Source organism: Sorex araneus, chromosome 7 (genome assembly GCF_027595985.1).
Source record: "Sorex araneus isolate mSorAra2 chromosome 7, mSorAra2.pri, whole genome shotgun sequence".
NCBI classification, from domain to species: Eukaryota; Metazoa; Chordata; class Mammalia; order Eulipotyphla; family Soricidae; genus Sorex; species Sorex araneus.
The window spans coordinates 7,036,635-7,282,591 of NC_073308.1; the positions used below are offsets into that span (position 1 = coordinate 7,036,635).

A 245,957-nucleotide genomic window follows, 5' to 3' on the forward strand; every position below is an offset into this window, starting at 1 on the left:
AAATAAACTGTGGTTGGAGGACCCGCTCAGGAGGGGAGATGCGTGCTGAAAATAGACCATAGGTTGAACACGATGGCCACTCCTACCCCTATTACAGACCACAACACCCAAAAGGAGAGAGAGAACAAAAGGAATGCCCTGCCACAGAGGTGGGGGGGATGGGATTGGGGGGTGGGAGGGATACTGGGTTCACTGGTGGTGGAGAATGGACACTGGTGAAGGGAGGGGTGCTCAAGCATTGTATGAGGGAAACACAAGTACGAAATTGTGTAAATCTGTTACTGTACCCTCATGGTGATTCACTAATTAAAAAATAAAAAAATTAAAATAAAAAGAATGACTGGAAAGCTATTTGTCTAAAAATAAGAAAAATAATGGAATTAGACACAAGTGATCTGTTGAATACAGTGTGAAAAAGTTTCAACAATTTTTCTGTTTTTTCACAATAAGATGACCTATTTTTATAATTTAATAAAATTATAACTTAAAATTTAAAAAAATGGAGATTTGATCCCAGCAAAGGAATGGAGCACATACAATTGTATTGCTGCTGCCCTGAAATTTTCACAGTTTGACTTTGAGTATGAGGAGACTTCTCTTTCGTCTTCTCATACGGCTCTCTGCACTGATTCATCAAATTTCAAAGCAACTTACAGAGAAACTCCTGTGTTAGAGGAGAAGAGTGGAGAAGAATCTTTGATTCAGCCTAAATTTGGTGCTAAGCCAACAGCATCTATATTATCTGGTGATTCATATCAAATTGATGATTCACCTGCCTGCCCGGTCTGAGTCTGACAGCTTCGAGTCAGACACAGAGAATTCAGTTTCAAAAGAGGTTGTAAGCGCCCAAGAGTTGAGAAAGTTAATAAAAAATTAGATAAATGAATAAGACAAATGAAGTACCTTGAGATGCACCACCCTTCTTAAAGAAGCATAATGCCTCCTGTACAGGGTACCACTGATCCTGACCCTTTGGCAGCTTCTTCCCCTCACTTACATAAGAATAGGGAAGAGGAATCTCTGTGTTGCCCTTCTAAGCTTAGTCCTGAGTTGCATTCTCTGATGCAAAAATCTGAAGCTCCTTTCTATAAGGCAAAATTGAGCCAACAGCCTGCTCAGTTTATGGCTTTTCCAGTCGTTTGTAATCCTGATGTGCAAAGAAAAAGACAGGCAGGGCAATGTGAGCCTGTTCCTTTTCAGTTTCTTTCCTCACTTAAGCAAGCTGTGACCACGTATGGTGTTACTTCTAATTCTCTGCTAGCCCTTCTTGAAAATTTTGCAGAAGCTAATACTGTAATTCAGCTTGATTGGCAAACTCTTGCAAAGGCAGTGCTAGAAAATTCTCAATATGTACAATTTAAATCTTGGTGGAAAGAAGAGGCTGGGAAATATGCTAGAATTCAAACACCAAAACATGTTGATATCACTGTGAACCAGATTTTAGGCACTGGCAAGTGGGCTTTAGCGGAAGAACAACTCCATTTGAAGGCAAACATTTTAGAAGCTGTTAATAAGAACTGTCTAAAGGCGTGGCGTTATCTTGAGACCTCTGCAAAATGTACTATGGTATTCACAAAAATCTTTCAGAAAGTAAATGAACAGATTTTATTGCCAGACTCCAGGACGCTCTTGAGAAGGCTATACCTGATGAAGGCCTTCGTGAAATGCTTATGCTAACGTTAGCGGTGGAAAACGCTACGGCAGATTGCCAAAAGGCAATCCAAACTGCTAAGTTAATGGGAAAAACTCTCTACATTATTTTATTAAAGTATGTAGGGAAGTGGGAACACCAACTCATCAGGCGCAAATAATAGAAAATAATAGCCACTGCTATTATCCTCTACGGCCCCCTGACCACCCCCAAGAGATCCCTGGGTCCCACAGGTAGTCCCTCAACAAAAATAAATAAAATAAAACATATTATTTCTGTAAAAAGCATTTTTGGGAACTTCATGTGTGACCTATTTTATTTTGTATCCATTTGGATAGATTATTTTTTCTCCACATATTGATAATGACTTTCATTTCTCTTCTTATCTCTTTTCAGTCTTGTTGGATATTTATTTTACTGGCCTTTCAAAAAACTTTAGCATTTTAATCATTTTCTCCATATTTTTTTGTTTTCAGAAAAATAATGCTCTTAAATTTTCTTATCTATATTTTTCTGCTTAAATAAGATGTACTGTTCATTCCCTTTTCTAGATCTTGCAGAGGACACTTAGATTACTGATTTTAGAATGATCTGTTTTTAAATAATATAAACATTTAATACTTTGAGTTTCTCTCTCCAATTTTATTTCAAAATATTTCTATAGAATATGTAGCTTTTTAAATAAAATTTCTCTATTTCACCCATGGAATAAAATCACCTTGCTTGATATTAAAAATTTTGATTTCTATTTTTGTGTGTAGTTATCAATGGATAGTTTCACTCTGTAAGGGTCTGTGTGTATGTATATATATCACTGTCACTGTCATCCCGTTGCTCATCAATTTGCTCAAGCGGGCACCAGCAATGTCTCCATTGTGAGACTTCTTGTTACTGTTAAATCATATAGGCCACGGGTAGCTTGCTAGCTCTGCGGTGCTGGCAAGATACTCTCGGTAACTTGCCGGGCTCTCCGAGAGGGATGAAGGAATTGAACCCAGGTCGGCTGCATGGAAGGCAAATACCCTACCCACTGTGCTATATTTATAAGTGATAAATACAAATGAAATTCTCCAATAAAATAAAACCAGGACCAGGTAGAGCATTCAAGTCTTAGAGCAATTGCAAAGCACCCATAGCACCTGTGTTCTGCGTTTGGTCCTCAGCAGCACAGGATGTAGCCTTGGTGACTCCCAATGCCAGGCCTGGCCACTGAGCTCCCTGACCCACAGGGGGCCTAAGGGGAACCCAGATATCTTAATAAAGATTCCCCTCCGGAGTGTCTTAAGAACGACCCCTATTGGCAGTGCTGCCAACGCCCCGGGGAGGAGCTGAGGTCATCACTGAATTTGAAGTCAAGTGGATACAAAACTGTTTCAGCAATGCAGACAATTAAGTGTGTTGTTGTGGGTGATGGTGCCGTTGGTAAAACATGTCTCCTGATATCCTATACAACAAACAAATTTCCATCTGAGTATGTACCAACAGTTTTTGACAACTATGCAGTCACTCTTGTGATTGGTGGAAAGCCATATACTCTGGGACTTTTTGATACGGCAGGGCAAGAGGATTATGACAGATTACGGCCACTGAGTTACCCACAAACAGATGTATTTTTCGTCTGCTTTTCAGTGGTCTCTCCGTCCTCATTTGAAAATATGAAAGAAAAGTGGGTGGCTGAGATAACTCACCACTGTCCGAAGACTCCTTTCTTACTTGTTGGGACCCAAATTGATCTCAGAGATGACCCCTCTATTACTGAAAAACTTGCCAAGAACAAACAGAAGCCTATCACTCCAGAGACTGCGGAAAAGCTGGCGCGCGACCCGAAGGCTGTTAAATATATGGAGTGCTCTGCACTCACACAGAAAGGCCTAGAGGATGTATTTGATGAAGCAATATTGGCTGCCCTGGAGCCTCCAGAACCGAAGAAGAGCCGCAGGTGTGTGCTGCTATGCACGTCTCTCCAGAGTCCTTTCTGCACAGCTGGTGTCGGCATCATACTAAAAGCAATGTTTAAATCAAACTAAAGATTAAAAATTAAAATTCGTTTTTGCAATAATGACAAAGGCCCTGCACCTACCCACATGCACTCATGTAAGACAGGCTCATAGGAATGGCCCTCCCTCTCCTGATACTAGTGAATTTTGAGTCATTGCGTATTTGTCAGAAAAGTGATCAGTGCTAGTTTCAGTTTTGCTGTTTTAAAAATTTTTTGTTTGTTTTATTTTTGTTTAAAAGCAAGGCATGCTTGTGATGACTCTGTAACAGAGTAATTCGGATTGTTAAAGCTGCTCTGGGGCTCCACTCTGGAGTAATCTGGGGCATCTAGTAATTGTTTTTTTTTTTCCTGTCCTTTTTTTTTTTTCCTTTTGTGGAGCGGGGGGAGTGTGTGTAGGGTCAGTTTTTATTTAGTCCTTTTTGTTTTTATTTTTTATTTTTAATTCATTAACTATTGTATAGCCATTAAGGAGAGGAGGATGGATGGATTGCACATTCCACTTCCTACGCCTGGTTTAGAGGACATGCTCCCCGCCTGGTGCTCTTAGGAAGGAGTATAGCAGATGCCTCGTGCAGTAAAAATATTCATTTTTGAAAGTTGCCTTTTCTCTCCACCCGAGTAGGTTCGGTTTTTGATGAAACTCATGAAAGTGGAACCAGATTTGCCCCTCCTCTTTTCTAGGATGCACTATATATGTGACTGTGACTTTCAAGGAAATATGTTTGCCATTTAATTTTTTTAAAAAGTTTTTTCCCCTGAAGTTAATTTCTAACTTCTCTAATAAGTGAAAAGTATTGCACCTTTTGAAATATACCGAATGGATTGAGTACATAATTAAAAAGCATTTTTCCCTTCTCAATCATTGTCTTATATGCTTAGCATAGACAAGATGTGTAATAGTACAGTAGTCCTAGAAATAGCTGAAGACCTGGTATATAGAGAAAATATGAGGGGTGGTGCTAGAGGAAAGATACCCTTGCAATGATATGCAACCTGTTCCAAGTTAAGAAGATGGAGACCTGCTTCATTAAGAAGCTAGGGATGGGGTGGGGTGGGGAGAACACTTAACAACATGGGGACCAGCCAGGGGCATCCCTTTATTTCTGTTGTGCATCTGAGAACCCTAGAGCAGCCAACTGAGGCTCTAGGTTAATTAAAAATACAAAACAAAAAAATGGGGAACAGAGACTTATAAAGAGTCTTTATAATAAGTGTTAATAGGGATTTTATCAGCTCATTTTGGTTGCAAAAATTCCAGTTTTTAAAAATGGTCGGATAATTTTTCCCACCTTCCCCAATCCTAATTCTTGTAGAATCATTAGTGTTGAACAATGCTTTCTCATGTCTCAAGTCTTTGTATAAGCATTCTTTTCAGATGTATTAAACGAAAAACGCTTCAAAAAAAAAAAAAAAAGAATGACCCCTATTGGGGCTGGAGCAATAGCACAGAGGGTAAGGCGTTTGCCTTGAATGCAGCAAACCCGGGTTCGATTCCCAGCATCCCATATGTTCCCCGGAGCACTACCAGGAGTAATTCCTGAGTTCGTGAGCCAGGAGTAACCCCTGAGCAGCGCTGGGTCTGACCCAAAAAGCAGAAAGAAAAAAAAAAAATGAACGCTATTAAAAGAATAGTTTCAAAAAAGTAGATGTGAAGCAGAAAAAAGGAATAACCAAATCACACACATAAACGACCAGGAATAGGACAGACACAGCAGGTAGAAACGGCTACAGAGAAGGCCCAGCTGGAGGGGCCCCGAGGAAGACCCCCAGGCCGAGCTGTGGCCGCCAGCTGGGGGGATGCAGCTGTGGCCTGGGGGGTCAAGCCTCCGGGCTGGGGGCGGGTGGGGTGGGCTTGCCGGGATGTGCCCGAGCACTGAGCCCTCCTCCCGGCTCTGCCCTTTCCAGGAGAGACGGACGCAGCTCCTGGGGGTCGCCAGGAACCCGGGCACCTTCGCGTCCCTGATCTGATGTGACCGAGCCCTGGTCGCGCCTTCGGAACTTCGACTGTTGGTGACCCGCGGGTCGCGGGCCGAGGCTCGGGGCGGGAGGTGGCGCACAGCGGGCCCGGTGTCCATGCCCAGAAAGGCTCGGGCCGAAGCGCCGCATGTGGCCCTGGACCCCTGGGCCCCGCCAGGCCGGGCCGCTGCTGCCGAGTCCTGCAGACCCCGCAGGACGCGCCTCTCTGCGCTCACCAGGTACCGCCAGGAGACACCGCCGAGTCTCCTGAGCACCACCCGACTCCCCCCGGGCTCCTGGGAAAGCCCCAGACCCGAGACGGCTCAGCGGAGCAGTCCCCGACGACCCTGCGGAGAGAGCTCAGGCCCGCAGCAGCCCCCCGCGGCCAGGACCCCTGGGAAGGCGCCTCCTTCTCCCGCACGGCTTCTCCACTGCCCTCTAGTGGCCACCGCTGGCATTACGCCAACAGGCCGGGAGAAGCGTTTCAAGAACCCAGGTGCATTTGGACCTAGCAGGCCAGGAAGAGGGTATGGGGAGGGGCTGGAGCAGCAGCACAGCAGGTGGGCCAGCTGCCTTGCAAGCCCCGCCTCAGTTCCCGCCACCACCGTGGGTCTCCCAAGGTGTGGCCCTAAAGAATGTCTTGGAAATTGACAGGCAAACCAAGACTTGACTGGTGAGGCAATTCCTGGTGAAAAGATTGAGGAGTTGTGTGTGTGTGTGTGTGTGTGTGTGTGTGTGTGTGTGTGTGTGGTTTTCAGTTTTCAGGTGTGCACATATGTGGTGTGTATTGCTGTTAGGCATGCACATACCTGGTATGTGTGTGCTTGTTGTGAGGTGTACTTATATCTGTGTGTGTGTGTGTGTGTGACTGTGCGGTGTACACATACCTGGCAAGTCTGTGTGTCTGGCGGTTGAGATGAGCACACAGCTGGTCTGTGTTTGTGTGTGTGGCTGTGAGGTGTGCACATATCTGTGCACCAGGTTGAGAGGGGTAGAGACAGTCTTTGTGAGGAAGTGAGTCTGCAGGCTATGGGGGTTCATTGCAGGGGCCCCAGAGAGGGGACTGTTCAGGACAGTTCAGGAGCTGGCCTGTGGAACTAAGCCCAGGTCTGAGCTTCCCCTCATGCACAGCATGTACCTGGGATCCACACACGAGACAGCTCTGGGCTTGGCCCGCTCCTCTCCCTCTGAGCCTGGTCTTACCTAGGGCTCGGTGCTGGCCTGGGGCAGCCTCTCGATGGAAGTGTCCCCTCAACAGCAGCGTGGGAGAGGCAAGGCTCCTGCCTCCTGACAGAAGCCCCAGGCCTAGCTGGGTCCCAGAAGCTCCCTTTGAGGCTCCAGCTGCTGGAGCAGGTGCTGGGCGTTTTGGTGAAGGTTGGCTGAGTGGCAGGTGGTGTGTGTGCGAGTGTGTGTGCGTGTTGTGTGTGTGAGTGTGTGTGTGTGTAACTGTCAGCTGTATGTGGCATGCAGAAAGGTAAGATGAAGCTGCAGAACCCTCCCCTGACCTCACATTTGTCCCCACAGTTGTGTCCATGGAGTCCCAGCTGGCTACCTCGCCAGGAGCACAGGGTACTGTGCCCACCTTGGACGGTGGCTGCCCTATTTCCTCTCACGACACACTTTTGACTCTAGAAGCCGGGTCTTCCTGGGCTCTGTCCTTCTCAAACAAATCCATTTTAAAAAAACTCAATCCTTCAGCCTCGCTGCCTGAGGATATCAGGAGGCGAGATAGTGCTTCTGAGGAAGGCACAGCCCACTCCCCCCCACAACAATTGTTTCTGTCCCACTTGGCTAGTGATGGACGGATGGGTGGCCACCCTATACAGCTTCCAACTTAGTTCTTTTGCTACCAAAAGGTCACAGGACACAGGTCCTGCCCCACCTGGTCTGTGTTCGCCCACAGGCAGCCTTCCAGGCTTCAGCACCCCACATTCTCAGCCAGGTCAGCCTGCACAGTCACAGCCCAGGGCAAGTATCACCCAGTTCTGGCACCCCCAGGCCGGGTCCGTGCCCTGGGAGAGGAATTGTCCATGGACAGCATCCCCCACCTTCTACACCCTCCACCCGCCCCCCCCCCCACACACACACCTGGCTGTGCCCGGTTTATGTCATTGCAGCTGCCAAGACCACATGGGCAAGAGTGACCCTGCTTCCATAGCAGAGGGCCCTCCAGGCACCGGACGTTCCCACCCAAAGCATCTCCCTTGATTCCCCTTTGGGGAACCTGTTTCACACAAATAGGGTTGAGCAAACACAGGCACAGGATCTGCAGAGGAGAAAGAAGCCCAAAGTTCCCACTTTTCTCCCCCATCTCACCACCCGGGACAGATATTGGACAGCCCGCTCAGTCGCAGATGGGAGGGTGCACTGCAGAATCTCCTTGGGCATAAACGTCTTCAGACTTTTCCCTGCGAGACCGAGCAGGACCAGTGACGGGCCCAGGCCCACGCGCAAGACCAGTGCAGACGGGCGCGCTTCGGGGAGCCGCCGCTGCAAGGCTGGTGGTACCTGTCCTGGCAGCTGCATGAGCACCCACAGCCTCCAACTTCCCCATCCGCGGCTCCACGCAGCCAAGCACCCGCTTTCACGGTTACCGGGAGCGCCCTCCCACCGCGCCTCCTCTCTCTGGGGTAGCCCCAGCGGAGCAGCGACCCCCAAGCTGTGTTCAAATCGGCTCAAAGTCCCCTCCTGAACCCCTCCTCTCCCTGGCGCCCTGGTCGGGCACCTGTCTCCCGCCTGCCCTTTACAGTCCCAGAAACTTCCCCCAGACGCAGGCCTGGGTGCTCTCCAGACTCGCGCCGAGAGGGCGTCCTTGGGGCTCCCCCAGGGGCAGCGGCCACCCACGGGCTGGAAGGCGCCGCGTATGGGCCTCTGGCATGGGCCGGGCGGTTGTCCAGGCTGCTCCCACCCCCGAAGCCCAAGACTCGCCAGTGTCCAGAAGCGCCGGAGGGCGGGCGGGTCCCGGGCAGGGGGCAGTGTGCGCAGCCTCAGGCGCGCTCCTGAGCGGCAGGGCAGGGCAGCGTGGCCAGGTTCAGTGCAAGGTGGCCAGAGCTGGGGCCAGCACGTGGCCGCAGGACGGCTCCTGGAGAGCGCAGGCAGGGTGGCCAGCGGCCCTACAGCCCAGCTGTTGTCTCGTGCATCCTGTCCCGCCAGGGCTGCCCTTGGGTTTGGAGGGTGGGGCGCGGTGGCCTCAAGGTTATTGACCCCCGACCTGCAAGCCTAGAGCTGCAGCCCTGGGGTTCTGAGCCCCACCAGCTGGGTGCGGTCCCCTATCGGGCAGCCAGGATGTCTCAAGCTCTGTGCCCACCACTGGCCCTGGCCCTGGCCCAGGCCCCACGCACCAGCCCCCACCACTGCTGTCATTTGGCCCCTTTAAAGGGCCCAGGCTCTGGCTCCAAAGGGGCGGGGGAGGGGGCAGCAACCACTGCCCCAGTCCGAAGGGGCAAGCGCAGGAGTGGCTGGAAGGGGCTGCTGTGAGAGAGCCCGGTGGGATGTGCGTGCGGGACTGCTATTAGGGGAGTCTCTATTTGGGTCCAGTCCCGGACCCCACGTGGGGCTGGCTCAAGTCTGGCGCTGGGTCGCCTCCGCGGGGAGGCAGGGGCCACGCATCGCTGTCCCTTTGCAGGCCTGTGTGCATGAGGGTGAGAGGTTATACTGCGCGGTGTGCGGTTTGGGCCAAGGTGCCTGGCGACTGTGCGGACTCGTGCCCCTCTGCCTTGCGCTGCTGGCATCCCTGAGTCATCTTGTCTGTGCTGTGGATGCGGGGCTGCCCCACAGAGAGGCCCTGCTCCTGATGGCACACACCGAGCCTCTGGCTATTCGGTGCTCTGTGCTCAGGGACCATTCATGGCAGGACATAAGGGATCCTAGGAGGAGCCAGGGCTCAATCGCGTGCAAGGCAAGCATCCGACTTGCTGTCCTATCTCTCCAGCCCTCACATTAGGTTTTCACCATACTGGTATAATGACGAATGTAGGCCAATCTAATTTATGATTCAATAATAGTTACCATCCTTTTTCCTTCTGATCTCATTCATTCTGTTTTTTAGGACACACCTGGCTGTGATCAGGGCTTCCCCCAGGCTTTGAACTACAGGATCACTCCTGGTTCCGGGGATCGTCTGGGGTAACAAGGATTGAATGGGTCGGCTGTGAGCAAGACGATCACCTTGGCCTTCGAATGACCACTCTGACCACTCCTCCTTCTAATTTTAAAGGAAACTGTGGTTCAGATGCTCAGTTTTCCTGGAGGACACAGACCTTGTGACCACCAACTTGTCTTCAGGACTCAGAGCATTACCCTCCTCCAAGCAGCCTTCCAGATCCCTTCCTCCCCTGTGCCCTATATCCAGGGTGTTTCTTGGCCTCACAGGGGCCGGCAGAGCTGCCATGCACATGGGTGTGGTGCTGAGACACTTGGCTGAATGGAGCTGAGGTGCTGAAGAAGGGACTTAGAGACTCAGAGAGGGGCTGTGGGAGCTGCAAACAGAAAAGATTAATGTTTGTCACTCAGCCCATATGACTCGTGCTGCCCAGGAAGCACTAGTCCTGCTGCACGCCTGGCTGGGCTTCCAGCAGTGGCAATAGTGCCCTTCCCGCACAGTGCTCAGCTGGGCCCACAGATGGACCCATTGGGCCCGACAGACGCTGTGCTTTTCCCTTCTCTGAGGCAAAGTGCATTTTCTGAGAAACATTTGAAGATGTGGGCGGGAGGGAGGGAGCGAGAGACCACCTGCTTCTCTTGAAAATGCTCTTGGGCACCCCATTGTGTGCTCGGTTTCTGCCTTTGGTTTGGGGCTCTGAGAAATCGTTTCCCAGAATGATCCTCGTGCTTCTCATCCCGGAACCACACGGTGTTTGTTGGGTTCCTGAGCATTGCTGGGGGTGGCACTCAAATGACGCTTTGAACGTTCTTTTTGATGGGTGGTCTCCCACCTGGTGATCACAGGACTTGCTGGTCATTCCTAATTATTCATGTGCCTGAGGAGCTCAGTGACTGGGCTTGGTGCTTCATGTCATGCTCTTTAGGCCAGCTGGTATGGGGCATACCCACCTGTTCAATGAGGTGAGGTTTGATTCGTCCTGTGAGTGAATCAGATTCTGATGCCTGCACCAGGCAGATGTCATGCTGTGGTTGGTTTGCTTCTTGTCCAGGTCTTAATATTCACAACTTCCTTTTTTCCTTCTTCCTATTTGGTGGTGATACGCAAAGCATGCAGGTGAGATTTGTCTAATAGTCCCAATTGTTATCACTGTCAGAGTTTTTTTTAAATGTCTTTGGTTTTTCTTTCTTTTTTTTTTTCAGTGATCTTTGGGGACATGGTGGCTGCTGCACGTGATGTTTATCTGAAAGGTTGAACGGTGTGGTGCTCAGTTGGGACAGTGGCCCGAATGCTCCTTAGGTCCTGTGATGCTTGGAGACAGCAGGATTCATCCGTTTGTGTGGGTAGGGCACTGAGCTGCAAGGACTGAATATAGATTTCGATATGTGTGAAACATCTGTTCCCGTTTGTGTGCAGGCCAGTGATGCCTAGCAGTGTTCAGATGCTTTCAGTGCCGGGCACCCTTGTGTTCACCAGAAATGTGCCATCCTGACTCTTTCTGTCATTAGGTTCTCTTTGGAGTGATGGATGGGCACCTGATGAGCACCAGATCAGAACATCTGAGCTCTAATTAGAGGTAGGACCCCTGCCTTGCTACTGCTACACTTAGGGTAGTTACTATACCCTATACACTTAGGGTAGCTATACACCCAGGGTGCACTACACACTTAGGGTAGTTACTATAATAGAGTGTTACTATAAGAAGATCATGACTTCCCTTTCTTAGGGACTGTCTGAAGGGAGCAGTTCTAAAAGATCATGAAGTGCTCAGTGGAACACTACTTCTAATACTGCATTCATTTTGTAGTGTGAGTGAGCTAAGAATTAACAGTTGTTCACGTGCAGTGGAAAGGCTATAAACTTAACATGTCTGAGGCCCTGTGTGACAGCCTAGGGAATTGTAGATTTACATATTGCTTCCCACTATATTAAGTAATGACTAGTGCTCATCTTCAGATGGAGGGTATGGTGTCCTCACACAGCTCTTTGCCTCTGCACAGCAATTGATGAAGTAGTGGGAGCATACAGATCTGAGAGCACTGGGTGAACACCACCCACAGAAAGATCTAAAGGGGAAATCCATTGAAATGGACTGTGCTGGACATCATGCCAGTGACCACTTACAGCCAACCCTTGAGCTCTTTAACTTGTGTCATGTCTCTGACCAGGTCTGTGTGGTTTTGACAACCATTACATGCCTGTTTTCTAGGTTTTCCTGTCAACCTCCAGAACCCTGACAAGCATGCCTGGCTTGGTGCTCACCGTGATCCAACGGAGAACCCCGAGACTGCTCCTACTCCTGCCACAACACTGTTTGCTTCCCACTGAGATGGTGGTGCCTGAGAGGGAGGTGCTGTGCAGAGGTGAGTTACTCACACACAGGGGTCTGGGGAGGGGAGTATGTGCTGTTTGTACTTAGGAGGAAGTGTGTATGTACATTGGTATTCAGAAGTGTGTCATGTCCTATGCACATTTATTCACAATTTGTGGAAAAGGGTTTGTTGCTTTCAACTGTGTTCTGACTTTTCAGTTTTTACAATGGGTAACTCTATGAGTCATGAATGAACTCTCAGTTTTTATATGGAGGAACATATGTAATCTACTAGATTCAGAACATATGTGTTGTTCAAGGACCCCTTAGTGTGTTTCAGGATGGTCTTTTGGGGGGTGGAGTAGGGAGGAGAGTAAGTGCTGTTTGTGGTTAGTAGGAAGTGTGCATGTACATTGGTATTCAGCACTGGGTCTTTGGGGTTCCTGCTCTAGAAAGGTATGCGCATCTTTAATCATTCCCTGCAGATTTCTTTGGATCTACTAACTGGTCAGGTGCTACACTCACTTCACTTGCTTGAAATGATAAGCCATGGAACCATTCTAGTGTTTTTAGAATGTGTTTTTATTCTCACTTAGTGTCACATGCCTCACTTGAATGAGCATGACCTGACGTTACTCTTGGCCATTTTCATTCCTTTGCACACCTGTTGCTTTATGCATCCTTCTGTTCTTTTTTTATTTTTTTTATTTTATTGAATCACCATGTGGAAAATTACAATGCTATCAGGTTTAAGTCTCAGTTATACAATGCTGAAACAACCATCCCTTCACCAGTGTGCATATTCCACCACCAAAAAATTCAAAAACCACCAAAAACTCAGTATACCTCCCATACCGACCCCCCTCGAACTAATAAATTTCACTTTAATTTCTCTTTACTTTGGTTACATTCAATATTTCAACAAAAACCTCACTATTACTGTTAGGAGTTCCCCACTAGAGTCACACCTGTTGTGAAGAGATATGAGGTCATGCAGCCACAATAACGGCCATGCGGTTTTGGACTTCTGTATTTTAGCAACTAAGTCCAGGGAAATTTCTTCCAGATATGGGATCATTGCAAGCTTGTAACTCTCATCTTCGGTCCTCATAATATGGTGGTCGCCACGCCAGTCACTCCTGGGAAGGAAAAAGGCGAGAGAGAGAAATACCTTTCCCCTCCTGGGCAGCATGAAGCCGTGGCTCAGTTCTCAGTCTGGAGACAATCTGCAAGGAGCTGCCCATACCAAAAGTAGTTTAGTTGGTTTCTGGAGTCATGCTCGTGCAGCTGCAGAGAGGCCACACACGTGCAGCCCCCAGGATCACATCTCGGCCACATCCTTCTGTTCTCTTTGCCTGCCAAGTGTTTCTACAGAGCACAGGGAAATATTAATTTCATTTCATATTCTTTGTTTTTAAAATGTTATTAAATCACTGTGAGATAGTTCAAAGCTTTCATGGTTGGGTTACAATCTCACAATGATCGAACTCCCATCCCTCCACCAGTGCACATTCCCCACCACCGATATCCCATGTATACCCCCCCTTTCCCACCTTCACCCTGTGTCCATGGCGGACAATATTCCCCATACTCTCTCTCTACTTTTGGGCATTATGGCTTGCAACACAGACACTGAGAGGTCATCATGTTTGGTCCATTATCTACTTTCGGCACACATCTCCCATCCCGATTGAGTCCTCCAGCCATCATTTTCTTAGTGATACCCTCTCTATTTCATCTCTATTTTCCTCTCTGCTCATGTAGCAGGCTTCCAGCTAGGGGGCAATCCTCCTGGCCCTTGGTTCTACTGTCCTTGGGTGTCAGTCTTATGTGATGTTATTCTACACTGCACATGAGTTAGTCCTTCTATGTCTATCCCTCTCTTTCTCACTCATTTCACTTAGCATGATACTGTCCATGTCTATCCATTTACAAGCAAATTTCATGACTTCATCTCTCCTAACAGCTGCATGGTATTCCATTGTGTAGATGTACCAAAGTTTCATTAACCAATCATCTGTTTTAGAGCGCTCGGGTTGTTTCCAGATTTTGGCTATGGTAATCAGTGCTGCAATGAATATATAGGTACAGAGGTCATTTCTATTGTGCTTTTTTGCATCCTCAGGATATATTCCCAGAAGTGGTATTGCAGGGGCATATGGAAACTCAATTTCTAGTTTTTGAAGAACTGTGCATCATTTCATATTCTTGAAGTATGCTTCCATCCAGGATCAAGGTTATAGCAGCTAAGACACTTTCCTTTCAGAAGCCCATAATAAGCTTGATCCCTGGCTCTCCATAGGGTCCCCTAAGCCATGCTATAGTGGTTCCTGAGCCCTGAGCCAGGAGTAGTCCCTGAGTGCTGCCTGGTGTGTCACAAAGAAATGAAACGAAACAGTCACTGTTACCAATATTTGTCATTCATTGACTTACTTTGAAGTTGTATGACGGTCAAGTTGCTCTTCTGAGACTATGGTTGATACTTGCAATCCTTTTGTAGCATTCATTGCCTCTCTGAATTCTATGTTTACTTAGAAAACTATCTATCTGAATGGTGCAGTCTGCTGTTACATACTAGTCCTATAATTTTCTAACTATGCAGATACTAGAGATGCACAAAGGAATCTTGGAACTGATCAGCTAGCTGCAGAGATGCTTCCAGAATTTGCAGTAGGCCACTTTCACCGGGCTACTCCAGATGGGAGCAAGTGCTGTCCCTCCGCCTGCCCCCTAGGAAATCCAGTGGCTGCCATCTTCCATAACTCAACGAAAAGCCCAGGTATGAGCGAGCAGTAGCAGCAAACACCAGGCCTCACAGGACAGGGGAGGAGCTGGTCCCTCTCCTTCCCACCGCCGATGGGACTCTTAGGTGACACCCATGAAATGCCCCCGGCTACTTATTAAGATCCTAAAGGACCATGATCCAGAGACACAAACAAACCTCGGAACTGAGCAGCTCACTGCAGAGATCTCTCTAAAACCTACATATTAAAAATATAGAATTCCAGGAGAGAAGCTGCATGACACTATATGCTATTCATAATAAGCAATACAAAACAAATTGTCTAGCATTGCCTTTTTGGCAGGTTTGAGTGGTGTTGGGAAAATTACAAATAATAATGGGAGACTGGTGTCTAAATATTCAATGTAATCAAAGTAGAGTGAGAAATTGTCACCACACAGGTAGGGAAAGCATTGGGCTGGGGCAAGGGGAGAAAACTGGGGATTTTGGTGTTGGAAAATGTGTAATGGTGGAGGAATGGGTATTTCATCATTGTATGACCAAAATTCAAACACAAAAGCTTTGTGACGGTATCTCACGGTGATTCAATAAATAAATAAATAAATAAATAAATAAATAAATAAATAAATAAACAAACAACAGAACTAAACAAAATAAAAAACCTACCGCAGATACTTTGATGGTAAAGTTCACTTTATTACTCACATTTAAGATTATATTACCATGCTCAATAAATAATAGCCCTGTGCTTTAGCTGCATGCATTTCTGCTAGGCACAACGCCATTTCAGCTCTACGTTACTGCAAGCTTTAATATAATCATTGAATTTTCCTTCTTGTTTTACCAGTCCTAAAGCCCAATAGCAATCTATTTTAGCATTGTCAAAGGACAACATATGCAGCAGTATATATTGAGCTCCATGAAATGGGAACAATCTTAGTCAAATGATCGTTGACATCCACATAGGTTACTTAGGCCCTTGTTTAACATTAACAAAGGAATGAACTGTGAATCTTTTTTTTTTTGCCTTTTTGGGTCACACCTGGCAATACTCAGGGCTGACTTCTGGCTCTGCACTCAGAAATCACACCTGGCGGTGCTCTGTGGACCATATGGGATGCTCGGAATCGAACGCCCAAGTCAAACGCCCTACCTCCTGTGCTATCATTCCAGCCCCTGAACTGTGAATCTTGGAGTGGATTTTTCCCCCAAGCTTTTCGAGGACAGCTACTAACTTGGGAACTAACCTTACTGCCGTAAGCAGATTGTAGTTCTCTATCTACCCAAATGTCAGTTCTTGTCAATTGATCCATAGAGATATTGATCTTGGGATTAGCTTTTGCATTTATAATTGCCACGGGGCTATACAAGGCTCATATCCCCATTGCCAAACTTTGGCATGGGAGAGACAGGTACAAGGCAATTGTTCCAAATCTGAGGAATCATCGCATTCTGTTGCAGCTAAGCCACGAAGTCCCGTAATATAAAGAGAGTTAGCTTCTTACTGCATACAAGCCTGGTTTTATTCTTTAAAAATTTCAAATGGAAAGAAGTATGTATGTATTCATCCTCCCCTTCTGGGAATTCTTCATTTGAGGTTATAGGAATATGACAAGATCCAGGGTACAAATATGCATGCATAGTCCCTCCTAAGTGAGAATGCCAAATTTCTTGCTGAATTCTAGATAAGATTGGCAAGCTGGCTTCTGCCACTACTCTGTTCTTCTGACGGAGCTGAGAGAGAGCAGGTGATCTGGGAGGTCAAGGCCATTCCTTACTCTCTTTCGTTTCTCTCACACTAGGTTTTTCCCCGTTTTCTAAGGAATCAATCCTTGGGAAGGGTTAGGGGGAGTGGAGGTTTTACCTTTTGAACAGGAACAAGGAGAAAAGGGCAATTAGCCTCCTCTTCCTCCTCAGATGGTTTCTCCTCAGAACTGTTCTAATTTCTTTTCCTTGCTTTCCTTTCATCTTTTTTCTGTACCCTTCTAATTCGAATGATTCGAAAGTGGCTAGGACCAAGTAACAAAAAGACCACCCAGAATCAGGTAGGATGCCCCTTTTCTTTGAGCCTCTCTCAGTTCTAAGATCAGTTCTAAGATCGAACAAGTTCTCAGATCATTTTCTTCATTGTTTGGAATGTAAAGTTCCTTGGAGGGTAGCCAGGGATCATGCAGCCCAAAGCCTGGAATCATTTCGGAAAGTCTTCCTTCTCATTTTTAATCCTGATATATACATTATATGCATCAGTGCTTGTGGGAGTTGAATATACTCCTCATGTTTAGAAGTACTTTGCCTCATTCTTTTTTTGTCTCTTTTTTGGTGACAATGGTGATGCACAGGGGTTACTCCTAGCTCATGCACTGTTCGGTCCGGTCCGCAAGAAGCGGAGACGGGCCAGTCTTGCAAGACAAAAGTTTATTCAAACCAACATGCTGGGGCTGCACCTCTAGTAGATGCAGCGATTTGTGCTAGCTAGGGCAGCCTTTTTATAGGGCTTGAGTCCACTGGGCCAGTCACATTTGTCACGTAGCCTCGTCCAGAGCCACTATCTTGGAATTCGGGTGCCTGAAGACATTCTTTCATTCTCCTTGTCCTGCATCAGGAGTTACTATCTGTAGAGCCCTGGGACCGGAGTTGCTATCTGCTGGGCTGGAGTCACCATCTGCTGGGCCAGAGTCATTATCTACTGGGCCGGGGTCACTATCTGCTGGGCCGTGGGAATGGAGTCACTATCTGGGCTCCTTGTTGTCAGCAACTCCTTCTGTGAGCGGGTCTCTATCTTTTAGGCACGTACGTGAATTTCAGCCCAACCGACAGGCAGATGTCAGGATGCATGTGACAGGACTCAAGCACAGTGCATTGTTATATACAGTTCAGGGGCATAAGCATGGTTACAGAAGCAGAACAAGGTGAGGTTACATACTCAGGAGTGGGCTGCCAATCATTTAACCCAATATAATTTCTTTCAACTTAACACACTAAGGAATTACTCCCGGAGGTGTTTGGGGGGCCATATTGGATGCTAGGAATCGAAACAAGGTTGACCATGTGGTAGGCAAATGCCCTGCTTACTGTGCTATCTCTACAGCCCCTTTGCCACATTCTTAACCCAATTAACCAATCTCTCTGGATCTCAAACTCACCCTTGGAGCTTTGTTTACTTTGCTTCAGCAGGGATCCACTGCCTCAGTTCTGGGTACTCCTAGTTAATTGAGGTTTTTTGTTTGGTTAGGTTAGGGTTGGAAATATTTTTGGGGTTAGAGGTTAGGATGAAGGTAGGGGTTGCAGTTGTGCTTAGAGTTAAGGATGAGTTGAGGTTGGGGTTGGAATTAGGTTAGGGTTAAGGCATTAAGGTTAAGTTGAAGAATAGGGTTTGGGTAGGGTTAGTCTAGGTTTAGGTTTTGGGTAGGGTTTGGAGAGGGTTGTAAATAGGGTTAAGGGTGGGGTAGGAGTGTGGGTAGGGTTAGAGTTAGAGATAGGTAGATAGTCACCTTTCTTTAGGAGCTGACAGGTATGACTGTGTATGTACCACAGCTTCCCACTGACTTGGGCACAAGCCAATGTTTGCCTCCAGATCATGGGTCTTGTCACAGACACCATTACAATGGCAATGAACACGGCTCCCATTTTGGATGCAGTTAGCAAGTGAGAGTCTCTGCCTCCCACTGGAAACCTGCCCCTCACCCATGACTGCACAACAGCTTCCCAGCAGGCGCCCTTGCAGGGCCATCTCTGTTGGCTCAGGGTCTCAGCCTAAGAAGAAGCTCCTGATCAAGCAAGATGCAGGGACGGAGGGTGTTTGAGGGCAGGAGAGGTTGGTGTCCCTGAAGGAGGGATGGCTGAGTCATATCCCAATAGAGGACAGCCAGACCTCGGCTCCCACTCTCTGAGTGGGTATCTGGAGACTCTTCTGCCTGTAGCCCATCCGGCAATGCAGCCCCTGCATGTGGTTCCCAGGCACAGGGCCCTGTGCATGGCCACTCAGTGGGCCAAGTTCCTTGGGCATCCTGGCCTTCTTTTGGAGGGAAGGGCACTTACAGGGGTGGCAGTTTGCTGTGGAATTTAGTGCTAGTGCGATGTGTCTAGAGCAGAATGAGGAGAAACGAGAAGGACATCGGTGTCTTGGACACTCTGACACACAGTTGTCTCCACTGTAGCTGAAGAGAGGGAGAAAGTCATGACCTGACTGGGGGTTATGGGGGACACCAGTGGCCCTTGTCTCATGCACCGGCCCTACAACTTGAGCCTGACAGCCTGTACCAAACTTTAGTGACATTTGCTTCTGCAGAGGGGAGAGAGCCGGGGAGGGGACCGTGGGATGGAGAACACAACTCTGGAGTCCAGGGCCCAGGGGTCTGGACACAGGAGACATAAAAAATCCAGTTCCACTGAATCCTCAGAGTTTGGACCCACGTTCTATTTCCAGATAGTTGGGGAAACCTCTCAACTCCCTGTTTCAGTCAGTGGGTGCCATAGCAGGGGAGGGCATTTGGTCAGATGGAAGGAATTCAAAAGCTCATAGAACACTGGAAAATGACCTCACTTCCCTGGTGACCATCCCCAACTGCCATAGAACCCTGGATCCCCTGTGAGCTCATTCTCGAGAAAGTGACCGTCTAGTTCACTTGCACTGAGAAGCAATAGACATGTTTTCATGTTGTATGCCCAAGATCAGAGGCTCTGGGCTGAGGCGAGCCCAGAGTGAGGGTGATCGCTGTCCCTGCAGACTGTGGAGGAGGACTCCTCCCCACCCGCAACACCTGTCCCAGGTGAGGAGGAACTCAAGGGTAATCCGGGCCCACAAGGTCAATAGTTCACAGCTGTGATACACCTCACTGGATTCACACCCCTGTTACTGCGTGTGTCTGTGTGTGTGTGTCTGCGTGTGTGAATGAAATTTGATTGTGTGAGTTGTGGGTCATGGTCCAAGGGTGTCTGAGGAGAGTGAATCCTGTTCTTACGGGAAGGAACAGCTGTCTCATGAGGGAAGGCTGGTGTGTGTCATGGACTCTTCTTGACAAAGCAGGGTTTCTGAAAAATGGAAACTTCACCAGTGAATATTTCCCACCAACAACATTCCCAGTTTTCTTCCCACCGCCCTCATCCCACACCGAGCTCTTTGGCATGAAATTTTCTTGTCTCTTTCTCTCTCTAGTGTTCTCTCTGTCTCTGATTCTCTCTCTTCTCTCTCTTCTCTCTCTTTTTGACCATTATAGACTGTAATGCAGGTACTGAGAGGTTATCATGTTTGTTCCATTACCTACTTTCAGCACGCAGTTCTTATCCATGGTTAACTACCTTTGTCATAGTGGTTCTTCTCTATCCTAACTGCCTTCCCTGTCTCTCCCAAAACTTGTGGACCAGTCCTCCTGGCCCTGTTTCCAATGTCCTTGGGAACGAGTGTCATACTAAGTGAATTTCATGATGTCTTTTCCTGGTGACTGTGTAGTATTCCTTACTACACAGATGTACCATAATTTCCTTATTCAGTCCTCTGTTCTTGATACTCGGGCTGTTTTCAGATCCAGGCTACTGTGAATAGTGCTGCAATGGACATAGGAGTGCAGATGACGTTTCAGCTCTGTGCCTATTTATTCTGGAGTATATTCCCAGAAGTGACATTGCTGGGTCCTATGGAAACTCAATTTCTAAAATGGGCTGGGGGGGGGGGATGGCCATATTGTTTTCCAAAAAGGCTTGACCAGTCGGTCTTCACACCAACAGTGAATAAGAGCCCCTTTCTCCCTGCATCTGTGCCAGCACTGGTTGTTCTTCTTCCTTTCGCTGTGTGCAGTCTCTGTGGTGAGAGATGATATTTCACGGTTGACCAAAGAGATTCTTCAAGGGGGCCCCCGTTTCAGGTCCCTCCCGGGGGTAACAGACTCTGTGTTGCAGAGCTCAGCTCGAGACATCCCAGTGGAGCCCCAGGTGGGAAGCAGCTGTTCTACCTGCCAGGACACGAGCCCAGGAACACCTATCTGCAGTAATAGCCAGTGCCTGGCACAGGTGAGCAGGTGACAGGGGCTTCCCACACTCAGGGTCTGAGATGGGGAGGTGGGTGCAGAGCCCAGTCCCAGCCCAAGACACCTGAGACTCTTCCATGGTGACTCCTCGGGGTGTCTAAGGTCCATCTCAGAGTGATCCAATCCCCAGTGCTCCTCTGGCACAGGATCAGCTGAAAGTCCATCCCCACCCACTTCAGAACATGGAGCTGACCCAGAGGGCCACGCTCATGTTCCCCTTGGTCTCAGTGTATGTCTGCACTGCTGCTGTCTGACCTTGTCCTCATGGCTGAGGGACACGGGGCTCAGACAGCTCCCCTGTCTGGCTGACTCTCCAGGCCGGAAGCAGCTCAGGTTGGGGGTTAGAGAGACAAGGAGCAGAGGCTTCGGTGCTCATTTCCTGAAACTGCCATCCCTGGGATGCACCCCTGGGGAAGGACGCCCAAAGTACGGAGCTGTGTTGGCTGTGTCCCTACACTCCCTCAGGACACATTGGGACAGGACTCAGCCAACAGAGCAGGGAGACCTCAGCTGGCATCAGCTCCTGAGCATCTCAGCAGCAGGGCAGGGCCCTCCTGTGGCCACTAGCTATAGTCTGGGTCTAGGCTTCCCTAGCAAAGACCAAGGCAGGTGAGGCCCCGCCTCCTTCTGGCCAGGGACAGAGTCTGTGGGCTGCTCCCAGGGCCACCTGGAGGGGAGATTCAGTGGCACATGCCAGCTCTCTCCACTAGGGGCAGTATTGGAAGACACTGGCCACTGGGCACAGGGGGGCCTCACAGGAGGGGCCAAGAGGGCAGGGGGGGAGACCTGGGGAGGGATCTGCCACACCTCTGAAGCCCCTCAGCGGGGCTCCCCAGCCCCTCACCAGGGGCAGAACAAACTGAAGAGGAGGCAGGTCCTGAGAGCAGCTGCAGGAGCTTCTCTGCTGATGAGGAGGGACCTGCCCAGCTGCCCCCGCTGTCCCCCTGCAGGGGGCGGGTTCCTGAAGACCCTCAGGGCCATGTCTGTCCTCTGGCTTTTGATGCTCCCAACTGGCAACAGCATAATTCATTGGTCAGAAGGGCAGTCCTCAGCCTGATTCCTCGCACATGTGGGCTCTCCTGTTCCTGTCCCCAGGAGCTAGTTTTCCCCCAGTTCCGAGCTCCAGACTCTCAGCACCTGCCCCCTGGGGAACTCACTTACCGCATTGCACCCCTTACCCACCAGCAGGAGGAGCCTGTGTGCCCGAGCTCTCTAGATGAGGCCTGCACGATGCTGACCCTCGGTGAAAGAACTGTGGAGATGTTGGTCTCCCTGATGTCAGCTTCCCCAGGGCGGAAGTTCTCCTCTGTTACCACCATCCTTCCTACCGGCCTGGCCTTCCCCATTCCCACGCGGATCCTGCAGCAGATGCTGCGCTGGTGAGAGCCGCCCCGCCAGCCCCTGGGCCTTGCCTGCCTCCCCGCCTGGGGTGCTCAGAAGGGGCCAGGGCCTCTCTGGGCTTCTGCTGGTTTTCCTGAACACAGTGTGGAGAGAGTCACACAATGTCCTGGAGGAGGACATGGGATGGGCCGTGACAGTGCTGGGCTGCTGCCTGGTCTCCTGGCCATGAGCTTCCTGTTCATTCTTGTTCCTGCCCACGGAATAGCAGCCGCAACACTCAGAGCCTGTGGTTTGGGACTCCCAAAGTACATGCACAGGAATCCCCCTCCCAGCTGCAAAGCATTTCTGTCCACCCATGCCCTGGTCTTCCTATTGGTGTTGCTGTGGGCATTTAGATGTCTCTGGGGGGCACAGGTGTCCCAGCACCCAGGGACAGGAGAAGGGTCTGGTGGTTTGGTCTTTCCATATGTCAAAGCAGCACCTGGTTGTGCAGCATTTCTCCACACAATATTGTCACACGAGAACAGAGTGACTCCCTGGGGCTCAGCACTGGTCTGAGCCTTAGGATTCTGCCGTGTGTCCCGAACACTCCATGTGCACTGTCCTGCTTCCCCTAGGTCTGGATGCCTCCTCCTGTACTTGGAGCAGGTTCTCAGCTATGGAGACGCACTGAAGCAGTGAGTGGTCCAGGGTCCTCCATCCAGAGGGATCAGCTGGGGCTGTGTTGGGTGCTGTGTGTGGGGCAGAAGCCAGAGCTCAGGCATCATTTCCCCAACACGGGAACCTCCCTGACAGGGTCCCTGCATCACAGAGGGCTGAAGAGGGGTCCAGGGCTCAGGAAAGAGAGCAGATTGGGCTGGGGTCTCCCTGAGTGGCCCACACTCCCTGCCCCACTGCCCTCGTCTGGCCTCCTCTCACCCCGTCCTGCTCAGCATCCCTGGGCCTCAGCAGCAGATGTGCCCAGCAGATGCTCTAGAATTCCCAGCAGCCCAGGACAGGCCCAGGTGGGGATGGTCATTCTCACGACATTGGAGTCGAGGGCATGGGGACCCACTCACAGGTTCTCTGTTGGATCTTCTCAGTGGCATGATGGCTCAGCTGGGCTCCACGTGAGGGGACCTTCTGTGGGAGAAGGGGAGGCACTTTCCAGGGTCCTGACTCTGCTCCATGGACTCCCCCCAGCGCCCTGAGTCCCATGTCGGGGTCCTGGCCTGAGGGCTGTGCTGAGTGGCTGTGGTGTGTCCCCATGCAATCGATGCTGGGCTGCATTCTGGTGCATTTCTCTGACTGTGGCCTCCAAGTTCATCTGAGGAAGGAACTTCTCCTGACCGCACTGATCGGGGCTCAGGGTAAAGGCCCTGCCCTCTGGGGTGGCCGGGCTCCTGCATGTCGTGGTCTGGGGACAGGGCTCTGCTGTTTCTTGTTGTGGCTTGGCGGGACTCTGAGGCAGGGCCATTCTCTTCAGACGTTGCTCCAGCCCCAGCAGTTGTCCCAGAACCACCTGAGCAGCTGGGCCTGCCTCCACGGGATGCCCCAGAGCCGGAGCCTCTCGAAGCCTCAGCTGCGGCTGCAGCACAATTGGCAGAGCTGGAGGACGCCGGGCCTGGAGACACGCATGATGCCAGCTTGTGGGCAGCTGCCAGCCGGGCCAGCGAGGCAGCTGATGGCCCTGAGCCTTCGTGCCCCAGCAGCGGGCCCTTGGAGGAGCCGGGGAATGAGCAGGTCTCCATCAGCACGTTCCCTGCCCGGCTGGTGGCCGAGCAGCTGACACTCATGGACAAGGTGAGAGGCAGCGTCGCCCACACCTGCCTCCCCGGGCACCTCTGCAGGCAGCGGCCCTCCTGGCCCACACTCACCCTCTGTGCCGGCTCCCTGATCCCGCACTGTCCCGGGATGGCTGAGATGGCCCATGTCAAGGGAGGCACGTGGAGGGGGTACCTGTCTGTGAGCTCAATAGAGCAGTGGGGAGTCTTTGTGGTGCTGAGACTAGTGTCAGAGTCCGAGTGTCTGCTGTGGTCTGAGCAGCCAGGACTCCATTAGGCCCCTCAGGGCAGTTCCCTTCAAGGGGGATGACTGCACAGCTGCCACAGAGGAACGTTTCTCTGAGGGGCGCAGAGAGGGGAGACAGGGAGGGCCCTGAGCCTGCTAGGGCCCCAGGTGTAGGCAGAGGGGCCACGTGCCTGCACCCCGCATCAGTCTGGGTTCCGGGGTCCTGAGCCCCTCATTGCCCAGCACAGCCCGCAGGCCACACTGGGACTGACCGTGTCTGTGTCCTGTCTCCCTGGGGTGGCCGTGGCTGAGCCCGTCCCTCTCCCCAGGAGCTGTTCCTAGAGCTTGTGACCTACCACTGCCGGGGGGCCCTCTGGTCTAAGAGGAACAAGCCGGGCTGCGGACGCGTGTGCCCCAGTGTGCGGGCCATCGAGAGCCAGTACATCACTGTGGCCGCCTGTGTCCTCACCACCTGCCTCGGGGACCTGAGCCTGCCCGAGAGGGCACGGATGCTAGAGTACTGGATCCTGGTGGCCCGAGTATGTGGGGGCAGGGGTCTCTGTGGAGTTGAGGGTACTGGGTACTGGTGCCTGGGTGTGTTGAGGGTGGGGGTCCCTCTGCAGTTGGGGGCACTGGGTCCTGGTGGCCGGGTATGTGGGGGATGGGGGTCCCTGTGGAGTTGGGGCTGCCTGTTCTACTGTGAAGCTCAGGAGGGAAGATGGTCTCCTGTTCTGAGGACCGCGGGAGTTTCCTGCAGGGACGGTGTCCTGGGGCCGTCCCAGTGGGGGCCCATCGTCCTGCCTGCTCCTTCCGTGAGCCATGCACACACTCTCCCGGGGTTTCCTTGGGGATCTCTGTGTCCCCCGTGCACCCCAGACTCTCAGAGTCCCCAATATGGGCTTTGCACCGAGGCCAGCAGGGAGCTCAGACTCCAGCTGCCCTGTCCCCTGCTCTTGCCTCCAGGAGTGCCAGCGCCTCCGCAACTGGGCGTCCACCAATGCCATCATCTGTGCCCTGCAGAGCCCCGCCATCCGCCGACTCCGCCAGACCTGGGGCCACGTGTCACGGTGGGTGCCCCCAGGGCTGCGGCCTCTGTGCTCTGTCTGCAGAGCCCCTCAGTGAGCTGAGACCCCTGGAGACAGCAGCCCCGGGGCCAGGCGCTGGGCAGGGAGCTGGAGTCCGGCTTCCCACAGCTGAGCAAGGCCCCAGGGATGCAGGGACGGCTCCCTCGGTTCAAATGTGCTCCCTCCCTAGGTGGAGCCGGAGGAAGCTGAGGGCCCTGTGCAGACAGGCCCGGAAACATAGACGCTGCAAGCCCCCGCAGGTAGTGTGCAGGCTGGAGGACTGCATGGAGCAGCGGGGAGGTCGGGGCGGGTGCTGGACAGGTTTCTGTGACATTCCTGTCTTCTCTGTATGGACACAGCAGGTGTGTGGGTTGGGTCAGGGACTGTTTGGGGCTGTGAGGGCAGGAGGCCCTGGGGGCATCTGCATGGGGCTGCTGCTCTGGGTGGGGGCTTCAGGCTCAGCTGCCTCTCTTCTCCTCAGAATGGGCTTGAGGGAGGAGAGTGGGGGCTGAGCATGCGGGCAACAGAGGCTCAGGGTTGGGTGCTTGTCCCCAGGAGGAGCAGCGCTGCTGCATTGTGTCCTGGCTGAGGAACCTGGGGAGGTGCCAGCAGAGACCCCTGGAGCAGGTGAGGGTCGTGTGGAGGACCCAAGGACTGAGGGTGGCCCCCGCAGGGGTCTTCCCTCAGAAAGGAGGCCCAGCCACAACCGTGCCTCCTGCTGACCCCGTCCCGACCCAGGGCAGAGTGGTGGCTGCAGAGCTCATGCTAGGAGGGTGGGTGGGGGAGCCCGGGAGAGGGATGGGACCCTGGGACCCACGGGAGGGCTCTCAGCTGTGGGGGCAGGAGGACATTAGAAGGTCCTGGAGGGGCTCCTGCTCACCTAGAGCCTGGCAGTGGGAGGCTGAGGCTTGGGGGTGTCCTGGGGACCCCCAGAGCAGGGCTCCTTTCTAACGGCCCCTTCGGCACAGGGTGTGGTCCCCTTCCTGGCGCCCTTCCTCCAGGAGCTGGAGAGACTGGAGAGAGAAAAGGAGGATTTTGTGGTGAGTGAGCTGGGGGTTGGGTGGGCTGGAGCCGACACACCCCTGCACCTCAGCCCTGGGCAGAGCTCCTGAGGGAAACTCCCCGAGCGCTGGGCCCGACACCTGAGGCAGGAGCAGCTTGGGGCACTGAGGCCTCCTCACCCAGTTCCCGGGGATCAGCAGAGCCCCTGGTGAAGACCACCTGAGGTCAAGGGCATCCCCAACCTCTCCCTCAGCAAGAGGCGTGGGGCAGAGGGACCTCAGCATCCACCTCAGGGACAAGATGCTTGTCCTCACTGGACACTCCAGTATGTCACAGGGCAGGAGGGCCTGAGTCCCTGACACCCAGCCCCGTCCTTTGAGCTCAGAGCCTGGCACAGGGTCCCCCAGAGGCCCTTTCTCATGTACTTGGCTGTTTGCTTCCAGGGGGAGGTGATCAACAAGGAGAAATTCACAAAGGTGAGCAGCTGGGACTCTGCAGGGGAATAGAGGAGGGGACCCGACTTCCCTGTCCCCTGGCCCCCTCTCAGATCCTCCTTGTCTCTGTCCCTCTGGCCTGGCACTCACAGTAGGAGAATGAAACAATGGAAACTTATATATGCGTGTGGGAGGGCAGAGATCCATCAAGGGGAACTTCCTGGTGGGGGGGTGTTTTCTGATCTCAGACAAGTGGAGATGCTGATGGGCAGAGTGAAGGGGGGATCCCTGTGGAAATTCTCCTCCTAGTCCGCCCTAGGGCAGCCCTAGCCTGGTTGGTGCCGCAGCCCACTCAGGTCTTTCCCTTCCTTCCTTCGCAATGTCCCAGGAAAATAAGATCCTCCTGGAGATTGTTCTGCTCCAGGAGGCCTCGGAGAACTACTGCCTGCAGCCCCACGACCAGTTTCTCACCTGGTTCCAGGACCTGGAGCTGATCACGGAGGAGGAAAGGTGGGAGGGCCAGGCCTGGACCGGGAAGGGCCCGGGTTCCGGTCCCTGAGACAGTCTGCGTTGTGTCCATGGACCCACAGCCCAGACTGATTTGCAGCCTGGGCCCTGCTGGTCTCCTGAGCCTGGGAGGGACCATGCTAGTGTGGCTTTGGTTGCCAAGTGCTGCCTCTCTGTCCCCAGCTGCGTCCTGTCCATCCAGCGGGAGCCCCCGACTCAGCCGTCCAACCAACGCCACAGCCAGGAACACATATCAGAATCCACTGTCCACACGGGAACTGAGATATCCTCCTTTTCTTTTGGTTTTTAAAGAAACTCAAGTATTTTATATTTGTTATGAACATTTATGTAGTATAGTATTAAAACAATTGACTGAAAGAATGTGTCGTATTGCAATTTCCTAGTGACACAATGTCTCTCCCTGGCCTTTCCCACACACTCGGCACCCACACCAGCAGCAGCCGTCTCATCATCACAGGGGTGGGGGATGTGCAGATACTATCCAGAAACTTCCTTCATCTCCTTGGTTTCTGAAACTTCCTTTCTGCACAGGAACCTTAGGTGGACACCACTGTCAGGAAGGCTCTGCTTTGTCCTGTGTGCATTCCCTGAGCACTGGGGCTGTTCTCATTGCTGGGGAAGCTCTTGCACTTTTTCAAGGTATCTGCGGGATATCTTCTGGTATACCCTCAAGCGGGGCAGATGCAGTCTCTGCAGCATCATCCTCTGGTGAAGGTTGTTAGCAGGAAAGAACTGGTTCCCGTGGCTCCCAGCCCCTTTGGGTGAAGCTGAGCTGCTGTTCCCTGTTTCTGTCCTACTGGTAGCCACGATGTGAAGAGCTTAGCTGTTGTTCCAGAGACACGACAGGTTGTGTTCTATTGACAGCAGGACCTGCAGGCCCTCATTAGTGATGCCCCAGTTTCTGCTACCCTGGGGATTTCCCCTTGCCACAGCTTTCCTCGTGCTGCTCATCTCCTCTGGGGAGAGACCAACCTCCACCAAAGTGGCCCACTGCTGGTTCTCTTTAGAGAAAGTCGACCCGTTTCCCAATAGCCTGACGTCCTCTCCCAGGGCCAACAGGCTCCTCTTCTCTTTGTCCTCTCCCCCTTGCCCGGGGTGTTCCTGCGATGTCCTGGGCTTTACTCTAATTGTGCATAGAAATGTACCATAGAATCCAATAAGGCACCTTCTAAGTGAATGCTTCATGGTAGCACATGTAGACTTTGGTTTTCATGGTCCTCGATGACATAAAAATTAAAAGTAGGTTTACACATACCTTAATCTGATTTTGGGGGGCTGGAGCGATAGCAGAATGGGTAGGGCATTTTCCCTGCACGTGGCACGTGGTTTGAACCCCAGCATCCCATATGGTCCCCCGAGCACAACCAGGAGTAATTCCTGAGTGCAGAGCCAGGGTATCCCTTGTGCATCTCTGGGCATGACCCAAAAAGCAAAATCAATCAATCAATCAATCTGATTTGTGAGTTTCATTTCCTTTCTGACATTAAATCACTTTCCATTAGGACTCCTGTTTTCAATAGTGGTATTGTTCGTAGTGCCAGTGTGTACACTTGGCATTATTTCCTCCTTTCATATTGAATCAGTTCCCCAGAGAAGTCAAGGAAGGAAAATGGGCCTGGACTGTTCCCTGTGGGAAGGTTTCCCTGAAAGTGTCTTAACTGCACCTGGAAGATGCTGAGGCTGTTTCCGGTGACCGTGTGTAGCCCAACAGCCCCCTAGGCACAGTATCTGCCTCGTCTGTCCCCAATCATGCCGAGGCTTCCCTTCCCTCCACCCCTCGCTTCCTCAGGCCTATTCTGAGGGCGCGGCTGGGGTGTCCCTGAGACAGAGGCAGGCAGGTGTTGCCAGTACCGAGGCGAGGCCTCCGTTGTGTGGGGCTCAGCACCCCTCAGGTGCTTCTCCAGCTCTGATCTCCGGCATCACTCTTGGAGGAGCTTAGGGGTTAGTGTGTGTTCAGACATCAAAATTGGTCCCTGTGTGAGAAGAGTCCACTCAGCACCTGCCCCTCTTGTCCCGGGCCCCTCCCTGATTCTACCGTGTTTCAATGCCCCGTGGCTGTGAGAACTCCAGCCTAAACCACACCCAGGGACAGAAATATACTCTCCATGGGAGAGTTTGTGCTGTCACACTTTCAAGGTGTGTGCTACAGGGATTTGTTGTGACAACATCACGGGTCCTTCAATTCTTCTCATAATCATTACGGTTGAATCCACTGTCATTAAATTAGAGGACATCCAGGGGGTCATCCATTAGATGCTTACCCTTCAGTGCCAACAATACACATACAAGCCTACAACCAAGACAGGTAAAACAGTAGGCTCACAAAATAATAAAGTCCAAATGAGTCACTTTCCTTGACTGAGAGGTGTTGTGTTCAGTCGCATTCTTCTGTTTCAGTCAGGAGATGCCCGGCCCTCATAAAGCTCATCCCGAGAGGTCATGGTTCTCTCGGCCCAAGGGAGAGACCCAGGAGGCACTGCTTGGGGACATCAGCTATCTCGGGGGTGACACCAATGACCCAGAATCAACAGCAGTGCTGACGGCATGAGCCTGTGGCCTCCAAGAATCCCTGCATTGCACTTTGCAGATGTGATTGTGTCAGTGTGAGATCATTCTCTGTCCCTCCCCAGCGGGCATGTGACAGCAGGCTGCTCCCCACACACTGGACAATGGTGGAGCAGTTCCTGTATGTCTGTGCCCAGGCCCCTCACAAGGGTGCATGGTGTCACCTGACGTTGCATGTCACAGAGGAATCATTTCTTCCTTATGTGGATGGCTATAGGTTCTAGATTATTCCTGTCATCAAGACTTAGAAAGGACACATTTGACCATGTGTGATGGCAAAATGCAAAGTAAGACATAACTGTTAGCACAATGTAAAACTCTAAGTTTTCTTGATATCCCATATGGTGGTGTGGAGTTCTGGGCTCCCCCTGGTGACTTTTGGCTCACTGGGTGGATGGTCCAAGGCAAGGTCCGGGGGGTGTGGTAAAGTTGATCCCGTGGGGTCAGGATTTACTCAGACTCTGAATAGGGCTCGGGGCCTCCAGGTCCACATCTGGCAGTGCTCAGGGCCTCCTGGGCTGCTCACTGGAACATTCAGGAGACTATTTGGTGCTGGAAATTGAAGTGGAGATTCCAGCATATAAGAGATGGAGCATCTTTTATATGGACCATCTCTCCTGCATACAGGAGATGTACCACGTGCTCTGGACCATCTCTCCTGCATACAGGAGATGGACCACATGCTCTGGACCATCTCTCCTGCACCAAAGAGATGCAACATATACTCTGGACCATCTCTTCAGGCTCAAGACACCTGATTTTACTGTGATCTATTTGCCATTTTTTCTTTTTTATTAGTTTTTGGTCATACCCAGGGATACTCAGGGGTTACTCCTGGCTATGTGCAAAGGAATAACTCCTGGTGGTCCTGGGGGACCCTATGGAATGTGGTGAATCAAACCTGGTCAGCCGCATGCAAGTCAAGTTTCATGCCCCTTGTACTATCTATTTGGCTCCTAACTGCCATTTGTAAAAAAAACATTAATATTTACTGACTACACGTATTTAAATTCCAAAAGGAGAACAGTGAATTCAACTTTGTGTTCAATAAATTTCTAAATTGTATCTCTGAATCCTACTGAACACAGGCTTGCAGGCTGTGTGAGCCTCAGCCCTGACACACTCCTTGAGACAGTGTTCCACTCACATCTCCTTCCGAACTCCGGGAGCTGGAGCCACCCACCCGGGGCTGCTGTGGGTCCGTGGGCTCAGACAGGGACACCCTGAAATGCTGCTATGAGAGAAGACCCTGATGGCCCTGGAATGAACCAGGCTAGAGAACAGAGACGGTGGAGGTACGCAGGGTCCAAGTGTCTGTTCTGTCTGTCTGCTCTTCCCCAGGGGCCTGCGGGGAGTGACAAAGGCTGTCTCTATGGTTTTCCTCCTCCCTTTACTCTAAGAAGCAAAGAGTTTGATGTCAGCCAATATCAAACGCTGAAAGGTAAATCCCTCAATCTCCCTTGAGCTCCAGGGAACCAGGCGCCCCCTGCAGCCTCTGGCAACTGCACAGTCGCCCTGAAGGGGGGGAGGCGGCTTCTTCCCAGGTTTGTGAGCTGCTGAGCTGACATGCAGAGGTGGAGGCTGGTGCTGGCTGGAACTCCAGTGGCCACCCGGTCCCCGGACAGCCCTGAGGATGCGACAGACACTAAGATGCTGAGCAGAAAAGCAGGTGGTCTGTGCACTGCCATGCCGGGACACCGGATTCCCAGAGCTGCTCGCCTTCAGGGAGCTTCCTGGGAGACAACACCCCCTCCCGTGGGAGCCTGGTGAAGGGTGCAGACACCGCACGCTCAGCCAGTAGGCGCCAACTGTGAGTTTTGCCGGCCCATTGTGTGTGTGACTGAGGCAGGCAGGGCACTGCCCACAGAGCCCTTTGCTCCTGCAGCCTGGCAGCGTCAGGGTGGGGCGGGGTGGGGGGACGACTCAGCTGCTGCTCTTTGTCCGAGCTGTGTCCCTGTCCTTTCCTTTAGTAGGGTGGGAGGGCTCAGGGGGTGGTCTGTCCCTCAGAGCTGACGGATGAGGAGAGTGACCAGTTCTTGAAAGGCAGGTGTCTACACACATGTCCCCATGCTCGGGACACCACAGCCCCTCTGTCCTCCAGGCTGTGCACTGGAGGTGTGGATGCTGGCGGGCTCAAACCAAATGTCCACCTATGCTTGGAACCTGCAGCACAAAGGTGATGCCTGAGCTCAGAAAGGAAGGGACACTCTGTCCACTCATGCGAGTCCATCAGAGCAGAGAACAGCTCCCAGCCAAAGAACATTCCAGGCACTGCACACTGAGTCTGGTGGTGCGGGAGAAGCTGAAGTCTTACTGGCCTTTACCTTCTCCTTGGGATTTGTAGGCCTGGGGTAACTGTATCACTGTCATCCCGTTGTTCATCCATTTGCTCAAGCAGGCACCAGTAATGGCTCCATTAGTCCCAGCCCTGAGATTTTAGCAGCCTCTCCTTACTCATCCTCCCAACAGTGCCATATTGGAGGCTCTTTCAGGGGCAGGGGAGTAAGACCTGTCATTGTTACTGCTTTTGGCATATCAAATACACCACAGGGAGCTTGCCAGGCTCTGCTGTGTGCGTGGGATACTCTCCATAGCTTTCCGGCTCTCCGGGAGGGATGGAGAATGTATAGAAGAAAATGCAAGCAAGTATGTTAAAACCAAACACATGTGTGCTGCTTCAGGCACATCAGTGGGCTAGACTCTAAGAGGTTGTGTGGCCGCAAATGCAGATGCCAGCTTCCGGGAGCTTTGTTTTATAGTCTCTGGATCTTGGCCATTGATGAGATTACATGGTGCCGGGGGCAGTTTGTGGGTGTGAGTGCCAAGCTACTGGAACATGGGGGATCTGGGAGAGGTGGCCAGTCCTGATTCAAGCAGGCTTGGAGATCTCAGCCCCAGGTCCCGCACAGCTGGGTTCCTCTGCCGGTTCCTTCATGCGTGATGCTCACTGAGCGTGTGGAGAGGGGCTTTGAGCATGGCTATGGCTGGGTTCTGGAGGGTTTTGGCTGCTGGGGCTCTGTTCGGTTCAGGGAGGGAAACTGAACCCACTCCCCTCCAAGGGGCCCCGGTGAAGACAGCCTGGCGCAGGGGCAGGAGATTCTGCCCCCTCCACATACTCTTGTTCCCAGAGGTGCCCCTTCTCTCTGGGGGGACAGAAGAGGCCTTAGGGAGATGCATGAAAGGACCTTGGGCTCACAGGTGCTCAGGTCTCTGGTGCCCTGGTATCGTGTGGGCAGTCTTCCTCTGTTGTGTCTCTGCAGTGGTGATGTTTGAGACTCGGTCACATCACCTTTTCACATCACCTGTAATGATGGCAGAGATTGAGCTCCTCAGCTACACCCAGGGCTCTAAGGAGCTCAAGGTTGCCATCCTGAAGGTCAGACGAGAGCACTGCTGAGTGCTGGGGCTCATGTTCCTCCTCTGTGCAAGTTCCTGAGGTGAAATTGCTGGGCTGAGAATTCTGGTCAAATCCTCATGAGGCCATGTGAGGTCACTGCCCTGTCCCTCCCCGCCTACCTAGCATGCAAACCGAGTCCCTCCTGTCTCAGGTTGAGGACTGTATGATGCTGACCCTGGGGCAGGAACCCGGGGGGACTTTCTGGCACCTGACTTCTCATGGAGAAACAATTTCTGTGTTGTTTCTACCCATATAATTTTTACCATAAACTTGTTAAAAGTTTTTGTCACTTTTTTTATTGAATCATTGTGAGGTACAGTTATAAAGCTATCAGGACTTAGTTTCAGTCATAAAATGTTCCAACACCCATCTCTCAACCAGTGTACATTTCCCACCACTGATATCCCCCCATATCCCTCCTGCCACTACCTTCCCCCCACCCCAGCCTGCCTCTGTCGCAGGCACCTTTCCTCTCGCTCTCTCTCTACTTTGGGGCATTATGGGCTGCAATACAGATACTGAGAGGCCATCGTCATGTTTGGTCCTTTACCCACTCGCAGTCACATCCCCCATCCAGAGCCATCCCTTCCAACCATCGTTGTCATCATGGTCCCTTCTCTAGCCCGACTGCCTCTCCCCCGGCCTTGAGGCAGGCTTCCAACCATGGACCAATATTCCTGGCCTTAGCTTTCTACCATAAGCCTTCTCCACACCTGGCCTTCCCCATCCCCTCAGTCCTTGGAGCAGGTGGTGCTCAGATGAGAGTGCTCCCGCCAGTTCCCGGGCTCCTCCAGCCTCTAGCTGTGTGTCCTGGGAAGGTCCCAGTGCCTCTCCTGGGTCAGCTGATTTCTCTGAAGGGAAGGCGGGAAAGGATGAACCATACAAGGTTCTTGAAGAGAACATGGGATCTGTCATGTAGGGGCTTTGCTGACGCCTGACTTCCCCAGCACTGTATTAACGGTAATCTTGATTTCTCCCCCAAAAGGCTCTCCCGCCTCCTGCCACAAAGCTCTGTGACCTTTGATAATTCACAAAGGCATCTGGGTGTGGAGAGTCGCTCACTGACTGGGCACAGGCTCTCCACGAAGGTCCTTTTGATTCGATGCCTGGAGCTCTACATTTCCCAGGATCACCAGGACCAACCCCAGCACAGACTAGGGTGTAACCCTGGACCCCAGCTGATTGGACTCCTACATCCCTAAGTCACACCAAAGGCAGATTCTAAAAAATTTCAAGAAGCACCTTTTTATTCATTCGTCTGCTACCATGTTTGCCTTTGCTGGGGCTAGTTTAGGGGTGTTTGTGGGACAGAGACAACTCCAGGTCTCAGGGTGCTTATTCAGGCACTCTATGAAGTGAACACCTACAATGCACATGTCATGGGACATGAAGGTCGTCACTGAACAAACCAGAGAGTTGCCCTGAGTTTCATTCCTAATCTAAGGGTAGGAATCCTGAACAATCCTGTCTAGAACATTCCCTTCGGCACTATCTTGGCTTCCTCCAGGATGGACATTTTCCTCTCAGGCTTTGAACTTGACATCAAACCACAGGTCCTGCTGGAGCAATAAGTGGTCTCTGAAGTTCGAAGGGGCCCTCCTGTCCCCACTGGCAGAGTGGACACATGGTGCTCTGTTGGGGGACTGGTTGAAATTGGAGCTCACACATCATTTCTCTGAATGCAGGGCCCCCCTACCCCCTTCCAGGGTCACTGAGTCACAGAGAGCCCAGGAACCAGAGCAGGCTGGGAGGGAGCAGCCCCTGACTGCCCCAAACTCCCTTGCCTGCCTCTCACTCCACCTGCCCCGGTCCAACCCTCCGGAGTGCACCCTCTGGCTCCAGAGCACAGCTGCTGACAGCTGCCCCCAACTGCCCCCAGCCCCAGGGAGCAGGGTTGGGAGCTCGGCATGAGCAGCAGAGCCCCGACTTCCTAGGCGTCCATCTGACCCTCTCATGCCCCGGAGCCCAGAGTAGGAGGGTCGCGGAGCCGCGGGGTGGGGCCCCCGCAGGCAGAGCAGGGAGGCAGGTGTGAGGAGGGACAGTCCAGCGCTGCCTGTTTCCACGTGACTCCGCGGTGTCCTGCCCGCACCGTGGGGCCGGCTGGGTGCTGCGGGCGGGATCCTGGCCCGGCAGCTCTGTCCCTCCTCCAACCACACGCTGGCCTCTGGATCCCAGCTTCATGCCAGCCAGCACCAAAACATGCTATGCCGGAGCACGGGGTGGAGCAGCTGCTTCCCCGTGGAGGCAGGGAGGTGGAGGCCTGAGCGGAGAGGCTGAGAGGGAGGAGCCCGGGCAGTGGGGTCTCACGGAGTTTCTAGGAGACTCTCCCATCTTCTCTGCACGTGCAAGACAGGCCCTGGGGAGGCATCGGGAGGGTGCTGTCGGGGAGATGGGGCGGGGGGCGGTCTGCTGGAGGGGACAGTGCGGGCTCAGGACAGGTGTGCAGGGCTGATGCGCTCCAGAGACCACCAGCGGGGTGTGCGCAGGCGCTCTGAGGACGGAGCGCACTCTGTCCGGGGGTCCTGCCCAAAGGGGAAAGGGCTGGTCCCATCCTAACCCTGGTCCTCGCAGAGCGAGAGCCCACACTCGCAAACGGAGGATTTCGTGGCCTCTGACCCGGGCACTGGGCCGCTGGGGGAGGTGGAGGGGGAGCCGCTCAGCGGGAGCCCACACTCACCCTGCGTCTCAGCACGGGGCCATCGCCAGTCTGAAAGGACTCGTGGGGATGCCCCTGAGTCCCGAGGGAGGAGCAGCCGAGAGTCCCCAGGCCCAGGAAACAGCAGAGCCCCCGTGCGGAAACGCTCTGCAGGACCCCTCAGGCCCTCTCTCCCTCAGAGCCCCTGAGGCAGAGGGACCCCAGGATCCACCTCGGAGACGTATGCAGTGACACCCCAAGCACAGGGCGGGTGGCCTTGAGTGCCTGACACCCCAGGACCCTAATACCTGATGCTCAGAGCCTGGCCCAGGGTCCCGCTGCTCTCTGTGTGGCGCCCCTGTGGCTTCGGGCCGTAGTGCAGGCAGGGCTGGGCAGAGGAGCTCTGAGGCCCAGGGGCCCTTTCTCATGCACTTGGTTGTTTGCTTGCAGGGAAAGGAGATAAACATGAGAGGAAGGCAAAGGGGAGGTGCCTGAAGAACGTTCTGGTGGAGCGGCTGTTGGACGTGTCAGAACGGGGGAGGCTGCGTGAGCCTGATGGAAGAAGGGTCCTCTGTTAGCAAAGTCCACGCCCCCTCCCTCACCTTGCACCCCCAGAGTGCTGACACCCGTCCCTGGAGGCCCTTTCTGCAGCCCTTCCCGATGTGACCAGGGAAATGTACTCCTGACTGGGATCACGTTGCCCTCAGAGGCCACAGCGAGTCACACCCTAGAGGAAGAGCAGTTTGTAGCCCGCTTTTCGGACTTGGAGGGGCTCTCCGTGGGCCAAGGTGAGGAAAGATAGGATTGAACTTGGCCAGGCCATGGGTCCTGTCCCTCAAAGAGTCCAATGACATATCATGATCCTGGACAGCTCAGACTTCCCAGCCTGCCGACTGCTGGACACATGGGTCGGCTGCCAGACTGACCCTGAGAGGGACATCATTGATGTGGCTGCTGGTCCCCCACCACTGACCCTCTGCCCCACAGCCATGTCCTGTTTGGCCATAGAACCCAGGGCCCAGGTGGTCAGTTCAACTGTCACCAACAGAAAGACCCTTATGAGAAGCCAGTGTCCACACTGGCAGTGTCACATCCTCTGCTGTATGTCCTCTGCCCCATGCTGTGGTTCTTCTGTGATGTCGGGGTTTTACCCTAGTTATACAGACAGATACACATGTAAAATGTAAGCCATGAAGCACCTTTAAAATGTAATATTTACATTGGAACACACAATTGTTTGCCATGGTCCTCACTGACTTAAAATTGAAAACCTTAAAGCTTCATTTTCTAGTTTTTACTTTTCATTTTTCAGTTTTGTTTCCTTTTTTAAAAATTTACACGGCATTCCATCCTTTTCTGTTTCCAGTAGTGCTATTGTTCACAGTTACGGTGAACACAGTGACATTTCATCCTTTGATATTTGATTCAGGTCCCCAGAGGAGTAAGTGACAGAAAATGGCCTGGGCTGTTCCTCGTGGGGGTTTCACTGACAGGCACTGTCATGTCTGTACTGCACCTGAAAGATGCTGAGTGCCATGGCAGGTGACCTCGTGCAACCCAGCTGCTCCCTGGGGACCACGTCTGCTTCCTCTGTCACCACCCCTGCAGTGGCCTCCCTTTCCTCCACCCCTTGCTTCCTTAGGCTTGTTCTGAGGGCGCGGCTGGGGTGTCCCTGGGACAGCGCAGGGCAGCTCTGTTTGAGAGAAACCTGTAGGAAGTTGCTGCCAGAGTCAAGGAGGCGGGACGCACTCAAGACTGAAGCTGAGCCTGACCCCATGACAGAGGCTGAGCCTTTCATGTGACCTTCAAGTCATGATGCTAAGTGTGGCCCCACAGTCCCAGCACCTGCTGGACAGAGACCTTAGGGAACAGGGATCAAGGATTGCCTTGTCTTCCTTCCAGAATCCCGCGCCCCCTCACTCTGCTCCTGGGCTTCTCCCGGAGGGGTGCCCGGGCCAGGCCCTCCGAGCCTGTTCTCTCTGGAGCTTCCTTATACTCTTTAATAAGGTTTCTGGACACAGCATTGCACATTACTGTTGTCTGAAATAATCTAGTGACTGCTGAACTGTTAGAGTGATTCATGTCCTTTGTTTATGTACATATAGATGCTCAGAAATATACACGTAATTACCCTGTTCAAATAATGTTCTCTCAGTCTGTAAGTTAAGTTTTCTTTCTTTTTTTTCCAGTGTTTTTGATGCGGTTGATTATCTGTTTCCAGGATCTGAAGCAGATTCAGGAGGAGGACAGGTAGGGGAGGACACTCTGGGTCAGGCAAGGACTGGGGGCCTGTCCCTGACAGAGTCCAGTATTCACAGCTCCCACAGCCCTGACTTCTAGCCTGGCTACTGCTGGACCCCCGGGCAGCTGCCAGGCAGACCGTGGGAGGGACACTGCTTGTGTGGCTGGCGGGAGCCCAAGCACTGCCCTGTCCCTCAGCTGCGTCTGTCCTCAGGCCCCAGGCTGGCAGCTCAACTGTCCACACCATCAAGACCCCTCATGGATGGCTGTGCCCACACCCAGGCTCTCTTCCTCAACAGCAGGGTAGTGGGTCACTCAGGGCTCATGGGGCAGCTCCCTCCCTCCCACTGCTCCTGCCACGGTCCATAGTCGGGGTGCCCACATGTTCCCTGTGGACACGGCCTGGATTTGATGCTGTTCTAGTCAGTTCTGTTCCTGTCACCTGCTCCCTAGAGGGAGGTGAGGACTCTCCTCTCCTGCTCCTCTCTGCAGCCACGGGCTGACTTCACGTGGGGATGAAATGAAGTGCTCCCCCGGGTCCACCTTCTGAGAGGAGCAGGTCCCCTTCCTGGATGTCATGGTCAGGTCAGTGCTGTCGTAGTGAGCAAGAGAAGCAGCAGCAGTGGCTCCACTTGACCTGGAGTTTCACCACCTGTGTGATTCCTGTGAGACCAGTCGCTGCCTCTCAGCCCCCAGCTGCATCCTGCCCTGCTAGCTGAGGCTGCCAGTTCAACTGTCACCAGCAGGGAGAATCCTCAGGGGACGGAGTTGTCCAGGCTGGACGTGCAGCTGATTGCACAACAGCATGACACAGTGGGCCAAAGGGTATTCTGGGGACCCCTCTTGCTCAGATGTTAAGAATGAGCCTCTAGGGCACATTAATGATGGGGAAGGTCCAACCTCGCCACGTTCTCCCCACATTCTCCCCACTGGTGGGCAGACAGCTCTCATCTCAGTGAAACACCCGCTGACTGGATGTGGTCAGAGTAAAGCTGCAACTCCCTGGACTGTGGTGATATGTGGGTCTCTTGCTTCCTGCGCTCACTGAAATGCAACTGCTTCCCTGGCTCCTGGCTCTTAACTCTTCAGCCTCAGCTCATTGTCTGTGACAGAGGAGAAGGGCTCCCCTTGGCCTCACTCCTCTGAGGGGTGCCCTGCCCCAGCTATCCTGCTCATCCAGTAACTGTGAGCAAGAGCGGACAGTGCTGGTCCTCTGAATTATAACTTGTCAGACGTGAGTGTTCATTGGCTGGAATAAGATCTGCTCTGAAACCACTTTCTGCCCCAGGACATTGTCATTCCTTGGCTATTTTTTAGGTGTGGAATTTTTTTCTAGAAGCTATTTCTTTGAACTAAACTTCGGAAGTCTTTCTTCCCCTAGCATACAATCTTAGCTTTCACATCACCACTAAATGAGGATAAACATTTCAGGATATAAATCAGGATTGAGGAAGCAGACAGAAGCCATTGGAAACGGACTCAGCATAGGAGAACTATCAAGGCCCGTTTCCCCTCCTGAAACTAGATCTTTTCTTCCACATCTAGATTGGAATCCTCCTTTAATCCATGTCCTTGAGCTCTAAATTAAGCTTTTTCCATTTTCCTACCCAAGGGAATTATGAGAGATATGACATTGAAATCAGTACTAAGGAAATGCATCATAACCTCAGAGATCCCCCACAAACTAGGATGTCCCACACATCCCTCTTGTCTTTGTGCAGTGACCTCCCCTGCCCTCTTCCCTTTGCTGTGTTGTCACCTTTGTGTTGGCCATGAGCAGGATTTCCATAACTGTTGCCGTGTTTTCCAGTTGGCCTGGGGTTCACCCAGTTTGGGGTCTGGAGATCAGTGTGCACAGTGAGGTGTTGCACTAGTTAATGTGAGCTGGTGCCGAATTGAACTCTTAGTCTCATGCACTGCAGGCAGGTGCTCTGCTAGAAGTCCCATTTCTGTGACCATGCATTCCTTTTGGTTTTTTTATTTGTTTTTTAAAATTTTTAATTCATGAATCACCATGGGGTACAGTCACATACTTACAAACTTTCGTGTTTGCGTTTCTGTCATACAATAATCGAGTACCCATCCCTCTACCAGTGCCCGTTCTCCACCACCAATGATCCCAGTGTCCCTCCCACCACCACCACCCCTCCCCCATGCCCACATGGCCTCTGTGGCAGGGCATTCCCTTTTGTTCTCTCTTTCCTTTTGGGTGTTGTAGTCCATGCATTCCTTTTAGAGAGAGTTCCCTAGTAATGTCAGTCCTCTCCGCCAGGTATCTGGCTGCTGTGGTTGCCGTTCCACTTGTGACATTTGGATCCAAGTGAAGGTTCTCAATAGCCTGAGAAGTTGAAATGAATCTTTTCAATAAAGTTAGGCAAGAAAGATAGTAAAGCCTTTCAGACTAGAAAAGTAACAAAACTCTCAGTAGTTTCAGAGGACATGATATTATACCTAGGAATCCCTAAAATCTATACCAAAAAGCTGCTAGAAACTATGAACTTGTTCAGTAAAGTGGCAAGCTAAAAAAATCAATTTGCCAAAACCATGGTCCTATTTCTAAGTAATAAAATAGAAGAGAGAGAATTTTTTTTTCTTTTTGGGTCATACCCCAGCAATGCTCAGGGGTTACTCCTGCCTCTGCACTCAGGAATTTCTCCTCACGGTGCTGGGAACCATATGGGATGCTGGGGCTCGAACCCAGGTCAGCCGCATGCAAGGCAAATGCCCTACCTGCTGTACTCTCTCTCCAACCCAGAGAGAGAAAAAATTTTAAACATCCCCATTCACAACTTTGCCTCAAATAAAACAAGTATTTCTGAATTAACCTAAGAAAAGAATAAAATTCTCACAGAAAGAAATGTACAAATCCCTTTCAGCTGCTGCACGAGCATGATCCCAGAGGCCAACTGAACTACTTTGGACGCTAGCAGCTCCCAGAGAGGCCTCTGGACTGTGAGCTGAGCCGCTGCCCCATGCGGCACCCGCGGGGAAGGGTTCTCTCTCCAGGCTTTTCCATCTTATGAGCACCACAAAAGGGAAGTAAAAGCTTGCAGGGATGCAATTTCTGACAGAATTTTCCCTGGACTTTATACAGAAATCCAAATCCACGATGCCGCGGTAGCAGCCACGCAACTTAACATCTCTTAATTGTCAGCAATGTGAACGGTTCCTTTTTAGCAGGCCTGACTTTGGGGGGAAACTCAAAATAGTAATAGTGAGTTTTTTGTTGAAATATTGAAGATAATCAAAGTAGCAGCCATTTCTCTAGACTGTGAACTAAGCCATAGCCCCACGCGGGCCGAGGATAGGAAATCTCCCTCTTTCCCAGTTGTTTCCCATTTTCGGGGAGAAACGCGGCGTGGCGTCCACCATATTATGAGGTCTATCAAACAGGTATGAACTGGGTGGCGAGGGAAGGGGGACGAGAAAAAAAAAGGAAAAAAAAAGAGTCATGTACTTGGAGCAGTGGGACTTCATATCTCTTCATTCTCAGCAATGGAAAACTAATTATCAAATGCTTCCTTGGTAGTAGGGCTGTCTTTTTTGGGGGGAAACTCCAACAACAATAGTGAGTTTTGTGTTGAAATATGGAATGTAATCAAGGTAAAGAGAAAATGAAGTGAAATTCATCAGTTACGCAGGTGGGGGTGGGGGGGCAGGGATGGGAGATATACTGGGGATTTTGGTGGTGGAATATGTGCACTGGTGAAGGGATGGGTGTTTGAGTATTGTATAACTGAGACATAAGCCTGAGAACTTTGTAACTTTCCACATGGTGATTCAATAAAATAAAACACACAGAAAAAAGAAAGAAAAGTCAGTGTCTTTTAGGGGTTGGCAGATTAGTCAACTAGAGTTCATCAGGCATTCCTGAAGGCTTAGTATTGCATTTTTTTTTAAATAAAAAATTTTTTTATTAAATCACCGTGTGGAAGATTACAATGCTTTCAGGCTTAGGTCTTAGTTATACAATGCTGAAACAACCATCCCTTCACCAGTGCCCATATTCCACCACCACCAAAAAAAAAAAAACCCCACACAGTACACCTCCCATCCCGCCCCCCCACCTTGTAACTGATAAGTTTCATTTTACATTCTGTTTACTTTGGTTACATTCAATATTTCAATACAAACCTCACTATTGTTGTTAGGAGTACCCCACTAGATTCAGACCTACTGTGAAGACAAATAAGGTTTGAATTTCTGTACTTTAACACTAAGTCCAGGGAGATTTCTTCCAGATATTGGATCATTGCAGGCTTGAAAACCCAATCTGTGGTTGTCTTAAAATGGCGGACACCGCGCCCTTCATCCCCGGAGAGAAAGAGGTGAGAGAGAGAAATACCTTTCCCCTCCTGGGCGGGCACGGGGCCGAGGCTTAGTTCTCAGGCTGGAGACATTCTGCGAGGAGTTGCCCATGCCGAAAGAGGTTTTGCTGGGTCTGGATTCACTCTTGTGCAGCTGCGGAGAGGCTGCACATGCGTGCAGCCCCTAGGATCACATCTCGGCGGTGAGTATTGCATTTTAAATAAAATAAGTAATTAAAAAAAAAAGAAATGTACAAATCACTGTCACTGTCACTCCGTTGCTCATCGATTTGCTTGAGCGGGCACCAGTAACGTCTCCATCGTGAGACTTGTTGTTACTGTTTTTAGCATATAGAATACACCACGGGTAGCTTGCCAGGCTTGCGGCTGACCCAGGTTCGATTTCTCCGCCCCTCTTGGAGAGCCCTCAAGCTACTGACAATACAAATCACGACTAAAATAAATTTTGAAACACAGGAGAAAGTGAAAATATATCCCCTGTACATGGATGGGAAAGATTAATAATGTCAAATGACAACCTAGTCCAAAGCATTATGCATATTCAATGTAGTCCTTATTTTTTTTTTAAAAAAAACCCTTGACGTTCATTAAAGATATAATCAAACAGTTTAGAAATTTATATTGTGCAATAACACCCTCTCTTCACAATAGCCAGAACAATCTTAGGGATAAAATAAAATGAGAGAGTTCACTCTCCCTAAACGTCCAACCTTAGTATAAGTTACAGGAATCAAAACCATGTAACATTGGATTAAGGACAGACTCAGACCTTGGAATAGAACCCAAGGCCAGAGACAGATCCTAGGTATATGAACAATTTATTTTTGATAAAAGACCAAAAAGTATGAAGCGGTCACAGAAAGCCTCTTCAACAACTGTTGTTGGGTAAGCTGGTTGGTCACATGCTAAAGAACAAACTCAGACCCCTTTCTAACACTACACATAAAAATTAAATTAAAATTGAAGATCTTGGTATCATACAGGATTCCATAAATTATATTGATGAAAACATAGTCTGAACACTTTTGAACATTTGATTTAGAGATATCTTCAATGATTCAATGCCTTTGGCCAAGTAAATGGAACCAAAAAATAAGTAAATGGCACTGCATCAGAGCAAGAAGTTTCTACACAGTGAAAGAAGTGACGAGAATATAAAGATACTACACAGACTGGGAGAAAATAGTTGCCCACCACTCATGGTACAAATGGTTAAGATGTACACATACATATGTATATATAAATATATACATCTCATTACATATATATACACACATATATATGTATTCACACACATACATATGTATCCTCCTCACTGGTAGAACTTTACAAGAAGGAAAATAATCAACCACTTCAAAAAATGGGGTGGGGGCTGGAGCGATAGCACAGCAGGTAGGGCGTTTGCCTTGCACGCGGCCGACCTGGGTTCTATCCCCGGCATCCCATATGGTCCCCCAAGCACTGCCAGGAGCAATTCCTGAGTGCAAAGCCAGGAGTAACCCCTGAGCATCGCTGGGTGTGACCCAAAAAGAAAAAAAATATGGGGTGGAGTCATTTACAAATACTTCTTCAAAGAAGGCATGCAGATGTCCAACAGGTATATAAAAAATATACTGTACCCCTTATCATTAGGTAAATGCAAATTAAACCAGCAATACAACATCTCATAGAAGACCAGCACATATCATGTTGCAATAGTCAAATGAAAGTTTGTTTAATCACACTCACTAAGACAGAGTCTTGTGGCTGACCAGACCCAGGCAAAGCACCTGAAGCTCTCGGTGCCAATCAAGGCTCTCAAGAGCATTTATAGGGTAATCGTACGAGCTCACCATTCTTTCACAGTCTATCACGCATCAGCAAGGCAGGGCAGTTTACAACATGGCTCTTATCAGGAGACAGGCAGCACAGCTCACAGCAAAGGAAGGGAGTTTCCTGAAGCCAGGGGTTTTGTGGTTTGTATTCAAACTGCAAGTCAGGACCTTTCTCAAAGGTAAAATTGGTCACCCATACCAGCAAAATCATAAGTCCAAGGAATACCTGTCATAAAATTTTAAAAACAAATGATAGAAAACTACATTTATTATAATTCACACATCATAATCACAAAGAACAAAAATGACTGGTGTTGATATGGATATTGGGAAAAAGACCATCATTCATTGCTGGAGGGGATGTCAAAATGTGCAACCTTTTGGGAAAACAATATAGACACTTCCCAAAAGAAAACAGAAATTGAGCTTCTGTTGCTGGGGATATGACCCAGTAATCCCGCTTCTTGGTATGTACCCCAGATGCCCAAAATCTACTCAGAAAAGACATATGGCACTCCTATGATCATTGCAGCACTATTCATAAGCCCAAATCAGGAAAGAACAAGGCAAACGCCCTCCCTGCTGTGCTATCACTCCAGCCCAAATGTTGAAATTTTTATTTTATTTATTTATTTATTTATTTATTTATTCATTGCTTTTTGGGTCACACCTGGCGATGCACAAGGGTTACTCCTGGCTCATGCATTCAGGAATCACTCCTTGTGGTGCTCAGGGGACCATATGGGATGCTGGGAATTGAATCCGGGTCAACCCCGTGCAAGGCAAATGCCCTACCCACTGTGCTATCGATCCAGCCCCAATGTTGAATTTTTTTTAATAGTGATTTTTCTCTAATGAACAGCTTACAGTTTGATGAAGAAGGTAGCAGAATACTTACAGGTAGTTATATGCTTATATACTTATATAAGATGATGATGAGGAGGAGGAGGCTAGTAGAGAGAAGTTGGCTGTTTTAGAAACATTGATATTACGGTTATATTATTCTTTCTAGACATAACAAAAGGACAGAGGTGGAAGGTCAAGGGCGTTTTGGAGGTGGTAGCACATAGTAACTTTGTTTATAAATACTATGAGCTTAAACACCATTACAACCATACTATTTAAACTAAATAAAACCTAAAATAAGTAGAATAAAATAAAATTACTGTCACTGTCACAGTCATCCCGTAGCTCACCGATATGTTCGAGTGGGCAAAAGTAACATCTCTCATCGTGAGACTCATTGTTACTGTTTTTGGCATATTGAATACACCATAGGTAGCTTGCCAGGCTCTGCCGTGCAGGCTCAATATTCTCGGTAGCTTGCCAGAGGAGCGGAAGAATCGAACACGGATATGCACAAAATACTTTTTCAGTGAAGCAGAAAGTTTTTTGTTTGTCTTGTTTTGTTTTGGTTTTGAGTGACAACAGCACTCAGGGTTCCCTCCTGTCTGGCTTGGGGGCCCATACGGGAAGCTGGGGAATCAAACCTGTGTTGGCCATGTGCACCCCACTTGCTGTACTATCACCTGACCCCCAAAGAAAGATAGTTTTTATTGAACAAAACTTACTTAGAAAGATGTAAGGAGGGAGAAAGAAGAAACATGTGTTAAAGAGAGAACACAGTCTTCTCCAGAGAGGAAAGAAGCCCAAGCAAAGAGACTCAGAGATAAGCAAGTGGGATCCATGGTTAAGGGAGAACACAGGCTTGGAGAGCAATTAAGCAAGCAAAGAAAGAGACATAGAGGCAAGCAATAAAGATATGTGTCCAGGGGAGAGGACTGGAGCAAAAGCACAGCGGGTAGGACGTTTGCCTTGCACGCAGCCGACCTGCTTTCAATTCATCCATCCCTCTCAGAGAATTCAGCAAGCTATGGAGAGTTTCCCGCCTTAATGGCAGAGCCTGGCAATCTACCCGTGGCATATTCGATATGCCAAAAACAGTAACAAGAAGTCTCACAATGGAGACATTACTGGTGCCTACTCAAGCAAATCGATGAACAACGGGACGACAATGCAGTGCAGTGTAGCTCAGGGGAGAACACAGACCAGAGAACACAGGCCCTCAACATTTTAATTAAAAAAAATAAAGAGAAAAATGTAGACATAATTCATTGTCTCCAAGACATTGAAGCTAAAGGCATCTCTAAGGGTGAAATACCACTAACCAAGTAAGTGGAAGCAAAGGCAAACAAATGGGACTACATTAAATTAAGAAGCTTCTGCACCTCAAAGAAAATAATGATCAGAATATAAAGACAGTCCAAAAACTGAGAGAAATTATTTGCTTACCTGAAACTAATAAAGAGCTTATATCCAAGAGAGCCAAAGCACTGGCAAAACTGTACCACTGTAGCACTGTCATCCAATTGTTCATCAATTTGCTCGATCATGCACCAGTAACATCTCCATTGTGAGATGGAGATACTCATCTCACAATGGGATACTCTCGGTAGCTTGCCGGACTCTCCAAGAGGGACGGAGGAATTGAACCCGGGTTGGCCACATGCAAGGCAAATGCCCTACCTGCTGTGCTATCACTCCAGTCCCCAGGTAGAACTGTACAAGGAAAAAAAAATACAACCCCATCAAAAAATGGCAAGAAAAGATGAACAGAAAATTCCTCAAAGTAAAAATAAATGGCAAAAAACTCATATGAAAAATAAACTTCACAAGGCATTAGAAAACTGCAAATCAAAGCAATGAGATATCGCCTCACACCACAAAGTCACACTCATCACGGAGAACACAACCTCCTGTGCTGGCATGGGCAGAGGGAAAGAAGGACTCTCTTTCACTGCTGGGGAATGTCCACTGCTCCAGCCTTTTGGGAAGACAATCGAACATTCCTCAGAAAACTAGGAATTGAACTCCCATACGATCAACAAGTCCACTCTTGGAAACATACCCAAGGGCCCCAAAGCACAAACAGAAAGGGCATCAGCATTCCTATGTTCATTGCAGCACTATTCAATAGAACCGAAATCCACAAACAACCCTGAGCAGATCTCCTAGTCATCAGGAGAACCCTCAGATGAGACTTGTACCTTGAGTTCATCTCCTAGACCTTCCCCTGAAGGGGTGGCTTTACCTCTGTTTGTTGTTCTGACAACACTCAACCACACCTATGAGTACCCCACCCCTCATGGTGTCTCTGTAACTGTGCTGTAAGGGGAGAGAGGGGACGAAAAGACAAGATGAGGACTAGGATGAGGGAACTATGATGCCTGGGACTACGACCACGACTACGATTGTGCAGTGAGGGGAGAGATCGAACTATGCTGGGGAGGGAGAGAAATAAACTGACTCCCAACAGGCTGGGGCCCTGTTTCTCCGTTCCCCAGGTCCTATGTCCGTCTCTTGCCACCGTCTGGTCTGGAGAGGCGGCTCTCAGCCACTGAGCCCCCGAGTCCCTATATATTTTGTTATATAGATCTCCCACCTCTTTTGCTAAGTCCATTCCTGGTACTTAATGTTTTGGGACACTATATTAAATCTGTTTCTTCTCTGATTCAATTTTTGCATATAGAAACACAACCAATTTTTTGTCTATGTTTATGTGTTTCTGTGCTTTGTGTTTATGTGGCTAACTTTAAAGCTAGCCACATTGCTGTGTTGCTTTATTGTTTCTAGGAGGTTTTTGGTGAATTATTTAGGGTCTTCTATGTATATTATTATGCCATCTGAAATTGATGATCATTCTACTTCTTTTTCAATTTGAATATCATTTTTTTTTAAATTTGAATATTTTTGATTTATTTACCTTGCCTGATTGCTGTTGCTAGAACGTCTAATACTATACTGAATGAAAACTGAGACAGTGAACATCCTTGCCTTGTACCTGATCTCAGTGGGAATTCTTTCAGTTCTTCACCATTAAGAATGAGATGTGGAGAAAAGAGATAGGACTTGCCTTGCATGATGCCAATCCAGGCTTGATCCCCAGTATCCTAGTCTTACAAGTCTCACCAGGAGTAATTTCTGTTTGCAGAGTCAATAGAAAATTCTGAGCCTCGTGGGTATGACCCCCCCCCCCAACACACATACCAAAACAAAACAAAAGAGTGATACTGATGAGAAGAACCCCCTGCCTGTATTACAAACAGTCTCACTTCAAGGAGGTTAACCCCAAAGAGCAGGACCTGCCAAGGAACCACTGAGTCTGGGCTGTGCCATAGAGCCATGGGGTGTATTTGGGATGGTCATAAGATGGTTTGAGTCTCGCTTTGTCACCTTGGCCACCTGTCAAATGTGCTCAGGTCCTTGACGTTATCCAGACCCAGCTTTGCAAAATAACACACTTTGGAATTTCAACTTCTGTCCTCTCCTGCCAGGTGCCTGCAAATGCCCCAACCTCCATCAGATAGGCTATCAAACGAAGCTTTTGCCTTTGGACTGGAGCCAGTTCTGGAGCACAAGCTCACCGGATCTGCTGGCACGTTTTCCTACTTCTCAGTACAGATTGTTTGTTTCTCCACAGGTTTCTGGTGGGAATTTCTGCAGCAATACTGTTTGTAGGTTAGTTATAGATAGCCATTACTCTCTTGAGGGAGGTTTGTTGGTGCTAAGCCAGGACATTAGGACGCTGCCCTGCAAGCAGGAAGCAGAACCGAGGCCCCACTTTAAATTAAGTGGGCAAGCTAAGCTTGTGAGTCCGATGACCTGGAGGAGTACAGCATGCTCTCATAGGCCCGCCTGGACATACCTCATCTTGGCAGTACAAAGCAGCAGTTTCCCCCTGCTTACACATCCTTAATCTGTTGTGACCTTCAAGTATCAGTCTGGGCCTTCTCTTTGCCCTATGTGTAACCGACCACAAGAATGTGGGGGACGTAATCTGTAGAGCCTATGTGTCCAGTTCCATATCTTCCTCTGACATTTTAAATCATTGCAACATAGCTTTGACAGCATAGCTTTAGCTTTGACAGGACGATGTATACCCTGATGTTCTTTTGACGAATGCTTATCCTATAACTGTACTCTCGTTAGTGGTTCTCTCACTGTGATGAGGTCATTCAGACGTAACTGATAAAAAATAGAAGAAAGGGAGGCCTCTAGAAGTCGCTCTTCGCCTCGAGCCAGATTGATGCCTTGTCCCTCCTTGCTCTCTACATTTCTCTCGCGTGTCTTGCCTCTGCGCTTCTGACCGACTGATATATAGCTTCACGCCACAGAGGTTCTTTCCACTTCTATTTCATTGAGAATTGTTATCATTAATTCAAATTGAAACTTGTCAAGTCTATTTTAGCATCTTTTGCTATATTTATATGATGTTTGCCTTGCCTTTTACTGATGTGGAATAGTATGTTAATTGATTTGCATATATTGAACCATCTTGGATGAATTCCACTTGATAATTATATATGATTTTTTGATGTGCAGTTGGATTCAGTTTGCTAAGGTTTTGTTGAGGATTTTTGCATTGATGTTCATCAGGGAGATTGGTCTAAATTTTCATTTCTGGATGTGTCTCTTTCTACTTTGGGTATTAATGCAATGTTAGCTGAGTTAGAAGCTTCTTCAACATATTGGAAGAGTTGAAAAAGTAAATGCAGTAAGTTTTCTCTGAAGGTTTGATAAAACTCACCAGCCAGCCAATTCTGATGGGGAATTTCATTCTTGGATGGTCTTAATCACTATTTCAGTTTCCTTATTTGTGATTAGCTTGTTCAGTTTTCTACTTTCTCCTCATGGGAGATTAGATGTTTCTAAGGATCTGTTCATTTCTTCTACGTTCTCCAGCTTAACATCACAAAGTTGTTTGTAGTAACCTTTCATAATATCTTGAATATTTGAGGAGTATGTTGTAATGTTTCATCTTTCATCTCTGATTCAATTCATCTGGACATTTTCTTTCTTATCCTTATGAGTCTAAGGGTTTGTCTATCCTGTTTACTCTTTGTTTTTTGTTTGTTTGTTTGTTTTTGTTTTTTTGCTTTTTGGGTCACACCTGGCAATGCACAGGGGTTACTCCTGGCTCTGCACTCAGGAATTACTCCTGGCGGTGCTCAGGTGACCATATGGGATACTGGAAATCGAACCCGGGTCGGCCGCACGCAAGGCAAATGCCCTACCTGCTGTGTTATCACTCCAGCCCCCTTGTTTATTCTTTTGAAGAAAGAACCAACTTCTGGTTTGATTTATTCTCTTTTTTTTCTATAATATTAATTTCTGTTCTAATTTTTATTACTTCCTTCAGTCGATTATATCTTATGTTTATTTGTTGTTTTCTCTACAGATTTTTGAGATATGTGCTTAAATCATCTATTTGGGTGCTTTCTTCTTTCTTAATGTAGGCCTGCATTATGCTGAATTTCCCCCTTAGTACAGTTTTCATTGTATTTCATATATTTTGGTATCTTGTACCTTCATTCTCATTAGTTTCAAGAAATATTTTTATTTCTTCCTTGATTTGCTCCTTGATCCAAGTGCTATTTAACAGTGACTTGTCCAGCTTCCAAAAGTTTGAAGTTTTCCCCTTTTTTATAATCATTTTCCACTTTCATGTTATTGTGGTCTGAGAGAATACTTTGCATGATTTCTATATTTGTAAATTTATATATATTGAGTTATGCCCTAATATGTTATCTATCCTGGAGAAATTCCACATGCACTAGAGAAAATTATATCCTCAGTTTTGGGGAGGTTGGTGGAGGTGTCTGAATGTAGGATAACATTGGTTAGTCCTTTTTCCCTGGCTGCAGGGAGCTTAAGTTTATTGGGTTACACCCATCACAGTGCTCCTGAGGCACTCCCATTCCTCTATGTTTATCTTTAACTTCTCTGTGCTCTCCTCCCCAATCACCTATATCCCTAAATCAGACCCTGTGACTTGTAAGGTCAGATCCTTCTAACGACTCTGGATTTTGTATTTTATGTGAAATATTGCTTTTCTTCTTCCCTTATGTCTTTTGCACAGTTTACTTCCTAGCAATGTCCTTTTTGTATAAACATAGGAAGACAGTTAATGCTATGCTTTTGTAACTTGGGAGTTAATTGATTCCAAATAATATTTACTCCTGGATGTCTGTCATATATATAACTCGACTTAAGACTCAGTTTCCCTTTAGTTCCTAGCATCCCAGAAACAGGGTCCTTACGAAAGGACTGGCTGGACCTACGGCAAGCTGTGAGCTACCCTGGCACGAAACAGGACAGGCCAAGCTCCATAATACTTAACTATAACTCAAGAGCACGGTTGTGGGTGAATTCTGTCATGGCCCAAAGAGAAATGACTGGACAAGGACCCTGCTAGGGTTAGGAAGGGCTCATCTAGCTTGAGAAATGCAGTCTGGGATCTATAGCAAGATGTCCCCAGCAGAGTCACCCTATAAGATTAATATATCTCTTACTGTGTCCATACAAAATGACTAGAAAGATTATTAAGAAGTAAGTAGATCTAAGATGATTGTTTGTGGACTAAGAAAAGGACAAATATGTCCTTAGATTAAAAAAAAAGCCCTTGGGCTGATCTCCTAGCAGGAGGACATCTTTGTCTTAGAAGAGCTTCCCCAGAAGGAAGGGCTTTCAGATGTTGATTGTGCTACCTCACTTAGGTGTCCTTGCTACCCTGAATGCTGGAAAGTTGGGCTCTAGAAGAGGCTGCAGGAGTGTGTGTGGAGAGACTGGTACAGGGGACAGGAGGAGATAGGAATGAGGGAATGAGGGTCAGTTTGAGACTGGAACGGGGTGCATGGGGAGACTGGAATAAACAGCAACTGGTCACCAAGATTCAAGATTCAAGAGGCTGAGTATTTCCTTCTTGAGTCTTAATAGAAATATCACTTGTATCACTTGTCATCCCATTGATCTTCTATTTGCTCTAGTGGGCACCAGTAACATTTCCATTTGTCCCTGTTGCGTTCTAGTGTAGCCCAATGATATCTGCTAGCTCCAGGAACAGGGAGAGCCTCAAACCGTTCATTCAGGGTTTTGATGAAGTCCGAACATCTCATTGGTGGACGGCCATGGGGTCTTTTGATGTCCCGTGGAATCCAGTCGGTAACAATTCTGGACCAGTCTCTGAATCGCATTACATGTCCGGCCCATCTGATTTTTGATGCCTTGGCAAACGAGACATCATCCCTGATTCTTGACCGTTGAGGAGGTCTGAACTCCGGATTCCTTTTCTCACTTGAGTGAGACGTGATACTCCTAGCATAGCTCTTTTGATTCCTCTTTGGGATACCCGAATAGCATTTTCATCCTGTTTAATAGGAACAACAGTTAATTTTTGTAACGGATCTGCTATAAGATTGTTAGTACTTTCTTCTTCTAAAACAGCTACTATAGGAGCTGTGGAAGTGGGAGGACCCGAGGGACTGTCCCTTGTTCTGGCTCCTCCTTAGTTTCTATTTTCTCCCTTTTTTGTTCTGGAACACATTTTTCTTCCTGGGAGCAGATCCCTTCCATAATAAATTTCCAGAGAGCAAAATTATCTACTGGAGTTTTATCAGGACCACAATTATTAAAATGCTTCTGGAGATCTTGATCCAAGCTGTTGATCCAAGCTCTTGTTTCCGAGTTGGCTCATTTACAATTCCTTGGCTAGGAAACCAAGGAGAAACAGTATGTACATGCTGCAAAAATTTTACAATCTGACTTTATTTTACTTTAAACCTCCACTTTGAATCATTAAAGCAAGCATCTGTGCAAACAGTTTTTGATTACTTAATTGTTGCTCCATTGTCCCCCCTTACTCAGCAATAACTGTCCCGCCCCAGACTTCCTTACCTATTCCGCAGCTGCCTTGTCTTTTCCAGGCCACACGCCTCTGTTCCTCTTGCCCTTAGTTCTGGCACCACTTAGAGTGCGTGCCGGCTGTCAAAGGAATGGGCTAAAAGGGAAGGTGAGGATCTTAAAGAGACAAATTAGTGGTTGAGAGGTCTGAGTGCTCGTGGACCAGCAGCCTCGATCTTTATTTCAGGAAGCCTTTTCTACATCTCTGTCAGGAACTTGGCAAGCATTGTCATCGATTGTAATGGCAAAAAGCATATTCCTAAGATCATACATTTCTTTGATCTTAACAAAATGCAATGGGGAACAACCTGATCACTCCTAAACCTTTTAATGATTAGCAGACCGTACAGCTACGTGTGTATCCTACTAATCTATTCACTGTCACTATATCACTGTCATCCCGTTGTTCATCGATTTGCTTGAGCGGGCACCAGTAAAGTCTCCATTCATCCAAGCCCTGAGATTTTAGTAGCCTCTCCTTGCTTGTCTTTCCCAATGATTGGAGGCTTTTTCGGGGTCAAGGGAATGAGACCTTTAACTATTACTGTATTTGGCATATCGATTATGCCACGGGGAGCTTGCCAGGCTCTTCCATGTGGGCGGCATACTCTTGGTGTTTGCCAGGCTCTCCGAGAGGAACGGAGACTGTATATCAGTGAATACAAGCAAGTTTGTTAAAACCTAACACGTGTGTTGCTTTAAGCACATCAGTGGGCTAGACTATAAGTGGTTGTGCAGCCACAAAGCGGCCTCGTGCTTCTGGGAGATTTGTTTTATATTGTCTCTGGATCTTGGCCCTTGATGGGATTACTAATCTATTAACACATCTATATCCTGTTAACTTCTCAGCAGGCTAAGGGTGGGAATGTATTAATCTCTATAGGCTTGGGTTGGCAATATAATAGCTTCTCTGCGTACTGGGGGTGGTAGTACAGGGAGCTACGCCAAGTGTTCTTGGCCCTCTGTGTGAGGCAGCTCCTAGGGATATGTGAGCAGGCAGCTCCCTGCAACACGCCACCTGGAAATTTTATTTTCTGAAGAGCCTCTCAGCATTTCCTATAAAATACCTATTTTCTCACTTTAAAATGCATACATGAATAAGTCCAGCGATGGGCTTGGGAAGTAAAGCCGAAAAGGTCAACGTTCATGTAACCAATAAAGGCTGTTGGCAGGAAATGCTGGACGTGAGCTGGAATCCCTCCCCGAGGCGGGGATGAGGTCCACGAGGAATGGGAGGATGGAAGGATGGGAGGCTCTCCTGTGGCCCCAGAATAATCGTTCCTGAAAAGCTATTAAAGCCATCATCCTCCAGCAGGGATGAGTATTAAAGCAAATCACAAGCAGTCCTGTCGTTCTGTCCAAGGGCTCCCCAAGTGCCAAAGTAGTTAATGACAGCAGATTCAATTCCTACCCCTACTTATGGTCACACTCTCGGGCTCTTGAAATGGTTAGAACTTTTGCAGCAGTGTCTATACTGCTGTTGATGCTAAAGGCCTGTCTATTTTCCCAAGCTCTCAGACTTATTCACAAGTGCATGCCCTATCTTAGTATTGAAGGTTCTCCTCCCTTAAAACCTTGCAGAAAATTTTATTTTTTGGGGGGGCTTGGTATTCTTTTAAAACACAAACACAATGAAAAACACAGTTTTCCAGGCTGGAAAGAGAGCCCTTTCCTTACAGGTTACTGACCAATGTGTAATTCACTCCCAGCACCACCTCTGGTTCCCCAAGCCCAATTAGGAGTCACCCCTGAATACAGAGCATTAAGTATCCCCTGACCACCACTAGGTTGGGACGAAGCCCCATTTCTCAAAAAGCTAAACAAACCAACCCCCTCAGTCTGCAGTGAGCAGGATGCTGGGAGGCACAGAGTAAAGAAGAATGTGTGAGCAGTAGTTGACTAAGATGATATTTCTCCACCTCGATTTCAGAAAACATTGGTGGAGGGACGGGAGTAATAGACCAGTGGGTAGGGCACTTGTTTTGCACACAAGTGACCTGAGTTTGATCCGTGACCCTACAATATAATCCCCTGAACCTTGCCAGTAGTGATCCACGAGCACAGAGCCAAGAGTAAGACCTGGATAGATATGGCCCCAAACTATTTTTTAAAAAATTAAGAGGGGCCAGAGAGACAGTGGAAAAGGTGGTTGTCTTCCATGCTGCTGACAGGGCTTGATCTCCGGCATCTCATATGGTCCCCGAGCATGGTCAGGTGTGACTCCTGAGTGCAGTCAGGAGAACCCCCTGAGCATTTCCAGGTGTGGCCCCCAAACCAAACATTGGTGCAGCCAGGTACTGCCCGAGGCTCTCCTGGGTCCAGTGGGCTTATCCCAGTCTCATGCACCCCACCTTCCATCCCACCTGAGATAGATCTGTGGCAGCAAGAACCCCAGTAGCAGTGGAAGAAGCACAGATCTCCCTCTACAATGAAGATACTCATAACCTTTAGATACTCCAAAATAATCATCTTTGGGGTCTGAAACAATAGTACAGTGGGTAGGGAATTTGCCTTGAAAACAACTGACCCAGGTTCGATTCCTACATCCCATATGGTCCCCCAAGCACTACCAGAAGTAATTCCTGGGTGTGAGCCAGAAGTATCCCCTGTGCATCACCGGGTGTGACCCAAAAAGAAAAGTAATCATCTTGATATATCACCCGTGCACTTGTAAGCCAGGAAAAGTTAAATACATGAGTGAGGAAAATGAGCAGTGAGCCAGATTTGATCACGTACCTAAAGGAGCACAACATCAATGCTGACACTTTGGACATATGAAATGAGTGTGTTGCAAGGAGCCTGGGGCCAGCACATTCTGCGGGTCAGTGTGCTGAGTGAACTGCCCGTCACTTCCTTGTCAGGGCTCTCAGTTTGTGGATGCGGAATAAGAGATAGCTGTTCTCTAGACAGCCAGTGCTCAAGTGCTCAAGCTCACACATCCAAGTCCATGAGCTGGGGTTGAACTTCAAAGCCTCCCAACTCTCACCATGCCCTGCAGGGAAGGATAAGTTGGGGCTGCCATCAAAGGTCACACAGGCTGCAGAGATTGCCTTCACTGGCTGAGCACAGAGTTTGCATGCTGGAGGCCAGGGTTCGAGCCACAACACTTCATGGTCCCAGAAGCACTGCCAGGAGTGACCATTTCCCAACCACAGACCTGAGAGTGATCTCTACATCCCACCCGGAAAAAGAAGGAGCCAAAGTACTGATGTTTTATTCGTAATTCGTTTATATGTCAGGGAGGTTATTGTGGGTCTCTTCTCCTGACTAATTTCATCTGTTCTGATAATCTCCAGATCTATCCACATAGCAGCAGATTACATGCTATCATCTTTTCTTAGAGCTGAGTAGTATTCCATTCTAGATGTACCTTTAAAGATAGAGACAGCTTCTTTAACCAGTCCTCTATTCTTGGACATTTGGGTCGGCTCTAGATTTTGGCCATTGTGAATAGTGCTGCAAAGACCAGAAGGGTGCAAATGTCTTGGGTCTTTGGGACAGATGCCAAACAGTTGACTATAAAACATCGCGGTGGGCTTTCAGGGCGGCTCCTGTTATAAGGAGTAGGGAAAACACGTTTTCCTGAGAGCCCCCTGGGCAGGAAGGTGCTTGAGCTCTGTTGGTCCCCAGCGCCAACGGCCTGGAAAAGCAAAGACGGGCGGCTTCACAAGTGGGCAAGCTTCACTCACAGAAGCCCAGACGGACGATCCTTACACAGAAGGTGGCCGGCAAGGGAAGGTAGCCAGTAGGATCTAGAGCCTAAGACACCTGCGACAGTGGCAAGCCCCACTAGGGGGAAGGTCTACAGGCTCCTCCGGGATCTGGGGCGAAGCCCCTAATGACTGGCCCCGCCCTCAACCTCCTCGGGGCCCCGCGATTGGGCCGTCGCGTGGGGGCGTGGCCCGACGTCCAGACGACGTGCTTGCGTCATCGCCGCGGGCGCTGCTTCCAGTTGTCTGAGGCTGCGAGGCGGCCACCGCGTCTGGAGCGAAGCTGAGGGGCTGCCCCGGCCCTGAGCGCCCGTCACCGCCTCCCGGCTCCCTGTGGTGAGTGACGGCTGAGGGGGCTAGCAGAGGGGAAGCGTCGCGGCGGCGGGGAACCCCCGCGGAGCCCCCCGGGCGCCCGCCCCGAGCCCGGCGTCTGCCAGCCCCTTCCCCACCCGAGCCCGCGAGCCCGCGAGCCCGACCCCGGCCCGCCGCCGCCCCGCGACCCCGGGGGCCGCCCTCGCCGCTCTGCCCCTCGCGGGCTCGGCTCCCTTAGCCCAGTTTCCCTCAGCTCCCTGCAGTGCACCCCGAGGCCCGCCCGGGGACCCGGGTTCGATCCCCCGCGGCATCGCGTATGGGATTCCTGAGTGTGGAGCGCAGGACTGAGCCCTGAGCACTGTCGGGTGTCTACCCCAAAAAAGCCAAAAACCAGGGGCCCCTCCTCCAAGCCCCCCCTCCACCTCCGCTGGCCCCACGTTCACCAGCACAGCCAAGGCGAGTGGCCGGTGGAGCCCAGCGCTTTCGTGACAACCTGGACCAGCCCTTAAATGTGCCCGAGCTCAGCGCCTCACTCCCTTGTCCTCCCGGTCCTCCCTGGCCCCCGTCTCCGCTTCCTCATCCGTCTCATGACAAACCCAGCAAGGTCCTTGCACCTCTGCCCGCGGCCTCAGCTTGCACCCATGGCCCCTTGGCCCAGTCCCCATGCGGTCTGAGAAAGTTCAAGCCCTCTGCTAACCCCCCTCACTGCCGCACAGCAGCTAAATACAGACGCTTGCGCACAACCTGGCAGTTAGGGGGAGGCTAGACTTGCCCCCGAGGGGTCTCCTGGGGTCAGCTAACTTGGGGGACAGCCTGGCAGTTAAGGGGACTGGCTGGACTGACCCCCGAGAGGCTCCACTGGTCAGCTAGCATGGGGGGCCGCCCCTGTTGCGTAGCCAGTTTCTCCTCACCTTCTGTTCCCCTGGGCTTCCTGGGGTTTGTGTGTCTGGCACTGATGCTGGACTCCCTGTGCTGGCCACCCGCCTGGTAGGCAGCAGCCAAATCCCTGAAGGTGAGTGCTGGTGCCTCAGTCGCTCACTCCACTGCAGCTGCAGGACCCAGCCCTTCCATTCACAGTGCTGGCCTGGGGAAGTGGAGATGCCACTGTGTGGTGGCAGAATGGTGTGTGAGTTGTCCTGCACATGTTAAGGCTCCTCACCTTGTGCTCCCCCAGCCAGAGCTGTTTGCTGGTCAGCCCCAACAACCACCCGGGCCTGTCAAGTTTGTTTCTTCTTTCTGCAGGTGCCAGGTCATTGAGCTTTGACCATTTGGGACACTCCTGAACCCAAGGAACTATGACCTCAGAGCAGCACACACACTTGCCCCATGCATGGTGGGTGCACATTCCCTCCACATTCTCTTGACCGGGCAGCAGACTTGGTTATTTCACGGTTGTTGATAAGGACCCTAAGGAGAACCCATAGTCTCTGTGCAGCTTCTCCGAGTCTCATTCCTTTGAGACGCCTTCAAGTGCCTCCAGGATCCCCCTGCTTAAGGTGCCAGAAATCGGACTGGTTTTCACCTTCTGCAGCTGGGTTTAATGGGAGGAGCTCTCCTCTTCACTTCCCTTTCTCAGTGACTGGAGACACCTGCCCCAGGCCTCTGTTGGTTTGTGTGGTGCTGGGGATCAAACCCGTGTTCTGTGGGCAAGGCCTGTTCTCCACCATGAGCTATCTTTGACTTGCCCTTGTTTTTATGTTATTCATCAGTTCATTCAGCAAGTGTTTTCCCAAAAGCACTATTTGGGGCCCTGGAGGTGCACTGGTGGATAAACTTGTGGGGCGGGGAAGTTCCTGTTTTTATTCAGAGTCCTAGGGAACATGAGAGAAGAGTGTGAGGGGAAAAGGGTGTTCTTGGCTGGATGGAAGGAAAGAACGTTTTCACCCGGTGTCCCCCAGCAACCTATCCTTGCCTCCTGTATCCCAAGCTTAGTCTGGGAATCATACAGTGGAAGTTTCTCTCTCTACACTTGGTTCCTTCAAAGGCTCAGTTCCCATTCTCTCTCTCTCTCTCTCTCTCTCTCTCTCTCTCTTTCTCTCCCTCTCCCTTGCACACACACACACAGACCTTCCCCTCTCTCTCTCCCCACCTCTCCCACCCACCCCCATTCTGCCCCTCACAAGACACTAGTCCAGAAATCCAGCTTGGCTCAGTGCAAGACAGTGCCATTTACTCATTGAGCACTTGTGGCTGAAAAGTCAGCTGCCCTTCTGAGTCAGAAGATAACCTTGTCACGCTTCTTCCAACAGCAAAATTTGCCATGCTTCCCCAGCTGCAGAACACGATTCATCAGGTGGCACCGCCACTGCATGGCTGAGAGTCAGTCTATTGCTCCACGCGGCCCAGTACAGGACTGGGGTCAGGCCCCAGAAAGCTGGCCAGCAGGGATGGCTGAGAAGTCTCTCAGGAGCACAGATTGCTTTTTACTCCTGGATGAAGTGTTTTGAAGGCAGGAAAGTCAGCCCCTGCATTTCTTCTTTCAATGTAAGCCTCTTCTAAAGCATTCTTCTCTTTTTGTTCTTTGATCTCAGCAGGGTGGGTGGGGGAGAGTGAAAATGGAAATTGGAGAAGTAAAATTGGAAGTGTATAGAGAAGGTAAAAGAATATAAAGAGGAAAATGAAAACTGAAAACCCAAACAACCAGGGCAGTTCCTTCCTAGCTGTGTGCTGGGACATGGGAGCTGACTGGAGCCGCTGCCACTTCAGCACTGTGGTTTCTCCATGAGTTTAGGTCTTCTCCAACCAACTGGAGCATCTGCCTATCTCCTAAAAGTCTCATTAATAAGTTGCCTTTAATGCTTTTATTTTAATACCCGTGACAGTGGTTTGGTGAGAAGCGTAGGGTTGGGGTGAGGAGACCAGAGAATTCTGTGCCTTCTCTGGGCCCATTCCTACTGAACCTCAGTTTTCTCTGTGAAAGTGGACAACAATTGTTCTGCCTCAGAGCCCAAAACACTCATACTTGGGAAAATCAGGAAACAGTAAATGTCCAAAGACAGTAACTGCCTCAGTGGCCACCCACATGGGTGACTAGGATATAGGTTTTGACCCTGTGGTGCCCAGAGCCATCAAGAAGCCCTAGGGCAGCAGGCTCACTGGAAATCTTTCAGGGGACCTCCCTGAGCCCCCACAGCACTGATATTTCCCTTTGATCCCCAGTCATATGCTCTAAAGGAGTAAGGAGACCTCAGGAACCGCTGCTGCTCAACTATCCCTCGGCCTGGCCTCCCCTCTCACATGATGTCCATTCCTTCCCATGTAGTCGAAAGACTACCTCCTTCTGGCCCTTGCAAGGGGACCTGTTGGTGGCTGTGGGCCTGGGCTCTCCTGGCCTCTCCATGGGCCCTGCATTCCCTGGGAGAGGCAGGGTGTGAGAACAATGTTTGGATTGTCTGGAAACCAAATTCTGAGGTGTCTTTCTGGGAGAAGCTGAGCTTGCTTTCTCTCCTTGCTGATGTTCCATTATTCTGAGAACTTTCTGCCAGCAAAGAACTTCGAGCTTTAGTTGTGTCTTCTCTCCTCCTGGCCACTGGGACGTCTGTCCCATAGGCTGGTTCTCCTCGGAAGGCTGTTCCCTATGCCACCTTCCCAGTGCTCCTCAGAGGTTGGGCAGAGCCACTGGCTGGCTTTGTATCCTGACAAGGACTGAGTCTTTAGGCAGTAGGCTTCTGGTGCATATGTGCCTTCGTTGTCTCTTCCTACCCTACCTCGTAGAAGTTCAGCTGAAGAAAGCATTGCATCTTTGTTTTGTTTTTGTTTTGGGGCCATACTTAGTGGTGCTCAGGGCTTACTGAGCTTACTCCTGGCTTTTCATTCAGGGATCACCTGGCAGCCTGAAGCTCATCGAAGGTACCAGTTGTCAAACCCAGGCCAGTTGCTTATAAGACAAGCACTACACTCTACATTATCACTCTGACCCCTGATTGGACCTTCTATATAATATAGTAATACTATCTAATGTAGAAAGAAAATTTTAAGTTGAATTTCCATAAAGATTTAAAATCCTTTATTTATGGGGGGGAAGGAGGTGGGGCATTGGGCACCAGCACTGCTCAGGGTTCACTCCTGGCTCTGTGCCCAATAAATATTCCTTGCAGTGTTTGGGAGCCCATATGTGGTACTAGCAAATAGAATTGGAGTCAGCCACGTGGGAGACAAGTGGCATAACCCACATACTGTGTCTCTGGCCCAACATTAAAAACTTTAGAATATTCACACCCCCGTGAAAGAAGTACTGTAGCACCCAGTAGCAGTTCTTCCTGTTCCCCTTTCTCTGAGTCTCTGGCAGCCATGCAGATGTTTTCTATTTCTATAGATATTCCAGTTCTGGACATCTCTTGTAAATTAATTGATACATCATGGAACCATTTGTGATGCTCTTCATGCTTAGCCCAGAGGTGCTAGCAGGGCATCATGGCAACATTTTGGTGATTTCAGACCATCAGAACAGCATGCCGAGGGGGCCATATGGTGCCGTCACTACTTAAACTGTCTCCCCTGCCCTACTTCAAGTTTGCTTATTCTTGATTTTCAGGCCACATTCAGCAGTGCTCAAATTTCAGAAGCTACTCATAAGACTTGCGGTGCTCAGAGTTCATGCAGTACTGGGGATCAAACCTAAGTCCCCCACATGCAAAGGCCTTGAGCCATCACCTCTGCCCCACTTAATTTCTTCTTTCAGCAAATACTTACTGAGCACTTCCATGTACCAGGAACTGTACCAGATGAGGGGGACAGAAAAGTACATTTAAAAATCCAGCCATGGGGCTGGATCAATAGCTCAGCGGGTAGGGCAATTGCTTTGCACATGGCCAACCTGGGTTCAATTCCCAGCATTCCACCTGGTCCCCTGAGCACCGCCAGGAGTAATTCCTGAGTGCAGGACTAGGAGTAACCCCGGTGTATCACCAGGTGTGACCCCAAAATGCAAACAAACAAACAAACAAAAAATCCAGCCTTGTCCTCAGTGTAGTAATCTCAGTGCTATAGATGAGGAAATTTATTTCCATCTGATAGAAATTGGGACTCAGGAACCTGAAGTGTCTAGATGTTCCAACTGGTGACAGGCACAGAGCCGGACTAAATTCAGGCCTCTGCAGTCTCATGTCTTTCTCTCTCTTGGGTGGGAGTGAGGCTTCCAGCTGTGCTGCTCTCCACCAGCGGTGCGCCGGAGTTCCTACATGCGGTGTAGAGGATTGATTGCCAGGCCCTGTATATGCCAGGTATCATGTGCTCAGCCCTTTGAGCATCTCCAACGCCCTAGAATCCTTTCCTGTATTTTGTTTGGGGGCCACATCTGGTGTGTGCTCAGGGGTGTGTGCAGGATCCCTGGCTGGTACTCAGGGATCACTCTGCAGGGCTCAGGGAACCATATGCAGGGCAAGGGCCAGCCCTGCTCTACTACTGATCAGGTCCCTAGACTCTTTCTTACCATAGAAAGAAATGCCTGTCTTTCCTTTGTTTTCTGGCTCTAACACAGCACTTTTCCCTCTTACTGATGCTCTGCATTCTTGGTCTTGCATCAGGTGGGAAGCTCAGCCCTGTCTAGAGGCATTCCCCAGGCTCCGGAGCAGTCCCTCTGAGGGAGTCCACCTCTGAATCCCAGTTCCATGTGGCTCTAAGCCCATGTTTCAGAAATAGAGAAGGTGGCCAGTGGCCAAGCTCTTGTCTTTAAGGCCCTGATTTTGAGCCCAGTCACTGCTTCCCCAAAACATTCTCAGGCCCACCCAATGATGCATAGCAGGAATAGCCTTTGTTTAAGAAAAAAAAAAACACCAGGGGCTATAGGTGGTGCAGTGGCTTAAAGCCTGAATGAGGCCACAAGGCCCTGAGGCCACAAGTCCAAACCCTGATGCCACTACATGTGCTGACGTAATCCTGGCAGCCCATTTTCTGGAAGCTTAGGTAAGAGGAAGCATAAAAAACATTTTGTTGGGTAATATTTGGTGGGGCTACACAGGTGGTGCTCAAGGGCTATTCCTGTCTGGGTGTAGGGGGTGAGAGTTGGGGTCTACTCCTGGTGGTGCTCGGCTGGACCCAAGCCTTTTACTGTGAAGCTTATGCCCCTCCTGTTGCATAGCTCCCTGTCCCTTGTAAAACTTTTTTTTGTTTGTTTCTGGGTCACACCCGGCGATGCACAGGGGTTACTCCTGGCTCATGCACTCAGGAATCACTCATGGTGGTGCTAGGGGGGCCATATGGGATGCTGGGAATTTAACCTGGGTCGGCTGCATGCAAGGCAAACGCCCTACCCACAGTGCTATCGCTCCAGTCCCTGAAAAACTTTTTAATTGCTACTTGGGACCAGGAGAGAGTATAGCAGTTAGGGCACACTCTAAGTGTTCACCTGACCTAGGTTTCATCCCTAGCACCACTTGGTCTCCCAGCATCAGTGGGCATGGCTCTGATGGCCCCCAGAATCCGGGGGTGACCCAGCTAATGCCCAGCACTGCACAGTACAGGTAGCAGAGACCCTTTGGCCCTCACACTGAACTGCCATGCCAGCTACTGAGAATCACTGAAGGGGCGCCTGGGCCTCCTGAAATCCGCCTCCCCCACCCCATATCCAAATACGTAGGTATGCAAATGTTATTGCATAAAAACAACCTTACAAACAGCGGCTTCCTCTGAGTGGTGTGTATGTGTGATTTTTCCTTCTGTGCCTCTAGCTAGTTCGAACAGGTGGTGCTAGTTTGGTAGTTCAGCAGGACAAAGCATTGGTGTTGGTGTGCCCCATCCCATGTTTGGTGGAGGACAGAGTGGCATTCCGAGGGGTGCCACCAACTTGGTGTTTGTCCGCGCCGCCCTCCAGGTCATCAAGAAGGGGCTTGTGGGCTCCATGAAGGCCTTGCAGAAGCAGTACGTGTCCTGGGACGCGGTGGTGACAAGTGAGGAAACTGATGCCAACACCGTGTACAGTGCCCTGGAGGCCATATTCATCCATTGTCTGCACACCAAGCACATCCTCGCCAAGGAGGGAGACAAAAGGAAGAAGCGTGCCCAACGGAAGCACTCGCCGCAGCCTGCCTTTTGGACCCTCCTGAAAGCTGTCACCGACAAGTGAGCTTTGGCTTTGGGGAGGTGCTGCAGAAATGGGGTGGGGGTGGGGCCATCGCTGTGGGGGGAAATCCCAGCAGTGCCATGTTCCAGAGCACACAGGGGGCCTCTTACACTCTTTCCACTCGCCGCCCCTCTTGGCTCCTGAGATGCCACCCTGGGCAAGTGCTGCCAGAAGCACCTCGGGTTCGTGAGGAGCTTGATTTTTGAATTAGTGTTCAGTTCAGGAACCTTTTCCTGGGCCGGAGAGATAGAATATCTCTCAAGGCAAGGGAGAGCACTTGCCTTGCACATGGCCAACCCAGGTTTGATCCCTGGCACCTTCTACAGTTCCTCCGAACCCTGCCAGGTGTGATCCTTGAGCTCAGATCCCGGAGTCAGCCCTGAGCATCGCCAGGTGAGCCCCCCAAAATAATAACTCTCCTGTGGCCCACATGCTCACAACCCTCTCACATTCAGTTTCCGTGAGTTACCCTAAGGGCTCATGAGCTGCAGTCTAAGAAGTTGGGAGCACTCACACAAATGCACAGCAGGGGAAGGGGAGGGTGTTGTGCCACACCCTCCCCTGCTCAGGGGCTATTTCTGGCTCTGTCCTCAGTGATATTGGGGGGCCTTGTTGTACCAGGGATCAAACCTGGATTGGCCACATACATGGTAAGTGTATTAACCCCTTCCTGTACTGTCTCTCCAGCCCGTGGAGTATATGTTTTAATGTTTTAAGATTTTCATCAACATTTACTATATAATTTCTGTTAATAACATATAAGTTGGGCTGACAAGATAGTATAGCTGGTAGGGCTCTTACCTTGCAGCCAATCCAGGCTTGAACTTCAACATACCAGGAGTGATCCCTGAGCGCTGCCAGGTGTGGCCCACAAACTAACAAAAAACCGCCAAAAATGGCCAAGTAGAAAATGTTTTGAAAATCCTCCTCTACAACATAAAAATAGACCCAGGAACATTTCACCCTTACCCTCCCTAACTGAACTTTCTTAAACTTTGTTTTGAAATTTTCCTTTTTGTCTTTCCCTTTTTTTAGGTTTTATTTGTTTATTTATTTATTTTGGAGGTGGGGGTAGACTTAGTGGTACTCAGGGGTTAATCCTGACTCTGCACTCAGGCAGTGTTCAGAGGACCATATGGGATGCCAGGGATCAAACTCAGGTTGGCCACACTAAAGGCAAACACCCTCCCCACTGTACTATCATTCCAAACCCTTCTGTTGGTTTAACTTCAGCAGCACAGAACCAAAATATTTTTAACAACAATAAAAATATTGGCATCCAGATATTTTGGTGCCCCTGATTAAAAAGCTGACCATAAATGTATAGGTGATCCCCTCTTACCTTTGTTTTGTCTTGTTTTGCTTTTGTTTGGCTGCACTCAGAAATGCACAAGGCTTACTCCTGGCTCTGTGCTCAGGAATCACTCCACATGAGGGACCATTTAGGGTGCCAGGAATTGAACCCAAGTCAGCCATGTGCAAGGCAGATGCCCCACTCACTGTGCTGTCACTCTAGCCTCTAGTCACCTCATCTTGACTAGGATGTTTTGAAAGATCTGATTCATGAAGGTAGGTCAGAGTAAAGCTCAGCTAGGAGACTATCAGATAAAAGTCTTCTTTCCCATGAGCCCACCTTTGGGCGTTTGCACTCTCAGCCACGGGGGCAGATGTGGGCCACTGTTAGGCTACTGTCTCTTGGCCCTGCAACAAGAGAAACCTCCACAAGGGAGGAGAAAACACAAGCCTAGTGCCCATTCCAGAAGGCCAAGAAGGAGACTCGTGTGCCTGAATGTGTAAGTGTGTGTGTCCACAGAGACAGGGACACTGGCTCCCTGTGGCCCCAGAAGCATGCGGAGAGGAGAGCAGGCCTTGCTCAAACCCCCTGAGGGGGACTGAGTGGTGCCCCCCCCCCATGTGTGTACTTGTGGCCACATGACAAGCCTTGAGCCCATGGGCTCAGAGACTTCAGGGATTGAACGCACTCTGTCCCCACAGCATAGAGGTAAACCAGCAGCACCTCACTGCTCTGAGAATAAAATGGGTCCCCACGTGACCAAATTCCAAGTCCCAGGAAGGAGTCTTGGGGCCTGGGCTTCTGATCAATGGCTGATCTAACTGCAGGCCCACAGTTAGGCTGCTTAGGAGTTCAAAGGTACTTACTTCCCCTTCCCATCTCATCCTTTGTCTCTGCTCTGTCAGCTTCCTTTGCCTGAGGTTCTCAGCTCTCATACCTGCTGCCCTCTGTGCTGGGGGAGCAGAGGGACTGCAGGGGAGGAGGCCTGTCCCCATGGGGAGGGTAAGAGAGGTGTTTGCTCTGTGCTCAGATCACAAAGCAGCATATCTCCCTACTTAGATTTCCGCGGTGGGCATCCTAGTGGGCAGTCCAACTTGTCACGCAGGGTATTTTTTTGTTTAAAACTTCCAAAGGTGTTGTCAGAATTCAACAAAGCCCAGATGGACTCTGTGCCAACCTGCCAAGTAAACCAGGAAGCAGCAAGCCCTGTGCCGCCCCGTCCACACCCCATTACATCAGTTCAGTCCTGCCTGCCCCAGCCTTTTCTTTTTTAAAAAATTCATTTATTTATTTTTTTATTGAATCACCATGTAGAAAGTTAACTGAGGCCTTAATCTCAGTTAAACAATGCTCAAACACCCATCCCTTCACCCGTGCACATATTCCACCACCAAGAACCACAGTAAACCTTCCCTCCACCCCACCTCCCACCTCCCCAGCCCCACACCCCACCTGTGTAGCTGATAAATTTCACTTTACTTTCTCTTTACTTTGATTACATTCAATATTTCAACAAAAAACTCACTATTATTTTTTGGAGACCCCCCGCCCCCTGATGTCAGACCTGCTGGAAAGGAAGCATTTGATAATTCCGTGCTTCTCCAGACGGTGGCTCCCGGACTTTCCACCACTGGGAACTGCTCCTGTTGTCTCTGCAGGGAGCACTCCATGCCAGCAGCCTTTGAGTCCGGTGGGCGAGCTGACCAGCGCAGCCCGCCAGGGGAGCCGCCAGCCAGAGCCTCAGGAGGATGGAACCAGAGGTTCCCTCACCCACAAGCCCAGTGAGTCGTGCAAGCTCTGGGCGAGGCGGAAGGGCCCCATGAAATGTCTCAGCTAGTGACTCTGAGTGGTCCCTGTCTTTCCCCCATTTGCCCTGGGTCCCCGCCCAGTGCTGGGATTCATTGCCTGGCAATGATGGAGCCCGTGTTTCTGTGTGTGAGTCGAGGAGATGAGGCAGACACAGTGCTGGACACTTCCTGTGGGTGTGTCCTGTCAATTCATATCAGCCCTGGGGGGAAGCTAATGCTCATCTGACCACAGACTCCGTGCTGAGGCTCATCTGTGCCAAGACACTTTTCTAAGGCAAGACACTTTGCTCACTGTGCCTTTTTTCCCCCTGAGTCCATATTAAATTAACAGTTCATGAGCCTGCTCCGCGGCCCTGAGCACCCCAGGCTTCCCTCCCCTCCGGACTGCTGGCCAAGTGGCCGGCACGCCGACCCCAAGAGCCGCCGCCGTTCTGTCTTCCGGCAAAGGTCTGTGACGCTCCCTTGACCCGCCCTTCTGGACCCAGCCTGCTCTGCGGCCCTGAGCACCCCAGGCTTCCCTCCCCTCCAGACAGCCACCCCCAGCCCGTTGACCACTGTAGGGTTGTGGGTAAGGGGCGTGGCCTAATCGTCAGGGGCGTGGCCTAAGAAAAGTGGGCGTGGCCTCAATACCGGCCAGCCACCACTGACACGGTGGCAGATACTTTCCCCAACATCCTATCCAAGACTAACATCCTAGCTATTCGCAAGCAGTAGGACAATAAAACACAAGACTTCACATAAGGATTGAAGGAAACATCTCAGTAGGAGACCAGGTTCTACAACCGGCAAGTAAAAAGGCAACCACTATTAATTGAGCCTATCCACAATCCTTTTTCGCAACAAAAGGAAACAGGGATACTCATCTTCAAGGGACCTCTTTCATACCACCACAACAACATGAACAAACAGCAAAAATCCCCATTGCAAGCAGAGGACGATCAAAGGAGTCCGGAAACCTCAATGGGCGTTTCCTACAAACTTGACCTCTCTGATAAAGAATTCAGAGTTGAAATCCTCAACATGTTCAATGAACTCAATGCAAAGATGGACAACTTCAAGGAAGATCTGGCAGAAGCAATACAACAGACAGCCGACAAAATACGGGAAGAAATGAGAGCAGAAATAAAAGACCTTCAAAAAGAAATGAAGGATTCGGTACATGAAATCAAAAACTCTCTGGCTGCCCTCAACAATAGGATGACTGCAGCCGAAGACAGAATCAGTATGCTTGAAGATGAGCTGCAAGAGGCCTATAGGCAATAACAAACCATGGCAAGAGACTTCAAAATAGCTCTAGCCAGAATCAGAATCCTAGGGGATGATTTCAAGAGGAACAACATTAGAATCATTGGACTACCAGAACTACAGGGAACCAACCCCAACGAAAAAGACACAGTCAAACAAATCATTGTGGAAAACTTCCCACAGCTGGACAATGCGGGCATCCAGATTCAAGGCGCCCGAAGAGTGCCAGCTAAAAGAGATCCTAACAGAAAAACCCCCAAGACATATCATAGTTACAATGATGGACATCATCCAGAGAGACACAATACTGCAAGCAGCAAGGTCCAAGAAGGAAATCGCATACAAAGGAGCACCTCTTAGACTCACAGCAGATCTATCAGAGGAAACCCTCCAAGCTCGAAGGCAATGGTGGGATATAGTGAAAAAACTCAATGAAATCAACGCTTCACCAAGAATACTTTATCCGGCTAAACTCTCATTCAAACTAGAAGGAATCATACACTACTTTGGGGATAAACAACAGCTCAGGAACTTCATAGACTCAAAACCAAACCTAAAAGAAGCACTAAAGGGACTATTGTAAGACAAGAACAACCCCTACAAGCACAACAAACCCTTGCACAAAGATGGCACAAAATCCCATAACAATAATCTCCCTTAATGTCAATGGTCTGAATTCACCAATTAAGAGACACAGACTGGCAAAATGGATTCAAAGATTGAACCCAACATTCTTCTGCCTGCAAGAAACACATCTGAATAGCCAGAACAAACACAGACTCAAAGTCAAAGGATGGAAAACAATCCTGCAAGCAAACAACTCCCTCAAGAAAGCTGGGGTGGCTTTACTAGTATCGGACAACATAGACTTCAGGTTGAAAAAGATTAGAAGGGATAGTGAAGGGCACTTTTTATTAATCACGGGATGTGTACATCAGGAAGAAATCACACTCCTAAATGTCTACGCACCCAATGAGGGACCAGCTAAATACCTACAATAGCTGCTAAGTGACCTTAAGAAGGACATCTCGAGCAACACAATAGTAGTTGGAGACTTCAGCACCGCACTGTCTCCTCTGGACAGATCAAGAAGATTAAAACTCACCAAGGAAATACTGGCTTTGAAGGAAGAAATAGAGAGAGAGGGCTAATAGATCTATACAGGGCTTTATATTCCCCCAAAAAGGAATACACATTCTTTTCCAGTGCACATGGAACATTTTCCAGAATACACCATGCGCTGGGCCACACAGCATACCTCAACAGAATCAACAAGATTGACATTGTACCAGCTATCTTTTCAGACCATGATGCACTGAAGATAAAACTTAATCGTGGACAGATGCAGAAAACCAAATCAAACACCTGGAAATTAAATAGCTCGATATTGAACAATGAGTGGGTCAGGAAGGAAATCAAGGAAGAAATCAAAAGGTACCTAGAAACAAATGAGAATGAAGACACGAGCTACCAGAACCTGTGGGACGCAGCTAAAGCCATTTTAAGGGGAAAATTTATAGCTCTGCAAGCATATCTCAGGAAGGAAGAAAGGGCCCACATAAATAACTTGACTTCACAGCTCAAGACCTTAGAAAAGGACCAACAAAAGGAGCCCAAACCAGGCAGAAGGAAAGAGATAATAAAACTTAGAGCAGAAATTAATGACATGGAAACCCAAAAGACAATCCGAAAGATCAATTGAAACCAAGAGCTGGTTCTTCGAGAAAATAAACAAGATTGATAAACCACTAGCAAGACTCACAAAGAAAGAGAGAGAGAGAACCCTTATAAGCCGAATCAGAAATGAAAAGGGGGACATCACAACAGAAACCAATGAAATTCAAAAGATCATCAGAGACTACTTTGAAAATCTCTATGCCACGAAACAAGAGAACCTAGAAGAAATGGATAAATTCCTCGACTTCTATAATCTCCCAAGGCTGAACCAAGAAGACTGGGAGTACCTGAATAGTCCATTTAACATCAAGGAAATTGAAATGGTAATCAAAAGTCTTCCCAAAAACAAAAACCCAGGTCCAGACAGATTCACTAGCGAGTTCTTCCAAACATTTAACGAGGACCTTTTGCCAGTCCTTCTCAAGCTTTTCCAGGAAATTGAAGAAACAGAAACGCTCCCAAACAGTTTCTATGAGGCTCATATCTCCCTAATACCAAAAGCAAACAAAGACACCACAAAAAAAGAAAACTAAAGGCCAATATCCCTGATGAACACAGATGCGAAGATCCTCAACAAAATATTAGCAAATAGAATTCAACAACTCATCAAAAAGATCATACACCACGACCAAGTGGGATTCATCCCGGGGATGCAAGGATGGTTTAACATCCGGAAATCAATCAACATAATCCATCATATCAACAAAAGAAAAGATAAAAATCATATAATCATATCAATAGGATGCAGAGAAAGCATTTGACAAGATCCAGCATCCATTTATGATGAAAACACTCGCCAAAATGGGTATAGAAGGGACCTTCCTCAAAATAGTCAAAGCCATTTATCACAAGTCTATGGCAAGCATTATCCTCAATGGGGAAAAACTAAGAGCCTTCCCTCTAAGAACAGGGACGAGACAAGGATGCCCACTCTCTCCACTTCTGTTCAATATAGTACTGGAAGTACTTGCAATAGCGATTAGGCAAGAAAAAGATATTAAGGGCATTCAGTACGAAAGGAAGAAATCAAGCTCTCACTATTCGCAGATGATATGATACTATACCTAGAGAACCCTAAAACCTCTACCAAGAAACTCCTAGAAATAATAGACTCGTACAGTAAAGTTGCAGGCTATAGAATCAATACCCAAAAGTCCATGGCTTTCCTATATGCAAATAATGAGAGAGAAGAAAGTGACCTGAGAAAAGCAATCCCATTCACAATTGCGCCTCAAAAATCAAGTACCTCGGAATCAGGTTAACTAAGGAGGTAAAGGACTTGTATAATGAAAACTATAAAACACTACTTCAGGAAATAAAAGAGGACACGAAGAAATGCAAAGACATCCCCTGCTCATGGATTGGAAGAACTAATATTGTCAAAATGGCAATTCTCCCCAAAGCATTGTATAAATTCAATGTGATCCCTATAGGGATACCCTTGACATTCTTCAAAGAAATGGAGCAAGCGCTCCTGAAATTCATATGGAACAATAAGCCCCCAAGAATAGCTAAAGCAATCCTTGGGGAAAAGAAAATGGGAGGAATCAACCTCCCCAACTTCCAACTCTATTACAAAGTGGTAGTCATTAAAACAGCATGGTACTGGAACAAAGGCAGAGCTGCAGACCAATGGAATAGGGTTGAATACTCTGACATACACCCCCAAATATATGATCATCTAATCTTTGATAAGGGAGCAAGAAATGTGAAGTGGAGCAAGGAAAGCATGTTTAACAAATTGTGCTGGCAAAACTGGATGGCTACATGAAAAAAAATGGGCTTAGACCTCCATCTATCACAATGTACAAAAATCAGATCAAAATGGATTAAAGACCTCAACATCAGACCAGAATCCCTAAGGTACATTGAAGATAAGGTCGGCAAAACCCTCCACGACATTGAAGCCAAAGGTATCTTCAAAGCTGACACGCCACTGGCCAAGCAAGTGAAAACAAAGATAAATAAATGGGACTATCTCAAACTAAGAAGCTTCTGCAACTCAAAAGAAACAGTGACCAAAATACAAAGACAATCTACAAAATGGGAAAGGATATTTATGCAGTACCCATCCGATAAAGGGCTGATAACAAGGATATACAATGCACTGGTTGAACTCCACAAGAAGAAAACTGCCAACCCGATCAAAAAATGGGGTGATGAAATGAACAGAAACTTTTCCAAAGAAGAAATCCGAATGGCTGAGAGGCACATGAGAAAATGTTCCACATCACTAATCATCAGGGAGATGCAGATCAAAACAACAATGAGATATCATCTCACACCACAGAGACTGGCCCACATCCCAAAAAACAAAAGCAACCGGTGTTGGCGTGGATGTGGGGAGTAAGGGACTCTCCTTCACTGCTGGTGGGAATGCCGACTGGTTCAGCCCTTTTGGAAAACAATATGGACGATTCTCAAAAAGTTAGAAATTGAGCTCCCATTTGACCCAGCAATACCACTCCTGGGAATATATCCCAGAGAGGCAAAAAGGTATAGTAGAGATGACATCTGCATTTCCATGTTCATTGCCGCTCTGTCTACAATAGCCACAATATGGAAAAAACCAGAGTGCCCGAAAACAGATGATTGGCTAAAGAAACTCTGGTATATTTACACAATGGAATACTACGTAGCTGTCAGAAAACATGAAGTCATGAAATTTGCATATAAGTGGATCAACATGGAAAGTATCATGCTGAGTGAAATGAATCAGAAAGAAAGAGACAGACATAGAAAGATCGCACTCATATGTGGAATATAAAGTAGCTGAGAGGTACAAGCTTACAATGTTGTGATTCCTGGCAGACATTTATCTGGATTTAGTTACTAAAATACTAAAATTCAGAAATCCAAAACTATGCTGCTGCTAGTGCGGCCTCCTGACCTCATATCTCTTCATTCTCAGCAATGGAAAACAAATTACTAAATGCTTTCTTTTCAGCAGATCGACTTTAGGGGGGAGAAACTCCAAATCAATAATAGTGAATTTTTTTGTTTAAATATTGAATGTAATCAAAGTAACGTGAAAGCAAAGTGAAATTTATCAGTTACACATGCGGGGTGGGGGGCTGGGGAGGTGGGGGGAAGGGGGGAGGTATATCGTGATTCTTGGTGGTGGAATATGTGCACTGGTGAAGGGATGGGTGTTTGAGCATTGTATAACTGAGACTTAAACCTGAAAGCTTTGTAACTTTCCACATGGTGAATCAATAAAAGAATTTAAAAAAATAAATTAACAGTTCATAAAATTCTCATTCTGCGACATGAATCAAGTTTAGAACTACACACTCTTCAGGGACTGGAGTGATAGTACAGTGGGGAGGGGACTTGTCTTGTGACATGGCCCACCCACGTTTGATCCCCGACAGCCCATATAGTCCCCAAGCACCACCAGGAGTGATTCCTGAGTGCAGAGTCAGAAGTAAGCGCTGAGCATTGCCATGTAGGGTACAAAGGACAAAGGAACCACATTGCCTAATAATGTGGTTAGAAACTTGATAGACGGCTACTCCTGAGCTGGGGAGATAGCTCTGTGGTCATGGGTTGCATGCCTTGCATGCACAGGGACTCATTTTTAAGTCCTGGTTCCTCATGCTTCATTCACCACATCCTAACAGCCCTAGCACTGGCCCGTCCAGCCCAGTTGGCCGAGTATCGCTGGAACAGTTCAGTGTGTTGATCATCCAAGGGAACCAGCCCTAGGCAGCTCCTGTGAGAACCCTGTGTGGGCTCTTGTGAGCTTAGATCAGGGCCCAATAGTTCAGTTGGGAGGCCACACCCTTGCCGTTTCCCATTCTCAGGAAACAGGTGAAGATTCCTAGAGAGAACTATGGATTCTTTTATAGTGACCCATCTGTTTGAAAGAGAACTTGTGACTTTATTAGCAGTAAAGGATGCATAGAAAATAAACTTCGTGATTTTAGTTAACACCAAATAGATTAATGTGTACTCTCTTAGGGTGTTTTTGGCACATTCCTCTGGTGCTCAGTTTCTACTCCTGGTGTGGTGCTCTGGGTACCATGGGGTGCCGGGGACTAAACCTGGAGCTACTACAAGCAAAGCAAATTCTACAGGCCTTTGAACTATCTCTCCAGCCCTTACTGAAGTTTTTGTTTGATTATTTGTTTTCTTCAGGCCATACCCAACAGTGCTCAGGAGTTACTCCTGACTCTGTACTCAGGGATCACTCTTGGTGATGCTCAGGGGACCATATGGGATGCTGGGGATCAAACTGGGGTCAGCCGCATGCAAGGCAAGCCCCCTACCCATTGTACTGTCGCTGCCCCCCGGCTATATTTTTGTCTAATCAAGAAATCTGAAACTTCCAATTAGAGCCTCTCATTAGCACCACATAACCAGGTTGGCAACTTTGAAATCTAGAATGTGAGAAAACACAAATTTTGAAAGCTTTGTGTAATCTGCAAACACTTTGTGACTCAGTAAATGTGTTACCTCAGGCTGTGTATCACATGTGCTCACAAACCAAAATGGGTACAAGGCTTAATATATGAAAGAAAATTATGTGGCCCCTCTATATTTCAAGGGAAATAATGCCAACTCTCAAAATGGGCACGAACAAGTGCCCAGGTCACTAACCCCCAAGGAAGAATGTAGCAGTGTGTTAGTTGAAGGGACAGATGTTCCGTGGTTGTTGATTTGACTTGAGCATTGGTGGAAAAGGTCCGGTGTGAGGTCAGCTCCAGGTGGCTGGGCCAGGGAAAGGGAAGGCAGCTGCCCAGTGATGCTCAGGGGTTACTCCAGCTCTGTGCTCAGAAGGGTACAAGGCAAACGCCCTACCGCTGTGCTATCACTCCAACTCCACTTCTTAGATTTGTAATTCTTTGACATGTTTATTTTGTGTGTGTGCATATGTGATCCGAGGGGTTGAACCTAGGACCTCACACTTAGAAGCCTGTGCTCTGCCACTGAGCCATATCCCTTCCCTCTGTCCCTCACTGCTAGCACTTTCATGTACATACATACATGCCCTTCATTTTAAGAATAGCTTTATTGGGCTCTAATTCACCAATTAAAGTGTAGAATTTAATTTTTAAATAGACTCACAAGATTGTGTAGCCATTACCAGAGTTTAATTTATTTTGGTTCTGTGGCCACACCTACTAACACTCAGGCTGCTCCAGGATCTGTATTTGGCAGCACTTTGGGGACTCAGAGCTGCCAGGAATACCGCCTGGGCCTCCTGTGTGAAAAGCCAGCTCTGTAGCCTGCTGAGCTGTCTCTTGAACCCCACAATTTCACTTTAAAACCTTGTCATCCCCCACTGAAAGAAACACCTTCAATTACCAGTCTCTCTCCAGTCTTTTCTCTGCCCTTGGCCTGTGGCCTTCCCTCAGCCACTTTGCTAATAGTCAGGCCTGTTTTGGAGGGTCTGTTAATAGTGGCATGAACCACACAACTTACCCTGCTGTCACCCCATGACAGGCTCAGCCTTGGAGCAGCATCATTCCCTTTTGTTGTTGACTGACATTCCTGTGTAGGTGGCATTGTACGGCCATGTTGTGAACCCCTGAGCATCACTGGCCAGGTTGCATTTTATTTATCACTGGCTGATGGACTTTCCTCTGCCACCTTTGCAATTATATTTGTTTTTTTGTTTTTTGCTTTTTGGGTCACACCCGGCAATGCACAGGGGTCATTCCTGGCTCATGCACTCAGGAATTACCCCTGGTGGTGCTCAGGGGACCATATGGGATGCTGGGATTCGAGCCCGAGTTGGCCGTGTGCAAGGCAAATGCCCTACCCGCTGTGCTATCACTCCAACCCCTGCAATTATATTTGTGTCTTTATGTTTTTATTTCTCCTCAGTGCATGTAAAGTGGAATATGGGTGGGGGGGAATCCAGTTTACTTCTTTTGTATTTATTTATTTACTTAACATTCTGTTTTTATTTCTATTTTCATTTTTATATTGAAACAGAAAATGTGGGTTGTTTTATACTTAATACTTTCAAATGACTTCTCACTACCTATATAATGTTCAAACCCCTTATCAAGCTCCTAAATAATCTGCTCCCATATGCCCCTGTAGTCACAGTCTACTCATTCCCTTGTTTAGATTTATTTTGGGCCTTGCAATCACATGCTCTTCTAAATTTTTATTTATTTATTTATTTTAATTTTTTTAATTTTAATGAATCATCGAGAGGTACATTTACAGACTTACAGACTTTCATGATTGCATTTCAGTCAAACAATGTTCAAGCACCCATCCCTCCACTGGTGCCCATTCCCCAACCCCAATGTTCCCAGTATCCCTCCCCCCACCCCCAACCCAACCCCTTCCCACCTCTTGCCTCTGTGGCAGGAACAATCCCTCTTACTCTCTCTGTCCTTTTGGGTGTTGTTATGGTTTGCAATACATGTAACAAGCAGCCATCGTGTTTGGTCCATAATCTACTTTCAACATGCATCTACTATCCCCAGCGATCCCTCCAACCATTATTTATTTAGTGCTCCTCTCTCCATCCCAGCTACCTTTTCCCCTAGAGCATGAGATTGGCTATCAAGCCATGGGGCAGTGCTCCTGACCTTTACTTTGCTATCTTTTAGTGTTTGTCTCCTGACCCTTACTTAACTATCCTTTGGTGTTAGTCTCCTATTATGTTACTTTATAGCCCACAAATGAGTGCAGTCCTTTTATGTCTGTCCCTGTCTATCTGACTCATTTCACTTAGCATGATACTCTCCATGTTGATCTATTTCTATGCAAATTTCATGACTTCATTTTTTTCCTACAGCTGCATAGTATTCCTTTGTGTAGATATACCAAGGTTTCTTTAACCAGTGGTCTGTTCTCGGGCACTAGGGTTGTTTCTAGATTCTAGCTCTTGTAAATAGTGCTGCAATAGACATACAAGTGCCTATGTCATTTCTACTGTACATTTTTGCATCTCTGGGCTATATTCCCAGAAATGTTATTGCTCTGTCAAGTGGGAACTGATTTCTAGTTTTTTGAGAAGTGTCCTTATTGTTTTCCAAAAAGGCTGAACCAGTAGGCATCTGCATCTCCCTGATGATTAGTGACAAAGAGCATTTTTTCATGTGTCTTTTGGCCATTAAGATTTCTTCTCTGAGGAAGAAGAAAAAGGATTTCTTCTTCTGTTCATTTCATTGCCCCATTTTCTGATGGGGTTGGATATTCTCTTCTTGTGGAGTTCAACCAGTGCCTTGTATATTCTTGATATGAACCCCTTCTAGAGGGGCATTGTGTGAATAACCTTTCCCATTGTGTAGACTGTCTTTGTCTCAGCAAAATGGAAATTGAAGAAACTTTTCTCAATATCCTCAAAGCCATGTACCATAAACCCATGACAAGCTTTATTCTCAATGGGGAAAATCTAAGATCCTTCCCTGTAAGATCAGGGACAGGACAAGGATGCCCACTCTTACCACTACTATTTAATATAGTTCTCGAAGTACTTGCCATAGCAGTTAGTCAAGAAAAAAACATTAATGTGGGGTCCCCCCTGCGGGCATCATCCTGTCCCACAGGGAGGACCCTTCGTGGGGCTAAGGAGGGGACGCAACCGAATGGAGAGACGCAGAGCCAGAAGGAGGAGGAGGAGGAGGAGGAGGAGGAGAGTTTATTCACAGCAGTTACAATACTTATACCTCTTGGTGGGAGGGGGCGGTATGCATGCTTGGACCCCCATAGGAACAATAGTAAAATGCAGATCAGGCTTGGGCGTTGGGCAGATCAGGCATGGGCATTAGCTAGTGAGAGAGGAATGATGAACTGATAAGATCAGTAAGGTCAGCAGTGGTGACCTTTTTACAGGAATCCCAAGTAAGCCTCCACTTGACTAGAGGATAAGAGCCGGGCTTGTAAAATGGCTCCCTACATCTCCCCCTGTTTTGTTTTAAATTAAATGTGGTCAGGGGAGGCATTGTCCAGTATCCCTTATGACACAAACACGAAAGCATGAAAGTACAAATCTCAAGGGGGGAATGCGGGCGACACATGTGCTCGGCCACATGGCACAAGCAGCACATGGGTTCAGGCAGCATATGCGCACACTTCTTTGTTCAAGGTGTCTTTTATAGGGTCTCTTCAACCTGTCCCCACGTGGGGGCTCCTTCTCGGGTAAAAGTCCGTTGCTAAGGAGGTTACCAGGGAGGTTGGGAGTGGTGATGGTCTTCTTTAGAAGGTCTTATCAGGTCTGTTTTCTGTATCCACAGGGTGGGTCAGTCTCAGGATTCTCCTTCCCAGAGACTTTATTAATCTGTTTCATTGCCAAGGGCCTTTCCCTATCTACCTGCCTACATCATATTCCTCCCTAGAGATTTCACCACCTTAAATCTTTAAGAGGAAAATGGTCGGTGATCCATCTTCTGAAGCTGCTTCATGCTGACAGAGGGGCGCAGACCCTGCCTGCACAAGGGGTGAAACCTCAAGCTACCTTAGTTTTAGTGGGCTCCAGGCAATGAACTGGTTGGGTTCCTGAAGTTATCTGAAAGAAAAGATCAGATCAATTAGACTGAGGGATGGCACTTTGAAATGATTAGACTCTGAAGATGTGGAAGGTCCTTTCTGACCTAGTAAGGACAAAATAGTTTGCTGTAAGAGTTAAAGCAACAGAACCCAAAGCAACATAATGCCATACCCATTTCTGTCATAAAAACAATGGAAAAGAATAACTGCTCCACCCATGGTTGATAGAAAATGACTTCCTATGTCCAGATTTTTCTAGTGGCCTAGAAGCACCACACCACTTCTCAGGTTGGAAAAGCTGCCTATCCACTGAAGCTGTCATTTGGAAGCAGTAGATATTTATACCTTGAATATGAGCATTTGATCATTTACATGATGTCAAACTGCCAGTCCTCTCCTTGGTAAATTCCTTGATGCTGAACAAGTGTTAGGAAAGGAAGCCCAGAATTTCCACTAGGTTCATTAATGAAATAGAAAGCACAGTACTGAGTTCCTTCCCATGAAAGATGGCTTTCACTAGTGTTGGAAGCTTAGTGTAACCCTTTATCTATCAATTTTCTTTTGAAAACCTTGTTCCAATGCCTATGCTCCTCTTTTGCGGAGTATCTTAGATGAGTATTCTCTGGATGGGGTATTAATCCCATGATGAAACGAGAATTAAGAGCTGTTAAAAAATTCTAGTTCTCTCCAAATGACTGTGTTCACAGAACTAAAGGTGAATACTTAGAACCAGTTGAGATGTCCACTTTTGGCACTGTAGCCTACTGACAGGTTGGGGGAAAGCAATTAATTCTGCACTTTGAGCTGAGGTTCCCCCTACTAAAGCTCTGGCTTCCAATATCCTGGTCAGACTAGTGACAGCATGTTCAACATTGAGTCCCAAAGACTAGGCTGCTTACTTTACAGTCAGCAAAACACATTTTACCTGAATTACCCAGAAGGAATACCTTTTAGATCAAGATTAGAATACATTTACTAGATCATTCTGTAGAATTTGAATCTGATTCTTTAAAAAGGCAAGTTACAGAAACATGGTTTTCTCTCCACCTTCATTTTAAAATTTGCCTGATGGCTTAACAAATCTGACTTGTTCTTTTGCATAAACACAGCAAGATTGGAGAACTCTCCATTTTGGGGTACCCCATTATTTACTGAGAAGTCCTGGGGGTTGGGCTAAAGACAGGAGGCACACCAATAATGGCATTAATCTTATGTGGCACGTCAGAGTTACCCAGGCCTGGCCATAAATGTCCCACGATGAACTGGATGGTCTCGAGCTTTCAGGTTGAACTGGAGGTGGCCTTTTCCGTAGATGCATTCTGGCAGAAAGGAGTCCATCCCCTCCCTTTTTCAGGGCTGGGAGGGATCCTGGTTTCCAGGGTTTTTCTTGATGCTGAGTAGGCCCAGATTGTGTCAGTCACACAGATTCCCGGATTTCTCATTTTCCATAGCAGTGATGATTTCCATTCTTTCCTTAAGCCAACTGGCCTCTAGGGTCTCCCTGAGGTTTGTAGGGTACTTGAAACAGTACCTGTTAAATACCTGCTCCTGTCATTTAGACCAATCCCTTGACTCTTTCCCTGAAAGAGGGCTTTGGGGTCCCATAATTGATTTTCCTGTCTGCATGAGGGGTAGACCCTATTACAGAGAGGAAAAACTTTTGTCTGGATTTGTGCAAACCAACATAGTGCCACGAAGCATCAAAAACATACCGAAGGTACAAAGAAGAGAAAAACATTTCACTTTACTCACAGTGAGATGCAACACGCCCATTTGTTGTAGTTCCTAGCCAAAGAATCTAAAATCCGTAGAGAAAGTGTACAATTTAACATCATATTTAACCCATTCAATCCCATGTTGAAAACGTTGACTTCCCATTAATAAGAGCACTGTACTAGGAGTCCAGTGTACAATTAAACATGTCTAATTCATTTAATCCCATTTGAAAAAACCCTTGATTTCCCGCAACTTTTGAAGACTTCAATTATCTAAGAGCACTCTAACAGGAGTCCAGACAATCCATCCAATATCTTTTCCATAGATCCTACCAAAAAACATACTAGAACAATTTTTGCATGTGATTTAAAGAGTTTCTTAGAACAGTGATCACTTTCCTTCCTTCAAACACAACCTCAAACCTTCTACACATTCTTTTATATTCATTCTGTCCTGTATCTTTCCTTCAACCCATTTCAAAATCAACTTCACTTTAACAGGATCCTTTCCTTTTTCCAACTGATGATATCTGCATCCATTATCTTTCTGACTTAACACATACATCTATATTCCTTATAGTCGTCCCACAAATTTAAACTCTTATTTTACTGAACTCAGTACAACATGATTTCCCAAATTTGGACACTAGTTATCAATCATCTCATTTAACATGACAAAACTACTCTGCCATACCATTTTAAAAGCATTGTCAGTTCTATAGATATTCAAAAAACTTTAGAGTTCTAGGAAAATACAAATATAAAGATTAAAACACCCATAGACTACCATAAAACATTAAGGATCTCATACTTCTGTACGAAGGTCTCTGATGATCCAAGATAGGTATGATACCTGGTGACAAAGCTTTGCAATGAATAAAGTTATCAGAACAATAACATGCATTTTCATGTACTGGACAGACTGACTTAACAATAGTCAGTAAAAGTTCCCACATCTCAAACTTTAACCAAGGCCCAATACTGTGGCTTTAGACTATCAGGCTGACACCTGAGATTAATCTATTATAATTCTTCGCTAAGTATCAATAGAAATTTTAGTTACCGAGTCTCAGATCAAATAAAACACTTGTAGAATAAATTTTGCAACCAATTTTATAACTCTAGAAAAACATATTTTAACTAAACCATTACTCTTTGAACCTGTTTTTAACCACAACTATTTCAGCTCACATTCTAATAATCCAATATAGATGCATATGTACATTTACACAACAGCATAAGACCTTTAAACCATCAATTTTTATGAAACATGAGTAAATCTTCTTTGGCTTCAGTTCAATAGTTCTTGTACCTTAGTTAGTTCAAATCACAAGCTTTCTAACTTTATCAATTCCACAATACAAATATGCTTTCAAACACAGAAAAAGCCCTTTGGATATTTATATATATATATATATTTTTTTTTTAACCAAACTTTGATAATAGCATAGAAAGAAAAGCATTTGGACTGTCAAATATTTATGGAAACACAAGTAAACTTTGTTTATTTTGAGGGTTTCTGTACCTCTGTTGCTTGAAAAACAGCTAACTTCCTCATTAAAATTGGCTGACGCTTATAAGATAAAGCCTTGCACTCTCTGAATTCTTATTTCACTTTTAGTTCTCTGGCTCTAGCTCTGTAGCTTTTTCTAGATAGTACAGCTACTGGAATTCAAAAGAATTTCAACTGTTAATAACTATTAATGTTCTTCCAATAAGAAATTTAGACTAAAAATTTCAATTTTGTTGTAGGCGCCACATTCTAATTAGAAATCTTTGTTTAAACCTGGTCTAACAGGTTCCAAAATCACATAGATCCTTTAAATTGCTGAACTGCATATCACTCTGATCTCTTGAGATGATCCTGTTTTCCCCAGGCCTAATTTTTACCACTGATTTTCACTCTGGCTCCAGCACTCAAGTGTTCCACATAGACAGACAGACAAACAAACAGACAGACAATAAGTTCACTAAAAACACCACACGTACATGTGCACACATCTGCAGTTGATCTATCGATCTGGCCCTTCAGAAATGGCAAGGAAAAAACTGATAGACTGAGAAAGGAAGGAACAAGTCCCCAGGGCAAAGTTAAGCCCTGTCGGCCGATTGGGAACATTGCTCCCCGTTTCTCTGCCTGACCAGCCCGTTTCCTGCTTGTTAAAAATGGGTCAAGAAAGCGCTTTTGTTGATATAAGCCGGCAAAACCTTTTCAAAATTGTTGAAACCTAAGGTGGTCAGATGCTAGCATTTTTCTTTCTTGGTCAAGACTAGTTCTGAGGCAGGGAACTAGTGACTTCTTATCAGATTTGGGGATAGGCTACCTTAGTGATATACTTTTATTTCCTGATATTATTAAACACTTAACCACATGATCTTGCATTTTCCTGCCTTCTCTGCTGATAATAATAAGCAGAACTAAGAGAAAGATAATGAGACAATTACACACACACTAAAGGCACACGCACAAAGCACACTCCTGCACTCGCTCGGACCGGTCCTTCTTTCACGAGGGTGCGCACCCACTCACCACATTCACACTGAAATTCCTGAACCTGCCCTACGGACGTCCACATTATCTTTGGTCTTATCCCCCTGACAATGGGGTTGCTCCAATGTACAGTGGGCTCTTTCTAATTAGAAGCTAGCAAACTAAAGGCGAAGCGGGGGTGATCATCAGGATGCAAGGGAATTGAGAAAAAGCAGTCTTTTAAATCAAGTACTGTCTTATACATTTCTGAAGGAATGGCTGCTGGGGACGGCAGTCCAGGTTGAAGCGCCCCAAAAATGACTATGGTTTTATTTACTGCTCGTAGATCCTGTAGCAGTCGCCAACTGCCGTTTTTCTTTTTAAAGTCTTGGAGGCGCCTCCGCTTGGGAGGGCTCAGGTAGGAAAGCAGGATGGTCAGAGTCTATAGTAGTAGAATTTGAGGAGTCAGTTCCGTGCATGGGGGTGGCCTCATCCCCACAGACTGAGGGAGCCTTGGAAACAGAGGATAAGCAGGCCATAAAGCAAGAAGAGAAAAGAAAGGGTCACTGGTAGGCTGTTTCTGCCAACTCAACAGAAATGAAAACACAGGACAAAGGGATCCAACCTTCCACCAGTGACTGTCTTCACTGGGAAGTAATTTCTGCCAGCTCGACAGAAATGGAAACACGGGACAAAGGGATCCAACCTTTCACCAGTGACTGTCTTCACTGGGAGGTAGTTTCTGCCAACTCGACAGAAATGAAAACACAGGACAAAGGGGTTCAAGCCTTCCACCAGTGGCTGCTTCACTGGTAGGCTGTTTCTGCCAACTCGACAGAAATGAAAACACAGGACAAAGGGGTTCAAGCCTTCCACCAGTGGCTGCTTCACTGGTAGGCTGTTTCTGCCAACTCGACAGAAATGAAAGTACAGAAAGGAAAAGGTCACTGGCAGGCTTTTTCTCTAACTCGATGGAAATGAAAGCACAAAAGACACAAGAAGGGGGCAGGGGGGGACGGGGACACTCATAACAAACTACTCAGATGCATGTCTGGCCGGTGAGGAACTTAGCCATAGTGGATCAGCCTGAGAGGTGACTTTCGGCCGGTGTCTAAACGAGCACCACCCTAGACCATATGTTCCTCGTGGAATCGCAGACAGCCCAATCGGACTCTGTAACCTTAAAGGGATCTTAAGGATGCCAAGTCGTGGAGCCACAGACTCAGTACAAGGACGAGGACGTCCAAGACTGCACAATCACTCACACATACACACAAGACAAGGGAATTCAAGCCTTTCCGCCAGTGACCGTCTCGTCCTTAACACGAGACTGTATTCGAGCTCGGTCCCATACCAGGGTGTGCGCCAAGAGAGAGGCGACCCTCAGAGACACTCACTTTTCCGTGAATTCGTCGGCTGACATGAACTTGACCGGACGTTCGGTGGTCCCCTAGTGCCCCACTAGGGCGCCAGATGTGGGGTCCCCCCTGCGGGCATCATCCTGTCCCACAGGGAGGACCCTTCGTGGGGCTAAGGAGGGGACGCAACCGAACGGAGAGACGCAGAGCCAGAAGGAGGAGGAGGAGGAGAATTTATTCACAGCAGTTACAATACTTATACCTCTTGGTGGGAGGGGGCGGTATGCATGCTTGGACACCCATAGGAACAATAGTAAAATGCAGATCAGGCATGGGCATTGGGCAGATCAGGCATGGGCGTTAGCTAGTGAGAGAGGAATGATGAACTGATAAGATCAGTAAGGTCAGCAGTGGTGACCTTGTTACAGGAATCCCAAGTAAGCCTCCACTTGACTAGAGGATAAGAGCTGGGCTTGTAAAATGGCTCCCTACACATTAAGGGTATCCAAATAGGAAAGGAAGAAAGAAAACTCTCACTATTTTCAGATGACATGATACTATATTTAGAGAACCCTAAAGCCTCTACCAAGAAATTCCTAGAAGCAGTAAACATGTAAAGTCGCAGGCTATAAAATCAATACCCATATGTCCATGGCTTTCCTATACACAAATAATGAGAGAGAAGAATGTGATATGGAAAAGGTCATCCCATTTGTAATCATGTCTCAGAAACCTTGGAATCAGCTTAATGAAGGAGGTAGAGGACCTATACAAAGAAAACTACAAAACGATACTTCAAGAAATTTCTGTACATCAAAAGAAATAGTGACCAGAATACCAAGACTATCTACAGAATGGGAATCCAGTTTCATTCCAGGTTTAACCTTTTTCATTTGTTTGTTTTGGTTAGGGGGCACACACAGAGGTGCTCAGGGCCTACTCCCAGCTCAGTGCTCAGGGGTGGCTCCTGGAGCTGCTAGGACTGGGGGCTGGGGGAGACCCTCTGCTGCCAGAGATGGAATGTGCATCTCCCAAGCATGGACTGTGTGCCCCAGACTATTAAACTCTCCCTCTGGTCCCTCTGGTTAGTCTCTTGAGTGCTACCACATTGTTAAAAACTAAAAGGTACAGGGGCTGGAGCAATAGCACAGCGGGTAGGGCATTTGCCTTTCACACAGCCAACCTGGGTTCTATTCCCAGCATCCCATATTGTCCTCTAAGCACAGCCAGGAGTAATTCATGAGTGCAAAACCAGGAGTAACCCCTGTGCATTGCCGGGTGTCACCCAAAAAAGGGGAAAAAAAAACCTAAAAGGTACAGTATGTTTTACACATCTTCATCACCAATTTTGATTGTCTCTCTCCTTCATTGCTGCCAGCCTCCTGGTGAAAAGGGACAGCTCGCCCTAGTTTGGTGTACTTTTTTTGAATTTAATTTAACTTTGTTTTTTAAATTTTATTTCCCCTTACCTTATATAGACACTGTAGTCAATCCTGGGTTGGCTACATGCGAGGGAAGTGTCCTACCTGCTGTTCTATCACCCTGACAGAACCTTGAACTTCACAATTTTAGAGCTATCTTCCTACCAAGAAGCTCAGGGTTATGGGGATGGGAACAGTGTTCCTTCTATTTGGGTTAAGAATCTTCTTTGTTCCAAAGTAATCTTTCAAGTATAGATCATGTGTAATCTTCCATTATCCCAGCAAAATCTTCACCTAGATAATAAAGAAACTAATATTAATGTTTTTTTTCCCCCAGAGTCTATGGCACTTAGGCTTAGGGTATTAAGTCAAAGGCAGGGATGTTAGTGAAAGAACTGGAACAGTCTCTGGTAGGTGAATCTCAGGGAGAGACCAGCTCATCTATGCCAGTACCAAACCTTTCTCAAGCTTCTGTTTTTATTTTTAATTTAATTTTATAGAGAAATTCACAATATTTTATTATATTTAATATTTGAACACCAATTCCACCACCATTACACCTTCCTACCACTGTATTTTGGATGTTTTCATCCCGATCCCGAACCCCAGTCCCAAAGCAGAATGAAAGAATTTATTTTGTATTGTTTGTTCTGAATCAACTGCTGAAAATGCTCCAAAAGTTTCCTTAGAGGAGAGTATGTGAAGATTGTTGTATTTCCCCCAGGGACCATTAAGCCTTTCAATAAGAGCTTACTGACATGTTGTTAAAGGCTGTGCCTGCTATGCTTTTATATATACATATATGTGTGTGTATGTGTGTATATCACATGTATCACTTGTCATCTTGTTGATCTTTGATTTGCTCGAGTAAGCACCAGTAATGTCTGCTTTGGTCCCTGTCACCACATGCTAGTGTAGCCCAATGATATCTGCTTGCTCCAGGAACACGAAGAGCCTCAAACCGTTCATTCAGTGTTTTGACAAAGAAGTGTGACCAACTCGTTGTTGGGCGGCCACTCGGTCTTTTGACGTCCCGTGGAATCCAGTCAGTAACAGCTCTAGTCCGGTGGTTGTCTCTGAATCGCATTACATGTCCAGCCCATCTGATTTTTTTTTTTGTTTGTTTGTTTTTGGGTCACACCTGGCGATGCACAGGGGTTACTCCTGGCTCTGCACTCAGGAATTACTCCTGGCGGTGCTCAGGGGACCATATGGGATGCTGGGATTTGAACCCGGGTCGGCTGCGTGCAAGGCAAACGCCCTACGCACTATGCTATCACTCCAGCCCCTGGCCCATCTGATTTTTGACCCGTTGGCAAATGAGATAGAGTTCCTGATTCTTGACCGTCGATGGAGGTCTGAATTCCAGATTCCTTCTTTCACTTCAGTGAAACACTCCAAGCATAGCTCTTTCAGTTCCTCTTTGGGATACCTGAATAGCGTTCTCATCCTGTTTTCGTAGGGCTCAGGTCTCTGAGGCCTATGTTAGTGCAGGAAGAACGATGGAGTCAAAAAGTTGTGGCCAGCTGGAGGTTCTTTGTCCTCTTAACCACTTCCTTGAAGCTCTTGAAAGCGTTCCACGCTGCTCTCTTCCTCCTGGGCAATTCGGGCACCAAGTAGTTTCTCATGTTAAGTTCTCGACCCAGGTACACATAACTGCTGCATTCGGAGATGTATGTTCCATTGAGAGCAAATGGAACATCAGGGACTAGTTCGTTTTTCATGAACATTGTTTTGCTGAGATTTAGCTGCAGTCCGACCTTTCGTACTCACAGTTGAGGTCGGCCAGCATTTGTGCCACTTGGCTAATGTTTGGTGTTATGAGAACAATGTCAATAGTAAAGCGGAGGTGGTGTAGTTGCCAACCATCTATATTCACTCCCATTCCTTCCCATTCCAGTAGTTGCATGATGTTCTCGAGGAATATATATTCCCTAAGTTTGGTTGCCTTCTATTTTAAACCCCATCAAATGTGAAGTGCTATTCTTGGAATATTAGCGGTGTGAGATATGTCAAGTTCCTGGTTTATAGTAGAGTAGTCTATAGGTGTCTAGCTTCCATTTGCCCATTTGGAATATGTAATCAGTGTGAGCTCTGTGCCATGACTTTGACTAATTTCTCCCTTCTAGTTGACCTATTCAGGAATGTCTAGAATAGATCAGACGGCAAAAATGTATGGTAATAGCCCTGACAGAATATACCTACTACAGAGCCTTCAAGACATAGACTTGTGTGGTGCCTTCCCTTACTAAGATCATGATGTAGTTCTCTTTTAATTTTATTTTAATTTATTTTTATTTTTTGCTGTTTTGAGTAATCCCCAGCAATGCTCAGGGATTACTCATGGCTTTGCACTCAGAAATTAGTCCTGGTAGTGCTGGGGGGACCAAATCAGATGCCACAGGTCTAACCTGGGTCGGGCTTGTACAAGGCAAACGCCCTACGTACTGAATTCCCAGTTCTCTCTTTAGACTTCATAAAATCAGTTATACAGATTGGCATTGTAAATTCATTTGTTTTGGTCGGATGTAGGACCACTATCATCCTGTTAAATAGGAAGATAACTCAGAATTTTACTATTCAAAAGCCTGTGTGAGATGCATGTCAGAAACTGCTCATTGTGGTTTTAGGTAAGACTTTTTGTGGTTGTCCTTGAAATACTGCAGTTTTCTTATTTGAAGAGCAAATAAATTGTTTTTGAGAAGTAAATTATATTGAAAATAGTGGAAATATAAGTACTTCCTATTCTTTTATTCACTAGATGCTTTACAGAAGTAGTCTCAAATTTGTTCTTTGTGGAATCTGTGAAAAATAATTATAGCAAATATTACCCCAAATGTATAAATGTCGAATGGTTTAGATTGTGGAGAGTATTTGATCCAATTCTTCTTTTCTCAATTGCTTATCAGTAAACCAAAATAATATAGTGATTATAAACTAGCTCTCTCCATTGTTTTCCTTTTTTCTTTTCTTGGTTTTTGGGCCACACCTGCTGATTTTTAGGGCTCACTCCTGGCTCTGTGGTCAGGGACCACTGCTAGGAGGACTCAGGGAACCCATGGTGTGCCAGGGACTGAACCTGTGTTTTGTTGCATGCAGGGCAAATGTCCTACCCACTGTAATAACACTCTGGCCCCTCTGTCAAATTTTCAAAAGGCAACTGTAGGTCTTTTATACAGGATGTGATGGTATTTCTAAGCTGTATTTTTCTGAAAAAATACTTAGTAATTTAGTTTACCTTATGGGCAATGTTATAAAAGTCAAATATTAAAACAAACCTAGAATTTAGCAAATCAGATTCATACTATCCTGGCGTGAAAACACATTTTTGGGAGTGGTGTGTGTGTCTGTGTGTGTGTGTGCATAAGTGCGTGTGCATGCGTGCTTGCACCATACTGAGTAGTGCCCAAAGGATACTCCCAGCAGTGCTTGGGAACCTGTTTTGCAAGGGGTTAAACCCACACCGCCCACATGAAAAGCATGTAGTGCAACCTATTGATCTATTTTCCTGGACCCCCTAAAAGCACATTTTGGAAGTTATAAAGCTAAGGTCAGTAAACTTACTATGTGGAAAGATACTTAAGAGGACCTGAGTGCTTTGTAGATGAAAGTTTAAAGTTCAAAATAGGCTCAGAGGTGGGGATGGTCTAAGAATCCAGGAGCCCATCCATCCTTAGAAGGATTGAGTGGCAACCTCTGCTTAAAAAAACAGAAATTCTCAGGCTCTAAGCAAAATTTTTATAGGACAGTATGACTTGTATTTGCCTATAAAATACAAAAACACCTGCAATAAAGTAGCTATGCCTGTCCTATGAAGAAAAGGGCACTTGAGAATTATTGTGTATAAAATTGGTTACAAACCACATTCTGTGTCTGAGCTCTCATCTGGAGGACCAGAACCTTGCCTAGATTGTGGCACTCATTTGTGACCATTAATGTCACCTACATTCCCCACTTTTATCCCTTTCTGCCATTCCTCTTAAGTCTTCATTCAGGTCATGCATATACTGCTACGGTAATGATGTGACTGAGATTCTGATTTTTACCAAGGGAAATAGTCCTTAGAAATATAGGGAGTTGAACTCTGAATAAAAATAATACAACTACATAATCAGTTTAAAATGGACCATCAGTGATTAAAATTAAAATGAAACATAATTAAAAAGCTATCAGCAGGCAATCCAGACTTACTGCAGTGTTTGCTATTGTTAGGATATTCACTGTCACAATTTAGTTTGATTAAAGTCTTGCAGACAACCTCAATATTGGGGTGTGTTTTTTAATTTTTTGGTTTTTGGGTCACACCCAGCTATGCATAGGGGTCACTCCTGGCTTTGCACTCAGGGATTACCCCTGGCGGTGCTCAGAGGACCATATGGGATGCTGGGAGTCAAACCCAGGTCGGTCACATGCAAAGCAAATGCCCTACTCACTGTGCTATCGCTCCAGCCCCTCAATATTGTTTTTAAATTGCTGAGGAAGCAGGCTAAATGGCTGGGTAAGATCCTATGAATGGAAACAAAGAATTAAGTGTAGAGTAAAGGGGTGGCTTTAAACAGGTAGAAGAGGCAGCCAAAGCCACTGTGCAGCTATTCAAAATGTTCCTGAGAAACATGGGTGAGGTGTTGCTCGAAATCTGTGGTGGTGGGAATCCAACTGGGAGGTGATGCATGCCAAGTGTGTACCTTAACCCCTCTCCTATCACTTCAGCCCTCAGAAAATTGAGTTTTGTTTTTGGTCATTGTTGGGGTCTCAGCAGCCAGCCTGAGACCCTGGACAAATCCCTGCCCTTAGAAGCAGGAGCAGTCTCTCTTCACAGGGGCCTAAGGCCCTGTGCCAGCACTCCACCCAGTGCTAACATACCCGGCCTTGAGAGCAGGAAACATAAGTCATTAGTTAACGTCTGTAATGGGCCCGGCAAAGTGTATATGACAAGCGTTGATAACCATGTGTTCACAATATCCAAGTCGCCCTGAAATTGTGTACAAATATCTCCTGTGGGAGCTAATAAAATGAGAGTTGGTTGACCTCCCACTCTCCCGAGCCCCACCCCCACCGCCCCCGCCATGTGATTCTTTCTGGATGGTGGCGGTTGGGTGGCCACGGTGAGCAGAGGGTCAGGGCAGAGGCTTCTCCCCTTCCCACTCCCTCTCCAATAGGGAGTAAGTCTGGCGGCTTCCAGTTTGTTGATGTCGACTGGCCAGGACCCTGACAGGTCATATCTGGTGGTGTTTAGTGGTTGCTCTGGGCTCTCGGCTCAGGGATCATTCTTTGCAGGCCTTGGGGAACCATAGACAGTGCCAAAGACTGAACAAGGGTTAGCCACATGCAAGGCAAATACCTAACTCACTATCCTATCTCTTCAGCTCCCAGAAAAACAATAAAAATACCAGTTATAACCTGGGGAAATCTGAATGCACTTTTCCAGACTATGAAAAAACAGCGACTAGAGTAATAGTATAGTATAGCAGGTCTGGCATTTGCTTTGAACATGGTCGACCTGGGTTTGATTCCCAGCATCCATGAGACACCAAAAGTGATTTTTGAGTATCTCAATTTAAAAATATATTTTTTTAAAAAATAAAAATACAGGAGGCTGGAGTGATAGGACAGCAGGTAGGGCGTTTGCCTTGCACGCAGTTGGCCCAGTTTTGACCACAGCATCCTATATGCTTCCCTGAGCACTGCCTGGAGTAATTCCCAAATGCAAATGCAGGAGTAACCCCTGTGCATCGCCGGGTGTGACCAAAAAAAGCCAAAATAAATAAATAAAACAAAATTACACCTCAGTTAAACATAGCTTAATGTAGGGAGCCATTTTACCTTACTGATCTTATCCTGTCACTATTTGTTTAATCACTAGCTAACCCCATGCCACACCTAGCAAAGGTTGCCACTCCTAATCTTACTGATTTTATCCTATCAGCATTTGTTTATTACTAGCTAAATCCCGTGCCACACCCTGTATTTCTGTTGGGGGTCCTGGCACCACCTCCTCCCAACAGGGAGGTATAAATACTGTAACTGACATAGAATAAATGCCATTTCTCCCTCCTCCGGGCTCTGCGTCTGTTCTTTCAGCTGCGCCCTACGAAGGGTTCTCCCTGCTGAACAGAACGAGACCTCCACATCGACTTCCACAGCTTAAGAAAAATAAACAAGCGGGTATGGTGCCACCAGCAGGTCAATCTGTATCTGCGGGGCGAGTGCATCAGCAGCCAGATGGACCCTTCTGGCTTCCTGATACACCAAAATTGCCACTGTACCTGTGGCTGACCCCCGACAACTTAGGGTCAAGTTTACAAAAACTTGGTAAAATTTCCAAATATTAGTTTGGAAACTAATTTTGTTCTCTTTTATCATTCCTTGATTTATTCTCTCAACCAACAAACGATTGATACACTTTTGGTAACAAACTTTTCTCGCTTCAAAGAATAAGAAAGGGTACAATATGGATCTTTTGAGCACTCAAAGTGTTTATAAACTGGTAATAGTGATAGGCACATAAATCAATAATTAATATTGCTTTGCTTTCATTTGTATTTAAATTGTTTTTCTTTTTTGTTTGGCAGTGCTCAGGGCTTTCTTCTGACTCTGCTCTCAGGGATCACTCCTGGAAGGTTTGGCGACACCATATGGGGTGCTGGGGATCGAATCCAGATTGTCCATATGCAATGCAAAAATTCCTTACCCATTGGACTATCTCTCCACCCTTGCATTTGAATTTTTATAATATGTTCATATACTACATGCTGGCTGAAAGTTGAATTTGACATTTAAGAACTAATGATGTAAGAAGTCCACAATAATGTGTATCTAGAGAATTAATAACAGATCTAATTTTTATTTTATAAGAAAGCTCTTATGCAGGTGAGAGTTGCTCATAAAATGCTATAAAAAATAACTATACTGTAGTCGCTTCTGGACTGGAGCTATAGCCCAGAAGATAGGGCGTTTGCTTTGCACGCAGCTGACCCGGGTTTGATTCCTCTGTCCCTCTCGGAGAGTCCAGCAAGCTGCCGAGAGTATCACACCCGCAGGGCAGAGCCTGGCAAGCTACCCGTGGTGTATTCGATATGCCAAAACAGGTAACAAGAAGTCTCACAATGGAGACGTTATGGTGCACACTGGAGCAAATCTATTAGCAAGGGGATGACAGTGCTACGACAGTGCTGCATAGTCTCTTCTAGCAAGGCTAATAATTTGGAGAGGGGAGTGTTACACATGGATGTCCTTCCTTGGGGGCATGTCTGTCTTATCTCTCCTTCAGCTTATAGTTTCAGACAAGAGCTGCTAGACAGAATCACTGAAGCAATTTACTTCTTTTGCTTATCTACAGCCTTGCAGATCTTCCTGACTTATACTTTCACTGACCACCAGAATCAGGGAAACAAATGCTCAGATTAATGGGAGACTATGGAAATAATGCAGAAAAGTACCATGGCTTGAAAATAATGAGTATTAGTCCTTACTATGAACTTAATGCCTAAAATGTTTAAGGACCAAAGAAATAGGCCAGGAGTTAATGTGCTGACCTTGCTGCTGCCAGCCCAGTTCTATACCCAGTAGCATATGATTGCCCCAAGCACCACCTGGAGTGATCCCAGAGCACAGAGCTAGGAGTAACTGATTACTGCTGAGTATGGCTCTGAAACAACAGCAACCAACAAAGTTTGTTTGATTTGCTCTTCACAGCCACTTTATGAAACTTGTATTGAGAAGTCTTGGGTCGGCTGAATTAGATCTCTGTGGCAAGTTGTTCCTATCCTGGAGTATGTCTCTTATGTCGTTAGGTTCACCTCAGCAGACATAAAGCAGTTCAACATCGTGCCCTTGCCCTAAACAGCTCCCAATGCCAGGAACTGGCAAATTACTATTTTGGTTTCAATGGATGGTCTAAAAGGATTGTCATGGTAGGAAGTGGAAAGAAAGTTCAAGTGAAGAGCCTGTTCTGACCGTGTTCGAGGCCCTGGGTTTTGTCCTGAGAACTGCACGACTCCCCAGCACTGTGGGGTGTGACCCCAGTGGGCCCTGTGGACCGACAGACCTGACAGATGAGAATTGTCTAAGTGAAAGTGTCTGAGCAACGGTCACACCCCAGAATCAAACAAGATCACAGTGAATTGATGGTGGTGTCCATATTTTACAGCACTTTTGTGCTCTGTATGTGCATGGCTGGTGTAGTTCATGGAAAGTTTGGCTTAATGTTGAAGTCACAGGTTACTTCAAGTGTTAGCACAAATTGCTGGAATTGAGTTTTTGTTTTAATTAAACATTTTAAAATCTACATTGAGATGTTCAGAAGCACCTTCAATCTAAAATCCAGCTTCAGGATCTTTCTGACCTTGAAGAAAGAGAAAATGAAGATATTGTGGCACCACTTCAGAAGCAAAGCATAAAGATCTTCTGTGCTTTAGAGGTGGTATTGTCACCCTTTGATCGCAAGAGCCCTGGAGTTGGCATAGACAAGGAGATTTTGGATAAACTGGAAGGTCTCTGTGGGGATTGAATGGGGGTGTGGGTAAGAATTCTCTCTCTCTCTCTCTCTCTCTCTCTCTCTCTCTCTCTCTCTCTCTCTCTCCCCCTCATTATATTTTCAGATACATCAGAAACAGCCCTCTCCTTGCTAAACTGCTAAAGCCTTATGCAGATGTTTTTAACGATACTTGTTAAAACCTTAGGTAGTAACGAACAGAATTTTGGTGGATGGGGTGAGGGAAGTGGAGGTGCTGGGGACACCTAATGATGCTCCTGGCTCAGCACTCAGAAATTACTCCTGGCGGTGCTCAGAGAACTCTGTGGGATGCTGGAGATAAAACCTGGGTTAGCTTGCAAGGCAAGTGCCCTACCTGCTGTGCTATCACTCTGACAGAACCTTGAACTTCACAATTTTAGAGCTGTCTTCCTACCAAGAATCTTAGGGGTATGGGGATGGGAACAGTGTTTCTCCTATTTGGGGCAACAATCTTTTTTGTTTCAAAGTAATCTTTCAAATAAAGATCATGTGTAATCTTCTGTTTTCCCAGCAAAACCTTCATCTAGATAATGAAATAAACTAATTAAATATTTTCCCCCCAGAATCTGTGGCACTTAGACCTAGGGTATACAGACAAAAAAACGGGCTGTTAGAGAAAGAACTGGAACAGACTCTAGTAGATGAATCTCAGGGAGAGACCAGCTCATCTATGCCACTACCAAACCTTTCTCAAGATACTGTTTTTTTTTAATTTATAGAGTAATTCACAATATTTGATTACATTTAATATTTGAACACCAATCCCACCACCATTACACCTTCTTACCACTGTATTTCAATCCCGAACCTGAACTCCTGCCACAAAGCAGAACGAAAGAATTTATTTTGTATTGTTTGTTCTGGATCAACTGTTGAATATGCTCCAAAAAAGTTTCCTAGAGAAAGTATGTGAAGATTGTTATACTTCCCCCAGGGACCATTAAGCCCTTCAATAAGAGCTTACTGACATATTGTTAATGGTTCAGCCTGTTTTGCTTATATAAATATATACACATACATATATATATACATATATATGTTATATATATTTTTTCCTCGAAGGAAACTGAAGAATCAGTAGAGAATCCACAAACAGTATTGCTCTCTTTGCTCTATATCCCTGCAGTCTAAGAGACAGAAATTTTAAGTTGTCAGAGATCTTATATTGTTACACGAGTTGACGTTGGGTAGACTTCAGCCTTCCAGTCTGGGCAATTCTTCTAGTAAAAGTGACTTTATTGGTCATCTAGTAAAATTTCTATCAACTATAAGAACCTTTAAGAACCAGTGGGGGCTTAAGAAGATGGTACCAGAGCCAAGGTACCTGCCTTGCATATCCCTGGCATGGCATATGGTCCCCTTTAGCACCACCAGGGAGCACAGAGCCAGCAATAGCCCCTGAGTACCAGAGGATATGATCCCTACACCCAAAATATAAAAGAAGTAAAAGAAGCAGTGGGTGGGAGAGATAGCTCAGAAGACTGAGTACAGTCTTGGCATGGAGGATGCATAGTTTCAGTTCCAGCTCAGCACGGCATTGCCAGGATTGACTCCAAAGTACTAAGTGGGTATAATTACTGAGCACCATTGAGTCTGGCCCAAAACAGAGAAACAAAAAGAACCAAACTTAATGTCTGCATTGGAAAGGAAAATGCTCTTATTTTATGCTTTCAAAACAAAATTATTGGAGGGGGGGTCGCTGTAGCGATAGCACAACTGACAGGGTGTTTGCCTTGCACACGTCCTCCCAGGTTAGATTTACAGCATCCCGTCCGGTCCCCCAAGCACCATCAAGAGTAATTCCTGAGTGCATGAGACAGGACAACCCCTGTGCATCTCTGGGTGTGACCAAAAAGAAAAAATTAATAAAATAAATAAAATTATTGGATGTATAAAGGAAGAACACACCTAATATCATTGAGTACTACCTTCAAAGAAAGGTCATTTTAGACAATTATTTTGAATTGATCCTTGTTAACTCTATTTCACAAAGTAGTCAAGAAGCTGTGGAAGATAGGCCTTTTGAGGAGCTTACTGAAGGGCTCAATTGTTTGAACTATTGACCTAGTTTTGAAAAATAATTTTTAAAATAGTTAAACACACCAAGAAAACTTCAAACACCTACAATGGGGTCTTAACAAGACTAACTTAGGGGCCTGAGACAAAGTTCATCAGGCTGGAGCATGGACTGTGCGTGAGGGAAACCTGGGTTTGATATCTGCCATTGCATGGGCTCCTGAGCACTACCAGGTGCAACCTCAAACACCTCCAGGTGTGGCCCCCAAACAAACAGAAAACGTCCACCTTACTATGAAACGTGAGAAGACATTAAGTACTAATGCCAAAGAATTCAGAAAACCAACATCCATCCCTAAATGAGGACACTCTTGGAACCAACTCCATTTAAAGCTCTCTACTCAACTAGACACTGGGAGGAAGCCCCTTCTCACTGAATTTATAGTCTAGAAGTGTGAGATAATGAGAATTGAAATTGATGAGAAGGACTGTGAAGAAAGTAAATTGGGTGCTAGTCAAAGTACTGCAAGAGAGCCTTGTTACATTCTGATGTTAAGGTCTTCAGTGGTCTCTCCAGGAGTGCTAGAAAGGCAGGCAGCCCTTTAGAAAAAGGCTTGCTACTTTTTCTGTATGAATTAATATTGAGCTCCATGCAAAAAAGTGGGTTTTGCCCCAGGCCGGTGTAAAGGAGTGTATATGACTGTTCATTCAGTTTAAGATCAGTCTCCCAGAATAAATTGTTCATGGCCCCAGAGCCCTCCTTCAGAAGATTTTGGGTCACTGATTCTATGCTATCCCCTCTCAGAGACTGATAAATAATCAGAGATACTGAGAGTTTAAAGGAAATGAGAACATTTGGGAACCCCCATCCACCCTAAGTAGTGCTCCTTTTGCAGGTCAGCTTGCTTTCTTGGAAGCAGGATGGCCCAGGGGAGGAAGAATGTGTCTCGGATTTCAGTAGTGAGGAGGAAGCACTAAGACCACCACAATTGGACTAGTACTGTTGTATTTGGTGTGCCAACCCGGGGACACACTGGTCTTCCCCCCTTCCCCAAGACTTGGCCCACAGTAGTAGGCAGTCCCAGTGCTGTTTGGCTGGCAGGGCTGGGAGGAGAGTCTGGGGGCGCAGGAGGGGGGAAGAGGACCTGATTGTATATCTTAGGTGCCTTTGAGGGAAGAAGGAAAGCCTGGTCCTGCTGGTTATGTTTAGCTGACTCAGACACAATAAAGGCGACTTAAAGGTGGCATAAACGTGCTGCAGGGGAGGGGCGCTCTGGCTGCAATAAACGTGCTACCATAAGGGCTGGGGGTGCCCACACCCTACTGGCCTGAATTGCAGCACCTCGGAGCCTCTGCATGTCACTTCTTGGCTGCTACTCTGGGCCCTATGTCTCCTCACGTGGCGACCAATGTGGCTGCTGGTGCAGGGAGCTCAGCCATCCGAATGGGTCCTGCACCCAATCCAGGGGCCTTCTCTTACCCCAGGGCCTCCCAAGCCCTGCGTTTCACATTCCCCTGATCTTCCACCTGATTCGCCTCATGCCCTTCAACCCTGGGCCGAGCCAGGGGACTTCCATCACCTGCATACCTGGACTGATGCCCGGTTGTTGATCCCACCTCAGAAACTCCCTAACACTTTGGTTCCCACCCTCGATGAGGATTCACGTACAGAGTTGCCCTCTGGGTCCCCTCGATTTGCCCTTCCACACCAGGGTTTGAGTGACAAGCCAGCAACACATCAGAGGCTCCCAGCTGATCCAATGATACGATGGACTCAAGATCAGAGTCCACCTCTAGCTTTGTCTCCTATATGTCTTATGTGTACTCATGTGGCGACCAATATGGCTGCTGGGAGCTCCGATCCTGAAGCAGATTTTGCACCCAGTCCCGCTGATCCCTGGCCCCTCCATCCCCAAGCTCTGGATTTCACCTTCCTGTGTTCTTACACCTGAATCGCCTTGTGCCCTTCAACCCCGGGCCAAGTCTGGGTTTTTTTCATCAACATTTCACCTCGACTGTTCGCCAGATGGTGTTACCGCCGCAGAAGTTTAAAGGTTTCATTCCCATCCTGGATGAAGATTCAGGAAAAGGGTTGCCCTCTGCATCCCATCGATTTGCCCTTCCACACCAGGGTTTGAATGACAAGTCGGCAACACATCAGAGGCTCCCAGTTGGTCCAACAATAGGATGGACGCAGGGTCAGAGTCCACTTCTAGTTTTGTCTCCTAGAGGGACAAGTACAATTCCAACTATAGGTCTAGATCAACCTGAAGATCAGACATCTGAAATGCCTGCTCAACCTCTAATGGACAGATTCCAAAAGTACTAAACTTCATTATTTCTCGTGGAAACAAGAGGGAGGTTCTAGTTGGCCATCACCATGCTGCTAAAATTGTTGGAACTCCCAGAAAAGCTAAGAGAAATCATTGTCTGCCACAGCAGATGCAGGATGATGACTTAGATTCCGGTATGGATATATTTTATCCCGAGGAGAGTGAACCTTTGGATGTACTGGGAGATTCAGAGCAACATCCACAGATCCCTCACAAGATTGAATCCTTTTCACCCCAGTCCCAGCATCCAGAACCCTCTGAGAAGATAGACAGCTTCGCTTTAAGGCCCTGGAAGCTGAAGTTTCAGCAAGCACACAACAGACCCCAGCTGCACTTCCAGGATCTCCCAGAATCTAAATCTTCTTTAGCTCAGGACTCAGATTTGCTGCCCAGTACCCCTGAAGAGGGTGATACTGCTTCAGTCCTGCCAGAAACCCTAGTTCAGCCTACATTGGCTGCTGAGGAGGGGGGATCTTCAGAGCCTCAGGAGGTGGAAGCTCAGCCTTCAGAGTCAGGCCTGAAACTTGTAGTGCAGTCTTTACTGCATCATCAGCAAAATGAACTATCTCCAATCCAGAAAGAAACCCATCTTTCAAATATATCTTCTGTCACCATCAAACCTGCCTATCTGCAGAATACTGGAACTCCAAGTGTCACCAATGAGGGTGAAACATCAAGCCAGCCAGAAACCCTAAATCTAATTCACACTGCAGAGAGCCTTGAAGAGAATAAACAATCTCTAGGCCAAGAGGAGGCCCAGTTTCAGCCTCTAGAGAGCCCTAAGGGTTACTGTGCCATACCGCAGGAGGCAGTGGCTCAAGCTCCAGAAATCCCTGAGGTGACTGAATCTTCAGTCCAGCAGGAATCTCTAGCTCATTCCCCTCCATCTTCAAGTCAGAATAAAACTCCGCACTTAAACTTGCCCCATGTCACTGCTAAACCTTTGAGTGTGACATTTTTCATATTTTCAAAAATTAGTAATGAGATTGAAAATTCTCCAGTGGCACAAGAGGCCCTGGAACAGTCTTCTGAGCCATCTGAGGAATCTATTGCTCAACCATTTCTGCATTCAAAAGAAAACGTTCCATCTCCAAGTCAGAATGAAGCTCTAAGCTTAAATTTGCCCGATGTCTCTGCTAAACCTATGGCTGTAACTATTACTGTAATTAATGAGGGCAGTAATTATAGGATACCATTGGTTTGTCCTTTCTCCTTTATCACAACGAGTTTAGGTTTATCTGGTAATAATCTCTAAACATTTTAAGACAATATTGGTATGTCCTGTTCCCCTTGCCACAAGGAGCATAGGTTTATCGGGTCACACCCATCAAAGTGCTCCCTGTCACTCCCATTCCTTTGTCTGTCTGTAACCACTTCTCTATGCTCTTTTCCGCAACCAGTTGATCGGCTTTTTCCCCCAGTCAGACTCTGTTAATTTGTAAGGTCATATATTTCTAGGACACTGAACTTGCATAGTAAGTTAAAATTGACTTTCTCCTCCCTTGTATCTTTTGAATAGGTTACTTTAAAGCAATGTCATTTTTGTGTGTACAAAATGTATGTACAGTTTTTAATATGATTTTACAACTTGGGATTTACTTGGCTTTGAATATTATTCATTCCTGGGCATCTCTTTTCTCGACTTAAGCTTCACTTGCCCTTAGTTCCTTAAGTATAAGGATGAAGTAAAGAAAGTTACTACTACGAAGACAGCCTTACCCTCAGCTTCTCCCATACCCAAGCCTAGAAAGAAGCCTGATGCTCAGTGCCTGGCTACTCCCGTACCCAAGCCACGAAAGCAGCTCAAGGCATTTCCAGTGCAAACACATTCTCAGAGCAAAAATCTCTCTGCCCTCATGAGTTAAAATTCCCTACTGGTGGCCAGAGAGAACACCACCTCCCTTGTGTGACTCCATTTCCAGTGAATCAGAGGGAAGTGATGGGTAAGATGAGCCAGCTACCAGTTGCTCAGATTCTGAGTCTGAGAGTGGCATGGTAGAGAAGGCTTCTCACAGGAGCCGCTGCCCTTCAACCAAGCGACCTCCTGGTAGCTCGGGACATGCTCCCGATAGGAGCTGACAGCTGAGACCTCTCGACCGTAAATAGTTAATCCCACCCAGGCCCCATGAGCTCCATCTCTTTTTTTCTCATCCAGATGGGGGAAAATCAGTCTCCATCTTAGGAAGGGTTAAGAATGGACTCATTCAGTAATTTCAAAAAGGCCTGTGACTCATAAGGATCTACATCTCCATACTGTAAGGACTATCTTACAGGCTGAAAGCAAAGACTCATTGGGTACCTCAAGCTTTTCATGTGGTTGCTAAGACTTGTTTAAGCCCTTCTCAGTATATGCTATGGAGTCGTAGTTCAGTGATGAGGCCAAGATAAAACTACAGAGCCTAGGCCATGCTGAATGAAAATTGTCAGGGAGTAAATTTACTTATGACATGTTAATAGGTGAAGGGAAATGGCATGACCCTAAACAGCAAGACACCTTGCCTCGTGCTGTTTTTACTCATGTCCGTGACGCCGCCTTGTAGGCCTGGGAGAAGATCGATGCAGATGCTGAATTGAAGGGAAGCTATACTAAGATTATTCAGAGAGTCTCAGAACCCTATGCAGACTTCACAGGGAGGTTGATGGAAACCATAGGAAAGCAGGTGAAGGGTAAGTAAACTCAGGAGCTTTTGTCCAAACAATTGGCCTTTGAAAATGCTAATGAGGATTGCCAGGCCATGCTGTGCCCCATTAAGGAGGAGGGGGACATGATGGGGTACTTGAGGGCATGTGGGAATGTTGGTTCTATCAAACAATAGGCACCTATGAATGCTGTTGAGGCCTATGCCAGACAGAGGCAAGATCAGGGCAAATGTTTTAATTGTGGGAGATCAGGCCACTTCCGTAAGGACTGCAGGGCACCTCCAAACACTTCCACTGTGAGAACACCACCTGGACCTCATCCACATAAGGGAAATGGCATAAGGGAAACCACTGGGCCAGAGATTGTCCCTTCCATCTTGGCGTGGCTGGTGACCCCAATTCGGGAAACTAGCAGTGGGGCCAGCCCCAGGCCCCGCAAATTCAGGGGACATTCCCAGCTGCAACCCTCCTCCCCTACGTGGAGCTTCAGAGCTCCAGTCATTGGATTCACTGCAACCGGCCACGGCAAGGAGCGCTGCCTTGGATATTCCCTGCCCTCATGTAGTTACCATTTCTCCCACCCTGAGTCCCCACAGATTAAATTCTGGTGTACAGGGACAAGATTTGAGCCTTGGGGTAGAAAGGGAGCTTGTTCAAGTGAACCTTAGAAGCAGCACATCAGGTTTTCACGGTTGTCTGGAGGATTCCCTGACAGTGCAGGTAAAGGCGTCTCTGATCCCTGACTCCATTCCTCATGGAGCATCTAGAGGCTCACTGACAAGTGAGCCTTCAGGGAACAAAGAAGCTATCCCGCATATGGGACACGCGGAGCTGAGTTCTGTAACTGATGGGCATCAGGTTTTGAGCCAGGTTTTGAGCCAGGACAAAGACTACATTTTCATCATATGAAACCACCAACCTCATGGCAGGCGGGGAATCTTTAGTCCTGCAGGAAGTGCAGACACAAGGACCAGACCACCCAGAGAAAAGCTTTTCTGCTGTGGAGCAAGAATTGTCCCAGCCTATAGAGAACCTTCATGATTATGTCATAACCACTCAAGGGGATCTGCTCCACCCTCTGGAACTGGGTTCCTGTCATCCAAGTTTTCTTTATCAACACCTAAAATTTCAAAAAGTTATCAGTTGCTATCTCAGACTGCAAAGCAGTATCAGACTCATCATAAGAAATCTAAAAGTAACAAGTCTGAAACCACTAAAACTGGTTTATTTTCCACAACCCAGGAGGATGCCATGCTTAAGATTCCTGAGTATCTTGAGGTAGTCATTTCTTCGGCTCAGCCAGTCACCTCTCCTAAGGCTCCAGACTCACGAAGCATTCCCAATCTAGACCTGGAGAATCAGAAGATGACAGTTTCACCAGGTCCCCCTCACGCTTCACCTTCACACATCCCCAGTGTCGTGATTGAACCTGCCAACGTGGTTGTTCGGAACAGTACACCCCAGTATAGTACCAGGGCATTCTCTGAGTGGGCAGCAGACTACAACTCACTCAGCCCCCCTATAAAGGGGGGGCTTTATTTCCTATTATAAAATAGGAACCTTTAACCCCGAATGAGGCCCCCGTCTACCTACCCAAGAAGGAAACCACAAATCAAAATCTAGGGCTCTCTAATGAAATAATCATCCTCTAGAACCTGATGTGTCAACAGATTCTATTGTGAGTTGGGATCAACCTCTGCCTCTGACATTGCCCAAAGTTAAATCTGAGGCTCTGAGGGTTAGCACAACTTCATCACCCCAACATGCGACCCCAGCCAACTCCCTGGTTTCCCAGGAAAGCTGGAAATTTTGGCACTGCAACAGATGGTCCAGATCTGTATTCAACTCCCTCTGAAATGATGAGGGAGTCATTTCATACTTTCTTCAGTCAATCAGAGAAGTCCCAACGCAGTCTGAAGGACTTCGGTATCTCTCAAAGTCAGCAGGAGGGCCAATTTAAGACTCCAAAGCCCACAGTAGGGTTCCAAAGTGCACAAAATGTAGATCTGTCTACAGAGTTAACTATGGATCCTGTAGCTAAATCTGTACATCAGAATGTCACACTTCACCTCTAGGTCTGGGTGAAGCTCAGCAACCAATGTTATCTAAAATGACAGTTTCTCTAGGTATGGGGCCACCACAGAAATTGGCCCTTTTCCAGTCCATGAGGAAGACTCTGATCACCCTGCAGTCAGCCTTGAAAAGATTGAAGCTACGCCAGGTCAACAAGAGACCATTGCTCTGACTCCAGATCTTCCTGAGGTGGACACTTACACAGTCTCTCAGAAGATCCCAAAAAACTCACTAGAGCACTCTAGAGCAATCTAGAGATTGAACCATTTGCTCAGGATCCAGTCTCATCTCATCCTCTAACGACTACTGCAACAACCAGATCTGTAACCCAGAAAGAGACCCCACCTCAACATTCAGTCTCTCAGGAGGACTTGACTACAGATGAGCCTTCGAATGATTCTCAAATATTTTTATCCCAACAGGAAAATGCAGCTCAGTCTACAAAGCACCATGAGATGATAGCATCACAGTCTGTTCCCCCAAGAGAGCCAAGCGCAATCTCCAGGCTCCCAGGAGAACCCAACTCTGTTTCCTGGATCTCCCCATGAGGATGAATATCTCCATCTCTGGAGGTCTTGGCTTCATTTCCAGGCCTCTCTGCGAACATGGAATTTTCTGGCAGGCAGATTTTATCTTCAACAATTTCAGAAACACAGATGTTCCAGAGTGAGAGGGTAGTTCTACATTTGGGACAGACTCAAACTCAGCTTTCACCAGACAAGGAACCTGCTGAGGAAATGGACATTTCTTCAGCTATGCAGGAGACCCTCACTCAGCTTTCAGAGCTACCAACTGATATTGTTTTGGCTCAGGCTCCAGAGCATCTGGAACGAACAGTTTCAGCATCAACTCAGCATCCATCATCAGCCCATGTCACGACTATCACGGCGGAACCAAGTAGGGAGACCGAAGGTTCTACGACCCTGAAGAAGACTACCACTCCCACAGAGCACACAGTGACAAAACCATCAGGGCATGTGCAGACTCATTCAATCTGGCTCAACTAAAGTTTCGGCTCTACCCATTCTGGGGGTCAAATCAATATTTGACTGTAACTCCAGTATGCACGCTGAATACTAAACCCTCGACAACCCTGACAAGTATCAGTGCTACAGAACACTCGAATGTTTCACCTATCACACTGAGTCCTCATTCAAACCTGACTAAAGTCACATATGCACCTATAAACAAGGATGTTACTGTCACTAAGAAGGCAGTTCAGTTACATCTACAACTTGCAAGAGACTCCAGCTCAGCCTGCAAAGGCCCCAATGAAAGCTGAGGTAACAGTTTGAACAAGTACCACTCCGACAACCCCCGCACAGGGATTGCCGTCAGAACAGTGTCAGGATCAGCACACAGATCTGGGTCAACACACATCTGTATCTTTGGAGAAAACTCCACAACCAGAAACATCAGGGACAGCTCATTCTTCCCCGACTCACTCTTTAGCCCTGCCTTCTGTACAATCTACTTCAGAAAAGGCACATGTATATTTCCCTGAGCAACTGGAACAGAATGTACCCATGATCTTCAACATATGTGAGCTCTGTACCTGCACAGAGAATATCCTCTCCTGTGCTGGTCTCAGTCCAGAGAAGAGGCTCCGTAGAGTGCCTGTGCCAGGGCCCAACATCAATAGCACCTTCACTATGCTGTAAGAATCACTATTCTGTAAATGAAGGGAGTAACTTCATTTCATATTATATGAAAATGGGTCATTTTATTAGCCTAGAAAACAGCTAAATAGGAAGGTCTATAAACATGAGATTATTCATATGAATTTTTGAAATAATTATATTAAATATAGTAATTTTACATGAAGATAAAAAATTGAACTCCATCTATCACTGAGAACATAAAAATCACCTAATCAATTCTCTGCTCTGAGAAAAGTTAAAGTCCAAGAACCAAGTAGTCGTACATTTTATTCATGAAGATTTGTGGTTGAGAGAAATGAAAGCAAGTTTAGGAGTTCCGGAACATTCAAATATACTCATTCAATATTATTTTGACTTTACTGGTTATTCCTAAAATTAGATATTTGGTATTTAATCGGAGCAATATTTTCCTTTTCCTTTTCCTAGAGATTTATCCTGCAATGAAATACAGTTTATTAAAGGCATACATTTGAAGCACTACCATATCTGCAGTATGTGTAAGTTAAAAATATGCTTCATTATTTTTGGAATTTTTAGAACACCTAATTGTCATCTTGTTATTCATTTGAATATTATTAGAACATTATAAATAGCTACTAAAACTGTACAGCAAATCCGTTTTGCCTGTAAGTAAGGATTACTATGGGAATTACTAGTCAGAGCAATGTGAACAATAGAACCGTGGCCCTCAACCAGGATGATTTTGTGCCCACATGACCCTTGATAGTGCCTTGAGGGTTTTTTTTTATTGTTTTAATGGTCAGATCTATAATGATGCTGTTGGTACCTAGTGAGCAGAGGCCTCCAGATACACTGCTGAATAGCTACAATGCACTGGACAGCCCCCCCCCCCCCCCCATAACTATCCAGCCCCCATGTGGCAGTAGTGCTGAAGTCATGAATCCCTGTTCTAGAGAACTTCATTAGTGAAGTATTTGTTAAGCATTTGCTATTTTGTGTCTAATACCCCCACAGCATCATAAACATCAAAGAATAAACCTTAAGCTTAGGTCTTTCACAGTGATGTTTAGTGCATGAAATGTTGTGATTATGTGAATTAAAAGTAACGCCCAGTGTGATCCCAAAAAAAATAGAATATTTCTTCTTCCTCTTCCTTCTCTTCCTCTTCTTCTTCCTCCTCTTCCTCCTCTTCTTCCTCCTCTTCCTCTTCCTCCTTTTCCTCCTCTCCCTCCTCTTCCTCTTTCTCCTCTTCCTCTTACTCCTCTTCCTCCTCTTCTTCCTCCTCCTCCTCTTTCTCCTCTTCATCCTCTTCCTCTTCCTCCTCACCCTCTTCCTCCTCTTCCTCTTCTTCTTCTAGCTCTTCATCTTTCTCTTCCTCTTCCTCTTCTTCTTCCTCTCCCTCTTCCTCATCTCCTTTCACTTCTTTGTCTTCTTCCTCTTCCTCCTCCTCTTCCTCTTCTTCCTTCTTCCTCTTCCTTCTTCTTCCTCCTTCTGCTCCTCCTCCTCTTCCTTCTTCTTCTTCTTCTTCTTCTTCCTCCTCCTCCTCCTCCTCCTCTCTTTCTTCTTCCTTCTTCCTCTTCCTCCTCCTCTCTTCCTTCTTCCTTCTTCCTCTTCCTTCTCCCTTTTCCTTCTTCATCTTCCTTCTTCCTCTTCTTCTTCTTAATTTTTGTCTTCATCCTCTTCCTCCTCGCTTTCTTCTTCCTTCTTCCTTCTTTCTTCTTCCTCTTCCTTCTTCTTATTCCTCGTTTTTCTTCTTCCTTCTTCCATCTTCTTTCTTCAGTCTTCCTTCTTCTTCCTTCTTTTTTCCTTATTCATCTTTCTTCTTTTTCTCCTTCCTTTTTCTTCTTTCTTCTTTTTTCTTCTGCTGGTGCTTTTATCTTTTTGTTCTTTTTTTCTTTGGTAGGATCTTGGTTGCAATTTAATCACCGAACTGAGCTTTGGAACATTTCAGTCCTGTCCTGGAATGTGTTTTTTTACAAAAGATGTAAGTGAAAAAGCAGATAAATATATATGTATATATATATATATATATATTGAAACTGTGCATAAAAACATCACACAGTTATTATTACCTCACTGGTATAAGTCCAGTGTGAACTCTAACAAGTATGTCCTGAGATCCAATCCCTTTTTTTCAAATGAAGAAACTAAGGAACAAAGAGGCCAGGAGATCTGCATGGGGCGTGGCAGGCTTTGCTTTCCCTATTATTGATTATTGGCGAGAGCACTAACAGAAAGGCACCTGTTAGTATTGTCACTGGTATGCGCTGAACTGTGAATGAGGCTTTAAATTCCCAGTTAAATCCTAACTTTGGTTTCTGTTCATGTGCAAAGTTCCAAACCACTTAAACGTATGCAACAAAGATAGGTCATTTTATTACCTATCTGACAAATGACTGGGCTGATTAGAGGCTGGGTTGATCATAATTTACTCCCTGCATTAAATATAGCTGAGGAAAGGTCAAGGTGAGAGCCAGAGAGAGAGCTCAGTGGGCAGAGGCATGCCAGGTGTAACCCAAACCTAAGCACAAACAAAACAAAATCTGAGGTGAATTGATAAGGAATTAAAAGAAGCTGAACTCCAAACCTTACTTGCAAGATCTCGGGGAAGATCCCAGAAATTTTTATATTCATAATTTTGCATTTCATTTATTTTGTTAAACAGGATTTTAATAAACTAGATGAAATTCAGGGCCCACAAAACCTTAATTCTTCCTGGGTTCTGGGTAATTATCACTCAGTGAGTTTCTTGAATGAAGCATCTATAATATTAATAGACATTGAGTGGTGAACATATCAGTTAAATAAAAAATAGGTCACCTACAATATGCCATAATAATTTGCAACTGCAAATTAATAGATTTTCCATAAATTTTCAAAATATTAATAAGATGCCATTGTTTTTGAAAGGGTGATAATCACATCTCTTACAGATGAAATCAGGAATGAAGTATGTTATGGAAATCCAACAGTGTTTGCTAATCCTAAATGTTCAGTATCTTTTTTTATCTTTTGTTTTGGAGCCACACCACCATGCTCAGAGGTTGTTCCTGGCTCTCCTCTCAGGAGTTACTCCTGTCGGTGCTTGGGGAACCATATGTGATATCAGGAGTTAGACCCAGGTCAGCCGTGTGCAAGGCAAATGCCCTACCTGCTGTACCTGCTGTACGATTGCTCCAGCTCCAAGTATCTTTTTTTTCCCTCTGACTTTCGAGTGTTTCTTCATTCACCTACACAGGTCTAAACTGATGATTTGTTTAAAAAACTTTTTTAGTCATTTCATCGGTACAAGTTCCATGATTGTAGCAACCAAAGACTTGACAAAGTAGAAAGGCGATGCCTTACTCAGACAGAGCAGTGGACACCCTGGCTTGTTTGTGGAACTTAAGTATTTTGCCAAGACATAAGGACTAAGAGAGAACAAAGGAAACCCAAGCCTTGTTCCTACTGACCGCTTGACCCCACTGTGGAGATTGTCAGTGAGGTGGGGAGCTGCACTGTGAAGGCAGACGGAGCTGTGGTCACAGCGAAGCCCTCACGCTCTCCCAGCCACATAGCATAATGGCCTGTCTTTAGATGAGTGTCCACACGAGAGCTTACTCTAAGGCATTGTTATCACTTTGGGGTGTGTACTGAAATCCTGGCAGCAGCTTCTCATCGTTCAAAAGCTTCTACCATAAAGATGAAGACCGCTCAGGATCTTGAAATGGCTTAGGGGTGGTTTCTTTGTTATAGCTGGAAAGTTGAGGAGTTGATCACATTCAGCAACTGAAAGCGTCTGTTCTCCCAAGTGCGTCTTTTCCTTCCCATCTATATAAGGAGATATCTTCTGTTTCCACTTAGTACTGCTGCTGGAGCACTGTAGCGCCTGAGCACCACCCAGATGTGGTCTAGCTGCTCCCTTTAGTCTCCCTGCTTCCCCCACACTCCCAAACAGGTTTTACCTTTCCTCCTCATCTTTTTGTTGCGAGATGTCTGAGGGTCATACACACCTGGCTGTGATGTTCCCATATTCAGTTGCGGCGCTCACTGGTGTAGGATGACATTACTTTGTCCTCTCCCCCCTTGCCACAAGTAGCTTGTCCCGGTTTTCCCTGAAGTTTAGGCTTACCCCAGTCTCACCCATCAAGAATCTCTCCCATCCCTTTGTTTAACTGTAATCACTTCTCTATGCTCTCTTCCCCAAAAAGAGTTAATCAGCTCCTCCCTCTAATCTGACTCTGCTAATTTGTAAGGTCAGACCTTCCTAGGACACTGAATATTATAACATTGCCTTTCTCCCCTCTTTATGCCTTTTGAATAATTTACTTTAAAGCAATGTTTTTTTTGTATAGACACAAGAAGACAATATTATGTTTTTGTAACTTGGACTTAACTGGCTTCAAATATTATTCCCTCCCAGGCATCTGCTTTCTCCACTTAAGCCTCAGTTGCCCTCAGTTTCTAGCACCCCAAAAGCAGGGTCCCAACAAAGGACGGGATGGATCCAGGGCAAGCGGTGAGTTGTGTGCTATCTGGCATTGAGATGGGCCTGGCCTAAGTGCCTATTTCTTAACTATAAGTTAAGAGCTTGATCATAGACAAATGCTGTCATGATCCAAAAGTAATGATGAGACTAGGACCCTGCTAGGGATAGGAAAGACTGATCTGGCCTGAGCACTGTAGTCTGAGATTGAGATGACCCCAGGAGAGCAATTCTATAAGCTTTAATGCATTTCTTATTGTGTCCATACAAAATGATTAATATTATGAATTCTTATATGTTTGCTGGCTGAGGAGAGGAGAAACACACTCATGGGACTCCACCCTTGGGTGGATACTCCTGCTGAAAGGGAGTAAGTCCTAGGAGAAGCAGCTCCTGAGGGAAAGGAACCTCAATCCTATTGATGGTGACCACACCTATGTGTATGCCCCAAACCCCTCATGCTGGGGAGATTTAACTAGGCTGGAAGAGTGGATAGGGGGGCCAGATCCAGAGACCCAGAGGGAGAGATGCAGAACCGGGAGAGAAGCAGAGAGAATGAAATAAACTGATCGAGCAACCAGTCTGGCCTTCTTCCTTCCTTCCATCGCCTGCCCTTGACCAACAGCACACACAGCGGTTCCAGAGCACTGAACGTGGGCGGTGAGACAGAGCCACTCGGAGTGTCCGCGAGTACACACGCCCCGTCGGCGAGCCTTAGTTTTTTACACACTGGAAATCCTACATCAGGGCCAGGCATTTTCCCCCTTGGGCTGATGTTTGCTAAATGCTTGGGGGGGATGGGAGGCTCACACACACAACCAACAGGTATCACTGTTCTACTCGTGTATAAGAACTTTCTAAGACCTGTGCTTATACCTGTGCTTGTCAGAGGCACCACTTCTCGGCGTGGTTCTTGTGCACCATTTCTCTTTTATATCAAAGATCAGCAAAGACCTTCGTTGCCTGAATTTTGAGGTGGATTCATGTGCTTCTTGGGGTCTTGCTTTTCCTGAGACTGAACTCCACCCGTGCCCATTGGCATAGAGCCATCTGCTCAGCCACAGTGGCCTAGGCAGGAAGCCACTACAAGACCTGTGTACCTAGGAAGAGGACAGTGTGGCTCTGTCCCCAACTAAGTATGCATGTTCGTTCAGGTAAACTTGGGGGTTGGGGGACAGACATGAAGTCCACTGTGTGCACATCTCTTTTTTTTTAAAAAAAATGTTTAAAGAACCACGATTTACAAAGTTATTGAGAGTTGGGGTTTTGTTTGTTTGTTTTTTCATTGAATCACTGTGAGCTACAGTCCCAAAGCTTTCGTGTTTGACTTTCAGTCATACAATGATCAAACACCCATCCCTCCACCAGTGCACTTTCTCCACCATCAATATCCCCAGTATCTCCCCTCTTCACAATCCCAACCCCACCTCCTGCCTCTATGGCAGACAATGTTCCCCCATATTCTCTCTATACTTTGGGGCATTATGATTTGCAATATAGATACTGAGAGACCATCAAATTTGATTTTTTATCTACTTTGAGTACACATCTCCCATCCCGAACAATCCCTTGAACCACCATTGACTTAGTGATCCCTTTTCTATTCCAGCTGCTTCTCCCCCAGCTCATGAGGTAGGCTTTCAACTATGGAGCAATATTCCTGGCCATTGTCTCTAGTCTACTTGGGTATCAGTCTCATATTATGTTATTTTATACTCCACAAATGAGCGCAGTCATTCTGTCTATCCCTCTCTTTCTGACTTATTTCACTTAGCATGATATTCTCCATGATCGTCCACTCATAAGCAAACTTTATGACTTCATTTTTCCTAACAGCTGCATAGTATTTCATTACGTAGATGTACCAAAGTTTCTTTAACCATGAAGAGGAGGGCAGATTAAGGGTTAAAAACTGGAGGGCAGGTTAAGGGTTAAAAACTTCTGCTAACCGCTGAATTTGCCCTTTGTAACTGCTTGGCTGCTTTGAAAGATGTTTTCGAGACCTACCGCTGGGCAGGAAACTGTCACCAAATGGGCCAACAAACTGCCCTAGGAACTGTAAGCAAACATTTGCATGGAAACAGTTAACAGTCAACAAATGTTGAGATTAGCAAATTAAGTGACATAGGTGTAATTCCCTTTTGATCCAATAGGTGCAATTCCCTTTGAGGGAATATGTGTGATTTCCTTTGATCCAATAGGTGTGATTTCCTTTGATCCAATATGTGTGATTCCCTGTGATCCAATATGTGTGATTTCCCCTTTTTTCTTCCAAAAGGGTACAAAAACTGTTTGGTTTTTGGGTTCGGGACCCTCGGCTCTGTAGCTGTAGGGTACTGGCATGTTGGCTTGAATAAACCCCATGCATTTGCAGAAAGAGTTGCCTTGGTCTCCTTCCTCTCTTCGCACCTCCCCGGGTAGAGATCTGCTCGAGGTCTCTTCAACCTTAACAACCAGTTGTCTGTTCTCAGGCACTTGGGTTGTTTCCAGATTCTGGCTATTGTGAACACTGCTGCAATGAACATACAGGTGCAGATGTCATTTCTACTGTGCTTTTTGTACCCTCAGAATATATTCACAGAAGTGGTATTGTGGTGTCAGATGGAAACTCAATTTCTAGTTTTTTCAGGAATGCCCATATTGTTTTTCAAAAAGGCTGACCAGTCAGCATTTCCACCATGGTTATTGGGTTTTAGGCATACAATATTTTGACACCAATCCCACCACCAGCGTTCTTACACTTCCCTTCACCAGTGTTCCTACACCCAATCTGCTACATTGACAGGCACATTTCAAGGTTCAGTGGTTGTAGGGTTTGTTTTTTGGGGGGGCAGGGGAGTACATCCAATGGTGCTCAGGGATTACTCCTGGCTCTGTACTCAGGGAACACTCCTTACAGGCTCAGGAGACCATTTGGGTTGCTGGAGATTGAACCCAGGTCAGTCGTGTGCAAGGCAAGCACCTTACCCGTTGGGCTGTTGCTCTGGCCCAGTGGTGGTTTTTTTAAATGTTATGTTTTCAGTGTTGAGCCTGTGCTTTGTTTAGAGAGCTATACCACTTTGACGCATCATTGGAGAAATAAAGCCCTGACCCTTGTCCCCGCCCTTTATCTTCTACCACATGTTGATTTGTTTGCTTTTCTCTCATTCTCCCTATACTTGGGGGTCAAGACTGATCTAGTCATCCTTTCTACTTCAATGCATTCCCTCTTCTAGTTACTTTATCTACCACTGAGAAGTGAGATCATCCTGTATGTATCCTCATCTGACTTCACTCAATATGATGTCTTCTGCTTCCAAGTTGGTTGTAGCAAATTACACGATTTCATCGTTTCTTGCAGCTACATTGTATCTCATTGCATATCTATTCCACATCTTTACAAACCAGTCACCTGTCGTTGGACACCTACGTTGATTCCGTATCTTAGCTATTGCACTGAGTGCTGCGAAGAATGTGTGTTCATGTGTCCTTTTGAATGTTTTTCTATCCTGAGGTAACATACTCAACTGTGTTTCCACACCTTTTAGTAGTGTTGCCTGCCAGGGATTTGGCCTCTTTTGTTGTGATGTTAACGTCCTCCTGACTGACTGCAGTGCAACTGGAAATCAGTTGCCAGGGACAAGGAATGGCAGAGCTGCAAGACAGACCCCAGAGCTGCCAGGAATCTCATTCAGCCAATGTGGTGACACGGGGGATTGAATTCCAGGCTGAATGCTTGCAGTGAGGGGGTCAAGCCGGAGTCCCCAGATAAGATTTATTTCAAAAGGGCATTTGAAGTAATACTGCCTGGGGCCAGAGAGATGGTACAGTTGGGAGGGCACTTGCCTTGCACGTCACTGACCCATATGTAATCCCCAGCACTGAATGTGCTCCCCAGAGCACCACCAGGGCTGATCCCTTAGTGCACAGCCAGGAGTTAGCGCTGAGCACAGCTGGGTGTGGCCCAGTAACCAAAAGAAAGGTTTTTGGTCACTGAAAGAGATCAGTCTTTTTTACTGTTTTTGGACTATACCCTTCCGTGCTCATGGGGTGCTGGGCCTTGAGGGGGTGTTTGAGGGGGCCAGGTAGTGCCATGAACCTGCCCACCCCACCCCCTTGGGCAAGGCATTTACCCCAGCCCTTTTTGGTTTGTTTGTTTGAACCCTCTTTTCGTTTATTTTTAAATAGGATTCTCCAATAACGTCCAAAGGACCTAGGAACCAATTATGGTGGTACTCACGGATCCCATTATACCATGAGTCAAGTTCAGCCCCTCGCAAATGCCAGGCATCTGCTCTGCCACTTTGAGCAAACTCCCCAACTCAGTCATGCTCTCTGAGATTGATAAAAACTGTTGCTCCTTTATTTGCCGGGCTGGGGATAGAACCTCAGATTTTATACCTGCAAGACAAGTGTTTTACCTCTGAGCCTTATTACTTAGTCCTTTTGCCACAGTTTACTCCATAAAGCATAAAGATAAGGTCATGAATATAAAAGAGGCAATGAATGAGCTAGGCATGCGCATACATTTATTTTAAAATGCAGAAGAAGTCAGCCAGAGGAAGTACTGACATGCAAAGCACGTGCTCAGGTGCCCCTTCCATTTTTTGATTATGAATACTCACTTTTGTATAGACATGTTTCCATTTTTCTTGGGCACATACCCAGGTATTAAATTGCTGAGTCTTTGGTAACTATGCCTAACTTTTTTGAGGAACCATCAAGCTTTTCTGCAGTGTCTCTTTTTATATTTTCACCAGCAGTGCATAAGGATTTCAATTTCTCCATCACCCTGGTTGCACATATTGTCTGCTTTTAGCCATCTTGCTGAGTATAAAGTAGTATCTGATTGTGACTTGGATTTTTGTTCTGATAATGGCAAGACATTAACTATCTTCTCCTGCTTATAATAGTCATTTTAAAACCCACTTTGGGAGCTGAGCGATAGTACAGCGGGTAGGCACTTGCCTTGCATGTGGACAATCCGTTTTTATCCCTGGTACCAGATGGTCCTTTAGCACCTCCAGGAGAGACCCTTGAACACAGAGCCAGGAATAAGCCCTGAATCCTGCTAGATGTATCCCTGACCTCCAAAAATAAATAAATAAATAAATAATAATAATAATAATAATAATAATAATAATAAAGCTGGGATTTGTACGAAGATAATACTAAAAACACAGCTCAATTTGATGAATACTATCAGCAATAGGGTTCTGGTCAGGACGCGTCTTTCCATTTATTTCCATTTTTAATGTCTCCCAGGTATTTTTAAATTTGTGTGGTTTTTGGGTTTTGTTCGTTTGAGGACTACACCCAGCAGCACCCAGGACCATTCCTGTCTCTCTGTACTCAGTAGTGTCCCTAGGTGGGAACCATCTAGGTGCAGGGGATTCAACCCTGGGTCAGTGGACGCAAGACAAGCACCTTAACCCCTGTATGCTCTCTCCAGTCCCTATAACCTTTAAAAAAATTATTTTGAATCCCTGTGAATTACAAGTTTCAAAGATATTTATGATTGAGGTGCAGACATACATTGTTCTAACACCAGTCCCTTCACCAGTGTCCACTACTCTCAACTCATGTCCCCTGGTACCCCCCACTCCCTGCCCCCTCTGCCCCTGTAGCAGGCACTTTGTCCGCCCATCTCATTGTCCTACTGTTCCCCTCACTAACTTCTCTCCCACCTCTATCCCAGTGGCAAGTTCCTACTGAAGACCAGTTCAGTTCTTTGTTTCCATTGCCATTGGACATTTGAGGGTCCCCTACAAAGTTTGAGATAGATGGTTCTGAGTCTGTTCCTTTTCCTCTGACTGATTTCACTCAACACGATACTCTTCAGATCTATCCATATTGCAGCAAATTGCATGACTTTATCTCCTCTTATAGCTGGGTAATATTCTATTGTGTATCTATACCATAGTTTCTTTATCCAGTCATCTGTTTGTGGGTATTTGGACTGTTGCCATATTTTGGCTGTTATATATAGTGCTGCAATGAACCTAGAAGTGCAGACATCTATTATGCATTGTGCTTTTGGGCCCTTAGGATATATTCACAAGAGTGGAATTTCTGTATCACTGTATCAGTGGAATCACTGTATCACTGTCATCCCATTGTTCATCGATTTACTCGAGCAGGCACCAGTAAGGTCTCTATTCCTCTCAGCCCTAACATTTTAGTAGTCTCTTCTTATTTGTCTTTCCCAAGGATTGGAGGCTCTTTCAGGGTCAGGGGAATGAGACCTATTGTTACTGTTTGGGGCATATTGAACACGCCACGGGTAGCTTACCAGGCTCTGCCCTAGCGGGCAGGATACTCTCGGTAGCTTGCCGGGCTTTCTGCGAGGTATGTATATACTGTCATCCTGTTGATCAACGATTTGCTCTAGCGGGCCCAGCAATGTCTCCATTCATCCTAGTCCTGAGATTTTAGCAGCCTCTCTTTACTTGTCCTTCCTAATGGTGCCTCATTAGAGGCTATTCAGGGTCAGAAGAATGAGACCCATCATTGTTACTGTATTTGGCATATGAATACGCCACAGGGAGCTTGCCAGGCTTTCTCCTGTGGGCAGTAAATTCTCGGTAACTTGCCAGGTTTTCCAAAAGGGATATGTAGGCTATCAGATGTTGTTTGATAGTGTCTGCATGCTTCCAGGAGCTGGGTTTTATATTCTTTGGATGTTGACCGTTGAAGGGATTACATGGTATTTGTGTGTGGGGCGGGGTGGGGCTGGGGGAGATTTCTGGGTGTGACTGCCTAGCTACTCGAAATGGAGAATCTGGGTGGAAGAGGCCCAGTTCCAATCCGAGCAACCTTGGAAATCTAGGCCCCGGGTCCCGCACACCTGGTTTCCTCTGCCAGTCATATGGAAGTTTAATTCCTAGAGTTTTGAGGAATGTCCATATTGTCTTCCCAGAAAGGCTGGGTCAGTTAGCATTCTCACAGCAGTGAATGAGGGGCCCTGTTCCCCCAAATGCTCGTCAATACTAGTTATTGTTGTTCTCTTTGATGAGTACCAGTCTCTGTGGTATGAGATGATATCTCACTGTTGCTTTGATCTTCATTTCCTGATGATTAGTGATATAGAACAGTTTTTTCCATATGCATTTTGGTCATTTGTATTTCTTTTGGGCTGGGATTTGGGCAATATTTGGCAATGTTCAGGGCTTACTCCCAGCTTTGCACTTAGTAATCACTCTTTATGCTGCTTAGGGGACCATATGGGATGCTGGGGATTGAACCCAGGTTTGCTGCATCCAAGCAAGCACCTTACCCACTATGCTATCTCTCAGTCCCTGACCATTTCTATTCTTTTTTGAGGAAGTTCCTGTTCATCTCTTCTCCTGTTTATCATTTTTATGTCATTATATTTGAAAACGTTAAAAATTTTTTAAAATTATTTTGTTTTTTGGGCCACACTGGGTGACACTCAGGACTTCTTCCTGGCTCTGCACTCAAGGATCACTGCTGAAGTCTTGGGGGGGGGGACCATATGGGATACCAGGGACCACACCCAGATCAGCTGCATGCAAGGCAAACACCATACCTGCTGTACTATAGCTCTAGCCCCTATATCTGAAACTTGAAAAAATGTTCATCTTTAATTACTTCTAGCTAGTGTCTTGAAATATGGCTAAATTTGTCATATTGCTCCTGTATCTTACAATCTTGTGGAATTCATTTATTAATGATAGTAGTCTTTTTTTCTATAGTCACATAGACTTTGTGTCTCATGGTCCAGTTTCCCAGGAATTTGCCAGCGCATTTAAAAAATTTTTTTTTCTAATTTTTATTGGTGAATCACCGTGAGGTTCAGTTACAAACTTATGAACTTTCATATTTGCATTTCGTTTACATCCCTCTAAAATTTTTTATTAGTGAATCACCATGAGGTACAGTTACAGACATACAACTTTTCGTGCCTGTGTTTCAGTCATACAATGCTCAAGTACCCATCCCTCCACTAGTGCCCATTCTCCACCACCGATAATTCCAGTATCCCTTCCACATCTTATCCCATCCCTCCACCCCACCCCACCTCTGTGGCAGGGCATTCCCTTTTCTTCTATCTCTCCTTTTGGGTGTTGTGGTTTGCAATAGAGGTATTGAGTGGCCATAGTGTTTGATCTACAATCTACTTTCAACGTGTATCTCCCATCCCCAGTGGATCCTCGAACCACACTTTACCTAGTGTTCCCTTCTCTGTCTGAGCTGCCTTTTCCTCTAGCATGTGAGGCCAGCTTTCAAGCCGTGGAGCCAGCCTCCTGGTACTTATCTCTATTGTTCTTGGGTGCTAATCTCCCATTCTCTTACTTTATATTCAACAGATGAGTGCCATCTTTCTATGTCTGTCTCTCTCTTTTTGACTCATTTCCCTTAGCATGATACTTTGCATGGTGATCCACTTCTATGCAAAGTTCATGACTTCATTTTTCCTAACAGCTGCATAGTATTTCATTGTGTAGATGTACCAAAGTTTCTTTAACCAGTGATCTGTTCTCGGGCACTCGGGTTTTTTCCAGATTCTGGCTATTGTGAGCAGTGCTGCAATGAACATTCGAGTGCAGATGTCATTTCGATGACACTTTTTTGCCTCTCCGGGATATATTCCCAGGAGTGGTATTGCTGGGTCAAATGGGAGCTCAATGTCTAATTTTTTGAGAAGTGTCCATACTGTTTTCCAAAAGGGCTGAACTAGTCAGCATTCCCACCAGCAGTGTAGGAGAGTCCCTTTCGCCACACATCCATGCCAACAGTGGTTGCTTTTGTTCTTTTGGATGTGTGTCAGTCTCTGTGGTGTGAGGTGGTATCTTATAGCTGTTTTGATCTGCATCTCTCTGATGATTAGTGATAAAGAGCTTTTTATTTTGCTTTTGCTTTTTGGGTCACACTCAGCAATGCACAGGGGTTACTCCTGGCTCTGTACTCACTAATAATCCCTGGCGGTGCTCAGGGAACCATATGGGATGCTAGGAATCAAACTCAGGTTGGCCGCATGCAAGGCAAATACCCTACCCGCTGTGCTATTGCTCCAGTCCCTTGGAACAAAATTTTTTGACAAAAATGAACTGCTTCTGGGACTGGAGTGATAATATAGCAGGAAAGGTGCTTGCTTTGCAGGTGGCTGACCCAGGTTCATGCCTGGCATTCTGTATGGTCTCCTAAACACCATCAGGAGTAATACCTGAGCATTCCTGGGTGTGGCCCACAAACCAAAGAAAGAAAGAAAGTAGTGAGGAACTGAGGGAGGGAGGGAAGGAACTGGTTCATTTGACCAATATATCCATAATGTTATCTCTGAAGTATCTAGTAGCTACCCGATATTGTCAGACCAGTGACACTCGGGTGGCCCTGGCATTCAAGAAGCTGAAAATCCAGGAGACTGACAGGTGAGTCAGTGATCACATACAGTGTGATAAAGGTCAGGGCACAGAGATCTCTGGGGAATGACTGGTGAGAAGACAGCTCCACCAGCTCCTCTTAGAGTGACCCTGTCTTCTTTATCCAAAACCAAGGATTGACCCTACTTTTATCTTTAGCTGGTTGTGTTAAGCCATGAAATGGTTTGAATTTCTCAGGGTGTAAGAAACATTTTGAATTGTAGTGGCATCCGTTAGAAATATCTGTGGGGGTATGATGCCGCCAGCAGGTCAACCTGTACCTGGGGCAAATGTATCAACAGCCTGATGGTGCCTTCAGATTTCCATTTACCCCAAAATTGCTGCTGTGCCTTTGGCCAGACCCCAACAACTTGGGGCCAAGTACCAAGAACTTAAATAGCCAAAAGTTAGGTATGTGGGAGTCACACTCACAAACCACATATGGCTCAGCTTTATAAGCTCATTTATTGGCCTTATTTCAGAGGCCCATAAATCTCAAAAGAGATCAAAAGACACAGTTAGGGCCCATAGTGCAGAGGTAGGCGGGAACCCATGCCACGCTCAAGGCTGCTCCCTACACACTCTGGCCGAGCCTCACATGAGTGAAGTCCTACAGGACCGAGGTAATGCAGAACTTTGTGACCTGAGCCTCTGGGCTCAATGGGACCAGGAGCGGAAATCTTCTGCCCACTTTTCCAAGTCTCCGGTGACCCAGGGGTCATGCCATAAGCCACCTCCTGCTGGTGCCAGATAATATCATCATCAGCCACTGTCCAGATGACATGGCTGCTTCTCCTAAAAGGGAGCATAACATGAGGCCCCCATAACCATGCCACCGGACTCCGCACCAGGCTGTTTCACACAGTGCACCCCAGAGGGGTGCGGGTGAGAGCCCGTCCAACCCCAAGGGACCCAGCTCTGGCAGCCAAAAACCTCCACAACCTAACTGCTGCCATACTCAAGGCCGGGCCCCATGCACTCGGGCTGTGCCTCACCTATGAGCAAACATATTCCTGGATTGTGCAGCAGCAAAAGTGGCCTCGCAACACATCATAAAACACTTCCTACCCTTTCTCCATAATTACCACACCACATTTGATGGAGTTCAGATAGTAGGCAATAAATCATAGGGGGAAATGTATATATTTATATATGCATATATACATATTTTCAGATATATATACCAAAGTTCACACCACCCAAACTTCAATAGCAAGTTAGTGATATCCTACAGATGTCTAATGGTTCCTGCCAAAATAGAAAAATCTTCACACTGTTTCCTATATGAACACTTTTTTGTAAGCATGTTCAGCAGTTCTTCATAACAGACAATACGAAATATATTACTTCGGTTGTGTTTTGTGACAGGGCTTGGGGCTTGGGATGGAAACATCCTGAATCTGGTGGAGGGAAGTTGTAATGGTGGTGGGATTGGTGTTTGAATGTTGAGTGTAATCAAACATTGTGAACTAACTTATAAAATTAAAAAATTAAGAAAAAAATGTAATGTGGAATTATGCCCAATTTAATCAGCTTAATCAATGGCTGAATAAATAGCGGTGCTCCTACATTATAAATTTTTTTTCCCTTTGTGGGTCACACCCGGTGATGTACAGGGTTACTCCTGGCTTTGCACTCAGAATTACTCCTGGCGGTGTTCAGGGGACCATAGGGGATGCTGGGATTCAAACCCAGGTTGGCCGCGTGCAAGGCAAACACCCTACCCGCTATGCAATCGCTCCAGTCCTCATTATAATTTTTTTTTTAAAAAAGAAAAAGAAATAATATTTGCTGCAGAGCAAGGACTTCCTGCAGACATCATCACTCCTTGGGTTTTCTTTCTTCTTGGGGGTGATGGAAAGACACACCCTGTGGTTCCCAGGGCTTACTCCTGAGTCTGTGCTCAGGGATCGCTCCTGGTGTGTTCTGGGGCCTATATAAGATTCCAGGAATGAAAGGTAGAAGTCGGCTGCATGCAAAGCAAGTTCCCCACTTGCTGTACTATTTGGCCCCTACTCCTAGGGTTTTCAACTTGGGAAAATTTGTTAGCATATATATATTATTTTGCTGTACATTTGTTTTGTTTCCCCTCACCCCCCCCACCACGTTCCCCTTCTCTTTATCATCTTGAGACTTGGGTGTTTCCCAAAGGGAGAATGCTTAGCGCTGGAGCAATAGCACAGCAGGTAGGGCGGTTGCCTGGCACATAGCCGACCCGGATTCAATTCCCAGTATCCCATATGGTCCCCCAAGCACCACCAGGAGTAATTCCTGAGTGCATGAGCCAGGAGTAACCTCTGTAAATCACCGGTGTGACCCAAAAAACAAACAAAAAAAATGGGGTAGGATGCTTTATGAATTCTAAGTGTGATTATAGATAATCACAGAAAATAATGTTTTTCATCTTCAAGTTCAATGCCAATAAATAAATATAAACTTTAATGCTAGTTACTGATTATGCAGATAATTTTCATTTTATTGTATTTTTTTAGAATTCTCGGTCATAATCCTCTAACAACTATTGAAGATTCATATCTTTTTCAATTGCCAGCATTAAAATATCTGTAAGTATTTTAATAGTTTTGTAGGTCATATGGTTTCTGCTATGATTTGCTGTCTTTATTTTTCTCCATTTTTGTCAAAGATTAAGTGTCTTGCATTGAATTTAAAAGTTATATTTTTAATATTAACACTGGATTGTTGAAATGAGATTTATTGTCAAAGGAAAAGATTAAGAAAGAATGTACATGGGTAATAGCCAAAAGAGTACAAGAGCAATGTTGAGTACATATAGATAAGAAACATACAGATGTGTGTAGAAGTATTATTTATTCCAGAAAGTAACGAGTAATAATGTAAACACTATTTCAAAAAGAAAGTAAAGAAAAGAGGACCAGATAGGTCAGTGTTTGGAGCCCATGCACTGCATGCTAGAGGCCTGGATTCGATCTCTGGCACCTTATGTGTTTCCCGGAACTCTACTCAGAGCAACCCACAAGTACAGCACCCAGCATATCTCCCAAGTACTGCCAGATGTGGCCAAAATCCAAGGCCACCTCTAGGTCATATGAAAAAGAAACATTAAAATAAGTAAATGCAATTTAGAATGAGAATCAGACAAGTGAAGGAAGGTAGGAAAGCAGGGAGGGAGGGAGGGAGGAAATTTATTTAGTCTACAAAGTGTCATTAATTTGATGATAGAGAAATCTCTTATCAGTAAGAGCTCTCTGGAATTATGGTCTAGAGTAAACAGTTGACCTGGCTTTACAGCAAAGTCAGAATCAAAGTTATTCCTCTTTAATCTCATCAATGTAACTCTAGAGTTTCTGTATTTGGATTCACATCATGCTTGTGCTTTCTCCCTCAGAGACATGGGAGCAACACAAGTGTAACTTGGACCAGTCCAAAACAGCCTCATGATGACTCTTGAATTGGAAAAACTGTAAGCTGATTTTTCTGACATTTATTTTCACTTCGCTTTTTTAAGGCTTTTCATTTTTGTTTCCTCTCTATTTTTAAATGTAGGAGTACTGCTATTTATTCAGCCACTAATTAAGCTAATTCAATTTGGCATGAACTCCACATTATTATTTTTTATTCAGGATGTTAATTTAATTTAATTTTTAAAATTTTTTTAAATTACCGTAACATACAGTCACAAAGTTTCCCTGTTTGAGTTTCAGTCATACAATAATAGGACACCCAACCCTCCACCAGTGCGCATCTTCCACCACCAATGTCCCCAGTATCCCTCCCTTGTCCCACCCCTCCCCCTGCCTCTGGCAGACAATCTCCCCCATACTCTCTTTTGCATTGCTTGTTATGAATAGTATAAGATGTCATACGGCCACAAGAGTGGCTGTGTGCTCCTGGAATTCTAAAAGTTTAGACAATTAGGGTGTGGAGAAATCTCTGCAGAGAGCTGCTCAGTTCAGAGATTCTTTGTGTATCTCTGGATCATGATCATTAAGCACCTTAAGTGGCAGTTGAAGGCAGTTTGTGGGCATGACCTCCAGGTTCCCACGGGTAGACAGGGGCATGAGAGGGAACAGCCCATCCCCTATCCCTTGAGGCCTGGAGTTTGCTGTCACTGAACCCGCGCACCTGCACTTCTCATTGGGTTCTGGAAGTTGGTGGCTGCTGGGTTTCTTAAGGGGCAGGTGGAGGGATGATGCCTGCCCCTGAGGCTCCCCAGTGAAGTTGGCCTGGCTTAAAGTCCGGAGGCATCTCGCAGAGAGCTGCTCGGTTTAGAGATTCTTTTGTGTGTCTCTGGATTGTGGCCCTTGTTTCTATCTTTTCCAGAGAAAGAAACTATAGGCATATGCCCTGCAGAGTATGCCCGTTTGGCCGTAGGGCTCCTCACCACCAACCCTATCTGCAGCTTTTGATCTCTTTTGAGATTTATGGGTCTCTGAAATATGGCCGGTAAATGAGCTTGTATAACTGAGCCGGAGGTGGTTTGTGGGTGTGGCTCCAACATACCAAACTTTTGGCTGTTTAGTTTCTTGGTAAACTTGCCCTAATTTGTTGGGGTTCGGCCACAGGTACATCGACAATTTTGGGTTATCAGGAAGCCAGAAGGGTCCATCTGGCTGCTGCTGCACTCACCCCGAAGGTATAGATTGACCTGCTGGTGGCACCATACTCTGAACTGCTTGTTTATTTTTCTTAAGCTATGTTTAATTGAGGTGTAATTTTATTTTTTAAAATTATTTTTAAATTGAGATACTCAAGAATCACTTTTGGTGTCTCATGGATGCAGGATATCAAACCCAGGTCGACCGTGCTCAAAGCAAATGCCAGACCTGCTATACTATACTATTACTCTAGTCGCTGTTTTTTTATAGTCTGGAAAAGTGCTTTCAGATTTCCCCACGGCATTTTTATCTTTATCTGGGAGCTGGAGAGATAAGATAGTGAGTTATGTATTTGCCTTGCATGTGGCTAACCCTTTTCAGTCTTTGGCACTGTCTATGGTTCTCCAAGGCCTGCAAGGAATCATCCCTGAGCTGAGAGCCAAGAGCAACCCCTGAGCACCACCAGATATGACCAAAAAACAAAACTCATTTCCTGAGGGCTAATGTGACAGTAGAGGGGTTCGGGTACATGCTTTGCACGCATCACCTCCCAGTTGGGTTCCCACCACCACCGAGTTCGAGCAGCGCCTCATCCTTGGTTCTCAGGAACATTTTGAATAGCTGCACAGTGGCTTTGGCTGCCTCTTCTACTAATTTAAAGTAGCCCCTTTACTCTGCACTTAATTCTCTGTGTTTAATTCATAGGATCTTACCCAGCCATCTAGCTTGCTGCCTCTGTCAATTTAAACATAATATCGAGGTTGTCTGCAAGACTTTAGTCAAACTACATTGTGACAGTGACTATCTTACCAGAAGCACACACTGCAGTGAATCTGAATTGCCTGTTGATAGGTTTTTAATTTGTATTTTATTTTTATTTTAATCATTTATGGTCCGTTTAAACTGATCATGTAGTTGTATTACTTTCATTCAGAGTTCAACTCCCTATATTTCTAAGAACGATTTCCCTTGGTAAGAGTCAGAATCTCAGTCACATCATTACCTTAGCAGTCTATGCATGACCTGAAGACTTAAGAGGAATGGAAGAAAGGGATGGAAGTGGGGAAGGGAGCTAACACTAATGGTCACAAATGAGGGCCACACTCTGGGCAAGGTACTGGTCCTCCAGATGAGAGCTCAGCCACAGAAGGCAGTTTGTAAACAGATTTTATACACAACAGATCTCAAGTGCCCTTTTATTCACAGGACAGGTGTAGTTTTTTTATTGCATGTGTTTTTGTAATTTTATAGGCAAGTACAAGTCATACTGTCTTATGAAAGTTTTGCTTAGAGCCTGAGAATTTCTGGTTTTCTAAGCAGAGGTTGCCACTCAGTCTTTCTAAGGATGGATGGGCTCGTGGATTTTTAGACCATCCCCACCTCTGAGCCTTTTTTGAATCTTAACCCTTCCATCTATAAAGCACTCAGGTGCCCTTAAATATTTTTCCACATAGTAAGCTTATGGACCTTAGCTTGAAAACTTTCAAAATGTGCTTTTAAGGGCCCAGGAAAATAGAACAATAGATTAAAACACATAGTTTTCATGTGGGAGGTGTGGGTTCAACCCCCTGCAAAACAGTTTCCCAAGCACTACTGGGAGTATCCCTTGGGTATTACTGAGTATGAAGCATGCGTACACACACACACACACACACACCACCCAGAAAAGTGTTTTCACACCGGGATATTATTAATCTGATTCACTATCAGCAATTGGACACATCAGATCACTTTGCTTCTTACACAAAGATAGTGTTATTGTTAAAATCAACTTTTAGAAAGTGTATTAATCCCCTCTCAGAGGTGGGCATGACAATCATTTACTAATCACCTTTCATAAGATGAACATCAAAACTGGGGATTTTGTGGGGTGTGGCGGGGAGAAGAATCAGACTAGAGGTGATGTATAAACTGTGGTTTCTCGGCACTTCGTACATGGAAACCAATAGCATTGGTACTACTGTAACCATGTTACTCCAACTGCAATAATTTTATTTAGAGAATAACTAAACCAAATAATCAAAATTCAGAATAAAATACTAATAACTTCAGAAAAGTTTGGTTGGAGAGATAGTCTAGTAGCTATGACACTTGCTTTCCATACCGCAGACCTGGATTAAATCCCTAGCATCCCAGACTATCCTAATTACTAGCAGCAGTGATCCCTGAGCACAGAGAGAGAAGTAACCCCTGAACATTTCTGGGTTTGGCCCCACTGACCCCCAAAAGAAACCCAACTGCACAATGTTATACTTGACCTTCAAGCAGTCAGAAACTTTGTATGGTTCCCTAAGTAGAGCTGAAAATAGTAGGAAGTAGGTGAAGGCAAAATACACATGTAATAAGAGTTGTTTTCCCCAATTTTGGGAGTTTCAATATTATTTCAGGGGCCAGAGAGATAGTACAGTGGGTAGGGGACTTGCCTTGCACACAGAAGACCTGGGTTCCATTGCCGGCATCCTATACAGTTTCCCAAGCACCACCAGGAGTGATTTCCTGAGCATGGAACCAGGAGTAACCCCTGAGCATCACCTGTATGGCCCCCCCAAAAAAACAAAACAAAATTATTTTTATATTTTCTCAACATTGCACATTGACATATACTCTGGCAAATCCATTAACCTATCCTTAGACATCTGCCAGATTCAACAATATGAAACTAAGGGCTAATAAGCAAAAGAATTACTGTGGCTAGAGCCATAGCACAGCGAGTAGAGCGTTTGTCTTGCACCCGGCTAACCTGGATTTGATTTCCAGCATCCCATATGGTCCCTCGTGCACCGCCAGGAGGAATTCCTGAGTGCAAAGCCACGAGCAACCCCTGAGCATTTTGGTGTGACCCAAAAAGAAAAAAAAAACTAATAAACAAAAAACCCAACTCTCACCAAGAAATCACTTTTGTGGCTGGAATGATAGCACAATGGGTAGGGCATTTGCCTTGCGTGTGGCCGACCTGGGTTCGATTCCCAGTATCCCATATGGTCCCCTGAGCATGGCCAGGGGTAATTTCTGAGTGCAGAGCCAGGAGTAACCCCTGAGCATTGTCAGGTGTGACCCAAAAACAAACAAACAAACAAACAAACAAAAAACCCAACTCTGACCAAGAAATCACTTTTGTGGCTGGAACGATAGCACAGCTGGTACGGCGTTTGCCTTGCACGAGGCAGACCCGGGTTCGATTCCCAGCATCCCATATGGTCCCCTGAGTATCGCCAGGGGTAAATGCTGAGTGCAGAGTCAGCAGTAACCCCTGTGCATTGCCGGGTGTGACTTAAAAAGCAAAAAAAAAAAAAAAATTATGAGTAGGTGAAGGAAGGGTGCATACAGATGAAGACCTGATTTCTGGAAGAATTTCTTCATTGCCTGTGATGGTAAGAAGAATATTAGCACCCAAAAGAGGTAGAGAGAAAAGTCCTCTCTCTTTATAATGGGCAGGACAGGATAAAGATATGAGAGTATAAGAAGCAATAGTTGAGGGACTGGAGAGATGGTATAGTAGAGAGGGTGCTCGCTTTTTTTTTCTTTTTTGGGTTATACCTGGCTATGCACAGGGGTTACTCCTGGCTCTGGCAGTGCACAGGGGACCATATGGGATGCTGGGATTCGAATCCAGATTGGCCACATGCAAGGCAAATGACCTAACTGCTATGCTATCACTCCAGTCCCAGGGTGTTTGCCTTTCATGCAGTCAACCCAGGTTCGATTCCCAGCATCCCATGTGGTCCCCCAGGCACCACCCAGAATAATTTCTGAGAGCATCACTGTAGCACTGTAGCACTATCGTTCCGTTGTTCATCAATTTGCTTGAGCGGGCTCCAGTAATGTCTCCATGGTGAGATTTGTTGTTACTGTTTTTGGCATATCCAATAAGCTATGGGGAGCTTGCCAGGCTCTGCCCTGTGGGCGGGATACTTTTGATAGCTTGTCGGGCTTTCTGAGAGGGATAGAGGAATCAAACCTGGGTCAGCCGCATGCAAGGCAAACACCCTACCTGCTGATCTATCGCTCCAGCCCAGTGGACATAATTACCTTAAGAAAAGATTTATTTATTAATTGTTAATTTGCTTTTGGGGGCCACACCCATTAATGCTCAGGGCTTACTCTTGGCTCTCCACTCAGGAATTACTTCTACTGGTGTGGAAGTTAACACGTGTTAACACGTGAGATTCCAGGGATCACACCTGAGTTGGTCACATGCAAGGTAAATGCTCTACCTCTGTACTCTCTCTAGCCCTGCATTTATCTACTTGTATAGGCAGTTCTAGATTATTTAAAAACTATACTATCAACAATTATGCAAACAAGTATAAGTAATAGGCACATGTAAAATTTAATTAAAGTAAAAATTTAGCCATTATAAAGATGTATTTTCTTGGGCTGGAGATAGTAAAGTGGGTAAGCTGATTGTGTTGCATGAAAACAACCCTGATTCAATCCCCGGCATCTCATATGGTCCCCCAAACACTGTCATGAATGATTTCTGAGTGCAGAACCAGAAGTAACCCCTAAGCATTGCCAGGTATCCCCCCCCAAAAAAAACCCAATTATTTTTCAAGTGTAGTTTATCTTCTTGATGCATTCAGAGCACCAAGTCTTTATCATGTATCTTTTTACATATTTGATTAGTACACCTTATTATGCTCAAGAGAAGGCTTGTTTTATTAAACTTTTGTCAAACATGTGATAATTATGAGCCATAAAAATAACTAACTAAAAAATGATTATTTTTGTAGTCCATTAAACCATTCAAATTTCTTGGGCTTATCCTTATGCTTCTCTAACTCAGGGTTGAATTATCTAATAGCTTTATTGTTATTATGTCTGCAAACTTTATTAAATAGTTTCACTGATAAACCTAAAGAAGATCCAAATACATGTGACTTGTTTGAAATACCAGGAACTAATCTCATTGCTCTCCCCATGATACATTATGAAAAGCTTTCCAATGTTAATAAAGATTGATGGTATTAATATTTTTTCAGTTCGCTTATAACAGTGATAAGATAGATACTAATATGAACATAAGTGTTAAATTGTGTTATTAAAAGAGTACAACTCTCAGCACAAAGAATAAATTATTAAATTAGTTCAATGTTTAACTCTATATAAACCAATAAGCATTAAGAGCAGGTAGACTTCCCGCTGCCGTCTGCGTCTCCCGAGTTTCTGAAGTCACTCCCTGCTCGTCCTGCGCACCCCGTCTCCTGAACCGGCTTGTAACTGCGCACGTCCATCAGGTACGAGGACCATCCCTCGGCCACGCCCTCCCTTTCCCCCACTTCCCGCTGCCGTCTGCAACTCCCGAGTTTCTGAAGTCACTCCCTGCTCGTCCTGCGCACCCCGTCTCCCGAACCGGCTTGTAACTGCGCATGTCCATCAGGTACGAGGACCATCCCTCGGCCACGCCCTCCCGTCCCCCCCATCAACAGGAAGACACTGGGGGCGTGGCCTGTGTCTTAGTGGGCGTGGTCTAAAAGTGGGCGTGGCCTCATCTCAGAGCGGCCAACGCTAACGCGGCCACAGTTATTCTTTGCTACCTCAGCTCAATCGGTACTGTGTATTCCTTTGAAAACTCACCTTTGCGATCTCAAACATTTACGCAAAATAGCCATTAGCTTAGGCTGACAGTATAAAAGCTATCAGTGAATAAGGGAAGTTTAGCACAAACGGAGCCCCTTCTTCCCACAAAAACGAAGAGGAATAAATAACTACAAGGTTCCAACTCTACACTTCCGTGACAATATGAAGAAGCAGCGAAAATCCCCTCCACGAAGAGAGGGAGAAGAAAAGATACTAGAAACCTCAAAAGAGTCTCCCAACATCTACGACCTCTCAGATAAACAATTCAGCGAGGAAATCTGGAGGAGACTCGACCTACTCCAAGCAAATATGGAACAGACATCCAATAAATTAAGGGAGGAGATGAATGAAGCGCTGGAACGGTCTACCAAGAAAATACAGGAAGAAATGAGAGCAGAAATGAGAGCAGAAATTTAAAACCTTCGAACGGAAGTCTCACAAATAAAGCAATCGGTAGATGAAATAAAAATCTCACTAGATGCCCTCAACAGCAGAATGACTACAGCCGAAGACAGAATCAGCGAGCTTGAGGATGAGCTGCAGAAAGCTTACAGACAGCAACAAATAATGGCGAAAGACCTCAAAATGGCTATAGAGCGAATCAGAGCCCTGGGGGATGACTTCAAGAGGAACAACATAAGAATCATTGGAGTACCAGAACCACAGGGAAGTAACCCCAATGAAAAAAACATAGTCAAAGACATCATTACTAAGAAATTCCCAGAGCTGGAGAAGGCAGGCGTCCAGATACAAGAAGTCCGAAGAGTGCCAGCAAAAAGAGACCCAAATAAAAAGACTCCAAGGCATATCATAGTCAGAATGGCGGATGCTGTGGATAGAGACACAATTCTACAAGTAGCAAGGTCAAAGAGGGAAATCACATACAAAGGAGCACCCCTCAGATTTACGGCCGATCTGTCAGAAGAAACCCTCCGAGCCCGAAGACAATGGTGGGATATAGTGAAAAAACTCAACGAAATGAATGCCTCACCAAGAATACTTTATCCAGCTAAACTCTCACTCAAACTCGAAGGAACCATACACTATTTCTCGGATAAACAACAGCTCAGGAACTTCATAGACTCAAAACCAATCTTGAAAGAAGGTCTAAAGGGGCTACTGTAAGACAAGGAGGAGCCCCATAAGAACAACAAATCCCACAGAAAGATGACACAAAACCACATCACAATAATCTCTCTCAATGTCAATGGCCTAAATGCACCTATCAAGAGACACAGAGTGGCTAAATGGATCCGGAAATTAAACCCAACATTCTGTTGCCTGCAAGAAACACACCTGAACAAACAGAGTAAACATAGACTCAAAGTCAAAGGATGGAAAACAATCCTCCAAGCAAACAACCCCCTTAAAAAAGCTGGAGTGGCCATCCTGGTATCCGACAACATAGATTTCAGGATGAAAAAGATCAAAAGGGACAGCGAAGGTCATTTTCTGTTTATCAAGGGATATGTACAACAGGAAGAAATCACACTCTTAAACATATATGCTCCTAACAAACGACCGGCTAAATATTTAAAACGACTCCTAACAGACTTCAAAGAGGACATCACTAACAGCACAATTGTAGTCGGAGACTTCAATACGGCCTTATCGCCTCTAGATAGATCCACAAGAACAAAACTCAACAAGGAAACACTGACTCTGAATGAAGAAATTGAAGAGAGAGGCCTAATAGACCTATACAGGGCCTTACACCCCCAAAAGAAAGAATACACATTCTTTTCCAGTGCACATGGAACATTTTCAAAAATAGACCATGTACTGGGTCCCAGAACATACCTCAATAGAATCGGAAAAATAGAAATTGTATCAACCATCTTTTCAGACCACGATGCGCTGAAGATAGAAGCTAACCACCCACAAATACGGAAAATCAAATCAAACACCTGGAGATTAAACAATTCCATGTTGAACAATGAGTGGGTCAAGAAGGAAATCAAGGAAGAAATCAAAAGATACTTAGAAACAAATGAGAATGAAGACACGAGCTAACAAAACCTATGGGACGCAGCTAAAGCCGTGTTAAGGGGAAAATTTATAGCTCTCCAAGCATTCCTCAGGAAGAAAGGACCCACATAGATAGCTTGACTTCACGACTCAAGACCCTAGAAAAGGACCAGAAAAAGGACCCCAAACCAGACCGAAGGAAAGAAATAATAAAAATTAGAGCAGAAATTAATGACATCGAAACCAAAAAAACAATCAGAAAGATCAATGAAACAAAGAGTTGGTTCTTTGAGAAAATAAATAAGATTGATAAACCGCTAGCAAGACTCACAAAGAAAGAAAGAGAGAAAACTCTAATAAATCGAATCAGAAATGAAAAGGGGGACATCATAACAGAAACCAGTGAGATTCAAAACATCATTAGAGACTACTTTGAAGGTCTTTATGCCACAAAAAAGGAGAACCTAAAAGAAATGGATGGATTCCTTGATTCCTATAATCTCCCAACACTGAAGAAAGAAGACCTGGAATACCTGAATAGACCCATCAATGTTAAGGAAATTGAAACGGTAATCAAAAACCTCCCCAAAAACAAAAGCCCAGGCCCAGATGGTTTCACTGGCGAATTCTTCCAAACATTTAAAGAAGACCTATTGCCTGTTTTCCTCAAACTTTTCCAGGAAATTGAAAAAACAGGAACTCTCCCAAACAGTTTCTATGAAGCACATATCTCCCTAATACCAAAAGCAAACAAAGACACCACTAAGAAAGAAAATTACAGACCAATTTCCCTGATGAACACTGATGCGAAGATCCTCAACAAAATACTAGCAAATAGGATCCAACAACTCATCAAAAAGATCATACATCACGACCAAGTGGGATTCATCCCAGGGATGCAAGGATGGTTTAACATTCGGAAATCAATCAACATAATCCAGCATATCAACAAAAGCAAAGATAAAAACCATATGATCATATCAATAGATGCAGAGAAAGCATTTGACAAGATCCAACATCCTTTCATGATGAAAACCCTCGCCAAAATGGGGTTTGGAGGAACTTTCCTCAAGATAGTCGAAGCCATCTATCACAAGCCTACGGCAAGCATTATCCTCAACGGGGAAAAACTAAGGGCCTTTCCTCTGAGATCAGGCACAAGACAAGGATGCCCACTCTCACCACTCCTCTTCAATATAGTACTGGAAGTACTTGCGATAGCTATTAGACAAGAAAAAGAGATTAAGGGCATCCAGATAGGAAGGGAAGAAATCAAACTCTCACTATTTGCAGACGACATGATACTATATCTAGAGAAGCCTAAAACCTCTACTAAGAAACTCTTAGAAACAATAGACTTATACAGTAAAGTTGCAGGCTACAAAATCAATACCCAAAAATCCATGGCCTTCATATATGCAAACAATGAGGCAGAGGAAAGGGACATGAAAAAAGCAATCCCATTCACAATCGTGCCCCAGAAAATCAAGTACCTCGGAATCAGCTTAACCAAGGAAGTAAAAGACCTTTACAAAGAAAACTACAAAACTACCTCCATGAAATCAAAGAGAACATGAGGAAATGGAAACATATACCCTGCTCGTGGATAGGGAGAATCAATGTTGTCAAAATGGCAATACTCCCTAAAGCATTATACAGATTCAATGCGATCCCTATAAATATACCCATGACACTCTTCAAAGAAATGGATCAAGCAATCCTAAAATTCATATGTGTATAAAAATAAAAAGAAACGGCGCGGGCGGAGATACCTCACCGCACCGAGCCAGGCACAGGGCCTAGGGTAGCAGCTGTCTCTCCCGCCACCCGAGTTCGGTAGCCTCCAGCCGCTTCCCCCACCCCGGGGAGGTTGATGGCGAAGATGTGGCAGGCGAAGGAAGGAACGGAGCCAAGATGGTTGGTCTCACTTGTAGTTTATTCCAATCTTCCCTCTATACACTCTCCTCTGGAACTCTCCTCTGGAACTCTCCCCCTGCCCCCTCAAACAGCTACCTTAAATCTCCCCGTCCCCCAGCAGCCTGGGGCTTATCTAAAGTTGTGGTTACAATCCATAGGAGGTATAGTTCTATCTCTTAGGGGAATGCCTTCACTAGGACAGAATCTCTCTTTCAGCAGGAGGACCCACCCAAGGGCAGAGTCCCATGAATGTGTTTCTCTTCTCCTCAGCCAGCAAACATATAAGAATTCATAATATTAATCATTTTGTATGGACACAATAAGAGATGCATTAAAGTTTATAGAATTGCTCTCCTGGGGCCATCTCAATCTCAGACTACAGTGCTCAGGCCAGTCAGTCTTTCCTATCCCTGGCAGGGTCCCAGTCTCATAATTACTATTGGATCATGACAGCATTTGTCTATGATCAAGCTCTTAACTTATAGTTAAGAATTAGGCACTTTGGCCAGGCCCATCTCGATGCCAGGGTAGCACATAACTCACCGCTTGCCCTGGATCCTTCCCGTCCCACGTCGGGGACCCTACTTTGGGGTGCTAGGAACTGAGGGCAACTGAGGCTTAAGTGGAGAAAGCAGATGCCCAGAAGGGAATAATATTCGAGGCCAATTAAGTCTTAAGTTATAAAAACATAATATTGTCTTCTTGTGTCTATACAAAAAAGACATAGCTTTAAAGTAAATTATTCAAAAGGCATAAAGAGGAGAGAAAGGCAATGTTATAATATTCAGTGTCCTAGGAAGTTCTGACCTTACCAATTAACAGAGTTTGATTAAGGGAAGAGCAGATAAACTGATAGAAATGGTTACAGATAAACAAAGGAATGGGAGTGACTCGGGAGCACTTTGATGGGTGTGACTGATAAACCTAAGCTCCTAGTGGCAAGGGGGAAAGGACAAACCAATGATATCCAACAATATGGAATAACAAACGTCCAAGGATAGCTAAAACAATTCTTGGGAAAAAGATGATGGGAGGCATCACCATCCCCAACCTCAAACTTTACTACAAAGCAGTAACAATTAAAACAGCATGGTACTGGAACAAAGGCAGAGCCATACACCAATGGAACAGGGTGGAATATCCCTACACACAACCCCAAATGTATGACCATCTAATCTTTGATAAGGGGGCAAGAGATGTGAAGTGGAGCAAGGAAAGCCTCTTTAACAAATGGTGCTGGCACAAATGGACAACCACATGCAAAAAAATGGGTTTAGACCTTGACCTGACACCATGCACAAAAGTCAGATCAAAATGGATTAAAGACCTCAACATTAGACCACAAACAATAAGGTACATTGAAGACAAGGTCGGCGAAACCCTCCACGATATTGAAGATAAAGGTATCTTCAAAGGTGACACGGAACTAAGCAATCTAGTAAAAACAGAGATCAACAAATGGGACTACATTAAACTAAAAAGCTTCTGCACCGCAAGAGATACAGTGACCAGAATACAAAGACTATCCACAGAATGGGAAAGGATATTTACACAATACCCATCAGATAAGGGGTTGATATCAATGGTATATAAAGCACTGGTTGAACTCTACAAGAAGAAAACATCCAACCCATCAAAAAATGGGGCGAAGAAATGAACAGAAACTTTACCAAGGAAGAAATACGAATGGCCAAAAGGCACATGAAAAAGTGCTCTGCATCACTAATCATCAGAGAGATGCAGATCAAAACAACCATGAGATACCACCTCACACCACAGAGACTAGCACACATCCAAAAGAACAAAAGCAACCGCTGTTGGAGAGGATGTGGGGAGAAAGGGACCCTTCTTCACTGCTGGTGGGAATGCCGACTGGTTCAGCCCTTCTGGAAAACAATTTGGACGACTCTCAAAAAATTAGATATTGAATTCCCATTTGACCCAGCAATACCACTGCTGGGAATATATCCCAGAGAGGCAAAAAAGTACAATCGAAACAACATCTGCACACGCATTTTCATCGCAGCACTGTTTACAATAGCCAGAATCTGGAAAAAATCCGAATGCCCTAAAACGGATGACTGGTTAAAGAAACTTTGGTCCATCTATACAATGGAATACTATGCAGCTGTTAGAAAAAAGGAAGTCAAGAATTTTGTAGTTAAGTGGATGGGCATGAAAAGTTTCATGCTGAGTGAAATGAGTCAGAAAGAGAGAGACAGACATAGAAAGACTGCACTCATCTATGGTATATAGAATATCAGAGTGGGAGACTAATACCCAAGAACTGTAGAAATAAGTACCAGGAGGTTGACCCCATGGCTTCGAGGCTGGCCTCACGTTCCGGGGAAAGGGCAATTCAGAGAAGCGATCACCAACTACATTGTAGTCGAAGGCCATGTGGGGGAAGGGAGTTGCGGGCTGAATGTTGGCTAGAGACTGAGCACAGCGGCCACTCAACACCTTTATTGCAAACCACAACAGCTAATTAGAGAGAGAGAACAGAAGGGAATGCCCTGCCACAGTGGCAGGGTGGGTTGGGGGGGAGATGGGATTGGGGAGGGTGGGAGGGACGCTAGGTTTACGGGTGGTGGAGAATGGGCACTGGTGAAGGAATGGGTTCCCGAACTTTGTATGAGGGAAGTATAAGCACAAAAGTGTATAAATCTGTAACTGTACCCTCACGGTGATTCTCTAATTAAAAATAAATAAATTATTTAAAAAAATAGAGCAGGTAGACATTAAAAAAGGTATATTTTACTCAAAAAATGTAAAGTTTAAATCAGAATTTGGAACTTGCTCAATTTTAATCTTCAATTTTCTCTATCTAAAACACTCCTCCCTAATCATAGAGGAAGGCCACTTATCTCTGATATGCATGTTATTTAAGTCATCAATATTGAGTGCATCAATCCTGTCCTGTGGCTGAATCACAGACCCAAGGTTAGTTAGTTTTTAATGATCTGAAATATTTTCAAATTTACAGAATACAGTTGGAAACAGATTATGTTGAAATCATAATTCAACATACTTCAATTCTGAATTCCTAGAAATCAGAATTGCTAGAATTCTGAGAGCAGAACCAGGAGTAACCCCTGAGCATGGCTGGGAATGGCCAAAAAATAAAACAGAAGTCATAGTTGATCTGTAAAGAGTCTAACTGGGCAGCAAATATTTGTCTTGAATACTAGGCACTTGGTCCTTGGGGACCAGTGGAATAATCGTATTATTATTGTTTGTGTGTTTGCTTGTTTGGGGGCATACTCAGAAGTGCTCAAAGTTTACTCCTGACTGTGTTCAGGGGTCAGGCCTGGTAAGGCTTGAGGGACCCTCTGGGGTGCTGGGGATCAGACACAGATTGGCTGCGTATAAGAAAAGTACTTTATCTACTCTACTGTCACTCTGCCTGCCAGTGGAATAATCCTAAATACATGTACTGAGTTAATTTATCTATATCTATTAAATAAGTATATATATAGATGTATAGATGTATGTATATATACATATAGAGTAATATATATATATATACATATATATATCACTGTCACTGTCATCCCGTTGTTCATCGATTTGTTCGAGTGGGCACAGTAATGTCTCTCAATGTGAGACTTCTTGTTACTGTTTTTGGCATATCCAATACGCCACGGGTAGCTTGCCAGGCTCTGCCGTGCGGGTGCGATACTCTCGGTAGCTTGCCGGGGTCTCCGAGAGGGGCAGAGGAATCGAACATGGGTCAGCTGCATGTAAGGCGAACGCCCTATGGCTGTGGTATCACTCCAGCCTACATATATATACACACACACACATATACATATACCTCTCTGAGAGCCCGGCAAGCTACCGAGAGAATCCCGCCCACATGGGCAGAGCCTGGCAAGCTACCCGTGGTGCATTCAATATGCCAAAAACAGTAACTATAGGTCTCATTCCCCTGACCCTGAAAGAGCCTCCAGTCATTGGGAAAGACGAGTAAGGAGAGGCTGCAAAATCTCAGGGCTGCGAGGAATAGAGACCTTACTGGTGCCTGCTCAAGTAAATAGATGAACAACAGGATGACAGTGATAGTGACATGTAACTGAACTTCATGCCTTATTTATTCTGAATAAATAGTGACGACCATTTCATTTCTCCTTTTGTCAATCATAGGCGTAAATTTAGGGTTTCTCTGTGCCCCCCACCATATGGCATTCATTTACTGATTACTTATTTGCTTGTCTGGGATTTCTGTCTGTCGATGCTCCCAAAATTATCCCCAGTCGTCTTTCATGATGAAAAGCAAGCTCTTCCTTTTTGACAGATGAGGAAGTGTCCAATAGCAACACCGAAGGGGACTTCATGAAGGTTTTACAGGCCCAAAAAAGGAATACCAGCACTGAGCTAACCACTGAATCAGAGAAGACCTCGTCAGAGAGAAACAGCATGTCCCTTTTAGTGAATGAGCAGCTAGACGTGAATGATGACAGTGATACCATTACTGGGCTAAATTACGTAGTGCCTTTTCTCCTGGATGGGAACATAGGAGATTTTGAATCAACATTGTTACCCTTCGTTAAGCTTCTTTTTCCAGATATGCAAGATGGAGCAAATCCTCTGGAACATTTGAAGAACAGCACAATTCCAATGTCTCTACAGCTCGAATCCAACAATACAATACACAGTAAGTCGAAAGTCTCCTTTTTCTGGAAAGCTTGATAAATGCAGGAACTCAAGCAGAAGTCCACAAAGCTAGAAAGAGAGAGAAAACTGCCATGCTGTTCCATTCCATGCTTTTTGGGCCCAAATTGAAACATCAAATCTTTCTGAAGAAATTGAAAACTATCTGGCCAAAGAGAAAGCACTTAGGAAAGGTGGAGGAGGGGGAGAGGGAACCACTGCAGATAAGCAGCGTGTTCAAGGACCCCAGAGGCCTCCAGAAGAGGCGCTTCAAAGAAGGGGGCAATCAGCACAGCCTAAGGAAAGGGGAGGCTCTGCCCACGGCAGGGAACATGGCCCGAGAGAGAAGGCTCAGGCAGCCGACCCCAAGAGAACCGAAAGAGCTTCCCTTGGCGGGGAGGCCCAGGAAATGGGTGGAAAACTCCTTCAATGAGGAGGGCCACGGTGGTGAGCAGAAATAAATATCCTGCCTGTTTTCCAAGCCTGGCTACATATAAAGGTCTCTCAAGAGACCATGGGGTCCCTTTAGATGGACCAAACAAATGTCTAAAAACTGCCACAGGTCTGCATGGAATCTCTCTCAAGATGTCAGGTCAAAGTGGTTTGACTCATCATGGCTCCCGACCAAGGTGCCCATGTAGTTGTCCTAACAAGACCAGAGACCTCCATCCTAGGAAGCATGGGAAATGGGTGAATGACGAATGATGTGTGTCCATGTTTTCCTCCAAGGACCTTTTTTGGATTATTGCTTCCTAGGAGAAGTTCATTGGAACATGAGACTCAGGTAACTGGGGAGGCGGGGACACTGAGGCAGTACAAGAGTGGGCTGGGGTGCAGGATCACGAGCTCCCCTTGCCTTTTCTAGGAGGGCTTTTTCTGGCAAAGGCGGCCCCTGTGGCTGAGGGACATGTATCCGTCGCTCAGTAAGAAAAACATGGCACAGAAGCTTCAGGACAAGGATTCCTCTGACAAGGACAAGATTTTCAACAAAGATGCAGAGTAAATGATAGGGACAGTTCCAATTTCTGCCTGAAGTCAGGAAGTGATGCAGAGGAGGGACATCCCTTGCGAGAGCTGAGTGTATTCTTGTTCCAGGTTGCTCAGGGAGGTCGGAGTAGTGAAGAGGGTAGAACTGACTCCTGAGGAGAAAGCAGCTAAGTAGGCCCAGGAAGCACAGGAGACACAGGCACCATAGCGCCCTCCACCACCAGTTGTCCCTCTGGCAGGACAGACCAGCAAGTTTCCACTTGGTGCCCTGGTACCATAGACCTCTGGTCACAACAGTCCCTCAGGGGACAACAGGCTCCCCATGCACGACAATCCTTCAGATCCCAGAAGGTCCCGGCAATACAGGGGATTGAAGAGGATCTATGGGAATCATCGCAGGAGGGCATGGTGTCAGAGGCACCACAGTGAATGCCTCCCACCTCACACCACCTGGAAATTTTATTTTCTGAAGAGCTTCTCAGAATTTCCTAAAAAAAATTTATTTTCTCATATAAAAATGCATAGATGAATAAGTCCAGCAATGGGCTTGGGAATTGAAGCCCCCAAAAAGAGGTCGACATCCATGTAACCAATAAAGGCCATTGGCAAGAAATGCAGGATTGGAGCTGAAATCCCTCCCCGAAGTGGGGATGATGTCTGTGAGGACTAAATGGATGGGAGAATGGGAGCCTCTCCTCGTGCCCCCAGAATAATCAGATCCTGAAGTTCATGAAGAGTTGGAAATCAGTTCCTGAAGAGCTGGAAAAGCCATCATCCTTAAGCAGGGATCGATATTAAGGTAAATCACAACCAATCCTGTTATTCTCTTCATGGGCTCCCCAAGTGCCACAGAAATTAATGACAAAGACTCAACTCCTCCACCTACATATGAACACTCTCTTGGGGCTTTTGGAATGACCAGAACTTATTTTGTTTATTTTTGTTTTGGCGTCACTCTCAGTGATGCTCAGGGGTATCTCCTGGCTCTGCACTTAGGAATTACTTCTGGTGGTGTTCGGGGGACCATATGGGATGCTGGGAATCGAACACGGGTAACCAAGTGCAAGGCAAATGCCCTGCCTGCTGTTCTATCGCTCAAGCCTGCCCTCCCCAATAATTTTATTTTGAAAGCATAAAATAAGAGCATTTTCCTTTACAATGCAGACATCAAGTTTGGTTCTCAACTCTGTAGAGGATTCAGAAAGCTGAGCTAAGGATTCCTGTGGACTGAAGATTCAGTCACCTCAGGGATCTCTGGAGCTTGAGCCACTGCCTCCTGCTGTATGACAGAGTCACCCTCAGGGCTCTCCAGAGGCTGAAACTGGGCCTCTGCTTGGGTTCGAGATTGTTCATTCTCTTCAAGACTCTCTGCAGTTGGATTTAGGGTTTCTGGCTGGGTTGAAGTTTCACCCTCATTGGTGGCCCTTGGAGTTCTGGTAATCTGCAGATAGGCAGGTTTGATGGTGACAGAAGATATATTTGAAAGATGGGCTTCTTTCTGGACTGGAGACAGTTCATTTTCCTGATGGTGCAGTAAAGACTGCGCTACAAGTTCCAGACCTGACTTTGAGGGCTGAGCTTCCACCTCCTGAGGCACTGAAGACCCCCTTTCCTCAGCAGCCAATGTAGGCTGAACTAGGGTTTCTGGCAGGACTGAAGCAGTATCACCCTCTTCAGGGGTACTTTTTTTTTCTTGTTTATACTTTATTCAAACATGCATGCAATTCAAGATTCAGAACTAACTTTTAAGGACAACATCATTTAATGCAAATAAATTTGCTATAAATACCTGGAATTTCATTGTTTGTTTGTTTGTTTTTAATTATTAATTTTATTGAATCACCATGTGGAAAGTGACAAAGTTCTCAGGCTTATGTCTCAGTTATACAATGCTCGAACACCCGTCCCTTCACCAGTGCCAATATTCCACCACCAAAACCCCCAGTATACCTCTCACCCCCCCACCCCCACCTGCGTAGCTGATAAATTTCACTTTATTTTCTTTTGATTACATTCCATATTTCAACACAAAACTCACTATTGTTGTTGGAGTTTCTCCCCCCCCCCAATAAAAACAGCCCTACCGACAAGGAAGCATTTGATAATTAGTTTTCCATTGCTGAGAATGATGAGATATGAAGTCTATTGCGGCCGAGCGGTTTAGGATTTCTGTATTTTAGTATTTTAGTAATTAAGTCCAGGGAGATTTATGTTAGAAATTGCATCATTCCCTTCCTCTTCACGGGTAATTGACAGCCAATCTGAGTCCTGGAGTAAAGAAGGTTTCCATTCCCCGGGAGATCCTGGAAGTGCACCTGGGGTCTGTTGTGTGCTTGCTGAAACTTCAGCTTCCAGGGCCTTAAAGGGAAGCTGTTCTATCTCTTCAGAGGGTTCTGGATGCTGGGACTGGGGCGAAAAGGATTCAGTCTTGTGAGGGATCTGTGGATGTTGCTCTGAATCTCCCAGTACATCCAAAGGTTCACTCCCCTCAGGATAAAAGATATCCATACTGGAATCTAAGTCATCATCCTGCATCTGTTGTGGTCGATGATGAGGTCTCAGATTTTCTGGGAATTCCAACAACTTTAGCAGTATATTTTGACAGCCAAATACACCCTTCATCTGGTTTTCAGGTGAAATAATGAAATTTTATTAAATTTTGGAATCTGTCCACTAGAGGTGGAGCAGGCATTTCAAATGTCTGATCTTCAGGTTGATCTAGACCTAGTTGGAATTGCACTTTTCCTTCTAGGAGGCAAAACTAGAGGCGGACTCTCATCCTGAGTCTTACATATCATTGGGTCAACTAGGAGCCTCTGATGTGTTGCAGGCTTGTCACTCAAACCCTGGTGTGGAAGGGCAAATCGAGGGGACCCAGAGGGCAACTCTGTACGTGAATCCTCATCGAGGGTGGGAACCAAAGTGTTAGGCAGCTTCTGAGGTGGGATCAACAACCGAGCGTCAGTCCAGGTATGCAGGTGATGGAAGTCCCCTGTCTCGGCCCAGGGTTGAAGGGCATGGGGCGAATCAGGTGGAAGATCAGGGGAATGTGAAACGCAGGGCTTGGGAGGTCCTGGGGTAAGAGAGGGCAGCTGGACTGGTTGCAGGACCCACTTGGGGGGCTGAGCTCCCTGCACAGGCAGCCACATTGGTCGCCACGTGAGGAGACATAGGGCCCAGAGTAGCAGCCAAGATGTGACGTGCAGAGGCTCCGAGGTGCTGCAATTCAGGCCAGTAGGGCGAGGGCGCCCGGAGCCCTTATGGCAGCACCTTTATTGCAGCCCAGGCGCCCCTCCCCTGAAGCACATTTATGCCAGCTTTAAGTCACCTTTATTGGGTCTGAGTCAGCTAAACATAAACAGCAGGACCCAGGCTTTCCTTCTTCCCACAAAGGCACCTAAGATATCCAATAGGGTCTTCTTCCCTCCGCCCTTGCCCCCAGACTCCCCTCTCAGCCCTGCCAGCCAAACAGGACTGGAACTGCCTACTACTGTGGGCCAAGCTCCGAGGAAGAGGGGAAGGAACAGCATGTCCCCGGGTTGGCACACACGGAATTCAACAGTACTAGTCCAATTGTGGCGGTCTTGGTGCGTCCTCCTCACTACTGAAATCCGAGACACATTCTTCCTCCCATTGGCCAACCTAATTCCAAGAAAGCTAGCTGACCTGCAAAAGGAGCACTATTTAGGGTGGATGGGGGTTCCCAAATGTTCTCATTTCCTTTAAACTCTCAGTATCTCTGATTATTTATCAGTCTCCGAGAGAGGGGATAGCATGGAATCACTGACCCAAAATTTTCTGAAGGAGGGCTCTGGGGCCATAGACAGTTTATTCTGGGAGACCGACCATAAACGAATGAACACTCATATACACTCCTTTACACCGGCCTGGGGCAAATCCCCCTTTCTTGCATGGAGCTCAACATTAATTCATAGAGAAAAAGTAGCAAGCCCCTTTCTAGAGGGCTGCCTGCCTTTCTAGCACTCCTGGAGAGACCACTGAAGAGCTTAACGTCAGAATGTAACAAGGCTCTCTTGCAATACTGTGACTAGCACCCATTTTACTTCCTTCACAGTCCTTCTCATCAATTTCAGTTCTCATTATCTCACATTTCTAGAATATAAATTCAGTGAGAAGGGGCTTCCTCCCAGTGTCTAGTTGAGTAGAGAGCTTTGAATGGAGTTGTTTCCAAGAGTGGCCTCATTTAGGGATGGATATTGGTTTTCTGAATTCTTTGGCATTAGTACTTAATGTCTTCTCACGTTTCATAGTAAGGTGGAGGTTTTCTGTTTGTTTGGGGGCCACACCTGGAGGTGTTTGAGGTTTCTCCTGGCAGTGCTCCGGAGGCCATGCAGTGGCAGGTATCAAACCCAGGTTTCCCTCACGCACAGTCCATGCTCCAGCCTGATGAACTTTGTCTCAGGCCCCTAAGTTAGTCTTGTTAAGACCCCATTGTAGGTATTTGAAGTTTTCTTGATGGGTTTGATTTAACTATTTTAAAAATTATTTTTCGAAACTAGGTTAATAGTTCCAGCCTACTAGAACTATTGAACTATTGGCTGGAGCAATAGCACAACGGTTAGGTGTTGGCCTTTCACGTAGCCGACCAGAGTTTGATTCCTCCGCCCCTCTCGGAGAGTCCGGCAAGCTACCGAGAGTATCGAGCCCATGTGGCAGAGCCTGGCAAGTTACCCGTGCGTATTGGATATGCCAAAAACAGTAACAATAAGTCTCTCAATGAGAGATGTTACTGGTGCCCGTTCGAACAAATTGATGAGCAACGAGATGACAGCGATAGGTCAATAGTTCAAACAATTGAGTCCTTCAGTAAGCTCCTCAAAAGGCCTAGCTTCCACAGCTATTTGACCACTTTCTGAAATAGAGTTGACATAGATCAATTCAAAATAATTGTCTAAAATAACCTTTCTATGAAGGTAGTACACAATGGTATTGGGTGTGTTCTTCCTTTATATATCCAATAATTTTATTTATTTTATTTTACTTATTTTTTGCTTTTTCAGTCACACCCAGAGATGCACAGGGGTTATCCTGTCTCATGCACTCAGGAATTACTCTTGGTGGTGCTTGGGGGACCATACAGGATGCTGGAAATTGAACGTGAGTGGCCTGGTGCAAGGCAAACTCCCTGACCGTTGTGCTATCGCTCCAGCACCCCCCCCCCCGCCAATAATTTTGTTTTGAAATCATAAAATGAGAGCATTTTCCTTTTCAATGCAGACATTAAGTTTGGTTCTTTTTGTTTCTCTGGGGGCCTGATTCAATGGTGCTCAGGAATTATACCCAGATAGTACTTGGGAGTCACTCCTGGCAGTGCCGTGCTGAGCTAGAACTGAAACTATGCATCCTGCATGCCAAGAGTATACTCTGTGGGCTGAGCTATCTCTCCCACCCACGGCATCTTTTATTTCTTTTATATTTTGGGTGAGGGGATCATATCCTCTGGTACTCAGGGGCTCTTGCAGGCTCTGAGCTCCCTGGTGGTGCTAGACGGGACCACATGCCGTCCCAGGAATATGGAAGGCAGGTGCCTTGGCTCCGGTACCATCTTCTTAAGCCCCCACTTAGAAATTTTACTAGATTGTAGGATGACATTACTTTGTCCTTTCCCTCCTTGCCACAAGTAGCTTGTCCCGGTTTTACCCAGAGTTTAGGCTTACCCCAGTCATATCCATCAAGGTGTTCCCGAATCTCTCCCATCCCTTTGTTTAGCCCTCGGCTTTCCCTTAATCTGACTCTGCTAATTTGCAAGGTCGGACCTTCCTAGGATACTGAATTTATATTATATAAGTTAATATTGCCTTTCTCCTCTTCTTGTGCCTTTTGAATTATTTATTTTAAAGCTATGACTGTTTTGTATAGACACAAGAAGACAATATTATGTTTTTATAACTTGGGAATTAATTGGCCTCGAATATTCCCTCCCGAGCATCTGCTTTCTCCACTTAAGCCTCAGTTGCCCTCAGTTCCTAGCACCCCAAAGTAGGGTCCCCGACGTGGGACGGGAAGGATCCAGGGCAAGCGGTGAGTTATGTGCTACCCTGGCATCGAGATGGGCCTGGCCAAAGTGCCTAATTCTTAACTATAAGTTAAGAGCTTGATCATAGACAAATTCTGTCATGATCCAATAGTAATTATGAGACTGGGACCCTGCCAGGGATAGGAAAGACTGATCTGGCCTGAGCACTGTAGTCTGAGATTGAGATGGCCCCAGGAGAGCAATTCTATAAACTTTAATGCATCTCTTATTGTGTCCATACAAAATAACTAATATTATGAATTCTTATATGTTTGCTGGCTGAGGAGAAGAGAAACACATTCATGGGACTCCGCCCTTGGGTGGATCCTCCTGCTGAAAGAGAATTAAGTCCTAGGAGAAGCATCCCCTAAGGGAAAGGATCTTACCCTACTGATGGTGACCACACCTATGTGTACGCCCCAACCCCCTCATGCTGTGGAGATTTAACTAGGCTGTGAGAGTGGGTTGGGGGGGGAGATCTAGGAGAGCGGGAGAGAAGCGGAGAGAGAGGATGAAATAAACGGATCGAGCAACCAGTTTGGCCTTCTTTCTTCTTCCTTCCGTCGCCTTCCCTCGACAGACAGCACACACAGCGGTTCCGGGGCACTGGACGCGGGCGGTGAGACAGAGCCGCCCGGAGAGCCCGTGAGTGCACGCGCCCCCTCGGCGTTCCTTAGTTTTTTACACTAGATGACCAAGAAAGTCACTTTTACTAGAAGAATTGCCCAGACTGCAAGGCTGAAGTCAACCCAGGGTCGACTCATGTGACTATATAAGGTTTCTGACAACTTAAAATTTCTGTCTCTAAGACTGCAGGGCTATAGAGCATGGAGAGCAATTCTGTTTGTGGATTTTCTATATATGTATGTATATATATATATATGTATATATATATATGTATATATATATATATATATAAGCACAACAGGCTCAACCGTTAACATGTCAGTAAGTTCTTATTGAAGGGCTTAATGGTTCCTGGGGGAAATACAACAATCTTCACATACTTTCCTCTAAGGAAACTTTTTTGGAGCATTTTCAACAGTTGATTTAGAGCAAACAATACAAAATAAATTCTTTTGTTCTGCTCTGGGGCTGGGGTTCGGGATCAGGAAGGAACCATAGAAAATACGGTGGTAGAAAGGTGTAATGGTGGTGGGATTGGTGTTTGAATATTAAATGTAATAAAATATTGTGAATTACTCTATGAAATTAAATTTAAAAAAACAGGATCTTGAGAAAGGTTTGGTAGTGGCATAGATAAGCTGGTCTCTCCCTAAGATTCATCTACTAGAGTCTGTTCCAGTTCTTTCTCTAACAGCCCCTTTTTTTGACTGTATACCCTAGGTCTAAGTGCCATAGATTCTGGGGGGAAAGCATTTAATTAGTTTATTTCATTATCTAGATGAAGGTTTTGCTGGGATAACAGAAGATTACACGTGATCTATAATTGAAAGGTTACTTTGGAAAAAAGAAGATTGTTGCCCCAAATAGGAGAAACACTGTTCCCATCCCCATACCCCTAAGCTTCTTGGTAGGAAGACAGCTCTAAAATTGTGAAGTTCAAGGTTCCGTCAGAGTGATAGTACAGCAGGTAGGGCACTTGCTTTGCATGTAGCCACCCAGGTTTTATCCCCAGCATCCCACAGAGTCCTTTGAGCACCGCCAGGAGTGATTTCTGATTGCTGAGCCAGGAGCATCATTAGGTGTCCCCAGCATTTCCACTTCCCCCACCCCACCCCCCAAAATTCTGTTCGTTACTACCTAAGGTTTAAACAAGTATTGTTAAAAACATCTGCGTAAGGCTTTAGCTGTTTAGCAAGGAGAGGGCTCTTTCTGATGTATCTGAAAATATAATGAGGGAGAGAGAGAGAGAGAAAGAGAGAGAGAGAGAGAGAGAGAGAGAGAGAGAGAGAATTCTTACCCACACCCCATTCCAATCCCCACAGAGACCTTCCAATTTATCCAAAGTCTCCTCAGCTATGCCAACTCCAGGGCTCTTGCAATCAAAGGATGACAATACCCCCTCTAAAGCACAGAAGAACTTCACACTTTGCTTCTGAAGTGGTGCCACAATATCTTCATTTTCCCTTTAGTCAAAGTCAGAAAAATACTGAAACTGTTAGCATTTTAGATTGAAGATCCTTCTGAACATCTCAATGTAGATTTTAAAATGTTTAATTAAAAACAAAAACTAAATTCCAGCAATCCGTGCTAACAGTTGAAGTAACCTGTGACTTCAATATTAAGCCATACTTTCCATGAACTATACCAGCCATGCACATACAGAGCACACTAGTGTTGTAGAATATGGATACCACTGTCAATTCACTGAGATATTGATTGATGCTGGGGTGTGACCGTTGCTCAGACACTTTCACTTAGACAACTCTTATCTGTCAGGTCTGTCGGTCCACAGGACCTGCTGGCGTCACACCCCACAGTGCTGGGGAGTCGTGCAGTTCTCAGGACAAAACCCAGAGCCTCGAACACGGTCAGCACAGGCTCTGCACTTGAACTATCTCTCCACTTCCACCTTGACAATCCTTTTATATCATCCATTGAAACCAAGATAGTAGTTTTCCAGTTCCTGGCACTGGGAGCTGTTTAGGGCAAGGGCACGATGTTGAACTGCTTTACGTCTGCGGAGATGAACCTAACGACATAAGAGACATACTCGAGGATAGGAACGACTTGCCACAGAGATCTAATTCAGCCGACCCAAGACTTCTCAATACAAGTTTCATAAAGTGGCTGTGAAGAGCAAATCAAACAAACTTTGGTGGTTGGTGTTGTGTCAGAGCCATACTCAGCAGTAATCAGTTACTCCTAGCTCTGTGCTCCGGGATCACTCCAGGTGGTGGTTGGGGCAATCATATATGCTACTGGGTATAGAACTGGGCTGGCAGCAGCAAGGTCAGCACATTAACTCCTGGCCTATTTCTTTGGTCCTTAAACATTTTAGGCATTAAGTTCATAGTAAGGACTAATACTCATTGTTTTCAAGCCATGATACTTTTCTGCATTATTTCCATAGTCTCCCATTAATCTGAGCATTTGTTTCCCTGATTCGTGTGGTCAGTGAAAGTATAAGTCAGGAAGATCTGCAAGACTGTAGATAAGCAAAAGAAGTAAATTGCTTCAGTGATTCTATTTAGCAGCTCTTGTCTGAAACTATAAGCTGAAGGAAGATAAGAAAGACATGCCCCCAAGGAAGGACATCCATCTGTATCACTCCCCTCTCCAAATTATTAGCCTTGCTAGAAGAGACTATGTGGCACTCTGGCAGCACTGTCATCCCTTTGCTCAACGATTTGCTTGAGTGGGCACCAGTAACGTCTCCATTGTGAGACTTCTTGTTACCTGTGTGTATTGGCATATCGAATACACAACGGGTAGCTTGCCAGGCTCTGCCCTGCGGGCACAATACCCTCGGTAGCTTGCTGAGCTCTCCGAGAGGGACAGAGGAATTGAACCCTGGTCAGCTGCATGCAAGGCAAACGCCCTACCCGCTGGGCTATCGCTTCAGTCCAGAAGAGACTACAGTATAGCTATTTTTATATCATTTTATGAGTAACTCTTATCTGCATAAGAGCTTCCTTATAAAATAAAAATTACGTGTTACTAGTTCTTTTTTTTTTCTTTTTGGGTCACACCTGGCGATGCACAGGGGTTACTCCTGGTTCTACACTCAGGAATTACTCCTGGCGGTGCTCAGGGGACCATATGGGATGCTGGGATTCGAACCCGGGTCGGCTGCGTGCAAGGCAAATGCCCTACCCGCTGTGCTATCTCTCCAGCCCCCAACGTGTTATTAGTTCTCTAGATACACATTACTGTGGACATCTTATAGCATTAGTTCTTAAATGTCAAATTCAACTTTCAGTCAGGATGTACTATATGAACTTATTAATAAAAATTAAAATGCAAGAGTGGAGAGATAGTCCAATGTGTAAGGCATTTTTGCCTTGCATATGGACAATCCAGGTTCAATCCCCAGCATCCCATATGGTGCCGGCAAGCCTGCCAGGAGTGATCTCTGAGTGCAGAGTCAGAAGAAAGCCCTGAGCACTGCCAAACAAAAAAGAAAAACAACTTAAATACAAATGAAAGCAAAGCAATATGAATTATTGATTTATGTGCCTATCACTATTACCAGTTTATAAGCACCTTGAATGCTCAAAGGATCCATGCTGTATCCTTTTCTCATTCTCTGAAGCGAGAAAAGTTTGTTACCATAAAAGGATCCATAGTTTGTCGGTTGAGAGAATAAATCAGGGAATGAGAAAAGAGAACAAAATTAGTTTCCAAACTAATTTTTGGAAATTTTACCAAGTTTTGGTGAACTTGGCCCTAAGTTGTTGGGGTTTGGCCACAGGTACAGTGGCAATTTTGAAATATCAGGAAGCCAGAAGGGTCCATCTGGCTGCTGATGCACTCGCCCCGCAGGTACAGATTGACCTGCTGGTTGCACCATACCCGTAATTTTGTTTTATTTTATTTAGTTATTTTGACTTTTTGGTCATACCAAAAAAAGGAGAGGGAGTGGGAAGGGGAGAAGCCTCTGCCTTGACCCTCTGCTCACCGTGGCCACCCCACCGCCACCACCGAGAAAGAATCACACAGAGGGGGGGAAAGTCGGAGGTCAACCAACTCTCATTTTATTAGATCCCACAGGAGATATTTATACACAATTTCAGGGTGACTTGGATATTGTGAACACATGGTTATCAACGCTTGTCATATACACTTTGCCGGGCCCATTACAGACGTTAACTAATGACTTATGTTTCCTGCTCTCAAGGCCGGGTATGTTAGCACTGGGTGGAGTGCTGGCACAGGGCCTTAGGCCCCTGTGAAGAGAGACTGCTCCTGCTTCTAAGGGCAGGGATTTGTCCAGGGTCTCAGGCTGGCTGCTGAGACCCCAACAATGACCAAAAACAAAACTCAATTTTCTGAGGGCTGAAGTGATAGGAGAGGGGTTAAGGTACACACTTGGCATGCATCACCTCCCAGTTGGATTCCCACCACCACAGATTTCGAGCAACACCTCACCCATGTTTCTCAGGAACATTTTGAATAGCTGCACAGTGGCTTTGGCTACCTCTTCTACCTGTTTAAAGCCACCCCTTTACTCTACACTTAATTCTGTGTTTCCATTCATAGGATCTTACCCAGCCATTTAGCCTGCTTCCTCAGCAATTTAAAAACAATATTGAGGGGCTGGAGCGATAACACAGTGGGTAGGGCATTTGCTTTGCATGTGACCGACCTGGGTTTGACTCCCAGCATCCCATATGGTCCTCTGAGCACCGCCAGGGGTAATCCCTGAGTGCAAAGCCAGGAGTGACCCCTGTGCATAGCTGGGTGTGACCCAAAAACCAAAAAATTAAAAAACACACCCCAATATTGAGGTTGTCTGCAAGACTTTATTCAAACTAAATTGTGACAGTGAATATCCTAACAATAGTAAACACAGAGGTAAGTCTAAATAGCCTGCTCATAGCTCTTTAATTGTTTCATTTTAATTTTAATCACTGATGGTCCATTTTAAACTGATTATGTAGTTGCATTATTTTTATTCAGAGTTCAAATTCCTATATTTCTAAGAATGATTTCCCTTGGTAAAAGTCAGAATCTCAATAACATCATTACCTTAGTAGTATATGGATGACCTGAAGACTTAAGAGGAATGGCAGAAAGGGATAGAAGTGGGGAAGGGAGGTAACATTAATGGTCACAAATGAGGGCCACACTCTGACCAAGGTGCTGGTCCTCCAGATGAGAGCTCAGCCACAGAATGCAGTTTGTAAACAGATTTTATATACAACAGATCTCAAGTGCCCTTTTCTTCATAGGACAGGTGTTGCTACTTTATTGCATGTGCTTTTGTAATTTATAGGTGAGTACAAGTCATACTGTCTTATGAAAGTTTTGCTTAGAGCCTGAGAATTTCTGGTTTTCTAAGCAGAGGTTGCCACTCAGTCCTTCTAAAGATGGATGGGCTCATGGATTCTTAGACCAACCCCACTTCTGAGCCTATTTTGAATTTTAACCCTTCCATCTACAAAGCACTCAGGTGCTCTTAAGTATCTTTCCACATAGTAACTTTACTGACTTTAGCTTGATAACTTCCAAAACGTGCTTTTAGGGGCCTAGGAAAATAGATCAATAGGTTGTATCACATGCTTTTCATGTGGGCTGTGTGGGTTCAACTCCCTGCAAAACAGGTTCCCAAGCACTGCTGGGAGTATTTCTTGGGCACTACTGAGAATGGCGCAAGCACGCATGCACATGTGCTTACGCGCGCGCGCGCACACACACACACACACACACACACGCACCACCCAAAAATGTGTTTTCACGCCAGGATAGTATGAATCAGATTCGCTATCAGAAATTGGGCACATCAGATCACTTTGCTTCTTACACAAAGATAGTGTTATTGTTAAAATCAACTTTTAGCAAGTCCCTTTGCAATAATTCTCTTCGCAAAAGTGGGCATAACAATCATTTACTAATCACCTTTCATAAGATGAACAACAAACCTGGAGATGTGGGGGGTGGCAGGAGTAGAGTCAGGCTAGAGGCGATGTACAGACTGTGGTGTCTCGGCACTTGGGCAGTGGTCTAGGTGAAGTTCACTTTGTACATGGAAACCAATAGCATCGGTACCATTGTAACCACGCTACTCCATCTGCAATGATTTTATTTAGAGAAAAACTAAACCAAATAATTATATATTTTTTTAGGTGAGGAATAGCAAAACTAAAAGTGTTAAATGTGCCTAATGCCTAGATCATGTGTTCCCGGTCTGGGACTCTCTGCAAGTCCATGCTTCTTCTTCACTTCCCTTAACTCCCCCTCTAAACTTCACCTCCACCAAAAGCACTTTGAATTCTTCAGCAAAGGTTGGTTGGAGAGATAGTCTAGCAGCTAGCGCACCTGTCTTGCATACGGCAGACCTGGGTTGGATCCCTCGCTTCCCAGACAATCCTCAGTTACTACCAGGAGTGATCCCTGAGCACAGAGATAGAAGTAACCCCTGAACACTTATGGATTTGGCCCCACTACCCCTCAAAAAAAACCCAATTGTACAAATGTTATACTTGACCTTCAAGCAGTCAGAAACTTTGTATGGTTCCCTAAATAGAATTGGAAGTTGAAGGGAGTAAATGAAGGCAAAATAGACATCTAATAAGAGTTATTTTCCCCAATTTTGGGAGCTCCAATGTTATTTCAGGGGCCCAAGAGATAGTACAGTAGGTACGGGACTTGCCTTGCATACGGATGACCTGGGTTCCATCGCCAGCATCCCATTTGGTTTCCCAAGCACCACCAGGAATGATTTCCTGAGCACAGAACCAAGAATAACCCCTGAGCATCACCAAGTGTCACCCCAAACAAAACAAAGCAAAATTATCTTCCAGATTTTCTCAACATTGCACACTGACATATACTCTGGCAAATCCATTAACCTATCCTTAGACATCGCCAGCTTCAACAATATGAGACTAAGAGTTAATAAGCAAAAGAATTAGTGGGTAGGTGGAGGAAGGGTACATTCAGATGAAGACCTGATTTTTGGAGGAATTTATTCGTCATCTTGACAGTAACAAAAGCATTAGCACCTGAGAGAGGTAGAGAGAAAAAGTCCTCTCTCTTTATATGGGCAGGACGGGATAAAGGTATGGGAATACACCCCAAGTCATAGTTGAGGGGCTGGAGAGATGGTCTAGTGGAGAGGGTGCTTGCCTTTTATGCAGTCAACCCAGGTTCAATTCCCAGCATCCCATACGGTCCCCAAGGCACCATCCAGAAAATTTCGGAGAGCAGAGACAGGAGTAACCCCTGAGCATGGCTGGGAATGGCCAAAACATAAAACAAAAAAAAGTCATAGTTGATCAGTAAAGAGTCTAACTGAGCAGCAAATATTTGTCTTGATGACTGGGTGCTTGCTCCTTGGGGATCAGTAGAATAATCATATGATTATTACAACAGAAAAAAATACCAATTTCATAAATCTTACTCTCTCAGCTTTGACACAGAATGACAAAAGCCAGAGTGAATACAGAGACGAAGAAATCAGCACCCGAGAAGTCAGATTTAGATGAGTCCATAAGAAACATGGAAGGAGAGTTCTTGAAGGTTTCACAGGCCGCAGAAAGTAGAATACCGGATCTGAGCTGATCATTCAACCAGAGAAGGCCTCAGCATATGGAAGTAACCTCTCCATTTTCATAAAAAAGCAACTAGACTTAGAAAACATTGCCCAAGAAAGAAGGCTCAGGCAGCCAGCCCCAAAAGAACCGAAAGAACTTCCCTTGGTGGGAAAGCCCAGGAAATTAGTGGAAAACTCCTTGAGTCGTCGTCCTTCATCCAGGAGCACAAAGCGGTGGTCACCACACCCCCGAAGCTTGAGTGTCGACAGCCACTTCTTACAAAATCCCATCTGTAATGAAAAACAAATCGAAAGACCAGAAAAACACCTTATATTGGAAGACTCGAACCCTCGAGTTCGAAACATAGTTTCTTAGCCCCGTGTCAACATTTTCATAAACCTTACTCACTGGTGGGCTGCAGAATGCCCAAAGGCAGAATGAATATGGAGATAAAGTTATCAGCACCCGAGAGGCCGGTGCTCAGCAAGCGGCCTCCTTCCGCTGCAGTGAAGAGCCTCATCAACTCCCCGCCACGAGAGGAGTCTGTCTTGGAGAGATCAGGACAAAGCTTTCCTGCAATAATTTCTTCTTTCGCACTAGTCTACAGAAAAGAAGACTGCAGAAAGCACGCATGCTGCAAATGGGGGGAACACCAGAGGCATTGCGCTGCCAGAGAAAACTGTCAGTAGCAATGGAACCACCCATGAGAAGGAAGCCGCGATGGCGGACAACATCATGCCAACTGTCAAACAGTCCAAGGAGATGCAGTGGGAATATCACAACGTGACCAGGGACATCTTCTCTGCCACACAAAAACCACACCTCGGAGACCAACTGGAGATTCAACTCATCCAGCAGCTGTAATCCCTCATCCCCAACAATGATGTGATTGCCTGCAGGATGGAAGCTAGTGGGCTAAAAGATTTGGCAAATTGCACATAGGCATTTACTCTGGTTCAGCATCTGGAATAAAGCAGCTATGAGGATAGAATCATCTCCCCAACCCCAACTTCCAGTAAAGGGTGCCCGAGGAACTAAATCCAGAGGCAACCAGTGGAAAGGCTTCTGGAGACTCTAGTGCCTTCTCTCAGTGTGGTGGGCAGTTTATTCACTGCACAGGGCATTTGCTGGGGCCACCGTGGTGAGCAGAACTAAATATCCTGCCTGTTTTCTAAGCCAGGCTGCATATAAATGTCTCTCAAGAGACTATGGGGTCCCTTTGGATGGACCCGACAAATTTCTAAAAACCGCTGCAAGTATGCATGGAAACTTTGTCAAGGTGTCAGGTCATAGTGGTTGGACTCATCATGGCTCCAGACCGAGGTACCCATGTAGTTATCCTAACAAGAACAGAGACCTCCATCATAGAAGCATGGGAAATGGGTGAATGACGAATGATGTGTGTCCGTGTTTTCCTCCAAGGACCTTCTTTGGATTATTGCTTCCTTGGAGAAGTTCAGTGGAACACAAGCCTCAGGTAAGCAAGGGGAAGAGGGGACACTGAGGCAGTACAAGAGTGGGCTGGGGTACAGGATCACGAGCTCCCCTTGCCTTTTCCAGGAGGGCTTTTTCTGGCAAAGGCGGCCCCTGTGGCTGAGGGACATGTATCGGCCGCTCAGTAAGAAAAACATGGCACATAAGAAAAACATGGCACAGAAGCTTCAGGACAAGGATTCCTCTGACAAGGACAAAATTTTCAACAAAGACACAGAGTAAATGATGGGGACAGTTCCAATTTCTGCCTGAAGTCAGGAAGCGATGCAGAGGAGGGATGTCCCTTTCGAGAGCGACCTTATTCTTGTTGCAGGGAGCTCAGGGAGCTCGGAGTAGTGAAGGGCGCAGAACTTCCTGAGAATGCAGCTAAGGAGACCAAGACAGCAGAGGAGAGCCAGGGAGCACAGGAGACACAGGTACCAAGGCGCCCCCTGCCACCACTTGTCCCCCTGGCACAACAGACCAGCAAGCCTCCACAGGGTGCCCCCGCACCACAGAACCCCAGTCAGGACAGTCCATCAGGTCTTCACAGCACCTCTCAGCACGACAGTCCATCAGGGCTCCGCAGGCCCCCTTACACAACAGTCCTTCAGATCCCAGGAGATGCTGGCATTACAGGAGACTGAAGAGGAACCATAGGAGTCATCGCAGGATGGCATGGTGACAGAAGCCCCACGTGAACGCAGTGAATGCCTCCTCTGCCTCAAACCACCTAGAAAGTTTATTTTCTAAAGAGCCTCTTGGCATATCCTAAAAAAATTTCATTTTCTCATATTAAAATGCATATATGAATAAGTCCAGCGATGGGCTTGAGAATTAAAGCCAAAAAAAAGAGGTCAACGTTCATCTAACCAATAAGGCCATTGGCAGAAAATGCAGAACTGGAGCTGGAATCCCTCCCCAGGTGGAGATGAGGTCCGAGAGGACTGAATGGCATGGGAGGATGGGAGCCTCTCCTCGTGCCCCCAGAATAATCAGATCCCGAAGTTCCTGAAGAGCTGGAAATCAATCCCTGAAGAGCTGCAAAAATCATCATCCTCAAGCAGGGATGGGTATTTAAGTAAATCACAACCAAACCTGTTGTTCTCGTCATGGACTCCCCAAGTGCCACAGCAGTTAATGACAGCAGACTCAACTCCTTCCCCTACTTATTTATGGTCACTCTCTTGGGGCTTTTGAAATGGCCAGAACTTATTTTTTGTTTGTTTATTTTTGCTTTGGGGGTCTCTGTCAGTGATACTCAGGGGTTCCTCCTGGCTCTGCACTCAGGAATTACTTGTGGCAGTGTTTGGGGGACCATACAGGATGCTGGTAATTGAACGCAGGTCACCGTATGCAAGGCAAATGCCCTGCCCACTGTCTATCGCTAAAACCCTCCAAAATTTTGTTTTTAAAGCATAAAATAAGAGCATTTTCCTTTTCAATGCAGACATTAAGTATGGTTCTTTTTGTTTCTCTGTTTTGGGGCCAGACTCAATGGTGCTCAGGAATTACACCCACTTCGTACTTGGAGTCACTCCTGGCAATGCCGTGCTGAACTGGAACTGAAACTGCTTCCTGCATGCCAAGAATGTGCTCAGTCTGTTGAGCTAATTCGCCAATCCACTGCTGCTTTTATTTCTTTATAATTTGGGTGTGGGGATCATATTCTCTGATACTCAGGGGCTTTTGCTGGCTCTGTGAACCCTAGTGGTGCTAGAGAGGACCATATGCCGTGCCAGGGACATGCAAGGCAGATGACTCAGCTGCGGTACCATCTCCTTAAGTCCCCAAAGGTTTTTTTTCTTTTCTTTTTGGGTCACACTCGGCCATGCACAGGAGTTACTCCTGGCTCTGCACTCAGGAATTACTCTGGGGTGTTCAGGGGACCATATGGGATGCTGGGATTCAAACCCAGGTCTGCTGCATACAAGGCAAACGCCCTACCTGCTGCACCCCCCCTACCTCCAGCACCCCCCATTGGTTCTTAAATGTTATTTTAGTTGATAGAAATTCTACCAGATGACCAAAGAGTCACTTTTACTAAAATACTTGCCCAGACTGGAAGGCTGAAGTCAACCCAGGACCTACTCATGTAAGTAAATAAGGTCTCGGACAACTTAAAATTTCTGTCTCTAAGACTGCAGGGCTATAGAGTAAGGAGAGCAATTCTGTTTGTGGATTCTCTACTGATTCTTCAGTTTCCTTCGGGCACACCAGTAATATTCATAGCACTAAAAAATTCTATTAGAGGAGAAAATATAGAAATCTTAAATAGTATGCCCACTGTTTGTTTTTATTTAGCAGTGACACTGTGCACGTTTTCATGTGAAGATGGAGACTTTGACTGGGAAATGGAACATTTTCTTCAGAATGCAGAAATGCAGAAATGGCTGAGTGACAGATTCCTCACGTGGCTCAGGAGGTTGAGCCTACACCTCCTACTGGAATGAAGGTTCATCCTCATTACAAAACTCAGTAGATATGGAAAATGTCACACCCATTGGTTTAGCAGTGGCACGGGGCAAATTTAAGCTTAGAGCTTCATTCTGACTTGGAGATGGAACATTTTCATCAGAATGCAGAAACGGTTGAGGGACAGATTCCTCAGATGGCTCAAGAGTCTCAGCCTGGGCTCCTGCAGGACTGAAGAAGGTTCAACCTCATTATAGATGTCTGTATCACAGTATCACTGTCATCCCGTTGTTCTTTGATTTACTCGAGCGGGCACCCGCACACCTGGCTTCCTCTGCCAGTCCCTTCATGCTAGAGGCTCGTCCAAATGTGTGGAGAGTAGCCTTGAGCATGGCTGTGGCTGTGTTCTGGAGATCTTCAACTGTCAAAGCTCCGCTTGGGGCAAAGGCAAAGGCAAAGGCAACCGGTCCCCTCAGAGGGGCCCCGGTGAAGACAGCCAGGCACGGGGCAAGAGACTCTGCATCATTCTCTTCCGGGAACTTGGTCTTATAGTCTCTGGATGTTGGCTGTTGGTGGGATTACACGACACTGGGGGGAGTTTTTGGGTGTGGCTGCCAAGCTACGGAAAGTGAGGGTCTGGGTGGAGAAGGCCCAGTCCCAAACCGAGCAGGTCTGGAGATCTCAGCACTGGGCCCCGCACACCTGGCTTCCACTGCCGGTCCCTTTATGCATGAGGCTCGTCCGATCTGACCTCTGTAGCTATGGTTACTGTCACAGTAAGATGAGGCAAATTTAAGCTTGGAGCTTCATTCTGACTTGGAGATGGAATATTTCCTTCAGGATGCAGAAGTGCTTGAGGAACTGATTCCTCAGATGGCTCAGAAAGCTGATCCAGGGCCTCCTGTGGCACTGGAGAGGGTTCAACCTCATGACTGACTTCTGAAAATATAACAAATGTCACACTCAAAGCTTTAGCAGTGACACGAGGCAGGTTTAAGTGTGGAGCTTCATTCTGACTTAGAGATAGAACATTTTCCTCAGGATGCAGGAATGGTTGAGCTTCCAACTCCATAGAGGATTCAGGAGGCTGAGCTAGGGATTCCTGCAGACTGAAGATTCAGTCACCTCAGGGATCTCTGGAGCTTGAGCCACTGCCTCCTGCTGTATGGCACAGTCACCCTTTAGGCTCTCTAGAGACTGAAACTGGGCTTCTGCTTGGGTTAGAGATTGTTCATTCTCTTCAAGGCTCTCTGCAGTATGAGATTTAGAGTTTCTGGCTGGGTTGAAGTTTCACCCTCATTGATGACCCTTGGAGTTCTGGTAATCTGCAGGTAGGCAGGTTTGATGGTGACAGTAGATATATTTGAAAGATGGGCTTCTTTCTGGACTGGAGACAGTTCATTTTCCTGATGATGCAGTAAAGACTGCGCTACAAGTTCCAGACCTGACTGAAGGCCGAGCTTCCACCTCCTGAGGCACTGAAGACCCCCTTTCCTCAGCAGCCAATGTAGGCTGAACTAGGGTTTCTGGCAGGACTGAAGCAGTATCACCCTCTTCAGGGTACTTGACAGCCAATTTGAGTCCTGAACTAAAGAAGGTTTCGATTCCTTGGGAGATCCTGAAATGCAGCTGTGGAAGCAGCCAGAGGATCTCTGTTTCACAGTCCCATGAAACTGGAGTCCAAGGTCACAAAGTTCTGCTTTATGAGTGAAGTCCCCCATTTCTGTGGGGCTTCACTCGTGTGTAATGCTGGGTCCGGGCCCGAGTGTCCAGAAAGCGGCCTGGATTGTGACGGTGGCCAGTAGTAAAGGTACGGGACCCAGAGGGCAATCGATCAGACCCAGAAGGCAACTCTTTACTTGAATCCTTATCCCTCACCAAGGGTCGAACTAATGTCTTAGAGAACATCTTAAATGGAACAAAAGGCAGGTAGCAGTCTAGGAAAACAGGTACTCAAAGTCCCTTGGGTTGGCCGGGGTTGAAAGGCAAGGGGCGAATCAGGTGGAAGATCAGGGGAATGTGAAGGCCAGGGCTTGGGAGACCCTGGGGTAACTGGGAAGGCAGCTATACTGGGTGCAGCACCAACTCCAGGGGCTGAGCTCCCTGCACCAGCAGCCACATTGGTCGCCACGTGAGGACACATAGGGCCTAGAGTAGCAGTGATGATGTGACATGCTGAGGCTTGGAGGTGCAGCGATTCAGGCCAGTGGGGCACAGTCCCCCTGAGGGTAGCGAGCTGTAATGGCAGCACCGTTATGGCAGCACCATTATTGCAGCTCACACACACCTCCCCCACAGCACTTTTATGCTGCCTTTAAGCTGCCTTTATTGGGTCAGGGCTGGCTAAACATAACCAGCATGACCCAGGCTTTCCTTCTTTCCATGAAGGCACCTAAAATGTCCAATCGGGTCCTCTTCCCCCCCGCCCCTGTCCCCAGACTCCCCTCCCACCCCTGCCAGCCAAACAGGACTGGGACTGAAGACTACTATGGGCTGATCCCCAGGGTGGGGGTGGGGGAAGGAACAGCATGTCCTAGGGCTGGGAACGCTGCCGAATTCAACAGTACTAGTCCAGTTGTGGTGGTCTTGGTGCTTCCTCCTCACTACTGAAATCCGAGACACATTCTTCCTCCTGTTGGCCATCCTGCTTTCAAGTAGGCTGACCTGCAAAAGGAACACTAGTTAAGATTGATGCAGGTTCCCAAATGTTCCCAATATTTTCTGAAGGAGGGCTCTTAAACTGAATGAACAGCTGTATACACTCCTTTATACCAGCCTGGGGCAAATCCCCCTGTCTTGCATGGAGCTCAACATTAATTCATAGAGAAAAAGTAGCAAGCCCCTTTCTAGAGGGCTGCCCGCCCTTCTAGCACTCCTGGAGAGACCACTGAAGACATTAACGTCAGCATGTAACAAAGCTCTCTTACAATACTGTGACTAGCACCCACTTTGTTCACAGTCCTTCTTCTAATCGATTTCAATTCTTATTATTGCACACTACTAGAATATAAATTTCGTGAGAAGGGGCTTCCTCCCAGTGTCTAGTTGAGTAGAGAGCTTTGAATGGAGTTGGTTCCAAAAGTGGCCTCATTTAGGGATGGGTGTTAGTTTTCTGAATTCTTTGGCATTAGTACTAAATGTCTTCTCATGTTTCATTTTAAGGTGGACTTTTTTTTTTTTTGTTAGGGGCCACACCTGGAGGTGTTTGAGGTTGCACCTGGCAGTGCTCCGGAGGCCATGCACTGGCAGGTATCAAACCCAGGTCTCCCTCACCACAGTCCATGCAGCAGCCTGATGGACTAGGTCTCAGGCTCCTGAGCTAGTCTTGTTAAGACCCAATTGTAGGTGTTTGACGTTTTCTTCATTGGTTTGATAAACTATTTTAAAAGTTATTTTTCAAAACTAGGTCAATAGTTGAAAAGATTGAGTCCTTCAGTTCTGGCATCAGTGAGCGACTCAAAAGGCCTATATTCCACAGCTATTTTATCACTTTCTGAAATAAAGTTAACGAGGATCAATTCGAAATTATTTTCTAAAATAATCTTTCTCTGAAGGTAATAAACTATGATATTGTGTGTGTACTTCCTTTATACATCCAATAATTTCATTTATTTATTTATTTATTTTTTGCTTTTTTCAGTCACCACCAGAGATGCACAGGGGTTATCCTGTCTCATGCACTCAGGAATTACTCCTGGCAGTGCTTGGGGAACCATACGGGATGCTGGAAATCTAATCTAGGTGGCCGAGTGCAAGGCAAACGCCCTGCCCGTTGTGCTATCGCTACATTGACCCCAATAATTTTGTTTTGAAAGCAAAAATAAGAGCATTTTCCTTTTCAATGCAACCATTAAGTTTGGTTCTTTTTGTTTCTCTGTTTTGGGGATAGACTCAATGATGCCCAGGAATTACACCCACTTAATACTTGGGAGTCATTCCTGGCAATGCCATGCTGAGTTGAAACTGAAACTATGCTTCCTGCATGCCAAGAATGTGCTCAGTCTGCTGAGCTATCTCTCCAACCCACTGCTTCTTTTATTTCTCAATATTTTGGGTGTGGGGATCATATCCTCTGGTACTCAGGGGCTACTGCTGGCTCTGTGCTCCCTGGTGGTGTTAGAGGGGAACATATGCCATGGCAGGGATATGCAAGGCAGGTGCCTTGGCTCCTGTACCATCTTCTCTAAGCCCCCATTAGTTCTTAAAGGTTCTTATAGTTGATAGAAATTTTACTAGATGACCAAAGAGTCACTTTTACTAGAAGGATTGCCCAGACTGCAAGGCTGAAGCAAACCCAGGGCCTACTCATGTAACTATATAAGGTCTCTTACAACTTAAAATTTCTCTCTCTAAGACTGCAGGGCTATAGAGGAAGGAGAGTGATTCTGTTTGTGGATTCTCTACTGATTATTCCATTTCCTTTGGCCACAACCGGTAATATAGCACTATAAAATTCCATAAGAGGAGAAAATGTAAAAATCTTAAATAGCATGACCATTATTTGTTTGTTGCTGTTGGGGGCCACACCCAGCAGTTTAGAGTCTTCTCCCGAGCTGGGTACTTGGGGGTTGCTCCTGGACACTCAGGTGTTGCCAGGAACCCAACCTTGGCCTTCTACATGCACGGCATGTGCACTAGGCCTCTCAGCTGTCTTTCTGGCTCCAGCTGAATCATGGTGAAGGTTCACATTACATACTTGCTTGTTACATAGAATCAAAACCACTCAGTATGTCAGTGCTGAAAACCGACCCTGAACTGATTCCAGTTATGTTTTCTCTCCAGTAGGAAAATAATAGCAATAATTGGAATATTTTGTCTATTACTAAATTCTAGGTATGTTTTAAGTATTCGACTTTTACAATATTGCCCATAAGGTAAGCTAAATTACTGTCTATTTTTTTTTTCAGAAAAATACAGCTTAGCAATACCAACGCATACCTGTAAGACCTACAGTTGCCTTTTGAAAATTTGACAGAAGGGCCAGAGTGTTATTACAGTGGGTAGGACATTTGCCCTGCATGCAGCCAACACAGGTTCAGTCCCTGGCACACTATGGGTTCCCTGAGTCCTCCTAGCACTGGTCCCTGACCACAGAGCCAGGAACAAGCCCTAAACATCAGCAGGTGTGGCCCAAGAAAGAAAAAAGGAAAAATATGGAGAGAGCTAGTTTATAATCACTATATTATTCTGCTTTATTGACAAGCAATTGAGAAAGAAGAATTGGATCAAATATTCTCCACAATCTAAACCATTCGACATTTATACATTTGGGGTAATATTTGCTATAATTATTTTTTCACAGATTCCACAAAGAACAAACTTGAAACTACTCCTGCAGAGCATCTAGTGAATAAAAGAATAGGAAGTACTTATATTTCCATTATTTTCAATATAATTGACTTCTCAAAAAGAATTTATTTGCTCTTCAAATAAGAAAACTGCAGAACTTCAACCATAAAAAGTCTTACCTAAGACCACAATGAGAAATTTCTGACATGCATCTGACACAACTTTTTGAATAGTAAACTTCTGAGTTATCTTCTTTTTCAAAAGGATGACAGTGGTGCAAAATCTGACTAAAACAAATAGATCTACAGTGCCAATCTGTATAACTGATTTTTATGAAGTCTAAAGAGAGAACTGGGGCTGGAGCCAGTATAGGGCGTTTGCCTTGTACACGCCTGATCCAGGTTAGACCCGTGGCATTCGATTTGGTCCCCCCAGCACCGCCAAGAGTAATTTCTGAGTGCAGAGCCGTGAGTAACCTCTAAGTATTGCTGGGTGTGACCCAACATAGCAAAAAATAAAAATAAATGAAAATAAGATAAAAAGAGAACTACATCATGCTCTTAGTAAGGGAAGGCACCACACAGGTCTATGTCTTGACGGCTCTGTGGTAGGTATATTCTGTCAGGGCTATTACCATACATTTTTGCTGTCTGATCTATTCTGGACATTCCTGAATAGGTCAACTAGAAGGGAGAAATTAGTCAAGGTCATGGCACAGAGTTCACAATGATTATATATTTCAAACGGGCAAGTGGAAGATAGACACCTATAGACTACTCTACTACAAACCAGGAACTTGACATACCTCACACCGCTAATATTCCAAAAGTAGCACTCCACATTTGATGGGGTTTAAAATAGAAAGCAACCAAACTTAGAGGAATATATATATATATATATATATATGTATATATATATATATATATATATCCCTCGAGAATATCATGCGACTATTGGAATGGGAAGGAATGGGAGTGAAGATAGACGCTTGGCAATGACACCACCTCCACTTTGCTGGTGGCATCGTTCTCATAACACCAAACATTAGCCAAGCAGCACAAATGCTGGCGACTTCAACTGTGAGTGTGAAAGGTCAGACTGCAGCTGAATCTCAGCAAAACAATGTTCATGAAAAACGAACTAGTCCCTGGCGTTCCATTTGCTCTCAATGGAACGTACATCTCCGAATGCAGCAGTTATGTGTACCTGGGTCAAGAACTCAACATGAGGAACTACTTGGTGCCAGAACTGCGCAGGAGGAAGAGAGCAGCATGGAATGCTTTCAAGAGCTTCGAGGAAGTGGTTAAGAGGACAAAGAACCTCCACGGTACATCTTTCGACTCCACCATTCTTCCTGCACTAACATAGGCCTCAGAGACCTGCGCCCTACGAAAACAGGATGAGAAGGCTATTCAGGTATCCCAAAGAGGAACTGAAAGAGTTATGCTTGGAGTATCACGTTTCACTCAAGTGAAAGAAGGAATCTGGAGTTGAGACCTCCATCGAAGGTTAAGAATCAGGGACGCTGTCTCATTTGCCAAGGCGTCAAAAATCAGATGGGCCAGACATGTAATGCAATTCAGAGACAACCGCTGGACTAGAGCTGTTACCGACTGGATTCCACAGAACAAAAGACCGAGTGGCCGTCCACCAACGAGATGGTCACACTTCTTTGTCAAAACCCTGAATGAACAGTTTGAGCTCTTCGTGTTCCTGGAGCAAGAAGATATCATTGGGCTACACTAGCACTCGACAGGGAAGAATGCAGATATTACTGGTGCCTGCTTGAGCAAATCGAAGATCAACGGGATGACAAGTGATACAAGTGATATATACATACACATATATATGTATATATAAAAAGCATAAGCAGGCGCAGCCTTTAACAACCTGTCAGTAAGCTCTTATTGAAGGGCTTAATGGTCCCTGGGGGAAATACAACAATCTTCACGTATTTTCCTCTAAGGAAAGTTTTGGAGCATTTTCAGCAGTTGATTCAGAATAAACAATACAAAATAAATTCTTTCATTCTGCTTTGGGGCTGGGGTTCGGGATCGGATGGAAACATCCAAAATATAGTGGTAAGGAAGGTGGAATGGTGGTGGGATTGGTGTTCAAATATTAAATACGATAAAATATTGTGAATTACTCTATAAAATTAAATTAAAAATAAAAACAGAAGCTTGAGAAAGGTTTGTTAGTAGCATAGATGAACTTCTTTCTCCCTAAGATTCACCTACCAGAGTCTGTTCCAGTTCTTTCACTAACAGCCCTGCCTTTGACTGAATTCCCTAAGTCTAAGTGCCATAGATTCTGGAGGAAAAAGCATTTATATTAGTTTCTTTCATTATCTAGGTGAAGAATTTGCTGGAATAATGGAAGATTACACATACTTGAAAGTTTACTTTGGAACAAAGAAGACTGTTATCCCCCAAAAGGAGAAACACTATTTCCATCCCCATACCCCTAAGCTCCTTGGTAGAAAGACAGCTCTAAAATTGTGAAGTTCAAGGTTCTGCCAGGGTGATATCACAGCAGGTAGGACACTTGCCTCGCACGTAGCCAACCCAGGTTTGATCTCCAGCATTCCACAGAGTCCTCTGAGCACCGCCAGGAGTGATTTCTGAGTGCTGAGCCAGGAGCATCATCAGGTGTCCCCAACACCTCCTCTTCCCCCATCCCCCCAAATAAACAATTCTGTTCGTTACTACCTAAGATTTAAACAAGAATTGTTAAAAACATCTGAATAAAGTTGTAGCAGTTTAGCAAGGAGAGGGTTGTTTCTGATGTATCTGAAAATATGATCAAGGAGAGAGAGAGAGAGAGAGAGAGAGAGAGAGAGAGAGAGAGAGAGAGAATGAATTCTTACCCACACTCCCATTCTAATCCCCACAGAGACCTTCCAATTTATCCAAAGTCTCCTCAGCTATGCCAACTCCAGGGCTCTTGCAATCAAAGGATGACAATACCACCTCTAATACCACCTCTAAAGCACAGAAGATCTTCATGCTTCTGAAGTGGTGCCACAATATCTTCCTTTTCCCTTTCTTCAAGGTCAGAAAAATTCTGAAGCTGTTAGGATTTTAGATTGAAGGTCCTTCTGAACATCTCAATGTAGGTTTGAAGTGTTTAATTTAAATAAAAACTAAATTCCAGCAACCTGTGCTAACAGTTGAAGTAACCTGTGACTTCAATATTAAGCCAAACTTTCCATGAACTACACCAGCCACGCACATACAGAGCACACTAGTGTTGTAGAATATGGACACCACTGTCAATTCACTGAGATCTTGATTGATGCTGGGGTGTGACCGGTGCTCAGACACTTTCACTTAGACAACTCTAATCTGTCAGGTCTGTTGGTCCACAGGGCCTGCTGCAGTCACACCCCACAGTGCTGGGGAGTCGTGCAGTTCTCAGGACAAAACCCCGGGGCTTGAACACGGTGGGCACAGGCTCTGCACTTGAACTCTCTCTTCACTTCCTATCCTGACAATCCTTTTAGACCATCCATTAAAACCAAATAGTATTTTGCCAGTTCCTGGCATTGGGAGCTGTTTAGGGCAAGGGCACGATGTTGAACTGCTTTATGTCTGCTTGAGACAAACCTAAAGACGTAAGAGACATACTCGACGATAGGAACAAATTGCCACAGAGATCTAATTCAGCCAACCCAAGACTTCTCAATACAAGTTTCATAAGGTGGCTGTGAAGAGCAAATCGAACAAACTTTGGTGGTTGCTATTGTTTCAGACCCCTACTCAGCAGCAGTCCTATTACAAATAGCACAGTGCTTGGGCATTCGCCTTTCATGTGGCTGACCTGTGTTCGATTCCTCAGTCTCTCTCGGAGAGCCCGGCAAGACTATCGAGTATCGAGCCTGCACGGCAGAGCCTGGCAAGCCACCCGTGCGTATTGGATATGCCAAAAACAGTAACAATAAGTTTCTCAATGAGAGACCTTACTGGTGCCCACTCGAACAAGTAGATGAGCAACGGGATGACAGTGACAGTGACTCAGCAGCAATGTTACTCCTAGCTCTGTGCTCTGGGATCACTCCAGGTGGTGGTTGGGGCAATCATATGTCTGCTGGGCATAGAACTGGGTTGGCAGCAAGCAAGGTCAGCACATTAACTCCTGGCCTATTTTTTGGTCCTTAAACATTTTAGGCATTAAGTTCATAGTAAGGACTAATACTCATTGTTTTCAAGCCATGGTATTCTTCTGCATTATTTCCATAGTCTCTGGTTAATCTGAGCATTTCCCTGACTTCTGCTGGTCAATGAATGTATGATACAGGAAGATCTTCAAGATTGTATATAAGTAAAAGAAGTAAATTGCTTCAGTGATTCTATCTAGCAACTTTTGTCTGAAACTATAACCTGAAGCATAGATAAGACAGACATGCTACCAAAGAAGGACCTCCATCTGCAGCACTCCCCTCTCCAAACTATTAACCTTGCTAGAAGAGAAAATAGTACAGTTTATTTTTTGTGACAACATTTTATGAGTAACTATCATCTGCATAAGAGCTTCCTTATAAAATAAAAAATATGTCTGTTAATAGTTCTCTAAATATACATTATTGTGGACTTCTTACATCATTAGTTCTTAAATGTCAAGTTCAACTTTCAGCGAGGATGTAGTACATGAACATATTATAAAAATTCAAATGCAAGATTGGAGAGATAGTCCAATGGGTAAGGCATTTTTGCCTTCCATATGGACAATCCGGGTTCAATCCCCAGCATCCCATATGGTGCCGCCAAGCCTGCCAGGAGTGATCCCTGAGTGCAGAGTCAGAAAACAGTCTTGAGCACTGCCAAACAAAAAAGAAAAATAATTCAAATACAAATGAAAGCAAAGCAATATTAATTATTGATTTGTTTTATGTGCCTATCATTATACCAGTTTATAAGCACCTTGAGTGCTCAAGAATCCATATTGTATCCTTTCCTCATTCTCTGAAGCTAGAAAGATTTGTTACCATAAAAGGATCAATAGTTTGTTGGTTGAGAGAATAAATCAAGGAATGAGAAAAGAGAACAAAATTAGTTTCCCCAACTGGGTGAGAGAGGAAGCAATGACGATTGATCTTGAATGTTTGCACCACACACTAGCCCATCATTGTGGTGACGGCAGCTTTGTCGACTAGGAAGCTTCAGAAGGGTTCTGAGACCCTGGAGAGTAGTTACCTTAACTTTGGAACAGTTTTTTTTTTTTTTGCTGGTAACCATGAAGAAACCTCTCTGATGACTTGGGTCTTTCCTTCACCTTACATTAAGATCCAATTTGCTTTTCTGTACTTACAGGAGGCCAAAAGTAGACAAGAACTCTGGGTGCTATCCAAGATATAAAAGAACCTCTCATTGAAATGGATAACTTTCCGAGGGAAGGTAGTAATCCCAGCCTCTACATTAGATGATCTACTAGAGTACCACCTTCACAACTATATACTGATTTATAGAATGTTCCTTTTGTCACTATATTGGTAATGAATTTTATGCTATAAAAATCTCAAAACCGGGGCCGGAGTGATAGCACAGCGGGTAGGGCATTTGCCTTGCACACGGCCGACCCGGGTTCGATCCCCGGCATCCCATATGGTCCCCCAAGCACCACCAGGAGTAGTTCCTGAGTGCAAAGCCAGGAGTAACCCCTGAGCATCGCTGGGTGTGACCCAAAAAGCAAAAAAAAAATAAATCTCAAAACCACATTTATGAAACTCATCTTCCTCCCTCCTACAGTGCCTTTACATATGCAAGGTCTACGCTCTGCCAAGGGTCACATCCCTGTTCCTACAAGATGGTCTTAGTAGCCAATGAGAGAAAGGGGTGAGGGGAGTACCACTCATTAATTACAACGGATAAATTATATTTATTTGAGGGGGGGTTGGGGCCACACCTGGCATTCCCCAGGCTTATTCCTGGCTCTGCACTCAAGAAAAATTTCTGGTGGGTCTTGGGAGACCATCTGGGGTGCCAGGAATCCAGCCAGTGTGAGCAAGTGCAAGCCAAGAGCCCTCCCCGGCCATATTATCACTCTGGCCAAAAATGTTTTTAATACCAGCTGTGATGTAACTGTGAGATGGCCATAGGTTAGCTGCAGCGTATAGTCTGCAAAGCAAATAATGTCTAAGAGACCTTGATCTCACTCCTAGGGGGTGGAGTAGAGACTGAAGCAGGTGTTGAGCCTGCAGAGGAGCAGCAGAGTCTATGGTCACCACGGAGGGGTGTTTTCATGTCCGATGAAGGTGCAGGCAAGGAGGAAAGGATGGGGAGTGAGAATGACCAGCAAGATGAGGTGTGAGAAGCCAGTTCAGGGAGCCAATCAGAGAAGGCTGAGAATTATCAAGTGAAAGGTTTGAAGAGAAAAAATCCTCACTCATATATTCAGAGGCATGGGAAATGGTGGGGGGTGTGCACAGGAAAACAGCGGAGCAGGAGACCCCTTGGTTCTTACCTCCATCCCCTCCACACCCAACACCGCTCCACCAAAACCGAAACGAACCACAAGAGAACGGAAATGGGCCAGACAAAAGAATGGGACCAAAATGAGGCCCAAGCGAGACGGAATTTGGGAGCTGGAGACCGCGGAGCTGGGGTGCACGCCAAGGGAAGAAAGTTTTCGGTGGGAACTGGGAACTGGGGCTGGGCATCGCGAATGGCTGGCTTAAGACAGAGCGATGACGCTGGCCGCGAGTCCCTCCAGCCAACAGGACTGCCAAGCGCACACGTGGACCCCATCAAAGCCCAGAGGAGGCTGGGAACTGGCTCTGACCCTGTCAGCGAGTCTCTTCCTGCAACCAGCCTGGGCGTTTCTGCAGCAGCAGCCTTGGGGGACTGGCTGCCTGCTACCCGGATTCTGGGGGACACTCTGCAAGGCAGCGGGAGGCTGGTGGGTGGGGGCGGCTAGCTGCCAGTGTAAGGTGCCCCCGCCCAGCACTGCTTCCCACGGGGCCGGCCCCCGCCGAGTGCGGAGCCACCTTCAGCTGAGACAACTGGAAGAGCGGCTGCCGGTCATAGGCCCCTTGGGCTGAGTGAGCGGCGCGCGCAGAATAAAACTTGACCCCGGAGTAGAAACCCGGCGGGGAGGCCACAGCGTTGGGGAAGACGCTCACCGCACACAGAAGGCGAAGCGGGAGAAGGCTGCGGACAGAGAACGATGCTGCAGGGCCGCCTTGGTCACCCACTGCACAGTCTGGCATAGGAGGCCACCCTCCCCGCCTGTCCCCTGCCCCCAGGTGAGGGGCCACATCCCCAGCACGCTGCACTCTGCAAGACGGGGCTGCAGCTGCGTCGCACAGCCACGGCCACGGGCCCGAGGTGCAGCACAAGAAAGTGTTGCGCGAGCTGACAGCCACGGTTCCCTTGGCACAGGGCAGGGCGCGGGGCCACGGCGGGAAGTCGGGGCTCGAGAGACTCCTTTCCCGGGGGGACCCGGCTCACATGCAAGGGATATTTGGGGCCAGAGCTCATCTCCCACACCAACAGGGTTTTGTCACTCTCGTTGGGAACCGTGAAAGGTACCACCTGAGCCCTCCTCGGCTTCACTGCGCCTGCGCAACTCAAACTCACGGCGGCACTGCGCCTGCGCAGAACCTGCCCCCGCTTTTTCAAAGGGGGCTTGTGCGAGGGTGGGGCGTGCTGGGGGTGGATCTACTGTGGCCAGGCCCAGCCCACAGTGCTAAGGGCTAGGCACCAAGTCCCCACCTTTAAACTCCTTGGTGTCCCATCAGCACAAGTCTTTCTTGATGAGCCCAGAGGGCTAATTTTCTTTCTTTTATTTCAGAGTTTTTCACAGAATTTGATTACACTCAATATTTAACACCAATTTCATCACCATTACACCTTTCCACCACCTTTGACTTTTCCCACCACTATCCCAAAACTGCCCCAAAAAATGTTAAGTCATTTATTTTGTATTACTTGCTATAAATACTTGACTGAAAATTATCCAAAAAGGTTTCCTCAGAGTAAGGTGTGTGAAAACTGTTGTATCTCATCTTGGAGCCATTGAGCCCTGGGATTAGAGACCAGAGAGCTAATTTAAGGACATAGGGGAAGGACCTCTAGTTCTGCCTGAACCCTTAGAAAACAATTTCCTTCCTCCTCACCCCAATCCCAACCCCACAGGATACTGCACCATTGTGAAGGTGCGTTTGTGGAACCCGGATGATGTGGGAGCTGAGAGCAGGGCAGAGACTGGGGAATTGAGTTGATTCAAGTAGTGACTCCAACATGGGAGCTTGTGGTGCCCACGAGACTTCTTAGCTTCCCTGTAGCTATTTGGTGGAGCAATGGACTAAGAAGGCAAGTAGGTCCTTCCCATCCGTAATTTTAAAATGTTAGTATCAGGGGCTGGAGCAATAGCACAGCGGGTTGCGCATTTGCCTTGCACGTGGCTGACCCGGCTTCGATTCTCAGCACCCTATATGGTCCCCTGAGCACCGACAGGAGTAATTCCTGAGTGCAGAGCCAGGAGTAGCCCTTGTGACCCAAAAAGTTAAAAAAAAATGTTAGTGGAAGATGGAATTGTGTTCATTTATTTGGGGGCCACACCCAGTGATGCTCCAGGCTGACTCCTAGGTTTGTGCTCAAACATCACTGAATCCCTGGAAGGGCTTGGGGGACCATTTATGGAAGTGGGAATTGAACCCAGGTCAGCAGAATCAGGACAGCACCACATCCCGTCTGTGAAATTTTCCCTAATCCTTTAAAAAGGATAATATAAATAGGGCTCAGTGTGACAGTACAGCAGGTAGAGTATTTGCCTTGCATCTAGCTGACCAGGTTCAATCCCTAGCATCTCATATGTTCACCTGAGGACCACCAGGAGTAATTCCTGAGTGCAGAGCAAGGAGAAGCATTGCCAGGTTTGGCCCCCCAAAAAACATAAAGGGTAATATAACAAATGTTCTTCTTTCTAAGACAAAAACTGGTTTCATTAGTTGTGTGACCTCTCTACTGTCACTGTCACTGTCATCCCATTGCTCATCAATTTGCTCGAGCGGGCACCATTATGATCTCCATTGAGACTTGTTGTTACTGTGTTTGGTATATCGAATACACCACGGGTAGCTTGCCAGGCTCTACCGTGCGGGTGAGATACTCTTGGTAGCTTGCCGGGCTCTCCAAGAGGGGTGAAATATCAAACCCGTGTCGGCTGCATGCAAGGCAAATGCCCTGCTGCTGAGTGGAAGCACTGCAGCACTGTTATCGTCATCCCATTGTTCATCGATTTGCTCGAGCAGGCACCAGTAATGTCTCCATTGTGAGACTTGTTGTTACAGACCTCTCTACAATGCTAATAATTGTTTTATGAAGAGGAATTTTTAAAAATATTTTTATTTGGTATATCCAATATCCAATGAGCATGGGTAGCTTGCCAGGCTCTGCCGTGCGGGCTCGATACTCTCGGTAGCTTGCCAGGCTCTCCGAGAGGGGCGGAGGAATCGAACTCGGGTTGGCTGCGTGAAAGGCAAATGCCCAACCGCTGTGCAGTCACTCAATGAGAGATGTTACTGGTGCCCACTCAAACAAATCGATGAGCAACGGGATGACAGTGATACAGTGATTTTTATTTATCCCCTTCAGTCCTAAAGTTGTTTTAAAAATGGAAAATCTTTGATCATGGTCTGAATTTTATTCTTGTTTTATCTGTTCTGGAAATCTAGAAGTCTGGAAACTATCACATAATCATTTCTCATTTTATGTCTGCTGTAGTTAAAACTCAGAAGTAGGAACATGAGTGATTCAAGGCACATCCCAGTTTTATCAAGACTGATGAAATCAACAGTGGTAGGGTGCTTGCCTTACATGTGACTGACCTGGTTTGTTCCCCATCATCCCATATGGTCTCCTGAGCACTGCCAGGAGTGATTCCTGAGTGCACAGTCACGAGTAACCCCTAAACATAGCTGGGTGTGGTGCAAAAACAATAAAAAAATTAGATCCTGGGTAAGATAGATAGGACAGAGGGTAAGATGTTTGCCTTGCACGTGGCCAAACCAACTCTGATCCTTGGAACAGTATGTAAAATATAAAGAAACATGTTGGGAGCCCTCCATCCTCGTCTTTTTAGAAAGGATCATCCCTAATCATTAATGCTCTTTTGGTTGATGACTAAGAGTGTATCCCCAGCACTCCAAGGGGTCACTCCTGAGCAAGACATTCAGGAATAGCCCCAGACACTTGGGTGTGGTCCCAAATACCCCTCTCCCAAACAAAACAAAGATAGATTCTATCTAGGACTTTTTTTTTTATTTTTTGGATCACAACCTGAGATGCACAGGGATTACTCCTGGCTCATGCACTCAGGAATTACTCCTGGCAGTGCTCAGGCGGACATATGGGAAGCTGGGAATCGAACCCAGGTCGCCTCATGCAAGGCAAACACCCTACCTGCTGTGTTATTGCTCCAACCCCCTATCCAGGACTTTTTAAAGATGATCTGAATTCTAGTCCGTTCTTCCAGAGCAGCTGAAATCACTGGCATTCTGACATACTTCTTCCACCCACCACTATTTTTTATGCCTCCATACCAGATCATTAAGCTACACCGAGTTTTCTCTCTCCACTAAAAACAATTTGCTTTGGTTAAGTTACCTAAAGCCTGATATTGTTTCAAACCAGTAATTACAGAGTTCATTGCCTCTCCCAACACCCTGTGAAACTGTTCACACAGGTCTCCACTTCATGATGAACATGTCGCGGACAATAGGTTTTATCTTCCTTTTAGTACCCTGAGTGCTCCGATTGCACTTGGCACTCAAATTCAGACAGGAAAACATGAACGCTTTCTTCGTACAAGGAACACTTTAATAGTCCCCCAAATATAGAAATTTCATCGGGGTCCCCTTGGTTTTATAAATGAGTCAATAGCTAGGGGCCTGGACTTGTATGAGAACAAAGAGGCAGCCCTTGGAAACCCTTTAGTCCTGGGTTTAGTCCTTTACTCCCAGGGCTCTGGTCCATTTGGCTTGTGAAGGGGAAGAGAAGACAGTGACACAGAATGAAAGCAAAGGGCAGACAACATGGAGAATGCCCAAGTGAGGAGAGAGAGGAGTTCTGGAAAACTCCATAGCAGGCCGGCTTTCCCCGCCTCATTCCACATGACATCAGGTCAACCAGGAAGAGAGTGGTCAGCCCTCACAGTGTCCAAACCGTGTCCATGGTTTGCCACATAGAAAGTGGCAAGCACTGGTTCACAAAGTGGCAAGAACCTTCTGGCAGGACAGGCTGGCACCTGCCCACAGACCAGGGGGTTGGGAAACCACTGTTGTCGTGGGCTACAAATGTTCCAGAATTTGATGCAAAAAGTAGCCACGGAGTACCTGCCAAAGAGTATATGCCTCAGTAAATATTACTGAGGTGGACACAAAAATAAGGGAACTGTAAATACAGCAAAATGTTAAAAGGGCCGAGGAAGAGACAGGAAAAACAGATTTCAGTGACTGGGCAGAGGTAAGGGGATGCTGGGCCTTTTACACCAGACACAGACGGGAGCTTAAGTGGCTCTGGACCTAAAAGTAAGAGCTAACTCCGTAACTAAGAAGCAGTAGGCCAGAGGGCTGCACAACAGACTGAATGCATGTGTTGGTCACGGGAGGCCCAGTTTGATCCCCAGCATGGCAGGTTCCCCTCAGCATCACCAGGGTGACCCCCAAACAGAGAGCCAAGAGTCCTTTTCCTATACAATAGTCCAAAGCAAATAATCCAGTTCCTGAGAAAAAGCACAGAAATAAATCTTCGTGACCTTACACCTGGCAATTAGGATCCTAATTACAAACACCCAAACCCGAAGTGACAAAAGGAAATAGATGCTGGACTACATGAAAACTAAAAACTTTTCATGGAGCTATGGGACAGGGGCTAAGCCATTTGCCTTGCGTATGACCAACCTGGGTTTGATCCCCAGCACCATAGATGGTCTCCGGTGTCCCGCCAGAAGTGACCCCTGAGCACAGAGCCAGGAGTAAGCCCTAAATGCCACCGGGTATGGTCCCAAAATGGAAATAAACTAAAAACACTGATGTGACAAATGATCAAGACAAAGCTCAAGGACTTTGGTGCAAACCAGACCTGTATTTGACCTGGCACCATGTCACCCTCTTTGAAGCACCACTGACTATAGCCCTGGAGACCCTTGAGGATCACCAGGTAACACTGGTGGTCTCTGGCACAAAAGGAACTCATTCTTAGGCCCTATCCCCAATTCACATGCCTTGGCTAGATGGCCAGTTAAAAAGTTAACTCCACCTGTATCACCTCCTTGAAAACTTTGGGCTTACTGGAATGCACAAGGGCATTTGCAGCCACACGACACCTCAAACTGTACAACACTGATAAAACAGGAGTAGCAAACAGACTGCATGGGATATAAAGTAGAAGGCATCCGATCTAGGTTAAGAAAGTACCAACATAAAAGGCTTAACCTATACCAATATCTTAGCAATGTCTTGTACAACTGCTTAATAGATCCAGGGTGAGGGGCTGGAGCGATAGCACAGCAGATAGGAAATTTTCTTGCAAGCGACCCACCCGGGATTCGATTCCCAGCATCCCATATCGTCACCTGAGCATTGCCAGGAGTAATTCCTGATTGTAGAGCGAGGAGTAACCCCTGTTCATCGCCGGGTTTGACCCGAAAGGCAAAAAAAAAAAAAAAAAAAGAAAGAAAGAAAGAAAGAAAGAAAGAAAGAAAGAAAGAAAGAAAGAAAGAAAGAAGAAGAAAATTCTAAACTAAAATAATAGCTCCAAAAATAAATAAGATAAGATAAGATAATAGCTCCAGGGTGAGATACACAATCTTCACTAATTTTCTTCTGAGGAGATATTTTTTCAGTATTCTTTTAGCAAATTATAACAAGTAATATAAAATAAATAAATAAATTACTGAGTACCTGCTTTGCGTAAGGTTTAAAGGATGATTGGAAAAAATGGAGATAATGGTGGTGGGAAGGTACAATGATGGTAGAATTGAATGTCTGTAACAAATCTTCATGAACAGTTTTGCGAACTACAGTGTCTATATAAGGCAAGGGAAAATAAAATTTTAAAAACTAAGTTAAATTTATTTATTTATTTATTTATTTATTTATTTATTTATTTATTTTGCTTTTTGGATCACACCCGGCAATGCACAGGGGTTACTCCTGGCTCTGCACTCAGGAATTACCCCTGGCAGTGCTCAGGAGACCATATGGGATGCTGGGAATCGAACCCGGGTCGGCCGCGTGCAAGGCAAACGCCCTACCTGCTGTGCTATTGCTCCAGCCCCTAAATTAAATTTTAAAAGAAACAAAAAATACACCAAACCAGGGTGAGCTGTCCCTATTCACCAGGAGGCTGGCAGCAATGACAATCAAAATTGGGGGTGAAGATATGGAAAAACATACTATACCTTTTAGTTTTTTGGGTTTTTTTTTTCTTTTTGTGTCACATCCGGCGATGCACAGGGGTTACTCCTGGCTTTGCACTCATGAATTACTCCTGGCAGTGCTCTGGGGATCATATGGGATGCTGGGAATCGAACCAGGGTTGGCTGTGTGCAAGCAAACACCCTACCCACTGTGCTATTGCTCCAGCCCCTGTACCTTTTAGTTTTTCACAATGTGGTTGTACTCAAGAGACTAACCAGAGGGACCAGAGGGAGACTTTAACAGTCTGGGGCACACGGTGCATGCTTGGGAGATGCACATTCCATCGCTGGCAGCAGAGGGTCTCCCCCAGCCCCAAACTCCTACCAGTACCAGGAGCCACCCCTGAGCACTGCGCTGGGAGTAGGCCCTGAGCACCTCTGTGTGTACCCCCCAACCCAAACAAACAAATAAAAAAGGTTAAACCTGGAATTAAACTGGATTCCCATTCTGTAGACAGTCTTGGTATTCTGGTCACTGTTTCTTTTGAGGTACAGAAAATTATTAGCTTAAGATAGTCCCATTTGTTCATCTCTGTTTCTACTTCTTTGGTCAATGGCATTTCATCCTTGAAGATACTTTTGGCTTCAATGTCGTAGAGGGTTTTGCCGACCTTTTCCTCAATGTACCTTATAGATTCGGGTCTGATGTTGAAGTCTTTAATCCATTTTGATGTGACTTTTGTGCATGGTGTTAAGTACAGATCTGAGCCCATTGTTTTTCATGTAACTGAAAGTTACATGTTTTGCCAGCACCATTTGTGAAAGAGACTTTCCTTGCTCCACTTCACATCTCTTGCTCACCGATCAAAGATTACATGCTCATATATTTGAAGGTTGTGTAAGGATGTTCAACCCTATTCCACTGGTCTGTGGGCTATTTTTGTCCCAATACCATGCTGTTTAATTATTACTGCTTTGAAGTACAGTTTGAAGTTGGGTAAGGTGATACCCCAACATCTCCTTTTTCCTGAGAATTGTTTTAGCTATTTGTGAGCGCTTGAATATGAATTTCAGGAGTGTTTGATCCATTTCTTTGAGAATGTCATGTGTAGAGATCTCAATGAATCTGTATAAGGCTTTGGGGGAGTACTGCCATTTTGACATTGTTAATTCTCCCAATCCATGAGCAGGGGATGTGTTTCCATTTCCTCGTGTCCGCTTTTATTTCTTGAAGTAGCATTTTGTAGTTTTCTTTGTATAGGTCCTTTACCTCCTTCATTAAGCTGATTCCGAGGTACTTGATTTTCTGAGGCATGATTGTGAATGGGATTGCCTTTTTCATATCACTTTCTTCTCTCTCGTTATTTGTGTATAGGAAAGCCATGGACATTTGGGTATTGATTTTATAACCTGTGACTTTACATGTTTACTGCTTCTAGGAAGTTCTTGGTAGAGGTTTTAGGGTTCTCAAAATATAGTATCATGTCATCTGCAAATAATGAGAGTTTTCTTTCTCTCTTTCCAATTTGGGTACGCTTAATGTCTTTTTCTTGACTAACTGCTATGGCAAGTACTTCCAGCATATCTTAAATAGTAGTGGTAAGAGTGGGCATCTTTGTCCTGTCCCTGATCTTACAAGGAAGGCTCTTACTTTTTCCCCATTGAGGATAAAGCTTGTTGTGGGTTTATGGTAGAGGGCTTTGAGTATATTGAGAAAAGTTCCTTCGATTCCCATTTTGCTTAGACAAAGACAGTCTACACAATGGGAAAGGTTATTCATCCAATGCCCCTCTAGAAGGGGTTCATATCAAGGATATACAAGGCACTGGTTGAACTCCACAAGAAAAAAACATCCAACCACATCAGAAAATGTGGCAATAAAATGAACAGAGGAAGAAATTCTTTTTCTTCTTCCTCAAAGAAGAAATCTGAATGGCCAAAAGAGACATGAAAAAATGCTCTTCATCACTAATCATCAGGGAGATGCAGATCAAAACAGCTATGATATATCATCTCACACCACAGAGACCGAAAAACATCCAAAAAAACAAAAGCAAGCGCTGTTGGCATGGATGTGGGGAAAAAGGGACTCCCTTTCACTCCTCGTGGGAATGCCTACTGGTCCAGCCTTTCTGGAAAACAATAAGGACACTTCTCAAAAAACTAGAAATCAGTTCCCATTTGACACAGCAATACCATGTCTGGGAATATATCCCAGAGATGCAAAAATGTACAGTAGAAGTGACATATGCACTTGTATGTCTATTGTAGCACTATTTACAAGAGCTAGAATCTGGAAACAACCTGAGTACCCAAGAACAGACCACTGGTTAAAGAAGCTCTAGTATATCTACACAAAAGAATACTATGCAGCTGTAGGAAAAAAATGAAGTCATGAAATTTGCATAGAAGTAGATCAACATGGAGAGTATCATGCTAAGTCAGATAGAAAGGGACAGACATAAAAGGACTGCACTCATTTGTGGGCTATAAATTAACATAATAGGAGACTAACATCAAGGAACAGTTAAAATAAGTGTCAGGAGCACTACCCCAAGCCTTGATAGCCAATCTCATGCATTAGGGGAAAAGGTAGCTGGGATGGAGAGAGGAGCACTAAATAAATGATGGTTGGAGGGATCGCTGGGGATAGTAGATGCATGTTGAAAGTAGATCATGGACCAAACAGCATGGCTGCTTGTTACCTGTATTGCAAACCATAACAACACTCAAAAGGACAGAGAGTAAGAGGGATTGTGCCTGCCACAGAGGGAAGGGGTGGGGTTGAGGGGTGGGAGGAGGGATACTGGGAACATTGGGGGTGGGGAATGGGCACCAGTGGAGGGATGGGTGCTTGAACATTGTTTGACTGAAATGCAATCATGAAAGTCTGTGGGTCTGTAAATGTACCTCACAATGATTCATTAAAAAAAATTAAAAAGCAGATACGAGAAGTTTTAAAGCACATGTGTTTGCAAGGCATAAAATGGATCTCAACAAGGGAATGAGTAGACTGTGACTACAGGGGGATATTGGAGCAGATTATTTAGGAGCTTGTTAAGGAGTTTGAACATTATATAGGTAGTGAGAAGTCATTTGAAAGTATTAAGTGTAAAACAACCCACATTTTCTGTTTCAATATAAAAATGAAAATAGAAATAAAAACAGAGTGTTAAGTAAATAAATAAATACAAAAGAAATAAACTGGATTCCCCCCATATTCCACTTTATATGCACTGAGGAGAAATAAAAACATACAGACACAAATATAATAGCAAAAGTGGAAGAGAAAAGTCCATCAGCCAGTGATAAACAAAATGTAACCTGCCGTACAATGCCACCTACAAAGGAATGTCAGTCAACAACAAAAGGGAATGATGCTGCTCCAAGGCTGAGCCTGTCATGGGGTGACAGCAGGGCAAGTTGTGTGGTTCATCCACTATTAAGGGACCCTCCAGAACAGGCCTGACTACTAGCAAAGTGGCTGAAGGAAGGCCAGAGGCCAAGGGCAGAGAGAGGACTGGAGAGAGACTGGTAATTGAAGGTGTTTCCTTCAGCGGGGGGATGACAAGGTTTTATTTATTTTTTATTTTATTTTTTTTTTTATTGAATCACCAAGTGGAGGGTTACAAAGTTCTCAGGATTATGTCAGTTATACAATATTCAAACACCCTTCCCTTCACCAGTGCCCATCTTCCATCACCAACCCCCCCAGTATATCTGCCGCCCCCTCCCACCTCCCTAGTCCCCACCCTTGTACGTGATAAGTTTCACTTCATTTGCGCTTATCTCGATTACATTCCATGTTTCAACACACAACTCACTATCGTTGCTGGGGTTTCCCCCCAAAAAGAAAAAGACAGTCCTATTGCCAATAAGGCATTTGATAGTTCTCCATTACTAAGAATATAGAGATATTAAGTCCTGCTGTTTGTTACATAACTTTTCTTTTTCCCCCTTGCCCCGCGCCACCGAGTTCACGCCTGTTTAGTAATCGCCATGCTGTCTGACAAAGGGAAAAAAACCGAAGAGGCTGGTTATTTCCCGGATGACAAGGTTTTAAAGTGAAACTGTGGGGTTCAAGAGACAGCTCAGCAGGCTACGGAGCTGGCTTTTCACACAGGAGGCCCAGGCAGTATTCCTGGCAGCTCTGAGCCCCCAAGTGCTGCCAAATACACATCCTGGAGCAGCCTGAGTGATGGTGGGTGTGGCCACAGGACCAAAGTAAATTAAACTCTGGTAATGGCTACACAATCTTATGAGTCTATTTAAAAATTAAAATCTACACTTTAATTGGTGAATTGGGGCCCAATAAAGCTGTTCTTAAAATGAAGGGCATGAGTGTGTTACGTGAAAGTGGTAGGGGCTGGAGCAATAGCACAGCGGGTAGGGCGTTTGCCTTGCACGCGGACGACCCGGGTTCGATTCCCAGCATCCCCTATGGTCCCCTGAGCACCACCAGGAGTAATTCCTGAGTGCAGAGCCAGGAGGAACTCCTGTGCATCGCCAGGTATGACCCAAAAAGCAAATAATAATAATAATAATAAAAAAATAAAAAGAAAGTGGTAGTAGTTGGGGCCAGGGGGAAGGGTTATGGTTCAGTGGCAGAGCACAGGCTTCTAAGTGTGAGGTCCTAGGTTCAACCCCTCGGATCACATATGCACACACACAAAATAAACATGTCAAAGAATTACAAATCTAAGAAGTGGAGCTGAAGTGAGAACACAGCAGTAGGGCGTTTGCCTTGTACCCTTCTGAGCACAGAGCTGGAGTAACCCCTGAGCATCACTGGGCAGCTGCCTTCCCTTTCCCTGGCCCAGCCACCTGGAGCTGACCTCACACCGGACCTTTTCCACCAATGCTCAAGTCAAATCAACAACCACGGAACATCTGTCCCTTCGACTAACACACTGCTACATTCTTCCTTGGGGGCTAGTGACCTGGGCACTTGTCCGTGCCCATTTTGAGAGGTGGCATTATTTCCCTCAGAATATCAAGGGGCCACATAATTTTCTTTCATATATTAAGCCTTGTACCCATTTTGGTTTGTGGGCACATATGATACACAGCCTGAGGTAACACATTTACTGAGTCACAAAGTGTGTGCAGATTACACGAAGCTATTAAAATTTGTGTTTACTCACATTCTAGATTTCAAAGTTGCCAACCTGGTTGTGGTGCTAATGAGAGGCTCTAATTGGAAGCTTCAGATTTCTTGGTTACAAAAAAAAAAAAATCAGGGGGCAGAGACAGTACAGTGGGTAGGGGGCTTGCCTTGCATGCGGCTGACCTCAGTTTGATCCCCAGCATCCATTATGGTCCCCTGAGCACAGAGTCAGGAGTAACTTCCGAGCACTGTTGGGTATGGCCCAAAGAAAACAAAGAAAACAAATAATCAAACAAAAAACCTCAGTAAGGGAGTCCCCGCTGGGGCCGGTGCTGGGCTCCGGCCCGGTTTCGCCCGGGTGCCCATGCCTCTGCACAGCCGGTGGATGTGGAACGAGCGGGAACCAGAGACAATTTAGGATTTGGGGTTCCAGCAAGTGCTTGCACCCATGTATGGAGACTGTGAACTAAGCTTTTGCTACATGCTGGTCCAGGAAGGTAAATGATTCATTTTCCAACTTAAATCTCCGCGGACTTAATTACTATAATACAGAAATTGTAAACCGACATTTTATTGCTTCATTCTCATCAGTGGAAATCTTATTATCAAATATTTCCTTGTTAATAGAGCTGTATTCTTGGGGGATAAATTCCAAAAAAATAGTGAGTCTGTTTTGAAACTCTAACAACAATAGTGAGTTGTGTGTTGAAATCTGGAATGTAATCAAGGTAAATAGAAAAGGAAGTGAAATTATCACTCACGCACGGGGGGTTTGGGGGGTGAGGGGTGGGATGTATACTGTTCTTTTTTGTTTTTGCTTTTGTTTTTGTTTTGTTTTTGTTTTTATTGGTGGTGGAATATGGGCACTGGTGAAGGGATGGGTGTTTGAGCATTGTATAACGGAGATATAAGCCTGAGAACTTTGTAACTTTCCACTTGGTGATTCAATAAAATAAATCAAAAAAATTTAATATATTAAAAAAAAAAACCTCAGTAAGGGCTGGAGAGATAGCTCAAAGACCTGTAGTGTTTACTTTGCTTGCAGCAGCTCCAGGTTTAGTCCCCAGCACCCCATGGTACCCAGAGCACCACACCAGGAGTAGAAACTGAGCACCAGAGGAATGTGCCAAAAAACACCCTAAGAGAGTACACATTAATCTATTTGGTATTGAGTAAAATCACAAAGTTTATTTTCTATGCATCGTTTGCTGCTAATAAAGTCACAAGTTCTCTTTCAAACAGAAGGGTCACTATAAAAGATCCATAATTTTCTCTGGGAATCTTCACCTGTTTCCTGAGAAAAAATGTGAAGCAGCAAGGGTGTGGCCTCCCAGCGGGACTACTTAGCCCTGGTCTAAGCTCACAAGGGCCCACGCAGGGTTCTCCCAGGAGCTGCATATGGCTGGCTTCCCTTGGATGATCAACACACTGGACTACTTCAGCGATACTCGGTCAACTGGGCTGGACGGGCCAGTGCTAGGACTCATGCCATGTGGTGAATGAAGCATGAGGAACCGGGAAGTGAAAATGAGTCCCTGTGCACGCAAGGCATGCAACCCATGACCACAGAGCTATCTCCCCAGCCCAGGACTAGCCGTCTTTCAAGTGTTCACTGGTAGATTATTAGACAATGTGGTTCCTTTGTCTTTTGTACCCTACATGGCAATGCTCAGCGCTTACTTCTGACTCTGCACTCAGGAATCACTCCTGGTGGTGCTTGGGGACTATATGGGCTGTCGGGGGTCAAACGTGGGTTGGCCATGTCACAAGACAAGCCCCCTCCCCATTGTATTATCGCTCCAGTCCCTGGAGAGTGTGTAGTTCTAAACCTGATTCATGTCGCAGAATGAGAATTTTATGAACTGTTAATTTAATATGGGCTGAGGGAAAATAAAGGCTCAGTGAGCAAAGTGTCTTGCCTTTGGAAACTATTTTGGCACAGATGAGCCTCAGCGCGGAGTCTGTGTTAAGATGAGCATTAGCTTCCCCCCATGGTTGATATGCGTTGACAAGACACACCCACAGGAAGTGTCCAGCACTGTGCCTGCCTCATCTCCTTGACTTACACCCAGAAGCCCGGGCTCCATCATTGCCAGGCAATGAATCCCAGCACTGGGAGGGGACCCAGGGCTAATGGGGAAAAGGCAGGGACCACTCAGAGTCACTAGCTGAGACATTTCATGGGGCCCTTCCACCCCACCACAGCTCGCACTACTCACTGGGCTGCAGGTGAGGGAACCACGATTCTCAGTCCGGCTCCACCCTCCCGGAGCTCTGGCTGGTGGCTCCCTGGCGGGCTGTGCTGGTCAGTTCACCCACCAGACTTGAAGGCTACTGGCATGGAGTGCTCCCTGCAGAGACAACAGGGGCAGTTCCCGGTGGTGGCAAGTCTGGGGAGCCACCATCTGGAGGAGCGCAGGAGAAGGCCGGGGCAGGCAGGGCTGAACTAATGTGGTGGAGTGCGGGCGTGTGCTTGAGTGCAGGCCGGGCGGCACAGGGCTTGCTGCTTCCTGGTTTAGTTGGCAGGTTGGCACAGAGTCCATCTGGGCCTTGATGAATTCTGACAACACCCTTGGAAGCTTTAAACAGAAAAATACCCTGTGTGACAAGTTGGACTGCCCACTAGGATGCCCACCACGGAAATCGTAAGTAGGGAGATATGCTGCTTTGTGATCTGAGCACAGAGCAAACACCTCTCTTACCCTCCCCATGGGGACAGGCCTCCTCCCCCGCAGTCCCTCTGCTCCCCCAGCACAGAGGGCAGCAGGTATGAGAGCTGAGAACCTCAGGCAAAGGAAGCTGACAGAGCAGAGACAAAGGATGAGATGGGAAGGGGAAGTAAGTACCTTTGAACTCCTAAGCAGCCTAACTGTGGGCCTGCAGTTAGATCAGCCATTGATCAGAAGCCCAGGCCCCAAGACTCCTTCCTGGGACTTGGAATTTGGTCACGTGGGGACCCATTTTGTTCTCAGAGCTGTGAGGTGCTGCTGGTCTACCTCTGTGCTGTGGGGACAGAGTGCATTTGTTCCCTGAAGTCTCTGAGCCCATGGGCTCAAGGCTTGTCATGTGGCCACAAGTACACACATGGGGGAGGGCATCACTCAGTCCCCCCCAGGGGGCTCTAGAAAGGCCACTCTCCTCTCCGCATGCTTCTGGGGCCACAGGGAGCCAGTGTCTCTGTGGACACACACACTTACACATTCAGGCACACGAGTCTCCTTCTCGGCCTTCTGGAATGGGCACTAGGCTAGTGGTTTCTCCTCCCTTGTGGAGGTTCCTCTTGTTGTAGGGCCAAGAGACAGTAGCCTAACAGTGGCCCACATCTGCCCCTGTGGCTGAGAGTGCAAACGCCCAAAAGTGGGTTCATTAAAAAAAAAAAAAAGACTTTTATCTGATATTCTCCTAGCTGAGCTTTACTCTGACCTACCTTCATAAATCAGATCTTTCAAAACATCCGCGTAAGAAGAGGTGACTAGAGGCTGGAGCCACAGCACAGTGAGCAGAGCATCTGCCTTGCACACTGCTGACTTGGGTTCAATTCCTGGCACTCTATATGGTCCCCCACCTAGAGTGATTCCTGAGCACAGAGTCAGGGGTAAGCCCTGAGCATTGCTGAGTGCAGCCAAACAAAATAAAAGAAAACAAAGGTAATAAGGGATCATCTACATATTTATGGTCAGCTTTTTAATCAGCGGCACCAGATAGCTGGATGCCAATATTTTTGTTGTTGTTAAAAAAATTTTGGTTCTGTGCTGCTGAAGTTAAACCAACAGAAGGGTTTGAAGTGATAGTACAGTGGGGAGGGTGTTTGCCTTTTGTGTGGCCAACCTGGGTTTGATCCCTGGCATCCCATATGGTTCCCTGAACACTGCCTGACTGCAGAGTCGGGAATAACCCCTGAGCACTGCTAGGTGTACCCCTACCTCCAAATAAATAAATAAATGAATAAATAAATATAAATAAATAAAACCAAAAAAAGGGAAAGACAAAAAGGAAAATTTCAAAACAAGTTTAAGAAAATTCATGTAAGGAGGGCAGGGGTGAAATAGTCCTGAAATGGTCTATATATGTGGCAAGGGAGGATTTTCAAAACATTTTCTATTTGTCAATTTTTGGTGTTTTTTTGTTAGTTTGTGGGCCACACCTGGCAGTGCTCAGGGATCACTCCTGGTATGTTGAAGTTCAAGCCTGGATTGGCTGCAAGGTATGTGCCCTACCAGCTATACTATCTTTCAGCCCAACTTATATGTTATTAACAAAAATTATATAGTAAATGTTGGTGAAAATCTTAAAACATTAAAACATATACTCCACGGGCTGGAGAGACAGTACAGGAAGGGGTTAATACACTTACCCTGTATGTGGCCAATCCAGGTTTGATCCCTGGTACCACATGGCCCCCCAATATCACTGAGGACAGAGCCAGAAATAGCCCCTGAGCATGGGAGGGTGTGGCAGAACACCCTCCCCTTCCCCTGCCGTGCATTTGTGTGAGTGTCCCCAACTTTTTAGACTGAAGCTCATGAGCCCTTAGGGTAACTCGATAGAAACTGAATGTGAGAGGGTTGTGAGCATGTGGGCCACAGGAGAGTTATTATTTTGGGGGCCTCACCTGGCGATGCGAGGGCTGACTCCTGGGTCTGAGCTCAAGGATCACTCCTGGCAGGGTTCTGGGAACTGTAGAAAGTGTCAGGGACCAAAATTGGGTTGGCCATGTGCAAGGCAAGTGCTCTCCCTGCTATCCTATCTCTCCGGCCCAGGAAAAGCTTTCTGAACTGAGCACTCATTCAAAATCAAGCTCCTCAAGAACCCGAGGTGCTTCTGGCAGCACTTGCGCAGGGTGGCATCTCAGGAGCCAAGAGGGGCGGCAAGTGGAAAGAGTGTAAGAGGCCCCCTGTGTGCTCTAGAACATGGCACTGCTGGGGATTTCCCCCCACAGCGATGGCCCCACCCCCACCCCATTTCTGCAGCACCTCCCCAAAGCCAAAGCTCACTTCTGGGTGACGGCTTTCAGGAGGGGCCAGAAGGCAGGCTGCGGCAAGGGCTTCCATTGGGCACGCTTCTTCCTTTTGTCTCCCTCCTCGGTGAGGATGTGCTTGGTGTGCAGACCATGGATGAACATGGCCTCCACGGCACTGTACACGGTGTTGGCGTCGGCATCCTTACTCGTCACCACCATGTCCCAGGACACGTACTGCTTCTGCAAGGCCTTCATGGAGCCCACAAGCCCCTTCTTGATGACCTGGAGGGCGGCGCGGACAAACACCAGGTTGGTGGCACCCCTCGGAATGCCACTCTGTCCTCCACCATACACGGGATGGGGCACACCCACACCAACGCTTTGTCCTGCTGAACTACCGAACTAGCACCACCTGACGCTAGAGGCACAGAAAGAAAATTCACACATACACACCACTCAGAGGAAGCCGCTGTTTGTTAGGTTTTTTATGCAATAACATTTGCGTATGTACTTATTTGGATACGGGGTGGCGGAGGCGGATTTCCGGAGGCCCAAGGGCCCCTCTAGTGATTCTCAGTAGCTGGCATGGCAGTTCAGTGTGAGGGCCTAAGGGTCTGTGCTACCTGTACTGCGCAGTGCTGGGCATTAGCTGGGTCAACCCCAGATTCTGGGGGCCACCAGAGCCATGCCCACTGATGCTGGGAGGCCAGGTGGTGCTAGGGATGAAACCTAGGTCAGGTGCACACTACGAGTGTGCCCTAACTGCTATACTCTGTTCTGGTCCCAAGTAGCAATTAAAAAGTTTTTCAAGGGCCAGGGAGCTATGCAACAGGAGGGGCATAAGCTTCACTGCAGGAGGCTTGGGCCCAACTGAGCACCACCAGGAGTAGGCCCCAACACCCTCCCGCCACACCCAGCCAGGAATAGCCCTTGAGCACCACCTGTGTGGCCCCACCAAAAATTACCCAACAAAATGTTTTTTATGCTTCCTTTTACCAAAGCTTCCAGAAAAGTTGCTGCCAGGATGACTTCAGCACATGTAGTAGCACCAGGGTTTGGATTTGTGGCCTCAGCGGCTTGTGGCCTCCTTCAGGCTTTAAGCCACAGGACCACCTACAGCCCCTGGTGTATCTTTTTCTTAACAGAGTCTATTCCTGCTATGCATCCCTGGGTGGGCCTGAGAATGTTTGGGGGATGCAGTGACTGGGCTCAAAATCAGGGCCTTGAAGACAAGAGCTGGCCCTCCCGCTCCCCCTTCCCGCTGCCGTCTGCGTCCCCGGAATTTCTGAAGCCACTCCCTGCCCGCCCTGCGCACCCCGTCTCCCGAACCGGCTTGTAACTGCGCACGTCCTTCAGGTACGAGGACCATCCCTCGGCCACGCCCTCCCGCTCCCCCTTCCCGCTGCCGTCTGCGTCCCCCGAATTTCTGAAGCCACTCCCTGCCCGCCCTGCGCACCCTGTCTCCCGAACCGGCTTGTAACTGCACACGTCCTTCAGGTACGAGGACCATCCCTCGGCCACGCCCTCCCGTCCCCCCCATCAACAGGAAGACACTGGGTCGTGGCCTGTGCCTTAGTGGGCGTGGTCTCAAAGTGGGCGTGGCCTATTTTCAGAGCCGCCAACGCTAACGCAGCCGCAGTTATTCTTTCCTTCCTCAGCTCAATCGGTACCGTGCATTCCTTTGAAAATTCACTTTTGCGATCTCAAACACTTACGCAAAATAGCCAGTAGCTTAGGCTGACAGTATATAAGCTATCAGGGAATAAGGGAAGTTTAGCACAATCGGAGCCCCTTCTTTCCACAAAAAGGAAGAGGAATAAATAATTACAAGGTTCCAACTCTATACTTCCGTGACAATATGAAGAAGCAGCGAAAATCCCCTCCGCGAAGAGAGGGGGAAGAAAAGATACCAGAAACCTCAACAGATAAACAATTCAGAGAGGAAATCTGGAGGAAATCTGGAGGAGAGTCGACCTACTCCAAGCAAGTATGGAACAGACATCCAATAAATTAAGGGAGGAGATGAATGAAGCGCTGGAACGGTCTACCAAGAAAATACAGGAAGAAATGAGAGCAGAAATGAGAGCAGAAATTTCAAACCTTCGAACGGAAGTCTCACAAATAAAGCAATCGGTAGATGAAATAAAAATCTCACTAGATGCCCTCAACAGTAGAATGACTACAGCTGAAGACAGAATCAGTGATCTGGAAGATGAGCTGCAGAAAGCTTATAGACAACAACAAATAATGGCGAAAGACCTCAAAATGGCTATAGAGCGAATCAGAGCCCTGGGGGATGACTTCAAGAGGAACAACATAAGAATCATTGGAGTACCAGAACCGCAGGGAAGCAACCCCAATGAAAAAAACACAGTCAAAGATATCATTGCTAAGAAATTCCCAGAGCTGGACAAGGCAGGCATCCAGATACAAGGAGTCTGAAGAGTACCAGCAAAAAGAGACCCGAATAAAAAGACCCCAAGGCATATCATAGTCAGAATGACGGATACCATGGATAGAGACACAATTCTGCAAGCAGCAAGGTCAAGGAAGGAAATCACATACAAAGGAGCACCCCTCAGATTTACGGCCGATCTGTCAGAAGAAACCCTCCGAGCCCGAAGACAATGGTGGGACATAGTGAAAAAACTCAACGAAATGAATGCCTCACCAAGAATACTTTATTCGGCTAAACTCTCACTCAAACTCGAAGGAACCATACACTACTTCTCGGATAAACAACAGCTCAGGTCCTTCATAGACTCAAAACCAATCTTGAAAGAAGGTATAAAGGGGCTACTGTAAGACAAGGAGGAGCCCTATAAGAACAACAAATCCCACAGAAAGATGACACAAAACCACATCACAATAATCTCTCTCAATGTCAATGGCCTAAATGCACCTATCAAGAGACACAGAGTGGCTAAATGGATCCGGAAATTAAACCCAACATTCTGTTGCCTGCAAGAAACACACCTGAACAAACAGAGTAAACATAGACTCAAAGTCAAAGGATGGAAAACAATCCTCCAAGCAAACAACCCCCTTAAAAAAGCTGGAGTGGCCATCCTGGTATCCGACAACATAGATTTCAGGATGAAAAAGATCAAAAGGGACAGCGAAGGTCATTTTCTGTTTATCAAGGGATATGTACAACAGGAAGAAATCACACTCTTAAACGTATATGCTCCTAACAAACGACCGGCTAAATATTTAAAAAAACTCCTAACAGACTTCAAAGAGGACATCACTAACAGCACAATTGTAGTCGGAGACTTCAATGCGGCCTTATCGCCTCTAGATAGATCCACAAGAACAAAACTCAACAAGGAAACACTGACTCTGAATGAAGAAATTGAAGAGAGAGGCCTAATAGACCTATACAGGGCCTTACATCCCCAAAAGAAAGAATACACATTCTTTTCCAGTGCACATGGAACATTTTCAAAAATAGACCATGTACTGGGCCCCAGAACATACCTCAATAGAATTGGAAAAATAGAAATTGTATCAACCATCTTTTCAGACCACGATGCGCTGAAGATAGAAGCTAACCACTCACAAACACGGAAAATCAAATCAAACACCTGGAAATTAAACAATTCCATGTTGAACAATGAGTGGGTCAGGAAGGAAATCAAGGAAGAAATCAAAAGATACTTAGAAACAAATGAGAATGAAGACACGAGCTACCAAAACCTATGGGACGCAGCTAAAGCCGTGTTAAGGGGTAAATTTATAGCTCTCCAAGCATTCCTCAGGAAGGAAGAAAGGACCCACATAGATAGCTTGACTTCACGACTCAAGACCTTAGAAAAGGACCAGAAAAAGGACCCCAAACCAGATCGAAGGAAAGAAATAATAAAAATTAGAGCAGAAATTAATGACATCGAAACCAAAAAAACAATCAGAAAGATCAATGAAACAAAGAGTTGGTTCTTTGAGAAAATAAATAAGATTGATAAACCGCTAGCAAGACTCACAAAGAAAGAAAGAGAGAAAACTCTAATAAATCGAATCAGAAATGAAAAGGGGGACATCATAACAGAAACCAGTGAGATTCAAAAGATCATTAGAGACTACTTTGAAGGTCTTTACGCCACAAAAAAGGAGAACCTAAAAGAAATGGATGGATTCCTTGATTCCTACAATCTCCCAACACTGAAGAAAGAAGACCTGGAATACCTGAATAGATCCATCAATGTTAAGGAAATTGAAACGGTAATCAAAAACCTCCCCAAAAACAAAAGCCCAGGCCCAGATGGTTTCACTGGCGAATTCTTCCAAACATTTAAAGAAGACCTATTGCCTGTTTTCCTCAAACTTTTCCAGGAAATTGAAAAAACAGGAACTCTCCCAAACAGTTTCTATGAAGCACATATCTCCCTAATACCAAAAGCAAACAAAGACACCACTAAGAAAGAAAATTACAGACCAATTTCCCTGATGAACACCGATGCGAAGATCCTCAACAAAATACTAGCAAATAGGATCCAACAACTCATCAAAAAGATCATACATCACGACCAAGTGGGATTCATCCCAGGGATGCAAGGATGGTTTAACATTCGGAAATCAATCAACATAATCCAGCATATCAACAAAAGTAAAGACAAAAACCATATGATCATATCAATAGATGCAGAGAAAGCATTTGACAAGATCCAACATCCTTTCATGATGAAAACCCTCGCCAAAATGGGGTTTGGAGGAACTTTCCTCAAGATAGTCGAAGCCATCTATCACAAGCGTACGGCAAGCATTATCCTCAACGGGGAAAAACTAAGGGCCTTTCCTCTGAGATTGGGCACAAGACAAGGATGCCCACTCTCACCACTCCTCTTCAATATAGTACTGGAAGTACTTGCGATAGCTATTAGACAAGAAAAAGAGATTAAGGGCATCCAGATAGGAAAGGAAGAAATCAAACTCTCACTATTTGCAGACGACATGATACTATATCTAGAGAAGCCTAAAACCTCTACTAAGAAACTCTTAGAAACAATAGACTTATACAGTAAAGTTGCAGGCTACAAAATCAATACCCAAAAATCCATGGCCTTCATATATGCAAACAATGAGGCAGAGGAAAGGGACATGAAAAAAGCAATCCCATTCACAATCGTGCCCCAGAAAATCAAGTACCTCGGAATCAGCTTAACCAAGGAAGTAAAAGACCTTTACAAAGAAAACTACAAAACGCTACTCCATGAAATCAAAGAGGACATGAGGAAATGGAAACATATACCCTGCTCGTGGATAGGGAGAATCAATGTTGTCAAAATGGCAATACTCCCTAAAGCATTATACAGATTCAATGCGATCCCTATAAGTATACCCTTGACATTCTTCAAAGAAATGGATCAAGCAATCCTAAAATTCATATGGAATAACAAACGTCCAAGGATAGCTAAAACAATTCTTGGGAAAAAGATGATGGGAGGCATCACCCTCCCCAACCTCAATCTTTACTACAAAGCAGTAACAATTAAAACAGCATGGTACTGGAACAAAGGCAGAGCCGTAGACCAATGGAACAGGGTGGAATATCCCTACACACAACCCCAAATGTATTATCATCTAATCTTTGATAAGGGAGCAAGAGATGTGAAGTGGAGCAAAGAAAGCCTCTTTAACAAATGGTGCTGGCACAACTGGACAACCACATGCAAAAAAAATGGGTTTAGACCTTGACCTGACACCATGCACAAACGTCAGATCAAAATGGATTAAAGACCTCGACATTAGACCACAAACCATAAGGTACATTGAAGACAAGGTCGGCAAAACCCTCCACGATATTGAAGATAAACGTATCTTCAAAGGTGACACGGAACTAAGTAATCTAGTAAAAACAGAGATCAACAAATGGGACTACATTAAACTAAAAAGCTTCTGCACCGCAAGAGATACAGTGACCAGAATCCAAAGACTATTCACAGAATGGGAAAGGATATTTACACAATACCCATCAGATAAGGGGTTGATATCAATGGTATATAAAGCACTGGTTGAACTCTACAAGAAGAAAACATCCAACCCCATCAAAAAATGGGGCGAAGAAATGAACAGAAACTTTACCAAGGAAGAAATACGAATGGCCAAAAGGCACATGAAAAAGTGCTCTGCATCACTAATCATCAGAGAGATGCAGATCAAAACAACCATGAGATACCACCTCACACCAAAGAGATTAGCACACATCCAAAAGAACAAAAGCAACCGCTGTTGGAGAGGATGTGGGGAGAAAGGGACCCTTCTTCACTGCTGGTGGGAATGCCGACTGGTTCAGCCCTTCTGGAAAACAATTTGGACGATTCTCAAAAAATTAGATATTGAATTCCCATTTGACCCAGCAATACCACTGCTGGGAATATATCCCAGAGAGGCAAAAAAGTACAATCGAAACAACATCTGCACATGTATGTTCATCGCAGCACTGTTTACAATAGCCAGAATCTGGAAAAAACCCGAATGCCCCAAAACGGATGACTGGTTGAGGAAACTTTGGTACATCTATACAATGGAATACTATGCAGCTGTTAGAAAAAAGGAAGTCAAGAATTTTGTAGTTAAGTGGATGGGCATGAAAAGTTTCATGCTGAGTGAAATGAGTCAGAAAGAGAGAGACAGACATAGAAAGACTGCACTCATCTATGGTATATAGAATATCAGAGTGGGAGACTAATACCCAAGAACTGTAGAAATAAGTACCAGGAGGTTGACCCCATGGCTTCGAGGCTGGCCTCACGTTCCGGGGAAAGGGCAACTCAGAGAAGCGATCACCAACTACATTGTAGTCGAAGGCCATGTGGGGGAAGGGAGTTGCGGGCTGAATGAGGGCTAGAGACTGAGCACAGCGGCCACTCAACACCTTTATTGCAAACCACAACAGCTAATTAGAGAGAGAGAACAGAAGGGAATGCCCTGCCACAGTGGCAGGGTGGGTTGGGGGGGAGATGGGATTGGGGAGGGTGGGAGGGACGCTGGGTTTACGGGTGGTGGAGAATGGGCACTGGTGAAGGGATGGGTTCCGGAACTTTGTATGAGGGAAGTATAAGCACAAAAGTGTATAAATCTGTAACTGTACCCTCACGGTGATTCGCTAATTAAAAATAAATAAATTATTTATAAAAAAAATAAATAAAATAAAAAAAAAGGGACCACTAAGTCAATAATGATTGGAGAGATTGATTGGGATGGGAGATGTTTGCTGAAAGTAGACTAAAGACAGAACATAAAGGCCTCTTACTATCTGTATTGCAAATCATAACACCCCAAATTAGAGAGTAAGAAGGAATGTATCTGCCACAGAGGTAATGGGTGGGTTGGGGTTGGGGTAGCAGGAGGGACACTGGGAACAATGGTGGTGGAAATGTGCACTGGTGGAGGGATGAGTGCTCGATCATTATATGACTGAAATGTAATCATTAAAGTTTGTAAAGTATCTCATGGTGATCCAATAAAAAATAAATAAAATTTCGTTTAAAAAAGAAAAAAAAAAGACAAGAGCTTGGCCACTGGCCACCTTCTCTATTTCAAAACATGGGCTAAGCCACATGGAACTGGGATTCAGAGGCGGACTCCCTCAGAGGGACTGCTCCGGAGCCTGGGGAATGCCTCTAGGCAGGGCTGAGCTTTCCACCTGATGCAAGACCAAGAATGCAGAGCATCAGTAAGAGGAAAAAGTGCTGCGTTAAGAGCCAGAAAACCAAGGAAAGACAGGCATTTCTTTCTTGGTAATAGTCTAGGGACCAGATCAGTAGTGGAGCAGGGCTGGCCCTTGCCCTGCATGTGGTCCCCTGAGCCCTGCAGGAGTGATTCCTGAGTACAAGACAGGAGTAAGTCCTGAGCACACGCCAGATGTGGCCCCCAAAACAAAAAACTAGAAAGCACTGTATGGCTTTGGAGATTCTCAAAGGGCTGAGCACATGATACCTGGCATATACAGGGCCTGGCAATCAATCCTCTACACCGCATGCAGGAACTCCGGCGCACCGCTAGTGGAGAGCAGCACTGCTGGAGCCTCACTCCCACCCAAGAGGGAGAAAGACGTGAGACTGCAGAGGCCTGAATTTAGTCCGGCTGTGCCTGTCACCAGTTGGGCCACCTAGACACTTCAGGTTCCTGAGTCCCAATTTCTATCAGATGGAAATTAACTTCCTCATCTATAGCACTGAGATTACTACACTGAGGACAAGGCTGGATTTTTTTTTAATTTTTTGTATTTTTAGGTCACACCTGGCAATGCACAGGCATTACTCCTGGTTCTGCAACCAGGAATTACTGCTGGCAGTGCTCATGGGACGATATGGGGTGCTAGGAATCGAACCGGGGTCAGCCATGTGCAAGGCAAATGCCCTACCCACTGTGCTATTGATCCAGCCCCAAGGCTCAATTTCTTTAATGTACTTTTCTGTCCTCTATATTTGGCATAGTTCCTGATACATGGAAGTGCTCAGTGTTTGTTGAAAGAAGAGATTAACTGGGGCAGAGGTGATGGCTCAAGGCCTTTGCATGTGGGGGACATAGGTTTGATCCCCAATACTGCATGAACCCTAAGCACCGCCAGTGTTAGGAGTAGCTCATGAACTTTGAGCACTGCTGAGTGTGGCCTGAAAATCAAGAATAAACAACTTGAAGGAGGGCAGGGAGACAGTTTAAGAAGGTGCCGGCACCATATGGCCCCTTCGGCATGCTGGTCCGATGGTCTGAAATCACCATAATGTTGCCATGGTGGCCTGCTGGCACCTGTGGGCTAAGCATGAAGAGCATCACAAATGGCTCCATGATGCACGAATTAATTTATAAGAGATGTCCATAATTGGAATATCTATAGAAATAGAAAACATCTGCATGGCTGCTGGAGACCCAGAGAAAGGGGAACAGGAGGAACTGCTACTTGCTGCAGTACTTCTTTCAAGGGGGTGAAAATATTCTAAAATTAGATTGTGGCAACAGTGGGTGGCACAGTTGTGTGATTAAATTAAAAACCACTGACCTGTGTATTTCAGATGAGTTCATGTCATGCCATATATGTACTTATTGACTATTTTAACATATTGCCCTGAGAAGCGTGTCATTAAATCCTTTATTTTTAACTGGATCTGCTTCTTATTGCTGATGTATAAAAGGTCTTTATATATTCTGGCTATTAGATCCTTTAAAGATTTTGATATTGGACCAGAGACACAGTATGGGGGTTATGGCACTTGCACTTGCCTTCCATCTGGCTGACTCCAATTCTATTTACTCGTACCACATATGGTGCCCCAAACACTGCAAGGAATATTTACTGAGCACAGAGCCAGGAGTAAATGCTGAGCAGTGCTGGTGCCCAATGCTACCCCTCCGCCCCCCATAAATAAAGGATTTTAAAATCTTTATGGAAGTCCAACTTCAAATGTTCTTCCAATGTCAGATAGTATTACTATACTTTATACAAGGTACAAACAGGGGTCAGAGTGATAATACAGTGCATAGTACTTGTCTTACAAGCAGCTGACCTGGGTTTGACATCTGGTACCCTCTATGAGCCTTGAGCCTGCCAGGGGTGATCCCTGAGTGCAAAGCCAGGAGTAAGCTCAGTAAGCCCTGGGCACCACTGGGGGTGGCCCCAAAACAAAACAAACATACAAATGCTTCATGCAGCTCAACTTTTACAGGGTAGGGCAGGAAGAGACGATGAAGGCACATATGCACCAGAAGCCTACTGCCTAAAGACTCAGTCCTTGTCAGGATGCAAAGCCAGCCAGTGGCTCTGCCCTACCTCTGTGACGTCCTGGGAAGGTGGCATAGGGAAGGACCTTCCCAGGAGAAGCAGCCTATGGGCCCGACATCCCAGTGGCCAGGAGGAGAGAAGACACAACTGAAACTCACAGTTCCTTGCCGACAGAAAATTCTCAGAATAACGGAACATCAGCAAGGAGAAAAAGAAAGCTCAGCTTCTCCCAGGAAGACAACGCAGAATTTGGTTTCAGACAATCCAAACATCATTCCACACCCTGCCTCTCCCAGGGAATTCAAGACCCATAGAGTGGCGAGGAGAGCCCAGGCCCACAGCCACCAACAGGTCCCCTTGCAAGGGGGAAAGAAGGAGCTGAGTGCAAACACCATAGTTGGAAAAATCAGGAAACGCTGTAAATGTCCAAAGACGGTAACTGCCCCAGTGACCACCCACATGGGTGACTAGGATGTAGGTTCTGACCCATGGTGCCCAGAGCCATCAAGAAGCCCCAGGGCAGCAGGCTCACTGGAAATCTTTCAGGGGACCTCCCTGAGCCCCCACGGCACTGATATTTCCCTTTGATCCCCAGTCATATGCTCTAAAGGAGGAAGGAGACTCCGGGAACCGCTGCTGCTCAACTATCCCTTGGCCAGGCCTCCCCTCCCACGTGATGTCCATTCCTTTCCATGTAGTTGAAAGCCTTGTGGCGGCTCTCCCACATCTCTCATCTCATCCTGTTGGCCCTGGCCACCTTACTGGCATGGCCGCCTGGAGGTCCAGTCCATTCTCCAACACTAAGAGCATTTCTACCCTGCCTACAGCTCTACAAGGACCACATGACACCCAGGGAGACAGAGGGTGGTCATATGAATAAGGTTGAGGCTCTGGTCAGGGTTCTGGTCCATGCCCTCCCTCCCCCCGCAACTCCCTACAGCAAGGAGCAGGTCACCATATTCTCCAAATGATAGCTGCAAGGCCTTTCACCCCATGTGAAACAAAAACGAGCAGAAGACAGCACTTCTGGTTCAGTGCATCCCTGAGCCACAGACAGAAACAGAGGCTCTCTCTGGGTTTTGTTCTTTTTGAATTCTTTTGTTTTCAGGTCACACCTGGATGTGCTCAGGGCTTACTCCTGGCTCTGTGTTGAGATCACTCCTGGTTGGCTTTAGGGGATCACAGGCGGTGCTGGGTTGAGTCTTGTTGAATGTGAGCCAAAAGGCCTGACCCCTACCCATGGTACAGTAGCCTCTAGAGCACTGTTGGGTGTGGTGAAAACAATAAAACAGACAAGAGAAAAGAAAGTGAGTGAGAGAGCAGAGGGTCCACAGAAGATGCTGTGGCTGAGGATGCAAACAACCTGTAGGGACCAGAAGCAGGGGCTCATGGTCCATGGGCCCAGCAACCGTTCACACCCCCAGCTGCAAGGACAGGCATGTGTCTGCAGACTCGGCAGTGAAGAGAACAAGTGCTCGGGGCCAGAGAGAGGCTCCACATGCCAAGTGGCTTCACATGCAGGAGTGACGGGATCCTTCGTCAGCACCGCAGGGGTGACAGTGCTCCCATACTTCCGCACAGACTGTGGGAGTATGGGGTAGTCCCTGAGCACTGTCAGGGATGTCACCAAGCCTCACGGGGGGGGGGAGAGAGAGAGAGAGAGAGAGAGAGAGAGAGAGAGAGAGAAGAGAGAGAGAGAGGGAGGGAGGGAGGGAGGGAGAGGTACAGGTGACACCGCTTGACAGGAAGGGTGGGGAGGGCTCTCCTGCTGACACCGGCCTCCTGGGCCTGCCTGCTTCAACAGTATGAGGCAACACCACTGCTCGAATCTCAATTTGCTACGAGCCAGCAGCTACAAAAACTAGTATGCTGTGGTAGACCCACTCTGCGGGGTCTCCGGGTGTGGGTGGAGCAGCTCCCACTTTGGGCACCAGAACATCAGGAAAGGGTGGTATCTCTGGTCAGCATTCCCCCTGGAGGTTGGGCCCAGCCTCTCTGGTTCCCAGATCTTGGGCTCCGATTCCTTCCAGCCACACTGGAGGCTCACCCCACCAGCCCTGTTCTTGAATCCCAAAGAGGCCCTCAGCCAGTCACAAGGCCAGGTGCCAGAAGGCTCCAACTGCCACCATCTGAATGACAGCCTGAGCCCCATGCAGCTCACTCGTTCACTGATAATCAAAGAGTATTCACTGGATAGACAGAGCGGGTTATCAGCGGGCACGAGCGCATGGTCAAGTAACATCGGTGAACTGGAGCAAACTCCTCTGAGAGGCCAGAGCAGGGCCAGACAAACCATCACTGCAAACAGAGTGTCAGGAACACCAGCAAACACAGCACAGAGCAAGCAGACAGCAGCCCTGGGCGATTCCCCACACAGGCCTGAGACGCTGGGACTCAGGAACCAAATGAGAGCCAGAGTGATGATATAGTGGGGAGGGCGCTTGCCTTACACAGGGCCAAACTGGCTTCGATCCCCAGCACCCTCTATAGTCCCCTGAGTCCTGCCTCAAGTGATCCCTGAGCACAAAGCCAGGAGTAAGCCCTGGGCACTGCTGAATGTGGCCCAAAATAACTGGAACAAAATAAAAGAGCTAAAGGAACAAAGCAGAGTCCCATGAAACATGGGGTTGAAGAGAGAAAAGGGAGACCACGGTGCTTGGCAGAAAGATGGTCTGTCCTTTCAGAAGCCCAAGTCACACAACTCTCCATGGGCAACCGATTCACCCTGTACAATGCTCCAAGCTTCTCTGAACGTATTCTCTAAACTCAGTGTTCACAACTCTGAGACAGAACAGTGGTTGTCCACTTTCACAGAGAAAACTGAGGTTCAGTAGGAATGGGCCCAGAGAAGGCACAAAACTCTCTGGTCTCCTCACCCCAACCCTACGCTTCTCACCAAACCACTGTCACGGGTATTTAAATCAAAGCATTAAAGGCAACTTATTAATGAGACTTTTAGGAGATAGGCAGATGCTCCATTTGGTTAGAGAAGACCTAAACTCACGGAGAACCCACACTGCTGAAGGGGCAGCGGCTCCAGTCAGCTCCCAAGTCCCAGCATACAGCTAGGAAGGAACTGCCCTAGGTTGTTTGGGTTTTCAGTTTTCATTTTCCCCTTTATATTCTTTTGCCTTCTCTATACACTTCCAATTTTACTTGTCCAATTTCCATCTTCATTCTCCCCCCACCTACCCTGCTCAGATCAAAGAACAAAAAGAGAACAATGGCTTAGAAGAGGCTTACATTGAAAGAAGAAACTCATGGGCTGACTTACCTGCCTTGAAAACACTTCATCCAGGAGTAAACAGCAATCTGTGCTCCTGAGAGACTTCTCAGCCATCCCTGCCGGCCAGCTCTCTGGGGCCTGACCCCAGTCCTGTACTGGGCCGCGTGGAACAATAGACTGACTCTCAGCCATGCAGCGGTGGTGCCACCTGATGAATCATGCTCACAGCTGGGGAAGCACAGCAAAGTTTGCTGTTGGAAGAAGCATGACGAGGTTATCTTCTGACTCAGAAGGGCAGCTGACTTTTCAGCCACAAGTGCTCAATGAGTAAATGGCGCCTTCTTGATTTGAGCCAAGCTGGATTTCTGGACAAGTGTCTTGTGACGGGCAGAATGTGGGGTGAGAGAGAGGCCGGGAGAGAGAGGGGGGGGGAAAGTGTATGTGTGTGGAGAGGGAGAGGGAGAGAGGGAGAGAGAGAAATAGAGAGAGAATGAGAATTGAATCTTTGAAGGAACCAAGTGTAGAGAGAGAAACTTCCACCATATGATTCCCAGACTAAGCTCGGAATGCAGGAGGCAAAGACAGGGAGTCTGGGGGACACCGGGTGAAGATGTTCTTTCCTTCCATCCAGCCAAGAACAACCCTTTTTCCCTCACACTCTCCTCTCATGTTCCCTAGGACTCTGAATGAAAACAGGAACTTCCCCGCCCCACAAATTTATCCACCAGTGCACCTCCAGGGCCCGAACAGTGCGTGGGTGGCACACACTAGAACCCAGAAAACACTTGCTGAATGAAGTGATGAATAACTTAAAAACAAGGGCAAGTCACAGATGGCTCATGGTGGAGAACAGGCCTTGCCCACAGAACAGGGGTTTGATCCCCAGCACCACACAAACGAATAGAGGCCTGGGGCAGGTGTCTCCAGTCACCGAGAAAGGGAAGTGAAGAGGAGAGCTCCTCCCATTAAACTTAGCTGCAGAAGGTGAAAACCAGTCCGATTTCTGGCACCTTAAGCAGGGGGATCCTGGAGGCACGTAAAGGAGTCTCAAAGGAATGAGACTCGGAGAAGCGGCACAGAGACTATGGGTTCTCCTTAGGGTCCTTATCAACAGCCGTGAAATAACCAAGTCTGCTGCCCGGTCAAGAGAATGTGGAGGGAATGTGCACCCACTGTGCATGGGGCAAGTGTGTGTGCTGCTCTGAGGTCACAGTCCGTAGGTTCAGGAGTCCCAAATGGTCAAAACTCAATGACCTGGCACCTGCAGAAAGAAGAAACAAACTCGACAGGCCCTGTGCCCACCCTGGCAGTAGCCTCCCCAGGACCCACTTCCCCACTCCCGTAACTACAACACTCATTGCCAAATGCTCCCCGGGTGGTTGTTGGGGCTGACCAGCAAACAGCTCTGGCTGGGGGAGCACAGGGTGAGGAGCCTTAACATGTGCCAGGACACAGCATTCTGTGACACCGTGGCATTCTCTACTCCCCCAGGCCAGCACTGTGGATGGAAGGGCTGGGTCCTGCAGCTACGGTGGAGTGAGTGACTGAGGCACCAGCACTCACCTTCAGGGACTTGGCTGCTGCCTACCAGGCAGGTGGCCAGCACAGGGAGTCCAACACCAGTGCCGGACACACAAACCCCAGGACAGCCCAGGGGGACAGAAGGTGTTGGTGTACAACATCCCATAATCTCAGGCCTAGCTAGTCTTGGACGTTGAAATTGTTTTTCTATTACTGTTACTTTAATTGACTATGCTTCCGGCTATATATCAACAGTATTAACTGACTTTGATATTGTTTCCATTGACTAAGTTAATTTGCATATCCTGCCTATGTGGCTGAATATCATTGGCTAGAACATCAAGCTAGTTAATAAAAGAGGACTGAACAGGCTGCTCTCAAGCAAGCCACAGAGCAACTCCCAGAAAACGTATTTCTTTCGCATGCATATTTTAAATGCCTCAGACTGTCTAACCAAACCTTACTGCAAACATATGTTGTAACATAAGGCGAGGAGAAACTCTGGCACCCAACAAGGGCGGCCCCCGTGCTAGCTGACCACTGGAGCCTCTCAGGGGCCAGTCGAGCCAGCCCCCTTAACTGCCAGGTTGTCCCTCAAGCTAGCTGACCACCGGACTCCCTCGGGGGCAAGTCTAGCCGCCACCTAACTGCCAGGTACTGCTCAAGCGTCTATATTTGGCTGCTGTGGGACAGTGAGGGGGGTTGGCAGAGGGCTCTGAACTTTCTCAGACCGCATGGGGACTGGGTCAAGGGGCGATGGGTGCTGAGCTGAGCCCTCGAGCAGAGGTGCAAGGACCTTGCTGGGTTTGTCATGAGACGGATGAGGAAGCGGAGATGGGGGGGGGGGGGGGCGTGACGGGCAGGGAGGACAGGAGAGTGAGGCGCTGAGCTCAGGCACATTTAAGGGCTGGGTCCAGGTTGTCATGAAAGCGCTGGGCTCCACGGGCCACTCACCTTGGCTGTGCTGGTAAACGTGGGGGCCAGCGGAGGTGGAGGGGGGGCTTGGAGGAGGGGACCTTGGATTTTGGCTTTTTTGGGGTAGACACCCGACAGTGCTCAGGGCTCAGCCCTACGTTCCGCACTCAGGAATCCCATACGCGATGCCGCAGGGATGGAACCCGGGTCCCGGGGCAGGCCTCGGGGTGCACTGCAGGGACCTGAGGGAAACTGGGCTAAGGGAGCCGAACCCGCGAGGGGCAGAGCGGCGAGGGTGGTCCCCAGGGTCGCGGGGTGAGATGTGCCTGGCGGGGCGGCGGCGGGCCGGGGTCGGGCTCGCGGGCTCGCGGGCTCGGGTGGGGAAGGGGCTGGCAGATGCCGGGCTCGGGGCGGGCGCCCGGGGGGCTCCGCGGGGGCTGTCCCGCCGCTGCTTAGCTTTCCCCCGCCCCCCGCTCGCCCCCTCAGTCGTCACTCACCACAGGGAGCCGGAAGGCGCTGACCGGCGCTCAGGATAGCCGCAGCCCCCCCGCTTCGCCCCCAAATGTGGTGGCGGCCTCCCAACCCCAGACAACAAAAAGCGGCGCCTGTGGCGAGGACACTAGCCTGGGGTCTGGACGTACGGCCACGCCCTCACGCGACGGCCCAATCGCGGAGCCCCGACGAGATCAGGGGGCGGGGCCAGCGGGTAGGCGGTTCACCCCAGATCCTTGAGGAGGCTGCGGACCTGCCCCACCCCCAAGTAGGGCTTGTCAGCTGCCTGAGGTGTCCCATTGGGACTAGATCCTACTGGCTACCTTCCCTTGCCTGGCCACCTTCTGCATAAGGATGGGGCCGTCCTGGCTTCCGTGAGTGAAGCTTGCCCACTTGTGAAGCCGCCCGTCTTTGCTTTCCCAGGGTGTTGGCGCTGGGGACCAACAGAACTCAATCACTCTCCTGCCCAGGGGGCTCTCAGGAAAACGTGTCTTCCCCACTCCTTATACCCGGAGCGCGCCCTGAGCGCCCCCCGCGATATTTCACAGTCAACTGCTTGGCATCTGTCCCAAAGACCCAAGTCATTTGCACCCTTTGTAGTACTATTCACAATAGCCAAAATCTAGAACAGACCCAAATGTCCAAGAATAGAGGGCTGGTTAAAGAAACTGTCTTTAAAGGTACATCTACAGAATGGAATACTGCTCAACTCTAAGAAAAGATGAGCTCCTGAACAGCCATGATTCCAGAGGCACAGAAACCAATCCCAGAACCCAGCAGTTTATGGCAAAAAATGCTTTTGGACTCTGAACTAAGCTTCGGCCCTGTGCTGCCCTGGGAGGGGAATGGTGTTTGTCCCTCTGCCTTTCTTCCTCGTTGGTGGCGTGGTGACTGCCATTTTTAAGAGTCTATTGCACAGAGAGGTACGAGCTTGCAGTGACGGGGCGCTGGGAACTCTCGGGATGTGGGGAAGCAGAACCAGCACTGCTCTCTGCCCTGAGGAGACCCCCAGTGGTGGCCATGAATGAATGGCTCCTCAGCTCCTGAACAGCCATGATCCCAGAGGCACACAAACCAATCTCAGAACACAGTAGCTTCTGGCAGAAATCCCTCTGGACTTAATTATTAAAATACCAGAAATCCAAAATCATGTGGCCATCATATGCTCTTCATTATCAGCAATAGGAAACAAATGATCTAATGATGCCTTTTCGGCAGGTCTAGTAGTTGAGGGAAAACTCCAAATAATAATAGTGGGTCTTCTGTCGAAAAATTGAATGTAATGAAAGTAAAGAGAGAGTAAAGTGAAAATCATCTGCCACACAGGCAAGGTGGGGGGTAGGGGATATACTGGGGTTCTTGTGGTAGAACATGTGAACTGGTGAAGGGATGGGTGTTTGATCATTGTATGACATACTAAAACCTGAAAGCTTTGTAACTTTCAATAAAAGTTACAGATAAAATTAAATAAAAAAGATTCAATTAAAAAAAGAGAATGAAAGAAAAGATGATAGCAAGTAATCTGCTGCTATGTGGATAGATTTGGAGAGTATCAGGAGAGATGAAGTTAATCAGGAGGAGAGACCCAGAATAACCTCCCTGACATATAATAAAAATACGAATAAATCATTAGTACAGTGGACCCCTTTTTTTCGAGGTGGGGAGTGGAGATCTCCCTCAGGTCTGTGGTTGGGAAACAGTCACTCCAGGCAGTGCTTCAGGGACCATGCGGTGCTGCGATCGAACCCCAGCCTCCAGCATGCAAACCCTGTGCTCAGCCAGTGAAGGCAATCTCTGCAGCCTGTGTGACCTTTGATGGCAGCCCCAACTTATCCTTCCCTGCAGGGCGGGGTGAGAGTTGAGAGACTTCGGAGTTAAACCCCAGCTCATGTGGTTTACATCAAGTTTGGATATGTGAGCTTGAGCACTTGAGCACTGACTGTCTAGAGAACAGCGTCTCTTGCTCCGCATCCACAAACTGAGAGGCCTGACAAGGAAGGGATGGGCAGTTCGCTCAGCACACTAACCCGAAGAACATGCTGGCTCAAGGCTCCTCGAACTGCACCCATTTCATATGACCAGAGTGTCAGCACTGATGTTCTTTTCAGTAGGTGATCAAATCAGGCTCACTGCTAATTTCCCTCACTAATGTATTTAACTTTTCCTGGCTTGCAATTTCACAGGGCGATGTATCAAAGATGATTTTTTTTCTTTTTGGGTCACACCCGGTGATACACAGGGGATACTCCTGGCTCTGCACTCAGGAATTACTCCTGACAGTGCTCGGGGGACCATATTAGATGCTGGGAATCGAACCCAGGTCAGCCCTGTGCAAGGCAAATGCCCTACCCACTGTGCTATTGTTCCAGCCCCCAAAGACGATTATTTTTGAGTATCTAAAGGTTATGAATATCTGTGTTGGAGAGGGAGATCTGTGCTTCTTCCACTGCTGCTGGGGTTCTTGCTACCACGCATCTATCTCACGGAAGGTGGGGTATGTGCAGCTGGGATGAGTCCAGTGGACCGAGGAGAACCTCGGCAGTACCTGGCTGCACCAATGTTTGGTTTTGGGAACACACTTGGAGATGCTCAGGGGTTTCTCCTGACTCTGCACTCAGGAGTCACTCCTGACCATGCTTGGGGACCATGTGGGATGCCAGAGATCAAACCAAGTCAGCTGCGTGCAAGACCACCACCTTTCCCATTGTACTATCTCTCTGCCCCCTCTTTTCTTAATTTTCTTTGGAAACACACCTATCCATGTCTTACTCCTGGCTCTGTGCTCACAGATCACTATTGGCAAGGTGCAGGGTCAGGGATCCAATCCAGGTCACTTGTGTGCAAAAAAAGTGCCCTACCCACTGGACTATTTACTCCCATCCCTCCACCAATGTTTTCTGAAATCGAGGTGGAGAAAGGTCATCTTAGTCAACTACTGCTCACACATTCTTCTTTACTCTGTGCCTCCCAGCATCCTGCTCACTGAGGACTGAGGGGTTTTGGTTTGTTTAGCTTTTGGTGATGTGGGGCATGGTCCTGAACCTGGTGGTGGTCAGGGGGTACTAATTGCTCTGTGTTCAGGGGTGACTCCTTACTGGGGTTTCGGGACCAGAGGTGGTGCTGAGAGTGAACTCCATATGGCTCAGTCACCTGTAAGGCAAGAGCTCTCTTTTGAGTCTTAAAAATGACATTTTTTGTTTAGTTTGTTTTTAAGAGAAAACAAGTCAAAAAACCCATGTGAATCTAACTAGGTTTTAAGGGAGGAGCACCTGAATACCACGTTAGGGCATGCTCTTGTGAATAAGTTTGTGAGTTGGGAAAACAGACAGGCCTTAGTATCAACAGTAGAGGTAGACACTGCTGCAAAAGTTCTGGCCATTTCAAGAGCCCAAGAGTGTGACTGTAAGTAGGGGTAGGAGTTGAGTCTGCTGTCATTAACTGCTGTGGCACTTGGGGAGCCCTTGGAAAGAACAACGGAACTGGTTGTGATTTGCTTTAATACTCATCCCTGCTGGAGGATGGTGGCTTTTACAGCTCTTCAGGAGCGATTATTCTGGGAGCACAGGAGAGCCTCCCATCCTCCCATCCCATCCATTCCTCTCGGACCTCATCCCTGCCTCGGGGAGAGATTCCAGCTTCAGTCTGCATTTCCTGCCAACGGCCTTTATGGCCTTTATTGGTTACATGAACGTTGACCTTTTCGGCTTTAATTCCCAAGTCCATCGCTGGACTGATTCATGTATGCATTTTAAAATGAGAAAATAAGTATTTTATAGGAAATTCTGAGAGCCTCTTCAGAAAATAAAATTTCCAGGTGGTGTGAGCGGGGAGCTACCTGCTCATGCAGGATCCTTATTTGGATGTAGCTCTGGGAGCTGCCTCAGACAGAGGGCTTAGAATACTTGGCATAGATAACTGTCTGCCACTCCTAGTATGCAGAGAAGCTATGATATCACCAACCCAAGCCTATAGAGAAGTTAAAAGATTACCAACCTTAGCCTGCTGAGCAGTTAACAGGATATAGATGTGTTAATAGATTAGTAGGACACACAAGTAGCTGTATGGTCTGCTAATCATTAAAAGGTTTAGGAATGATCAGGTTGTTCCCCACTGTATTTTGTTATGATCAAAGAAATGTATGATCTTAGGAATATGCTTTTTGCAATTACAGTGGATGGTTATGCTTGCCAAGTTCCTGATAGAGATGTAGAAAAGGCTGCCTGAAATAAAGATCCAGGCTGCTGTTCCAGAACTCAGCCCTCTCAACCACTTATTCGTCTCTTTAAGATCCTCATCTTCCCTCTTAACCCATTCCTTTGACAGCCTGCAGGCCCATTAAGTCGTGCCAGAATGAGGGGCAAGAGGAACAGAGGTGTGTGAGGTGTGGAAAAGACAAGGCAGCTGTAGAATAAGGTAAGGAAGTCCGGGGAGGGACAGTTATTGTTGAGAAAGGGGGGGAAATGGGGCAACGATTAAGAAATTAAAAATTCTTGGGTGTTAGTCTCCCACTCTGTTATTCTATATACCATAGATGAGTACAATCTTTCTATGTCTGTCTCTCTCTTTCTGACTCATTTCACTCAGCATGAAACTTTTCATGCCGATCCACTTAAATAAAAAATTCATGACCTCCTTTTTTCTAACAGCTGTATAGTATTCCATTAGGGATCACCAGCTATAATGTAGTCGAAGGCCATTTGGGAGAAGAGAGTTGCGGGCTGAATGAGGGCTAGAGACTGAGCACAGTGGCCACTCAACACCTTTATTGCAAACCACAACAGCTAATTAGAGGGAGAGAACAGAAGGGAATGCCCTGCCACAGTGACAGGGTGGGGTGGGGGGAGATGGGATTGGGGAGGGTGGGAGGGATGCTGGGTTTACTGGTGGTGGAGTATGGGTACTGGTGAAGGGATGGGTTCCCGAACTTTGTATGAGGGAAATAAAAAAAATAATAAAAAAAATAAAAGAAAAGAAATTAAAAATTGTTTGCACAGACGCTTGCTTTAATGATTCAAATTGGAGGATTTTAAGTAAAAGAAAGTCAGATTGTAACTTTTTTGCAGCATGTACATACTGTTTCTGTAGGATAACATAGCCTCAGGTAGTTTAGGTTTATTGGGTTACTCCCGTTACAGTGCTCCCATTCTTCTTTGTTGATTTGTAGCTTCTTTCTTAGTGTTCTCTTGACTTGTAAATAATGTTTTTCTCTTCTCCTTGAGTCCTCTGCATAGTTTATTCAGACCAATGTCCTTTTTGTATGGACACAGAAAGACTTAGCAAATGCTATGCTCTTGTAACCTGGGAGTCATTTGACTCTACATGATATTTTCCTCCTGGGCATCTGTTCTCTGGACCTAAGCCTCAGCTGCCCTTACTTCCTAGCAACCCCAAAAGCAGGGTCCCGACGAGGGACGGGACGGACCCAGGGCAAGCGGTGAGTTGTGTGCTACCCCGGCATCGAGATGGGCCTGGCCAAAGTGCCTAATGCTTAACTATAAGTTAAGAGCTTGATCATGAACAAATGTTGTCATGATCCAAACAGTGATAACTAGATTTGGACCCTGCTAGGGTTAGGAATGATTAATCTGGCCTGAGTGCTGTAGTTGAGTCTGGCAAGATGTTGCCAGGAGAACTGCCTTGCATGCCTCAATGTATCTCTTGCTATGCCCATACAAAAATAACTAGTATTAAAATGTTATTAAGTGTTTGGACTAAGGAAAGGAAAAAAACCTTAAGAGTCAGGAAGGGCTTTGGAACGCCCTGCCCTCAGGAAGGGCTTTCTTATGTTGATTTTGCTACCTGGATGGGGTAGCCTAAAGGGCAAGGTGGGAGAGACAAGAGGAGAGACAAGAGAAGCGAGAGATGCGGCAGTAGATCCAGAGAGAGGAGGGAGCGAGAAGTGCGGGAGATGGGAAAGATGGAAGATTGAATAAACGGTAACTAATCAGCAACCAGCTTGGTCCTTCTTCCTTCCATCGCCTGCCCTTGACCGACAGCACACACAGCGGTTCCAGAGCACCGAACGCGGGTGGTGAGACAGAGCCTCCCGGAGAGCCCGCGAGTGCACACGCCCCTCGGTGTGCCTTAGTTTTTTACAGTTTCTCCATACTTAGCCAAGGAATTCTAAATGAGCAGACTTGGAAACAAGGAGATCAAGATCTCCAGCAGTATTTTAATAGTTGTGGTCCTGATAAAACTCCAGTAGATACTTTTGCTCTCTGGAAATTAATTATGGAAGGGATCTGCTTCCAGGAAGAAAAAAGGGAGAAAATAGAAACTAAGGAGGAGCAGAACAGGGGACAGTCCCTTCGGCTCCTCCCACTACCACAGCTCCTATAGTAACTGTTTTAGAAGAAGAAAGTACTAACGATCTTATAGAAGATCCATTACAAAAATGAACTGTTATTCTTATTTAGAAGACTCAAGAGGGAAATACTCGCCTCTTCCTCCATATTCTGAGAGGCAATCTGTGGGGGAGGAAGCGATTGCAAAGGCTACAGCAGCAGGAGAGGATGTCAGGGAATTTACTCTATCTCCTGTCAGACTGAATGTGCAAGGAAACCGTGTGCATAATAGTCTTACCCTCAAGGAAATTAAATGGGTGTGGTTTGGGTCACACCCTCCCTGGATTTTCCCCCACGGTCACTGTCGAGTGAGCAGACCCAGTAGTTTGGCTTTCTGATACACCTGTCTGAATTGAGCAGTGGCCACTTAATAAAGAAAATCTCGCTGCTGCAGAATAGTTCAAGGACAATTATATTTGGGAGATATCGTGCCTTCTAATTCTCCCTGGAACTCACCAGTTTTCATAATAAAAAAGAAATCTGGTAAGTGGAGGAGGCGATGAGATCTTAGAGCAGCTGATGACATATGCAGACTATGGGAGCTCTGCAGCCGGCCTGCCAAGTCCTGTTGCTATTCCTGGTCTGTAGTACACAGTTGTTTTGGATTTAAAAGATTGGTTTTTACTACACCTTTGCAAGAAAAAGACTGTTGTTGCTTTGCCTTTAGTGTTCCTACCATTAATTTACAAAATCTTATGAACCTTATCATTGGGTTGTTTTACCCCAAGGAATGAAAACCCACTTTGTGTCAAAAGTTTGTAGCTAAAGCTATTCAGCCCGTAAGAAAATTATTTGAGCAGGTCATTATAATACGTTATATGAATGATATTCTTATGGCTGCCAAAACTGAAGATTTAGGGGCTAGAGCGATAGTACAGCGGGTACGGCGTTTGCCTTGCACGTGGCCGACCCGGGTTCACATCCCATATGGTCCCCTGAGCATCGCCAGGGAATTCCTGAGTGCAGAACCAGGAATGACTCCTGTACATTCGTCAGGTGTGACCCAAAAAGCAAAGAAAAAAAACCCTGAATATTTAATAAAAGAAGCATATGTGGCATTACAAGATAATATTAAGAAATGGGGACTTGTCAGCGGGTAGGGCTGACAAGCCTTTCACGCAGCCAACCCAGGTTCGATTCCCAGCATCCCATATGGTCCTCGGAGCACCGCCAGGAGAAATTCCTGAGTGCTGAGCCAGGAATAACCCCTGAGCATCACCTGTTGTGAACCAAAAAGAAAAAAAAAAAGAAATGGGGACTTGTACTAGCACCAGATAAAATCCAATGAAAAGCCCCCTATGAATATTTGAAATATAGATTATTACAAGACCGAATTGTACCACAAAAAGTGCAAATTCAGAGAGATTGTTTGAAAATTTTAATTAATAAAAATTACTTGGAGATATTAATTGGATTTGACCTGCTTTAAAATGAGCTACTAGGAAATGAAAACCTCTTTTGATATGTTAAAAGGAGACTCTGATCCTTTATCCCCCAGGGAGTTAACTCCTGAAGCTTCCTTGGCAGTCGAAATGTAGAGGCGACTCTTCAACCTGCTCAGCAAAAATAATTGAATTGGGAACTGGAGCGATAGCACAGCAAGTAGGGCATTTGCTTTGCACACGACCGACCTGAGTTCGATTCCCAGCATCCCATATGGTTCCCTGAGCACCGCTAGGAGTCATTCCTGAGTGCAGAGCCAGGAGTAGCCCCTGAGCATCTCTGGGTGTGACCCCAAAAGCAAAAATATATGTATATACTTGAATTATAATAATCATCATCCTGGTGATAAGTTATTACAATTTGCCTTAAAGACATCTTTTATCTTTTCCCATGTTGTTAAAAAGACTTCTATAATAGAGCAGATGCCTTAACTGTATTTACTGATTTCATCTCTAAAGGATTTGCTAGCATAGTTGTGAAAGATCCACTTAAGTTGTATTCTATTTCTACTGCATCTACTCAGAAGAGTGAATTGTATGCTATTTGGAAAACTTTTCAATTATGAAAAGATCCTTTGAATATTTTTATGGATAGCTACCATATAGCAAAAAGTTTTCCAGCAGTAGAAACAGCCATTTTGTCTCAAATGCGTACCTCTCCCGTTGTTACTTTGTTTATTAATATTCAGCAATGCTTGCAATCCCGGACCTGTGGGGTCTACATAGAACATATCAGAGACGTGTAGGGTCTATATAGGACATATCAGGACCCATTCGGGGTTGGTGGGTCCTTTATCTGAAGGCAATGAGCAAGCAGACCTTGCTCTTAGATTTCATGTTGTTCTTACACCTGAACAGTCACATAAATTACATCGTCAAATGCAAAAGCCTTTCAATATCAATTTGGACTTACTAGAGAGGCAGCATGATTAATTGTTAAAAATTGCCCTGCCTGGGGGCTGGAGTGATAGCACAGCGGGTAGGGCATTTGCCTTGCACGTGGCCGACCCGGGTTCGATTCCCCGCATACCACAGGGTCCCCTGAGCACAGCCAGGGCTAATTCCTGAGTGCAGAGCCAGGAGTAACCCCTGATCATTGCCGGGTGTGACTTAAAAATTTAAAAAGATTAAGACACTTAAAAATCTCATCATACAGAAAAGCTCGTGATGTCAGAATAAAATAAAAAAAAAAATGCCCTGCCTGTGCATCTCATTCCAGAATAGTTTCTGATGGGGTTAATCCAAGAGAACTCCTTCCTAATGAATTATGTCAAATGGATGTTACTCATGTGTAAAAAATATAAACGTGCACATGGAAGGGTGCGATGATGTGTGTTCGAGTGCTCTCGGGACGGCTTTCTCTCTCTTTTTCTCTCTCTCTTTCTCTTTCTCTCTCTCTCTCTCTCTCTCTCTCTCTCTCTCTCTCTCTCTCTCTTTCTCTCTATCTCTCCGCTCGAGTTTGGTGCTCTCCAGCCGCTATGTATGGACCGGATAGGGATGGCTTCTCCTTTGAGCTCTGCTTCTGTGTGTGCCGCTGTGCTCTCTTCTGTCTGTCTCTCTATCTCTGACTTTGTCTCTGTAGACTCTCCTCTAATCTCTTCCGTTCTCTCTCCCAATCTCTGTCTCCGGACCTCTTCTGCTTCTCTCTCTGGAGCCTTTCTGCTTCCGTCTCTAGAGTCCTTCTTGCTCTCACTTCTGACTCTGACTCTTACTTCTGACTCTCACCTTTACTTCTGACTCAGACCCTTTCTGCTCTTACAGTCTTCGTTTATATAGCAATCACATAGGGTGGTGACACAAAGGTGGGTTGAACATTAACAAATCAACAAAGAGGGGTAAAACCACTCCTCCCGGAGATTAACTCAAGGACAAGATCTCATCTAAAGAGATTACTCCAGATTACTAGGTGATCTGCTTAAGGGCAGAATACCATCCAGGGTGTCCAGGGTGTGTTGCTTTCTTCTTTCCTCACCCAGTAATCCACTTAAATAGTTGGAGTAAATCTATTTCTAATATCTCTAGCAATGCCATCCTGTATGAGCACAGTAAGAGATATATCAAACTTAAAGTTTGGTTCTTCCTGAGGACATGTTACTATATATTCCAGACCACAGTCCTCAGGTCAGGTTAGTCTTCCTAACCCCAGCAAGGTCCTAGTCTCGTCGTTACTTTTAGATCATGACAGCATTTGTCTATGACCATGATCTCATCTTATAGTTGAGTATTGTGGCACTTTGGCCTGGCCCATTTTGATGCCAGGGTAGCTCACAGCTTGCCCTGAGTCCATTCAGTTCCTCATATACACCCTGCTTTTGGGGTGCTAGGAACTAAGGGAAACTGAGTCAAGAAAGCAGATGCCCAGGAGTAAATATTATTGGAGTCAATCAACTCCCAAGCTACTAAGCTTAATATTAAATGTCTTCCTGTGTCCATACAAAAGGACATTGCTTTAAGGTAAACTAAGTTCCCTGCAGCAAGGCTGAAAGGACATACCCAATGTTATCCTACACTGTACTTCTCATTGGCTTCTGGAAGTTGGAAGCTGCCGGGGTTTTTAGGTGATGGGTGGAAAGATAACACTTGCCTCTGTCTGAGACACTCCAGTGAAGTTGGCCTGGCTTAAGGTCTAGAGACATCTCTGAAGAGAGCTTCCTGATCCAGAGATTCTTTCGTGTGTCCCTGGATCGTGGCCCTTGTTTCCATCTTCTCCAGAGGAATAAACTATTGGCATATGCCCTGCAGGGTATGCCCGCTTGACCGTAGGGCGCCTCACGAACAGCCCTAACTGCAGCTTTTAATCTCTTTCGAGATTTATGGGGCTCTGAAATACAGCAATAAATGAGCTTGTATAACTGAGACGAAGGTTGTTTGTGGGTGTGGCTCCCACATAACAAACTTTTGGCTGTTTAGTTTTGGTAAACTTGGCCCTAAGTTGTTGGGGTTCAACCACAAGTACAGTGTCAATTTTGGGGTATCAGAAAGCCAGAAGGGTCCATCTGGCTGCTGATACTCTCACCCCGCAGGTACAGGTTGACCTGCTGGTGGCACCATACCTCTGCTTGTTTATTTTTCTTAAACTATGTTTAATTGAGGTGTAATTTTATTTTTAAAAAATATTTTTAAATTGAGATACTCAAGAATCACTTTTGGTGTCTCATGAATGCTGGGGATCAAACCCAGGTCGACTGTGTTCAAAGCAAATGCCATACCTTCAATACTATACTATTACTCTAGTCCCTGCTGTTTTTTTTTTAATAGTCTGGAAAAGTACTTTCAGATTTCCACATGTTATAACTGGCATTTTTATGATTATCTGGAAGCTGGAGAGATAGGATAGTGAGTTAGGTATTTGCCTTGCATGTGGCTAACCCTTGTTCAATCTTTGGCACTGTCTATGGTTCCCTGAGGCCTGCAAGGAATGATCCCTGAGCCCAGAGCCCAGAGCAACCCGAGTACCACCAGATATGACCCAAAAACAAAACTCAATTTTCTGAAGGCTGAAGTGAAAGTAGAGGGTAAGTAGAAAGTAAGGTACGTAAGGTAGTAGAAAGTAGAAAGTAAGGTACATGCTTTTCATGCATCACCTCCCAGTTGGATTCCCACCACCACAGAGTTCGAGCAACACCTCATCCATATTTCTCAGGAACTTTTTGAATAGCCGCACAATGACTTTGGCTGCCTCTTCTACATATTTAAATTAACTCCTTTACTCTGCACTTAATTCTCTGTGTTTCGATTCATAGGATCTTGCCTAGCCATCTAACCTAATGCCTCTGCCAATTGAAAAATAATAGTTGATGTTGACTGCAAGACAAACTACATTGTGACAGTGAATGTCCTACTAGTGGCACACACTGTGGTGAGTCTGAATTGCTTGCTGATAGCTTTTTGATTTGTTTCCTTTTTATTTTAATAACTGATGATCCATTTTAAACTGATTAAGTAGTTGCGTTGGTTTTATTCAGAGTTAAACTCCCTGTATTTCTAAGAACGATTTCCCTTGGTAAAAGTCAGAATCTCAGTCACGTCATTACCTTAGCAGTCTATGCATGACCTAAAGACTTAAGAGGAATGGAAGAAAGGGATGGAACGGGGGAGGGAGCTAACATTAATGGTCACAAATGAGTGCCACACTCTGGGCAAGGTGCTGGTCCTCCAGATGAGAGCTCAGCCACAGAATGCAGTTTGTAAACAAATTTTATACATAACAAATCTCAAGTGCCCTTTTCTTCACAGGACAGGTGTAGCTACTTTATTGCATGTGTTTTTGTAATTTTATAGGCAAGACAAGTCATACTGGCTTATGAAAGTTTTGCTTAGAACCTGAGAATTTCTGGTTTTCTAGGCAGAGGTTGCCACTTAACCCTTCTAATGATTCATGGGCTCCTTGGATTCTTAGACCATCCCCACCTCTGGGCCTTTTATGAATTTTAACCCTTTCATCTACGAAGCACTCAGGTGCCCTTTACTATCTTTCCACATAGTAAGTTTACTGACCTTAGCTTGAATACTTCCAAAATGTGCTTTTAGGGGCCCAGGAAAATAGACCAATGGGTTGCACCACATGCTTTTCATGTGGGAGGTATGCGTTCAACCCCCCGCAAAACAGTTTCCCAAGCACTGCTGGGAGTATCCTTTGGGTAGTAGTGAGTATGGTGCATGCATGCAACACACATACACATAAAACACACAAAAAAGTGTTTTCACGCCGGGATATTATGAATCTGATTTGCTATCAGCAATTGGGCACATCAGATCACTTAGCTTCTTACACAAATATAGTGTTATTTTTAAAAACATCTATTAACAAGTCTATCACTCCCTTATCAGAGGTGAGCATAACAGTCACTTATGAATCACCTTTCATAAGATGAACATCAAACTTGGGGATTTGTTGGGGGTGGCTGGGAGAAGAGTCGGACTAGAGAGAATGTATAGACTGTGGGGTCTCAGCATTTCAGCGGTGGTCCAGATGAAGTTCACTTTGTACATGAAGACCAATAGCATTGGTACTATTATAACCACATTACTCCAACTGCAATAGTTTTATTTAGAGAATAACCAAACCAAATAATCTAAATTCAGAATAAAATACTAATAACTTTTTTGTTTTAGGTGAGGAAAAGAAAAACTAAAAGTGTTAAATGTGCCTAATGCCTAGATCGCGTGTTCTCAGTCTGGGACTCTCTGCAAGTCCATGCTTCTTCCTCACTTCCCTTAACCCCCCCCCCCTCTAAACTTCACCACTACCAAAAGAACTCTTAATTCTTCAGTAAAGGTTGGTCACAGAGATAGTCTAGCAGCTAGGGCACTTGCCTTCCATATGGCAGACCTGGGTTGGATCCCTAGCATCCCAGATGGTCCCCAATTCCTGCCAGGAGTGATCTCTGAGCATAGAGACAGAAGTAACCCCTGAACATTTCTGGGTTTGTCCCCACTGCCCCCCAAAATAAACCCAACTACACAATGTTACACTTGACATTCAAGAAGTCAGAAACTTTATACAGTTCCCTAAGTAGCACTGTAGCACTGTCCTCCTGTTGTTCATCGATTTGCTCGAGTGGGCACCAGTAATGTTTCTGGAAGAGCTGGAAATAGTAGAAAGTAAATGAAGTCAAAATAGACATCTACAGAGTTCTTCCAAACATTTAAAGAGGACCTTTTGCCAGTCCTTCTCAAGCTTTTCCAGGAAATTGAAGAAACAGAAACCCTCCCAAACAGTTTCTATGAGGCTCATATCTCCCTAATACCAAAAGCAAACAAAGACACCACAAAAAAAGAAAACTACAGGCCAATATCCCTGATGAACACAGATGCGAAGATCCTCAACAAAATATTAGCAAATAGAATTCAACAACTCATCAAAAAGATCATACATCACGACCAAGTGGGATTCATCCCGGGGATGCAAGGATGGTTTAACATCCGGAAATCAATCAACATAATCCATCATATCAACAAAAGAAAAGATAAAAATCATATAATCATATCAATAGATGCAGAGAAAGCATTTGACAAGATCCAGCATCCATTTATGATGAAAACACTCGCCAAAATGGGTATAGAAGGGACCTTCCTCAATATAGTCAAAGCTATTTATCACAAGCCTATGGCAAGCATTGTCCTCAATGGGGAAAAACTAAGAGCCTTCCCTCTGAGAACAGGGACAAGACAAGGATGCCCACTCTCTCCACTTCTGTTCAATATAGTACTGGAAGTACTTGCAATAGTGATTAGGCAAGAAAAAGATATTAAGGGCATTCAGGTAGGAAAGGAAGAAATCAAGCTCTCACTATTCGCAGATGATATGATACTATACCTAGAGAACCCTGAAACCTCTACCAAGAAACTCCTAGAAACAATAGAGTCGTAGAGTAAAGTTCAGGCTATAGAATCAATACCCAAAAGTCCATGGCTTTCCTATATGCAAATAATGAGAGAGAAGAAAGTGACCTGAGAAAAGCAATCACATTCACAATTGCGCCTCAAAAAATCAAATACCTCGGAATCAGCTTAACAAAGGAGGTAAAGGACTTGTATAATGAAAACTATAAAAGACTACTTCAGGAAATAAAAGAAGACACAAGGAAATGGAAAGACATCCCCTGCTCATGGATTGGAAGAATTAATATTGTTAAAATGGCAATTCTCCCCAAAGTATTGTACAAATTCAATGCGATCCCTATAGGGATACCCTTGACATTCTTCAAAAAAATGGAGCAAGCGCTCCTGAAATTCATATGGAACAATAAGCCCCCACGAATAGCTAAAGCAATCCTTGGGAAAAAGAAAATGGAAGGAATCAACCTCCCAACTTCCAACTCTACTACAAAGCGGTAGTCATTAAAACAGCATGGTATTGGAACAAAGGCAGAGCTGCAGACCAATGGAATAGGGTTGAATACTCTGACATACACCCCCAAATATATGATCATCTAATCTTTGATAAGGGAGCAAGAAATGTGAAGTGGAGCAAGGAAAGCATGTTTAACAAATTGTGCTGGCAAAACTGGATAGCTATATGCAAAAAAAATGGGCTTAGAGTTCCATCTATCACCATGTACAAAAATCAGATCAAAATGGATTAAAGACCTCAACATCAGACCAGAATCCCTAAGGTACATTGAAGATAAGGTCGGCAAAACCCTCCACGACATTGAAGCCAAAGGTATCTTCAAAGCTGACACGCCACTGGCCAAGCAAGTGAAAACAAAGATAAATAAATGGGACTATCTCAAACTAAGAAGATTCTGCAACTCAAAAGAAACAATGACCAAAATATAAAGACAATCTACAGAATGGGAAAGGATATTTATGCAGTACCCATCCGATAAAGGGTTGATAACAAGAGTATACAATGCACTGGTTGAACTCCACAAGAAGAAAACTGCCAACCCGATCAAAAAATGGGGTGATGAAATGAACAGAAACTTTTCCAAAGAAGAAATCCGAATGGCTGAGAGGCACATGAGAAAATGTTCAACATCACTAATTATCAGAGAGATGCAGATCAAAACAACAATGAGATATCATCTCACACCACAGAGACTGGCCCACATCCCAAAAAACAAAAGCAACCAATGTTGGCGTGGATGTGGGGAGAAAGGGACTCTCCTTCACTGCTGGTGGGAATGCCGACTGGTTCAGCCCTTTTGGAAAACAATATGGACGATTCTCAAAAAGTTAGAAATTGAGCTCCCATTTGACCCAGCAATACCACTCCTGGGAATATATCCCGGAGAGGCAAAAAGGTATAGTAGAGATGACATCTGCATTTCCATGTTCATTGCCGCTCTGTCTACAATAGCCACAAAAACCAGAGTGCCCGAAAACAGATGATTGGCTAAAGAAACTCTGGTATATTTATACAATGGAATACTACGTAGCTGTCAGAAAACATGAAGTCATGAAATTTGCATATAAGTGGATCAACATGGAAAGTATCATGCTGAGTGAAATGAATCAGAAAGAAAGAGACAGACATAGAAAGATCGCACTCATATGTGGAATATAAAGTAGCTGAGAGGTACAAGCTTACAATGTTGCGATTCCTGGCAGACATTTCTCTGAACTTAGTTACTAAAATACTAAAATACATAAATCCAAAACTATGCTGCTGCTAGTGCGGCCTCCTGACTTCATATCGCTTCATTCTCAGCAATGGAAAACAAATTACCAAATGCTTTCTTTTCAGCAGATCGACTTTAGGGGGGAGAAACTCCAAATCAATAATAGTAATTTTTTTTGTTTAAATATTGAATGTAATCAAAGTAAAGTGAAAGTAAAGTGAAATTTATCAGTTACACATGCGGGGTGGGGGGCTGAGGAGGTGGGGGGAAGGGGGGAGGTATATCGTGATTCTTGGTGGTGGAATATGTGCACTGGTGAAGGGATGGGTGTTTGAGCATTGTATAACTGAGACTTTAACCTGAACGCTTTGTAACTTTCCACATGGTGAATTAATAAAAGAATTAAAAAAAATAAATAAAAATAAAAAATAATTAAAAAGCAAAAAAAAACAAACAAAATAGACATCTACAAAGAGTTGTTTTCCCCAATTCTGGGAGCTCCAATATTATTTCAGGAGCCAGAGAGATAGTACAGTGGATAGGGGACTTGCCTTGCACACAGATGACTCGGGTTCCATTGCCAGCATCCCATATGGTTTCCCAAGCACCACCAGGAGTGAGTTCCTAAGCACAGAACCAGGAGCAAGCCCTGAATATCACCAAGTGTGGCCCCCAAACAAAACAAAACAGAATTATTTTTCTATATTTTCTCAACATTGCATATTAACATATATTCTGGCAAATCCATTAACCTATACTTAGACATCTGCCCAGATTCAACAATATGAGACTAAGGACTGATAAGCAAAAGAATTAGTGGGTAGGTGGAGGAAGCGTGTATTCAGATGAGGACCTGATTTCTGGAGGAATTTCTTCGTCTTCTTTGATGGTAACAAGAACATTAGCTCACAAAAAAGGTAGAGAAAAAAAGTCCTCTCTCTTCATATGGGGAGTACAGGATAAAGGTATGGGAATGTAAAAAGTCATAGTTGAGGGTCTGGAGAGATGTATAGTGGATAGGGTGCTTGCCTTTCATGCATTCAACACGGGTTCAATTCCCAGCATCCCATGTGGTTCCCCAGGTACCACCTAGAATCAATTCTGACAGCAGAGCCAGGAGTAACCCCTGAGCATGGCTAGAAATGGCCAATACATCAAACAAAAAACAAGTCATAGTTGATCTGTAAAGAGTCTAACTGAGCAGCAAATATTTGTCTTGAATACTGGGGACCTGGTCCTTGGACACCAGTGGAATAACCGTATGATTATCTTTTGTGTGTTTACTTGTTGGGGGCATACTCAGAGGTGCTCAAAGTTAACTCCTGACTTTGTGTTCAGGAGTCAGTCTTGGTAAGGCTTGAGGGACAGTATGGGTGCTGGGGATCAGACCCAGGTTGGCTGCGTACAAGATAAATACTTTATCTGCTCTTCTGTCACTCTGCCCCCCAGTGGGATAATCCTAAAGACATGCACTAAGCTTCATGCCCTATTTATTCTGAATAAATAGCAATGATCATTGCTTTGTTTCTCCTTTTGTTCTTGCCAATCATAAATGTAAACTTAGGGCTTCCCTGTGCCCCCCTTCCCCAATATGGCTCTTGTTTCCTGATTAATAATTTACTTGTCTGGAATTTATGTCTGTGCTCCCAAAATTATCCCCAGTTATCTTTCTTGATCAAAAGCAAGCTCTTTTTTTGATAGAGGAGGAAGAGTCCATAAGTACCACGAAAAGGGAGTTCATGAAGGTTTTACAGACTCGAAAGAAGAATACCAGCACCGAGCTGACCATTGAACCGGAGGAGGCCTCAGCATAGAGAAACAGCCTGTTCGTTTTCATGAATGAGCAGCTAGACTTAAGGAACATTGCCTGAAAGAGAAGGCTCAGGAGTCGGCCCCAAGAGAACCAAAAGAGCTTCCCTTGGTGGAACACCCAGGAAATGGGTGGAAAACTCCTTGAAAGAGGAGTCCTCCTCCATCCAGGAGCACGAGGCGTTGGATTCCACCACATGGAGCAGTTCTCCATGGGCAGCCCGTCTGCTGCCACTTCAAAAATCCCAGCCAACGCAAAAAACAAACCCAAAGACTTGAAAAACACGCTCCTTGGTTTGGAAGACGCAGATGCTCAAGTTCGGAACATGAAGTTTCCCAGCCCCGTGTCACACACTGGAAAAAATTACCGTTTTCATAAATCTTACTCTCGGCTTTGCCCAGAATGCCCAGAGCCAGAGTGAGTACAGAGACGAAGGAATCAGCACCCGAGAGGCCGGTGCGAGTCGCCAAGCGGCCTCCTTTCGCTGCGGTGAGAACCTCATCAAGTCCCCGCCAAGAGAGGAGTCTCTGTCTTGGAGAGGTCAGGACGAACCTTGGCTCCAGTCCTTTCAACCTTCACACTCACCTGCAGGAAAGAAGACCGCAGAAAGCACGCGTGCTGCAAATGGGGCCAACACCAGAGGCATCGCGCTGCCAGAGAAAACCGTCGGTAGCAAAGGCACCGCCCATGAGAAGGACGCCGGGATGCCCGGCAACCTCGTGCCGGCTGTCAAGCAGTCCAGCGAGACGCAGTGGGAATATCACAACGTGGCCACCGACATCGTCTCTGCCACACAGAAACCACACCCCGGAGACCAACTGGACATGCAACTCATCCAGCAGCTGTGGTCCCTCATCCCCAACAGTGACGTGAGGAAGCTCATTGCTCACGGGATCCGGACTCTGAAATGGACCGCTCTGAGCCCCAGGTGAGGCTGGCGTGTGCCAAGCTCCTCTCCGGAACCGGCCTCCTGATGAAGCGTCTCAGTGAGCAGCAGGAAGTAAAGGTTCCCGAGGCAGAATGGGATACAGACCAGTGGAAGACTGAGAACTACATCAGTGAGAGAAGGAAGACCAGGGTGAGCAGAACAGCCAGAGGCAAGTGAAGTGAGAATAGATCTTTCTTTCTTTCTTTCTTTCTTTCTTTCTTTCTTTCTTTCTTTCTTTCTTTCTTTCTTTCTTTCTTTCTTTCTTTCTTTCTTTCTTTCTTTCTTTCTTTCTTTCTTTCTTTCTTTCTTTCTTTCTTTCTTTCTTTCTTTCTTTCCTTCCTTCTTTCTTTCTCTTTCTCTCTTCCTTTGTCTTTCTTTCTTTCCTTCTTTCTTTCTTCCTTTCCTTCTTTCTTTCCTTCTTTCTTTCTGCCTTTCTCTCTCTCTTTCTTTCTTTCTTTCTTTCTTTCTTTCTTTCTTTCTTTCTTTCTTTCTTTCTTTCTTTCTTTCTTTCTTTCTTTCTTTCTTTCTTTCTTTCTTTCTCGTTCCTTCTTTCTTTCTTTCTTTTTTTCATTCTTTCTTTCTCTCTTTCTTTCTTTCTTTCTTTCTTTCTTCCTTTCTCTTTCTTTCCTTCCTTCTTTCTTTCTTCCTTTCTCTCTTTGTTTCTTTTTTTCCTTCTTTCTTTCTTTTTTCGTTCTCTTTCTTTTTTGTTCTTTCTTTCTTTCTCTCTTTCTCTCTTTCTTTCTTCTTTTCTCTTTCTTTCCTTCTTTCTTTCTTCCTTTCTCTTTCTTTCCTTCCTTATTTCTTTCTTCCTTTCTCTCTTTCTCTTTATTTCTTTACTTCTTTCTTCCCTTCTTTCTTTCTTCCTTCCTTCCTTCCTTTCTCTCTTTCTTCCTTTCTCTCTTTCTTCCTTTCATGGAGAGGCTCATGCTGAGTGAAATAAGTCAGAAGAAGGACAGACATAGAATGATTGCGCTCATTTATGGGATGTAAAAAAAAGTAAAAACATAGTATGAGATTAACACCCAAGGACAGTTAGCAACAAGGGCCAGGATGAATGGTCCATGGCTGGAAGCCTGCCTCAAGGGCTGGGAGAGAGGGCAGCTGGGATAGAGAAGGGATCACGATAACAATGATAGTTGGAAGGGATCGCTCTGGATGGGAGATGTGTGCTGAAAGTGGGTAAAGGATGAAACATGATGAAACTGGTGGAGGGAGGGGTGTTCTAGCATTGTATGGCTGAAATTGGTTCACAATCAGGAAAGCTTTGTAACTAACTGTACCTCACAGTGACCAGGCTCAGGGGTTTCCGGGCTCTCAGGCCATGCCATGAAAGAACATGAGCAGGAAGACCACACTCTCCTTCCTGACTCTCCCTCTCTTGCTTGCTCTCTTTTTTCATGGCCACACAACTTTTTTTAATTCAGAAAGTTCACTGTCATCCCGTTGCTCATCGATTTGTTTGAGCGGGCACCAGTAACGTCTCTCATTGAGAGACTTATTGTTACTGTTTTTGGCATATCCAATACGCACGGGTAGCTTGCCAGGCTCTGCCCTGCTGGCTCCATACTCTCAGTAGCTTGCCGGACTCTCGGAGAGGGGTGGAGGAATCGAACACGAGTTGGCCTCGTGAAAGGCGAAAGCCCAACCACTGTGCTATCACTCCAGCCCCAGAATGTTAGGTTACCATATTATTTTATTATTACTTCCCTGCTTTTAATTGATTCACCGTGAGATAGTTACAAAGCTTTCATGTTTGACCTTCGGTCATATAATCATCAAACACCCATCCGTTCACTAATGCACATTTTCCACCATCAAAATCCCCAGTATTCCCCCCAAACCCCATTCCAATCCCTCCCCTGCCTGGTGGTAAACAATTTCCCCCATACTCTCTCTCTACTTTGGTTACATCCGATATTTTGACACCAGTCCCACCATGACTCAAACCTGCCAGAAAGACAATGCTAGAATTTCATGGCATTCCTATACACAAATAACGAGAGGAGAAAAATGTGATATGAAAAAGGCAACCCCAGGGCTGGAGCGATAGCACAGCAGGTAGGGAATTTGCCTTGCATGGGGCTGACCCGGGTTCGATTCCCAGCATCCCATATTGTCGGATATCATTGGTTTGTCCTGCTCTCCTTGCAACTAGGAGCTTAGGTTTATCAGTCACACCCATCAAAGTGCTCCCGAGTCACTCCCATTCCTTTGTTTATCTGTAACCATTCCTACCAGTTTATCTGCTCTTCCCCTAATCTGACTCTGCTAATTTGTAAGGTCAGAACTTCCTAGGACACTGAATATTATAACATTGCCTTTCTCTCCTCTTTATGCCTTTTGAATAATTTACTTTAAAGCTATGTCTTTTTTGTATAGACACAAGAAGACAATATTATGTTTTTGTAACTTGGGACTTAATTGGCCTCGAATATTATTCCCTCCCGGGCATCTGCTTTCTCCACTTAAGCCTCAGTTCCCCTCAGTTCCTAGCACCCCAAAAGCAGGGTCCCGACGAGGGACAGGAAGGATCCAGGGCAAGCGGTGAGTTATGTGCTACCCTGGCATCGAGATGGGCCTGGCCAAAGTGCCTAATTCTTAACTATAAGTTAAGAGCTTGATCATAGACAAATGCTGTCATGATCCAAAAGTAATGATGAGACTAGGACCCTGCTAGGGATAGGAAAGGCTGTTCTGACCTGAGCACTGTAGTCTGAGATTAGATGGCCCCAGGAGAGCAATTCTATAAGCTTTAATGCATCTCTTATTGTGTCCATACAAAATAATTAATATTATGAATTCTTATATGTTTGCTGGCTGAGGAGAAGAGAAACACATTCATGGGACTCCGCCCTTTGGTTGATCCTCCTGCTGAAAGAGATTTAAGTCCTAGGAGAAGCATCCCCTGAGGGAAAGGAACCTTACCCTATTGCTGACCACATCTATGTGTATGCCCCAACCCCCTCATGCTGTGGAGATTTAACTAGGCTGTAAGAGTGGGTTGGGGGCCAGATCCACAGATCGAGAGAGAGACCGAGAGCCGGGAGAGAAGCAGGGAGAGAGAATGAAATAAACCGATCGAGCAACCAGTTTGGCCTTCTTCCTTCCATCGCCTGCCCTTGACCGACAGCACACACAGCGGTTCCGGGGTACCGAACGTGGGCGGTGAGACAGAGCCGCCCAGAGAGCCCGCAGGTACGCGCACCCCCTCGGCCAACTTTAGTTTTTTACACCATATGGTCCCCTGAGCACCGCCAGGAGTAATTCCTGAGTGCAGAGCCAGGAGTAACCCCTGTGCATTGCCAGGTGTGACCCAAAAAGGAAAAAAAAAAAGAAAAGAAAAAGGCAACCCCATTCAAAATCATGCCTCAGAAAATCAAGTACCTTGGAATCAGCTTAACTAAGGAGGTAAAGGAACTGTACAAAGAAAACTACAAAACACAACTTCAAAAATAAAAGAGAACACAAGGAAATGGAAACACATCTCTTTTTCATGGATTGGGAGAGTTAACAATGTCAAAATGGCAGTACTCCCCAAAGTATTATACAGATTCAGTGCGATCCCTATATGGATACCCATGACATTCTTCAAAGACATGGATCAAACACTCCTGAAATTCATATGAAACAACAAGCACCGCAAATAGTTAAAGCAATTCTCCAGAAAAAGAAGATGGGAGAGGGCATCACCTTCCCCAACTTCAAAATATACTTCAAAGCACTAACAATTAAAACAGCATGGTATTGGGACAAAAGTAGACCCACAGACCAGTGGAATAGGATTGAATATCCTTACACAAACCCTCAAATATATGAGCATATAGTCTTTGATAAGAGCAAGAAATGAAAAGTGAAGAAAGGAAAGTCTCCTTAACAAATGGTGCTGGCAAAACTGGACAACCACATGCCAAACAATGGGTTCAGACCTCTACTTAACACCATGCACAAAAGTCACATCAAAATGGATTAAAGAACTCAACATCAGACCCGAATCCATAAGGTACATTGAGGAAAAGGTCGGCAAAACCCTCTACGACATTGAAGCCAAAGGTATGTTCAAGAACAAAATGCCATTGACCAAACAAGTGGAAACAGAGATGAACAAATGGGACTATCTTAAGCTACTAAGTTTCTGTACCTCAAAGAAACCATGACCAGAATACAAAGACAGTCTACAGAATGGGAATCCAGTTTAATTCCAGGTTTAACCTTTTTCATTTGTTTGTTTTAGTTGGAGGGCATACACAGAGGTGCTCAGGGCCTACTCCCAGCTCAGTGCTAAGGGTGGCTCCTGGAGCTGCTTGGAGTTGGAGACTGGGGGGTACCCTCTGCTGCCAGAGATGGAATCTCATCTCCCAAGCATGTACCGTGTGCCGCAGACTGTTAAACTCTCCCTCTGGTCCCTCTGTTTAGTCTCTTGAATACTACCACATTGTTAAAAACTAAAAGGTACAGTATGTTTTTCCACCACTTCACCACCAATTTTGATTGTCTGCCTCTTTCGTTGCTGCCAGCCTCCTGGTGAAAAGGGACAGCTCGACCTGGTTTGGTGTGTTTTTTCTTTTTGTTTTTAACTTAACTATTTTTTAAAATTTTATTTTCCCTTACCTTATATAGACACTGTGGCTTACAAAATTGTTCATGACGATTTGTTACAGACATTCAATTCCACCATCACTGCACCTTCCAACCACAATTATCTCCAGTTTTTCCAATGATCCCTTAAGCCTATCCCCAAAGCAGGTACTCAGTAATTTATTTTATATTGCTTCTTATAATTTGCTAAAAGAATAATGAAAAAAAAATTCCTCAGAAGAAAATTAGTGAAGATTGTGTATCTCATCCTGGAGCTATTTTTTTAGTTATTTTTAGTTTTGGGTGTTTTTTTGGTTTTTGTTTTTTGTTTTTGCCTTTTGGTTCACACTCGGTGATGGACAGGGGTTACTTCTGGCTCTACACTCAGGAATTTTTCCTGGCGGTGTCAGGGGACCATATGGGATGCTGGAACTGGAACCTGGGTTGGTCGCGTACAAAGCAAATTCCCTATCTGCTGTGCTATCATTTCAGCCCCTTACCCTGTAGCTATTAAGCAATTGTAGAAGACATTGCTAAGATGTTGTTATAGGGTATGCTTCTATGTTGGTACTTTCCTAATCAAGATTGGATGCCTTCTACTTTACATCCCACCCAGTCTGGTGTGCTACTCCTGGCTTATCAGTGTTGTATAGTTTGAGGTGTCACGTGGCTGCAATGCCCCTGTACATTCCAGTTAAATCCAAAATTTTCAAGGGTGTGATAGAGGTGAAGTTAAATTTTTAACTGCTCATCTAGCCAAGGCATGCGATTCCGTGCCAGAGTGAAAGAATGAGGTCCTTTTGTGCCAGAGACCACCAGTGTGACAGTGATCCTCAAGGGTCTCCAGAGCTATACCTAGTGATGCTTAGAGCCACATGGCGCCTGGCGTCAAATCCAGGCCTGGTATGCACCACGGCCCCTAAACTTGGTCTTTATCATTTGCCACATAAATGTTTTCAGTTTATTTCAGTTTTGGGACCATACCCGGTGGCACTTAGGGCTTACTCCTGGCTCTGTGCTCAGGGGTCACTTCTGGCTGAACACCGGAGACCATATATGGTGATTGGGATCGAACCCAGGCTGTTCATATGCAAGGCAAATGGCTTACCCCTGTCCCAGAGCTCCATGAAAAGTTTTGAGTTTTGATGTAGTCCAGCGTCTATTTCCTTTTGTCACTTCGGGTTTGGGTGTTTGTAATTAAGATCCTAATTGCCAGGTGTAAGGTCATGAAAATTCATTTCTGTGCTTTTTCTTGAGAACGTGATTATTTGCTTTGGACTAGTTGTATAGGGAGATCTGGGGATCAAATTGGGCCTCCCCTGTACAACTCATGCATTCAGTCTTCTGGGCAGCCCTCTGGCCCACCGCTTCATAATTACGGAGTTAGCTCTTATTTTTAGATCCATGAGCCGCTTTAGCTCCCTTCTATGTCTGTTATAAAAAGGCCCTGCATCCGCTTACCCCTGCCCAGTCACTGAAGTCTGTTTTTCCTGACTCTTCCTCTCCCCCTTAACATTTCTCTGTATTTACAGTTCCCTTATTTTTGTGTACACCTCAGTAATATTTACATATGGCATATACTCTGTGGCTACTTTCTGTATCAAATTCTGGAACATTCGAAGCCCACGATAACAGTGGCTTCCCAATCCTGGGTCTGTGGGTAGGTGCCAGCCTGTCCTGCCAGAAGGTTTCTGCCACTTTGTGACAAGTTCTGGCCACTTTCCATGTGGCAAACCAGAGGCACGATTTTCACTTTGTAATGTTAGACTTTAAAATGAATCCATAGGGGCTGGAGCGATAGCACAGTGTGTAGAGCGTTTGCCTTGCACGCGGCTGACCCGGGTTCGATCCCCAGCATCCCATATGGTCCCCTGAGCACCGCCAGGAGTCATTCCTGAGTATAGAGCCAGGAGTAACCCCTGTGCATGCCAGGTGTGACCCAAAAAGCAAAAAAAAAAATTAAAATTAAATAAAATAAAATGAATCCACAAAGTGACGTTACAAAAAATGCCTTTTGTTCATGCCTTGTTGGTCTGCAAAAGATCACTCCCCTTTTCGCTGGTTCCACAGAAATGGGTTGAAAACCACTGGCCCCCTGCCTTGGTTGTAACTGCCGGGCTTTGGACTATGTGCAGGACAGCTGTTGGCCCACCAATGTGACAAGGTCGAAGAACGCTGCTCTCGAAGGTTCCCTCCCCCACACAGAAAACACACTCTGACTGATCCCTTTTCCCCGGATGGCAGCACACAGAGTCTACTGTTTATGCCTGACATCTTCTCTGAGAGAAATGACCGGATCCACCTGTAAATACAGCAGGAGGCTGCGCTTGTCAGTTTTCCCTCTGTGCAGTAGTATCTCCTAGGAATACTCTAGCCAAATGTATTATCCATTCTTTCCTTAACAGGCAGTTGGATTATTTCCAGGGTTAGTTTATTATGAAGAAAGCTTCAGAGATGGACATTGGTTGTTGTTCTGTTGCCACAGCCAGGTGTGTGGTCAGGGACTGGGGATTGATTGGGTCCCCGCATCCAACATGCCAAGCATGCACTCCAGCCCTTTCGACTCTCTCCGCAGCCCAGCTTTTGTGTTTTGTCATGGTAGCCATCCACGTGGGGCTGGGGCTGATGGTGCCTGAAGTTCCAGTGCATTGCTGCTCACCCTAGCTCTGCAGGCCTGATGCTCTGGCACCCAGAGGTGTGGTACTTGAGCCTGACGGGACTTAGGCCTGGAGGTGTTTGAGTCCACCAGAACTCCTCCTGACTGTGCATGGGAGAGCACACGAGTTGGCCATGGAACACCCGCCTTGCACATGCCAGCCCTATGCTCCACCGCTGAGCCCGACCCTGGCCAAGTCTAAAACCTGAGAGTCAAGGGTTTGGTTCTTTACCGAAAAGAAGATGGTGGCTGGAGAGAGAGTGCAGCCGGTAGCCTGTCCAGAAGCTAGCTGGAGGCACTGGGATGGGAGGAGCCCAGCACAGGCCCTGTTGGGAAAAGTCCTAGGGCTATTCCCTCCCTGCCCCCACCCGTTTTCCTCGGGGAGTTGTGCTAGTGGCTCTGGCAGGTTTGTTCAAAGGCTGTGCTGTGAATGGGCCCCAGTGGCCGCCCAGATTGACATGCTGTCCCCGTCACCAGCGAGGAAGTACCTGTGGGTCTGAGGGTGGAAGCCCAGGAGGCTTAGTGCTGAGGCTCCCCAGTGCCTGACTGAGCAGGAGGGATGAGGAAGTGGTGAGGAGGGAAGATGAACTAAGACTCGGGGAGATGGGCAGCATACTGAAGATGTGGTGACAGAGGAAGGAGCAGTGGGCAGGAACTGCCAGTGCCTAGCAAGCTTCGACTCATAGGGCCTGGGATTTTCTGGTTCTTTCTTGGAAACAGTGTGGAGCAACCCTGGGTTGATTGCAGTAAGAGACCCACTTAAGCTAGAAGAGGGAGAGCACGAGGAGTCTTTTTTTACAAATTGTATTTAATTTATTCATTTATTTTGTTTTGAACGTCACACCCAGCAGTGCTCAAGGGTTACTACTGGCTCTGCACTCAGGAATTACTCCTGGCAGTGCTCTGGGGACTGTATGGGATGCTCGGGATCAAACCTGGGTCGGCCACATGCAAGGCAAATGCCCTACCTATTGTACTATCTCTCTGACCCCCAAAATGAGCAGTCTTGCAGAGCCCAGCCAAGGGGCTCAGGGGAACCTTGGGAAGCAAGTGGAAATAAATCTGCAAAGCTGCAAAGTGTTTGCAGGAGGAGCCAGAGCCACCGTGTGTAAGGAGCTTCCTTGGCATGCAGCTGACCCGGGTTTGATCCCCAGCATCCTTTAAGGTCCCCTGAGGCTGGCAGGAGTAATTCCTGAGTGCAGAGCCAGCCAGGTGGGACCGAAAACCCGAGTCAGGTTGCCTCTGCTTTGCTGGTAACCTGGCTCCACAGCGCCCCTTGCACTCCAGCTTTCTCCACTCCTGATGGCCCCTCAAGTTCCACCACTAAAGTCTTAAGTCTTAAAGTCTTAAGCAGCCATGAGGGTGGCTTTGGTCCAGCCTAAGTACCTGGGATGCAATGTCCGATGGATCAGCTCTTGGTTCCATAATTGGAGCCATGGGAGCATTTGCACCAAACAATCGTGTCTGGTCGCATCTAGCCACGCAACATTTTCAGTGGAAAAAGAAATGTCCCATTCCCCAGAGAGGTAGACACCCTCAAGCAGTCAGCTCAGCCATGGCGGGTGTTCCCATGGTTACTGAACTTCACTGCCCTTCACGGTGAACAGATAAAGTAATTGTAAAAGCGCCTGTCCTCTCTGGGTGACTGTGCGGTGTTGGGCAAACTCAGGTACCTCAGGGGTACTTATGACTGACTCTTTCGAGAGAGAGAGTCTGTGGGGCAAGGGTGGGGGCAACATTTTCCTTTAGCTACTCTCAGCCCAAGCAAACAGGGCCCATTCCTGTCATGGGAGAAAACTGTTTAAAATGTTGAAGCCCCCGAATGGGGGTAGAGCAGAAGCCACAGATGAGGGCAATTGACAGGAACCATCAGAAGGGCCACAGGAGGCCGGAGCAGAGATCCACCACAAAGGAGACCCAAGGAGAGGCCACAGGAGCTCACAGAGCACTGGGTTAGGATGGATGAAGCCAGAACCAGTGTTTTGTCTCTACAGGCTGATGTGGAAGCTGTCCTGTGAGGGCCGACCACTCTCTTCCTGGGTGACAGAGTGTCCCCTGGAATGAGGCGGGGGAAGCCGGCCTGCTGTGGAGTTTTCCAGAACTACTCTCGCTCCTCACTTGGGGATTCTCCACTTCTTCTGTTCTTTGCTTTCATTCTCTGTCACTTTCTTCCCTTCCCCTTCACAAGCCAAATGGAGCCAGTTCCCTAGGACTACAGGGTTTCCAAGGGCTACCTCCTCATTCCCATGCAAGTCCGGGCCCCTAGCTCCTGACTGTCATTCGTAAAAGCAAGGGGACCCCAATGAAATGTCTATATTTGGGGGATTAGTAAAGTATTCCTTGTATGAAGAAAGGGTTCACATTTTCCTGATCGAATTTGAGTGTCAAGGGCAATCGGATCGCTCAAGGTACTAAAAGGAAGATAAAACTTGTCCACGAATGTTCATTGTGAAGTGGAGACCTGTGTGAACAGTTTCACAGGGTATTGGGAGAGTCAGTGAACTCTGTAATTACTGGTTTTAAACAGTATCAGACTCCAGGTAACATAACCAAAGCCAATTGTTTTTTATGGAGAGAGAAATCTCGGGTACAGCTTAATGATCTGGTATTGATTGAGGCATGGAAAATAGTGGTGCGTGGAGGAAGTAGTCAGAATGCCAAAGATTTCAGCCTGCTCTGGAAGAATGAACTAGAATTCAGATCATCTTTACAAAGTCCTGGATAGGGCTAGAGCAATAGCACAGCAAATAAGGTGTTTGCCTTGCACGCGGCCGACCCAGGTTTGATTCCCAGCATCCCATATGGTCCACTGAGCGCCGCCAGGACTAATTCTTGAGTGCATGAGCCAGGAGTAATTCCTGTGCATCTCCAGGTGTGACACAAAAAAAGAAAAAAAAAAAGGAAAAAAGTGCTGGATGGAATCTATATCTCTGTTTTGTTTAGGGCAGGGCTATTTGGGACCACACCCAAGTGTCTGGGGCTATTCCTGAATGTCTTGCTCAGGAGTGACCCCTTGGAGTGCTGGGGATACACTCCCAGTCATCAACCAAAAACAGGAACATTAACGATTAGGGATGATCCTTTCTAAAAAGACGAGGGTGGGGGGCTCCCAACATGTTCCTTTATATTTTACATACTATTCCAAGGATCAGAGTTGGGTTGGCCACATGCGAGGCAAGCACTTTACCCTCTGTCCTATGTATCTTACACAGGATCTAATTTTTTGCTTTTGCACCACACCCGGTGATGTTCAGGGGTTATTCTTGACTATGCACTCAGGAATCACTCCTGGCAGTGCTCAGGAGACCATATGGGATGCTGGGGAACGAACCAGGCCAGTCACATGCAAGGCAAGCACCCTACCACTGTCGATTTCATTTTCTTAGGAGGTGCCAATATGGAATGAAACCTGCTTAAGGACTTTTAGGGGTTAGCAGATCTCTGCCCCGGGGAGGCGCGGTGGAACAAAAGAACAAAAGAACAAAACCAAGACAACTCTTTCTGCAAAGGCACGGGGTTTATTCAAGCCAATATAGCTATATTGGGACCTTCAACTGTGCCTGAAAAGCAGCAAAGCGGAAGGCCTCGGAACTCAAAAAGAGAGCTGTTTTTAAACCCTTTTTGGGGAGAAAAGGGAAAATCACACATATTGGACCAAAGGAAATTACACCTATTAGATCAAAGGAAATCACATCTATGGATCAAAGGGGATCACACATATGTCACTTAATTTGCTTATCTCAACATTTGTTGACTTTTAACTGTTTCCCTGCAAATGCAAATGTTTGCTTACAGTTCCTAGGGCAGTTTGTTGGCCCATTTGGTGACAGTTTCCTGCCCAGCAGTCTCAAAAACCTCTTTCAAAGCAGCCAAGAAGTTACAAAGGCAAATTTAACCCTTAACCTGCCCTCCTCTTCAGACAATACAGGGCAATTTGCAGAAAAGGGACAGATGGAGGCATGTCCTACATGTAGCAGCCATCAGTACTGATAAAACTGGGGTGTGCCTTGAATCACTCATGTTCCTACTTTTGAGTTTTAACTACAGCAGATATAAAATGAGAAATGATGATGTGGTAGTTTCCAGACGTGTAGGTTTCCAGAACAGAAAAAAACAAGAATAAAATTAAGACCATGATTAAAGATTTTCCATTTGTAAAGCAACTTTAAGACTGAAGGGAATAAATTATTTTTAAAATTCTTCTTTATAAAACAATTATTAGCATTGTAGAGAAGTCACACTTAACTAATGCAATCAGTTTTTGTCTTAGAAAAGAAGAACATTGGTTATATTATCCTTTATGTTTTTTGGGAGGGGCCAAACCAGGCAATGCTCAGGGGTTTCTCCTAGCTCTGCACTCAGGAATTACTCCTGGTGGTCCTCAGGGGACCATATGGGATGTTAGGGATTGAACCTGATCAGCTGCATGCAAGGCAAATAAATACTCTCCCTGCTGTACTACTGCTCTGACCCCTGATTATATTATCCTTTTTTCAAGTGTAAAAATCTAAGCAAGCCGAAGTGCGTGTGCACTCGTGGGCTCTCAGGGCGGCTCTGTCTCACTGCCTGCATTCGGTCCTCTGGAACCGCTGTGTTTGGGCTGGATCGGGAAGGCTGTTGGCCAAAAACAGCGAAGGAAGAAGGAGGACCAAGCTGGTTGCTGATTCGTTACCGTTTATTCAATCTTCCATCTTTCTCATCTCCCGCACTCCTAGCTCTGTCCTCTCTCTGGATCTACTGCAGTCTCTCATCTCCTCTTTTTCTCTCTCCCCCTTGCCCCTAGGCTACACACATCCAGGCAGCAAAGTCAACATAGGAAAGCCCTTCCTGAGGGCTCTCAGGTTCAAAGCCAATACTACCTAAGGGCATTCCAAAGCCCTTCCCCACTGTCAGCAGGCAAAATACCTCTTAAGGTGTTTTTCTCCTTTCCTTCCTCCAAGAACTTATTCAGTCTTAATACTAGTTATTTTTGTATGGACATAGCAAGAGACACATTGAGGCTTGCAAGGCAGCTCTCCTGGCAACATTTTGCCACAGACTCAGACTACAGCACTCAGGCCAGATTAATCACTCCTAACCCTAGCAGGGTCCAAATCTAGTTATCACTGTTTGGATCATGACAGCATTTGTCCATGACCAAGCTCTTCATTTATAGTTAAGCATTAGGCACTTTGGCCAGGCCCATCTCGATGCCAGGGTAGCACACAACTCACCGATTGCCCTGGGTCCGTCCCATCCCTCGTAGGGACCCTGCTTTTGGGGGGTGCTAGGAAGTAAGGGCAGCTGAGGCTTAGGTCAGAGAACAGATGCCCAGGAGGAAAATATCATGTAGAGTCAAATGACTCCCAGGTTACAAAAGCATAGCATTTGCTAAGTCTTCCTGTGTCCATACAAAAGGACATGGCTCTGAATAAATTATACAAAGGACTCAAGAAGAGAAAAACAATATTTACAAGTCAACAGAACACAAAGAAAGAAGTTATAAATAAACTCAGAGGGATGGGATCACTGTGATGAGAGTAACCCAAAAAACCTAAACTACCTGAGGCTATGTTATCCTACATACCCCCCTTTTTCTTTTACAGAAACACAAAAATTTGAATAAGGAACAATTCCAAATCACAACATAATTCCAAATCACAATACAGTCTTATTAGTTGTACTAAGATTTCAGTCCAACCCTGGGCTCAGAGCAGTGCTTGTAGTAAAGCGTCCAATTGTCCTGCACTGTCCAGGGGTGATAAGAGTCACCAATGATAAGTCATGTAGTCCCATTTTGAAGAAATGAAGTGTCTGGATCAAAATTGAAGAGTTGTTCCTGTAACAGCATCAGTAGTGGTTGCAGCAATGAGTCTCAAGGGAGCAGCTATTAGGAGTCTGATAAATTTCAGGAATCAGTTGGGGAACACTGGAACAGGAGCATCACAACTCCTGGCAGGAGAACTTCAGCAGGGGAATGCAGCCATTCTTTGGTCAGGTTCCTCGGTAGTCCTAGAGGTGCAACCTAGCTTATGTCTGAGAAAAAACACTTTTTTAAAGTTATCAGAGACTTTGACAGTTGAGGTTTGGTCTCCATGCCTGTGAATAGAAAGAGTCAGAGGGAAGCTCCAATACAAAAGGATATCCTAGAGAGAAATGAAAAGGTGTTCCTGTTAAAAGCCATTCCTTTCTCCTTCAGGAAACTGTGAATTCCAAGGAAAGAGTAAAAGTAAAATACTGGTAATTCAGGATACTTGGTGTGGCATTGTCCAATCCACAACCTGTAAAAGAGAGGTATAAGAGATGCTCTTAATGTGATCTCATGTTATTTTAAAGGAGTTCAGAGGCCTTTTCTTCAGGTTCTCTGACGCTGGCTCATCTTCTTTCCTTGTGATTTCCAGCTTGGAGCTGGAATTTGAAGGGTTGTGAGTCTCTGGAGGTCTGAGATCCAAATCACATGGTTGAATTCTACTTCTTATGAGACATAATGGGATCCAAAGTTTCTCAGTGGGGTTATCATCTGTTGAAACAAAAGCATAGCCTTTTCCTCGAATGAGGAGTTTTCCTGCTACATTCAGTTGAGAAAATACCTCCTTTTTGTATTTGATTTAACATTCCATATGTCCACTGAAGATGCAGAGGTTGTGGGCTTATTGAAAAGGAGTTGTAGTAACTGTATCTGGGCAGGAAATATCCAAGGCCTTCCTGCCATCACTGGCTTCAGCGATTATACTGATTGGAGCTCTGAAGCTCCACACTGGGAAGAGGGGCTGAAACTGAGAACATCCCCAGATTTTGTGGGGCCTGACTCTGGCCCCCTTGCAGGTGTCCCGAGTTGGGGTCACCCACTGCATCAAAATTAAAGCGACAATCTCTGGCCCAATGATTTCCCCTCTTACACCGGGGACAGGGCCCAGGATGTGCTCTCACAGTAGAACAATCTTTACAAAAGTGGCCTGGTTTTCCACAATTAAAACATCTTTTCTGAGCTTGTCTCTGTAAGGCATAGACCTGCACCATATGTTTAACAGAACCAACATTCCAGCATGCTTTCAAGTACCCCATTATGTCTTCCTTCTCCTTAATAGGGCACAGAAAGGCCTGGCGGTTCTCATTAGCATTTTCAAAGGCCTATAGTTTAGTCAACAGCTCCTGAGTTTCCTTGTCCTTAACCTACATTTCAATGGCTTTCATCAACCTTCCTATGAAATCTGCATAAGGTTCTGAGGCTCTCTGGAAAATCTTTGTAAAACCTCCCTTAAATTCTGCATCTGGGGCTGGAGTGATAGCACAGAGGGCAGGGCGTTTGCCTTGCATGCGGCTGACCCGGGTTCGATTCCCAGCATCCCATATGGTCCCCTGAGCACGGCCAGGGGTAATTCCCGAGTGCAAAGCCAGGAATGACCCCTGAGCATTGCTGGATGGGACCCAAAAAGCAAAAAAAAAAAAAAAATTTCTGCATCTACATCAACCTTCTCCCACGCATGCAGGGCTGCATCATGGACATGAAGAAAAACAGCACACAGCAAGGTGACTTGCCTTTCTGGGTCACGCCATTTCCTTTCACCAATTAACATCTCATAAATCAACTTAATTCCTGAAAAGTTTTGTCCAGCATGGCCTAGGCCTTGAAGCTTTGCCTTGGCCTCATCACTGAGACACATTCTCCACTCCAAGTACTGAGAAGAGCTTTAGCAAGTCTTAGCAACCACATGAAAATCTTGAGATACCCAGTAGGCCTTTTTTGCTGCAGCCTGTAAGATACTCCCTACAGTACGAAGATGTAGGCCCATATGAGACACAGGCCTTTTTGAAACGACTGAGAGAATCCATCCTTAACCTGCGATAAGATGGATGCTGCTTCTGCTCTGCCTGGACTGGGCGATTGGGAGCATGTCCCAAGCGGTCTGGAGTCCCTCTCGGACTCAGAATCTGAGTAAGTGGTGGCAGACTCATAACTCGCATCACTTTCATCTGATGCACTGGAAGTAGAGCTATATTCACCAGCCTCAGAAATATTTTTACTATGAAAACCCTTTTGAGACTTAGGTGTGGAAGGAACTGAGGTCGTGTTATTTATAATATTCTCCTCCACATCAATTGTACTTTTCAAAAACAGGAGAATAGAATTAACAATCTCCCATGTAATCCAGAATTCCACGGGGATCTTAGTCCCTTCCTTAGATGCCTTATAGGCATTATTCTTAACTTTTTTCCAAGTCTTGGTTTCTAGAGTTCCTTCATCTGGGAACCACGGGTTAACCTTATAAACTACTTTAAAGCAGGACCGGAGTTGGTCTCTGGAAATGCAGAGTTCTGGGTCTCCTGTTCTGCAGAAGAAAAATGGAATCAAATCCATAAATGGCCTGCCCTGTTCAGTCTGGCTCGAGAAAATATGAAAGATGTTGGGAAGGCCCAGAATCTGCCCCATCTTAGTGGGGGAATGCTGTTAGGATTCCAATCCCCAGCACACTAAAAATCCTGTTCTCCCACTCACTTTCTAGACTGGGGGTGCACCGAACGCTATTCTTACCTTTGGACTGGGTTGCGCAGATGCAGTGAAGCTGAGGAGGGCTGAGGTGGTACCTTTCACGGTTCCCAGCGAGAGTGACAAAACCCTGTTGGTGTGGGAGCTGAGCCCTGACCCCAAGGTCAAAGCCTTGCATGTGAGCCAGGTCGGAGGGCAGGACGGGGTGTTCCGGGAAAGGCGCCCCGAGCCCTGACTTCCCACCGTGACCCCGCACCCTGTCCTGTGCCAAGGGAACCCTGGCTGTCAGCTCGCCGCGACACTTTCTCCTGCTGCACCCCGGGCCCGTGCCCCTGCGACGCTGCTGCAGCCCGGGCTTGCAGAGTGCAGCGTGCTGGGGAAGTGGCTCCCCGCGCGGGGCCGGGGCGTGTGCGGGGAGGGTGGGCCTCGGCCACGGACTCTGCGGTGGGTGACCGCGGCGGCCCCGCATCGTTCTCTGTCCGCAGCCTTCTCCCGCTTTGGCCTCCTGTATGCGGTGCGCGTCTTCGCCAACGCTGCGGCCGCCCCGCAGGGTTCCTACGCCATGGTCAAGTTTTATTCTGCGCGCGCCGCTCACTCAGCCCAAGGGGCCTGAGGCCGGCAGCCGCTCTTCTATTCCTCTCCGCTGAAGGTGGGTCCGCACTCGGCAGGGGCCGGGCCCCGTGGGAAGCAGTGCTGGGCGGGGGCCCCTTACACTGGCAGCTAGCCGCCCCCACCCACCAGCCTCCCGCTGCCTTGCAGAGTGTCCCCCAGACTCCGGGCAGCACGGCCCCAGGGCTGCTGCTGCAGAAACGCCAGGGCTGGTTGCTGGAAGAGACTCGCTGACAGGGTCAGAGCCAGTTCCCAGCCTCCTCTGGGCTTTGATGGGGTCCGCTGTGTGCGCTTGGCAGTCCTGTTGGCTGGAGGGACTCGCGGCCAGCGTCATCGCTCTGTCTTAAGCCAGCCGTTCCCGATGCCCACCCCTAGTTTCCCACTGTAAACTTTCTTCCCTTTGCGTGTACCCCGGCCCCATAGTCTCCAGCTCCCGAATTCCGTCTCGCTTGGGCCTCATATTGGTCCCATTATTTTGTCTGGCCCATTTCCATTCTTCTGTGGTTCGTTTCGATTTTGCTGGAGTAGAGTTGGGTGTGGAGGGGATGGGGATAAGAACCTAGGGGTCCCCCTCTCTGCTGTTTTCCCGTGCACGCCCCCCACCACTTCCCATGCCTCTGAATATATGAAGGAGGATTATTCTTTTACAAAACTTTCATTTGATAATTCTAAGCCTTCTCTGATTGGCTCCCTGAACTGGCTTCTCACCCCTCATCTTGCTGGTCATTCTCACTCCCCATCCTTTCCTCCTTGCCTGCTCCTCCATCGGACATGAGAACACCCCTCCGTGGTGACCATAGACTCTGCTGCTCCTCTGCAGGCTCAACGCCTGCTTCAGTCCCTGCTCTATGCCCTATACATACCTATACTCAGGAGCACATATGATTGCCCCAACCACCACCTGGAATGATCCCAGAGCACAGAGCTCCGAGTAACTGATTGTTGCTGAGTATGGGTCTGAAACAAGAGCAACCACCAAAGTTTGTACAATTTGCTCTTCACAGCTATCTTTTATGAAACTTGTATTGAGAAGTCTTGGGTCGGCTGAATTAGATCTCTGTGGCAATTCGTTCCAATCCTCCAGTATGTCTCTTATGTCTTTAGATTCGTCTCAGCAGACATAAAGCAGTTCAACATCGTGCCCTTGCCCTAAACAGCTCCCAATGCCAGGAACTGGCAAGCTACTATTTTGGTTTCAATGGATGGTCTGAAAGGATTGTCAGGGTAGGAAGTGGAGAGAGTTCAAGTGCAGAGCCTGTGCCCACCGTGTTCAAGGCCCTGGCTTTTGTCCTGAGTACTGCACGACTCCACAGCACTGTGGGTTGTGACCCCAGCAGGCCCTGTGGACCGACAGACCTGGCAGATGAGAGTTGTCTAAGTGAAAGTGTCTGAGCCTCGGTCACACCCCAGAATCAGTAAAGATCTCAGTGAATTGACGGTGTTGTCCATATTCATAGAGCACTTGTGTGCTCTGCATGTGCATGGTTGGTGTAGTTCATGAAAAGTTTTGCTTAATGTTGAAGTCACAGGTTACTTCAAGTGTTAGCCTGGATTGCTGGAGTTTCATTTTTATTTCTAATTAAACATTTTAAAGTCTACATTGAGATGTCCAGAAGGACCTTCAATCTAAAATCCAGCTTCAGGATCTTTCTGACCTCGAAGAAAGGGAAAATGAAGATATTGTGGCACCACTTCAGAAGCAAAGCATAAAGATCTTCTGTGCTTTAGAGGTGGTATTGTCACCCTTTGATTGCAAGAGCCCTGGAGTTGGCATAGCCAAGGAAATTTTGGATAAACTGGAAGGTCTCTGTGGGGACTGGAATGGGGGTGTGGGAAAGAATTCATTCTCTCTCTCTCTCTCTCTCTCTCTCTCATCATATTTTCAGACATCAGAAACAGCCCTTTCCTTGCTAAGTTGCTAAAGCCTTGGGCAGATGTTTTTAACAATACTTGTTCAAATCTTAGGTAGTAACCACAGAACCATTGTTTATTTTTTGGGAGGGGAGGTGCTAGGGACACCTGATGATACTCCTTGCTCAGCACTCGAAATCACTCCTGGAGGTGCTCAGAGGACTCTGTGGGATGCTGGAGATCAAGCCTGGGTTGGCAAGTGCCCTACCTGCTGTTCTGTCACTCTGACAGAACCTTGAACTTCACAATTTTAGAGCTGTCTTCCTACCAAGAAGCTTAGGGGTATGGAGATGGGAACAGTGTTTCTCCTATTTGGAGTAATAATCTTCTTTGTTCCAAAGTATCTTTCAAGTATAGATCATGTGTAATCTTCTGTTATCCCAGCAAATTCTTCATCTAGATAATGAAATAAACTAATATAAATGTTTTTTCCCCCAGAATCTGTGGCACGTAGGCTTAGGGTATTCAGTCAAAGGCAGGGCTGTTAGTGAAAGAACTGGAACAGCCTCTGGTAGGTGGATCTTAGGGAGAGACCAGCTCATCTATGCCACTACCAACCCTTTCTCAATCTCCTGTGGTTTTTTTTGTTTGTTTAATTTTATAGAGTAATTCACAATATTTGATTACATTTAATATTCAAACACCAATCCCACCACCATTACACCTTCCTACCACCATATTTTGGGTGTTTCCATCCCGATCTCGAACTCCAGCCCCAAAGCAGAAAGAAAGAATTTATTTTGTATTGTTTGCTCTGAATCAACTGTTGAATATGCTCCAAAAAAGTTTCCTTAGAGGAAAGTATGTGAAGATTGCTGTATTTCCCTCAGGGACCATTAAGCCCTACAATAAGAGATTATTGATATGTTGTTAAAGGTTGAGCCTTGTGTAAAATGTAAAATGTATTTCCCTCTGTAAAAATGTATTTCCCTCTGAGATTGGTTGCCTCCTACTTCAAACCCCATCAACTGTGGTGTACTGCTCTCGGAATATTAGTGATGCGAGGTATGTCAACTTCCTAGTTTATAGTAGTGTAATCTGTAGGTGTCTAGCTTTACTTTGCCTATTTGAAATACATAATCAGTGTGAGCTCTGTGCCATGATCTTGACTGATTTCTCCCATCTAGTTCACTTATTCAGGAATGTACAGAATACATCAGACAGCAAAAATGTATGGTAATAGCCCTGACAGAATATACCTACCACAGAGCCTTTGAGACATAGCCTTGTTGAGCGGTATGGGCCATGTAGCAGCAAAGGATAGGGTTAATGTTTTGCTAACTTGCTTGATTGCTTTCTGTAACTTGCTAAATTGCCTTCTGTAACTTGCTAACTTACTTGATCACTCTCTGTAAAACAATACCTTGAAGTATGACCTAAGCTACACAAAACAAGGACCTGTTTCAGGAAATGAAACTGCCCAGACGCCTGGTAATGTCCAGGAAAGGCACGGACATATGGCGAAATTTTCTCTAGCAAAGCAGAATGTCACTGATGACCCCCCTTGATCCCAAAAAATGAAGATGTTGATCAAAGTTACCTTGGAAAAATGGGAAAAATGAGAATAATGATCAAAGTAATCTTATTTACTAAGGTGTATAAAAAGAGTCTGAACTCTGTATACGGGGCTCTCTTTCTCTCTCTCTAACCCTCCTCTGCGTAGGAGTGAAAGCGGAGGGAGAGCCCCAGCGTGCTGGCCTGAATAAATCCCCTTGCTGTTGCAGAAAGAGCAGTTTCGGTTTTGTTCCTTCACGCCTCCCCCCTCCCCCTGGCAGAGATCTGCTCGACCCTAACATTGTGTGGTGCCTTCCCTTACTCACTAAGATCATGATGTAGTTCTCTTTTTCTTTCTTTCTTTCTTTCTTTCTTTCTTTCTTTCTTTCTTTCTTTCTTTCTTTCTTTCTTTCTTTCTTTCTTTCTTTCTTTCTTTCTTTCTTTCTTTCTTTCTTTATCTATCTATCTATTTACTTATTTATACATTTATTTATTTATTTCCTGCACAGCAGAGCCTGGCAAGCTACCAGTGGTGTATTCAATATGCCAAAAACTGTAACAAGTCTCAAAATGGAGACATTACTGGTGCCCGCTGGAGCAAATCAATGAGCAAAGGGATGAGAGTGATACAGTGATACAGTGATTTATTTATTTTTAATTTTTAAAAACGTTTTGGGTCACACCCAGCAATGCTCAGGGGTTACTCCTGGCTCCAAACTCAGAAATTACTTTTGGCAGTCCTGGCTCTGCACTCAGAAATTACTTTTGGCAGTGCAGGGGAAACCAAATGTGATTCCGGGGATCGAACATGGGTCCGCTGCATACAAGGCAGAGTCCATACCTGCTGTAGTATTGCTTCATCTCCAGTTCTCTTTTTAGACTTCATTTAAGTCAGTTAATACAGATTGGCATTGTAAATCTATTTGTTTGGGTTGGATTTAGGATCATAATTATGACTCAGAAGTTTGCTATTCAAAAGGCTGTGTCAGATGCATTTCAGAAACTGCTCATTGTGGTTTTAGGTAAGACTTTTCTCAGTTGTCCTTGAAGTACTGCAGTTTTCTTATTTGAAGAGCAAATAAATTGAATTTGAGAAGTCAATTTTATTGAAAATACACTGTGGCACTGTCATCTCATTGTTCATCGATTTGCTGGAGCACGCACCAGTAACATCTCCATTTTGAGATTTGTTGTTACTGTTTTTGGCATATTGAATGTGCCATGGTTAGCTTGCCAGGCTCTGCCGTGTGGTTCAGATACTCTCGGTAGCTTGCCAGGCTCTCTGAGAGGAAAGGAATAATCAAACCCGGGTTGGCCGTGTGCAAGGCAAATGCCCTACCTGCTTTGCTATTGCTCCAGCCCTATATTGAAAATAATGGAAATAGTAGTACTTCCTATTCTTTTATTCACTAGATGCTTTTCAGAAGTCTCAAATTTGTTCTTTGTGGAACCTGTGAAAAATAATTACAGTAAATATTACCCCCAATGTATAAATATAGAATAGTTTAGATTGTAGAGTGTTTGATCCAATTCTTCTTTCTCAATTGCTAGTCAATAAAACAGAATAGTATAGTGGTTATAAACTTCAGACTCCTGTTTAAGTACTAGCTCTGTTCATTTTTCTGCCTTTGGACTGGAGCAATAGCACAGCGGGTAGGGTGTTTCCCTTGCATGAGGCCGACCCAGGTTAGATTCCACTGTCCCTCTCGGAGAGCCCAGTGAGCTACTGAGAGTATCCTGCCCGCACAGCAGAGCCTGGCAAGCTACCCGTGGCATATTCGATATGCCAAAAACAGTAATAACAAATCTCACAATGGAGATGTTACTGGTGCCTGCTCAAGCAAATCGATGAACAACGGGATGACAGTACTCCAGTGCTCCTTACTTTTCTGGGTTTTGGGCCACACCTGCTGATGCTTAGGGCTGACTCCTGGCTCTGTGTTCAGGGACCACTGCTAGCAGGACTTGGGGAACCACATGGGATTCCGGGACTCATCCTGGGTTGGCTTCATGCAGGGCGAATGTACTATCCACTGTAATATTACTCTGGCCCCTCTGTCTCAGTTTTTAAATGTAACTGTAGGTCTTCTAAACAGATATGCGAAGGTATTTCTAAGCTACAGTTTTCTGAAAAAATATACTTTTAATTTAGCTGACCTTATGGGCAATATTGTAAAAGTAAATACTTAACGCTTACATTTGTGGAATATAAAGTAACAGTGGGAGACTAGCACCCAAGGATAGTAGAGAATGAGACCAGGAGGATTGCTCACAGCTTGGATGCTAGCCTCACATGCTGGTGCATGTGAGACAGCTCAGATAGAGAAGGGACCACCAAGTCAAGAATGCTTGGAGGGCCCATTTGGGATGGGAGATGTGTGCTGGAGGTAGACAACAGACCGAACATGATGGCCACTTAATGCCTATATTGCTAACCACAACACCCAAAGGAAGAGAGTAAAAGGGAATGTACCTACCACAGAGTGGGAGGAGGGGGGTCATGGAGGGATACTGGGAACATTGGCAGTGGAGGATGGGCACTGGTGGAGGAATGGGTACTCAGTCATTCTATGGCTGAAACGTAAGCATGAAAGTTTGTTCGTCTGTAACTGTTGTACCTCACAGTGATTCATTAAAAACAAGAAAATAAAGACATCAAATAATAAAAATTAATAAATAATATTTAAAAAACTTACCTAGAATTTAGTAACAGACAAAATATTCTAATTATTGCTACTGTTTTCCTACTGAACAGGAAACTCAACTGGCATCAGTTCAGGGTTGGTTTTCAGCACTGACATATTGAGTGGTTGTGATTTTATACAACAACCAACTATGTATTGTGAATCTTCACTGTGATTCTGCTGGGGCCAGGAAACAGCTGAGAGATGTAGTGCACATGCTGTGCATGTGGAAGGCCAAGGTTGGATTCCTGGCAACACATGGGTATCCAGGAGCACCCCCAAGTACCCAGCTCGGGAGAAGACGCTAAACACTGCTGGGTGTGATCCCAAACAAAAACAAATAATGGTCATACTATTTAAGATTTTAAAATTTTCTCCTCTTATGAAATTTAATAGTGTTATGAATATTGCCAGCTGCGCCAGAAGGAAACTGAAGAATCAGTAGAGAATCCACAAACAGAATTGCTCTCCTTGCTCTATAGCCCTGCAGTCTTAGAGAAGAAATTTTAAGCTGTCAGAGACCTTATTTACTTACACGAGTAGACCCGGAGTTGACTTCAACCTTTCAGTCTGGGTAATTCTTCTAGGAAAAGTGACTTCTTTGGTCAGTTGGTAGAATTTCTGTCAACTATAGGAACATTTAAGAACCAATGGGGGCTTAAGAAGATGGTACTGGAGCCAAGGCACCTGCCATGCACATCCCTGCCATGGCATATGGTCCCCTCTAGCACCACCAGGGAGCACAGAGCCAGCAATAGCCCCTGAGTACCAGAAGGTATGATCCCCACACCCAAAATATAAAGAAACAAAAGAAGCAGTGGGTTGGACAGATAGCTCAGCAGACTGGGCACATTCTTGGCATGCAGGAAGCATAGTTTCAGTTCCAGCTCAGCATGGCATTGCTAGGAGTGACTCCCAAGTACGAAGTGGGTATAATCCCTGAGCACCATCGAGTCTGACTTCAAAACAGAGAAACAAAAAGAACCAAACTTAATGTCTGCATTGAAAAGGAAAATGCTCTTATTTTATGCCTTAAAAATAAAATTATTGGATGTATAACGGGAGTACACACCAGTATCATTGTATACTGCCTTTATAGAAATAACATTTTAGACAGTAATTTTTCTTTTTTTGCTTTTTGGGTCACACCTGGCGATGCACAGGTGTTACTCCTGGCTCTGCACTCAGGAATTACTCCTGGCGGTGTTCAGGGGACCATATGGGATGCTGGGGGTCGAACCCGGGTTGGCCTCGTGCAAGGCAAATGCCCTACCCAATTTAGACAGTAATTTTGAATTTATCCTTGTTAACTTTATTTCAGAAAGTGGTAAAATACCTGTGGAATATAGGCCTTTTGAGGAGCTGACTGATGCCAGAACTACATGATTTAATTCAAGTATGTGAAGAGAAAAACACAAGGATGACATACAGAGGATGGCTATAATTCAAAATAATGAGCCGACCTTGGAAGTTTTTAGCATATTCAGTCAATTATACCATCCCCAGAAAAAAATGAACTCTAAAACTTTATTTGAGGGAATTTCTGAAGTTTTCCTGAAGTCCTGGCCCTTGGTTCTAAACTCTTATTTGAAATTTGGAGAGTTTTCCCACCGCTGCCGAGATGTGACCCCGGGGGCCGCACGCGCGTGCGGCTCCTCCACAGCTGCACGAGCATGAATCCAGACCCAGCTTCACCAACTTCAACATGGGCTGCTCCTTGCAGACTGTCTCCAGCCAGAGAACTAAGCCACGACCCCATGCCCGCCTAGGAGGGGAAAGGTATTTCTCTCGCGTGCCTGTCCCTTCCCGGGGATGAAGGGCGTGGGGACCGCCATATTATGACGACCACTGATGGGGTTTACAAGCTTGCAATGATCAAATATCCGGAAGAAATCTCCCTGGACTTAGTTGTTAAAGTACAGAAATACAGAACCGCATGGCCGCTTCTGCGGCTGCGCGACCTCATTTCTCTTCACAACAGGTCTGACTCTAGTGGGGTGCTCCTAATAATAATGGTGAGGTTTGTGTTGAAATATTGAATGTAACCAAAGTAAATAGAAAGTTAAGTGAAATTTATCAGTTACAAGGCGGGGTGGGGTGCGGGGGTGGGCGGGATGGGAGGTGTACTGTGTTTTTTTTTCCTTTGGTGCTGGGATATGGGCACTGGTGAAGGGATGGTTGTTTCAGCATTTTATGACTAAGACTTAAGCCTGAAAGCATTGTAATTTTCCACATGGTGATTCAATAAAATAAAATTTTAAAAAAGAAGAAGAAAATAAATTAGCCTACATTTAAAAATAAAAGAAATTTGGAGAGTTTTAAGTGCCCTCTGAGTTCTGTCAGAGAAATACCTTTTTGAAATCCCCTTAAACAGGATCTAGGGATTTTGGCCTTAATTGTGATTATGTTGCAGCATTTGAAAAGTTACATTTTTTTCAAGTAAGATACAATACCTAGAGCTCATTATCTCATATATATCTTGTATGAAACATTTTATGAAAGAACATTTCTCTTAAACAAGTGCACCGTATTCCAAATTAGGAATTAATTTGCTAATTTCCAGGAGAAAATATAAATGCATTATTTAACTGTGTGTGTTCTAGTGATGGCGGAAGGAGGGGCTGGGTGCAGAGGGGTGGGAGTAGGCGGGAAAATGTGTTTCATACCATTGGGATTAAATTTGGAGTTGGACATATGTAATTAATGTGGCTCAAAATCAGAAAATGTATTTTCAAAGTTAGGAAAAGAAAGGGAGAGAAAAGGTGTTGTGTTCCTCTTTTTAAAAATGTTATTTTCTTTGTAAAATAATTTTTATTTGTGGAGTAGGTAGCGTGGCTCACACTTGGCACTGATCAGAAATTACCTGGCCTCTCTCTTCCTTATAATCACTTGTCAAAGTGCTCAGAGGACCAGGTGATGGTAGGAAGCAAATCCAAACCTTTCTCCTGCAAAGCATGTGCTCAGTCTTTTGAACTCTTGATGTAGTTGTGCAAAATAATTTTTCAAATAGTTTAAAACAAACACATCAAGAAAACTTCAAACACCTATACTTGGATCTTAACAAGACTAGCTCAGGAGCCTGAGACATAGTTATTCAGGCTGGAGCATGGACTGTGCGCGAGGGAGACCTGGGTTTGATACCTGCCACTGCATGGCCTCCGGAGCACTGCCAGGAGCAACCTCAAACACCTCCAGGTGTGGCCCCCAAACAAACAAAAACGTCCACCTTATTATGAAATGTGAGAAAACATTTAGTACTAATGCCAAAGAATTCAGAAAACTAACACCCATCCCTAAATGAGGACTCTCTTGGAACCAACTCCATTCAAAGCTCTCTACTCAACTAGACACTGGGAGGAAGCCCCTTCTCATGGAATGTATATTCTAGAAGTGTGAGATAATGAGAACTGAAATCCATGAGAAGGACTGTGAAGAAAGTTAAATGGGTGCTAGTCACAGTATTGCAAGAGAGCCTTGTTACATTCTGACATTAAGCTCTTCAGTGGTCTCTCCAAGAGTGCTAGAAAGGCAGGCAGCCCTCTAGAAAGGGGCTTGCTACTTTTTCTCTATGAATTAATGTTGAGCTCCATGCAAGAAAGGGGGTTTTGCCCCAGGCCAGTGTAAAGGAGTGTATATGACTGTTCATTTGTTTAAGGTCGGTCTCCCAGAATAAACTGTTTATGGCCCCAGAGCCCTCCTTCAGAAAATTTTGGGTCAGTGGTTCCATGCTATCCCCTCTCTAGGAGAGTATTAATCAGAGATACTGAGAGTTTAAAGGAAATGAGAACATTTGGGAACCCCCATCCATCCTAAGTAGTGCTCCTTTTGCAGGTCAGCTAGCTTTCTTGGAAGCAGGATGGGCCAGGGGAGGAAGAATGTGTCTCGGATTTCAGTAGTGAGGAGGACACACCAAGACCACCACAACTGGACTAGTACTGTTGAATTCGCCAGTGTGCCCAATGGGGACACACTGTTCCTTCCCCTCCCCACCCCCACCACAGGGCTAGGCCCAGAGTCGTTGGCAGTCCCAGTCCTGTTTGGCTGGCAGGGGAGGCTGGGGGTGGGCGGAGAAGGTGGGAAGAGGACCTGATTGGACGTCTTTGGTGCCTTTCAAGTGCCTTTCTGGGTCCTGCTGGTTCCCCAATAAAGGCAGCATAAAGGGGCTGTGGGGGAGGGGCACGGGGTTGCTAA

General features: G+C 46.1%; 3 protein-coding genes, 1 long non-coding RNA gene and 2 pseudogenes across 7 annotated transcripts; 3 read left to right on the forward strand and 3 right to left on the reverse strand.

Moving 5' to 3' along the window:
* Positions 1-2,978: 2,978 nt before the first annotated feature.
* LOC129406496 (cell division control protein 42 homolog) lies at positions 2,979-3,765 on the forward strand. The gene has a single exon (XM_055144486.1). It carries the CDS (start codon positions 3,031-3,033, stop codon positions 3,676-3,678), a length of 648 nt encoding a protein of 215 aa, XP_055000461.1. The 5' UTR covers positions 2,979-3,030; the 3' UTR covers positions 3,679-3,765.
* Positions 3,766-56,802: 53,037 nt separating this feature from the next.
* Positions 56,803-122,064, forward strand: LOC129406498 (uncharacterized). Of its 2 annotated transcripts, XM_055144488.1 has the most exons (6): positions 56,803-56,908; positions 58,127-58,217; positions 59,134-59,368; positions 63,696-63,943; positions 120,908-120,979; positions 121,783-122,064. In XM_055144488.1, exons 2-6 carry the CDS (start codon positions 58,180-58,182, stop codon positions 121,805-121,807), a joined length of 618 nt encoding a protein of 205 aa, XP_055000463.1. In that variant the 5' UTR covers positions 56,803-56,908; positions 58,127-58,179; the 3' UTR covers positions 121,808-122,064. The 2 variants fall into 2 exon arrangements, with proteins under 2 accessions (XP_055000463.1, XP_055000464.1); XM_055144489.1 differs by lacking the exons at positions 120,908-120,979; positions 121,783-122,064 and adding an exon at positions 67,893-68,044.
* A 19,505-nt stretch (positions 122,065-141,569) lies between these two features.
* LOC129406560 (RAD52 motif-containing protein 1-like) lies at positions 141,570-173,670 on the reverse strand (annotated as a pseudogene).
* On the reverse strand, positions 150,633-158,597 carry LOC129406507 (uncharacterized). The gene is made up of 2 exons (XR_008631052.1): positions 152,705-158,597; positions 150,633-152,623 (listed from the first exon to the last, which is right to left on the reverse strand). It is a non-coding gene; the product is annotated as an uncharacterized LOC129406507 (long non-coding RNA).
* On the reverse strand, positions 158,641-200,915 carry LOC129406499 (pleckstrin homology domain-containing family M member 1-like). 3 transcript variants are annotated; one of them, XR_008631045.1, is made up of 6 exons: positions 200,783-200,915; positions 198,860-199,110; positions 197,898-198,226; positions 184,937-185,184; positions 182,162-182,521; positions 176,603-176,967 (listed from the first exon to the last, which is right to left on the reverse strand). XR_008631045.1 is itself a non-coding variant. In XM_055144491.1 (5 exons), the coding sequence occupies exons 2-4, from the start codon at positions 198,039-198,041 to the stop codon at positions 182,458-182,460; spliced, it is 456 nt and encodes a 151-aa protein (XP_055000466.1). In that variant the 5' UTR covers positions 198,042-198,100; positions 200,783-200,903; the 3' UTR covers positions 158,641-158,848; positions 182,162-182,457. The 3 variants fall into 3 exon arrangements, 2 of the variants coding, with proteins under 2 accessions (XP_055000466.1, XP_055000465.1); XM_055144491.1 differs by lacking the exons at positions 176,603-176,967; positions 198,860-199,110 and adding an exon at positions 158,641-158,848 and having other exon boundaries at positions 197,898-198,100; positions 200,783-200,903; XM_055144490.1 differs by lacking the exons at positions 176,603-176,967; positions 198,860-199,110 and adding an exon at positions 158,641-158,848 and having other exon boundaries at positions 200,783-200,901.
* Positions 200,916-219,415: 18,500 nt separating this feature from the next.
* On the forward strand, positions 219,416-243,152 carry LOC129406561 (RAD52 motif-containing protein 1-like; annotated as a pseudogene).
* Positions 243,153-245,957: the final 2,805 nt, after the last annotated feature.

Excerpts from the sequence above, each read along its gene's own strand:
- LOC129406498 (XM_055144488.1), top strand. The coding sequence starts at position 58,180 with ATGACCTCAGAGCAGCACACACACTTGCCCCATGCATG. Across the intron at positions 63,944-120,907 it reads CTGAAAGCTGTCACCGACAA|AATTCTCGGTCATAATCCTC; the intron begins GTGAGCTTTGGC and ends GTATTTTTTTAG. Across the intron at positions 120,980-121,782 it reads TTGCCAGCATTAAAATATCT|AGACATGGGAGCAACACAAG; the intron begins GTAAGTATTTTA and ends TTTCTCCCTCAG.
- LOC129406499 (XM_055144491.1), bottom strand. The coding sequence starts at position 198,041 with ATGGCTGAGAGTCAGTCTATTGTTCCACGCGGCCCAGTACAGGACTGG. Across the intron at positions 185,185-197,897 it reads ATGAAGTGTTTTCAAGGCAG|GTCATCAAGAAGGGGCTTGT; the intron begins GTAAGTCAGCCC and ends GCCGCCCTCCAG. Across the intron at positions 182,522-184,936 it reads CTGAAAGCCGTCACCCAGAA|CTTCCAAGGGTGTTGTCAGA; the intron begins GTGAGCTTTGGC and ends TTCTGTTTAAAG.
- LOC129406496 (XM_055144486.1), top strand. The coding sequence starts at position 3,031 with ATGCAGACAATTAAGTGTGTTGTTGTGGGTGATGGTGCCGTTGGTAAA.